Raw genomic sequence first — 257424 nt, forward strand, 5'->3', positions numbered from 1 at the left:
CCTAATCAGAAAAAATAGTATTGGGTTAGAATCAGAGTCAAACCCGAATCAGGGTCAAATGCAGAGGTAGAGATAGAAACAGAGTCAGAATCAGAGACATTGTCAGAGACAGGATTGGGATCCTAATCTGAGACAGTAGTTGCTGGGGTTAGAATCTGAGTCAATCCTGAGTCAGGGTACGAGGCACATGTAGGGAAAGAATCAAAGTTAGACTCAGAATCAGAGACATTGTCAGAGTCAGAATCGGGATCCTAATCAGAGTCAGAACAATATCCAGAACGACAGTTCAAAAGTTTGGGATCACTGATGTTAATCATTTGTTTCTGTACAGTTATGGAAAAATATTTGTTTTTTAAATATTATAAACTAGATGGCAGGTGTTGCATCCAACATTTCAAGGATTATGTTAATAATTATATACTATGTATACTTATATACTCCTACTATTATTATATACATTCATTATTTATGCGCAGATCTTTATGGCTACTTGTCTAGCTTGAAATTTGAACCCCACCTTATCCATACCAGTTTAAGACTGTCTGAGTGTTGAATGCGTCATAGCTTGATTCTGAAAATCACCTGCAGCCCTGTTCATAATTCTGGACGCATCTAATGCTTCTTATTCTGCAGCTTCCTGCAGATTATTTGAAAGTTATAAAGGTAGACAGGACTAGCAAGACTAGTATTCGTAAACCTCTAGAGCAGGCCCACCTGAAGCAATGCAGTAGTCATTCAAGTATCACACTAAATACTCCTCTCTCTCTCTCTCTCTCTCTTTCTCCCTCTCCCACCCTTCTCTCCATCTCTGTGCTCTCAGGTGGTCAGTAAGCGGGCAGGTACTCAGTGTGCTAACTGCCAGACCAGCACCACCACGCTGTGGAGACGCAATGCTAACGGGGAGCCTGTGTGTAACGCCTGTGGCCTCTACTTTAAGCTACACAATGTAAGAGCTCCTCCGCTTCACACACTTCCAGAACCTTGAAGAACCAAAATCAAGCCAGTATATTTACATTGACAGCATCTGTCTGACCCATCTTGTACAGAGGTAGGGGAACGTAGAGTTAGGAGTCCTGTCCGAGGACTCTTATTGGTGTAGTGTGGTAGGCTTGCCCAGCCAGGAAATCAAACCCTAGTGTGCTATTGGGGAAGGCGGTGTTGCTATTCACTACGCTACACCAATTGTAGTTAGAGAGCTATCTGGTGAAAGGACAGATAAGGGGAACTGCCCATTGGGCTAGAGGGGTATAAAGCCCCCCAGCATTGAGCTGTGGAGCAGTGGAAGTACTTTGTTCCCCTGAATGATGGATGGTACTCCATCCAATACTTTTGGGATGAGTTGGGGATGATTAAGTGGGATGGTGATCATCATCCAACGTCCTGACCTCACTAAATTAGCTCTTGTCGCTGAATGCAATCAAATCCTCACAGCAATGCTCCAAAGTCTGGTAGACAGCCTTATTCACTGGACAGTAGAGAAATTTACTCCATCAAAAGCTAACTCTTTAAAAGATAACTCTTTTAATAGCCTTTTTGCATTTCATAAGATGGAATGAATGAGCAGGTGTCCAAATACTTTTGTCCATGTAAGCGCTGCTGATTTTCCAATAATAGATAGATAATAGTGATTTGGGATCATTTCAGAGTGTCTAGCTGTGGAAAACCAGAAAAAGACTCAGACCTTATGCTCTCTCACCCCACCAGGTGAACCGACCGCTCACTATGAAGAAAGAAGGGATCCAGACACGGAACCGCAAGGTGTCCGGTAAGAGCAGAAAGGCCAGGAGAGGAGGCGTAGTGGAGCTCGACCCGTTCTCTGAGTCCATTATTAAAGGCCCTGGCTCTGAGCAGCCCACCCTAGACTCCTTCAGCCTGGGAGCTGGAGCCCTTGGGCCCTACAGCCACGTCACTCACACCATGGGCCCTTCCCAGGCACTTCATACCCCCACTCACCTGCCCTACTCGTACCACCCCGCCGCTGCCATCCTGTCCAGCATGGGCTAACGCTATGACCTCATGACCTAGGGTGGAAAAGTGAAAGAACTTGCTAGACACATGAGCTCAGTGGCAGGCCGCCACACTGCTTAAGACACTGTGGAGGAGGACTCAATCTTTTAACTGTGAAAAGACGTCTGTCTTAATGGTTTTCTAATGTTCTGTTAGTATCAGGGGGTCAGTGTGAAGGAATACTGAGGAGTTTTACACTGTAGAAAAATCTGTACTTGAGGTAAACACTGTTTTTATTCATATACTTGTATTGTTTGGGAATAACACAGAAAATGTGAATTATGTGTGTGTATTTAGTGTGTGTGTAGTGTATGGATACCATTAGACTTTTTTGTATAGATCCAACTACCTGCTTTGTTCTGTCTCCCTCTCTCTCTCTCTCTCTCTCTCTCTCCTGTCTACCTGTGACACCAGACAAGAAGGCATGTTCTAATTCAAATCAGTTTAGCCAAGCATGCACTTGGCACAGCACAGACATTTCAATAAAATTACATTTCAGAACATGACCACATAGCCAACGCTTTTCTGCCGTTGTGGTTTAGGGCTCTCTCTGTGGCTCTATTGTGAGCGCAAGAGCTCTAATTACTCAGACTGCAGATCAGTAGGAGTGTGTATGCAAATCCGGCACTTTCCATAGAGCGGAGGAGTGTGGCAGAGGCCTGGTCGGAGCGATACGCCTCACGGGATTCAAATCTGTGGCTTTATGGAAACAGTAAAAGTTTCAAACTAAGCACGTCAGATCTCATCCCACACCAGACTGTCAGGCCACTGCAGGAACAGAGCAGAGCGCTGAGGCGGCGCTGAGGTATGATTTATAGTTACAGTTATAGTAGCAGAGATGCCCAAATGTTTTCAGTCTGACCAAACAAAATACAAATAAAGGAATTATTAAACTGAGTACATTTTTATGATTATTTTATTACATCTATAAAGTGAGCATTTTTATTATTTCTCCCCCACAAACACATCTAACACACCCTCACATACCCTCCCTCCACCCTAATACCCTTTACTGCCTTTAGAGGTTACAATAGAAGATATAATACATTTATAAATTGATAAAAAATAAATATCAATCTAAAGCAAAAAACTATATGTAGTAATAAAGTTCAAAAAGTTAAATAAAGAAGAAGATTAAATAAAATAAAGTTATAAAAAGGGCTGAGGTTGTACATGTATGAGTACTGCATATCCATATGTAGTCCGTGTATATATATTTACATTTACATTTATGGCATTTAGCAGACGCTCTTATCCAGAGCGACTTACAAAAGTGCTTTGCTATTTACTCAAGAAAAACCTCAGCTAGTTTGAATAGACTAATAATTCAAAGATCCTCTAAGCTTTAGACATTACTAAATACAAGACAATAAGGTATGTCACAGTGACATTTAAAAGCTCAGTTCAGTTATAGATTAGGTTTATAGACTAGAGTGTAAGGCTGTAGCTGCTTTTGTATTTATATGAAAAAAGTATTAGGACACCTGCTCGTTTCTTAGGCATGGTGCCAATAAGTTCATGTTTTTCTGTCACAGACAGTCCTATTCTATTGGCAATATATATCCTTTTACTGTGAATGTAAAAATTAATGTAATACTCGGCCGGCCTCATACCTGACAGTTGTTTGGTTTGCATATATTTTTTTCTTCCTGGTGTGATAAAAAAAAATACAATACATTTCCATAGCAATTCCACTGAAACAGACCTTCTCCAAGCTGTCTGCACTCTGCTGTGCTCACTGTGCCTCAGCCTTGCTCTGCCACTGATTCCCAACCCACAGTTGGTAGTTTGCAGTGCAGAAATCTCCACCTCTTCTTCATGAACTTCTTCCAACCCAGTTCTAAAAACATGGGGATTGCCCCCATTCTTCACAAGTGCATTCTATTAAAGATAAGTGACTTTAAAGGGCCTGTATTATGGACAACCAACGTCCCTCGCTGTCACATGGAATGAGTTTGATATAGTAAACAACAAGTTGGCTTTAGTGCCATTGTACTTATACAGAAAGCTGGGGTCAGAGATGAAATACCACCCCTAGAGCAGAGAGGCTTAAAGGCCCAACAGAGGCAGCTTAGCAAACCCTGTTATCGAACCCACAACCCTGTAATCAATAAGCCCTAAGTGCTCGAACTACAGAGCCACCACTTCCAATCCAAACCTAAAAACACTTCAACCATAAAGAAAATGGCCTTTAGGAGCGTATTAATGAATATTCATGGCTGGGATTGCATCCATCATTTATAATAACACCATTCTTTTCAAGAGATGACTGTAAATGGCCATATCACTGAAGAAAATCCCTAATTTATATGAAAGCATTTGATACAGTATGTAAACAACAAGATGCCTTTATTCTAATTCTCATTTATTCTCATTCTACAGTTTAAAATGAGAGGTCAGCCATGCTACAGCCGCCCAGCAGCAGAAAAGGTTATGGGCCTTACTCAAGTATAAGCATAATGAACCCAGGTGTTAAACCCACAACCCTTAAATCAATAACCCAGCATTTCAAACATGGCAATTGTTTAAAAAAATAATTGATACATAGGCATAGGCATTCGCCTATTCAGCCTACAGCAGTTTAGCCCCGCCCAAGGAGAGCCTTTGAATGAGCCACAGCACAGCATGGACAATCAGAATATCACATACACCAGTATTAAAGGAAGCGTAACAGCTTGTTTACCCCTTAGACCCTGTGTGGAAACACACACTTCAGTTTTTAAATATAGCTAGCCTATATTGCTGTCATATTTAACACCAGTTTCATAGGCCCTACAATAGAACCCAGAGGGACACCACAAGATACGCTAAACCCAGGGGTTACCCGTTGTTAGGAAATGAATAATAAACTTAGAGTTCAAATGATTAACTCAAATTGATAAAGATAGTTTGGAAAATGATCAAATGCAATAAATTAAGATTTGGATTAATGTGCATAAAAATATATGTCATAGAAAAGGAAAATAAAGGATATGGCGCCCTTGTGCCAATCAAGTCCATAACATGTAGGTGTGTCTTGGTGTTGTGCTCTGAACATGACAGAGAAGGCCCACATCTGGAAATGTTGCCCCAAATTTTAAAAAATCATAATTCTTTTGTATATTCAGAAGAAAACAGGCTGAAAAGAGGCAGAAGATAGATCACATATGACATTACAGTCCATTTCAGGTTTGTTTCAACATGTCAGCTCCTCCTCAGTGGAGATTCACTCTGTCCGTTCCTCCGGGCAGCTCACCCAGGTGTGCATAATACCTGGGGTTCCATAGTCCAAATGGTGCAATGGCCGCCTGGATGGTGAGGTGACAGCCTCTGCAGCCTCCTGCCAAACACTATGACACCAACCCAAGCAGTCTCTTTTTCCTCATTTCTCCCTTTCTGCCCCCCCCTCCATCTGTTTCTGTCTTTCAGTGTTGACCACACAGCTCAGCTCCTCGGGCCTCTGCTGGAACCCCATTGTGCAACGCAGGCAGCTTTTTGGTTTTCCGGAGTCTCTGAAAAAAAAATGTAGAAGGGAAGGAGAGATGCTGCAGTGATGGCATGGGCCCCTGATGGCTCGTTTTTTCAAGGTGCCAAGTGAAGTCACATCTCTCTCTGGTTTCTGTTGCTTGCTTCCTCCGTTCAGGGTGAACCGGGTTTATCTGGGTGGCCAAACGAGCGGGAAATGGAGCAGAATGACACGTGGAGATTAGCAACCACAGGCCAGGACCAGCCAACACATGAGCACGACCGTTAGAGCTTGCTTGCCCCGTCACCTTCGCCTGTCATATAGACACACACACATACACACACTCACTCACTCAGTCATTCACTCACTTTATTCAAAAGGCTTTTAGATCACACACACACACACACACAAACATGCATATACCCAGCCACACAAGCTGGGAAAGAGCTGTAATCCTCTACGTAGCGGATTGGCACTTGCATTTGGTCCTTGACCTTCTGACCTCACAGCACATTTTGGCCTGTAGGACTCTCAATAATAAGGAAGAATTTGTTGGAACAGATTTAGACTGGACCAGCTAAAATCAATTTACACATCCAATCATTATCATAAGTGATTGGGGTCGCCAAGGTGACCGTGAGAAGTTGAACACTTTTTGATGTTTAATTAAGGCCTGTAGACCAACCTGTACATGCAACATGCTGTGTTGTCCTACACTAACACACTTGATTTAATTAGTAAAAGGACGGGATCCTTTACTATAATAATAATAATAATAATAATAATAATAATGACAAGATGGGATAATACAGCACTGTTAATATACCCAAGGTCACTTTACAACCAATAAAAAAGGTAGTGGTTAAGAGGGAATGGCAATATTCTGAGACAATATAAGTTTAAAGTTTTACTTTTAGGCAGAAAAAGAGCTACAAGAGGGAACAGATGAAGGTATGATTTCCATAGGACGGGGCAACAACATCTACGACCCATACCGGACATCCTGAACCTGCAGACAGTTAAAAGACCCGAATCGGAGGACCTTCATTTGCAAGATGGGGCATATGGATGTAGCAGTTCCAAGAGATAAGTAGGTGTCAGGCTACACACACAGGCCTTAACGAATGATAAGGCGCTGCTCCATTTCCCACAACATAAACCCTGAATTATTAAACTGGTGATGGAAATACGCTGCTAAAACCTAAAAGTATTTCTGCTTAGTGTGACAGAAAGGTCAGGTGGTCAAGGAGCAAAGGAAATGGCCAAACATTTTTACACAAGAGAGAGACATGTTTCTAAATCTATGAAAATGAGAAAATCAACACACTTTTTCATTTTTATTACATAATTATTATTGTATCAGATTTACCAAACATAATAGAGATTTATATATAAAAATCAGTGTTTTTCAGTTCTGGTGCTGAAGGGCCGATGTTTAGCACAGTTTGTTGATTTCCCTGCTAAAACACACTTACATGTGTGGGTGTGTATGTGCAGAGAAACTGCAGAAGTGTGCTGAACACAGGCACTCCAGGATTGTAATGGATGAAACCCTGTAATAAATAATACACAATCCTGGACTAAACTGCAGTGCAAATAGTGAATCACTTATTTTAGGCTTAATCTGGGTGTGAGAGACTGACTCGGTGAGAAGGTTCTTGTATTTGCTAGTATCATTATTATTCTTTTTAACTGGTTACATCTGTCAGTCAAAGCAAGTCAATCAACACTTAAAAGATATTCCAGCCTTGCAGTGAAGTGTGTCTAATTTGATATTTATTAGATTTAAATAATAATATATGTTGAATATTGAATTATTCAATAATATATAAATATAAGAATTACGTAAACAATAAAAAATGATTAGATACATGTTCTCTGTTCCCTGGATAATTATTTACATACAAGTTTTAAGTTTGAAATGACTTGAGTAAAGATTATAAAGAGTATAATGGATGTATCAATTTTATGTTCTATATGTTTTTAGATTGTTAAAAAAAGTAATGTAAAAGAGACATTTTATAATGTAATAAATTAATTGAATAAATCCGAATTTATTAAATATGATACAAATTAAAAGTCACATTTGCAACGTGATATTATTATTATTATTATTATTATTTGTATTGAACAGAAGGTCAAAAAAACACTCAGCTTTACATTATTAGAATTGTCTTGCAATTAATTCGTAATTAAGTCTTAAAGTGTTAAGAGAATAATATTAATAATTAGTTTTTATCATAATAATTAGTCCATAATGATCATGCAGTGGGCCCTACATTACAGTTCGTTGGGGTAACAGCGACCCCGTGTGGCTCCGTTAAACAGTCACAGGCAGACGTCATCCTCTCGCGCCGCTGGAGATGAGGGATATGTGGTTCGGCGCGGTTAGCTTCGTTGGGCAGCGGCGGCGCTTCAGCTCGTTTCTGGGCTTCATTTCATAAGCAGTTCTCCCAGCTCCGGTTCTGTGTGTCAGTTCTGTGCCCTTTCTCTCGATTGCCGCCATCATTTGCTTCTCTTCTGCTTCAGTTTAGTGTAGAAATGGGCGTGAACACGTAGCTAGCTCGGTTAGCATTAGCATTAGCTCCATTAACGGCCGGGCCGCCGTAGCGCCAAGCAGGTTTGAAAAGCAGCTGATGAAGCAGAGAGACAAGAGGGACGGTTTGAGACGAAAGACGGGGGTAAAACATAGTAAGTCATCCCTGTGATACTTATTGGTGTTTAGGGGGATGGGAAACCCACGTAGGTCACATTTATGATCTTTAGGAACTGCTGTGAGTTGAAGGAGGGAAGGAGGGAGGGAGCTAGTTAGGATCTCGCCTCCTGAACGAAGCTGGATGTGAAGCCTGTGTGTTGATACTGCTGGACCAGAGACCCCCCTGTCCTGTCTGCGGATTTACAGCCCCACAGTGGTCTGTAGTGGGGTGGTCTCCCCTGTCCCCACCTTAGCCATGTGTTCACCCACTGAAGGAAAATATGGGGGGCACAGCAGTCCCCACACCTGCAGGGTAGCTAGTAGCAATTGAACCCATCCCAAACACATCACAGAAAAATAATGATATTATGATGATTGTATTATTATTATTAATAATATTAATATTTAATAATAATAAAAATGATAGCTACACACTATAACAGCGTAAAGATGGCCCGTGTCATTTTAATACTTGAGAAATTGAGAATTATCAGAATGATCAACAGCTTTGTATTTATTTACTTATTAATTAAATATATTTGTATGATTTATATAATATATTTTTGGATTTCTTGGATTTCTGGATTCTGTGATTTTACCTTATTGACCACACCTTTCAGAAGTCGCCCAGAAATAGGCGCCCAGAAATAGTCGCCCAAAAATAGGCAATATGTGCAAATAAACACACACAGCTTGTCAGAGAAGTACTGGCTGTAGAATAGGACACTATAGGGCTAGAGGGGTATTAAGGCCCCCAGCAGTGGAAGAGCTGTGTTCTCTGAAATTATTGATGGTGCTTCATCTAATACTTACGGGATGAGGTGGGGTAGGGTGGTGATCATCCAACATTCTGACCTCATTAATGCTCAAAATCCTCACAGCTACGCTCCAGAGTCTAGTAGAAAGTCTTCTTCCCTAGACGGTAGAGGCAGTTACTTCAACAGAACCAGGATGTCCAAATACTTTTGTCTGTATAGTGTTGGTACGGTTCAGTTGAGTGATTTTGTATGAAAGATAAAAAAGGGAGATTTAATTCTGGCTAGTATTATTTCCTCTCCATGCAGAGATCATTTTTCGCCTGAAACTCTAATAAATCTGTAGTTCTAAAAAAAAAAATGTAGTTTGTCACATTTCTTTTTTTCTTTTTTCCCTTCAGAAGGGAACAATGGCTAATTGGACCCAGTTAAGGGTTAAATATGTGTGTTATTCTGTTCTAAAGCAGGATTTGCTGCAAGGTTTTGCTGTTGAGAATTGCCTTCGCCATGGAATCTGCATCAAATCCCACTCCACCAAGAGCCCAAAAAGGCTCTTCTCGTTCTCTGCAAAAACCCCAGCAGAACTCTGCCAAAGTAAGAAGTGTTCAGCTTTTTAAAAACAAGGAAAAGTCCTGTTGTAAGACAAATTGACAGTGTTGTGCTGTGGGTTCACCTGTTACTCCAGCATAGGTGACTATTGACTAAATTAAATCTCACATACTGTCCACTGGCTTAATCCCATTGTCTCTACTGTTAGAAATTTGTGTTTTGGCCTTAACTACTGCAGTGCTAGATTTTGAGAGTGGTCCAGCAGAATAAGGAGCCGCCAGAGGATCGCTAGTGCGAATCCCGGTCATGCTGTTAGCCATCCGGTGCAATGCTGGCCCATGCATCAGACGCATTCCCCTGAGAGCATTGGTTGTGTGGTGATGAAAAAGAGGCGCTGGCTGCCTGGGCACGTGTTGGAGGAGGCGTGTGTCCTTCTTCACCCTCCCAGTGTTGGGAGCATTGCATATTATAGGAGAAGAATATGTATGGGTTGGGTAATTGACGATCCACATTGGGCAGAAAATGGGTAAAATAACAATGAATAATAATAATAATAAAATATTTCAATAAGTGGAATTATGATGTAACCTAATTTTGGGAGATGGACCACACCCTAACTCCTCCTTCGCAGCCCTGTATACACCTTCCCCTCTCTTTTCACCCTCATGTCAAACATCACACTCACCACCACCCTTGTACTTCTTGCTTACCTCAGTACAGAGGGGCCTGGCTACATGCATCTATCACCAAGCCACCCAAACCCAAACGAGTTTGCCTCCTCCCCTTCCCATTGTTCCAGCTCCACAGGTGTGGTGCATACCTGCAATCCTCCGCATATTCAGTTCCTAAAAAAGTCATATTAACCAGTAATATCATGTTTTACCACCCCTACCACCAACCCCACGTATCATTGAGTGAAAGCTAGTTTATAAACCCTCCCTGATAGTTTGCTGAACTCATAAACTGTCACCATAAACATGATCATTGTTAATGATCAGCGTAGACCGTGCCCACATGGAGTTTTCCCACTTATATAATGCAGTCCTTTAACTCCGTGCTGCACAGACTGAGCTTTCCAACTTCAGTTCAAAGTAACAAAGTAGCACAGGAAAGTATATGAAGAAAAAACTTTTGGGCTAACAAAATGGGAACCGTAGTTAGATCATAAGAGTGTAGCTGAAGTGTTATGAGCAGTTTGTGATTAACCTGTGGCTCTGTCTCAGAGAGAAAACAGCAAACCCAGCCACAAGCAGAGTCTCCAGGAGGCCAGGAGGAAGGGCAGAATGGACAGAGGCAAAGCAGAAGAGGAAATGACTAACAAGCTTAAAAACCTGGTACGTGTGTCAGAGCTACATTGGTACAGTATTTAAATTGTATATCATTTTTATTTCTAGTTTTATTGTTTATTCATTTTAATTGATTTAGTTCTGTTAAAGTTGTTTAAGTCATATCTTTGTACTCTCTGCTCTGTGCACAAATCTTTAATAGAACACACACTGTACTGGTCATGATATGCAAGTTCAGTAGAGTAAATACTTTTTGAAAAGTGTGTAAATGGGTTCGAAATTATGTGCTTGTAGGATTTGCGCTGCACGCCCAAGGCAACTGGAACTGGCCTCGTTTACTCTGATGCTTTTTCTCGCCATCGCTGCCTCTGGGACACTGGGTGAGTGTAGTTATACATCTGGCCTATTCAGTGTAAATAACAATTAGCAAGTAATGCATTTTGTGACAAATAGAGCGCTGCAGAGGACATGGATGTTGAGAGAGAGTTTGTATAGGAGAGGATTTAGTTGTTTTAATGGTTTACTTGTTGGTGCTTACTGAAAGTGTGGCCTTATGCTCCAGAAGGGACGAAGAGGACTGAGAGAGAGCTTAGTGAAAGTTAGTCTATAACAGTAGAGATAGGTGAGGTGGTTAGATTAAAATCTCAATTAGAATCAGATTTGTTGTTGAGTATGTCGACACACAAAATAAATTTGGTTCTGGCCATTGGTTTCTTTTTAGCGCTGTAGAGATACAGAGGATGTACATAAAGTTTATAAACAATAGACAGTATACACAGCATGCAAGAAACAAGTAGACTATACTAGGACAGTGAAATACAGAGATTGTATACAGACAAAAATGCATGATATACAGAAACATACAGATTTTATAGGGGCAAGCAATATAGAGAAGTGTGTATTGGGGTAGTGCAAACAACAGTAGTGTATGAATGGGAATAAAATTTAAGTAAACAGTGTTGTGTAAGTCAAGCAGGGTGTGATAGCTGTCTGGAGAAAAACAGGAGTAGCTATGGACTAGCAGATGATATTGCTGGTCAGATATTTAAGAGAGTAATGGCAGGAGGAAAGAAACTCCTCCTGTAAGACTGGGCTTTTCGGTCTGCATTTTTGTAAAACGGTAGGGCCTAGGTTCATCTGTTTATCGCTTTTCGTTATTTTCCTTGAATACAAACTCAAGCATTGAAGAAGAGCGCTTTCTGGAGTCCCTGTAAGAACACCTGTAAACAGGAAGCCGTTCTCAAAGGGCAAGGTTTTTAGCCATGCAGGTGATAAGTTGAAGCGGAAGTGAAATCCGGCTGTGGAGGGGACCTTGGCTCTCCCCGGCCGCGCTGGCATTCCCAAGCCCTTTTTGGTGCAGTGGAGTGGAGACGACGATCCCAGGTATCCACTGCGCCAGTAGCACTGGGGTTCAGAGGGCTGTGTAGGAGGCGTCCTAGGCAGCCTCCAGCCTCGTCCTCTGTTGACGGAGCTCTGCCTGCATCTCCAACAGCAGCTGGATCTGCCAGTCAAGCTGGGCAAGCTCCTTGCTGAACGTCTAAAGAGCTCATTTCTCCACGGTCGCCATGATCCTCGAGGTAAACAAAAAGACAGAAATGCAAACGGCAGTTAGTTAGACGATGTAATGTGCGGTAACACGTCGTAGTTGGTACAAAGATTACAATAACTGGCTAAGATAAATAAGCCAAAGCAAATATTAAGGAATATTAAAGGAGGACTAGGAGTAACGAGCTATTGGAGAGCTAACAAACAGCAGGTACACCAGAGTCTGCTTGAAGCAAACCTTGGTGCAGCGATTTCAGGAGGACCAGAGTGTGGGTCTCTGGACCGCTGCTGGGCTCAAAAACAGCTTTAATACTTGATCAAACGTGCTGAACTCAGAACAGGCGCTTTCAGGGTCAGTTAAAAAAAACTACTAGTGTGAAAACGCCCATATTGAAATGGGTTCTGTAAAGAGTTTGCGTGTTATTATTATTTATTTCCCTTCCAGCCACCCAGAGTGTCCAGAGAGAGTCACTACTATAGTGAAGTTAATGGAGAAGGAGGGGCTCCTGTCTCGCTGTGTGCAGGTGGAGGTAAGAAACAGAACTCCTGATTATTGTCTGTGTGTTTCAGAGTAAAACACCCTGGACAAGTGTTGTTAATAAGACTGTGTCAGTTTTAGCTCTCATTCTCATCAGGCGTTCACACAGCTGTGTGTATGTTCATATTTCAGACTAGAGCTGCAACAGAGGAGGAGCTTTCTCTGGTTCACACGTAGGTTTCTTATACTTCTTGAGGAACATGAAGTGGATGATGTGAGGGGTGGTGAGAGTAGTTTGTGTGGTATTTGTCACAGTTGTTTTGCTGTTTTTGACAGGAAAGAGTACATTGATCGGATGAGGTCCACTCAGAAGATGACAGAAGAGGAGCTGAAGGCCGTCTCTGATGGCTATGACTCTGTCTACCTTCATCTTGTGAGAATTACAGGTTTATTATCTACGATCTATGAAAATTGTGTTTTATTAGTGGGTTTGTTATGTGTGGTTCATATTTGTATGTTTGTGAAGTGCATGTGGGCAATATGGCAAAACTATAACATACCATTTGAATTTTATGATATACACATATACATATATTTTATCAATATATGATTTTGTCTTTTTGAGGATTGCAAACAAGCTAGAGGGCACTTAAAAGGGCATCGCATTTTTATAAGGTGGAGTTTTATATCATTGTTTTTATATTTAAAAAATATCATCAAAAAAAGAAAGAAAAATTAAACTATTAGTGAAAAATATTTGAATGATGTATTTTAATAAAATATTTTACTGACATCCAATCAGATTCTACAGCTTTTCAGTTACTGTGCAGTTCGTCCAGTTACCTTACACATAGCTTAGTGTTTATAGGCTCTCTGTGAACGAATGTCAACAATAAGCATAAATTGGTGTAATTTCTCCACAGTCATGGAAAAAAAGTAATATTCTCCATCCTCAGTTTGAAGGCGGTGCTGGTGTGCTAAAGTTAGTTTATATGTTTTAATGTGTGTCTCGTTTTTCATATTTATCTTTTGTAACAATACTTCCTGTTTAGGACACTTTCAGCTGTGCCTGTCTAGCTGTTGGCTCTGTCCTCCAACTGGTTGACAAGGTGATGACTTCAGAGCTTCGGAACGGTTTCTCTGTGTCCAGGTAACTTTACCTGATAGGAGGTTCATTCGTTATATGTTAGTGTTTCTACATCTTAGTTCTGGGTTAGTCTTAAACTGAACACTTCCCCTACTGCACCACACCTGATTCAGCTTAAGAATTATTGGCACTTAGTTAATGTACTGAAGCAGCTGTGTAAAACACTAAACTACACTGAGATGTGGTCCTGCAGCACTGGCTTAGAGAACCCATGTACTATGTAGTATGATACAGTTCAGTGTTTGATTTATGGTTCAGGCCCCCAGGACACCACGCTCAGGCTGACCTGATGAATGGATACTGCATGTTCAATAACCTGGCAGTGGCAGCACGCTATGCTCAGAAACAGCATGGCGTCCAGAGGTGAGAGTGCTTAGCCTTTTTATTTGTCAGCCTGTCAAACGCTACATACTGGCAGGAGGCATTTCATATGGTGTGATAAACTTCTGTTGGATTTTTTATGTTCAGTTTATGACGCATGTTTTTTTGTGCTGCAGAGTTCTGATTGTGGACTGGGATGTGCATCATGGTCAGGGAATACAGTACATCTTCCAGGACGATCCCAAGTATGTACTTTCCGCTCTGTTAACAATGAGTTCTTGAATTGGTTCAGATGCAGTTCAATTTTGGGTGATACAATATTAAATTAGGCCTCTGTACAAAAATACAGTAGAATCATAGCCAATACTACTGTAACTATAAGAATTCTGTTACACTGTTAATTAGATCAATTAACATTAGATTAGTGAGGCAGTGGTGGCTCAGCGGTTTGAGCTCCGGGCTGTTGATGACCGGGTCTATCGACAAGCTGCCATTGTTGGGCCCTTGAGCAAGGCCCTTTACCCTCTCTGCTCCCTGGGCGCTGGAGCTGGCTGCCCACAGCTCTAGGTGTGTGTGTGGATTTGATTGCATCCACTGTTCCACAGCTTATTGCTGGGAGGCTTTATATCCCTCTAGCCCACACCTGGCAGTAGGCAGCATGGTGCCAATAGGTTCATAGGTTTATCTGCTCCAGACAGTCCTATTCTATTGGCAGTACTTCTCTACAGGGACTTAACAAGCTTGCATGTATGCCAGCAAAGGGTGCAACTTAAAGTAGCTGAATGCATTCATTAGGGGGGGTGTCCACAAACATTTGGACATTGTAGTGTATCAGAATACTGCTACATTTCTGATAACATTTGCATATCTCATTGCTCTGAATTAAGGCTCTGTCTCTCTCTTTTGCAGTGTTCTTTATTTCTCTGTGCATCGTTATGAGGACGGTTCATTCTGGCCACACTTGCAAGAATCAGACAGCAGTGCAGTGGGTTCTGGGCTGGGAGAAGGCTACAATATTAACCTGCCCTGGAACAAGGTTCACCTTCTCAGTGTTTAAACTGTACATTGAGCATTAGCTCAGACACTTTGTTAAGCATTGCACAGTGTGTTGCGACCAAAGTACAAAACAAATGTTAAATAAAAAGATGTGTAGTAGATGGTGGGTGAATTTATGACTCCTGTATAGTAACTGTAGTTCATGCATGCTGTGTGTGATGCTGTTTAGACAGGGATGCAGGATGGAGACTACGTTGCAGTGTTCCAAAGACTTCTCCTGCCCATAGCCTATGAGGTACCAACTACACTACTTAAACAATTTTTTGAGGTCTGACAGCCTTGCTGTTGTGTTGAGCTTTCTAATTGCTGTACTGTGGTGAATAATGAAAGAGTTCTTTTTGATTTTTACCTGAGTTTTTGTGTGTGTGTGTGTGTGTTTGTTTTTAGTTCCAGCCTCAGCTTGTGTTGGTAGCCGCAGGCTTTGATTCTGTGGTTGGTGACCCCAAGGTGTGTCATTCTTAACACTTATTTGTCCTTTTACTAAATTTCACTACATAAATCAATAATAGAATCCCAGTTATACAATTGGTTGTTAATTTACCACAGTGTTGAAGAGTAACAGAGTGTTGTCTGCCTTTATGTGCATTTAGGGTGAAATGTGTGCAAGTCCCCAGTGTTTCTCTGTACTGACCCACATGCTGATGGGGCTGGCCCAGGGCAAAATAGTGCTTGCATTGGAGGTAAGAGGGTTGTTGACATGCACTTGGCTATTGACTGGAATGTCTTAGCTTTGTTACATTTAGGTAACAAATATAGATAATACTGAATCTAAGAATAATAGTGTGTATTCCACATCATTTAACAATGGCAGCCAAATCTTAACGCTTAAAGTCTTATGCTTTGTCTTGTGTGCGGTTACATTCATACTACTGGTTGTGTATGTTTCCTGTCAGGGTGGCTATAACCTGCAGGCCACGGCAGAGGGCGCCTGTGCTAGTTTGAGTTCATTGCTAGGTGACCCCTGCCCTCACCTCACCTCTCCAGGAGCCCCAAGTGAAAGGTGAGATACCTGCAATGCCTCCCTATGTCTTCTAGCTGCAGTACATGATATCTTGACCACCCTGTTGGGTTTGTTTGCAATATATTTGTCTTTGTCTGCGACAGTGCTCTGAAGTCCATCTCTAAGACTGTTTCTGCACTGTATCCATTTTGGACAAGTTTGCAGACACTAGGTAAGAGCCCAGTAAATGAATGTGTACACTTCATCAGATGGTTATATATAAGGTGTCTGCAGTAGGTATGTGTAATGCAATTCTTCAATTTCTCTTTTGTATGTTCTCTGTTTTGTATATGAACCCTAACATTCAGTTTCAGTTCAGAATTGAGTTTCAGATTCTGTGATACAGATTGAAAAGGATAACATTTAAATTCAGTTTTTTTTAAGTCAAATGTCTAATGGCATGATTCTAACCCCACAACATACAGCGGTGAGATTCAAAAAAACTTTGTTAGCTGCTTGTAGAATTTATATAAATATGTAATAATAATGTGGAACATTTTAAACGCAATTTTTTTGAAAATAAATTTATTTTTATAAAATCAATTGGACCAGGGGTGCAAAATGCATAATACTAATATCTATTATATTTATTCCATTCATTTAACATATTTTTTCCCTTAATTTAAATATTATTGTGTTTTAAATAGATGAGGGATACTAATTCTATAGTTTTGTTTCACATTTCATAGCATTTATTAAATATTTGTGGCATTAATGTAGGTTTTGAGTCATACTGTAAATCTGACTGAGTTAAATTATTAAGTTTGACTAATTGTGCTTTTTGAACTCATTCACTACGTTCTGGATGTTCTTTCTTAGTTTATTTGCTTATATGGTTGCACCGGTATACTGTTGTTGGGTATACCATGGTATGAAAATTGTTTACATTTGCAACCTACCAGAGAATCCCAACAAATCCTTACTATTTTCAAAATCAATGTTATTAAAAGCCACTCAATCAATCAATCGATTAATGGAAAAAATTATCAGCAGATTAATCCATAATGAAAATAAACGCTAGCTGGAAACATAATTGTTCAAAAGAGCTTCACTTCAGATTTCATATTTATTTTCAAAAGGGATAATTTTTACAACTACCTTCATGAATAACATTGTTTTAACTACAGTAAAGCTGTTTTCATTCCTTTAAGGTTTTATGTAAAACAATATTAATAAGAGGAAGAATTGTGAAATATCAGACTGTGATGCTGTAAAACTGATATTTTCTGAGCTTATCATACAGTGAAACTCTCATACTGTTGCAGCCCTATTCACTGTGATTGGTCATGGGAAATACACTCCTGATTAATTGATAATTCTGTGTTCTCTAGTATAGTTCATTTCTTCGTCTCTCAGCAGAAGGATATGTGGAGCTATTGTTCCCATGAACTATTTTATGTGTTCTCTAGAGGGCGGCCCTCTTTCTGAGGCTGAGCCCCTGCCCTCTGCTGTTTGTGCCGAAATGAAACCAGAGTCTTCCTTACGCAGCACTGGTCTTGTGTATGACCAGTGTATGATGGAGCACCACAACATGTGGGACAGGTATGAACACACATACAGGCACACTCGTTCACATCACATCTTTAAACATTAATGTCTGTTACCAAAGATACCTTTCTTTTCCTGAGCATATTAATCTAGCTCTTATTGTGTATATATACACTCTTCCAGTCATCATCCGGAGCATCCACAAAGAATCTTTCGGATCTTTTCTCGTCATGACGAGTTGGGGCTTGTGGAGCGTTGTCAACGAATACCAGCCCGTTTAGCCACAGAGGAGGAGCTTGCGCTCTGTCATGGGTAACACACCTAGATATTGTGCTTAAATGAGAAATAAGACTTTTCGTTTTTTCCTGTGTTCTTAAATCGTCTTTCCCTCATTTGCTCTCTTGGTCTTGCTCTTTTTCTAGCTTGGAGCACATAGCCACAATAAAGAGCACAGAACAGATGAAGCCCAGAGACCTGAATAGGCTGGGAAATGACTATAATTCCATCTACATTAGTAACGAGAGCTACAAGTGTGCATTGCTTGCAGCTGGAGCCTGCTTTAACTCGGCCCAGGCCATCCTCACTGGCCAGGTTAGTCTTTTGCTTCTGCCTAGGTGGCCACTCAGGCAAGAACGGTGTGTATTTATGTGTGTGTGTGTGTGTGTGTGTGTGTGTGTGTGTGTGTGTGTGTGTGTGTATACATATATATACTGAGCAGTAGACAGAGTTACTCCAACAAAAGCCAAATAAACTCTTTTCTAATACCTTTGATATCCAAAGAAACAATGAATTTAGCAGGTGTCCCAATACTTTTGTGCAAATAGTGTATATTAAAAGTTTTGATAAAAGGTTGGGGAAATAATTAGACACATTACAGTTTTTGTAAATATGTAATTATTTAGTAACTTATTTATAAAAGAAACTGCAATACTGAATAAAACATCTAACATACATTTTGATATCTAGTTTATAGTATTTATTTTCTGTTACTGTTTTATAGCAAAATGTTTAAATATGAGAAGTGATTTCAGACTTTTGTCTGTAACAGTATCAAGTGTATGAATTGACTACTGAACACAGATAACAGCTTGGTTTTAAACACGACCCTCTGACTGACATGCTGTTTATTAGTCTAATGAACAAAGAGAGGGGTGTTGGTGGGGAGGCAGAACTTGTTTTTTTCCACAGAACTTTCTGCTTTGTTGTAGGTGAGAAACGGCGTGGCTATTGTGCGTCCCCCTGGTCACCACGCTGAGAAAGATACAGCGTGCGGCTTCTGCTTCTTCAACACGGCTGCCCTAACTGCCCGCTATGCCCAGAGCATTACCCACAGTGCCCTGAGGGTCCTAATCCTTGACTGGGATGTGCACCATGGAAATGGCATCCAGCACATCTTTGAAGAGGATGACAGGTGTGCCTGGAGTTCTTTTCTAGTTTCACTTGATAGATCTTGATCCTTTTGCTCAACTAGAAATATCTGAGAGAGCCTGATTGTAGTCTGGCGGGTAAGTATGGTGTGCCTTAATGCTGCTGTGCTATGCAAGGCTTTTGACCTCAGATTGCTTTGGGGAAAAATATATTGGATGCTTGTAGATGAGAGTATTTTCTTAATTATAATTTCAGAGAGAGATCTCAGAAAGTGACAGTACTATAAAATGTAATGTTTTCTGCTTATTAACACACTATAATGTATTTTTATAATCATCACTCGCCTGATTCTGCCTGATAAGTAATCATTTAGTAAAATCAGGAATATTGGAATAAGAATACTGTTGTGTCCTACAGTGTCCTGTACATCTCTCTTCATCGCTATGAGGACGGTACCTTCTTTCCTTCCTCAGAGGATGCTAATTATGACAATGTGGGACAAGGGAAGGGTGCAGGCTATAATGTCAACATCCCCTGGAATGGAGGCAAGATGGGGGATCCAGAATACCTGGCTGCCTTCCACAATGTGGTGATGCCTATAGCACGCGAGGTAAGCCTACAACTCACACTTCAACTCAACATTCAACATATAAATACTATATGTCCAAATGTTTGTGGACACCCCTTCTAATGAATGCAGTCAGGTACTTTAATTTGCTCCCATGTCTGACAGATGTGCGAATGCACACACACTGCTTGTCTAGTCCCTTTAGAGAATACTGCCAATAGAATAGGACTCTCTGGAGCAGTTAAACATAAACCTCTTGGCACCATGCTGCCTAATGTCAGGTGTTGGCTAAAAGGGTATAAAGCCCCCAGCATTGAGCTGTGGAGCATTTTGGAATGAGTTGGGGATGAATGAGGTTGTGTTGCCTCAGAGCTTGGCCCTAACTTGTTCTTATTGCTAAATGCAATCAAATCCTCACAGTAGAGAGTAGACAGTAAAGACAGTTACTCCGACAAAAGCAGGATCAACCTTCTTTTTTTATTATTTTTTTTATATATATAAATACCCTTGATTTCAGAAGAAAGTCATTGAGCAGGTGTCCCAATACTTTCGTCCATGTAGTGTTTGTGTGTGTGTGCCTCTTTACATATATGAATATGTAATTTCTGATTGCACTCATTTTTGATCTCACTTTTCTGTTATTCTATTTGGCCAGTTTGCCCCAGAGCTGGTGCTGGTGTCAGCTGGGTTTGATGCAGCACGGGGTGATCCATTAGGGGGGTACCAGGTCACCCCAGAGGGCTATGCCCACCTAACTCACCAGTTGCTGAGTCTAGCTGCAGGAAGAGTTTTGGTCATCCTGGAGGTATGTCCCACTGAAAAAGCTATTCAGATTTGTTTCCAGACCTTATAACCAAATTTAGAATATATAGACCTGCTGTTTTCTAATTAACTGGACAGTTTAGGTGAGGTATAATGACAGTCCTGTTAATTCAGTGTGTAGATTTCACATATAATTAGGCAGGGTTACTTTTTACACCTTTACTTGTCTTATTGATTATGTAAAACCTAGAAGTTGTTCTTTCTTACTTACGTCCTGCATAGGGAGGTTATAACCTCAACTCTATCTCTGAGTCCATGGCCATGTGCACCAGCATGCTCCTTGGAGATGCACCCCCAATGCTGCCCGCTTTGCCCCCTCCACACCGTAATGCTGCAGTCACCATTAACAATGTCCTGAGAGCACATGCACCCTACTGGAGATCTCTCAGAATACAGAGTAAGGCTGTTTTTAGCTCCTCTCACACAAATAGTGTTTGAACATATAGTTCATTTATAATAGTTATATTATTTTAGCATCCAAGGTGCTCTTACTGGCACAGGTAATTTATTATACTTTAGGAATATTACTAATAGCCTCTGAAAATGCACACTGCTACGTTAGTTGAGCATGATGAGCAGTGCACAACCTTCAGTTTACAGATCAAGATTTTCTTGACACAGCTGCTACAAATAGTGGGAAACTCATAATTGGTCTTTAATGCTCATTATTTTCTCTTTCTGTGGTTCACTGTCAGTTCCAGAGTTTCTGCGTTTGTCCCTGCCCTCTCCTCAAACCAAAAACAAGCGAACCTCAACAGGGAAAAGCAAAAAATCTCCACGTCAGGTCACACCTGCACGAAGTTCCAGCCAGCAGCAGCAAATTTCCCCAGTGAAAACTTCACCAGCATCACCTCCTATCACCCAGGAGGACTCGGGCCTAGACGAGCTCACTCAGGGCCTGCACTCACTGGACCTCAGCTCATCTACCTCAGCCAATTCCAGTCCGACGTCCATCCCTGTTGGAGGTGCCCGACCCAAGGTGAAGCCTAGCCCACAGAGAGATGTCACAGCAACACTGGAAGAGTCACCTGTGAAAGTCTTAGAGAGTGCCAGAGATGAACCCGGGGTAAAAACTGAGTCCACGCCTATTAAAGAGGAGAAGCAGGTAAACTAATTAACTACCAAGCCCTTCAAACATTAACCTGCATCAGAACTATGATTTTTCCTTCTTACAGCCAGTTTGAAATGGTCAGTATTCAGTACCATTTTTGGTACCCCAAATAAGAAGCTTAAAAAATTGACTTACTGACCCGAATGTTTAGTCTAGCTTGCACTTAAAGCACCACGAAGGCACAGCAGAGGTTAGTGTTAAAATATTATAATTCTCTATATAATATTTAGGTTTGGAAATGTGTCTGTAATGTGCACTGTTTTACTTACACTGTACTAACTTATATTAGGTTCAGTTTTAATGTATTGTTTATGAATTATGTTGTAAATATGGCAGTTCCATCAGTGCAGGACTAGCCTAGATAGTAAATAAAAAGGAGAAAAGAGGCATGTCTTCTTTTTCTGGAGTATATTATATGTGCCTCCTCTTATATGTTCTGCAGTGACTGAGTTGATGAAAGCATGACTTTTATTTTTATTTCTTTCAGTCATTTCCAGATGCAGCAGAAGCAGATGCTGTTGCCATGGGTGACCAGGACAGCGGTGTGCTCGAGGGAGCCTGTGGCTACACCAAGAAGTCTGTCTTTGAGCTTGTCTGTGGCGCAGTGGATATGGGCGGGGTATAGTATCTCAGTCTCAGTGTTTATCGTACAATGTTCTCTGCCATTATACAGTGTGGTGTTTGGATTTAAAGTGAAGAAGAAAAAGAAGCGGACATGTCAGCCTAAATGTATGTGTGTGTGTGTGTGTGTGTGTGTGTGTGTGTGTGTAAAAAATAAATAAATAAATAAATAATAATAATAATAATAAAAAAAATATATATATAAAAGAATGAGAACATGATTATTACTACAATTGATTATGATTATTATTTAATAAGCATCAGTGTGTGTGTGGGGGGTTTGTGGCTTTTAGCTCACTGTAAGTTTAAGACTGGTAACCTTTGGCATAGTATATCTGAAGGTTGAATGAATTTTGTTATAGTAAAATATATAAATAATAAATATAATAATATAAATATGTAATGTATGAGTTTATATCTGGTAACTCAGATAAACAGCCTGTCTTGATAAACAACCTGAATCCTGCTGACCGTGCATGCTAGGTAAATCCCAGAAAAACAATAGTTAGTGGGTGCAGTTGAGGGGGAGGAGTGTGTGTTTTTTCCCCTTCACACTCTGTATGTGTTGTGCTACAAAGGCCAGAACAATTGTTGAGGGACACAGGGGTTCCAGGGCTGTTTTTTTGGACTTCAGTCTATATGTTGTCAGAGAGCATTTGTTGAGGGACTTGTTAAGCTGGCTGTTCATAGGCAAATCAGCTTTGCCTACTGGTTTTCTGCTGACCTGATCGACCAATGAGGAACACTTGCCAGCTGACGTCCACATGTGCTCCAGAAAGCCTTCGGGAATGGTATATATGGATGGGGATATCTCACAGGTAGCAGAGGACTGTATGCCCATACCTATACCTTTTGGCCTAAAGGTTTACTGAATAATTTGGAAACTTTAGGATGGACGTAAGTCTCTTTGTTTCATCAGTTGGTGTCTTCTGGTTGGAGAGATCATGGTTCAGTTTTATTTTGGTTGCATATTGTCACAGAAGAGGGGTTCTAAGGGCATTTTCAAGCCTGCACTGTTTTAGTCAGACTCTAGTTTGTTTTTACCTTTGGTGTGATGTGTTTAGACAGGTGTGAATTGGGATTCTGACCAAAACAACGCCACCAAGATCCTTGCGAAGAGGTGGTCTCTGTCCCGTCCCAAGCAGACTCTAAAGCGGTTTGTTTGTGGTGAGACGTTGATCTGACCTCGATCCGACCCAACTATCAGGTGTACTGTGCCAGTCTGAGCTAAACGGCTCCCACAGCCAGGTGTAAACCTGGTATACTACTGTAATTACTACAATAATATCATCTCTTCTGTTGCTCCATGTTAAACTGCACAGAAATATGTTCTAGTCCAGAACACAGGACCTTCTTCCTGTATTTACATTTATTGCTCCCACCCAGATCTGGTAATAAATGTCTGACCAATCAGCAGAGAGTCCAGAGAGACCAGGTCTGACCAGTAAGCAGAGAAATTGCTCTCTGGTGGTTTGTTGTGGTTGATGCATTTTGGCTTGTTTTTTTTCCCTGTGTGAAAACAAACCAAACCAAGGGGAAAACAAGCCAACTCTAGGTGTGAAAACACCCTTAAACTTCTGAACAATGCTGTAGGTTAAATAATTCATGGTCTGGTTGAGTAATAATATTAGAAGTAACTTTACACTTCTCTGGGAATGCTTACAATGGCAGATAACTGCATAAAGTTTTAAAGAGCAGTGAAGTATTTATTATTATGAATATTCAGACACTGGGATTGCAATATAAATAATATTTAAAATCTAAATTAATAAAACATCAATAAAGTAAAACACTACAAAGTTTTCCCATCACACCGCCTTATTCACATTAATGGGCTTTCCTTGCTTAGTAAACACAATGGGTATTATCGAGATTAGCAAAAATGATTGAGGTTATGATCATAAACATAAGTTGATAATGTGATTATTGGAACAGACCTAGACTGCTAGACCTCTGCACTGTTAGTAAAATCTAGGATATCATCAAGTGGGTTCTCTTTGTTTTTTTAGGACACAATGTACGTAGTGGACCCACTGGCATGGTGCCCACACCTGGACTCAGTGCGACCAGTGCCAGCAGAGGGCGTTGATGTGTTCCGCCCATGTGAGGAGTGTGGAGCTGATGCAGAGAACTGGATCTGTCTCTGCTGCTACAAGGTATGAGAACAAATTCCAACCCTTCTGCTCATAAACCCCCAGTCGTTAGTAAGACATAATAGGCAGCTCAGAATAATATCATCCTTATTATGATAGTATGACCTTCTTGCAGTGTTTATCTTAACCGTGGACTTGGTGGAATTACCCTTATGAGTCTAGGTGGTTGTTTCTTAAAGCAGGATAGCCTGATAAGTGCACAGCCAAGGCTTTCCAATAGCAAGAGTTGGAAAGCACAGTCTGCACTAGGAAGTTAATCTACTTGGCTTTGTGAACGTGCCCCCAGACCACAGATTATCAGTTTTAATCCACAAGGAAAGATTATTGTTTTGGGTCTGTTCCAGCTGCAATAGATAACAGATTTGGTACAGGTATTAAGACAGAACAGCAGAAAAGTATCGAATGAGCACTTTTAACTGCAGTTTTTTTTTTATGTATTTCGTCCGACGTGTGCAGGTGCTGTGTGGGCGCTTTGTAAATGAGCACATGGTGACCCATGGCCAGGTGTCCGATCACCCCATGGTTCTCAGCTTTGCTGACCTGTCCGTCTGGTGCTACCCCTGTGAGTCCTACGTCCACAACAAGGTGAGTGCAGCTGCAGGTCATATGACTCATAAATACTGCTGTTGCTTGGGTTGTGCTGTGCTGCTGTGACTTGTTTTATTTGCTGTGTGTGTATGTATGTGTGTGTGTGTGTGTGTGTGTGTGTGTGTGTGTGTGTGTGTATGTGTGTGTGTATATATATATATACACACACACATACTATATAACCAATAAACAAGTTTGAAAGACAAACTCACTTACATTATGTTGAGGCTTTGTGCCAAAGAATCTGGTCCAGAGCTCTCAGAACTTCAGACTGAGCTGAAGTTCTCCTTCCAACAAGACAACTCTGTGCATGTCCTTGAGTGGCCAGAGTGGCCCAGCCAGAGCCCTGGCTTTAAACCCAATCAAACATCTCTGGAGAGGCTTAAATATGGCTTTCCACTGACGATCCCCATCCAAACTAACTGAGCTTGAGAGGATCTGCAGAGAAGAATGGCAGAAAATCCCCAAATCCAGGTGTGCCATACTTGTGGGATCATACCCAAGAAGACCAGAGGCTGTAATTGCTCCCAAAAGTTCGGAGTAAAGGGTCTGAATAGTTAGGTCAATGCAATCTCCCCAAATTTGCATCTTTACAGGAGATGATGAAACCTTCCCAACTTTCAATTTGATGGAAGTCGGTGTAAAAAGAATTTATTGGAGCGTCTATTGGTTTATTCATCATGACATTTCTGAAAAGAACAACTGCCAGATTTACATTAAATGGCGAAATTATGAAGCTGTAAGGATTTTGTATAAAAGTGACAATTTGTATTTTCAATCAGGAATATTCCTAACCACTTATCTTTGATAATCACTTATTATTTACTCTGTGTATGTGTGTAGGTGCTGTACGAAGTCAAGAATGCTGCTCATGTGGCCAAGTTCGGAGAGGAAATACCCCCCATTAACTAAACCAGCAAAAAGGCACTGAAACGACAAGGATCACAATGTGTGGTGGTGGAGTGTGTGTTTGTATTTGCGTACGTGCATATTCACATGCATACAAGGAAGTAACAGGTGGTATAATGTGATGCAGAACCATGTGTGTGAGAAACCGTTTTCACACTCGTCTTCCTCCCCGAACGAATCAAACGTAACCATCTTCTTCCTCTCAGCAGGTGAGCCAAGCTCTTTCTCACTGTTAATCTCACTCTGTGAGGGACTGAGCTCGACATCACACTCTTCTCCTGACTCACACACTGCTTGACATTCTTTGCCAAACTGAGGTAATTTGCCAAACAAGCTTTAGAGAATTTTTTCACCTCATCAATCCTGTCGTGTTTATTAGGTTTATTTATTCCATCCAAACTACGCAGAATTAGTTTTCTAACCTTTCTGATAATTGGTAAAAATGACCAATAAACTAGCATGGTGCTAAGAACATCAGAGCAAACACCAGCCAAACATGCAGTGCATGCAGTTTTCCACACAAAATGAAATGATGTATGATGTTTGAAACTGAAGTTAGTTGTTTACATGTTCACCAAAACCCATAGAGGTAGTAGGATCAACAAATCAACATTAACTGACCACACAAACTGTCCAAGTCACAAGCAATAAAGAGTGCAATATTTCCTAAACTGAACAGTTGTTCAGACGGTTTAAATTTGTGCATTTTTCTGTTCTTTTAATCTTTTATATATTCCTTTTTCGGTTCCTCTTCAAACAACCTCTGTATCTGTTATTAGCTAAAAAATTAAAAAAAAAAAAATCATTGTAACTTATGATTTTGTAAGCTTTGGTACACAATACCCCAATACACTTTGAACATGAAGACGGCTCCTGTCCTTTTCTTTTTTTGATCATTAATTTGTGTAAAATTAATGATCATATTTTCGAAAGAAACTTTGTTTTGCCATGTTGTGCTGATTTGCTTGTTTGTATGGTTCAAAAATAATACACATTATTATTGTAGGTGCAGTTGCAATCTAAATTATTCAACCCCCATTACAAATTTGTCTTTTTAAGAAAAAATATACAAGCTTTTAGCTGTTTGCAATAAACCAAACAAGACCAACATAACCCTTTAGCAAGTACAGTCCCACCAGTGGGATTTGCCCCTGGCTAGCTGGATTGCCTGGCCCCACAGTGCAATGAAGCAACAATCAGCTCTAGTCCCACTAGTTCATCTAACCTTTAGTTGTGTTGAGCTGTTTAAATTGGTCTTGTTTGATTGGTTTATTGTAAACAGCTGTTAATTTTGCTAATTAGCCTAATTTGAAATGATTAAATATTTCCAATTGTAGCTTACAGCAGTTTCAGACTGGTTATCAGAAAGCTGCAGACTGTTGCCTGGTACACACAATCAGGCATGTTTAAATACAGTGTACCCACAATGCCAATGCACACAGCATACACTCCAAGTGCATCTGCTGTGTTTTAGAGATAATACAACCCAAAATCATTTACTCAGTTCCACCTCGCATCCATGTCCTCACACATTTACCAGAAACCTCATAGTTATTGAATAATCTCTAATAGACTTGTTCACATGGTTTCTGACACTGTAAAGATGGACTACAGCATTGGACAACATTCAGGCTTTTAGATGGCTGCTGTTGATGTTAGACCACATGAGCAAATCTGTAGATTATGTAGTGATGATTTAGGCATTCAGTTTGCACAGTGCTAATAAGAGGGCTAGAATGTGTCTATTACCATTACTTCTTACATGTATCAGCCTTGTAAGTTAATAACCTTGTAAGTAAAGAATAATAACAATTGAGTCACAAAACACCAAAAATATACATGCACCAACTTAGTGGTGCTGAAAGTTGAAAAGTAGAGTTGTGTTATAACTACATTAGGGGATGAGGAACATGCTTGAAGCTCCTCCTCCCTAATCTAACACCCTATAAATCCCACCCTTTCCTTGTTCACGCCTACACAACCTTTCACCACCCCGTCACCTCCCTTTCAATCCTGTCACATATCATTCCTGGCTCCACATATCAGAGGGGAGACTGGCTTCCTATTACAAAGCAGTCTTCTACCCAATAACCATAAGATAAAGGCATGGTCTGCATTAGCAAATATCTTGTTAATTTCCTGCTAGTAATCATGCTTGACTCCTATTAGCTTCTCTGTGCTCCCATAAAAAAGGTTTGTTTGATAGCATTCATTGGACTGACTAGGTTTTCAAAATTCTGGGAGGTTTACCCTGGAAATCGTCATATTCCTAAAATAAAGGTGAGAAACTCACGTATAGTTGCAAAAAATAATTAGATATGATACCAAAACAGTTGAATAGCAAAGCTACTCCTCAATCCCAGGCCCATGGCATGTTACACTCTAAAGGGGTATTGAGACCACACCCCCTGCAGGCACTGTGCATTTCTCCATCACATCATGTCCAGCATCTGTCCAGATGATTTCTAGAAACCTAAATCTCACCACAAGCTTGTGAGAAAATACTTTGATTTAATTAGATGTTGACAATTAATAATGAAAAAAAAAATGGTATTAGTATTAATTCTTGAGGTTAGGGCAAAAAATATAGGTAACTAGCCTGGTTGCCTTGGTAAACTAGTCTAACATGAAATTACTCATTAAGCTTTTCTGATTTACCAGATAGCGACTGTGAGATTAGACCTAGATTTAAGAGTTGTTTAAATGTTTTAATGCTTTTACTGTCAAAAAATATGAAATATGCTTTCAGTAGTGAGGAGTGTCAGGTTTCTTTAAATCATCTGGACATCTGGTTTCTAAAATTCCCATGGAAAGTTTTATATTTTATGTTGTCCAGCCAAGGCTGTCAATCACTTCATTTCTAAGTATAGTCCCTTCTAATAAAAAAAACTGATTCTGGGGAAAATAAAAAAATGGGCCAATATTAACACAGGGACCACTAACTGCTATTAACTGGGATTTGGAGACAATGGAGATGGGAAGACAGTTTAGTGGAGGAAAATGAGATGGAAAATGGGCGGAGTCATTTTGTCATGAAAATATGAGGGTGGGCGGAGCTACATATCATGCTGCAACCAATCAACAGAGACGCTACACCTGTGGTTGCTTCACTTTTGAGAGGTGTTGCAGCACTCATGTTTTCTACACTCATTTATTTAGAGGAAGAAAGGTGAGGCATTGAGCCCCAAGATGTACCAGTGTACCAGCTTTTAAGCGTGGTGGTGGTAGCATCATACACTGGGCTGTTTTGCTACCAGTGAAGTCCAAAGTAGATGAAATAATAAGGGGAAGGACTTCCTCAGGACTCTTTAGGTTAACCTTAAACGTTATCCGTATACTTTAGCATATCCTTACATCATCAGCTCAGCTGTTTAGCCAGATATTAGGTGTGCTGTGTGTAAGGTTTTGTGTTGATTTCAGAAAACATAAATCATCAACAAGCGTTGCCATGACACTCATATCAATGATGAGTGCATGTAACATCCCACCACTACTGCACTAAATGGACAAAAGTATTGGGACATTTGCTTGTTCATTGTTTCTTCTGAAATCAAGGGTACTATAAAAGAGCCTGTCCTGCTTTTGTTGGAGTAATTGTCTCTACCTTCCAGGGAAGAAGACTTTCTACTAGATTTTGAAAGAAAATTGCTGTGAGAATTTGATTACATTTAAAAGTGTTCCCTCACCTCATCATCCCAAACTCCCCAAATCATCCCAAAAATACTTTCCAGAAAACACAGTTCTTCCACTGCTCCACAGCTCAATGTTGAGGGGCTTTATACCCCTCTAGCCCACTCCTTGCATTAGTCATGGTGCCAATGGGTTCATGTTTTCCTGCTCCTGAGAGTCCTATTCTATTGGCAGTACTTCTCTACAGGGCTTCTCTACTAGACGAACTGTGTGCATTTGCACATTTGTGTCAGCAAGTGTGCAACCTATGGTAGCTAAATGTATTCATTAGAAAGGCTGTCCACAAACATTTGGACATATAAGGTAACTACCTCTATTCTGTATCATGCTGTATTGTTGGAGACTCTTCATTACTGATGTGTGTGTGTGTGAGAGAGAGAGAGAGCGAGAGAGAGGAGTGATTGGATGAAGCCCCTCCCTCCCAGTAGAAAAGCATCATGCTCCTTGCCTCCCTCCTCTCCCTCCTCTCCCTCCCTCCTCTCCCTCCTCTCCCTCCTCTCCCTCCCTCCTCTCCCTCCTCTCCCTCCCTCCTCTCTCTCCCTCTGTCATTCCCTTCTTCCTTTTTCCTCCTCGTCATCCCTCCCTCCCTCCCTCCCTCCATATGTGTGTGTTTGTGTGTGTGTGTGAAGCTCTGCTGCCGATGCTGTGGGCCTGCTGTTAATGCCGTTCATCACAGCCAGCACTAACCCAGAGCGAGGAGGAGGAGGACAGGATCTCTCCCTTCATTTTATTTTCTCTCTCTTTTCTTTTTTTACCCCTCTCACTCCCTCGCTCGCCCGTAATGCGGCTCTGCACAATTGAATCTTGATGCGTTTTTTTATGTGAGGTTTTTCTCTTCGCTTCCTGAGAAAGAGAGAGAGAGAGAGAGAAAGTCACAGACGAGCGGCCAGCGGAAGAGAGAGAGAGAGAGAGGTGATTTTCCTCATCCTCATCCACATCATCATCATCATCATCCCCCCCCCCCCCATCTGCCCATTCACATGGCTGGCTTGTTTGTGTTGTCCTTCCTTGGTCAGCGAGCATCATCGTTCCTCTCTCATTCAGCTCTGTGTGTCTCTGTGTGACCCCCCCCCCCCCCCCATATTGTGAAGCAGTGTTGTGAGCGTCTTCATGTTCTACTCTGGCCTCTTAGTGGGATTCATGTGATTATTGGTGGTCTGCAATCGTTTAATACCTTTAATGCCTTTCTTCTGGACGGTTCAGCTGGAACACGCTCACAAATGATGCTCTGATCAACAACAACACACTTCTTTTGTTGTCACTATGTTAAAGGGCCCATGTGCTGCATGTCCTGCATGTCCTGCATGTCCTGCATGTGCTGCATGTTCTGCATGTCCTGCATGTGCTGCATGTCCTGCATGTGCTGCATGTCCTGCATGTGCTGCATGTCCTGCATGTGCTGCATGTCCTGTCTGTTACTTTCTATATTTTATAATTCTATATTTATCCATTTCCATATAAGTCCATTTACCAAGTGTCTGTGTGGGTTTATAGTCACATGAAAAAATGAGGACACTCCATTAAAACCTTTGTCTGTAACATATTTAAATATTTGGACATCTGATCTTCATTTGAACAGTATTGGGAGATGGGGTAATGTAACTAAACACATACACCTAAAGAAATGTTGTTAAGCATCATTTCTAAAATGTAAATAATTTTCTAAAATGTCATTAATGGAAACATTTTCTCCTGTAGGGAAAAAGTTAGGACACCCCCACATTTATCACTACTTAAACGGTCTAAAATAAAAATCAGCTGCAGGTGTTTAGAACATGGTTAGAGAGGACTCTGGAGGAGAGACTCTTATTAAAGCTCCAGACATTTGAAGCTATTCTCAATACATTACATTTACATTTAAGGCGTTTAGCAGATTCTCTTATCCAGAGCAACACAAAAGTGCTTTGCTATTTACCCAAGAAAAACCTCAGCTAGTTTGAATAGACTAATAATTCAAAGATCCTCTAATCTTAGACTCTACTAAACACAAGTCAGTAAGGAGACCACTCTACTATTCTCAATACAAAGTGGCCGAGTTTGGACTAGTGTACAGATTCCTCAGGACAGATTGGACGCTGTACAGTAATCTTGCAATTGGAACAGCAGTGTGGTGCATAATGCATTCTGGGATATTTGACTGTATGCATCCTTAATAACACAACCAGAACCAGAACACATACGGGCATCAGGACTCTACCTTTGAATAGTACAGTACTTGAGCTGCCACTGATGACACTTCACAAGTCCACAAGAACTGCTCTTGACTGTTGACGTGAGTGGTGAAGATCACCAGGGCCAGATCCAGAGCTCTCTGAGGCCTTCAGAAAGAAGGTTGTAGATGCAGATGAGATTGGGCAGGGGTTTGAAAAGATCTCAGAACAGTTAGAAATCAGAGGGATAAAAATCAAGAACCTGACCTCGAGGAAGTGCCACCAGCTACTGCCGCAACAGCTCCATACCACAGAGCTCCTGCCTCACAATGCGTAAGAATACAGGATAATACTGAAACTACAGCAATTTGTTTTAGTGTTAATATAACTTACTTTTATTGGGAATTTATTGTTATGATGCCCAAAAAATAAACATATATATATATGTAATTAGCATTTATTGTCAATAATTTTTTGCATATCCTAGCTTTAAAAGCTGGGATCAGCCATACTAAACACCCCTGAAGCAGAAAGGATTAAGAGCCTGGCTTAGGGCCCAACAGTAGCTACTTAGTGGACCTGAGTATTAAACCCACAACCCTGTGACCAATAATCCAGTGCTCTCTGACCACTGAGTCACCACTGCCACATTATAAATGGACCTCTGGAAAATAATACATCAAATGTAAGCAAGGTTCTGGTAGGACCCCTCTAACTGAACTGTCGTTTCCTCAGGCCCGTGCGGTGGTCATGCAGCCCCACGCGACAGAGGTGGCTCGCCTGTACCAGACGGAGTTTATCCGCAGTGCAAGGGCCGTGGGCGTCCTGTGGGCCGTGTGCACGCTCTGCTTCGCTGTCATTGAGGTGGTCATCCTCATCCAGCCGTCCTGGGTGGGCACGCGGGAGCTGCACTACCGAGGTGGAGGCGGGGGTACGCCCCCTCAGGCTGGGACCTTGGGTCTATTTGAGGTGTGTGTGGAGTCAGACTGGCCTGTGCCGGAGTGTAGGGGGTCTCTCCGCACCCTGACCCCTCTGCCGGCCTTCCAGTCTCCGGCCGTGCTGGTCTGCATGTCCCTGACCATGGTGTGGGCCAGCGTGGGCTGCCTGTGTCTGTTCCGCTTCTGCAATGCCGCCACTGTGTATAAAATCTGCGCCTGGCTGCAACTGACTGCAGGTGAGAGGGATTTTCCTGCCCTACCAAACTACATCTTAGAACCTAGAGCCAATAAACACAATGGATTTGGAGCTGTGTTCTCTGGAATGATGGGTGGTGCTCCATCCAGTACTTTTGGGATGAGGTGGGGTGGAGATCATCCAACATCCTGACCTCACTAATGCAATCAAATCCTCACAGCAATGCTCCAGAATTTAGTAGAAAGTCTTCCCTGGACACACTTTCAAATCACAAATGCCAAATGCCTGTGTTTGTGAGTCACATGACTGGCTGATTAAGTATTTTATTCAGACTTAGACTTAGACACATGGACGAACACTACAGGGCTTCTCAGTCTTACACAACAGGGGCATTAAACAGCACTCACATGCAGTTAATGAAAATTCCCCATTGGCTTCTGGCATCATCTATTTGCATATTGGGTGTGTCTCCGCACCCGTCGCTCACTGTCAGCATGTAGTCATTCCCCACAGGCTAACGCCTCTTAGGTATGCAGTTATACTGCCTCAGTGACCTCAGTGTTGAAGGCTGAAAGAGCAACTCACCATTTTCTGAATTGTTGCATGTGGCCGAGTATTGCCATGTTTTTTGGCAGATAATTAATCCTAGAAGCAGCTTTAAAACACACCAACAATCATTTGCCGAACAGGGATTTTTATATTATAGCAGGAGGATTAGATTATGATTATGAATATGTTGCACACCAGAGCAGTTTAACAGTATAGATGGTTTGGTAACTTTTATCAATCATTTATAAATAGTTCTGACCAGAGGAGGATCGGTTGGGTCCCACTTGTGAGTCTTGGTTCCTCCCAAGGTTTCTTCTTCCAGCTCTGAGGGAGTTTTTCTTGCTTACTGGGGGTCTTAGATTTTTCATGTCTTTTTATGTTATTGATTTTTACTAATTACTGATTGTGTAAAGCTGTTACTGATTTGTGACAACAACGGTTGTAAAAAGCTATACAAATAAACCTGACTTGACTAGATATGTTACCATGAAGCTCTCAACAGCCTGAACAAAAATTTTATCCTAATGATATTTCGTCCTAAGCAAAACATATGTATACACATGAATAGCATATAATAGCATATTTACACAGGTGCCTGTCTTGGTTGATGGATTGCATTTGGGGTATGGGAGAAAACCGCACATTTGATTTTTAGCTGAATCTTCATTTCAGGAAGGTTTCTGACCCAGTCCATAGTCATGTCCCAGCTCCCAACAAGCTGAGCTAGCAGTTTATACCTGGCTCAGGTTCTTTAGATTTAGAAATACAGCTATAATAAATTTAGCTTTGTGAAATACAGAATTTGTACCCAGCAGCAGTGACAATTTTCTTGAACTAAATATTCACCAATTATACTTCTTATGCACCAATAAGCCATAACATTATAACCCCTGTGCTGCCAAAACAGCTCATTAACTCATTAAGGCATGGACACCTCAAAACCTCTGAGGGTGTCCTGTGGTATCAGTAAGACGTTAGCAACATATCCTTTACGTCCTGTAAGTTGTGAGTCGGGACCTTCATGGATTGCATCAGTGAACAGTGTATGCTCATGACCCTGTCACCAGTTTACCGGTTGTCCTTTCATGGACCACTATTGGAACACCCCACAAGACCTTCCTGATGCTCTGGAGATGATCTGACCCAGTCTAGTTTAGATAGCCATCAGTTTGGCACTTGGCAAAGTGTCTCAGACTCACATGCTTGCCCATTTTCCTGCTTCCAACACATCACCTTCATATATATACCTAATATAATATATGGTTTTAATGTTATGGCTGATTGTTGTATGCCACATCTGTCTTCTGTCTCTGTCGGCAGGATTCTGTCTTGCGCTGGCATGTGTTTTGTTCCCGGACTCTTGGGAGTGTGCAGAGATGCGGGCGCTGTGTGGAGACGGTGTGACCAGTTTCTCTGCAGGAAACTGCTCAGTCCACTGGGCCTACGTGCTGGCCATGCTGGGGGTGCTGGATGCTGGGATCCTAGCCACGCTAGCCTTCGTCCTCGCCAACCGGCAAGATGCACTGCTCCCTGATGATGCCAAGGATGGTGAGGGTAAACACATTATTTATCATTTGTTTTATTCAATCAGTATATATGGGTTCTCCCAATTTGGTTTAGGATCGGATCACTCAAACCACGTTCAGAGGCGGTCGGGTACAGATCCCATTCACATATAATGCAAGTGTAAACGGAATGCATGTACCGTGTTTGGATTCCGTCATACAAGCGGAAATACGTCTGTCAAACAAACATTAATATGCGTAATAACTACTACTGTAGATTTAGCTTTTCTCTCCTTCTTGCTCTATTTATCTCCCTCGTTCTCTTCCGCTGTGTGCATGTGCTTGTGCTTACAGCAGTAGATGAGAGAAGTATTACAGAGGTTGTTTCCTTTACTCTGACCTCAGAATCCGGTCAAAGTAAAGTACTGGCCATAGGTGACAAACATATGCTGGATATAAAGGAATTCCATATATTCTAAAACATATAATAGAATTAAGAATATATATCCAAATATCAAAAAAATAATATATTTATATATATAAATTAATATAAATATATATTTGGATACAAATATTATAAATTTGGATGCTGTTGATCTGATAAGGGCGGTTGTGGTGGTCTACCAGGGTTTGCTCTAGTTCTCTGTATATTCCTTACTTATGCAAGTGCACGTATTACATCTTCTCCTCTTATAAACATCTTCTGAAAATGAAGAACTTAATGGGTGTTTCAGTTGGAAATGAAGGAAATGAAGTTGTCCTGTAGTGTTACTTCATTAATGTCAGTTTCTCCTCCTCCTCTTCAGTGACTGGGCTACTGCTGGAGGCGTAGGCCGCTGATGGAGCACATGCATCAGGTAAGGTAATGTTTTCCAGCCTATCTGCACTCTTGGTTTTAGTGTGGAACATCAAAGTAAATGCATGTGTCATCTAACCAACGATGAACATTTGCTCTAATATGAGCAGAAAGCATGTTTTCTTCTTGAGTTATTATTGACTTTGATGTCTCTCTCTCTCACACTCTCTCCTCCTACTCCTTCCTCTCATTATTTTCCATTTCCTATCTTTATTTCCTATCCCGTTATTCCTGTCACCCCCACTGCTTTAATCTTCCTCTATTATGCTGCTTTCATCCATGGCTGATTCTGTCTCTCTCTCTCTCTCTCGCTCTCGCTCTCGCACTCTCTCCCCTCTACCATTCTCATCCTTCTCATCATGTCCTCTCTTCCCCAAGAGAAAGAAAAAAAATGGTGAGAGAAGAGCTCGATTCCTCCTCCCCCTCAGCATGACATCATCCCCCTGACTGCTCTGCTTACATAATCTCTCTGCATAGAAACAGTCACCTGGCAACCGTCACCTGGCAACTGTATCCTCCAGCCTCCAAGTCCTCCATCTCTGGAGTCAGAGACATTATTCCCTCTCTGCAGTGGCCGTCGTCAGTGGAGGCTGAGGGACAGAAGGTCATTACAGTGTCCAGCTTCTCTGCTTTTTCCTTATATGTCCAGAGAGCCAGTTTGCCAGGAGTATTTATGTAGCACACTTCCGAGCCAAGACTAGGGCTGTCACAGTTACTCACTGTAATTTGAGGACTTGATTTGGATGAATCTGCAATAATTAGTTGATGAATGACACTTTATACAAATGAATTTTAGATTGCCCTACTGCTTTACTGTTTACAGTAGGAAACAGAGCCTCATTGACACGCCCATTTACATTCATTTTCGTCCAAATATTATTATTATTATTATTTATTTTTAAAAAGACTATCTTGTTTGTCTTCTCCCAATAAAACTCTTGTGAAATCATTAAAAGCACATTCAGGGATTGGTTGTCATTTTAGACAATTCGGACCATTTGACTGATTACTTCATTAATTCACATGAAATGACTGTGGTTACCTGTCAGTGAGCTACCACACCATGTGAAAGACTGGGCTTTGATTCCCTGTCTGGGTGACTATGCTGTGCCACACCAGTAAGAGTCCTTAGGCAAGACTCCTAACACTACATTGACCCACCTTTGTAATACAAGTAACTTGTATGATGTCCTCTCTGGACAGCTAAATGACTCAAACACTGATACCATCTACAGCGATCAGCCATATCATTAGTATCACCTGCCTCATATTGAGTAGGTCCCCTTTGTTCTGCTTCGACAGATCTGACCACCTCTGAAGGTGTCCTGTGGCACCAAGGCTAATGCTAGCAGCAGATCCTTTAAGCGCTGAGGTGAGGTGGGGCCTCCATGGATCATATCAATGAGCTTTAGGTGCCCATGACTCTGTCACCAGTTCTCCAGTTGAACTTTTTGTAGACCACTTTTAATAGGTGCTGATCACTGCATACCTGCCTGATGTTTTGGAGATGCTTTGACTCAGTCCAGTCGTCTAGCTATCACACTTTGGTTCTAGTCAAAGTGTCTCAAATTCTCATGAAGATATCAATGTTTTTTACTTCACCTGTCAGTGTTACTAATGTTATGGCTGGTTGAAATCGATAGTGGCAGCCCTAGTCAAAACCGTCAGAAATGTTTTGTCTTCACTTGTTCTCGAACTGCTGTTAACTGTGTGTATTTCAGATCTCTACAGTATTGTGCAGTCAGTCCAGTCAGTGTGGTGCATGCTGCAGGCTCATAAAATATATTAAACTTGAGGTATTTTACAGATTAATGTAGAACAGGTCAAGCAATATTAACAACAGTAGGCCTGCTTAGTAAACTGTGATCTGTAATCAGATTTTGACGAAAGTGGATCTGATCATTTCCTTTAAGCAGACACTGTCCACTACAGGTGCTGATTAGTGTTGAATAGCATTCAACCAGCTGTTCATCTTATTCAGTAGCCGGGTTTCCATCCAGGTTCAGCATAAAAGGCTGCCGTTTTTACCCAGTTGTCTCCACAGAGGGTGAGGAGAAGCACATTCCTCCTCCAATACATGTGATCGCCAATTCAGTATCACTAGGCATCCAACACACTCAGAGGAAAGCATGGGATCCCCAGCTCTGACACATCAGTCAACAGATGCTATTGCTGACCAGCATCGCAGTGGAGGGATGAGAGGAGAAAGAGCCATCAACCCACCCAGAGAGAGCACGGCCAATTGTGCTCTCCCAGGTTCTGGCTGCTGATGGCGAAGCTGTATGTCCCAGGATTCAAACTCGCGATACTCTGGATATACTGTACCTTTACAAAGTGTCTTTTAAGAAAGATTCTTTAAGAGTTTGTTTAGTAAAAGCAATGGTTCTATATAGAGGTGTGACCTCTCAAAGTACCATTTGGATGCTTAAATGGTTCTTTGCCTGGTTAACTGGTTCTTTGCATAGGAGCTCTTTGAGAAGATATTAAAGGTATCTGTTGTAGTATGTGTAGTATCTTCTGTCAGGATATGCTCAAGATGTATCTGAGCAAAATAACCAGAAACACCTGATTATCCATGAGCATGATTTACTCAGTAAGAAAATAATAATGATAAATTATGATGGAAACATGTTTGCTATCACATTAAGCAACTGTGCAAAATGTGTCAATTTCATTGTGTGAAAATGAATAGAAATACATGGATGGAAACCTAGCTAACATTACAGCCTGATCTCACAGTTAAATGCCCACATCGGTGGTTGTTTTGTCTGGTAAAACGAGTGTCAGAGTCGACTCACAGCGGAGAGTCAACTTTTCAAATCCAACATTACTGTAACCAAGCAAAAACTATTTTATTATTTTAATATCTTAATCTACACCTAAACCTAATCCGAACCTAACCTTAACCTACACCTTAATCTACACCTAAACCTAAACTTAACCTACACCTTAATCTACACCTAAACCTAATCCGAACCTAACCTTAACCTACACCTTAATTTACACCTAAACCTAAACTTAACCTACACCTTAATCTACACCTAAACCTAAACTTAATCTACACCTTAATCTACATCAAACCTAATCCGAACCTAACCTTAACCTACACCTTAATCTACACCTTAATCTACATCAAACCTAATCCGAACCTAACCTTAACCTACACCTTAATCTACACCTAAACCTAATCCGAACCTAACCTTAACCTACACCTTAATTTACACCTAAACCTAAACTTAACCTACACCTTAATCTACACCTAAACCTAAACTTAACCTACACCTTAATCTACACCTTAATCTACATCAAACCTAATCCGAACCTAACCTTAACCTACACCTTAATCTACACCTTAATCTACATCAAACCTAATCCGAACCTAACCTTAACCTACACCTTAATCTACACCTAAACCTAATCCGAACCTAACCTTAACCTACACCTTAATTTACACCTAAACCTAAACTTAACCTACACCTTAATCTACACCTAAACCTAAACTTAACCTACACCTTAATCTACACCTTAATCTACATCAAACCTAATCCGAACCTAACCTTAACCTACACCTTAATCTACACCTAAACCTAATCCGAACCTAACCTTAACCTACACCTTAATCTACACCTAAACCTAAACTTAACCTACACCTTAATCTACATCAAACCTAATCTGAACCTACACCTTAATCTACACCTAAACCTAAACTTAACCTACACCTTAATCTACACCTAAACCTAAATTTAACCTACACCTTAATCTACACCTAAACCTAAATTTAACCTAACCTCAATCTACACCTAAACCTAACCTAAATTTAACCTACACCTTAATCTACACCTAAACCTGAGCTTAACCCAACCTTAATCTACACCCAAACCTAAACTTAACCTAACCTTAATCTACACCTTAATCTACACCTAAATGTAAACTTAACCTAACCTAAATCTACATCTTACTCTACACCTAAAGCTAACCAGAACCCTTATTCTAAACCCTTATTCTAACCTTAACCACACTGAAATGAAGAATCAGCGCCGTTTCTCCAGTAATTTCAATCCATTAAAAGTGCATAAACAGCAGGATTCTCTTCACCACGATCTCCCAGTGTTTTATATGTTTTTATTCATGAACATGTGTGTGTGTGTGTGTGTGTGTGTGTGTGTGTGTGTGTGTTTAAGTGTGTTTTGTTAAACAGCACTACCAGTGGACAGACCAAATAGGTCACACTTTTAAAACTATGGACCTATTTGGTGGTTTCTAGTGAGATCATGTAACGTCACACAAAATGCAAAATAACCCTGTTGTAATTCTGTGACCTCTTTTCAGGGAGTGTTTATTATGTATGACACAGTAATCGGAGATGTATAATATATTGATTTTGCTTTACTACAAATGGATTATAAAGAATTCTGTATTTTTTCCACTGTAGCATCAGCAGAATAAGCCAGTGCTGAGCTTTAAGTGAGGAACATTATTCCACAGAACTACAAAAGCAGGAAGAACTGAAGCTGGAGCAAAAACCTGGTTGTTCACACATAGTTTATTTTTAACATAAACTGACTTTACAATGAAACCTGCCGGGCGACGATGTGCATTTTCTTAATACAAGATTTCATGACCGCGCAGCAATGGAAACACAAAGCTGTAACATGGTGTGAAAGGCAGTATTTTCTTGCACAAACTCTGCAGAGGAAATCAGAGGGGGAACTGAAAGGTGCCATGTAGAAACGCAGCAGGAGTTTCGGTGGCACATCGGGCACTAAAGCCAGCGGCAGAAGCAGGGGAGGGGAGGACAAACAGCGACTTTTCCACACAGAGTTTAGTCAAGAGTTTCATTTTTTAGTAACATTAACGCACACAGGAGCTCAGAGAAAGAGAGAGCAGAGAACCCACTTGGATGGTTGTTGTGTCTTTTTCCTTTTGTTTTTCTGGGCTAGGATAAGGTTGGTGTGTGGTTAGTGGTGGGTGCCAAAGCTAAATCTACAGTGAGGTGAGCCCACATTACATTAAAAGTACTTTATTTGTACTTAAAGTAATTACGCTAAGTGTATTACAGGTGTGTAATCTGTTTCAACCAATGACTGTAGAAAGCATTGACAGCGCTAATTTCTCTCGAAAGGGAAGCAACCACAGGTCTAGTGTCTGGTGTAGCTCCACCCATCCCATGGTCTAATACTGGCCTATTTCAGGCCCCAGAAAGCTCTTAACCCGTTACTCTGTTCTATTAGTAAGAAGGCGGGGCTACACTTTAATTAAGTGACTGACAGACAAGTTTGGATGGGAGAAGAGGGCGGGTATAACAAATAAGTAGGTGAGTCTGGCCCCGCCTCTGGTCTCTACTGCACAGCCTCTGCAGACAACATGGTGAACGATGCTGGCTTCATTTCTACAGAACGGAAGGATACGGGACCACGGCGTCCATGTTTTCTACAGTCATAGATTTCAAGCTTCTCCTAACAAGCTAAGGCCCTGTTTGCACCTGGTATTAACATCTGTCTTGGGTGATTTGATCACATGTGGACAGTAAGACAAAAAACGTCCACCACTGGAACAGTTCCAGGGGCCTCAAACATGCGTCTCCAGCGTCTACATGTGAAACATGTGGTCAGATTTTGCTTGAAAGAGGGTCTCTCACTAGGCTACATTTGCTGTCACTGCTAATGGACGGCTAATACAACCTTCTAACAAAGAAAGAGGAGAAGACACAGAGAAAGAAAGTCCTAAGCAGCGGCTCTCTTCTCTGCTGTGGTGACACAGATGATTAGGTGGTCATTTTTCTTGCTTTGGGGATGCTTTGAGATGTTAGCATTCACGCTACAACTGTGCTTATATGCATCCTGGACCACCTCCAAAGATGGTTTGAACTTTGAGGTGGTTTTGAGGTGGTTAATGCTGCCCACTTAAGATCAGATCACCCAAGTGCTACCGTATGTTAATGCCAAATTCTGTTAGTAGTGATGATATTTTATCTTGTGCATGGTCAGACAGGCCTTGACTTCTGAGGGCACTCAGATTGGCTTGGATCTTGGACCTTCAAAGGGACAGCCTAGCACTAGTCGTAATGCAGGAGGTGGCATTTGTCACTTCACCCTCTGCACTGCTAAAGGCCTAACCATTTAGATACACTCTTAAAAGAAGGTGGGTGCCACACTTTTGGTTCCAGAAACTATGTTTGTAATAGAGTGTAAAGAACCTTTTAAAGGTCTAAAGAAAGGTCATTTACTTGATATAAAGGTTCTTTACCAACATAAAGCTTCTTTAGGCTCTTACATACACAGTCCTTTATGAAACCAAAAGTGGTTCTTCTTTGGCATCGCTCAAAGAACCCTTCCTACCACCTTTATTTTTAAGAGTGTGTTTGGTTATATGATTCACTTATTCATATTTATTTCATTAAGCTGACAGTATTCTTTGTGATTCTTTGCTCGCCTCAGTGTGTGATACCGCAGATGTACGTTAGCATCCATACCAGCTGCAGCACCAATGAAACACAGTGTCTTTAAGCTAAAGCCGACCAGACTAGACATCTTATGAACCGTGGTGTTTTGTGTTTCTGTATGTATGTGCCAAATAAATTCACCAATAAAAAGAGATTTTCCTGAACTACTAAGCATGGGCTAAGTTCATCCAAAAAGGCTACTCACAGACCCTGTTTACACCTGGTCACTTCATGCATCTTGAGGATTAGGGTGATATCTGTATCAGGCCGAGCCTCATAAAAGTGCAAGTGTAAACCCACCCAAGACTCATTTAACCCAGATACAAATCCCATCATTCAAACCACTTCAGGAAGAGTAAACACAATCCATCCCTCCAAGATCGTCAATAGGACTGCCTAGTGCCAGTCCTAATGCAAGAGGCAGGATAAGTCTGAGTATGGCAGGACAAAACTTCACCTTCTGCACTGCTAAAGGCCTAAACCTTTAGAAACACTCTTAAAAAGGTGGGTGTTACATGTCATACAAATCCCATCACTCAAACCAGTTCAGGAGGAGGTCTGAGATGCATTTGAGTCACATGTTATAGCAGGGTAGATGCAACCATCTCTCCAAGATGCATTCAACAACCAAAACCCCCACCAGCACAACCTAAACACCAGTAATAATTGCAGTGCAATCAGCAGATTTGCATATTTCGGCCTGACTTACCGAAGACGAGTGAGTGTGAGTGTAAATGCATGAGGCTAAAATCTGATCAGGATACAATCCAGATACTAGTCACATGAAGTGAGCAGGTGTACACAGGGTCAATGCTTTAAAATGCATTGATGAATATAAAAGCTGAATTTGGATGTTTTTGAGCATAGTTGATACGTTAGCTAGATCATTTGAGCAAAAGGTTTGAACAGGCCCTTAGGTGTTCCTTATCAGTGCTTAGACTGGACAATCTTGACACATGGGTGAAGTTATCTAGCTAACCCATTAAGACCCATATTTACTGCAGTGAAAGACCAGGAGGACTCACAGGCCTCTGAGAGAACTGTGTCTCCACACCAGCAGGCAGCAGCAGTAACGCTTGGTGGATTAATGTGTGTTGCGGCCTGACGGCACCAGACCTTTGTGTGCTAGAGAGAGAAATCGATAGAAGACTGTAAGCTCTGCCTGTCTGGGAACAAACTCTGCATCTCAGAGCCTTGTGTGGTGGAAAGGGTTACACGGTGGACGCAGAAGCAATGCAAAACACACACAAAACACCCATGCACATTCGCAACGTGGAGGAGATGATCCCTATTCCTAAACCTACTTTGGTTTTTCACTTTGGCCGAATCTTTGGGTTGTAAGGATTGAAGATGGGACCTGGTTTGATGGTTATCTTCAATATAATTCACGTCTAGCTGTGGGATACGAAGTACTGCATCGTTTAGAACTGATGAAAGCCTTGATGTCCTATAGGTGATCTCATTGTAGCTGTAGCTGGATTTTCAAATGGCCTGGTGCTTTATTATTTTCATATTATTGAGACGTTTGTTCTAAAGCTCTATTCAGACTGGATTTGTTTGAAGAAGATTGAAGGGGGTCTGAAATTAAAAGTTTTACACGTCGCCTCAGTGGCTGAACTCATTACCTCTGAGAACTAAAGGTTTAAGATATTTACTGTGGCTTCTATTAGAATCAGCCCTCTCTTTTTCTAATGTACTGTAAGGTTCCTTCACCTCCTGCTAATGCTCTCCCAGTGTAGAGAGGATGGACGCCAAATTCTACCACCCAGACCAAGTAAATGGGGGAGAAGATTCTTTGTTTCTTGTTTTTAAAGCAACAATATGTGATACTTTACCTTAAAATAGCAGCTTTAAAATCATGTTGATGATACACTGACCTGTAATAACACGAACAGCATCTTTACAGTGGCTTCTCCAGTCTCAGCACGCCGGAAACTGCACTATGTAACTTTGGTCAGGTGGGCTTTAGCACTGGTAGGTTTTGGGGGAAGGAGCTAGGTTCTGGTAGCAAATTTCCCCTGGAATCTTCTAAAACTACTGCTTGGTATAGGATTGGTATAAAAGCACTGAGCTAATCAGTCAGAACCTCCCCACAAACAAATCCAGCTTGATTAGGGCTTTAATCAGGAATAAAAGAGATATTTGCACTTGAGGGAACTGAATAATCTTGTTAGCCATATCTGAGCTACCATTCATGACAGGTTCACAGGTACTGTGATGCATCAGTGCAGCTGCTGCAAACTTCTATACGAATCTCATTCTGCTCATATGCAGAGGCATGAAGCGTAGATAAGTAAATGTGTTTATGACTGATTATACTGTTGGAGCAGATACACTGGCTTGCTGGACAAAAGCGGTTGACAGGGAGTCGTCATGTCAGCACGAAATTCTGCAATCTGTTGTAATCAGATGATTTTCTCTGCCTCTCTCTCTCTCTCTCCCTCTCTCTCTCCCCCTCTCTCTATGCTGGTAGGTACTGCAGGATGTGCTGAGCGATGAGGTCGGGGTCATAGGTCACCGCCCGGCGCTTGCGGCTCTGTTTCGGAGGAGGGGGCAGGTCTGTGTCGATGCGCTTCATCCTCTGTAGGCCAGCGTGGGGCGCTCTGTTGCTCTGACCAGCAAAACCGTCATCATCATTTTCATCACCCAGCCTCTTCACCCGCAGCAGGGAGGCCTCAGAGTTGGGGGAGGGCATGGGGACGGAGTCCAGAGAGCGCCTGGATCGTCTCAGAGGGGTAGCTCCGCCCCGCACGCTGCTGGCCACGGCGCTCACGTCCCGTTTGGCTCGCCGGTTGGAGGGGCTCGCCTGGTTCCCCGGTGCAAGGCTGGAAAGGATTTTCTCAACCATGTACCTGAGTGAAGCAGCAGGAACACAGGTCAGGACATTCATCTACCTGATTACGTATTTGATAAGATCAGCTAAAACATGTTTGGTGTCTTTAGTCTGGCACTGGAGCTGTGAGGCTAATGTATACCATCGGTCAAAAGTTTTAGAACACCCCTAATGTTTTCAGTAGTGTTCAGGTAGTGCTGCATGGCCCAAAAAGCCTGATTTTCATATTTCCTATTGTCATCATAGCAAGGACTTTCTTACTGCCTTTTCACTTGTCCAAGGCTTCTCTTTACAGTTGAAATTGAGACTTAGTCCAGTGTTAAGCTGAGCTATGAGGTGTTGTTATAGGAGCTGCCTATCACACACTCTCAGAAACTCGTCTTCTGATGCTGTTTAAATGGGCCACAGCTCATCCTGTACCAGACATCCTCAGTTTTCAGTTTTTTGATGGTGTAGGAAACTGTCCTCGCCACACTCTGGATTTATCTGGAATTACTCTAAAGGAAAGAGCTCCACTGTTAAGAGTTAGAAAGCTTTACCTGCTCTACCCCACATCACCTCCATATAAATGGCCAGGCTGAACTGCAGTAGGCTGAACAGGTCATCATATTGTCATTGTCATGAAAAAGCTGTATCTACATTTTTGCTGTTTTTGGTTTTGACATGTAAATCTGGCAGTTGTTGTTTACAAAGCCGCCAAATTTCATGTTGAATGGATAGAATAGAATAGAGAAGATCCAAAATGACTTGGAAGTGTAGAGAGTTTCCGAGCTTTTTCATGGTGTAGGAAACTGTCCTCACCACACTCTGGATTTATCTGGAATTTCTCTAAAGGAAAGAGCTCCACTGCCAAGAATTGTTAGAATGCTCTGTCTGTGTTTCTTTAAGTTTAGAGTGTTATTGATGTAATGGCAATAACCCAGTCTCCAACAACTTGCTTTTTTACAATTTACCTTTATTTTTTTAGTTTTTAGTTCATTTAAAGTTAAACCGCTTACTTCTGACCCATTTGAGGTCACTGGACTTTGTCCAATTTTAGGTAATTCCCTGGACTTCAATAAAAGCTGGACAATTAGTGGTGTTCTAAAACATTTGACTGGTAGAAGCCTATATTCACCTGTTACCATCATAAAACATGTGTAAATCATCACAAACTGCCCTTAAACTGCATTAAATATAAGGCATGCTTTATTGTTCCACTTATAAGGACAATTGGTCATTTTGCTGCCTACCCATGCCCAGAATAGGAGCAGCACAGTCTAGGGAAGAGGAGGTTGGGTGCCTTGCCCAAGGACACAACCAAGATAACCTAATGAACCATGGGGTTTGATCCCACAACTTTCTGGTTGCTCTTTGTGCTCGTTCACCACTAGGCTACTAGCTTACCATATTAAATCTTGTCTATGTGGTTTCTGGCACTGTCTAGTCTACTGATATCCATAAACATGACAGTTAGGTTTCATAAAATCTCACCGGAGCATCTCCTGGTCTCTCTCCTGCTCTCTCTCGGGCAGGCGGTTGGAGGTGGGATTAAGCCCAGCTTGCAGCAATCTCTCCTGCCTGTAGCGGTTTAGCAGAGCCTCAGCCAACTGGGGATCCAGCAGGGCCCGAGGCTTTGCCATGCTGACCGTCTGCTCCGTCTCGTCGTAGTCTGGAGGGTACGGTCCCTGGAAGTCTCCTTCATCTTCCTCCTCCTCTTCCTCCTGCTTCCCTTGGCCGTTGTTCTCCGCCTCGCTCAGGAGACGCAGCAAACCTGACAGGTACGCCGCCTCCTGCTCCCGTCGCTGGTCATTCTCCATCAGCCGCTGGAGGGCCTGGCCCAGCCCCTGTGCTCTCACTGCATCTGGCTGGTAATACAGCTCGTTACCCCGTCCCTTGAAGTCAGCAGGGGGATAGGACATCATCTGGGCCTCGTAAGGCAGCGAGTCGCGCAGGTCGCGACGGAGGCGCACGGCTCCGCCTCCATGCATGGCAGAGAGAGGCTGGCAGAGACAGAGAAACAGAGAACTGTCATTTTAAAGAGCCCATCCTATATTTTCCTTCAGACGACTATGTTACTATGTTTTTAAGACTGATATGTTAATGAGCTCTGTTCTAATTGGCTAATCTGTGTTGTGCCTCATTTGAGAAGCTGTTTGAGCTGAAATGTACAGAATTAACTCTTTAATTCGGGCTGAATCGCTCAGAAATTATACAAATTAAATATTGTCCGTTCCTTTTGGATGCGTAGATCTATTGGAAGACAGCATTTAATAGTTTCCCCACATCTCCCACACAGACTGTGTGCAGTAATTACACCCGACTTCACCTCAATATGAATGGCCAGGCTGAACTGCAGTAGACTGAACAGGTTGTCATATTGTCGTTGTCATGAAAAAGCTGTATCTGCATTTTTGACATGTAAATCTGGCAGTTGTTATTTACAAAGCCACCAAATTTCATGATAAATGGAAAGAATAGAATAGAGATGCTCCAAAATGACTTGGAATTTTAAAAAATGACATTGTCTTTCATTGAAAGTTAAGACTACTGTAAAGCTGACGCTTTAAAGATGACAGTGATGATCTGTAACTCTCAATGAATTCAGAATGGGTTGCTTTCTACACTTGCCTTTCCATATATCAATTGTAATAACTAAAGAGTGGCCAGTTAGCTGTTTAGCATACTTCTCTCACTTCTTTCCACAGCAGAGATGACCATACACAGGTGCTGTGTGCCCAGTTATTGTCTATTTCTGCATATTTATTACATTTAAATGTTTTCATCAAAAAATCATTCAACTGATTTTAATATAAGATAAAGACAACACATGTAACACAAATAGCAGCATTTTAAAGATCATACATTCATACATTTCTGTTCAAAACCTAGATCACCTAAGATAACTGGTTGGGCCACTTTTGGCAGCAACAACTGCAATCAGACGTTTGCCATTTTCATTACTGTGAAGGAATTTTGCCAAATCTTCTTTTCAAAATTGTTTTCATTCGGCTGTGTTTGATGATGTTAAAGCTTGAATATGATTCTTAATGGGATTAAAGGCAGGACTTTGATTTGGCCAATCCAAAACCTTAATTTTGTTTCTTGTGGGCCATTCAGAGGAGGACTTGCTTTGTGTACTTTGGACCATTGTCCTGCTGTGTGACCCAACTGCGCTTGAATTTAAAAAAAAATAAATTATAACCTAACTATTGATTGAATTTGGTTAACTGGTTGGTTTATCAAGGGGCAATTTACTTTTCTACATAGGAGATACATAGAACGATTTAGAATAAATCTTTATCTTCAATAAATATAATATTTGTTTAAAAGCTTTATTTTGGATCCAGTGAGCGCTGGATCAAATCTCAGATTATGCCGTCTGCCATCAGCAGCCGGAGCCCGAGAGAGCACAATTGGCCTTGCTCTCTCAGTGTTCTGGGTAAATGGCTTATGCTCTCTCCCCAGATCACTTCATGTCATGCATCATTTGCTAGCCATTGCATCAGAGCTGTAAAAAGAGCTCTAAAAAAGAGGCAGTGGCTGGTTGCACATGTGTCACAGGAGGCATGTCCTCATAATCTCAGTGTTGGGAGCATCACACATGATAGGGGAGAGCACTAACGAGTGGGTTAGGTAATTGACTGTCTAAAATTAGGGAGAGAAATTGGGTAAAATATATATTTTTTTAATGAAAAAAGCTGCATTTTATGTTTACTAATATTCAAATGCAGTTGTTTTAGTGCTGTGAATAAGTATTTGCCCCTTCCCAGAGTCTTTTTGGAATATGTGACAAGGTAAAGGATGCACAGATTTAAGAAATTAAAAAGGGGCAATTACTTCTTCACAGCACTTTAGCTACTTTCTCCAGTATTTTAAAGAAAATTGTACTGGACAGCACAATCTCCCACCCTGTTCTTGCCTCCATCGAGAGCAGATTAGCCTGAAACACAGGCTGTGATTTGGCCTAATGCACTTGCAGGCCTGTTATACCAGTTGGGAATGAAGGCCTACAAAGTCAGACATTGTGCCTTATCTTTCCCTTCACCCACACACCGAGCGCCATCTGTCTTTGATGCATCCCTGACTCTTTGTCCACTCTGTAAAAAGGAAGATGAAATGCTTATTCTTTCCAGGTGCAGGATGCTGCGCGAGATGAAAGGAACGCAGAAGCCATTCACACTGGGTGAGCAGGTTTTTACACACCATAATGGCCCGATGAGAAGAAGCTGTTTATCTGTACACGACTGATGGGTTTCAAAGGGAAGGTTCGTTAAATCATTGTGGCGACCTGATTCTAAGCAGGTGAAGCATTAAACAGTCGTGTATTTCATGCCTCTAGTCATGTAATATAATTGGAATATGATTGTTGCAACAGCGTTTTTCTCAGTGTAGCTTCAGAGCCATACAGGAGCAGAACGAGACCAAAGCAGCATCTGATTTAAAGTCAGCCTGTGCATTTTTACATGCTGATGATCTACTTTTTTAGTGTGTCATTAGGGCAGAACAGGTGCTGAAAATATCCTTAGTGCAGAGCTTCACATGTAAGAAGACCCTGTAAGAAAACACATTCCTTTTGGTAACCTTAAATAAATCTAGGTAAGTGTAGGGAAACTACACTATATGGACAAAAGTATTGGGACACCTGCTCATTCATTGTTTCTTATGAAATCGATATCGATATTAAAATAAACCCCAGTTAATTCTGCTTTTGTTGGAGTAACTGTCTCTACTGTACAGGGAAGAAGGTTTTCTACTACATTTTGGAGGAGCATTGCTGCAAGGATTTGATGCAGAGCGCTAGTGAGGTCAGGATGTTGGATGATCACCACCCCACCTCATCATCTCCAACTCCCCAACTCATCCCAGAAGTACTGGATGGAGCACCACCATCATCATCATTCCAGAGAACCAAGTTCTTCCACTGCTCCACAGCTCAATGCTGGGGGGCTTTATACCCCTCTGACCCACTCCTGGCATGGGCTGAGAATACATGGCCTGCAGCTTCATAATGGAACAAAACATAACATCTAAGTGGGTTGAAGCATTAAACAAATTCAACCAATCAACCGCTTAGCCAACTAATAGCATATGGAGGCAAATTAGGGTCTTCAATGGTGACGAATAAAAAAAATGAGGTGTCATATATATATATATCTGTCAATATATATATATATTTATTATTATGAGGGAGGTGTTCATGTGCAAACTTCCAAGTTGGGAACTCTGAGTGGTACCATAATGAATCAAACCATCAACTTCAAGGTCAAGGTCTGTTGTAATGCAGCACCTGGTCTGAACCAGCAGCACGCTGGGTAATGGAATATTAGCTGGGCACCAAGCCACACAGCACACTCACTGTATTGTGTCTAAAAAGTTCTTTGTGTAAGAGATGTCTGGTGGATGAATACTGTATTGTAGTAGATCAGCCATAACAATAAAACCACTGACAGGTAGAGTGGTTACACCTTTCAAGGGGTGGGATCTACATATTAGGCAGCAAGTGAACAGTCAGTTCTTGAAGGTGATGTGTTGGAAGCAGGGTAAATGGGCAAGTGTAAGAATCTGAACGACTGGGTCAGAATATCAGGCAGGTCTTGTGGGGCGTTCTAGGTATGCAGTGGTCAGTACCTACCAAAAAGTGCTCCAAGAAAGGACAAGCGACATGGGCGACTACGGCTCACTGATACGATCCATAAAGGCCCCAATTCACAACTAACAGGACTTAAAGCATCTGCTGCTAGGTCTTCGTGGTAGATACCACATCAGGACACCTTCAGAGGTCTTGTGGAGTTCATTACTAGATGGCTCAGAGCTGTTTTGGCAGCACAAGGGGGACCTACACGATATTCGGCAGGTGGTTTTAATGTTATGGCTGATCTTGTGTTGTATTGTAGAGCATACAGAACATTGTCTGAAAAAGAGTGACACACAAGAGTGCACTGTGTATAGGAGAGCAGAAAGGGCAGACCTACAGAGACATTGAAGTGTAAATGAGACAAATAACGGGTGAATGAGAGTGTAAAAAAGAGGTAGAGTAAAATTAGACTGGCTCAGCTGTCTAAGGTACCATCACTATGGCCCGGGTGTCCTGAAGGTGTCCTGCTGTCGTTTTTGGCACGAAGACCTAGCAGCAGATGCTCTAAGTCCTGTTAGTTGGTAATTGAGGCCTTTATGGATCGTATCAGTGAGCCTCAGTCGCCCATGTTCCTGTCGCTTGTTCTTGGAGCACTTTTTGGTAGGTACTGACCACTGCATACCTAGAGTTAGAATCCCAAGCCATGCAGCTTTGCCATCAGTGGCCGGAGTCATAGGGGGCACAATTGGCCATGCTCTCTCCAGTTGTGTAAACAGTGCTCTCTATTCTCATCACTCTTAAGTGATGCTGGCCGGCACAGGCGTCTGTTAGCTTAACCTTTCTAGTGTCAGGAGCATTGCTAGTGCTAGGGGGAGCTAAGGACAGGTGGGTTAATTGGCAGCACCAAAATTAAAAGAAAAATGTGTCAAAATCAAGAAAAAGAGGGAGAGTATGAAAGAGAGAGAGAAAGACTGTGAGAGAAGAACTGAGACAGTGATAAACACATCAAGAAAGAGTGAACGAGAGTGTAAAATAGAGGAGGCAGTGAGAGAGAAGGAAAGAGAGAGAGAGAGAGAGAGAGTTAGAGCCTCTTTAAACTGAACTCATTCGATTCTGCAGTGTCAGCAGATTGTGACAGCCCCCCATACGCCCACCCTGCACCTCTGCATATATATCCATCCCACAGCAGGCTTCAGGGAACCCAATCCAATATTGCAGCTTAAGCCCAAAAATGATTACACTTCCAGGCCCTGTGTCGTACATTAGGCTTCAGAGCCAGCGTGGCTAAGCTGTCCCATTTGTTTCATTTTTCACTCAACAGACACGGCAGAGGAGGGGGGATTGTTCGAGTCTGGGGAGGTCATGTGACGAACATAACGCTGAGACAGCCATAAAGTTCCTCTTACCTCCAGCTAGCAGGCATCACGCCCTGTTTACTGCTGCGTTCAAAACAATCGCCATCTGTCAGCTAATGAGTCAGCCTGGGCTCAGTTCTCTGCTTTCACTGAAAAACTGCAGAGTCTAGAAGACACTGCAGAGGAGGCCCGAGCAGGACCTGACATATTTGTTGTTTTAAAAAATGATTTAAAACATATTACTGCATGATTTAAATATGTAAACACAGATGAACTGCACCAGCTGATTGTGAATTACAGCTAGAAGTACAACAGAATTTACCCCCCATATTTAACCCATCCCTGGCAGTAAACACACTCCTACAGATATGGGCAGTGAGCACAGATCCAAACCTTCGGGTAGGCACCTCATCCCCCTGAAAAACATTTAGGGGTTAAGTGCCTTGATCAAGGGCATCTTAGCTATGAATGCTGGCATTTGAACTTGAAAAGCAGGCAGTTAGACAGTCACTCCACTCTAGAGCTGTGAAGCCATGACTGAGAAAGAAGGGAAGAGGTAACTTTTTTTACTCAGAACTGTGTTTTTATGTAGTGTGAGTTCACAGCTCTAGGCTGGCCCTACGGTCTAACTGCTGCACGTCATGTGTAAGGAGTTCATAAGTTCAAATTCCCATCAAGGCCTCAGCACTCCATTGTCAAAAGCCTCGCAGTCTGGAGACATCTTGTGATAGGGGAAAGCTCTAAACTGCAGATGGGAATAAATAGTAAACAGATTTAGGGGTAAATATCGTACTAAATATCATAAATATCAAAACTAAATATAAAATATCGTACACAGTATTTAATCAAAGAAGGAACAAAAGCTATGGAGGACATTTTTCCACCTTCTAAAAACAGTGAAAGACACCAGACTGTGACTCACTCCTGTCCTATTATGGGACACACTTCACTCAGAGTGGCCAAGTTTGATAGTCAAAGGACAGATATGCAAGTATGAAAGCCCTCTGGTAGGCTAATTATGTGGTCCGGCTGTAAGGAAATTGGCTAATGCCCAGCACAGTCATTAATAATCATTGTTTTCGTAGTCACACAGTCACATGGTGTGCTTTTCTCTCACCTAAAGGCCTATAATTAGAGGCCTAGTGGAATACCTGTACTGTTTGTGTATATGTATAATTGACTTTATATAATGGACTGTAATGTGCAGCTCAGCTGCAGCTCATTTACTAATGTTTTTTGAGTCTCAGATCAATATGTATTCTTGACTAAACAGATATACAGAAGAAAATAATGTGAGTTAGGAGAACTTTGGACTAAACTCTGTAATCACATCCTCTGTAACTTCACCCACTGAATGGCAAAAAGACAGATTGAGTGTCAGCATTAGCATTCAGTGTGAATGCCACTAAAACACCAATATGAGAACGAGCCGTGGTTTCAATAACTGTACAAACAGATTCAGCAGGAACTCTGAGCTCTCCTTTTACAGACTGCTGAAAGCTAAAGTGAAGAGAAGCTAATGGATTCCTGCAATTAACAGATATGACTGAAATGCAGGCTCTGAAACGTGTTGGAGCTCACTGAGTGGTGAAGTCCAGCTCTGAAAACAGGTGGGGACAAACCAAGCCCACTATAGTTGCAAATTTAGCAACATGCTAAGTTCAAGTAAGAGAGAAAGCTAGTAAACCTGGATGAGCCAGTCTACTGAAAACAGTGGAAAACACTCCTTACACCATTCACTCAGCTCTGTGCTCTCAGATATGAGGCTTTATCCTCTAAACGGGTGTGAGTTGAGCCTCAGTTAGCTGGACGTAGTTTCCTGACTACACATCACTGCCCATGGGCTATACGGTTCTTTGGTAATGTGGATGGTTCGCTGTTTCATTCCCATTCATTCCTGTTTGGCCATTTTTCTGATAAACGCTGCACAATGGAATGTGCCATCAGTGCAAACCCTCTATTGCACGAACAAACCCTTATGGGCATCCAATTATAAGACAAACATGGGACCTATGGATAAAACTTTCTGGTTCCCAGGTGGGCTACCCATACAGGCCCCACATGGGCATTAAATCTGGGCAATCGGCAACAGAATACACTCAGTTATTATATTGATTCAACTAAAAGGAATATCCAGGTTTATGTACAGCAGATTTACTTTATTTGAGTTCAGACAACATGTGGGTTTACAGTGCTGGTTGTAGACGAGCTATTTGCTCTCTGCACTTAAGGGTAGTTCAGTTCTAAAGAGGATTTTCAAAACAAAATCTCTACTAAATGTAGTTTAATCCATTTCTAAGCCTAAACTGCCTCACTGATTCATTCATGGGTGCAGTATACAGTTTCTCTCTAACCTTAAATACAGTTCAGTTGTCCCTGATGACGGCCTTTTACCATTCTTTCTTTATACTTTCTGCAACTGACAGAGGCCTTTTACTTAGTACACATGCTTTAGAAACCCACATCATTTAACTGTGCTTTGTATTATCAACACTGGCAGAGTTCTAGCTGAAACTTTGATGGGTTTCCATGGGAATGGCACGTGTAATGAAAGCTTGCGTGGGGGTTGAGGGTTTGTAAGGGCTAATGGAGTGATGAGGCGATGAATAATAGATACATAATACTGCCTGTGACGTATAAAGGTGAAGAGAGGGGGGCAGAGAGGATGACTCAGAAAACTGGTGACTCACTCTGGCGCATTATGACGTCCGTGCCTCATGAGACGTACATATGTGTGTGTATGGGACGCTGCGTATATGTGTGTGTGTGCCTGTGTGTGTGGGTAGGTTGAGCTCAATCTGTCCATCTGTTCATGTTATGGATCCAACTACTGATTTCCTGCCGTTCTTTCCTCTCCAACTGTTCCACGCTTCCAAAATGTTCCAAGCACCGGCTGTTTATTCAAACTTCAGACCTGTTTCCTTCCATAAACATCTTATTTCTATAAGTTCTGTAAACATCTTCCCCATGTTTTTGTCCACCCATGAGCATCTATTCCATGTTTGTTTCTCTCTATAAACATCTGTCTCATGTTTGTTTCACTCTATAAACATCTGCATCATGTTTGTTTCTCTCTATAAACATCTGCATCATGTTTGTTTCTCTCTATAAACATCTGTCTCATGTTTGTTTCTCTCTATAAACATCTGCATCATGTTTGTTTCTCTCTATAAACATTTGTCTCATGTTTGTTTCTCTCTATAAACATCTGCATCATGTTTGTTTCTCTCTATAAACATCTATTCCATGTTTGTTTATCTCTATAAACATCTGCATCATGTTTGTTTCTCTCAATAAACATTTGTCTCATGTTTGTTTCTCTCTATAAACATCTGTCTCATGTTTGTTTCTCTCTATAATCTGCATCATGTTTGTTTCTCTCTATAAACATCTGTCTCATGTTTGTTTCTCTCTATAATCTGCATCATGTTTGTTTCTCTCTATAAACATCTGTCTCATGTTTGTTTCTCTCTATAAACATTTGTCTCATGTTTGTTTCTCTCTATAAACATCTATTCCATGTTTGTTTCTCTCTATAAACATCTGTCTCATGTTTGTTTCACTCTATAAACATCTGCATCATGTTTGTTTCACTCTATAAACATCTGTCTCATGTTTGTTTCTCTCTATAAACATTTGTCTCATGTTTGTTTCTCTCTATAATCTGCATCATGTTTGTTTCTCTCTATAAACATCTGTCTCATGTTTGTTTCTCTCTATAATCTGCATCATGTTTGTTTCTCTCTATAAACATCTGTCTCATGTTTGTTTCTCTCTATAAACATTTGTCTCATGTTTGTTTCTCTCTGTAAACATCTATTCCATGTTTGTTTATCTCTATAAACATATGTCTCATGTTTGTTTCACTCTATAAACATCTGCATCATGTTTGTTTCACTCTATAAACATCTGCATCATGTTTGTTTCTCTCTATAAACATTTGTCTCATGTTTGTTTCACTCTATAGACATCTGCATCATGTTTGTTTCTCTCTATAAACATCTGCATCATGTTTGTTTCTCTCTATAAACATCTGCATCATGTTTGTTTCTGTCTATAAACATCTGTATCATGTTTGTTTCTCTCTATAAACATCTGCATCATGTTTGTTTCTCTCTATAAACATTTGTCTCATGTTTGTTTCTCTCTATAAACATCTGCATCATGTTTGTTTCTCTCTATAAACATCTGTATCATGTTTGTTTCTCTTTATAAACATCTGTCTCATGTTTGTTTCTCTCTATAAACATTTGCATCATGTTTGTTTCTCTCTATAAACATCTATTCCATGTTTGTTTCTCTCTATAAACATCTGCCTCATGTTCGATTCACTCCATAAACATTTGTGCCATGTTTGTTTTCATATATAAACATCTACCCTATGTATGACTATCTCCATAAACATCCACTTCATGTATGTTTCTCTCTATAGACATCTGCCTCATGTTTGACTCTCTCAATGGGGAAGTTCCCCATGGTCCACTCTCTCCATAAACATCTGCCCCATGTCTTCTCATTACCATCTGCTTAGTGTTTGACTCTCTCCATAAACATCTGCCTAATGTTCATTCCCATGTTCATTTCCCCCCTTAAACATCTTCTCCATGTTTCTTTCCATTAGCATCTGCCCAGTGTTTCAATTAGCTCCATATATACCTCCCACATGTTTGATTCTACATTACTTACAATTCCATCTATAAACATCTGCCCCATGTTCAATTCTCTTCATAAATATCTGCCCATTGTTTGTTCCTCCTCATAAACATTCATCCCATGTTCATTTTCGCCCATAAACATTTGCTCCATATTTCTTTCCATTAGCATTGGCATATCTCCTACTAGTTCGATTCTCTCTATAAACATCTACCTTAGGTTTGACATTCTCTATAAACATTTATCCCATGTTAAATTCTCTTGTAAACATCTGCCCCATGTCCATTCTCTTGATAAACATCTACCCCATGTTTGATTCTCTCTATAAACATCTGCTTCATGTTCAATTTTCTCCATAAACGTCTACCACATGTATGATTCTCCCTTTAACCATCTATTCATGTTCATTTTTCATGTTCATATTCAACATCTGCTTAATGCTAAGTCTCCTCCATAAACATCTGCCCCATGTTTATTTTATTTTTTTCATTCATAAACATCTACTCCATGATTATTTCCATAAACATATTTCCTATGTTTCTGTCCATAAACATCTGCTTTGTTTAGCATTTTAACATCAGAATTATTCACTACAACAGATGCAAAGACATAGTGCGCCAGAAAAGAGAAGAGCAAGCCTTCAAAAAGGAAAAGGCTGCCAGCAGGAGGTCAGGGATACAGTCTTGATTCATGTTCTCTGTACTGCTTGACAGCATCATCCATAAATCTACTCATCTGTGATTAATATTGACATTAAGAGAGAGCGCCTGCTGTTAAAGATGTAACGGTTAAATTCCAGCTGAACAGCAACAAAAAAAGGAGAAGAAAATGACGATAATACGGATGGAGGATTAATAAGCTAATGAATGATTAATAGTTCACTGCTGAAGACAGCTGTGAAATGAAATCTCACTGCGCTTGTGTGTGTATGTGTGTGTGTGTACGCACTGTTTCCAAGAGGAAAATGAATGTGCTCGTGCACACTGAAAGCAGTTGCCATGACAGCAACCTCCTCCTCTCTCTGTGTGTTTTCAGCTAATTAGATTGTGCAGCCACTCCTATTGATTCTGTTCACTCCAGCGTTCAGGAACATAGTTTAGTGTTTTAGACACATTAAAAAAATAACTGTTCCATGATCATTGCTCTCCAAAATCATTGATCGGACCATGTTTGGTCTGTGTCCGTGTCTGGCTTCAGCTAGCTCCACTGTTTTTTCTCCTTTCAAAACGACCCAGGACTGTTTCAGCTGAAAAACATCTGCCCAATGTTCAGTTTTCTCCATATTTTTCTGCCATCATGTTTGGTGCCATCCATAAACATCAGCTTCACATTCCTCTCCGTTACCATCTACTTGATTTTTCTCTCTATAAACATTTGTCTGATTTTTTTCCAGCCCAAAACATCTGCTCCATGTTTGTTTCTTGCCTTAAACATTTGTCCCCATGTTCAGTGTTCCCTATTAACACTTATCTCATGTTCATTTTCTTTATATTAACATCTGCCATGTGTTAAGTTCTAACCGTAAACATCTGCCCCATGTTAAGCTCTATGCATAAACATCTGCCCCATGTTACGTTTTATTCATAGACGTCTGCCTCATAGACATCTGCTCATGATTGTTTCTTGCCTTAAACATCTGTCCCATGTTTCTCTTTCTCCATAAACATCTGTCCTACATTCAATTTTCTCCATAAACTTATTCCCTATGTTCCTTTCTCTAAATAATCATCTACCCCATGTTCGTTTCTCTTCCTATCTCAACATGTTCGATTCTCTCTACAAACATCAGCCCGATGTTCGCTTCTTTCCATAAACCTCTGCCCCATGTTCATTTCCATCTATAAACATCTGCCCTATGTTTATTTCTCTACAAAATATCTGCCCCTTGTTCATTCCCATTCATTAATCTCCCTCATGTTCAATTATATCCATAAACATCTACCGAATGTTCAGTTCTCTTCAAAAACAACTGACTCATGCTTCCTTTAAGTCGTGTCTATGGTCAATAGTGATCCCGAAGTCCAGTGCAGACTGTTCTCGTATCTCTCTCCCTCTGTGTGCTGTCCATGGTGCTGAATCCAGCCATTCAAACGTTCACTTGCTCAGATTCAGAGGTGGACAGCTGTGCGGCATAAATAAAAAATACACAGTATTGAGATGTCCCCCCCCCCTTTTCTGTTCAGTAGACTCTCAGTACTAGGAAAAGTAGTGAGTGCACATGCTAATTTGAGCAATAATGTAAACAAACATTCGGGTCAGCCACATAACTCAGAGTCCAGTTGATTATAATGGCCTATCTGACCTCTCAGGCCCATCATAATGATTGCTGAAAGGATAGCGTATTTAACCTCACTGAACCTCAACGCAACACAAACACATGACCAAACTGTTAAGAATGTGCTATTATTATTATTATTATTATTATTGCAAAAAGAATAACAAACCTGTACAGTCTTAGTTGTGGGTCTTACCAGCCTGTTTTTACCCCAGTATAGATACATTAATAATCCTACAGTCAAGTCTAAAGCTTTGTTTATCACAGATCATCACAGACGCAGCGAAAGATGCGGAACACGATGAGACTGCATTTATCACCCACTGTGCACTGAGACGGCTCCCTGCAATCTAACGTCTAAAAATAACAGTGAGAGCCAGAACAAACACTATAAATCATTAATCAAGTTCGATTCAGTGAAATAGACGACACTAGAGCCAACAGGACTGCATTTCAGTTTCGACTAATATTGACCCTCAGTATTACCAGATTGTCAAACAAGCCCCTTGGTTCTTTCTCTAAGAACAGTCTTGATCTTTGACCTTAGCTGTATTAGCTTCTAAATATAGGCCGTGCTCTTATTTGACAGGTTCCTTTGCCTGAGACGGTTTAGCAGCTTGCTTCTTAGAACTTTCCAGAATTTAATCATGGTTTTATGAGGGAACGGAGCTGCGCTGTCAAACGCTCTCTGCTGTTGCCTGGTAATGAATGCAGGTCAATTCGCTTGCACTTCCTGCAGTACCTCTAAATCACATATGAGCCCAGCGCAAATGAACACCATCTACCAGATGGTGACATGCTATTACTGCAAACTCTGGAGGTGCCCTTTCTGATGTGTAATTATCATCACTGTAGTATTAAAATCTCATGTTATTTGGATTGTTTTTTTTACACCAATTGAAAACACCAGCTGGCTTTTCAATTGTGTGAACAGTTCATGCAGAATGGACCAATAGAAATGCTCCAAAATGACTCTGAATAGCAGCTGATTATATAAGCTTACCGTACAGTAAAGAACATTGTGTTTCCTTGTGCAAACCATTCAATGACACTGACATTTTACAAACATCCTTGTATTTGATACCACCTATGCCTCAACACTCAGTCAACACCCAAAGCAGCATATTAACCCTTTAAATGCACAAGCGTGGAGCACCCTGATGGTTGTTCATCAGCTATTACATGAATAGCAACACAAACTCTCAAAAATGAGTAACTCACAAGCAGCAAGGAACAGAAGCCTGGACCTGCCTGCAGGAATACACTATGTGTCCAAATGTTTGTGGACACCCCTTCTATAGGATGCATTTAGCTACCTTAAGTTGCACCAATTGCTGACACAGATGTGCAAATGCTCACACACACAGATAGCTTGTCTAGTCCCTGTAGAAAACAAGTACTGCCAATAGAATAGGACTCTCTGGAGCAGATAAACATCATGAACCTATTGGCACCATGCTGCCTAATGCCAGGTGTGGGCTAGAGGGCCAATAATGTTCTCTGGAAGGATGATTATGATGTTGGTGCTCCATCCAATACTTCTGGGATTATTTAGGGAGTTGGGGATAGGGTGAGGTGGTGGTCATACAACATTTGGACCACACTTACACTCTTGTCGCTGAATGCAGTCAAATCCTTGCAACAATGCTTCAACCAAAATTTAGTAGAAAGCCTTTTTCCATGGGCAGTAGAGCCAGTTACTCCAACAAGAGCAGGATAAGATATTTTTTTAATATCTAAAGATTTTGGGAGAAACCGTGAATGAACAGGTGTCCCAATACTTTTGTCAAAATAGTGTATACGCGTGTTCACAATACCTGAAGCTAAGCATGTCGCTCAGATACTTATCTTTTACACAATTATACATGCCTTCAATTTGCGGAACTGTTAACAGCACCTGATGTAAACGCTCTTTAAGCAATGCCAGAGAAGAACCGCTTTTGGTTCCTTAAAGAACCATTCTTGTGAAGAAGCTGTGAGTGTGAATTGCCTGTTGATTGGTAAAGACACTTTACATTGACTTCTATTAACCTTTAAAATGTTTTTCCACATATATCTCTATTACAGAAATGGTTCTTTATGAAACCCCTTACGGTTCTTCTATGGCATCGCTCAAAGAACCCTTTGTAGAACCTAGTACCTTGTACCTGGATTTTCACTGAACACATGCAGTCAGTCCCCGTCTGCTGGTGTTAATAAACAAGCTACAGCAGTGTCAATGTGTGTGTGTGTTAACCACGGTAAATAAGAGTGTGTGTGTGTGTGTGTGTGTGTGTGTGTGTGTTTTACCTTGGGATTCAGCCAATGTCCCCAGCAATACAGTAAAGCACCTCTGTCTATCTCTGTCTTTAATGTTAGACTTAAAAAAGCCACTGCAGTGTTAATGTGTGTGTTTACCGTGGTCCCATGGTAAATAAGTTTGTGTGCATGTGTGTGTGTGTGTGTGTGTGTGTGTTACCTTGGCCTCCAGCAGTGCGCTCTGCAGGAAGGCGATGGTGAACAGCAGCAGTATGGAGCTGGTCCGAGGGCCCGACATCCTGCAGGAGAGAATGAAGCTGCCCCTGCTGCGGAGAGATACACTGCTTACTGAGCTACTGATCACACACACACACTGACACTTACAGAGAGAGAGGGAGGGGGAGAGAGGGGGAGGAGTCTGTCTCTGAATAGAGAGGGCTGTAAAAAATAAGGGCTGGGTGGGAGAGAGAGAGAGAGAGAGAGAGAGAGATAGAGAGAGCTTGGAAAGGAAGGAGGGGGAGAGGGAGGAGTCTGTCTCTGAATACAGAGGGGTGTGAAAATGAAAGGAGAGAGAGCGAGAACGAGAGAGGGAGATGGAGGCGGAAGAGGAAGACAGAGAGAGAGAGAGAGAGAGAGAGAGAGAGAGAGAAATCAGGGAAATAAGGAATAGGACAGAGCAAAGAATTTAAACAAGACAAAGATTGAGAGAGACAGAGGAAGGGAGAGTGAGGGAACGAGCGAGAGAAAGAGAGAGAGGCAGAAAGAGACAGAGAGGGAATGTGGGAAAAGATAGTGAGGGGGGCAATAGAGAAACAATGGAGAGAGGAGAGAGGGAGAGAGAGGGAGTCAATATGAGTGAAAGAAAGAACAAGAAAAAGAAAGGCAGATAGAGAGAGAGAGAGAAAGAAGGAGAGAGATCAAAGAGAGAGTGAGATGAAACGAGGGAGAGAGAGAGAGGCAGAAGGAGAGAGACTGGGGAGAGAAGAGAGCGAGAGAGAGGGAATGAAAGAGAGCGAGGGTGGCTCTGTCTTGGGGGCAGTGGTGGTTCAGCGGGTTGTGGGTTCGATAACTGGGCTTGAGCATGACCCTTTACCCTGCTCCCAGAACACCTCGCTCTGGGTATGTGAGCTCACTGTCCCTGTGTGTGTGTGTGTGTGTGTGTGTGTTCACTGCACGGATGGGTGAAAGGTGGAGGTCAGTTTTCATCTGTGTCCAACATTAATGGTGAATATGGTTTTCTTGTCTTAAGAGCAATAATGGAAAAAAGCAAAGAAAAGACGAGCAGAGGAAAGGATGGAAGGTAGAAGGAGGAGTGTGTAGGAGCCAAAACATTAAGACCATTTCTGCACTGTGTAGAAATAGAAATAGTCAATTGACTCTTTCCTAAGAAGTCGGCATGTTTGAGGCAGTGGAGTGAGCAGCACTGTGGTAGCAGCACAGTTTTCTTACCGTGTTTTAGCGTTACGGTTTGTGCTGCAAAGTTGTGTTTTTATTTATTTTCAATACTTGTACAGTCTGAAATACACTTTCACAGACTCACACAGAGTGCATGTAAGTATGTGTGTGTGGTTTAGTGCAGTCACAGCAGTAGAGTAAAGGTAAATGTAAAGTGAAAACTATAAAATTATCTTTACATACATTTACACTTCTTATAACCTGAATATTAATCTATTCTAAAAGAATGAAACTTCTCAGGCTGGTGAAGCTGATTAATATTGGTTTATTTCTTAACAATGTCAATTCAGAGATTTCTGTGATGGTCTGAGATTCATAACTTTCCAGGACAAAATCACATAACATCTAATCTGCTTGATCCAGTCCAGAATTGTAGATTGCCAATAGGGTAAGAACAAGGCCCAGACAACCCTGTTATTCTGCTGGGAGAACCACAGGCGCTCCTAAGCAAGCCAGGAAACATAATCCCTCCATCGGGACCTGGGTGATTCTTGGGGTCTCCCCCTAGTTGCTCGTGACTGGGGGCATTCTTATCAGATGCCGGAACCACTGTCTATCAAAACTCATTATTGCCTCTTGAATCCATGATCTTGTTCTTTCGGTCAGTACCCCAACTTCCTGACCATAGGTGAGGGTGGGGACGTAGATCGACCGGTAAATCAAGAGCTTTGCTTTATAGCTCAGTTCTCTGTTCACCACTGCAGACCGGGACAGTGACTGCAAGACTGCAGCTGCTGCACCTAACCTGTGATCGATCTCATGATCCCTCTTCTCATCACTCATGAACAAGACTCTGAACAAGACTGTACAGGATAGTACCATGGCTCCTCCTGCATCTGAGGTTTGACTATCGGACAGGTTCTCCGTTCCAGTACCCTGGCACAAGCCTGAGAAGGCTGAGAACTGTGATGCCTTAATAGTTTGCACACTCTCTGGTCCCCTATCCTGAAAATGGAGACCACCACCCTGGCTTGCCAGTCCAGAGGCACTGTTCCTGAGGTCCATGCAGCTTTGCAGAGGTGTGTCTACCCAAGACAGCCCCGCACTGTCCAGAGCATACAGCTACTCTAGACGAATCACATCCATTTCCGGTGCCTTGGCACGGTGGAGCTTTTCAACTACCTCAGTGACCTCAGGCAGGGAGATGGATTCTGACTCCCCAGTAACCTCTAGCCCTACCTCCTGAACAGGAGACATGTTCCTCAGGTTTAGATCCTCAAAGATGTCCTTCCAGCACCCAACAATGTCCTGAGAAGAGATAGGAACCCTGCCCTTACTGAGCACACTTATGACAGTGTTCCTCCTTCCCCCCTCAGAGTTGTTGGTGCATTTTCCAGAACCTCTTTGAGGCCACCCGACAACCATTGTCCATGGCTTCTCCAAACTCATCCCATGCTCTGGATTTCTACTTCAGCCGCTGCCAAAGCTGCTACCTTCTTTGCATGCTTCTTTGCACATGAGTGCTGAAGTCGCCCAGCAGAACAATTAAATATTGCATTAGGCCTCTCTAAAACCCCACCCACTTTTTACAACAGATCAGCTATACAAAAATCTGTGTCTCAACCTCTTTTGAGCAAGCCAGTGGCGACAGTGGCAAGGAAAAACTCCCTCATATTAAGAGGAAGAAACCTTGAGAGGAACCAAGACTCAAAAGTGGAACCCATCCTCTTCTGGTCGACACCGGAACAGAAAACAGGAAAGCAGAAAAATCAGTGATTACATATAGGAAATTATCGTCCTTCTGCGCGAGATGAAGGCTGGTAGCTGGATCGGTTCTTGAGTAGACCTGAAGTACCCTGGAATTGATGGACTCTGGTTTTGGGGATGATTGATGTTGCTGCGGAAGGTAAAAAGTTGTACATTAGAAATTGCCCCTATTCTAAAAGGTGTTTGTCATGTAAAACCTATGAAGCTTTTCAAGTCCTTTGAGGAGTAAGTGAAGCAGTTCTGTGGAGTTGAAGAGGTTAAAAAGCTCAGCACAACTTTTTAACTGACAGTAATAAATTTGAAGTTACCTGTGCTAAACATCTCCTCCAGTTCGCGAAAATGGATGTTCTCTTCTTTTTCTTTAGGGTTTGTTAGAGTGACGACATGACGATGCTTATCTAGAACATTTTAAGTCTGAAAATGAAACAACACTGGTTTGAATCATCTGACTGGGAGCTGAAGCCTTGGTCTCTAGGTTTCCTGCATCACTGTAGGCCATTGGAGAAGAGGTTCTTGCCTTCACCAACCGCCCATGGAGCGGGACTTTTGGAGAACGTAGCCCTGTCTGGTTCCGTCTGTTTCACAGATGTTGTGTTTATCTGTTTTCACTTCAGTCAATCCCACACTGTTGTCCTTAAGGTTGTGCTGAAGGGGGTGTCTGGATCACTGTGAGGATAGAGATTTAATAATAGGAGATTTTTTACATACCTTAAAGCTGAACCTCAGCTTGCTTACTCTGAAGGGGAGCCAAAGCCTCTGTCTCCTGGTGTCCTGCATCACTGTGGGCTGCGGGAGCACAAGTTCTGCTTCCACCACCAGCCCATGGAGCGGGACTTCTCCTTCAGAACTGAAATGAATGGGGCTTTCATTATCACTCAACACTTGACCTTAAAGTTGGGGAATCTTTTCTTCTTGGTTTTCTTTTGTGGGAGGACATCCGGCATTGCATCGTCATGTCTCTGACCCGAACCCAAACAAACGGGAGCTTCTGTGGAGGAAGCAGAATTACATACACCCTGCTGGGAAGTAGAGGAGTTATGCACCACAGTTACCATTGAAAAACCTCCTCATCCTCTCTCGAAGTGAGTGGGAGGCTCTTCGGATTGGTATCATTATGTGAGCCTTAGCTGCCCTTCTAACTGCAGCACAAAGTGGTCTACAGTTGAAGCAGCCGTACTCCTCCTCCTCCACCACCTCTACACCGTGGCAAGTTGGACTTGCCCCAGCTCTACTGCTGTTGTCTTCCGGCTCAGGTTGAAACCCTTCCTCTTCCAGTGACTGTTGAGCACTGAAAAACTCCAGGCCATCTTCAGAGGTAGAAGATGACTTCCAGCTTACCTCTCTGATTAAAGAGGCAGGAGACTCAATCTCTCCCGCTAGTGACTGTTGAGGGCTTCTGAACTCCTGCCTATCTACAGAGGAAGAAGATGGTGTCTTGTCTACCTCTCTGCTCAAACAGGAAAAAAACTGAGACTCGTCCCCTTTTGCCTGAAGTGATGTGACGTCTTGATGAGAACTCGCCCTGCTGCTTGTGACATCCTGTTCTCCAACGGCTACCACAACAAAGCGCCCTATAACTCTGGAGATGGCACAAAAGCAATATGGAAATATATCTCTTGTTAGTGAACTAATAAAATAAGTTACATAATTGTACAGAAGCTCTTCACTTTAAGTGACCTTGGTCGGTACATAAGACATACAACACACAAAGTGTGCCTCCTTAGTGCCAGATTGACTGTTTTAATAAAGGGATCCAATGTTCAACACATGGGACAAATAAAGCACTTGAATACTTGTAATCCTACAACGCAGGCCTGATATGGCGGAGGAATTTGATCGCTCTTTACAGTTAATATTAAATATTTCATTATGGACAATCACTCTGCTACTAATGCTGCGTTTCATTTGAACTGGGGTGTCAGGTTTTCGTAATAACAAGTAGGAAATTTCAGCTGGAATGCCCCCACAAGTTGAATTTCCTACTCAGAAAGCTGGGATAGCCTAACCAACCCAGTGTTTAAAATCCAAGATGGCCACACTGCACATTCACATTAGTTTAAGCAGTAGTGTTATACAGTTTATACTATAATTATACAGTTTATTTGTGTTTCATTAAATCAGTCATACACACAATACAATCCAACTTCTTGTCCAAAAATCCAAAAAGTGGGACATATTTTGTTTAGATTCACCACAAAACAAAGGGTTTTGCAAAGAATTGTGAAACCAGTTGTATTAAACTCCAAAGTCTTTAGCTAACTGTTCATTTAAATTATTTACAATTATCGGAATATTGAACTGGAAGAAGTCAACTCAGGTGTGATGTCATTCCCGGCATAACTTCATATACTACAAATTTGACTTTCTACTTTTAAACATGACTACAGAACTTCAGGGTGAATTGTAATCCTAAGTCTTACCGTTCTGCAGCTGGATGAGGTGCTGAAGTTTCTTCACTGCTGGAGGAGTGTTTCACACTGCTTGGACCAGGCTCTTCTTGACCCTGGTGTGTAGAGAAGAGGGTCATTATAGAATGTACACACAAAGTCAAGACATTTACTGATTAAACCTCAACAGTCTTGCTATAACTCAACCCGATGGAAATTTCTGCACATGATTTAATACAGTAATTACAGTAATTGTTCAAAATTGACATCCTGAACCCAATACCCTATTTTTTTGTTAGCATTGAGGCTATGTGGAGTCAGTGTTGCTAAGCAATGGAAGTTTAAATCCCACCAATTAGAAACCCCCCACCAGTATTTCACCAGTATGGTCTTCAGGGTTGCATATGGCAATTTGCACAATAGCACAACATATGAAGAAATACTTCTGTTTTCTTTGGGGACTATTTTGCTGCACAGCACCCTGCATGTATCCTTTCACCACTAGAAATGATGTCTTGGGCTAAAACCTTCTTAAATATTTGGTAAAGCAGTTTCAGTTTTCAGCATATTCATATTTATTTAGCTCTGAATGTTCTGAATCTAAATGTATGTGGAGCACCTTTAATTATGCACAGATCTAGAATAATTGATGGAATTTCCCTCTAACTACCAGGTTGTGAGGTGAGGTATGTTCTAAGACTTACAGTGTTCCTCTTTTGTGGGGTGTTGACTGAAGAAGAACACATCAAACTCCTCATAGGCAGAATCGAGGATCGCACCCGCAACCACAGACTCCTGGATCTAAAGTTTAAAATAAATAAATTAATAAATATGAGCAAAGTCTTCTATACATTTCATATATATAATATAAGTACACATATATATTGCATATAAATAACAATCAGCCATAACATTAGGATAACATGCATAACATATAGCAGGTCTCCCTTGTGTCGCCACAACAGGTCTGACCATTCCAGACATGGACTCCACATTAGCTCTGAAAGCGTCCTGTTGTATCTGGCACCAAGACGTTAGCAGCGGATCAAGCAATTGGCCCTTATGAAAGTGGCTCAGATTCTCATGCCAGATTCTCATTGACAGATCACCTGTCAATGGTTCTAATGTAATGGCTGATCGTATGTATATAAACCTGGAACTAGACACTCGAGTTCCAGCACAATGGTTCACTTACGGTTCTGGCCTCGTCTGCAGCCAAGCGTGCTGCGCCACCTTTTCCACAGAAGGCCTGGAGAAAGGGTTGAAGCGCAGCATGTATGATATGAAGGCCCGGCAGGGCTCGTCTGCTGCGATCACACTTGGATACTGCACGGATCTGAGCTGGCAACGCGGGAGATTGCGCTGGTTTCTGAAGGGTAGGCTTCCGGTCACCATGACGTAGAGAATCACGCCCAGGCTCCACACATCCGACTTCTTAGGATCGTGCGGCAGATCCAAGAGCACCTCAGGTGCAGCGTAGGGACGGGTGCAGCAGTATTCCCGAGTTAGGTCAGGGAAGCCTCTCGAAAACCGTCCGAAACCAAAGTCGGCCAGTTTGACTTGATTGTCAGCGGTCAGCAGAACGTTTTCACACTTGAGGTCCCGATGAGAAATGTTCTGTTGGTGCAGGTAGACCACGGCGCTGACCAGCTGAGAGAACCAGGTTTTGGCCTGGTCAATGGGGATGGCGCCATGACTAACAATCTTTCGATGGAGATCTGTTGCGACGGCCTCCATCACGATGTATACTTGTCCACCGGGCATCTCAAAAATTTCGTGCACCTTAACGATGTGCGGGTGCTTCACTCTTCTTAGAATGGCAAGTTCTCGGGGCAGAAATGTAGAAGAGAACAGACGCATTTTCCTACTGCGCTGCATCATTTTAATGGCCACCTGGTCGGGGTGTCGTTTTGATGTGGCCAGCTTAACTTTGCCAAATTTCCCTTCACCGAGGTGGCCCACCAACTTGTAGCCTAAACTTTGCAGGACTCTGTCAGGGTCCATTTTGTCCCTGTTGATGGAATGTGGAACAGAAAGTTAGAAAGCCAAGATGATTGTTAGTTTAATGTCGTCTGGATTAATATTAATAATTGATTAATCATTCTTCATAAAACAGTATATTCCGACCTCATATTCTGATTGTTTGAGAAGTGTTCTAACCGTGCTTTTTTGGCTAGTGCTAGCTATTACTGCACCTGCGCACAGCTCCCCCGCTTGCAGCCTAGCCAGCGGACCTTAGTGAGGTCAGGTCAGGCATTTCCAATATTTCTTTTGGCTCAATCAGTTCAGTGTTCAGTTCAGTAATCAATAAATGCTGCTTACCTTGTCCTGTGTAAACGGAACCAGTTCTAGAACCTGTGTGTCTGCTTCTAATGTCAGGGGTTCTAGATAAGAACCTCAGCCAATAGACTTCAAAGTCGATGTAAACATGGGTGTCAAAGGTCTTGCGAGCTGCTGAATTCTGGACCAGTGAGGTAGAACCCACCTTTATATGGACTCTGGTGTGATGTCACAATGGCATGATGTCACAATGGCGAGGTAGCCTCCACTGACTGTATATGCACTGTACACACAGCACTGTGAAAAAGTATGTGTCCCTTTAGTTACTTAAGCAACACCTGAACCACATTGCAGTGATAATGAGACTGAGCTAATTGAATACAGCCAGGCCTGTTAAATGCAAACCTCACTCATCCTGAAGTTCAAATTAAGCTCAAACCCAACTTTTACTGGTAGCTGGTTTCAGATGGTCTAAGCTGGTCTTTTATGGTCAAGGTGGTTAAAAAACTGGTCATCCAGGTGAAACATGGAAACAAATGCTGGTAAGCTAGCGGGTTAACCTGCTCTTGACCTGCACAGTGTATGTTGCATTTGATTCTGGTCAAGACTGAGCATGCAGACCACGCTTGACCAGCAAGGTCATGCTAGTCAACTAGCTTGGTCACATTAGGTTGACCAGCCTGGTAAGGTTGGCTATGATGGCCTAACACCTTGACCAGCATGATCAGGTTGATTATGTTTGTAGACCATCAAAACCATCAAACAAAAAACATACCCTATACTGGTCAATCAGCTTAACCAGCTTGACCGGCTTAAGCAGGCCATGCTGTTTTTCTCCTGCATGGCTGTATGATCTGAAAGCACTGCAAATAAAATTAAAGTCAGTGTAAAAAGATTTAATTCCAATTCATTTTTATTGATCCATTCATCATTACATTTTCACACAGTTTAAATGACAACTGTCACATTATGTCAAAAAGTAAAAAAGTGTGACAGTGACTTATAAAGAGAGAAAAAGAGAGGGAGAGACAAAAGGAGGGAAAGGGGGAGAAGAGAGAAGTTAAATGAGTGAGAGAGAACTAGGGAGAGAGAGAGACAGAAGGAGAGAGAGAGGTTAAATGAGTGAGAGAGAACTAGGGAGAGAGAGAGACAGAAGGAGAGAGAGAGGTTAAATGAGTGAGAGAGAACTAAAGAGAGAGAGACAGAAGGAGAGAGAGAGGTTAAATGAGTGAGAGAGAACTAGAGAGAGAGAGACAGAAGGAGAGAGAGAGGTTAAATGAGTGAGAGAGAACTAGAGAGAGAGAGAGAGAGAGAGAGAAGAAGAGAGAGGTTAAATGAGTGAGAGAGAACTAGAGAGAGAAGGAGAGAGAGAGGTTAAATGAGTGAGAGAGAACTAGAGAGAGAGAGAGGGAATGAAAGAGAGCGAGGGTGGCTCTGTCTTGGGGGCAGTGGTGGTTCAGCAGGTTGTGGGTTCGATAACTGGGCTTGAGCATGACCCTTTACCCTGTCTGCTCCCCCGAACGCCTCGCTCCGGGTATGTGAGCTCACTGTCCCTGTGTGTGTGTGTGTGTGTGTGTGTGTGTGTGTGTTCACTGCACGGATGGGTTAAAGGTAGAGGTCAGTTTTCATCTGTGTCCAACATTAATGGTGAACATGGTTCTCTCGTCTTAAGAGCAATAATGGAAAAAAGCAAAGAAAAGACGAGCAGAGGAAAGGATGGAAGGTAGAAGGAGGAGTGTGTAGGAGCCAAAACATTAAGACCATTTCTGCACTGTGTAGAAATAGAAATAGTCAATTAATTACAATTACAATTAATTACAATAGTGGGAGCACTCTTTATCACGTGGTGCGGCAATGCTGAACTCTGATTGGTTCAAACGGAGCAATTGCTCGTACTTTCATCCAATCAGGTTGCTCGTTACTGCCTTCTGTCACTGAGTCAGGAGCGGAGTTTATGGAGTTAGTTCAGAACACAAGTGAATGAAGTTCATTTTACCCTCAAATGAAATGTTTTACAGCCTTTATCACTAAAATGTGTGATTTTATAAAGCTATGTTTGACTTTAAGCCCTTAACTGTGCTGCAGGTGTGAAATGTAGGTTTGGGTAGTGCAGTGTGGTCAGTAATTAGCTCGTGCTAGTGGCTAATCCACTGCTAGCCCTCTCCCCCAGCTCAGACGAGGCTCTAACACTGCCTCCATATATTTGTCCTTTATTTATCTACTGTTAGACTGTCTGTGAACAAGTGGATGAGCTCAGACTTCAGCTGGAGAAAGTCCGGTTCATTAGCCAGGGCTGCTGTTGGTCCTGAACAAGGCAGGGCAGTGTTTGCTGCGGCGGACTTCAGTAAGGGAGAGCTCGTGCTGGAGGTCAGAGGAGACCCAGGGTTCCCTAAAGGGCCTGATGCTCCACTTCATCTGGCAGGGGAGGTTCTGGAGGTGAGACACGTTACCATTAAACCCCGGACCATCTCACTCGTCGTTTTGGCTAAATGTGTGATAGATTTTGTCTGCCGTGCGAGTTTAGTGTGTCTGCGCATCAGAAACGCAGCCCAGTCCCAGCCGGCGCTTCAGAAACGCAGCCCAGCTCCAGTGGTTTAGTAGTGAGGTCAGGCTGCAGTGTTTGGAAGCGTTTCTGCTCAGCTGTGCTGCATTAAGCTCCTATTACCTTTAAATTCAGTAGTTATTTAATAACCCAGCTCTGTTTGCCACCATGTCCTGATCTGTCTAATGTAGGACAGTCATACATGCTGTGTGTTGTAGGTTTCTAATTCACTACTGTTCATGTAACATAACATGCTGGTGAGCCGGCTGGTTAAGATGGTTGAGCAGTAGAGCTCTTGACCTGTTTTCATTGAAGTGGGATTGTTTTGACTGGTCTATCAGCATGATCAACCTGAGCTGATGGACCATTTTGGTCCTGCTCGTAAACTCATGTGGTCATGCTGGTCATGCTGGTTGAACACCATGAGCTCGCTGGTTGACAATCATGACCAGCCTGGGCATACTGGTGGACCAGCCTGCTCAAGTGGTTCATGGTGTTAGGGTGGCTAAACAACCAAATGAAAACATGCTTAACTGCTCATCCTGCTTTAGCTGACTAGGCAGGCTTTTTCCCAGGAAAGATGATTTTAAATGTTACAATTGAAATATTGTTAAAGGATGTATTTAGTCACTAAATAACTAATAATAAATAATTTGGTGTTTTTGGTGCATTCTTTGTATTAAAAAAATATCACTACGCTTAAAAGGAAGATGCCAACAAGACTAAATGTTTGCACTGTATCCTTGAACAATTTAGGGGTCTTTGTTTTTCATTTATTTCATTGTATTCAAAATTTGAGTTTTGTTTTGAGTTTGCTGGTTTAGCTGGTCTACCCGCATGATTAACCTCACCAGTCTAGACCACCAGTATGACCAGCTTAAGCTTTGCAACGTCAGTTCCACCAGTTTGACTAGCTTGGTCAAGTTAGTCATGCTGATGGTTCTGCTAGTCCATTAAACTCAAATGAAACATACTCTATGCTTGTCAAAAGCTGGTTAACCAGATGGTTTACTAGTATAAATTCCACTGGCTTCCTGTAGCTGCCCGCATCAGATTCAAAACCCTGACGCTGGCCTACAAAGCCAAGAACGGACCAGCTCCTCCATACGTGATGGCAATGGTCAAAAGCTGATCCGTGCCTAGAGCCCTTCGAGGTTCAAGTACGGCTCGAGTCGACCAGCCATCAAAATCTGCAGAAGACAAGCGTCCAGGCTTTTTTCTGTCCTGCACCAAAGTGGTGGAACGAGCTTCCCCTGGGTGTCCGAACGGCAGAGTCGCTCGCTGTCTTCAAACGCAGACTGAAGACCCACCTCTTCCGAGAATACTTGGACGAATAGAGTACTATGGTCACCTTAGTGTCTTCTGTGTAGTAATGTCTTAAGCTTAGAGGTATCTTTGAACTATTAGTCTATTCTAACTAGCTAAGGTTTTCTTGGGTAAATAGCAAAGCACTTTGTAAGTCGCTCTGGATAAGAGCGTCTGCTAAATGCCTTAAATGTAAATGCCTTAAATGCAGTAAGCTGGAATTTTCAGCTAGGCTAGTTGGGTCAGAACCTTATTATTTTATTTTATTTCTTTATTTTTTACTTTTTTAATTTATTTTTTCACGGTATATTTTATTGTATTTTGTTTTTCTTTTTTTGTTACATTTCTAACGGTCAAGTGTTTCATAATGCAGTATAAAGTATTCTGACTCCTTTAACATAGAAGGTTTTGAAAGGTTCAAACCCATTATTTGTGCAAAGTAATGCATAGCAAACCAGAGAAGGAAAGAAACAAAGAAAGAAATAAGCTGTTGTTCATGCAACTCATTCAATTATATTACTGAAAAAATGTGTTCTTCCTACAACACAATTGTTTGTTCAATTTGTTCTCAAGTGCCTGCATTGTACAAAATACTAGAAACTTTGTGTGTCTGTGTCTGTCTCCTAGTCCTAGTTTTTACTACCAGAAACTGTCCCGAGGAAGTAGGAAAATGTCACATTGCTTTAGCAATCCTTTGTTGTTATTTCTAAGTACCGGGAGTGTTTAGAGCGTCATTTAATACATGAATCCACTTTTCATTTTCTCCTAAACCCTTTAGAAAGGTGGGAAGTTGGGTCCCCACAATGTAGCTTCCAGTTTGTAGTCCCCAAAAGACTAAAGTGTGTGTGTGTGTGTGTGTGTGTGTGTGTGTGTTTTACTGCAGTCACAGCAGTAGAGTAAAGGTAAATGTAAAGTGAAAACTATAAAATTATCTTTACATACATTTACACTTATTATAACCTAAATATTAATCTATTCTAAAAGAATGAAACTTCTCAGGCTGGTGAAGCTGATTAATATTGGTTTATTTCTTAACAATGTCAGTTCAGAGATTTCTGTGATGGTCTGAGATTCATAACTTAACAGGACAAAATCACATAACATCTAATCTGCTTGATCCAGTCCAGAATTGTAGATTGCCAATAGGGTAAGAACAAGGCCCAGACATCCCTGTTATTCTGCTGGGAGATCCACAGGCGCTCGTAAGCAAGTCAGGAAACATAATCCCTCCGTCAGGACCTGGGTTATTCCCCCTAGTTGGTCGTGACATCCTTATCAGATGCCGGAACCACTGTCTATCACAATGACAACTCATTATTGCCTTTTGAATCCATGATCTTGTGTCAGTACCCCAACTTCCTGACCATAGGTGAGGGTGGGGACATAGATCGACCGGTAAATCAAGAGCTTTGCTTTATAGCTCAGTTCTCTGTTCACCACTGCAGACCGGGACAGTGACTGCAAGACTGTACAGGATAGTACCATGGCTCCTCCTGCATCTGAGGTTTAACTATCGGGCAGGTTCTCCATTCCAGTACCCTGGCACAAGCCTGAGGAGGCTGAGAACTGTGATGCCTTAATAGATTGCACACACTCTCTGGTCCCCTATCCTAAAAATGTAGACCACCACCCTGACTTGCCAGTCCAGAGGCACTGTTCCTGAGGTCCATGCAACATTGCAGAGGTGTGTCTACCCAAGACAGCCCCGCACTGTCCAGAGCATACAGCTACTCTAGATGAATCATGAATCCATTCTCGGTGCCTTGGCATGGTGGAGCTTTTCAACTACCTCAGTGACATCAGGCAGGGAGATGGATTCTGACTCCCCAGTAACCTCTAGCCCTACCTCCTGAACAGGAGACATGTTCCTCAGGTTTAGATCCTCAAAGATTTCCTTCCAGCACCCAACAATGTCCTGAGAAGAGATAGGAACCCTGCCCTTACTGAGCACACTTCTGACAGTGTTCCTCCTTCCCCCCTCAGAGGTGTTGGAGCATTTTCCAGAACCTCTTTGAGGCCACCTGACAACCATTGTCCATGGCTTCTCTAAACTCATCCCATGCTCTGGATTTCTGCTTCAGCCGCTGCCAAAGCTGCTACCTTCTTTGCATGCTGGTGCCCATCAGTAGATGGGAGTACCCCAAACCAACCAAGCTTGGAAAGCCTTCACCCCCAGTCTGATGGCATTCCTCACCTTTGGTTGCCACTGAACAGGCACCAACAAACTTTTGGCCACAGCTATGTACAGCCACTTTCACAGTGGTGGTCTTAAACAAGGTCTATTCCGATTCCATGTTGCCAACCTCCTTTAGAACATGTGAGGAGCTCTTTTGGAGAGGGGAACTCAATTTGGACAAAGTCCTCTGTCAGTCTTACCTAGCAGACCCTCTTTTGGGCCTACCAGGTCTGTCTGGCAGATTACCTGACAGCTCAGTACCTCTCTTTTTCCAGAGTGTCCGAAACATATGACCTCAGGGCAAATAACATGACCACAAAGTTGATCATTGACCTTTGACCCAAGGTGCTCTGGTACAAAGTACAATGATGAGCAACCATATGTTCGAACCCAGTGTTTGTCATGGACAAACTGTGACAAGCACAAAAGTCCAGTAACATCCCACCACTCGGGTTTAGATCAGGCAGGCTGTTCCTCCCAATCACTCCTCTCCAGGTTTCCCAGTCATTGCCCACATGAGTGCTGAAGTCGCCCAGCAGAACAATGAAATATTGCATTAGGCCTCTCTAAAACCCCGCCCACTTTTTACAACAAATCAGCTATGCAAAAATCCGTGTCTCAACCTCTTTTGAGCAAGCCAGTGGCGACAGTGGCAAGGAAAAACTCCCTCATATTAAGAGGAAGAAACCTTGAGAGGAACCAAGACTCAAAAGTGGAACCCATCCTCTTCTGGTCGACACCGGAAAGCAGAAAAATCAGTGATTACATATAGGGAATTATCGTCCTTCTGCACGAGATGAAGGCTGGTAGCTGGATCGGTTCTTGAGTAGACCTGAAGTACCCTGGAATTAAAGGACTCCGGTTTAGGGGATGATTGATGTTGCTGCGGAAGGTAAAAAGTTGTACATTAGAAATTGCCCCTATTCTAAAAGGTGTTTGTCATGTAAAAGCTATGAAGCTTTTCAAGTTCTTAAAACTTAACCTCTGAAAAGTCCTAAGATTATTCAGCAATTACATGGAATACAGTGAAAATGGGCACAATCATTCTAGGAGTTTGAGGAGTAAGTGAAGCAGTTCTGTGGAGTTGAAGAGGTTAAAAAGCTCAGCACAACTTTTTAACTGACAGTAATAAATTAGAAGTTACCTGTGCTAAACATCTCCTCCAGTTGGCGACAATGGATGTTCTCTTCTTTTTCTTTAGGGTTTGTTAGAGTGATGACATGACGATGCTTATCTAGAACATTTTAAGTCTGAAAATGAAACAACACTGGTTTGAATCATCTGACTGGGAGCTGAAGCCTTGGACTCTAGGTTTCCTGCATCACTGTAGGCCATTGGAGAAGAGGTTCCAACGGCCCATGGAGCGGGACTTTTGGAGAACGTAGCCCAGTCTGGTTCCGTCTGTTTCACAGATGTTGTGTTTATCTGTTTTCACTTCAGTCAATCCCACACTGTTGTCCTTAAGGTTGTGCTGAAGGGGGTGTCTGGATCACTGTGAGGATAGAGATGTAATAATAGGAGATTTTTTTACATACCTTGAAGCTGAACCTCAGCTTGCTTACTCTGAAGGGGAGCCAAAGCCTCTGTCTCCTGGTGTCCTGCATCACTGTGGGCTGCGGGAGCACAAGTCCTGCTTCCACCACCAGCCCATGGAGCGGGACTTCTCCTTCAGAACTAAAACGAATGGGGCTTTCATTATCACTCAACACTTGACCCATGTACCTTAAAGTTGGGGAATCTTTTCTTCTTGGTTTTCTTCTTTTGTGGGAGGACATCCGGCATTGCATCATGTCTCTGACCCGAACCCAAACAAGCAGGAGCTTCTGTGGAGGAAGCAGAATTACATACACCCTGCTGGGAAGTAGAGGAGTTATGCACCACAGTTACCATTGAAAAACCTCCTCATCCTCTCTCGAAGTGAGTGGGAGGCTCTTCGGATTGGTATCATTATGTGAGCCTTAGCTGCCCTTCTAACTGCAGCACAAAGTGGTCTACAGTTGAAGCAGCCGGTCTCCTCCTCTTCCACCACCTCTACTCCGTGGCAAGTTGGACTTGCCCCAGCTCTACTGCTGTTGTCTTCCGGCTCAGGTTGAAACCCTTCCTCTTCCAGTGACTGTTGAGCACTGAAAAACTCCAGGCCATCTTCAGAGGTAGAAGATGACTTCCAGCTTACCTCTCTGATTAAAGAGGCAGGAGACTCAATCTCTCCCTCTAGTGACTGTTGAGGGCTTACGAACTCCTGCCTATCTACAGAGGAAGAAGATGGTGTCTTGTCTACCTCTCTGCTCAAACAGGAAACAAACTGAGACTCGTCCCCTTTTGCCTGAAGTGATGTGACGTCTTGATGAGAACTCGCCCTGCTGCTTGCGACATCCTGTTCTCCAACGGCTACCACAACAAAGCGCCCTATAACTCTGGAGATGGCACAAAAGCAATATGGAAATATATCTCTTGTTAGTAAACTAACAAAATAAGTTACCTAATTGTACAGAAGCTCTTCACTTTAAGTGACCTTGGTCGGTACATAAGACATACAATACACAAAGTGTGCCTCCTTAGTGCCAGATTGACTGTTTTAATAAAGGGATCCAATGTTCAACACATGGGACAAATAAAGCACTTGAATACTTGTAATCCTACAACGCAGGCCTGATATGGCGGAGGAATTTGATCGCTCTTTACAGTTAATATTAAATATTTCATTATGGACAATCACTCTGCTACTAATGCTGCGTTCCATTTGAACTGGGGTGTCAGGTTTTTGTAATAACAAGTAGGAAATTTCAGCTGGGATAGCCTAACCAACCCAGTGTTTAAAATGCAAGATGGCCACACTGCACATTCACATTAGTTTAAGCAGTAGTGTTATACAGTTTATACTATAATTATACAGTTTATTTGTGTTTCATTAAATCAGTTGTAGACACAATACAATCCAACTTCTTGTCCAAAAATACATATTTTGTTTAGATTCACCACAAAACACAGGGTTTTGCAAAGAATTGTGAACCAGTTGTGGTAAACTCCAAAGTCTTTAGCTAACTGTTCATTTAAATTATTTACAATTATCGGAATATTGAACTGGAAGAAGTCAACTCAGGTGTGATGTCATTCCCGGCATAACTTCATATACTACAAATTTGACTTTCTACTTTTAAACATGACTACAGAACTTCAGGGTGAATTGTAATCCTAAGTCTTACCGTTCTGCAGGTGCTGGATGAGGTGCTGAAGTTTCTTCACTGCTGGAGGAGTGTTTCACACTGCTTGGACCAGCCTCTTCTTGACCCTGGTGTGTAGAGAAGAGGGTCATTATAGAATGTACACACAAAGTCAAGACATTTACTGATTAAACCTCAACAGTCTTGCTATAACTCAACCCGATGGAAATTACTGCACATGATTTAATACAGTAATTACAGTAATTGTTCAAAACTGACATCCTGAACCCAATACCCCAAATATTTTTGTTAGCATTGAGGCTATGTGGAGTCAGTGTTGCTAAGCAATGGAAGTTTAAATCCCACCAATTAGAAACCCCCCACCAGTATTTCACCAGTATGGTCTTCAGGGTTGCATATGACAATTTGCACAATAGCACAACATATGAAGAAATACTTCTGTTTTCTTTGGGCACTATTTTGCTGCACAGCACCCTGCATGTATCCTTCCACCACTAGAAATGATGTCTTGCTTCTTAAATATTTGGTAAAGCAGTTTCAGTTTTCAGCATATTCATATTTATTTAGCTCTGAATGTTCTGAATCTAAATCTTAAATGTATGCGGAGCACCTTTAATTATGCACAGATCTAGAATAATTGATGGAATTTGCCTCTAACTACCAGGTTGTGATGTGAGGTATGTTCTAAGACTTACAGTGTTCCTCTTTTGTGGGGTGTTGACTGAAGAAGAACACATCAAACTCCTCATAGGCAGAATCGAGGATCGCACCCGCAACCACAGACTCCTGGATCTAAAGTATAAAATAAATTAATTAATAAATATAAGCAAAGTCTTCTATACACTTCTTATATATAATATAAGTATACATATATATTGCATATAAATAACAATCAGCCATAACATTAGGATAACATGCATAACATATAGCAGGTCTCCCTTGTGTCGCCACAACAGGTCTGACCATTCCAGACATGGACTCCACATTAGCTCTGAAAGCGTCCTGTTGTATCTGGCACCAAGACGTTAGCAGCAGATCAAGCAATTGGCCGTTATGAAAGTGGGTCAGATTCTCATGCCAGATTGTCATTGACAGATCACCTGTCAGTGGTTCTAATGTAATGGCTGATCGTATGTATATAAACCTGGAACTAGACACTCGAGTTCCAGCACAATGGTTTACTTACGTTTCTGGCCTCGTCTGCAGCCAAGCGTGCTGCGCCACCTTTTCCACAGAAGGCCTGGAGAAAGGGTTGAAGCGCAGCATGTATGATATGAAGGCCCGGCAGGGCTCGTCTGCTGCGATCATACTTGGATACTGCACGGACCTGAGCTGGCAACGCGGGAGATTGCGCTGGTTTCTGAAGGGTAGGCTTCCGGTCACCATGACGTAGAGAATCACGCCCAGGCTCCACACATCCGACTTCTTAGGATCGTGTGGCAGATCCAAGAGCACCTCAGGTGCAGCGTAGGGACGGGTGCAGCAGTATTCCCGAGTTAGGTCAGGGAAGCCTCTCGAAAACCGTCCGAAACCAAAGTCGGCCAGTTTGACTTGATTGTCAGCGGTCAGCAGAACGTTTTCACACTTGAGGTCCCGATGAGAAATGTTCTGTTGGTGCAGGTAGACCACGGCGCTGACCAGCTGAGAGAACCAGGTTTTGGCCTGGTCAATGGGGATGGCGCCATGACTAACAATCTTTCGATGGAGATCTGTTGCGACGGCCTCCATCACGATGTATACTTGTCCACCGGGCATCTCAAAAATTTCGTGCACCTTAACGATGTGCGGGTGCCTCACTCTTCTTAGAATGGCAAGTTCTCGGGGCAGAAATGTAGAAGAGAACAGACGCATTTTCCTACTGCGCTGCATTATTTTAATGGCCACCTGGTCGGGGTGTCGTTTCGATGTGGCCAGCTTAACTTTGCCAAATTTCCCTTCACCGAGGTGGCCCACCAACTTGTAGCCTAAACTTTGCAGGACTCTGTCAGGGTCCATTTTGTCCCTGTTGATGGAATGTGGAACAGAAAGTTAGAAAGCCAAGATGGTTGTTAGTATAATGTCGTCTGGATTAATATTAATAATTGATTAATCATTCTTCACAAAACAGTATATTCCGACCTCATATTCTGATTGTTTGAGAAGTGTTCTAACCGTGCTTTTTTGACTAGTGCTAGCTATTACTGCACCTGCGCACAGCTTCCCAGCTTGCAGCCTAGCCAGCGGACCTTAGTGAGGTCAGGTCGGGCATTTCCAATATTTTTTTTGGCTCAATCAGTTCAGTGTTCAGTTCAGTAATCAATAAATGCTGCTTACCTTGTCCTGTGTAAACGGAACCAGTTCTAGAACCTGTGTGTCTGCTTCTAATGTCAGGGGTTCTAGATAAGAACCTCAGCCAATAGACTTCAAAGTCGATGTAAACATGGGTGTCAAAGGTCTTGCGAGCTGCTGAATTCTGGACCAGTGAGGTAGAACCCACCTTTATATGGACTCTGGTGTGATGTCACAATGGTATGATGTCACAATGGCAAGGTAGCCTTCACTGACTGTATATGCACTGTACACACAGCACACACAGCACTGTGAAAAAGTATGTGTCCCTTTAGTTACTTAAGCAACACCTGAACCACATTGCAGTGATAATGAGACTGAGCTGATTGAATACAGCCAGGCCTGTTAAATGCAAACCTCACTCATCCTGAAGTTCAAATTAAACTCAAGCCCAGCTTTTACTGGTAGCTGGTTTTAGATGGTCTAGGCTGGTCTTTTATGGTCAAGGTTGTTCACTGCTGGTCAAAACTTGTCATCCAAGTGAAACATGGAAACAAAAACTGGATCTGAAAGCACTGCAAATAAAATGCAAGTCAGTGTAAAAAGATTTTATTGGTCCATTCTTTATAAAAATTTGACACAGTATCAATGAGAAGTGTCAGATTCACATTATGTCAAAAAGTAAAAAGTGTGACAGTGACTGTTATTAAGCATAGTAAATGATTATATTTAATAATATTAATCACAGGTATGAGTCAGTTAGCTTCCCATGGCTGGGTTGTGGAGATAAAACTCAGAAGACTCCACACTGTAAATAATAATGAAAAAACTTTTGTAAAACATAGTTACTGTTTTTTTCATATAAATACATGATATAACTAATTTAGTACTTTTACAGTTTTATGCTTTTAAATTCATTTATAAATGGCGATTGTGGAAAATAAGTGTTTGTTAATTCTGTGCGTAAAAGAACCTACAGCTATAAGCAGATACAGCACACATTACAGCAACTTACACCTAGGCATGTTTTTAGGCAATATAACAATATATTAGGGTATCGTGATTAGTTTTGTTATTGTGATACACAATATGCTTGTCTTATCATATCACAAACATGTTTGTTTCATTACAAGCGGTGTAATTAGGCTGCTTTAACTGGATGAAGTGCAGCAGATATTGAATAACAGTCACTGTGCTCAGTATGGGAAAGTATGAATAGTACATTTTTAATCTGTCACTACTGATGTATTTTTTCTGTGATCATGTGTATCGTGATGAATATCTTGTATTGTAAAAATGTCTTTAAATATACTGATTCAATAATTTTACCATATCGCCCAGCCCTACTTACACCTTACAATAATTAGCATAACACTGGATTTGCTTAAGACCTTAAGACCTCTTAAACATGTCCAATCAAGAACATGGGAGACTATACAGTGGAGGAAATAAGTATTTGATCCCCCACTGATTTTGAAAGTTTGTACTCTGACAAATAATTAAACAGTCTATGATTTTTATGGTAGCTTCATTTGAACAGTGAGAGACGGAATATCAAAAAGAAAATCTAGAAAATGAAATAATATTTAAATAAAAAATAATTTGCATTTCATTGAGGGAACTAAGTATTTGATCCCCTAAAAACCATGAGTAATGTTGACTCCCACAGACCACTGACACACCCTAATTTCAGTGATGTCATTACCTGCATGAGAGACACCTGTCCCAAATTGTCATCTGTGTAAAAGGCCACCTGCCAAGAGACTCAGTGACACTCCAACATCTCCACCATGGGCAAGACTAAACAGCTGTCTAAAGATGTCAGGGACAAAATTGTTGACCTACACAAGGCTGGAATGGGCTACAAAGCCATAAGTAAGAAGCTGGATGAGAAGGTGACAACTGTTGGTGCACTTATTCGGAAGTGGAAGAAGTACAACATTACTGTCAATCGACCTAGGCCTGGAGCTCCATGCAAGATATCACCTCGTGGAGTCTCACTGATCATGAGAAAGGTTAAAAATCAGCCAAGAACTACATGGGAGGAGCTGGTTAATGATCTCAAGGCAGCTGGGACCACAGTCTCCAAAAAAACATTGGTAATACACTGAGACGTAATGATTTAAAATCCTGCAGTGCAAGCAAAGTTCCTCTGCTCAAGAAGGCTCATGTCCAGGCCTGCCTTAAGTTCGCCAATGAACATATTAATGACTCAGAGAGAGACTGGGAGAAGGTGCCGTGGTCAGATGAGACCAACATTTTTTTAACTCTTTGGCCTCAACTCAACTCGACGTGTTTGGAGGAAGAAAAATACAGAATATGACCCTAAGAACACCATCCCCACCATCAAGCATGTTGGTGGAAGTATTATGTTTTGGGGGTGTTTTTTTTTTTTAAGGGCACAGGCCAACTTCTCTGCATCAAGGGGAAGATGAACGGGGCCATGTATCGCAAAATCCTGGGTGACAACCTCCTTGCCTCTGCCAGGGCACTAAAAATGGGTTGTGGATGGGTCTTCCAGCATGACAACGGCCCAAAACATACAGCCAAGGAAACAAAGGAGTGGCTCCATAAGAAGCATATCAAGGTCATGGAATGGCCTAGCCAGTCTCCTGACCTCAATCCCATAGAAAATCTATGGAGAGAGCTGAAGCTTCGCGTTTCCAAATGCACGCCTAAAAACCTTAAGGATTTGGAGATGATCTGCAGAGAGGAGCGGGCCAACATTACTCCTGAAGTGTGTGCAAACCTTATAAAAAACTACAAGAAACGTCTGACTGCTGCGCTTGCCAACAAGGGTTTTGCCACCAAGTATTAAATGCTGTTTTACTAGGGGGTCAAATACTTATTTCCTTCAATGAAATTGGGGCAGTGGTGGCTCAGCGTTAGAGCGCAGGGATATCAATAACATATGTGGATTCGATTCCCGGGCTCGGCAAGCTGCCACTGTTGGGTCCTTGAGCAAGGCCCTTTACCTTCTCTGCTCCCCGGGCACTGGAGTTGGCTGCCCACCGCTCTGGGTGTGTGTGTACTCACTGCCCCTAACACACAGGTGTGTGTGTGTGTGTGTGTGTGTGTGTGTGTTCACTACCAGATGGGTTAAATGCGGAGGACAAATACATGCACCTTTACCTTAAATTCATTTCATGTAATTTTCTCAGTTTTTCTTTTGATATTCTATGTGTCATTGTTAAAATAAAACTGGCATAAAATTATGAGATGTTTCATTTATTTCTTTGTATTTCAGTAAGTCAGTGGGGGGTCAAAAACTTATTTCCTCCAGTGTGTGTGTGTGTGTGTGTGTGTGTTTTGAGTGTGATGTTTCATTGAGAGAGTCTAATACAGGCTGGCTTAGCAGCTTTAAATATGTCTGGAGCTGTGAATGAACATCAGTGTACAGCCTTTATTCAAAGCAGAGCGGCACTCACATCACACACAGTGCTGCGTGACAGAGCTGCTGCCACAGTGTAACACAATCAGACAAAAGTGAGTGTGTGAAGTGGTTAATGCTGTTAAAGTCAGACAGTTAAAACAGAATCAGTCCAAATCAGTTCAGTATTCTCTACTACTCTCTAATAACTGAAGGTTACAATAAGAAGCCATACATGATTAATCAGCAAAACCCATGATTGTTTTGGAAAGAATAAAAAGCATATATAAACTGTGTTAAACTTTGTGTTAATCATGCAGCAGAAAAGCCCAAAGTCTTCTCTTTTAGATTCATCTGCCTCTGCTTGTCTTTAATTCAATCTCTGCCTTTTCAGAGACAGTTAAAGGATTTTCGTGACTGCATACACATTCTCCTGGGCCTCCCTGCGTGACCCTGTGTGGAAAAAACAACAGGACATAAGCAGCAGTGCTACTTACGGACATCAGGAGGTATCAAAGGCCATTTCAGTAAAAACAAATAAGGAATATGAATAGCTGGCCCATTCTGGAACTGAGGGTACATTACATGTATCTCATAACAGTCACCTCTGTTATTGTAAAACTGTTAACCATTTAAACCATTTAACCCATTCAAACCATGAGCAGAGTTGACATTTTCCACCGTTATGTGCCTTAACTCCAAGTGCTAATCTCAAACTAGACTCCACACAGCTCTCATAAAAACAGAATTTTATATATTTTCAACACATGATCATTGTGTCATCAAAACTGACTGGGAGATCCACTCAGTAATTACAATACTGTTAAATAATGAGGTCCAGAGGATGTGACATCACTGGGTGCAGGTCACGTTTTTTATTAGTTTTTTTTTGCAGCTGTTTTACGTAGTTTTAAAACAGGTAACAGAGTTCACCAGAATATTAAATACAGATAAAACATATATTTTAATTACTGAAAAAAAAAAGAAAATTTATGTCAAATTCAAGTTGAATGTATATATCAGGAGGTGAAGACAGTCAATCGTGTTGGCTGGTAGTCACTTTGTGTATAAATTGTGCTTAAAATATACATCAATCATTATTAATAGTGAGTAAAATAGAGGTGATGTAGTTATTATTATTCCAAATTGATTCAATCAAGATTGTTTTATTGGAAATTGTTTTATCGCCATGTTTTTTTTAAAAAGCTGTAGCTTTGAATAGAGTCCCTAACCCTAACCCTTTTCCTCATGCGGTCAGAAATGTCTGACCTCATGAAGGAGTTGCATAGTGCTAATGAGGAAAAGGGTTTGTTATTTGAACTGAATGATTTTAAAGACCTAGAAAACTTAAATTATTATTAAAATAAATGTTAAAAATTAAGATAAAGTTAAAACGATGCGTCGGCTTCAAATGTATTTCCAGCGCTGGCGTCATCGACTACAGCGACTAATCGCGGCAGCCCTAAAGGAAGCATAGAAAGAAAAAGCTTAATTATCACAATAATCCACATACAAGTGCATTTTGAGGAAATCCTGTTTACCTTTATGTCTGGTCTTAAGTGTGGTCACCACCACCACGGTCACCAAGATGATGAGACCAAGTCCAATGAAAGAAGCAAAGCCAATGTAGGAAGGAGACGCTACCAGATCCAGCTGTTCAGAGCCTTCTGAAAGCAGAGGAAGTATAAATGTTAGTGTCCAAAAAATTCTATGAAGATACACTATATGTCCAAATGTTTGTGGACGTCCCTTCCAGTAAATGCATTCAGCTACTTTAAGTTGCACCCATTACTGACACAGATGTGCAAATGTACACACACAGAGCTTGTCTAGTCCCTGTAGAGAAGAACTGCCAATAGAACAGAGTGGAGCAGATAAACATCAACCTGTTGGCCTCATGCCTAATGCCAGACATGAGCTAGAGGGGGTATAAAGCCCCCCAGTATTGAGCTGTGGAGCAGTGGAAGAACTGTGTTCTCTGGAATGATGGCTGGTGTTCCATCCAGTACTTTTGGGATTGTTGTGAGTGGGAGATAAGGTGGGGTCGTGATCATCCAACATTCTCACCAACGCTCCGGTGTCTAAATGCAATCAAATTTCCACAGCAGATCTCCAAGGAAAGCCTTCACTGGACAGTAGAGACAGTCACTCCAACAAAAACAGGATAAACTCTCTGTCTTTTTGATTTTGGGAGAAACAATGAATGATTAGGTGTCCCAATACTTTTGTCCATATAGTGTATGACTGCAATTTTATTCATCTGATTAGGATGTAAATACCTTTAGATTAATGCCTCAAATTTGTACTTCATATTAATCTATTTTTCAACATTTCAACACTGTCCAAATATTTATGCGACGTGACCCTTTTTGAATCTTCATCATTCAACATTTATTTATTTATTTTAAAAATATACCCTTTATTTGCAAAGAAACAATGAATGAGCAGGTGTCCCAATACTTTTGTCCTTCTGCACATCCACTCTCCTACACTGTTTAGTACTGCAGAGATGGGGGACCCTGATCCTGAAGGGCCTCTTTCTTGCACAGTGTGGTGATTTTTCAGCTCAAACACACCTGATTCAGCTTATCGGGTAATTTTCAGGTTTAGGAGAAGTGGAGAGCGGAGAAGTCACCAGCCCTCAGTTCCCCACCCTTAAGGTGCCATTACCTCCCCAAATATTCACCATTATTCCACAATATTCCACCATTACCACCAAATCACTTTCAGAGTCAGAGTCAGTTGGGTACCAGTCTGGATGCAGGTCATCCCCCTGGGAGTACCTCAAACACTGTAACTGCACTAAATTGTGGTGTGTGTGTGTGTGTGTGTGTGTGTGTGTGTGTGTGTGTGTGTGTGTGAAATGGGCTGAACTGAATGTAGAATCTCACTGTGGGGCTGGTAGGTGTAGACTCCACTGAGCAGGGTCTGGAGATTTCTGTATATGTTGACTACATGCACACAGGTGAAGGAGGCAGGTGGGGTGACTGTGACGTTGAACACACACGTGGTCTCTGCAGTGCACGCTGGGTCGGGAAGCATGTAGCTAGAGTCACCGTTTCTGACGGACAGATGGAAAGAGCTCATGCTGGTCTTCGTTCCAAACTGACAGACGACAATAACGTTCTCCCTGTTCTCCACCTGCTGATACACCTCCACCCTGGGGTCAGGGATATCTGAAACACAGGCAGGAAGAATGAAAGCTGGTATTTAATGTGTGTGTGTGGGGGGGGGCTTTAAATATAGGGAGGTCCTGATCTGATCCAATCGGAGCCCCTAAAGCTGAGTATCAGCTTGTATTGATCTGATCCGATCCGATCTATAATCAGACTTCTGACTGATTGATTTAGTTTAAAATGACTGTTTTATGAATGAATGTTTAATATCTTATAATCCAGTCTGACTCTCCTCCCTGACCAATCAGCTCCCAGCTCCTTTACAACACTGCAGTCTAATCACTTCCTGTGTGTGTGTGTGTGTGTGTAGTGGTACACACTCTGGACTGGTATCTGTGGTTGCTGATCTACTGATGTGTAATAACTGGTTTATAGTGGGTGAATGTGCTGTGTGTGATTGGGATTTCTACAGTGTGTGTGTGTGTGTGTGTGTTAGCATTAGCATTAGTGTCCACTCGGTTCTGAATGGGTTCTTCAGAGCTGGTTTATCAACCGAGAAAGGCGAGCCAGTGGTTCTCCGGTTCTCCCGCTGGTAAAACAGAGCGTTTCAGTGACAGTTTTACAAAGGGTCAGATATTATGGTCTGTTTTCATGTTCCTCTGTAAAATATGTTCCTCTGCTGAACCTCAACGCTTTACTGACGCACTGAGAACTCTAGCCAATGCTATAATGTCCGGTAATGGTGCCTTATGGACACCAGATGGCGCTCTGAACACAGTGGATTGGGATTAAAATAGGTACGGGATTGAATCGGGACATCCCTACAATCAAATGGGCTTGTATTAGAAACTGGGGAAATTTAAATGGTACAAAATTCCACTAGTATTATTACTGGACTGGGTAATCTGTGCTCACTCAAGGGGAATCATTCATTTTCAGCTGCATAGGGGTGGGCAATATGATTATATTTTATCATAATGAGATAAATTACGTTATCATGATACACAGGATGCTTTTCTTTGCAAACAGTGTAATTAGTGTTGCTACTGTTCATATGTGCAGAGGTGCAATAATGTGAACATTTGAGCTTTATACAGTATGTTTAGACATATATTGTATGTGGGGGTGGGGAGGTGGTCATCAGATGCTCAAGCTAAAAGTGCCAGTCTTACAGCACTTGCATTTGCAACAATATTAAAGCATTAAATGAACATTAAATGGAGACCTTGACCTTCGGCTCCATAAAGAACCATGTTTGTAATCGAGATGTGTGTGAAGATCCTTAGATAGTCAGATAGCAATGACAGCTCTCTCTTAATCAATAGATGTTCATGTAGACCCCTACATTTGAGTATTTTACAACATTAAGCACCTTAGGAATAACATACTGAGTGAATGACTGAACTTGAAAGTGATGCTACAATCATGCCTCAACGCCTCTTTCTAGGAATTAAAAAAAAGAAAGAAAGAAAAGGAAGAATCAGACTCACAAGGTCTCGGGTAGAAGGGTTCTCTCCAATGTGGGGCTTAAAATATACAGAGACAGAAACAAGTTACTTAGAGTTGTAGATACTTGAACACTACCGAGCAACATGATGCAGTGTGTGCATCACAATAAAACACCACCAACAACAACAAACAGCTAAAGTAACAAAACAGGACACAATGTAAAACTTATTTTAGGTATTTCACTGCAATTGGACCTTAAATGGTCTTAAATTACTTGAAATATAAAATAAACTATAATAATGTGCAGCCATAGCAAATAGTATTATAGTTAGCAGTAGCAAAGTGGAGCAAAATATATATAAAATACAGTATACCATAAATTTAACATAGTGGATTCATAATTTCACAATATAGATTTATATACAAAGAATATAGACAATATATCACAAGTAGCTAGATATATTTTATTCAGCTAGATGTTCTATTCTATTCTATTCTATTATTAATTGCAATTAAATGTTATCAATAAAGAAATAGAAATACTATCACTAAACAATATAAGTCAGACATTGAATTTTACCTTTGGTGACCCTGTAGGTTGGTGGAGCTAATGGAAAGTGACAATAAAATAATTAAAATGATTTATCAGATAATGAAGTTGTACATTAAGCCACTACTTAACAGGTCACTCATTGCAGTCCGGTGTTTCATATGAGAATTAAAAAAAAATAACAGTGTAACACAATTGAACAGTTATTTTAAAGAATATGGAACAAACTTATTACATTTTTTTATATTGGGTTCATATTAGGCTGCTGGAATACAGAATTTGAGCAAAGCTTTACAAAAACTCATTTTTCAACAAAGTCATTCATAATCTGAACTGTTCACAGTGGTGGCGAATGAAAACAGACATCTCAATGGTTCTATACCTCTAACAGCTCCTTCACATGAAACACATGAAATGGGTCTGAATTCACTGATACAATAATCACTCCTGAAGCATAAACATATCTGTACACATTATGTTGACTTCCAACATAGTGGCTGCTATAGTCACATTTTCACCTTCGGTTTACATCTGATTGAATTATGCAGAAATTATTAGAAATATGTGAACTTCACCTTTAAAGTCGATTGATCTGTTTTCATTTCAGGAATAAGAAGAAGAACTGAAGCAGACTTTTTAATAATGTATTTTAAGAATCACTTATGTTTCCCACCGGTTTGGTCTTCTTGGATATGACTTTTTAGCTAGAATTCATAAAAAACAGCATTTGAAGCTTTGGTTAAGGATTAAAATTCAAATGACTTACTTGGTCTGAAGTAATAAGGCTTTCTCCAGAAAGGCGGTGGAGCTTGGAAAAAAATGGCAGGCACAAATGATTTATTATTGAGCGATCTGGATATGTGCCAAATAATCCAAAAGTATGCAATGAATCTTACAGGAAAGATTAATTATGAACTTCTGACAATCTGACAAAACAGCTGATTCAATAAAATAAAGATTTTTTTAAATATGTTTAAATATGAATCTTACTTGGAACATATCTGTAAAATGGTGAAGCTGAGGAGTATGGAAACAGGAAATCAGTCAAATCAATATCAAAAAACATTTGCACTAACAACAGCTTATACACATTGTAGCAGAACAGTCTCGGTCTACCTGTGTCCATTACTCAGTTATTCTGAAGTGCATTTCTGAGTGTAAATAAATGTTAAGAGAACGAAAGATTTAATAAAAAAAATATACATAAAGTGAGAAGAGTCCAATAAACATATTTCTTGATTGTGATGGTTTCAGTATGTAATTAAAATGGCTCACTTGGTCTGAAGTAATAAGGCTTCCTCCAGAAAGGGGGTGGAGCTTAAGAATATAATGACAAACACAAATGATTAATTATTGAGAGATGAATGGCAGGTACTCCATACATCAAAACACAACATCAAATCTCGTATGTAAGACTAATGTCTGTAAGACTAATGTATGTAAGAATATAATGACAAACACAAATTATTAATTATTGAGAGATGAATGGCAGGTACTCCATACATCAAAACACAACATCAGTCTCGTATGTAAGACTAATTATGAACTGAAAGTGTTTCATAGCATCTGATTAAATAAAATAAATGTAAAAAATAAATCCAAATATAAATCTTCCTTTGAGCGACTTTATAAGATGGTAAAGCTAAAAAGAAGAAACAGAAATAATCAAACAGACAAAAACAAGGTAACTACATTCTGATGATGTTTCCTTTTTCTGGTATGCTATTTCTTTCACAATTTTTATTTTATAAATTTGATCATCACAACCACGTACTAGTTCTCCAGCTGGTTTGTCTCCACAGGAACCGATTTGTACCTTAAATGGAAACAAAATATATTTGTTTATAGTCTTTCAATTATTCATTCATTTTAATATCGACTCTAAACAAGAATGAAAACAAGAGTTTCCAACAGTGGGGTTGTCAAAATCCCTTGTACACTTCCTGTCAGCATCATATTGAATATTGCAGACATTTAGAGCAATCTATGAACTTCACCTTTAAAATCTCTAGTTCATTTTCGTTTCAGGAACACTAATAAAAACGAAACCAGAAAATTTAATAAATGTTAAGAATCACTTACTAGATTGCCTCCACTGTTGTCTTGTTGGATATAGCTGTTCAGCTATAATTCATAAATAACAAACAAAAAAATCAATATTTGAACCATTTTACTCAGAAAACAAACATCAACAAAAATAAAAATAAATGTAAGAACAACGTCTGAACAGCAGAGAGTTGTTTCAGAAAAGCTTCAGTCTACTTGTGTCCATTTCTCAGCTATATTGAAAGGGGGTGGTTCCTCCTTAGTTTATTTCTGAGTGTAAATGAAGATTGAATAATTGAATAAAAATCATATTTATGCATAAAGAGAGAAGAGTCCAAATGTTGATGTTTTAGTGTGATAGACTGAATGAAAGCATTAATACATATTTTTATTGTGAATCTGGTTTCAGTACATAATAAAAAAATGATAATGATAATAAACTCATTTGTTCTCAAGAAAATCTTTGATTTTTTGCAACACTGGGGTCATCAAAGTCCTGTTTTCACTTCCAGTTTACATCTGATTCAATTTTGATATTTAGAGAAATTGGTGAACTTCACCTTTATAATCTCCTGTTCTGTTTTTATTTCAAGACATATTATAAGAACTTTGTTATCATACATTTTAAGAATCACATACTAGTTTCCCACCACTGTGGTCTACTCAGATATGGCTGTTAATCTTAAATTTGTGAATAAAATCATTACAAAACAAACAGCTTTTGAACCTTTGTTAAAGATTCAGTAAGTAAGACAAATTACTTGGTCTGATGTAATACGGCTTCCTCCAGAAAGGCAGTTGAGCTTAAAAATATGATGGCAAGCACAAATTATTTATTATTGAGGGATCTGGGTGTATGCCAAATAATCCAGATGTATCAAAGTGCTTGAATCTTATGTAACGTAAGACTGATTATGAACTTTGAAAATGAAACTTAAATCTGACTAAACATCTGATTAAATAAAATAGATGAAAATTGATGTTATTGACAAAGCTTTTACTTCATTTGCAGGTTTGTTAGTTCCTTTATTTTTTAATCTTTTAATAAAAGAAGACAAACATTCATAACTGTTCTTTACATTAAATGGAAACAAAATATTATTACTGTCGTTCAGCTATGCATTCATTTATTTCCAACATAGGTGCAGTCAAGATCCCATTTACACTTCCGCTCAGCATCTGATTAACGCAGATAAATTATAATACATTTTAAGAATTACTTACTAGTTTCCCACCAATCTTATATGAAAGATAATTTTACCTGAAATTTGAAAAGACTTCTGATTAAATAAGATAAACAATGAATCCAAATCTTACTTGGAGCGACTCCATAAGATGGTGAAGCTGAGAAAGTGGAAACAGGAAATCATTCAAATCAATCAAAAATTATACATTAAATAAGAGGAGTCCACATTTTGCCATTTTAGTATCATTATTTGAATACATTGACATATTTCTTGACTGTGAGAAAGTAGAAACAGGAACTATTAACCAAATATTGGTGTAAACAAAGCTTTCACTTTTCACACTACTTCACACTACTCATTTTTATGTTAAGAAGACAAAAATGTATCTAGAAATAAAATCTACAATTTAATCAAATGTAGTTAAAAATATAACTTTATTATATACTATAACTTTATTCAGTGCAAGTTTACATACTATACCTTTATTTTAACTATATCTTTAGCCTGTGCTTAGTTCACACACTATGTTCACATATTACAACCTTATACAGTACTAAGTTCACATACTATACTTTTAGTCAGCATTATGTTCACACACTACAACCTTATTCAGTAGTAAGATCACATACTATAACTTTATTCAGTAGTAAGTTTAAATACTATATCTTTAGTTAGTAGTAAGTTCTCACATTACAATTTTAGTCTGCTGTAATTCACAAACTGTAAATTTAGTCAAAAGCACATTCACATACTATGACTTTAGTCAGTAGTGAGTTCACACAATAACTTTAGTCAGCACTCAGATCACACACTACAACTTAAGTCTGTAGTTATTCACATACTATAACTTTGGTCAGAATTAATCCACATACTATACCTTTAGTCAGTAGTAATTCACTTACTATAACTTTAGTCAGTAGTAATTCACATACTATAACTTTAGTCAGTAGTCATTCACATACTATAACTTTAGTCAGTAGTATTTCACATACTATAACTTAAGTCAGTAGTCATTCACATACTATAACTTTAGTCAGTAGTAATTCACATACTATAACTTTAGTCAGTAGTAATTCACATACTATAACTTTAGTCAGTAGTATTTCACATACTATAACTTTAGTCAGTAGTAATTCACATACTATAACTTTAGTCAGTAGTATTTCACATACTATAACTTTAGTCAGTAGTAATTCACTTACTATAACTTTAGTCAGTAGTAATTCACATACTATAACTTTAGTCAGTAGTCATTCACATACTATAACTTTAGTCAGTAGTATTTCACATACTATAACTTAAGTCAGTAGTCATTCACATACTATAACTTTAGTCAGTAGTAATTCAGATACTATAACTTTAGTCAGTAGTATTTTACATACTATAACTTTAGTCAGTAGTAATTCAAATACTATAACTTTAGTCAATAGTATTTCACATACTATAACTTTAGTCAGTAGTAATTCAAATACTATAACTTTAGTCAGTGGTAATTCAGATACTATAACTTTAGTCAGCAGTAATTCACATACTAGACCATTAGTCAGTAGTAATTTACATACTATAACTTTAGTCAGTTTAAGGCCTATAAAGTTGGTCAGTAGCATATTCAGTTAAACTTCATTTAATTCAGGTTCTGTAAATTTAGAGGACGTGTGTTCATTGATGTGTAAAGAAAACATGTATTCCAGAATTTTGAAGACAGATACAGAGAAGGACAATGTCAAAGTTCATACTTGTTACATAAAGGTCCCATGCCTCAGATGCAGGATCTAGAGAAACAAAAGAAGAGAGAAAATCTCTATTGGGCTGCAGTCTGCCAGACTGAGAAATCCTGCTTTGTGAAAAAATTACCCAGTGTGGGAAAAACAAAGGTGGCCTCTACCAGAGTGTATGATATCTACTTTCAATAGATAAAGATAAATACTCACAACACATAAGCCAAAGAGCCACTGAGAGGGTAAACGTATGATATCTACTTTCAATAGATAAAGATAAATACTCACAACACATAAGCCAAAGAGCCACTGAGAGGGTAAACGTCAGATTCCTCATTGTGTCCAGATACTTCTACTGTGTGAAATTGCAGAAACATGTGGGTTCATAACACTAATGCCTGAATGATCTTTTTCACTTCCTTTTCCTTCAGCTCCACATGTCTATGATGTGTTCACACAGAGGACAGTATTTCTTTACACACACACACTCTCCCACTCATTGCTGTGGACAAATAGGGTCTAAATACCACAGGACACCTTCAGAGGTCTGGTGGAGTCCATTCCTTAATAGGCCAGAGCTGTTTTGGTGGCACCAGTGGGACCTTCTCAATATTAGGGACACTTAGTGAGTCTCTACCACAACACACAGATCACAAGAGCTCTGCTATTCTCAGTTCCTTTTTGGAATAATAATGAATGCATACACAGACATACACACTTTGGACCACATTAAGAAGACATGGAATCTCCACTGTGCCTTAAAGAGGAAGTAAAGCTTCTGTAACACATCTGCCCATTTAGAAACAAGGAAACGCTACTACAGTGTCTTCAGCTCGCTAACCACACCGACTGAACTGAAGATGAACCAGAGATCAGCAGCACTATCTAATAAGACATAGGAATAATCACAAAAGTTTTTGTTACAGTGGCTAGACTAGACTAGGCTAGACTAGACTAGACTAGGCTATGCCATGTGGCTGTGATCCGCCTCAGTCACGTACACTGGCGAATAAAAGCCCATGTTTTTTTTTTTTATTTCACAAGCCCTCCATAAAAGGAAAATCAGAATGATTTACCACAGGGTGATGAATATGCTTGCAAAATCTGAGCATCTGAGCATTTTTTTGTCCCATCCAAAGTCACGCATTATCTATTTCTACATCAAAATATTTACAAAATGCAGTCCATGTGTTATTTAACATTAAAGGCCCTATTTTAGCGATCCTAGGCGAGCTGTGAGCCGTGCACCGTGCAGCCTAATTTAGGGCGTGTCAGTGTGGCTTTGCTAACGTAACGGCGGGAAAAGTAGATCTTGCATGTTTTAAAACGTGCAAATCACATGTACTAAGTCTCCTAATTCATCATGGGTGTGTTTTAGGCATAACGTGCAATAAACCAATCAGCATGTCTCTCACCATTCCTTTTAGGAGCCAGGTGTGGTCTGACTATGGTGGACTGCTATTTCAATGGTGCAAAGCGGGGGCGTACGCACCTGTGTTGACAATTCACTCCTAAGATAGCAACGAATGTCTGTCTGCCAGGTTGATTTCAGTCAGTGCCACACCTGTGTTTTCCACTGCCAAGATAGCAACATGGCAGAAATTTACCTGAACACACCTCACCTCATTCACAAGCACCATTGCCATTTAAACAACGCAGACGGAACCCCTAAAAATAGACAGTTGGCACGGATTAGGATAGCAATGAGCATCACGACGCGCCCTAAGTCTTAAGGTTAATGAGCAAAGTGCATTTCCTTAAAGCAACACAGAATGATTGCACAGCTTAAATGGTTCAATCTACCTGTTAAGCTGTTGCTACGTGGTTGCTAAGTCGGTTGCTATTGTATCCCAGGTGGTTGCTATGGTATCCCAACTAGTTGCTATACTGTTGCTAAGTGCTTCCTAGATGGGTGCTACACTGTTGCAAGGTGAAAGCAATGATATTGTAGGCAGTTGCTATGGTGTTTAGAGGTTGCCATGGTATCCCAGATGGTTGACATGTTGGTCAAGTCGTTCTGTGGTACGCCATGTGGTTTCTTTGGTGTTATTTGTGTATTTGTATCAAGTGACATGAGAAGGGTGCCATTAATTTCTGTGGGTATAAAAGTCTGCGTCTGACCAAAAAGCTGTATACCAGCATGAATCACACAATCGGACTGAACAGTCTGGAGTGGGAATGGTGTCGATATCTCAGGATGAGTATTCTGAATAAAGACTAGAATAATATAAATTATATAAAAACATAGTTGTCCACCGCCTTGCTGTAATATCTTAATAATAAGCCTAGACTTGAAGTAGTAGCAGCTGGTGTAGCACAGCAGGTAACATCATCGCCTTCTCTATTGCAGACCAAGATTCAGTTGCCCAGCTGGGCCAGCGCACCACACCACACCACACCAATAAGAGTCCTTGGACAGGACTCCTAACTCCACATTCTGCTACCCGTGTAATATGATTCGCATGTAAATCACTCTGGATAAGAGCTGTCAGTGTTAAAATGCTGTCCATGTAAATGAAAGTCCTTAACATTACAGTGAAGCGGGTGTGTTCCCATGACAACAGTAGTGATGAACCCAAATCATGTAAAAAAAGGAGATGTGGTCAGTAAGTCCAGCAGATTTGCACCATTGTGAAAGAAAACCATGAAACCTGGTGAGCACACATCTACATGTGCCTCATGACATCAGCATTTCTGCTGTTCAACACATTCCCACGCTGACAAGCAGAACTGCATGACAGGGGTGATTATTTACAGACAGAAAACCCTTGGTTGAGCCACAATCAGAATGCAACCAGACTCTAACCATGAAAGATGTCTCTGCTTGGTTACAAAGCAAGATGGATACACATGTTTCTTTGAGGTAATTCATACAGTATATGTCCAAATATTTATGAACACACCGTCTAAATGAATGCATTCAGCTTCTTTAAGTTGCTGACATAGATGTGCAAATGCTCTCTCTCACACACACAGCTTGTTTAGTCCCAGTAATAAATATTCCTATTCTATTGCCAACAGAATAGGACTAAACGTATTGGCACCATGATTAAAGCCAGGTGTGGGCTAGAAGGGAATAAAGCCCCCCAGCATTGAGCTGTGGAGCAGTGGAAGAACTGTGTTCTCTGGAATGATAACAAGTGCTCCCTTCAGTACTTTTGGATGAGTTGGGAAGTTGAAGATGAGGTGGACTGGTGATCATCCAACATCCTGACCTCACTAACGTTCTTGACACTAAGTACAAACAAATCCTCACAGCAATGCTCCGCCAAAATATAGTAGAAAGCCTTCTTACCTGGGCAGTAGAAGCAGTTACTTCAAGAAAAGCGTTGCATATTTACTGTATTTTCAAGCATTTTACTCTCCAAGCTGCTCTGTATAAAGCACACATGTACAGTTGTATTCAAAGCTGGAGGCCCCAGGTCAAATGACATGTTTCTTTTATTTCCTAAATGATAATAAGTTCAATTGGAGACACATGTCTGCATATTTTAATGCCTAATTACTGTTTATTAAATATTTTATATTTTTAAATAAAGAAATTAAATTAAATAAATTAAATAAAGAAAATAAACATACATTGCATGTGTACAAAATTCTTACTTTTCTAGTAGAGTACCAAATTGTGGAAAAATGTTGACAAAGTAATTATTAAAGAAAACTACTCCTGGGAGCACAACACCTGAATTACAGACAGCTTACACTGAAGGAAAAAAATAATAAATAAAATAAAAAAATCCTCTGAAGCAATAAACCAAAAGTTAGTATACAAATCTTTATTTTATTTATTAAAATAAAATTGAGCAAAATAATTTTCTCAAATATTTTTTTTTTATCAGATACAGGATCATGTGAAACTACAAAAGAATAACAAAATATTAAGACAATTCCCTAAACAGCCCAGACAGCAATTATATATGATCATTCACAATACGGCAAGTTACAATCAGTAAGTGCAAATATTAATGTGACGGATATTCTGAATAAAGAACAAAGACCCTGGCTCCTTCATTATCATCTACATATTAGCCCTCATTTGCACATTTGGCTGAATATTATTGGCATCAGGGAGGCTAACATGTTCAGCTCTTCACAGGGAAAACAGGACTTCCCAGCAAGTGCATTACAGTATAGGTCTTTTCTTAAGCTGCTCTTTGGCTGTTTTGAGGAAATCATCAAGGTATTCCAACATACAAAAATCAATAGGACTAATACGTGTAAAGGCTTTTTCTGACATCAGACTTTTTCCCTTTTGGCAACTTTTCTGTTAAGTTCAGTTTTTGGCAACGTCATGTTAAGTGTATCCCTGCTAAACAGCACCAACTACAGGCCGAACAGAGATATTGCACACTTTCAAAAGCCAGAGTGTGTGTATGTGTGTGTCTAGAACAGTATTTGTTAATTTAGGCTCTACAGCACCCCTGACCTGCATAGTTTAGTAATGCCCTGCTCTATCATGCCCTGCCCACCTCAGGGAAGGTTTGTTAAGTAGTAACAGAGGGGTTAATAAGTTAAAGTGAAAACCTCATAAGATAAGGTTAAGAGTTAAAACATCAGTGTCTGTAAATATGTATTTTAACCCTGCACCTGATTCAAAGTCAGGAGACACTGCAGTGCAGGTCAGGCCAACTAAAAATGATACAGTAACTGATTGAAGGGCGTTTTAGTCTGTGGCTCCTCCTCCTTAATCTGTTTATCGCATGATACTCCCAGACTGGGAGGCTTTTCACAATGGAGCCCGGAGCCCGGAGCCCTGAGCCCTTGCTTCATGAGCAGCAGTTAGACCGTAGGGCCGGTCTACAGCTGTGAACTAGCACTAAATAAAAACACAGGGACTGCAGGACATGAGCTGAGAAACATGGAGCTAGATACACAAAATCAATGGTACTGTATTCCATTTCTCCAGCAGCAGGGCTTCACTGTGTTGAACTACATCACTGAGCAGCAGCAGCAGGTGGCCGGGTAGTCATCAGCATTCACGCTCATCTCATTTCCAAACACAAAGTAGATATAGGTCTTCTCTTTCCATGAGTAGGTTACCCGCATTACGGGGATCAGCTCAATGGTGTGGCGCTACAGTGAGAAAGATTTACAGTCAGTGCAGTGTCAATACCACACAGCTGGGGCTTCCTGGGCCTGTTAGACATGCACCAATGCAGAAATATGATATTTTTCCTGAGCAGTTATGTGAAACAATTAGAACGCCCTGTTTTTAAACATATTTAATCATGGAGATTTGATCTTCAATTAGCTCCTTAAACAGTCTATTGCTGTTTACCTGGCTATATGCTCAGGTATTTGCTGTAAGTAGTGTAGTTAGTTACGAGTCACTACTGATATATGGAATAGCAGTACCTGTTGGAGAATGCGGGACACCTGTCCATACTGGGACTGATGTTCTTTTAGCAAGCGTTCAGAAGCTTGGGCCACTGCAGGGTCCGGAAAACCCATCACTGGGTGAAGCTACAACACAAATCACAGAACACACAGCACTGTTATTTTCTCACTTTCTGCTTTCTTGTCATCCACTAAAGTTTTGTAATAAAATCTAAATTTTGTATGTGTGTGGAAATAAAAGATAGCGTGTGTATGTGTATAATTACTATATTTTGGAAGTCTTGGAACATTTCCCTGCCAGAGACTTTACTAAATTTCTTCATTTTCAGACCACTCGACTGCTCCTCGACAAAATCTTCCTTATTATTGGTCCTGAGAAGCACAGAAATCCACATACACATTTTAACCAAAAGAGGTTCACAGAAAATGAACCACATGTTAAATATCACATTATAATCAAACTATAATCACTGTTTATATTGTGATACGACTTACTGATATTCCAAGCTAACTGGACAGTAGTTCGGTATCATAAAAGAAAGTGGTATCATGTGAAAGATGCTTAAATGCCACAGATCTTACCATTGGACCTTGAGGTTGATAAATACAAGGAGCTGTCTCTTCCCATTGCAGGTGTTGCACTGTCTAGAGCCCCGCCCACCGCACCTAAGGCAGCTGAAAGAAACACAACAGCAGTTTAACAGTTTGCCAGCTTTTTAGATCTAATTATTTTCTCCCTTTCCACATGCTAAATAATCAAGTATTCCTACACTATATGTCCAAACATTTTGGACAGTTTGTGGACACCCCTTCTAACGAATGCTTTCAGCTACTTTAAAGATGCACCCCTTTCTGACACAGTTGTGCAAATGCACACACACAGCTTGTCTAGTCCCTGTAGAAAAGTATGTCAATTCTCAATGTCATTTGTATCTATAACGCACATTTTAAAAAAACAAATGCTGACCAAAGTGCTGTCCAGTAATACATAGGCAATATATATATAAATAACAAACAAACAAACAAACAAACAAAAAACAACAACGTTAACTCTCAACTATATTAAAAGCCAAAGAATATAAATGAGATTTCGGACGGGATTTAAAAACAAGCAGTGTAGAGGCTAGCCTAACATGTAGTAACTGATTCCATAGTTTAAGAGCTATGACAGCAAAGGCACAATGACCCCTGTTCTTCAGCCTAGATTTAGGAACCACCAGGAGGAGCTGATCAGCAGATCTGAGTGATCTTGATGGGACGTGGGGCTGCAAAAGCTCAGAGAGATAGGTTGGAGCTAAACCATTCAATGACTTACAAACAAAGAGACAGATTTTAAAATCAATCCTAAAACGGACAGGAAGCCAATGAAAGTAGGCCAATATGGGTGAGATGTGTTGTTGTTTACATGTTCTTGTGAAAAGATGAGCAGCAGCATTTTGCACCAGCTGTAGCCGTGAGATATCTGGATGAAATGAATCCATGTATAACCCTTTTAAAAACATTGAAGGATAAAAATAGTTTGAACTTGGTTAAAAGCCTCAGCTGACAGTAACTGGATTTAATGACTTGAATGAATGTATTTATTTAGCTGATTTTTAGCATAAGGTCTTACATAAGGTGTCCAAAGAACATATAGGGGGCCTAAGCGACACTACTGGGTCCCAAAAATGTAAAGCCAGGGCCAAAAGAATGCCATTTGCCAATAGAATATTACTCTCTGTAGCAGATAAACAAGAACCTATAGGCACCATGCCTAATGCCAGCCATGGGCAAGAGGGGTATAAAGCCCCCCAGTATTTATCGCTGGTGTTCTCTGAAATTATGGTGCTGTCTATCCAATACTTTTGGGGATGAATTGGGGATGAGGTAGGCCTGGTGATCGTCTATTGTGCTAACCTCACTAATGCTCTTATTATTAAATGCAATCAAATCCTCACAGCAAAGCTCCAAAATCTAGTATGAAGCCTTCTTCCCTGGATAGTAGAAACAATGACTCAACAAAAGCAGGATAAACTCTTTTTTAATACCCCTCATTTCAGAAGAAACAATGAATGAGCAGGTGTCCCAATACTTTTGTTGATATCCTGTATGTCATATTAAGCCAAAGCACTAATAACCAGGCATTCATGTTAAGAAAGCAATAGCAGGAAAATGTGAACAGTTGCTTACGTTACTCTCCCGCCACCGTTGCAGTGCATGCAGACTTCACTGTTCGGTTGAACACCAGAGCCGTTACACATCAAGCAAACTTTCTATAAGAAGATCAGATTAGAAAATATAACTTTAACTAACTAATATTATAATTAACTTGTACATACATCATGTTTTATGATCATATCAGATTATTATGAAGGAGAATAGAATGTCAGTGACAGTGAATGACAATTTAAAGTAGTTGAGTAATAAGAAATTCAGTCAAGTACATGGAACTGAAAATCTATCTGGAAAACAGGCCAATTCCAAATCCCCAAAACTGTTCAGTCTTGACTCCTTATTTACTTTTTTACACATACACAGCCCACTAGAGAAAGCCACAAGGTGTAGGAGTGTGTTTATGGGAATTTTTGACCATTCTTTCAGAAGCGCATTTGTGAATTCAGACAATGATGTTGGACGAGAAGGCCTGGCTTGCAGTCTCTGCTCTAATTCTTCCCAAAGGTGTTCTAGGTCAGGACTCTGTGCAGTTCAGTCAAGTTCTTCTACACCAAACTCACTCATCCATGTCTTTATGGACCTTCGTTTGTGCACTGGTGTGCAGCCATGTTGGAACAGGAAGGGGTCGTCCCCAAATTGTTCCCGCAAAGTTGGAAGCCTGAAATTGACCAAAATCTCTTGGTTTGCTGAAGCATCAAAAGTTCCTTTCACTGGAACTAAGGGGCCGAACCCAACTCCTGAAAAACCATAATCCCCCCTCCACCAAACTTTACACTTGGCACAATGCAATCAGACAAGTACCGTTCACCTGGCAACCGCCAAACCCAGACTCGTCCAGATGGAGAAGTGTGATTCGCCACTCCAGAGAACACGTCTCCACTGCTCTAGTGTCCAGTGGCGGCGTGCTTTACACCACTACATCTGATGCTTTGCATTGCGCTTGGGGATGTAAGGCTTGGATGCAGCTGCTCTCTATGCACTGTTCTTGAGCTAATCTGAAGGTTTGGCGGTCTGTAGCGATTGACTGCAGAAAATTGGAGACCCCTGCACACAATGTGCCTCTGCGTCCGTTGACGTGTCATTTTATTTGGTCTACCACTTTGTGGCTGAATTGCCATCGTTCCCAGTTGTTTCCATTTTGTTATAATAGCACTGACAGGTAAATGTGGACTATTTAGTTGCTAGGAACTTTCACGACTGGACTGCGACCCATTCTTTCACAAATGTTTGTAGAAACAGTCTGTATGCCTAGGTGCTTGGTTTTTATACACCTGTGGCCATGGAAGTGATTGGAACATCTAAATGCAATGATTTGGATAGGTGGGTGAGTGAATACTTTTGGCAATATAGTGTACTTGCTATTTACTTACTATTTATACAACAAAAATTCTGTGGCACCTTTAAGCAGTATTTGTGACCCATAAAATGCAACTCACCCTCCCACTGCCAACACATTCCTTGCACGGTAACCTCCCAATTCCCAGACACGTGTGGCAAATCTGTGGACAATGAGAAACAACACAGATTTAGTATCACTCTCCATGTTCAGGCCGTGCCTAAAAGAACCTACTGGCCTAAATTCAGTTGCATGAAAGCTACAGATGCACTGATGTGAAACATCTGGGCTAATAAACATAATTAGTAAACACAGATTGTTTGAACAGATTTACTGTAAATGTTGGGGGGGGGGGGTAAGCTAGCATGCTTACACACTTTAAATTACTGTATTGTTTATTTGTTATTATACCACAGCTTGCTTGGACCCCCAGTGTGATTGGCTGAGAGATGTTCTAAGAGTGCCAATACTGCTTTTCCTTGACTACTGTGACTGAAGGCCATAAGGGACTGGTGATGTTTTATCAACAGTAGCAGTGCTGTGACAGAGAGGATGGGACTATTTCCCCTCGCGGAATGTTGACAAACCGACCGTACACAAAATTAGGCAGGTGGTTTTAATGTTAGGGGTGGTAAAAATGACAGGAACTCCTTCACAGATCAACCCCCTACTATAATGTAGTATATAATACCACCTACCTATTTTTTAAAACAAGAAATTGCAGTAATGCACTCCAGGTTCATGCTATAATGTCAGATGTTGACACTGGTGTACTGATCTTGACTGCAGCACATCACTGCCAATATCTCATAGATTTTTTTTATTAGCTATTGTTTTTTGAACAAATAAAAAACAGATTTGCCAAAAATACCATTAAAAAAAATATCTAAGCCCTATTTATCTTACTGTAGCGAAATTGACATGACAATATTGCTATATATTTTTTTATGATCCATAAGATTAAAACCACCTACCTAATATTGTGTACATTTCTCTCATGGTGTTAAAAAGCTCTGCCCCATCAAAGCAGGACCTCTGAAGGCACAATACGTTAGCAGATCCTTAATGAGGTGGGGTCTCTATGGATCACATTACTGGTGGCCATGACCTTGCCGCCGGTTCACCGGTTTTCCTTCCTTGGAGCGTTTAAGTGGTAAGTACTGACCACTGCATACCAAGGACACCCCATAACACCTGTCTGATGTTTTGGAGATGTTCTGACCCAGTCGTCTAGACATCACAGTTTGTCTCTTGTCAAAGTGTCTGAGATTCTTACACTGATATTAACACATCGCCTTCAGGAACTGACCATTCACTTGCTGCCTAATATGTATATGTCATTTTTTGATAGGGGCCACTGGAACCAGATTAGCAATGTTCTTCACGTCACATCTCTGTGGGTTTACTGTTGCACATGTAGGAGCACAGTCTGTGACAGCTTGCATCCTGCCCACTGCAGGTGTTAACCAGAACTCTGTCAGAGTGCCTTTGCTAGTTCCTCCTCTGCTGAACGGCTTATCAGTCCTATTTTGCTGCTCTTTTGGTGGGCATTAGTAAACCTAAGGCTCAAGTCTATGATAATGTTCTGTACTATTAAGCTAATAATCTTCTTCAATGGAAATTTCAAACATGTATCTGCATATACAGTATGAAGTTGTGTAATAACCAAAGACCTAACATAGACCAAGCACACAGCAGGCACCTCTACACAACTACACAACTGCTCTCTGTGATAAACCTCCACCTACCTCCACTTTATTACTCAATAAACCTGGAAGTTGTGTTCTTTACCTTGACTGAGGAGGTGTAAGGCACTCTGATGTTCTGTGTGTTGTCCTCAAAGAAGGCTGGCACCTGGGCTGGTACCTCCCATGGCCCTGGTGCACGCTGGATTCCTGCATCTACAGGTTGATCTGAAACATGCAGGACATTGTCTCCATCATCTGAGACAGTGAACTGTGGGAATATTTTGTCTTTTTGTATAATTTATGTATAATTTTACTCTATTAGGAAGGTCAATTACCCCATCTCCACTCATATGAACTCCCCCATAACTAGCAATGTCTCCAGCTAGCACAATGCCTCTTCCTTCGACACATGTACAGCTAGCCACAGCCTATTTTCGAATTGTTACATAGCTCCCTCAGGTTTTTACACTAAGAGTGATGTGGGAAAGAACAAACCAATCAAGGGGTGCCACCAACCCAGAGCAAGGCTCTCTGAGACTCCTACTGCTGATGCTGATGCTGATGCTCCACCAGCGGATTTGAACCAGCGATCCTCGGATCATAGTGGCACTGCCTTAGTACCACTGGGAGCCCCCATATTTTGTCCCTCGATAGAGGACTCTTTATGGCAGGTGCTCTGACAGCCTTTTTACTGTTTATTGGGTTTTTTAATAAACAAACAAATAGTTGTCAGCCCCTCAGTATCGTTCCCTTCCATGAGGCGATTTCAAGCCGCTGCCCACAGGCCCAAATAAGGACCTCATTTTTGTTCATGTGTTTGGTTCAGTGTATCGATTCATATTCGTTTGGTTCATGTGTTTCACCTGGGACTGGGGGTACTTAAGGAGCCTCCAACTCCATTGTTCAACGCAGAGAATTGTATCGCTTGGAACCTTGAGGTCGCTTGAGAGGTTCCCCGTACGACTAGAGGTGTGTTCAGGTCAGCGTTCAGGAGCAGGTCACCCTGCTAACCACGTTATCAGCTACCCACGACCCACGCTTGCAGCAGCACGCTGCCGTTTCAGGTTTGGTCGGCCTTGCCGTTTTGTCTAGCTGGCTATTTATTGAGCACTGCTCTAGTGCAGTAAAAAGGCAGTAGTCAGAGACCTTAATAGTTATCCTACACCATATCTACATACTCAGTTTGCTTCATGCCAGGTTCAGTTGAAAGGTACTGAAATATTCTAAGTGGAATGGAATAAAGTTTTTTTTCCAATTGAAGGTGATTCATAATCTCCTTCATCAGAGCTGAGATAGTTGGTGTTTTTTGTTGTTTCCAGTTCAGTAATATCAGTCTGCATGCTAGCAATGTAACAAATGTAATTACACTGTTTTCAGGGGGGTTGTGCAAAATGTCTAACAGGGACTGAAATATTACAGATCAATAACTTGTAATGTAAGAACGTTTTCAAAACATATGTTCTAGAGAAGCAGGAATAACAAGTCTTTGATTGAGTGTATTTCTTTTTTGTACCAGGTCTGAAACATGGAATCAGTGAGAGGTGGTATAAATGAATGATTGGGTCAGAGGACCCAAAGTAGAGCTTGTTTGCCAGCTAAAGTGTTTTCTGAGCTGGGACTAGATTTTAATTGAGTGCAATACAACAGGATCTGATTAGTAAGGCCAAAAAAAACAGTGCTGGTAAAGAAGACAGGAAGCAGTAGTGATGTTCAACACCTGATCAGTAGGATCATTTCTCCTGGAACCAGAATGAAAGGGCATATGTGGTTGGTGTTGTTGGTGCGGGCAAGACTCTGAACACTACATTGACCCGCCTCTGTAATACGAGTAACCTTGTAAGTTGCTCTGGATAAGAGCGTCAGCTAAATGCCATGAATACAAATGGCATGTATGTTACATGACCAGTCATAAACTTGAAAATGAGGTAACCCCATGCCCCCCTGTGCATTAGGTCTTTGTAAGAAAGACGTTTTAATTCTGGGGGTTAATGATTTTTTTTTGTTTCATATAAACAGAGTTAAAATCGTGTCCAGTTTCTTAAAGAAGGCCTCATTAAAAAAAAAGGTTTACATTGAAAAAGAAATAAGAATTCATCTTCACAATGTTGACCTGGCCTGCCAGAGAGAAAGGACCACTTCTCGAAATCCTGCATCCTCGTATAGTTTTAAAAACCTTTGTTTAATAAGCAAATGTTTTTGGTATAGTAACACCTAAATATCTAAGTTGCTTTATTCTGAAACACTATACTCTTTCAAAGGTTTCATTTGTAGCCTGTAATTACTCTGAATCTCCCTAATGTTGACAAAATAACTGGAAGTGATTTTACAGGGTTGGAAATAAATACTAATAAATCATCGGCATATAAGGATACTTTACTCTCTCCCTCTCCTGCAAATCCCGCTACAAGACTTTTCTCCTTGCAGGGAGATTGCTAATGGTTCTAAGGCCAGTGCAAACAAAAGGGGAGAAAGTGGGCAACCCTGTCTAAATAAACGGCTGAGAGTGAAGTAGTCTGATCTAGTATCATTTGTTTGTACTGAAGCCTGTGGGCAGGCATAAAGTAATTTGATTAAATAAATAAACTTAGTACCACATCTGAACATTGACAGGGCTGAGAAGAGATAATCCCACTTAACCTTATCAAAGACTTTCTCTGCATCTAGTGAGATAAGAATCCCTGTGCACTAATATTAAGCTAATATTTTATAGTCTACATTAAGCAGACGCAGTGCTCTATATGAACCTGGGTCCAGTGGGTCTTAATTTTCAATGAATGTATCAATGAAATGCTTGCTTGATGAAAAGTTGGTGGTAGATATCCTTTTTCAGTTGATTTATTAAATAGCTCATGTAGCAGCGGTGATATTCGGCCTTTAAAGGTTTTATAAAATTCTATTCTAAGTATAAGCATCAGTACCTGGCGTTTTAGAGTAGGGTAAATTGTTTATGACCTGAGTTAATTCCTCTTTAGTTAAAGGTTATTTTTCTAGGAGATGTCCCTGTTCTGAAGTAATGGGAAGACTATCTAAGCCATCAAAAAATATCTAAAAGATTAGGGTCTCCAGTAGACTCTGAGGAGTATAACTTAATATAAAATGTATTTATTTTGTTATTTTTAAAGTATTGTAAGTTTTTTTTAAAGTATTTTTAAGTATTTAAAGCATTATTTATCTTATGTGGATCTTCTCATGTCTGACCAGAATCTGTCAGTATTTTGGTAATTAATCTAGATGCAGCTGTCTTCTTGATTTGGCATCCTAGAACTTTGCCCATATTCTCCCCATGTTCATAATATTTATGCCTGGCGTGTGTCAGCAATTTGGCTGTCTCTGAGTCATTTGAACTCAGTTTGCAGGATAAGTCTTCTTTTATATAAATCTAGGGAAGGTGAAACTGAGTACTGATGGTCTATCTCTGGTATCTGGTATCTGATCTGTGAGTTTGTCTTTTAGCTCGCTTAGCTTTTTAATTAAAGCACTATATGAGATATCTATCCCCGAATATATGCTTGGAGTGCTTCTTATAAAGTGGAGTCATGTTAGTGTAAAATCCTGTAGTATTACTCTACCGCCTCAGCCCACATGCTTCTCTACCTTCAGATGCTGCTTCTAGATCTCTCAGCTTGTCAACAAATGCACGAGTATACCTGTCTATAAGGGGGCGCCCACAGCTTCTTTGTATTTACGACAGTGGGGTAAACGTTAATTACACTCCATAACTGTAGGGTGAGCCCAAGAGCACAAAAAAGCCATTACGTAATCACGTAATGAAGCTTGAACAGCCGTCTGACTGCTTCTTACTGGTATAAGGCTCGTGAAGCCATTTAGTAGATCTGGACTCAGTGAAGGTTTCCAAGCGATACTATGAGAAACAAAAGGAGCAAAAGGAGGAAATTAAGTACAACTACAGGTCATAAGCAAAGCATAAGCAAATCATAAACAAAGCAACTTATTATTACTCCCTGTCAAAACCTCTTGCACACATTTGCTACTTACTGAAACACTGTATATCCAAAGGTTTTTAAATGAGGTAATTTGCTTGTGTAACTGTTTTAACCAAGTAGGTCTAAAACTTTGTGAGCTCTTACAACACTATAAAAAAATATTTCACAGGGAAAAGGAATACTTCTCTACTTTATCATTCTAACATTGATTATAGTGACTAAAAGTGAGTTTAGGTCCTATCTATAATCCAAATGCTGAGCTAACTTACTATTTTCTGTCACTTTTAGCGACATTAGCATTTTTGGGCAAAAAAAATTTGGGCTAAATGTAAGAAATGGTTATAGTAAGCTGCTGAGGCTGTTTATTGTGCTGAGAGTGAGAATGATGAGGATGATGCTGATGTTCTCCTACCCTGTAGGTATTAAAAGGCTCCATGCTGGTGATGACTCCGTCTTTGGCTGGGCCAGTGCTGTAACAGCATTTGCTGGAGGCATAGCTCACAAAGGCCTCATGTGCAGCTTCCTCTGTAATGGAGGGAATGCTGAAAATAAACAATAAACAATAATAAATAAATAAATACATACATACATAAATGCAACGACAGTTTTACAAGTTTAAGCTCAAAGAAGGTTTTCTGTGTGTGTTCGAGCATGTCTGGTACCTTGCGTGCCATAAGCATGGCTTCACTGTGGCTACAGACAAAGACTTTGCAGCCTGAGTGAGAAAACATGGTGCTATAGGATTTCTAGTGTGTTTGGACTGTGTATCTAAAGGGTGTGTATGTAAGATATATGCATGAATAGCTTAGCAAGGGTTAGGGTGTGTGTGTGTATAAGGGGGTTGTTTGATTTACAAACTAAACACACCTGCAATTACATTACCAATAGCTATTCCTCAGGCACCCACCCTTAGCCCACCCAGCTATTTATTTAGATATTTTTTTTAAATGTTAGTAGATTGTCCTATATATATGTTGTTTTATTTAATAATAATAATAATATATTTTTTAATAATATTATTATTTTATTATTAAAATTATTAATTTGATAATTTACCTTACATTGATTTATATTTAAGAAATATATTAAAAGTGGTGTATAAATAAAGTTATTACTGCTGTTATTATTATTAATAATAATAATAATAATATAACAATAATAATTATTATTATTATTGTTGCTGTTGTTATTATTGTTATTATTATCATTTGTACATAGTTGTAGCATTGTAGCATGTACGTTTCTGGTGTGTATGTCTGGGCAGGGTCTGGTTCAGGCATCGACACAGTCGGCATAGGAGGAGGAAGATTCCCGTCTACATCAGGGTATAAAAGATGGAGAGAGTACAAGGGGTACATAAAAGACTCATCCATACATTTAACGGAATTATTAACACAGTTAAACAGTCAAGAGTGAATAAAATGAATATAACGGTATAACGGAATAAAATGGTAAAACACCATTAAGCACCAGTTTGAACTACAGGTTTTGTAGTGACTTGTACAGTACCTCCTCCACCCTCAACTGTCCCCTCATAGCCTGGTACACTGTCAAACATACTGGCAGGGGGTGCCGACGGGACATCTGCGGCTGCTGCGGGGGCCGCCGACATAGCTGGCTCCTTTCTGGCCCTTTACACTGCATTATTAATATTCAATACATTTAAGCAAACATGAAACCATAGACTTTACTTATTGTCCAACAATTATATTCCTTGTGAATACTTTTCTCGACGTTTCTTAATAACTCGTCTTAACGTCTAAAATAAAGAAAATGTTTAGATCAAATAGAAATACGTACAGAAACTCTCATTCTATAAGCCGACACACAGGGTTTGGCCTTCATAATCTGATAGCTTACCTTCAGGCTCCTGGAAATGTTACTCAGTTGCTGCTCTGAATATGAAGTGGCTCACTATATGAACTCTGGCTGTAATCTGAGGTATCTCATATCTGGTTGACCATCTTAACCAGCTTGACCAGCTTGCAAATAAAATGCAAAGTCAATGTAAAAAAATATTCAAAGTAATTTCTTTTGGTCCATTCATCATGATATTTCAAAGAGTGACAGTGACTGTTATTAAGCATAGTAATTTATTATACTTACACACGTGGACAAAATTGTTGGTACCCCTTGATTAATGAGGGTCACAGAAATAACTTGAATCTGACAAAATTAATAATAAATAAAAATGCTATGAAAATTAACCAATGGAAATCAGACATTGCTTTTCAACCATAAACCCATGAAACAGGCCTGGATAGAAATTATGGTACCCTTAACTTAATATTTTTTTTGCACAACCTTTTGAGACAATCACTGCAATCAAACAATTCCTGTAACTGTCAGTGAGACTTCTGCACCTCTCAGCAGGCATTTTGGCCAACTCCTCATGAGCAAACTGCTCCAGGTGTCTCAGGTTTGAAGGGTGCCTTTTCCAGATGGCATGTTTTAGCTCCTTCCAAAGATGCTCAATAAGATTTAGGTCAGGGTTCATAGAAGGCCACTTCAGAATAGTCCAACATTTTCCTCTTAGCTATTCTTGGGTGTTTTTAGCTGTGTTTTGGGTCATTATTCTGTTGCAAGACCCGTGACCTGTTACTGAGACCAAGCTTTCTGACACTGGGCAGCACATTTCTCTCTAGAATCCCTTAATAGTCTTGAGATTTCATTGTACCCTGCACAGATGCAGCAAAGCAGCCCCAGAACATAACAGAGCCTCCTCTATGTTTCACAGTAGGGACAGTGTTCTTTTCTTGATGAGCTTCATTTTTCCATCTGTGAACATAGAGCTGATGTGCCTTGGCAAAAAATTCAATTTTTGTCTCATCTGTCCATAGGGCATTCTCCCAGAAGCTTTGATGCTTGTCAACATGCAGTTTGGCAAATTCAAGTCTGGCTTTTTTATAATTTGTTTTCAACAATGGTGTCCTCCTTGGTCGTCTCCCATGAAGTCCACTTTGTCTCAAACAACGACGGATGGTGCTATCTGACACTGATGTTCCTTGAGCTTGAAGTTCATTTTAATCTCTTTAGATGTTTTTCTGGGCTCTTTTGTTACCATTCGTATTATCCATCTCTTTGATTTGTCATCAATTTTCCTCCTGCGGCCACATCAAAGGAGGTTGGCTACAGTCCCATGGATCTTAAATATCTGAATAATATGTGCAACTGTAGTCACAGGAACATCAAGCTGCTTGTTGGTCTTATAACCTTTACCTTTAACATGCTTGTTTATAACTTTCTTTCTAATCTCCGGAGACAACTCTTTCCTTCAATTCCTCTGGTCCATGTTGAGTGTGGTACACACCATGTCACCAAACAGCACAGTGACTACCTGTAGCCCTATATATAGGCCCACTGACTGATTACAAGATTGTAGACACCTGTGAAGGTCATTAGTGGACACACCTGTGATTTAACAGGTCCATTTGGTCACATTCTTTTCAGGGGTACCATAATTTCTGTCCATGCCTGTTTCATGAGTTTACTTTTTAAAATAATTCTGTTGAAGCATGGTTCAAAATCAGTGTCGGATTTTCATTGTTTCATGTTCATAGAATTTTTATTTATTATTACTTTAGTCAGATCCATTGTGGGTTTTTCTTTCATTAACCGAGGGGTACCAACAATTTTGTCCACGTGTGTAATAATAATATCCTACTTCTCTAAAACATGTAATACTTTTACAGTATTTTGCTTTTAAATTCAATTTTAAAAAAGTAAAGTCCACCCTCTTTGTGGCCTGAGGTCATCTCTTTTTAATGATGAGGATGGATGTAGTGCAACCAGCTACTGCCACACCAGATCCACACCACAGTGCTCCTGCCTTACAATGCAGTTTCACAGTAAAGAGCTGTTATTCAGAATAACACTATTAAGAACACTAGAATAATACTGTTAAAATTGGTTGTTCATTTGCAGCCAAATTTCATTTTACAGTATTGAGCTGTTTTTTTTACAGTATTTTTTTTGGGGGGGGGTGGTAAGGGCATGCTAATAAATGACTAATCATATGCCTTGCCTTCCTGCGTGACCCTGTGTGGAAAAAAACAACAGGACATATGTTCCTAAGCGATAGTGCTACTTATGGACATCAGGAGGTATCAAAGGCCATTTCAATAAAAACAAATAAGGAATATTAATAGCTGGCCCATTCTGGAACTGAGGGTACATTACATGTATCTCATAACAGTCACTTCAAGAGTTCAATTCAAGAGTTTATTGTCATGTACAAAGCAGATATAAGCAGTTACACTGTACAATGACATTCTTACTCTGCAGTTCCTCCATTTACCGACATACTTTTATAAATATCAATACATACAGAGAATAAGTATAATTATATACATATATATACATATAATATATATATACACTAAAGTACACTAAAGCAAAGCTAAGCAAAAGAAAGTCACTAAGTAAAAACTGTTAAAGAGTAGAGTAGAGTTGCATGTGCATGTGTAATGTGCATTGTGCAGTACAAAAGTAAACAGGCTCATATTAATGGGTTCATCTCAGAGTGCAGCCAGTTCAGAGTGGAAGGGGGGAGGAGGTGTTCAGAAGCCTGATGGCTTGTGGATAGAAACTGTCAGTCTGGCTGTCCTGGTCTTTCACGTCCCTGTAGCATAGGAAAAATATTTATGGGGTGGTGAGAGGGGACCAAGAATGTTTGAGGGCTGGCAACCTATGACAGATGTGTATATATATATATATATATATATATATATATATATATATATACTGAATTTAATCATTGTTTGATAAACAATAGAATGTATACGCTACTAAGGAGCTTGGGCTGCCATTTACAAACTCATTTAAGATTTCATGTAAAACAGGTCAGTTCATATTAGGAATAAGTGACCACACAATGTGATCTCACTTAATATGAGGTAACACTACTGTAGGTGGGCACTGTCAAAGGAAAGGCATTAAGGTAAGACACAGGTGATGTGTGGCAGATGTGTGAGAGGGAAAGTAAATGTTTTTTGACTCTGTCAGAGTGTCAGTGTTTCAGGCAGCATTTGTACAAGAAGAAAGTATCCACAGAAGAATTTACCCATGAAGATCTGTGGACTGATCTGAACATCAATACACTGCGGTAATAAATGGATCCTGGCACCTAAACAAGGTCCTGGACATCACCTTTACTGTTTACTCTGAACACACATTCTCCCCATTTGTCCCTCAGTAGCTTGAACAGATGTATTCTGTATATACAAAAGAAGAGACATTAAAAAGAACAATAACAACAATTAACCAATTCTTCTCTTCTCCTGCCACCTATTTTCCTTCTCCTGCCACCTTTTCTCCTTCTCCTGCCACCTTATCTTTCTCATCTCTCTCTCCTGCCACCTCTTCTCCTTCTTCTGCCACCTTATCCTTCTCGTCTCTCTCTCCTGCCACCTCTTCTCCTTCTCCTGCCACCTCTTCTCTCTCCTTCCACCTTATCCTTTTCGTCTCTCTCTCCTGCCACCTCTTCTCTTTCTCCTGCCACCGTTTCTCGCTCTCCTGCCACCTCTTCTCTCTTTCCACCTTATCCTTCTATTCTCCTTCTACTGCCATATGTGAAGAGAGTGTACAGCAGGGGGCTCAGCGCCCTGGAGGGTCTCAGAGCTAACAGTTCTTGTGCTGGATGTGTGACTGCCAATTCTGACTGACTGGGGTCTGTCTGTCAGGAAGTTTAGCACCCGGTTGCAGAGAGTGGATGTCAGTCCGAGGCTGAGGGGCTCTTCTGCCAGTTTGGTTGGAATGACTGTGTTGAAAGCTGAGCTGTAGTCGATAAACAGCATTCTCACATGCATGCCACATTCAGCCAGAAATGCCTGACCTCATGGAGCAGCTGCATAGTGCTAATGAGAAAATGGTTTGTTATTTGAACTGAAGGATTTTAACGACCAAACAAAACATAACAAATTATTGTCAAATGTATTTCCAGCGCTGGCGTCATCGACTACAGCGACTAATCGTGGCAGCCCTAAAGGAAGCATAGAAAGAAAAAGCTTAATTATCACAATAATCCACATACAAGTGCATTTTGAGGAAATCCTGCTTACCTTTATGTCTGGTCTTAAGTGTGGTCACCACCACCACATTACATGAGAGAGTACATAGTATGGGAGAGTACTCAGTATGGGAGAGTACTCAGTATGAGAGAGTGCTTAGTATAAGAGAGTACTCAGTATGGGAGAGTACTCAGTATGGGAGAGTACATAGTATGGGAGAGTACTCAGTATGAGAGAGTGCTTAGTATAAGAGAGTACTCAGTATGGGAGAGTACTCAGTATGGGAGAGTACATAGTATGGGAGAGTACTCAGTATGGGAGAGTACTTAGTATGGGAGAGTACATAGTATGGGAGAGTACTCAGTATGGGAGAGTACTCAGTATGGGAGAGTACTCAGTATGTGAGAGTACATAGTATGGGAGAGTACTCAGTATGGGAGAGTACTTAGTATGTGAGAGTACATAGTATGGGAGAGTACTCAGTATGGGAGAGTACATAGTATGGGAGAGTACTCAGTATGTGAGAGTACTCAGTATGGGAGAGTACTCAGTATGGGAGAGTACATAGTATGGGAGAGTACTCAGTATGGGAGAGTACATAGTATGGGAGAGTACTCAGTATGGGAGAGTACATAGTATGGGAGAGTACTCAGTATGTGAGAGTACTCAGTATGGGAGAGTACTCAGTATGGGAGAGTACATAGTATGTGAGAGTACTCAGTATGAGAGAGTACTCAGTATGGGAGAGTTCTTAGTAGTTTTAAGAATGTGTCACTACTGATGTATTTTTTTCTGGGATCACATGTATCACAATAAATATTGTGTATCATAAAAATGTCTTTAAACATCATGATTATAATATTTGTACCATACAGCCCAGCCCTACAACTGCATTACAAGTGAATTCAAGTCACAGCCATAATCAGGGCTTTTTCTCTGAAGCTCTAAATCATTAATCAAATTAAACAGTAATTATAGCCCCGACTTTAGCCTGAATAAGACAATCATGGTAATTACATCTTTAAATTCTAATTAAACAGATCAGATCATTAGTCACATGATGCGTAAAGTAATCGCTGTAAAGCCTGTGAAAGTATTTGCTTTTCTTGATAAATCCATAATTTCCAGATACAAGCCAGATCAGAGCATGCCAATGCTGAGGTCTGCAAACAGTGGGGTTTCAGAAATGCAGGGTGGGCTGTAGCTCTTTGCTCTATCAGAGCAATGACTTGACTGGTCAGTAGAAATACACTATATGGACAAAAGTATTGGGACACTTGCTTTTATCCAAAAGCTGTTTATCCTGCTTTAGTTGGAGTTATGTTCTCTACTGTCAGGGAAGAAGGCTTTATTCTAGATTTATTAGATGGAGCATTGCTGTGATGTGATGTGTTTGCTGGGATTTGATTGCATTCTGCAACAAGAGTGTTGGTGAGGTCAGGATGTTGGATGATCACCAACTCACCTCATCCCCAACTACCCAGCTCATCTCAAAAATACTGGATGGTGCACCATCCATCATTCCAGAGAACTGCTCCACAGCTCAATGCTGGGTTTTTTTATATCCCTCTAGTCCACGCTTGGCATTAGGCAGCATGGTGCCAATAGATTCATGTTCATCTGGTTCAGAGTCCTATTCTATCGGCAGTACTTCTCTACAGGGACTAGACAAGCTGTTTGCATTTTAGCAGTGGGTGTAACTTAAAGTTGATGAATGCATTCATTAAAAGGGGGGCTACAAACATTTAGATATATAGTGTATGTGGGGGTGGGGAGGTGGTCATCAGATGCTCAAGCTAAAAGTGCCAGTCTTACAGCACTTGCATTTACAACAATATTAAAGCATTAAATGAACATTAAATGGAGTCCTTGACCCTTGGCTCCATAAAGAATCATGTTTGTAATAGAGATGTTTGTGAAGATCCTTAGATGCTACCATCATGCCTCAATGCCTCTTTCTAAGAATTAAAAAAAAGAAAGAAAGAAAAGGAAGAATCAGACTCACAAGGTCTCGGGTAGAAGGGTTCTCTCCAATGTGGGGCTTAAAATATACAGAGACAGAAACAAGTTACTTAGAGTTTTAGATACTTGAACACTACTGAGCAACATGATACAGTGTGTACATCACAATAAAACACCACCAACAACAACAATCAGCTACAGTAACAAAACAGGACGCAATGTAAAACTTATTTTAGGTATTTCACTGAAATTGGACTTTAAATTGGACCTTTCAAGTTACTTGAAATATAAAATAAACTATAATAATGTGCAGCTATAGCAAATAGTATTATAGTTAGCAGTAGCAAAGTGGAGCAAAATATATATAAAATACAGTATACAGTAAATTTAACATAGTGGATTCATAATTTTACAATATAGATTTATATGCATAGAATATAGATAATATATCACATGTAGCTAGATATATTCTATTCAGCTAAATATTTTATTCTATTCTATTATTAATTGGAAATAAATGCTATCAATAAAGAACTAGAAATACAGTCACTAAACAATATAAAAAAAAGTCAGACATTGAATTTTACCTTTGGTGACCATGTAGGTTGGTGGAGCTAATGGAAAGTGACAATAATTAATTAAAATAATTTATCAGATAATGAAGTTGTAAATTAAGCCACTACTTCACAGGTCAGTCATTGCGGCGCAGTGTTTCATATGAGAATATAAGAAAAAAAATAAACAATGTAACATAATTGAACAGTTCTTTTAAAGAATATGGAACAGATTTATTAAACTTATTTATATGGGGTTCATTTTAGGCTGGGGCAGATATATATGAATATTAGGCAAAATATGAGCAATAGCAATTTTCAAAGCTTTACAAAAACAACAAAGTCTTTCAGAATCTGAACTGTGGTGGGAAAACAGACATCTCAATAGTTACTATACCTCTAACAGCTTAAAAATATAATGGCAAGCACAAAAGATTAATTATGAGAGATGAATGGCAGGTACTCCATACATCAAAACACAACATCAGTCTCGTATGTAAGACTAATTATGAACTGAAAGTGTTTTATAGCATCTGATTAAATAAAATAAATGTAAAAAATAAATCCAAATATAAATCTTCCTTTGAGCGACTTTATAAGATGGTGAAGCAAAAAGTAGAAACAGTAAACAGACAAAAACAAAGTTACTACATTCTGATGATGTTTCCTTTTTCTGGTATGCTATTTCTTTTACTTTTATGTTAAAGAAATAATCATCACAATTGATATTACTCAATATTTACTCAATATTTTAACCCTTTTACTCAGAAAACAAACATCAACAACAAAAAATAAATAGATGTAAGAACAACGTCTGTATAGCAGAGAGTTGTTTCAGAAAAGCGACACGGACGCGAGACGGAAGCTGTAAAAATAGACAATTGGCGCGGTGTAGGAAAGCAATGAGCATCACAACGTGCCCTAAGTCTTAAGGTTAATGAGCAAAGTGCATTTCCTTAAAGCAACACAGAATAGTTGCACAGCTTAAATGGTCCAATCTACCTGTTAAGCTGTTGCTACGTGGTTGCTATTGTATTCCAGGTGGTGGCTGGGTGGTTAATATGGTATCCCAGCTAGTTGCTATACTGTTAAGTGCTTCCTAGATGGGTACTACACTGTTGCAAGGTGATTGCAATGAAATTTTAGGCAGCTGCTATGGTGTTTAGAGGTTGACATGGTATCCCAGATGGTTGACATAGTGTCTCAGGTGGTGGTCAAGTTGTTCTGTGGTACTTAATGTGGTTTCTTTGGTGTAATTTGTGTATTTGTATCAAGTGACATGAGAAGGGTACCATTAATTTCTGTGGGGATAAAAGTCTGCAAACATCGGTTGCTACACAGGAACCATGCATTCGACCAAAAAGCTGTATACCAGCATGAATCACACAATCGGACTGAACAGTCTGGAGTGGGAATGGTGTCGATATCTCAGGATGAGTATTCTGAATAAAGACTAGAATAATATAAATTATATAAAAACATAGTTGTCCACCGCCTTGCTGTAATATTTTAATAATAAGCCTAGACTTGAAGTAGTAGCAGCTGGTGTAGCACAGCAGGTAACATCATCGCCTTCTCTATTGCAGACCAAGATTCAGTTGCCCAGTTGACGTGGTAGTATTGGCACCATGATTAATGCCAGGTGTGGGCTAGAGGGGAATAAAGCCCCCCAGCATTGAGCTGTAGAGCAGTGGAAGAGCTGTGTTCTCTGGAATGATAGCCGGCCCCTGCAGTACTTTTGGGTGAGTTGGGAAGTTAAAGTTTTTGTTTTTGTACAGAGAAAAAAAAACATTGTGCTCAAAAGTTCTTACCTTTCTAGTGTTGGGAGCATTGATAGTGTTGCTTTGATAGTAAGAGTACCAGATTGTGAAAAAATGGAAAATGTTGACAAATTAATTATTAAAGAAAACTACTCCTGGAAGCACAGCATTGGAATTACAGACAGCTTGTGAATTTCCCCACTGCGGGACTAATAAAGGATTATCTTATCTTATCTTAGCTTACACTGAAGGAAAAAAATAATAAATAAAATCCCTTTAAAGAAGTCTACTGTTATCCATGAAAAACCACTAAGTTAGTATACAAATGTGTATTTTATTTATTAAAATAAAATTAGGCAAAATACTTAGATACTCAGAAAGATTCTTCTTTTTATCAGATACAGGATCATGTGAAACTACAAAAGAATAACAAAATAAAACAGCCCAGACAGCAATTATATATGATCATTCACAATACGGCAAGTTACAATCAGTAAGTGCAAATATTAATGTGACGGATATTCTGAGTAAAGAACAAAGACCCTGGCTCCTTCATTATCATCTACATATTAGCCCTCATTTGCACATTTGGCTGAATATTATTGGCATCAGGGAGGCTAACATGTTCAGCTCTTCACAGGGAAAACAGGACTTCCCAGCAAGTGCATTACAGTATAGGTCTTTTCTTAAGCTGCTCTTTGGCTGTTTTGAGGAAATCATCAAGGTATTCCAACATACAAAAATCAATAGGACTAATACGTGTAAAGGCTTTTTCTGACATCAGACTTTTTCCCTTTTGGCAACTTCTTTGTTAAGTTCAGTTTTTGGCAACGTCATGTTATGTGTATCCCTGCTAAACAGCACCAACTACAGGCCGAACAGAGATATTGCACACTTTCAAAAGCCAGAGTGTGTGTATGTGTGTGTAGAACAGTATTTATTAATTTAGGCTCTACAGCACCCCTGACCTGCATAGTTTAGTAATGCCCTGCTCTATCATGCCCTGCCCACCTCAGGGAAGGTTTGTTAATTAGTAACAGAGGGGTTAATAAGTTAAAGTGAAAACCTCATAAGATAAGGTTAAGGGTTAAAACATCAGTGTCTGTAAATATGTATTTTAAACTTGCACCTGATTCAGGTCAGAGGACACTGCAGTGCAGGTCAGGCCAACTAAAAATGATACAGTAACTGATTGAAGAGTGTTTTTTTAGTAAGTAAGTTTAAAGTTAGTTTTGTCAAAAGTTCCTAACTCAGTTCTTTTTATTTCTGTATGCTGAAATTGATTAAATTATATAAGATTTTGAAAGTGTAGTCTGTGGCTCCTTCCTCTCAATCTGTTTATTCCCATCTGCAGGTTACAACTCCTTGTAATGGCATGATGCCCCCAGACTGGGAGGCTTTTGTCAATGGAGCCCTAAACCCTTGCTTGATGAGCAGCAGTTAGACCGTAGGGCCGGTCTACAGCTGTAAACTAGCACTAAATAATGCCTTTCCCTTCTTTCTTGGACACAGAAATGTACATGATTTCATAAGTTCAAATCCTATCACCAACACAACCCTCTAGTTCTAACCTGCAGAACAGTGAATAAACAGATTGAGGGGGCGGAGCCACAGACTAAACATCTTACACAGTATTAATCAGTTTCAGCTGCTGCTCATTTACTGATGTTTTTGAGCCTTAACTCAATATGTACTGCTGATCAAACTGAGATGCAGAAGTAAAAAAAAAAAAGAGTTAAAAGTACTTCTGACTAAACTAACACCCTATAACCAATTACTGCATCATTTTAAGTTTGCCTTTATTTTTTCCCCCAGTGTGCTTAGAACTGGGGTGAATATCTCTACATTGGTGTTTCCCTGCTCCAGTTCTATACAGCACAGATTCAGTGTTTTCCCAGCTCTGACAATAACTGAGTCGAATAATCAGGTATTGAGCTGAACTGGGTGTGTAAGGGTGGGACAGCATAACATAACATTTCAGAGCAGAGGGGATTGCAGGACCTGAGCTGAGAAACATAGAGCTAGATACACAAAATCAATGGTACTGTATTCCATTTCTCCAGCAGCAGGGCTTCACTGTGTTGAACTACATCACTGAGCAGCAGCAAGTGGCCGGGTAGTCATCAGCATTCACGCTCATCTCATTCCCATACACGTAGTAGATGTGAGTCTTCCCTTTCCATGAGTAGGTTACCCGCGTTACAGGGATCAGCTCAATGGTGTGGCGCTACAGTGAGAAAGATTTACAGTCAGTGCAGTGTCAATACCACACAGCTGGGGCTTCCTGGGACTGTTAGATATGCACCAATGCAGAAATGTGATATTTTTCATGAACAGTTATGTGAAACAATTAGAACACCCTGTTTTTAAACATATTTAATCATGGAGATTTACACACGTGGACAAAATTGTTGGTACCCCTCGGTTAATGAAAGAAAAACCCACAATGGTCACAGAAATAACTTGAATCTGACAAAAGTGATAATAAATAAAAATGCTATGGAAATTAACCAATGAAAACCAGACATTGCTTTTCAACCATGCTTCAACAGAATTATTTAAAAAAATAAACTCATGAAACAGGCCTGGACAGAAATGATGGTACCCTTAACTTAATATTTTTTTGCACAACCTTTTGAGACAATCTCTGCATTCCTGTAACTCTGAATGAGACTTCTGCGCCTTTCAGCAGGTATTTTGGCCAACTCCTCATGAGCAAACTGCTCCAGTTGTCTCAGGTTTAAGGGGTGCCTTTTCCAGACGGCATGTTTCAGCTCCTTCCAAAGATGCACAATAGGATCTCGGTTAGGGCTCATAGAAGGCCACTTTAGAATAGTCCAATGTTTTCCTCTTAGCCATTCTTGGGTGTTTTTAGCTGTGTTTTGAGAAATTCCAGTCTGGATTTGTATGAGAAATTCCAGTCTGGATTTAGACCCAATCACAGTATGAGAAATTCCAGTCTGGATTTAGACCCAATCACAGCACAGAGACAGCCCTAGTGAAGATTACGAATGATCTCCTTCTTGCCTCTGATCAAGGCTACGTATCTTTATTAGTCATACTAGACCTTAGTGCAGCCTTTGATACAATAGATCATACTATATTACTAGAAAGATTAGAGAAAATGGTTGGAATCACAGCCCTATCATTGGTTCCAATCATATCTAACGGGACGCTTTCAATTTGTAAAGATAAAAGATTTATCTTCAAACTACGCAGAAGTAAGATATGGAGTTCCGCAAGGCTCAATTTTAGGACCGCTATTATTTACATTATACATGTTACCACTGGGCTCAGTTATAAGCAGACATGGCGTTAATTTCCATTTCTATGCAGATGACACACAGCTCTATATATCAGCCAAACCTGACGATAAATTTAGACTACACAAAATGGAGGACTTTGTAAAGGATATAAAACTCTGGATGTCACATAACTTCCTTCTCCTCAACAGTGACAAAACTGAAGTTCTCCTTTTAGGTCCAAAAGACTCTAGAAATAAACTATCAGACTTAATGTTAGACTTGGCTGATGCTTCCATCATTCCTGGTTTAGCAGCTAAAAATCTTGGCGTCACATTCGACTCAGATTTATCATTTGAGCAACATATAGCTAATATTAGTAGAACAGCCTTTATGCAGCTTAGGAACATCTCCAAACTAAGAAACTCCTTATCACTACAAGACGCAGAAAAGCTAGTACACGCTTTTATTACCTCAAGGCTAGATTACTGTAATGCACTTTTGTCAGGTTGTTCCAGCAGGAACCTCAATAAACGTCAGCTGGTGCAAAATGCTGCAGCCAGGGTCCTTACTAAAACTAGAAAATTTGACCATATCAGTCCAGTTCTATCAGCACTTCATTGGCTCCCAGTTAAATTCCGTATTGAATACAAAATTCTTCTATTAACATATAAAGCCCTACATGGCCTCGCTCCTGAGTACCTGCAGGATCTTATAGTATATTACGAACCATCAAGACTACTTAGATCTCAGGGTGCTGGCCTCTTACGCGTTCCCAAAATTCAGAAAACCTCAGCAGGGGGAAGAGCCTTTTCTTATAAAGCCCCCCAACTCTGGAATAACCTTCCAGATAATGTTCGGGACTCAGACACAGTCTCAATCTTTAAATCTAAGCTGAAAACTTATATGTTTAGTTTAGCTTTTGGTAATTAATGTTTCTTAGATAAGGGCTGCAGGTCCAGGGGTTCGCGAACCCAGGGAATTGTAGTACACTGAGATGCTGGAGCTGTCGTCTCGCTGCTTACACGCGATCACTCAGGTTTGTTGACGGTGGAGCAGATAGATGCTGGTGTTCTCAGGGTGCACCCGTGTCCGTGTTACCTTCTGGCTCTCTCCTTTTAATTATGCTGTGATAATCAGACCTGCCGGAGTCGTCAGACATACCCTGATGCTGATGCTCAACATTCTCTGCCCTCCATAAAATTCCTCTTAGAACTAACTTTTCTCTTTTTCTCTTTTTACCTTCTTCGAGTAAATGGCCACCAAGCCCGACCTGCTGGAAGATTGCCCTCTGAGGTCCCCTCTACCTGCGTCTAACCAGCTGCCACCTACCAGTCCGGCCAGCGGGTCCCCCCCAACCCGCCACCACCTATGGCTCACCCACCTGCCGCTGCTGCCTGTTTGGTGGCCGTGCTGAAACCTAGATGGACTCGTGTCTGTCTGACACTATTAATATCACCACTATTAACTGTCTGTTGTATCTGGTTTGGTAATTTTTATCATTAATGATTAAATAGTCTGGCCAGAGGAGGATGGGTCCCTCTTGTGAGTCTTGGTTCCTCCCAAGGTTTCTTCCTCCAGCTCTGAGGGAGTTTTTCCTTGCCACTGTCGCTGTTGGCTTGCTCACGGGGGTCTTTGATCCTTCATGTTATTTCTTCTTTCTTCTCTGTCTCTGTCCTTTATTAAGTACTAATTATGTAATTATGTATTATCTTTGTGACGACAACAGTTGTAAAAAGCGCTATACAAATAAATTTGACTTGACTTGACTTGACTTTTGGGTCATTATCCTGTTGCAAGACCCATGACCTGTTACTGAGACCAAGCTTTCTGACACTGGGCAGCACATTTCTCTCTAGAATCCCTTGATAGTCTTAAGATTTCATTGTACCCTGCACAGATTCAAGACACCCTGTGCCAGATGCAGCAAAGCAGCCCCAGAACATAACAGAACCTCCTCCATGTTTTACAGTAAGGGTCTGTGAACATAGAGCTGATGTGCCTTGAAAAAAAAAGTTCCATTTTTGTCTCATCTGTCCATAGGACATTCTCCCAGAAGCCTTGGGGCTTATCAACATGTCGTTTGGCAAATTCCAGTCTGGCTTTTTTAATGATTTGTTTTCAAAAATGGTGTCCTCCTTGGTCATCTCCCATGAAGTTCACCTTTTATCTCTTTAGAAGTTTTTCTGGATTCTTTTATTACCATTCGTATTATCCGTCTCTTCGATTTGTCATCAATTTTCCTCTTGCGGCTACGTCCAGGAAGATTGGCTACAGTCCCATGGATCTTAAATTTCTTAATAATATGTGCAACTGTAGTCACAGGAACATCAAGCTGCTTGGAGATGGTCTTGCTTGTCTATAATTTTCTTTCTAATCTCCTGAGACAACTCTTTCCTTCACTTCCTCTGGTCCATGTTGAGTGTGTTACACACCATGTCACCAGCACAATGACTACCTGTAGCCCTATATATAGGCCCACTGCCTGATTACAAGATTGTAGACACCTCTGATGCTAATTAATTAATTAATTAATCCATTTGGACACATTATTTTTAGGGGTACCATCATTTCTGTCCAGGCCTGTTTCATGAGTTTACTTTTTAAAATAATCCTTTTGAAGCATGGTTCAAAATCAGTGTTGGATTTTCATTTGTTCATTTTCATAGATGTTTTAATTTATTATTACTTTTGTCAGATTCAAGTTATTTCTGTGACCATTGTGGGTTTTTCTTTCATTAACCGAGGGGTACCAACAATTTTGTCCACGTGTGTAAATCTCCATGATTAAATATGTTTAAAAACAGGGTGTTCTAATTGTTTCACATAACTGTTCATGAAAAATATCTTTTTCTTTCATTAACCTAGGGGTACCAACAATTTTGTCCACGTGTGTTATCTTCAATTAACTCCTTAAACAGTCTATTGCTGTTTACCTGGCTATACGCGTTTAGGTATTTGCTGTAAGTAGTGTAGTTAGTTACGAGTCACTACTGATATATGGAATAGCAGTACCTGTTGGAGAATGCGGGACACCTGTCCATACTTGGACTGATGTTCTCTTAGTAAGCGTTCAGAAGCTTGGGCCACTGCAGGGTCCGGAAAACCCATCACTGGGTAAAGCTACAACACAAATCACAGAACACACAGCACTGTTATTTTCTCACTTTCTGCTTTCTTGTCATCCACTAGTTAAACAACAATAGTTGTTTAAATGTGTGTGAAAAAGAGAGAGTATGTGTATGTGTATAATTACCATATATTGGGAGTCTTTGAACATTTCCCTGCCAGAGACTTTACTTAAATTCTCCAATCTCAGACCGCTCGACTGCTCCCCCACAAAATCTTCCTTATTATCGATCCTGAGAAGCACAGAAATCGGCATACTTCACATTTTAGACAAAACAGGTTCACAGAAAATGAACCACGTTACAAGTGAAATAAGTATTGAACACGTTACCAGTTTTCTGAGTAAATACATTCATAAAGGTGATATATATATATATATATATATATATATATATATATATATATATCAGGTCAGGTGATTGACTGGGTCGTTCTAGCAGCATTATTTTTCTTTCTCTGAAACCAAATGAGAGTTTCCTTAGCTGTGTGTATGGGATCAGTGTGCACCTTCGTTTCATCTTTATCATCCTGGTAGATGGCAGCAGATTGTCTCAGTACATTTGTCCATTCATCCTTCCTTCAATAATATGAAGCATACCAGTACTGTATGCTGAAAACAGCCCCACACCCAAATGTCACTGTAAGTATGGTGTTCTGGGTGATATGCAGGGCCCTTTGACTTCCAAACATGGTGTGTATTATGGCATCCAAAGAGTTTGGTCTAATATCTTGTCTAAATGGAGTCTTGCTGGGTGAGCGGGCAGACAGGCCATGCCGGCTGAGTGCATTACTTACAGTGGGGAGAACAAGTATTTGATACACTGCTGATTTTTCAGGTTTTCCCACTTGCAAAGCATGTAGAAGACTGTAATTTTTATCATAGGTACTCTTCAACTGTGAGTGATGGAATCTAAAACAAAAATCCAGAAAAATACATTGTATGATTTTTAAATAATTAATTTCCATTTTATTGTGGGAAATAAGTATTTGATACACCAGAAAAAGAAACTTAATATTTGGTACAGAAACCTTTGTTTGCAATTACAGAGATGAGACGTTTCCTGTAGTTCTTGACAAGGTTTGCACACACTGCAGCAGGGATTTTGGCCCACTCCTCCATACAGATCTCCTCCAGAGCCTTCAGGTTTCGTGGCTGTCGCTGGGCCACACGGACTTTAAGCTCCCTCCAAAGATTTTCTATTGGATTCAGGTCTGGAGACTGGCTAGGCCACTCCAGGACCTTAAGATGTTTCCTACGGAGTCACTCTTTAGTTGCCCTGGCTGTGTGTTTTGGGTCGTTATCATGCTGGAAGACCCAGCCACGACCCATCTTCAGCGCTCTTACTGAGGGAAGGAGGTTGTTGGCCAAAATCTCACGATACATGGCCCCATCCATCCTTCCCACAATACAGTGCAGTCGTCCTGTCCCCTTTGCAGAAAACATGACTTTCTCCCATTCCTCCTCTGGATCATTCAGATGGTCATTTGCAATCTTCAGACGGGCTTTGACATGCGTTGGCTTGAGGAAGGGCACCTTGCGTGCACTGCAGGATTTTAATCCTTGACGGCGTAGAGTGTTACTGATTGTTTTCTTTGAGACTGTGGTCCCAGCTCTATTCAGGTCATTGACCAGGTCCTGCCGTGTAATTCTGGGCTCATTCCTCACCTTCCTCAAGATCATTGATGCTCCACGAGGTGAGATCTTGCATGGCGCCCCAGACCGAGGGAGATTATCCGTTATTTTGCATTTCTTCCATTTTCTAATAATTGCACCAACAGTTGTTGCCTTCTCACCAAGCTGCTTGCCTATTGTCCTGTAGCCCATCCCAGCCTTGTGCAGGTCTACAATTTTATCCCTGATGTCCTTACAAAGCTCTCTGGTCTTGGGCATTGTGGAGATGCTGGAGTCTGACTGATTGAGTGTGTGGACAGGTGTCTTTTATACAGGTAACGAGTTCAAACAGGTGCAGTTAATACAGATAATGAGTGGAGAACAGGAGGGCTTCTTAAAGAAGAAGTAACATGTCTGTGAGAGCCAAAATTCTTACTGGTTGATAGATGATCAAATACTTATTTCCCACAATAAAATGGAAATTAATTATTTAAAAATCATACAATGTATTTTTCTGGATTTTTGTTTTAGATTCCATCACTCACAGTTGAAGAGTACCTATGATAAAAATTACAGTCTTCTACATGCTTTGCAAGTGGGAAAACCTGAAAAATCAGCAGTGTATCAAATACTTGTTCTCCCCACTGTATTGGTTTCTTTGAAACAATTGAACCTGCTGGTTCCAGGTCTTTCTGTAGCTCTCCACAGGTGGTCCTTGGCTCTTGGACAGCTCCTCTGATAATTCTTCTTACACCTCTGTCTGAAATCTTGTGGGGAGCACCTGGTGGTGGCCGGTTTATGGTAAAATGATGTTCTTTCTACTTCCAGATCATAGCCCCAACAGTGCTCACTGGAATCTTCAGTAGTTTAGGAATTCTTTGGTAACCAGTGTCATCAGTATGTCTTGCAACAATAAGGTTTTGAAGGTCTTTTGAGAGCTCACTGGTTTTACCCATCATGAGATGTTTCTTGTGTGGCACCTTGGTACTGAGACCATCAGTTAAACCAGCTGATTAATTACTGATAGATTTCAGCTTGTGTCATGACTTTCCATGGCTTTTTGCACCTGTATTTCACATGTTCAGAACTTTTTCCCTGTGTAATTTCTCATTATTACACGACTTAATTTATAGACATCTATGGTTGGATTTTGTATGTGTGTATTGAATGTGTTGTTATTGAAATCTGGTGAGAATTTCATGTCAACAGCAACTTTAGAAATATATTTACTAAAACAAATTGGTGCCGTCTTCAATACTTATCTAATAATCTTCGCCACTGTTTATATTGTGGTACAAGTCACTGATATTCCATACTAACTGGACAGTAGTTTGGTATTATAAAAGAAAGTGGTATCATGTGAAAGATGCTTCAGTGCCACAGATCTTACCATTGGACCTTGAGGTTGATAAATACAAGGAGCTGTCTCTTCCCATTGCAGGTGTCGCACTGTTTAGAGCCCTGTCCACTGCACCTAAGGCAGCTAAAAGAAACACAACAGCAGTTTAACATTTTAACAGCTGCTTAGATTAAACGATTTTCTCCCTTTCCATGTGGTGAACATTATTCTACACTATATGTCCAAAAGTTTATGGACACCCCTTCTAATGAATGTATTCAGCTACTTTAAAGTTGCACCCATTTCTGACACAGATGCACACATAGCTTACTGTACTGCCAATAGAAGGACCAGACAGGCATGAACCTATTGGCACCATGTTGCCTAATGCCAGGTGTGGGCAAGAGGGGTATAAAGCCCCCCAGCATTGAGCTGTGGAGCAGTGGACGAACTGGCTTCTCTGGAATGATAGTTGGTGCTCCATACAGTACTTTTGGGATGAGTTGGGGATGAGGTAGGACTAGTGATCATCCATTATCCTGACCTCGTTAACACTCTTGTTATTGAATGCAATGAAATCCTCACAGCAAAGCTCCAAAATCTAGTAGAAAGCCTTTTTCCCTGGACAGTAGGGACAGTTACTCCAACAAAAGCAGGATAAACTCGTTTTAATATCCTTGATTTCAGAATAAACAATGAATGAGCAGGTGTCCCAATACTTTAGTCCATATCCTGTATGTCCTCTTAAGCCAAAGCACTAAGAACCAGGCATCCATGTTAAGAAAGCAATAGTAAGAAAATGTGAAGAGTTGCTTACTTTTCCCTCCCGCGGCCACTGCAGTGCATGCAGCGATCGTTAGTCGGGCGGAAACCAGTGCCGTTACACACCCAGCAAACTTTCTGTAAGAGGATCAGATTAGAAAATATAACTGTTAAGAATTTTTAATGATAACAATAGATTAATAAGAAGGAGAATAGAATGCCAAACTGCTGACTCCCCATTTCCTCACGATTTACACTCCCAACAGTTACACATACTCAGCCCACTAGAGAAAGCTCTAGTTAAAGCTGGCAAAATGGTGAAGCATATGTTGGTGTTGACACTGGTGAGCAGCTCATCACCTCCAGACTCTGCTACTTATGGGAATGCAGGTTCCTACATGATTCAGGACCCGGAGAGAGCAAGGCCAATTGTGCTCTCTCTGGCTTCATCTGCTGATAGCAGGCAGCATGACCTGGGATTCCAACCAGCGATTCTTGGGTCACAGTGGCAGTGGTAGTGACCATTCGGAGCCAACCTGCTTAAATGTTTAAATGTTTTTTACCAGTAAGATTCGAGACCAAAGCCAAACCCAAGGGGGCACAGCTAAATGCTCCTCCATAAAAGGAAAATCAGTGTGCTTCATTTTGAGTCAAAATAACAGCAATAACAGTTCCAAACAAATCGACTTACTTATTATTTATACATCACACCACAATTTACAGTAGTCTGTAAATGCCTTTTTTGGCACCTTTAAGCAGTATTTGTGACCCATAAAATGAAACTCACGTTCCCACTGCCAGCACACTCCTTGCACGGCATCCTCCCCATGCCCAGACACGCATGGCAATTCTGTGGACAATAAAAAAAAGTTGCATAAAAGTTACATATGCACTGATATGAGATATCTGGGCTAATAAAGATCAGCAGTAATTCACAGCTTATTTTGACAGACACCAAATTTAAGATAACTCTAAATGTTGGGTTTCCTCGGGGGGGGGGGTTGTAATTGAACTAGCATGCTTATACACTTTAAATCATAATGTATTGTTTATTTATTATTATACCACAGTCAGCCCAGACCCGCTATTGGCTGAGAGACGTTCTAGGAGTGATACTAGCACTTTTAAGTATTATTCTGCCACATACAACCCAGTTACGATGCCAGTGCTTACAAGACAAAAACACCAGCCATAACAAAGCAGCAGTGTTATAATTATAAGTAAACGACGGCCAGCATTAATCACATTTGACGTGCCCTACTGTAATAATACTGTTATTCACACAGCGTCCCAAACCACACGTACAAGTACACTAACCACAGACATGTGCACCATTTAAGGTTGAATGGATGATTGTAATACAGAGCAGGCGAACCCAAATAAAGTTCAGCTTCACATAAATGTACATTCTTATTATTTAACAGATTTGTCAGTGTGTGTAGCCATGGGATTAAAATAACTGTAACATTGCCTAATGTTTTGGCTGTTGCTTGTAACCATGATAATTGGATTATGAACTGTTCATAATCCAAGAACTGTTTATGAATTGTTGACATGATATTATGATATTATTGACTACTGTGACTACTACTACTGGGCATAAGATACTGATGATGTTTTAGAAGTGCTGTGACAGAGAGGATGGGACTATTTTACCTTGCAGAATGTTGATAAACCGACTGTACACAAACTTGGGCAGGTGGTTTTAATGTTATGGGTGGTGAAAATGACAGGAATTCCTTCACAGATCAACCCCCTACTATAATATCTGTTCAAAAATCAATACCTGATAAAAATGGGCATATTGGCACTATTCTTTTCTATTCTATTCTAATCTATTCTATTCTATTATCAGATATGATCAGATATTGGCACTGTTGTACTAATCTTGACCACAGCATTGACATCAGTTACATCATTATTAGTAGTAAATTGTATTAGCTTATTAGCGAAATCTAACCTAACAATATTGCTATATATATTATTAACCCCCATAACATTATAACCACCCACCTAATGTTGTGTACATTCCCCTCATGCCACCAAAAAAGCTCTAACCCGTCAAGGCATGGTATCTGACACAAGACGTTAGCACCAGATCCTTTATGAGGTGGGGTCTCTATGGATCACATCACTGGTGGCCATGACCTTGTCGACGGTTCACCGGTTTTCCTTCCTTGGAGCGTTTAAGTAGTAAGTACTGACCACTGCATACCAAGGACACCCCATAACACCTGTCTGATGTTTTGGAGATGTTCTGACCCAGTCGTCTAGACGTCACAGTTTGTCTCTTGTCAAAGTGTCTGAGATTCTTACACTGATATTAACACATCACCTTCAGGAACTGACTGTTTACTTGCTGCCTAATATGTTTATGTCATTTTTTGATAGGGGCCACTGGAAACAATGGCAATGTTCTTCACGTCACATCTCTGTGGGTTTACTGTTGCTCATATAGGAGCACAGTCTGTGACAGCTTGCATCCTGCCCACTGCAGGTGTTAACCAGAACTCTGTCAGAGTGCCTTTGCTAGTTCTTCCTCTGCTAAACAGCTTTTCAGTCCTATTTTGCTGCTCTTTTGGTGGGCATTAGTAAACCTAAGGCTCAAGTCTATGATAATGTTCTGTACTATTAAGCTAATAATCTTCTACCTAAGGTCTTCAATTGAAGTTATCAAATAAGCCCAAAAATCATAATATATCGGAATATATAAGCAAATTCTGAAAAAAAGCTCATAAGCCCCCCCCCACTTCACACTGACAGGATGCACCCTAGCCTAGTTTACAACTGATGACGCCTACACTATACAATGTAACAACTGTAACACATCAAAGAATATGGAGTTGTGTAATAACCAAAGACCAAGCACACAGCAGGCACCTCCACAATACCTGACACACCTCCACCTACCTCCACTCCATTACTCAAAAAACCTGGAAGTTGTGTTCTTTACCTTGACTGAGGAGGTGTAAGGCACTCTGATGTTCTGTGTGTTGTCCTGGAAGAAGGCTGGCACCTGGGCTGGTATCTCCCATGGGCCTGGTGCACGCTGGATCCCTGCATCTACAGGCTGATCTGAAAAACAGGCAGAACATTGTCTCCATCATCTGACACAGTGAACTGTGGGAATACTTTGTCCATATTGTTTTTAGAATTTATTTATAACTGTATTTAATTTCTTTATATTAATTTAGTAACCCCATCCCCACTCATCTGAACTAGGACATGTATCCTTGCGACACAAGTAAAGCCAGCCACTGCCTCTTTTTGAACTCTTCGAACTGCAGCACGGTTCCCTAGCTCCAATATCACTACCTCTTTTTACGCAGCTTTGCTACACTAGAAGTGATGTGGGAGGAACAAACCAACCAAGGGGTGCCACCAACTCTGAGAAAGCAAGGCTATTCGTCATCCCTTAAGATCCATGGAAGACAAGCATTCAGAATGGCAAGCATTTCTGTCCTGGCACCAAAGTGGTGGAATGAACTTCTCCTGGGTGTCTGAGCAGAGTTGCTCGCTGTCAGGAGTACTTGTAGTGAAGTGTAGTGTAGAGTATTATGGTCTCCATTTGGACTTTTGCGTTTAGTAGTATCTAAGCTTAGAGGTATCTTTGGATCCTAGTCAATACAAACTGTATTGCTAAATGCCTTTAATGTCAATGTAAACAAATGCGAGTGTTCAGCTGTCCATGTGGGGTCACTCATAGCTTCTATGCGTTTCTAACAGTCAGGTAACATTTAATTACACTCCATAAATGTAGTTCAAGAGCACAAAATAGCCATTCTGAAATATTACAGCTTGAAAAGCCGTCTGACTGCTTCTTACTGGTATAAGGCTCGTGAAGCCATTCAGTAGATCTGGACTCAGTGAAGGTTTCCAAGCGATACTATGAGAAACAAAAGGAGCAAAAGGAGGAAATTAAGTACACATACAGGAAGGTTAGGTCACAGGCAAACATATTATTACTCCCTGTCTTGCACACATTTGCTACTTACTGAAACACTGTATCTCCAAAGGTTTTTAAATGAGGTAATTTGCTTGCTACTCCTTTAACCAAGTAGGTCTAAAACTTTGTGAGCTCTTACAACACTATAAAAAAAATATTTCACAGGGAAAAGGAATACTTCTCTACTTTATCATTCTAACATTGATTATAGTGACTGAAAGTGAGTTTAGGTCATATCAGTATAATCCAAATGCTGAGCTAACTTAGTATTTTCTGTCACTTTTAGCAACATTAGCATTTTTGGGCAAAATAATTTTGTAAATGTAAGAAAATCTTAATGTAAGAAATGGTTATAGTAAGCTGCTGAGGCTGTTTATTGTGCTGAGAGTGAGAATGATGAGGATGATGCTGATGTTCTCCTACCCTGTAGGTATTAAAAGGCTCCATGCTGGTGATGACTCCGTCTTTGGCTGGGCCAGTGCTGTAACAGCATTTGCTGGAGGCATAGCTCACAAAGGCCTCACGTGCAGCTTCCTCTGTAATGGAGGGAATGCTGAAAATAAACAATAAACCGAAAATAAATAAATAAATGCAACAACAGTTAAAGACAGTTAAGCTCAAAGAAGGTTTTCAGTGTGTGTTCCAGCATGTCTGGTACCTTGCGTGCCATAAGCATGGCTTCACTGTGGCTACAGACAAAGACTTTGCAGCCTGAGTGAGAAAACACGGTGCTATAGGATTTCTAGTGTGTTTGGACTGTGTATCTAAAGGGTGTGTATGTAAGGTATATGCATGAATAGCTTAGCAAGGGTTAGGGTGTGTGTGTGTATAAGGGGGTTGTTTACTTTAAAAACTAAACACACCTGCAATTACATTACCAATAGCTATTCCTCAGGCACCCACCCTTAGCCCACCCAGCTATTTATTTAGATATTTGTATTGAAATGTTAGTAGATTGTTTAGGATATATGTTGTTTTATTCAGAATATGTCTTAGTCATGGCTATATATATTTGTTTTATCCATTTATGTTTTTCTACATCATATTTTATTAATATTATTTTTATAATTAAAAGGATTCATTTGATCATTTTCCTCTTTTACATTGATTTTTACTTGTGAAGTACCTTAAGTTGCATTCTGTATATTTAAAGTGGTATAGAAATTAATGTATTACTACTGATTTTATTATTATTAATAATAATTATTATTATTATTATCATTAATATTAGCATTTGTACATGTACCATGTACATTTCTGACAGAGAGAGGAGAGGTGCTTACTGCCAATTCGTCTGGGCAGGGTTAACCTCTGGCACAGGCATCGGCACAGTCGGCATAGGAGGAGGAAGATACCCACCTACATCAGGGTATAAAAGGTGGAGAGAGTACAAGGGGTACATAAAAGACTCATCCATACATTTAATAGAATAATTAACACAGTTAAACAGTCAACAGCGAGATGTTGAATAAAGTGGTAAAACAATGGTCAAACACCATTAAGCACCAGTTTGTACTACAGGTTTTGTAGTGATTTGTACAGTACCTCCTCCACCTGAGACTGTCCCCTCATAGCCCGGTACACTGTCAAACATACTGGCGGGGGGTGCCGACGGGACATTAGCAGCTGCTGCGGGGGCCACCGACATAGCTGGAAAAAAAACCAGTCAAACCTGTCAGGGCGAGGCTCCAGATCGGACTCCTTTCTGGCCTTTACACTGCATTATTAATATTCAATACATTTAATCAAACATGAAACGATAATGACAGACTTTACTTATTGTCCAACAATCGTATTACTTGTGAATACGTTTCTCGACGTTTCTCAACTCAGCAACGTATTTAAGTTAAAATAAAGAAAATGTTTAGATCAAATAGAAATACGTACAGAAACTCTCATTCTATAAGCCGACACACAGGGTTTGGCAAAAGTGATCATTTAATAGCTTCATAATCTGATAGCTTACCTTCAGGCCTTAAGTCAGCTCCTGGAAATGTTACTCAGCTGCTGCTCTGAATATGAAGTGGCTCACTGTACGAGCTCCGGTTGTAAACTGAAGTATCTGATGCTTCAGATCAGTTAATCTGTACGGAACTCTGGGTGTGTCTCAGTCGGCTCTTTGCTTACTATGTAGTGAGCTAACTATGCTGTCCAGTGTGTCCTAATGTAGAAATGATCCTAGTGCGAATTTGAATCCCAAATTGCTGTTAAAACTGTACGGTAATCCAAACAGGTTATAGTGTCTATGCTACAATGCACTGCACATCAATAATATCATAAAATAATATCATATAATAATATGAATGTAATGACACCATTGTGATTAGCAGGTAATTAGTAATACTATTGTAATTGCTAGCACTAATAACTGAACTTAGCATTCTATATAATCATCATCATCATCAAAATATCCAATACACTGACCACAATCTACTGCAGCCTTGGCAGTAAGAAGGGCTGTCACACTATGATTCACTATGTGGGCAACTAGGCCTCAAATTGAGACTTGGCCTCAGTGAAATCATCAGTCACACCCATAAATTTCCTTAGTTTCCACAGCGGGTTTCAACCTTGCTTCACACAGAGAGTTTCTCAAATTACTCAGAAAGATTGCTTAACGCTGAGCCTGAATCTCAAGAACAACGTAGTTCAATTCAGGCGGAATCAAAAATAAGCGCTGAGGAATGATTGGACTTGGTACAGAGCAGGGCATTCCTCTGAAACTGTGATCTGCAGTGCACACAGCATATTTGGAATTAATATCAGTGTACTAAGTATTAAGGTGCATTTAAATATTACAGTAAATATTGTTTCATGAAAATGTAATTAAAATATTAAAATATTCTATTATTACATATTATTACATTATTATCGCCCAGCCCTAATTTCAACAAATCTTTTTTATGTGTTTTCTATTACTCATTCTGAATATTGATCATATATATTATATACTGATCAATATACTACAAAATAACTAAAAATACTTATATATTAATATATAGATACATTTACACAAAGCTCCTTTTGTACTTTTACCAGAGACATTATAAATGAGATAAATAAATATAATATAATAAAATATAAATATGAATAGCAGCTCTCGTAACACTTAACATGGCATCTGTTCACAGATAAAGTAGTCAGAACACGCTGTTTTAGTTAGATTTTATTAATTATTAAACTTGGTTTCTGTCTCGTGTGACTGGAAATAACTGTTTTTACTTAGTGAGTCCCGATTCAAGGGCTGCATCTTTCGGCGGATGTATTTGAAGGCTGACTACGGCACAGTAGCGCGACAAGGCTGTCCCATTTTGAAGGCTCCTTGTAAGCGGCCGAGAGATGTTTAACAATGGATCTGACATGTGAATCCTTCCCCAGCAGATATATCCCAGGCAAAGATGTCAGTTGAAGTGGTTGGTGTGGAGCAACAGATAACAACACTACTGGCCAGTGAGCTACCGCAGCATGCGAGAGACTGGGGTTCGATTCCCGGTCTGGATGGCGATGCTGCGCTCCACCAATTAAGCAAAAGTCCTTGAGCAAAACTCCTAACACCACATTGGCCCACCTCTGTAATACGAATAACCTTGGAAGTCGCTCTGGATAAGAGCATCTGCTAAATGTCAATAAACACACTTTTGCTGAAGTTATTGTTATTTATTATTATTATTATTATTATTATTTATTTATTTATTTTTAAAAATATGCATATAACATTACAATCAAGGACATCCAAACTAAAGATTAACTACAAAATTAGGAGTTTAGTTTTGTATTGTGAAGCGACAGTAAAAGCAGGAACAGCAGTGCTGTCTCATTTCGGTTGGTCTACACAGTCTACGCAGCCTTTGAAGGATGTAGCCCCTGATTTGGGACACACCCAGTGACTCTTATTTCAATGTGGGGCGAAACAAAAGTTCTAGGAACAAATTAATTTCATTTACATTTTTACGATTCGCAATTCAGAACACAAAATCTGCAACTGGCAAGGTCCCAGTTACACCCAAAGAGCAACTATTGAATACATAAAATAACAGAATATAAAAGAAGGTAGACATAAATAGGAAAAGTGGGAAAATTAGAGAAATTAAAAAGCAAGCAGCAATATGATCACAATAAATGAAAGAAGTGTAGCAGCATGAATTAACAAGTATCGGTAACAGAATCAAGTATTTTAGTTATTATAGATATTTTTATTAGATAATAAATCAAATCTAATTTTATTGCAACTGTCATCACAAAGCAGCTTTACAGAATCCGTCAAAAGGCCCCAAGTGATCAACACTAAAGGCCACAGTAGGAAGGAAACACTCCTTCAGAGCTGAAGGAAGGAACTTTGGGAGGAAGCAAAACTCAAAAGGGGGGGACCCGTCCTCCTCTGGTCAGACTCCTCTGGTCAGAACTATTTATGAATGATCGCTAAAAGTCCCAGAACCACCGCATAAGACTATTCTACTGCTGAGGTGCTTAGAAATAACTATAATATCATAACAGAATAATCATAATACAGTACAGTATAACTTACTATAATGATAGTAGTGATGGTAAGAATAATGAGAGTTAGGGTAGTGATATATGTCAAGTCAGGAAAACTGTTTGGCATGAGAATATTTAATGAATTGTGCAGCAATTAATTTCTATTTATATCAATTATTATTATTTAATCATTTAATTCTAAGTTGACGTGTGGGCGGGATATAGCCAATCATTGGCCACTGAAGAAGTGACAGCAATAGGACAGTGCCACGCCCACTAATGTTGCCAACACTGCTGCGTTGACAAAGCTCCGCCTCCACGTGCTGATCACTGATGAGTGGAGGAGAGGGTGATTGACAGCAGAGTGAGGTATGACTCCACGCCTATACGGAAGACAGACCTCGTATCTCGGCCACTTAGTGGAAGTACAAATGCTTAATACGTCTATTCTGTATGTGTGCACGTGCTTAGCCCGAGTTCAGGTGCACAACAAAGGCGAAGGAGGAACTTTACCTGGTCCGCGCGCTGCGGAAGGGGCATAGCCAGGGTTCACCGCGCCATAACCGGATTCGGAATTACTATAAGTGACAGAAAAGCGGTGAATTAACCATCTGGGACAAATAATACATACATACAGAGAACCTGACAAGAGCATGAGGCAGGTATGGACCTCACCTGAGTATCGGTGTTTTCTCCATATCAGTGATCTGGACGCCAAAACTGCGAGCAGCTCCCTGAAGAGTTCATAAAGTCAACGACGTATGGTTTGTCCCCACTCCTATTCCGCTAAGTCCCGCCTCCCTCCGATACGATTGGCTGCAGCACCTGCCAGCCAATCGCAGTACAGAACACACGCCTCAACCAGCCAATCCCAGCGCAGACGGCTGTTTGTGTCCCTCAATACGGGTGGGAAAAGAAAAAAGAGAAAGTGACTAACTTCCCGCGAGCTCATCCGCTTATCATGTGACTTACTAACCTGCTAGCCTGAAAACAGCCATTACAGCACTTTCCCAGCAAAATAGACCAGATATAGAAGTTTGTGCTCTCCGTGTACCTCGAAAAGGCCATGGTAGCTTCCTGGGTGACGTGCCAACGTGCTAGTTTCATAATAAGCCAGCATTTCTGAATCACTTTCGTTTTTGGACCCATGCATGGTGTCCCGGACGTGCTGCAGGCATGCAGGGGGCTGTTCCAGTAGAAGCATTAGAGGAGGGCAAATTGTTAGGAAGATACTTTAAGGGTAAAGGTGCACGTATTTGTCACTGTGCACTGTACAGCAAAATGTGTCCTCTGCATTTAACCCATCTGTGGTAGTAAACACACACACACTAGTGAACTAGGGGCAGTGAGTACACACACACCCAGAGCGGTGGGCAGCCAACTCCAGCACCCAGGGAGCAGAGAGGGTAAAGGGCCTTGCTCAAGGGCCCAGCAGTGGCAGCTGTTCCCGAGCTCGGGAATCGAACCCACAACCCTGTTATCAATAGCCCGGCGCTCTAATCACCGCCCCATGGCGCTTTACTGCTCATCTGGAACCACTGAAACTACTTTTACCATAAAAAAAAAAAAAGCCAAGACATTTGAATATGGTTTTATAACTGATGTCGTTACATCATATTTTTTTCTTTTGCACCTGCACTATCTGAGGCCTATGCAGTCTTATCTAGGGTGATCATAATTTCGGTTTCAAAAAGAGGACACAGAGGAGAAACAGGCATCCAGGAGGTTGTGGCTGGGGGCTTCAAGCTTCAGGCCCAAGTTGTAGGACTGTGGCAGTTAATACAATAATTAAAACATAATACATTTATACCGAACAAATACTAATTTATCCAGAGAATTAACCACATTAATAGACTAAATGAGCCAGTTAAAAAAAAACCACTTACCACTTCCTACACACCATTTCCTCAAGTTATTCTAAACATACATATATGAAATAATCATAAAAATATGCATACATATCTTTTACTTTACTGTCACTGTTCAGTCCTTATGGTGTGTCAGAAAAAAATTATTATTATTATTATTATTATTATTATTATTATCAGAGAAACACAGGATTTATTTTTTGGAACTGTTTTGTGTATTTACCTACTTTTGTTTATGCATTTTTTAAGGCTGTGGTCAGTCACCATGTGCTGCTCCTGATCTCTCTCTCTCTCTCTATCTCTCTCTCTCTCTCTCTCTCTCTCTCTCTCTCTTTCTATCTGTGAAGCAGTTTGACCAATGGTTGACGGTACGTAGATGCAGGTATGTGTAACCCTTTAAGTCCTGAGAAAGTGCGGCTTATAGAGACATGTTTAAAACTGTAAACATCTGAATACAGAATGTGTGTTTTGACTGTAGAACATAGTTAGTTTCAGGATCACAGGATAATACCCCTTAAATAAACAGGAAATAACCCCTTAAAAACAGCCGCTGCTGACGTGGCCACAAGTGGCCACAAACTTCTGTTATCAAAAAACAGCCCCACTAGTCTGTCCAGAAGTCCCTGTAGCTACTGAATAATATGCCTTAGTGAGGATAATACGCCTTGGAGGGTAAAGGAGTTAATAGAGCTGTTTAATTTCTTAATTTTAAGAATTTAGATTTAAGTATAATGTACATTTTCCAAAGGCCTCACAAAGGCCTCTAAACTTATAGTCAAGTCGAGTCAGATTTATTTGTATAGCTTTTAACAACTGTATTCGTCACAAAGCAGCTTTACATAATTAGTAATTAGTAAAAGACAGAGACAAAGAAGAAAGAAGGAATAACGTAAGACATGAAGGATCAAAGACCCCCAGTGAGCAGCCAACGGCGACAGTGGCAAGGAAAAACTCCCTCAGAGCTGGAGGAAGAAACCTTGGGAGGAACCAAGACTCACAAGGGGGACCCGACCTGACCCGTCCTTCTCTGGTCAGAACTATTTAAACATTAATGATAAAAATGACCAAACCAGATACAACAGATAGTTAATAGTGGTGATATTAATAGATGCAGATAGTTACATAGAGTCCATTTAGGTTTTAACATGGTCATTAAACAGGTAGCAGCGGTAGGAGGGTGTGCTGCTGGTCTGCTATGGGTGGTGGTGGGTGGGGGGCCTGCTGGTTGGACCGGTAGGTGGCGGCTGGTTTGACGCAGGTGACGCATAGTGTCCTGTATGTTAAGTACTTGCAGTTACCGTAAAAGCCAATCTAAAGGAGAAGTGTAATTTGCATTGTGGGAGAAGTTAGACGAGACTTCCACTAAATGATGATGAGGAGATAATGGAAATTGGTTCTAGATTTACAATGAACAGCCGAAATTATAATGCAGTACTGGCACTGGGAGACCTGCCACTTCCTCTGTTAATACACTTCACTACATTGTGTACTGTGTGTAAATTTTAGCCAACAGTTAATAGTCATATCAGGCACATAAAAAGAATCATAGTAAGAAAATACTCCTCTGCCTGTCTTCCAGCAAGCTTGCATGCCCAAAAAAAGTTTGTGGACACCCCTTATAGTGAATGCATTTAACTACTTTAAGTTGCACCATTGCTGACACAGATGTACACACAGAGCTTGTCTAATCCCTGTAGTACTGTCAGTAGAATATAACTCTCTGGAACAGATAAACATGAACATATTGCCTAGTCAGGTGTCAGGTGTGGGCTAGAGGGGCATACAACTCCCAGCATTGAACAGAGCTTCCACTGTGGAGCTGTGGAGAACTGTGTTTTCTGGAATGATGTTGGTGCTCCATCTGATTTTTTTGGGATGAGCTGGAGAGTTGGGGATGAGGCGAAGTGCTGATCATCCATCATCCTGACCACACTAATGCTCTGGTCACTGAATGCAATCAAATCCTCACAACAATTGCTCCTAAATCTAGTAGAAATCTTCCTCCCTGGACAGTAGAGACAGTTTCTCCAACAAAAGCAGGATAAACTCTTTGTTAATGCCTTTGATTTCTGAAGAAACGAACCGAGAAATGAATGAGCAGGTGTCCCAATACTTTTGTCCATTTAGTGTATGTATTTTTCTAAATATTGAATATGTGTCTATTTTAAATGAAGTGTTTATATTGTTGATAGATAGGACTAGATCGTGTGTTGTGGTCTCTGAGAGGGACAGCTCCTGTGGTTCTGCCAGACTGGATCTCTGCAGTGAGAAGCTCCTCTCCATCTGCCTGCTACTCCACAGGCCAGAATCAGACACACAAACATACACACACACACACACACAAAACACTGCCCTTCACCACTTTGCTCTGAACAGCATCATTTTTTTTGTTGTTGAGGTGTCACACTGCATCGGGCATTTCCATGACGTGGCTGTATGAAGACCGATGAGATGAAATCCTCTGAGTGTGATCTGAGTGGGAGTCTCTCTCTCTGTCACACACACACACAAAGAAGCCCAGGGGGGATAAAAGCATTATCCTGCCAAGAAGGAGAGAGAGGTAGATGAGGTGAGGAGGAAGAGTGAGAGAAAAAGGCAGTGTGTGTGTGTGTGTGTGTGTGTGAGAAGAGTGAGCAGAAAGAAGAGAGGGAGTGATTGAGAGGGAGTGGGGGAGCAGGAGAGAGAGAAGTGGAGATGTGGCGTGTGAGCTGCAGCATCAACCCCAAGCGCCTCCCAGATGGAGTTCCCTCCTCAGTCAGCTCCGTGAAGAAGGGATCGGCCGCAGGAGTAAAAGGGAAGAGGAGGGTGTTCTTCTCTCTGCGCTGCCGCATGGGAGTCATCAGAGGAAGGATGAAAGGTAACTGTGTGTGTGTTTGTGTGAGTGTGAGTGTAAGTATGTTCTCGGGGGCCCTCAGTCCCCATACACCAGCTCTGACCCGTCAAAGCATTGACTCCACAAGACCTCTGAAGGCATCCTGTGGTATCTGGCACCAAGACGTTAGCAGCAGATCCTTTAAGTGATGTTAGTTGTGAGGTGGGACCTCCACGAGCATCAGCGATCCTTGGATGACCCTGTTTCTCACTGGTTCACTTGTTGTCCTTACTTGAACCACTTTTGGCAGGTACACTGTTAAAGGTATAAGATCCTTGAGGAACATTTGGAGGTTCTTCAGTTTAAAACTGTGGCAGAACCTTTTAGGATGCTTTGAGGAACCTTCAAGAAAAGGGTTTAGAAGAAAAAGCTTTCTTGAAGGTTCCTCAAAGGACCTTAGTTTTAAACTGAAGAACCTCCAAACGCTCCTTAAGGATCTTATACTTTAACAGTGTACTGTCCACTGCATACCGTAAAAACACCTCACAGGACCTGCATGATGTTTTGGTAGAGATTCTCTGAGCCAGTTGTCTAGACATCACAGTTTGGTTCTTGTCAAAGTGCCTCCGATTCTCATGCTTGCCCATTTTACCTGCTTTCATCACCTTCACGAACAGACTGTGCCTGATATATCCCACATTTGACAGGAGCCACTGGAACCAGATAATCAGTTGTATTCACTTTACATGTCATTGGTTTACAACATGGTTTTAATGTTATGGCTGATCAGTGTATTATTACATATTGTTACATATACATAACATAACATAAAATATGGCATATCAATATAGAGAAGACATCATTAGTACACATATGTGCAATATAGTATAACTAGCCTGGGTTACAGGTGTGAGGCAGAGTGTACACATATTTGTGGCTGCGCTGCATTTCAAGCTCCACACCACTAGATGGCAGTGTATATCAAGCTCACACAGAAATCCACAGCAGTATTTTCAGAAGCACACGTGGGACATTCCCTCTTATAATCTTCTATTGTAGAAGTACACTATATGTCCAAATGTTTGTGGACTCCACTTCTAATGAATGCATTCAGCTACTACTTTAAGTTGCACCCATTGATGGCACAGATGTGCAAATGCACACTCGCATAGCTTGTCTTGCCCCTGGAAAGAAGTACAACCAATAGAATTGAACTCTCTGGAGGAGATAAACATAAACCTATGAGCACCATGCTGCCTAATGCCAGGTGTGAGATATAGAGGGGTATAAAGCCCCCCAGCATTGAGCTGTGGAGTAGTGGAAGAACTGTGTTCTCTGGAAAGATGGTGATTCTTAGTCCAGTACTTTGGGGATGAGTTGGGGATGAGGTGGGGTGGTGATCATCCAACGTCCTGACCTCACTAATCGCTAAATGCAATCACATCCTCATATTAAGGCTCCTCCAAAAACAAACCTTCTTTCATTGACAGTTACTTTAACAAAAGCAGGATAAACTCTTTATAATAACCAATGAAGGAGCCTGTATCCCAATACTTTTGTCCATATAGTGTATCTTGGTCAACATTGCCAGTTTACAGATCACGGCTCTGTATGTAACAGTGTAGGTGGAGGAAGTTAACCCAGACCAGGTCCATTGTTTTGTGTAGCAGTTTTTAAATAATTAATATAATACAGCAATTCAGATGCATAGAAATTGTCACAAGTTGGTCATTTGCATATTTCATTTTCATATCAGTTTATGGCTTTGAATGTGAGGTGAGTTAGACTTTTAAAAAGCTGCTTTAACAACTTAACAGCTAATATTAGTCATAAATTTAGCCTAACCAGATCTGCATGTGTGGTATATTCATTAATACATTTAATAAATCAATCAGTCAATTTTTATTTATATTGCACTTTTCAGACAAAACATATTAAAAATCAAAGTGCTTTACGATTAATTGACAAAGCATTAATATAAAAAAGTTTTTTTAAACTAGAAAGACAAAGATGGAGAGTAAAATGATAAAAGACAATATAAATGAAGGCTATTAGTTTCATTAAGAACTATTATACTTTTAAAAGGTTAAATGTTACTCAAATAACATAAATGTCAAAAGTAAACAAAAATAACATACAACTAAGATCATAAAAAATGTTTATAAAACACTACAGAGAAGCTAGATGGAATAAGTAGGTTCTTAATTTGCATTTCAATATGTCAGTATTTTTAGGGCCTTTATCGTCAGTATACATTTTTCTCTCTGCATATCCCAGTTTAGAAAGCTGAGGTCAGAGCACAGGGTCAGCCATGCTCCACCCCTGGAGTAGAGAGGGTGAAGGCCTTGCTGAAGGGCCTAACAGTGGAAGCTTAGCAGACATGTGTTTTGAACCCCCATCCATTACATACTGTTATGAATTATAATAGACAAAAGCAGCATCATAGTGGACACTAAATAATTCACAGCAGGTACTGAATAATTATTTGTGGATATTGAATAATTTTACAGCAGATACTGAATAATTAATTGTGGATACTAAATAATTCACAGCAGGTACTGAATAATGAATTGCTGATACTGAATAATGAATTGCTGATACTGAATTATTTACTGTAGGTACTGAATAATGCACAGTATACAGTGAATCATCATAATGGATACTCAATAAATTATAGTGGATAGAGCATAGTTTACAGTAGACACTGAATATGTAATAGCCAATACTAAAAAATAGGTCTTAAAAGGGGTCAGCAACTCAATGTGGTTTAAGGTATGTGTGTGCTACAGGACAGCAGTTAGCTTGTAGCTACCTTAGCCTCTTTACTCCAGTGCTGAACTATAGAAGGGGCCTGTAGTGTACCACTAAATGCCTCTTGGCTGATCGTTTGCAGTCAGGGGGAGTGGGAATGGGTGTATATTGCTCTGTTTGCTGCACTATTTCTTTCAATTTGATTATTTTGATTTTTTTTTACTTTCTGAACAGAAACATTCCAGGCCTGCTGCTTTACCGTAGTGAGTGGTCGAGGCAGGTCGGAGTAGAGTGGACGCTGCAGGCCTGTCCATATCAGCAGTGCTGTCAGATAAAAGCAGAAGAGAGAGAACGAGGGCCTGTCTCTTTGATCTCTTTGGCCCTGTTCTCAATGTCAGGGACAGGACAGCCAGGACGATGTGAACGTATTGGAGGTGACTGTGTGTGTGTGTGTGTGTGTGTGTGCGAGAGAGAGAGAGAGAGAGAGAGAGAGAGAGAGAGAAAGAGAGAGAGAGTAAAATATATATATAAAGGAAGTGGGTGTGGGTGTTGGGGTGTGTGCAACTGACAAATGGAAAGACAGGTGTGAGCACTGGACAGCCTATACACACACACACACACACACACATGTGCAGTTGCTGTTGAGTAAGAAGCCAGTTGGCCTCAGTGGGTGAAAGATCTTTCTAGACAATGAAACATGAGAGTGGTCACTGACAGGCCATCCCAGAGCAGGACAGTGCTGCTGTGCTTCTTTAGCAGATCTTCAGCTGTTAAAGTTCATTTCCCTTCATTCATGTCCCCTCTATTGTACTCAAATGTATCAGACAGTTGATTTTTATAGTTATAACATATCAAATCTATTATAATATAAATGTTACACTTTTTTGTACTTATAAAACACTACACACCTGTATATATATAATAAAATATATAAAAAACACAGGTTACCCCTGATTTCACAAACTAAGGATTGACATAACATTAAAACCACCTGCCTAATATTGTGTACATTCTCCTCATGCCGTCAAACCAGCTATGACCCATCACGGAATCTGGGACCAAGGCTAACATTAGCAGCATATCCTTTAAATCCTGTAAGTTGTGAGGTGAGGTGGGGCCTCTATGGTTCGGATCAATGAGCATTGGGCGCCCGTGACCCTGACCCTGGTTCATTGGTTGTCCTTCCTTGGAATTGTGGTATGGAACTGACCACTACATACACTTTTGGTCTGACTGACTAATATGTAGATCCCATATTAGTGGGGTGGGGGAGCGCCGGGCTATCGATAACAAGGTTGTGGGTTCGATTCCCGGGCTCGGCAAGCTGCCACTGTTGGGCCCTTGAGCAAGGCCCTTTACCCTCTCTGCTCCCTGGGCACTGGAGTTGGCTGCCCACCACTCTGGGTGTGTGTGTGTGTACTCACTGCCCCTAGTTCACTAGTGTGTGTGTGTGTGTGTGTTCACTACCACAGATGGGTTAAATGCAGAGGACACATTTCGGTGTACACTGTACAGTGACAAATACGTGCACCTTTACCTTTATACCTTTTTTTACCTCTCACAGGTGTCACTGTAACCACATAATCAGTCATATTCACTTCGGGGCTGTAAACTGGCACAATCTCCACCAAGTGGTTTTCAGGCAGCTAATCAGTGCTCAGCACACACAATGTATTGTTGCTGCCAGAACAAAGCATTGTATCTCCAGATTGGTCATTTCCATTGTAAATGAATGTAAAATGTATAACACATAGTTCCAAGTCATGTTGACCTACTGATATGGGTCCATCCATGATGAACTGTGGGCAGGGGGCAAAAAGCATCACAGGAGGAGCCACATGAAGCTGACTGAGAGTAAACGGAAGCTGTGTCGAGCTTTAAAAGACACAATGTATCATTTCTGTTCAAATCTTTCCAATGTTTGCATATTTTTGAAGGATATATTACCGCCATTACCACCATTACCGTCATTACCGTCATTACCACAACAGCCTGTGATTTCCGTGATACATTTTTTAAAGGTAACAGTATGTGTCATAAACATGGAAGCAAAGACAGACAGGGAAGTCTTTTCCTATATTCTGTCTTATCCTGTGAGTTTTAGCGCTATTTTTTAAAGTATGGTGGCGCTTGAAGAGCCATGTGGTTTCTGTGTGCCCTGCAGTTTCGTTGTGTATGTGCACAGATATCTCGGGTCATTGAAGTCTGTATGAAGTTTTGAATGTATAGCTGCTAATTTTCAATTAATAATTACAGAATGACTATAAGTGGGTTATAAGACTATCAGTAACTTTTTGGACACTACAGATTGGACATTAGCATATGGATCATCAGTAACTTTTTGGACACTACAGATTGGACATTAGCATATGGATCATCAGTAACTTTTTGGACACTAGAGACTGGACATTAGCATATGGATCATCAGTAACTTTTTGGACACTAGAGATTGGACATTAGCATATAGATCATCAGTAACGATTTGGACACTAAAGATTGGACATTAGCATATGGATCATCAGTAACTTTTTGGACACTAGAGACTGTACATTAGCATATAGATCATCAGTAACTTTTTGGACACTAGAGATTGGACATTAGCATATGGATCATCAGTAACTTTTTGGACACTAGAGATTGGACATTAGCATATAGATCATCAGTAACGATTTGGACACTAAAGATTGGACAGTAGCATATGGATCATCAGTAACTTTTTGGACACTACAGATTGTACATTAGCATATGGACAATCAGTAACTATTTGGACACTAGAGATTGGACATTAGCATATGGATCATCAGTAACGTTTTGGACACTACAGATTGGACAGTAGCATATGGATCATCAGTAACTTTTTGGACACTACAGATTGTACATTAGCATATGGACAATCAGTAACTATTTGGACACTAGAGATTGGACATTAGCATATGGATCATCAGTAACGTTTTGGACACTACAGATTGGACATTAGCATATGGATCATCAGTAACGTTTTGGACACTACAGATTGGACATTAGCATATGAACAATCAGTAACTATTTGGACACTAGAGATTGGACATTAGCATATGGATCATCAGTAACGTTTTGGACACTACAGATTGGACATTAGCATATGGATCATCAGTAACGTTTTGGACACTACAGATTGGACATTAGCATATGAACAATCAGTAACTATTTGGACACTAGAGATTGGACATTAGCATATAGATCATCAGTAACTTTATGGACACTTTTTAGACTGGTAAATGTGATAGCTAGACAATATATCTCTGAATAGAGCTTTTGAGCCATGTTGGGAAATCCACTTTTACTTGTCACTGCTTGTCTAGAACTCTAGAAAATACAGAGAAAGGGGAAAGTTTGTGAACCTTTTAAAATGACATGGATTTCTGCACAATAATAATATTAAAAAACATCATCTGGTGGCATAATTCTAGCACAATTATTGCTTGTTAAATCTTTTAATGTTAACCCCTTAAACAGCCTATGAACAACCAATGGGCTGATAGTGTTGTTACAAACGTCTGTTACCAAAGAATAGTCCCACCAGTTTATAATACACCTTAATGTGTAATAAGCCTTTCTGCATTAAGGGCATAAGGTGCTGAGAAGATCCCCCAATTAAGAATCCACCAAATACGGAACTGTTAGACGTCCAGTGATAAAGCGGCACAGCATTATCAGTCCTTATCACTCTACTACTCCCCAAAATGAAAATAACTGCATGGCAATTGCCTCTGTGAGCTCAACCCAAAAGCATGTCTCTATTAGCCTATATTGCAGATCCCTGTGCCTCCACTCATTACACTCCCCAGTTAAAAGACATTAGCTGCGAGCCGCATGGAGTGGTTTGGAGGGGTGGGGGGGGTGGAGTGGTTGGGGCTCTTTGCATGGGCAGCAGAGGAGCTAACAGACTGTTAAATGGAGGGAGATGGGGCACGTGAGTGCCCTGGAGAGGGAGAGTGTGTGTTGAAGTATGTGTGTGTGTGTGTGTGTGTGTGTGTGTGTTGGACTGAGGAAGAAGTGTTTGTGTGACTGTTTTTATGCCAGTGGGGGTTGAGTTGAAAGGGGGTGGGGCTGTGGTCTGTGTGTGTGTGTGTGTGTGTGTGTGTGTGTGGTATAACACAGTAAAGTATGTGACTACAACAAGCCGCTGGCAAGGAGCGACTCGCAGCACAGTCAGTGTGTGTGTGTGTGTGTGTGTGTGTGTGTGTGTGAGAGAGAGAGAGAGAGAGAGAGAGAGAGAGAGAGAGGATTAATAGAACAGAGTATGGAAGGAAAGAAACAAGCGTGAAGAGAGGGAGGAGCAAAGGGAGAGAAGGTGTGCAGTGTGTGTAGCAGCGTTTATTCCAGCCCCATGCTGCAGTACACACACACCCACAGACACACACTCACACACACACACACACAGGCAGCTGGACCCTCTCTCACTCCTGCCCCGCTTTACTGCACACATGGAGCGACCACAGTGGATTAATGACTGGAGCTACTTCACTGCTGTGCATACTGGAGTTTGACAGACTGCAGCGTGGACGGTCAACGTCTGACTGGACATCAGGAGTTTGAGGATTGAGCAGTGGACGGTTCAAGCTCGTTTGGACTCTACCGTTTGGAAATAACAGCATGGGTAGACCTGGGAATCAGTAGCCAGTGGACACTAGAGTTTGGATTTTGTGGTATGTGGACTAGCCAGTATCTCGCCAGATGCTAGATTTTGGACATTGTCAATAGATAGTGGACATTAGAGCTGGGACATTGTCATGTGGATCATCAGTAACTATTTGGACACTAGAGTATTTTTATATATATATAGGTAGGCGGTATATCTTTAGACACATATGGATCATCAGTAACAATTCGGATATATTTGTAGCCAGATACTAGAGATTGGACACTGCCATGTGGATCAGCAGTAACCATTTAAACAGTGTCTTTGGACACTAGAGATTAGACCTTGCCATACCATCATCAGTAACTATTTGGACCATAGAGTGTGGTTAGTGCGATATATGTAATCAATATATCTTTAGGCACTATTAGAGATTAGACCTTGCCATATGAATCATCAGTAACTATTCAGACCAGACTATGGTTATTGTTATATAGGTAGCCAATATATATGTGGGCACTAGAGATTGGACATCGCCATATGGATCGTCATTAACTATTTGGATGCTAGATTGGGATTATTGTAAGTATCCAGTATATCTTTGGACACTAAAGATTGGACTTTACTACATGGATCATTAATAACTATTGGGACTAGATTATGTTTTTTATGATATAGGTGGCCAATATATATTTGCACTCTAGAGATTGGACATTGACATATAGATCATCAGTAACAAATTGGAAAGTACAGGGTCATCAGGACACTAGACTATGGTTATTGTGATACAGATAGCCAATGTTGCTTGGGAAATTAGAGATTGGACATTGGCATATGGATCATCAGTAATCAGTAGTATTTGGACATGACTATGGTTATTGTGAGAGCTACAATATATTTTTAAACACTAGAGATTGGACATCACCTTCTATATTATTAGCTGCTACTGAGACAGGTAGCCAGTATATCTTTGGACACTAGAAATTGGACCTTGCCATATGGATCATCAGTAACTATTTGGATACTAGAGATTAGACATTGCCCGAAGGATCATCGATAACTATTTGGACAGTATACTATGGTTATTATGATATAGGTGGCAAATATATTGTTGGATATTTATCCATAGTGTTGCTTTGGGCACCAGAGATTGAATATAGCATTTTGGACAATCTGCAACTCTTTGATTTCTAGTGGACACTGGAACTGGACATTACAGTTGCAGGCTATCCATTATCTGTTTTGGATGCTAGATTTTTAACACTAGAGATTGGATAGCCAGTATATCGGTCATGTGTCTTTAGATTTTAAACATTGTGGCACAAGGAATCGGTGGACGTATCTTTTTGGACACAGCTTTGGATAATGGACATCTGTTATCTGTGTGAATGCTAGACTCTGGGTTTTGCCCTTTCGGAAAAGAGGGCAGGCTTGAGTGAAATCGGCACCTTGGGAAAACACACACACACTCACACACAAACACTTGTGTGCACGATCACACACTGTCAGACACATTCACTCACTCGCTCATCCACTAATTCACTTGCTCATCCTGCTCACACACATGCACTCTCTCATTCATGCACTGACTACAGATTCTGAGCACTGTAAGAGGATACACACATGCAGAGCTGAATGGCACTAGAGGATGGATGTTATGGCTTCTGTGGTTTTGTATAAAGACACGTGAGCTGTTTTGGGAGAGGGACTACCATAGCAGGACCTTGAGAAGAGCAGTGACTGTTAAATTACAGTAGCCATATGAAGGTAATGGTGAGCTGTTGAATGGTCCTGTAAAGTTGGACGGATGCAGGTGTAGAATATAGGCAGTTCTCGTACTACAGCGTGTGAAGGTATGGATTTGTGACGTTGCAGCCATGCTGTGTGGATTACGGCGAGAAGGACGCAACAACAGCGGTGAGTCACTCCATCACCTACATCTCTTTATCTATTACTGTCTATTCATCCATCCATCCATCCATATACACTCCGAAAAGGTCTTGAATGTGCCAGAGAAGGTTCTTCGGAAAGATGGCAACTTTTGATCTTCTAAAGAATGGATTTTAATGGATGATTCTTTATAGAACCATTTTGTAAATTAGATGTGGGTGTCCTAAAACAGTGGTTCTCAACCCTGGTCCTGGAGGACTCCCTATCCAGCACATTTTAGTGGTTTTCTGTCCAAACACACCACCCTTAAGGCCATGTTAATTAGTTGATTAGCTGGATCAGGCGTGTTGGGAGCAGGGTTAGCACTAAATTATGCAGGGCAGGAAGTCCTTCAGGACCAAGGTTTGAAACCACTGGCCTAGAACACTGCATTTAATCCAAGGACCATATAGAAATATTGTTATAGTGAGCCTAGGCCTAACCCTAGTCTACTCAACTACTCAACTCAAGCCATTTTAAAAGAGTCTTATTGTTATGTGCAAGAATTCACAGATGATCAGCAAGAACAATAAATCATTAACAGAAAAGTCAGACTGGGCACCACATAAAAAAGCATGGAAAATAGGGGTCAGAAAAATATTGATTTATCGCAGAATCTAACAGTTTACAAGGATTCTTGGCAAACAGTAGTTCACGAGAAATCCCAAAATATAGCCTTGCTTACAGTATCACAATATATTGCAACCGTAATCCCTGTATCATGATACATATACATACACATACATGTCATATCGCCAGGTTCTTGCCAATAGTCCTATTGGAAAACACCATGAGGCAAGAACCAGCATAGAAACAAGACCAGACAAAGGGGTAGCGGATGAACACACTTGGTAAGGTGTGATAAGAAAATTTTCAGACAATGCTGAGAGGCTTTATAGCCCTCTAGCCAACTCTTGGATTGGACACAGTGACCTCAGGCTCAGGTTCTGGTGGTTGCTACAGAATGTCCCATTCTAATGGCAGTGCTTTTCTATGGATATTATACAAGGGATCAATGTTTTTAAGGTAGGTGATATATATAAAAAGGCAAGTCAAACTACCTCAATGGTTGCTGAGAGGGTTAAATAGCTGAACTCACTAATTAGAAGGGGCGTCTGGATACTTTTGGACACGGATAGCGAATTTATACAGCTATTATCCAACCAAATAAGGAATCTCTTCCTTCACACTTGCTCACACGTCTGTCCATTTCCGGTTGCTTGTAAAGTAGTTGGTCTTTTCAAAGCTTTATGGGCTATTTGTCTGACCTTTGACGTTTTCATTAAAATCCCAAGTTGGCAGCTGTCCATGAAGCTGCTCTTCGTTTTCTGACACTGCGTGGGTTCATATTCAGGGCACAAACATTGCCTCTGACTGGTGTTTGACCAATTTGACAATACATTACAACCACTGACGTTGATTATCTGGCACCTGTGAACAGTCAGTTCTTGAAGGTGATGGCAAGAGTAAGGATCTGAACCAGACTGTAATGGCTAGTCGACTGGGTGAGAACATCTCCAACACATCTGGCAGGTCTTGTTGGGTGTTCCTAGTATGCAGAGGTCAGTACCTACTGAAAGTGCTCGAACCCAGGACAACCTGTGAACCAGCAACAGGGTGCCCATGGGTGCCCAGTTCTCACTGGAGGCCTCATCTCACAACTTCCAGAACTTAAAGGATCTCCTGCTAACGTCTTGGTGCCTGATACCCCAGGACACCTTCAGAGGACTTGTGGAGTCCATGCCTTGAGTGGTTAGGGCTGTTTTTGAGGCACACCGGGGACCTACTAAATATTAGATAGGTGGTTTTAATGTAATGGCTAATGGGTGTATATGTGGAAAAGTGTGCTCAGTATGGAAATTAGAAAGTGAAGTGACAGCCAGGGCTCTATAAATAAGAGTGCTGGGCTGAAAATAGGCCCTGAGCATCCACCAGCATTGTTAGAACATCCGGCGTTTAACCTACATCAGGAATGGTGTCATCACAAGCCGGGCTGCTGGAGTGCCATGCTCTAAATTACTTTCAGACTTTTAATTGACTTAGGAAATTAGCCGGGTCAGCCCACAATCATTTCAGAAGTTTACTTTTTTTTTTTTTTTTTTTTTTTTTACAAAGCATCAGTTCATATGTAGACTGTGTGTGTGTGTGTGTGTGTGTGTGTGTGTGTGTGTGTGTGTACCAGACAGTATTGGGGTTCCTTCGCTGTCATCTTGATGTCATCTTCGGTCAGCCCCTCTAAATTATTCGGTTGACCTATTGTTAGCTTTTAGCATTTCAGTCTTTTTAGCCATTCCCCCAGCTTCACCGCACCATAGTATGGCCCCAGGCGTTTCTGGCTTCTGGATACCCAAAGCTCCCCTACATAAATATACACAGCAGAGCTTCCACCTCTCAGCCTTTCCCCATCTCTGATCAGTCTAGCATTAGCTTTTAGCCTTTTAGCTTTGCTTCTAATTACCCGAAGTAGCTGTTACATTTAGCCTCAAAAACCAGTTAACATGTCCATGTGGGGCCTGTATTTGGTAGCGCAAGTAGATACCAGAAAGTTGTATCCTCAGGTTTCACGTTGGCCCTCTGGATGCCTACCATGGGCCCCCTTAAGGTTGTACACTGCATATGGGCCCTAGATGGGGCCAATGTCAGGTGAAGGTGGGCTGTAATGATGGGCCCCCACTTTGGAAAGCCTAACTGGGTTCCTGTAAAAATAGGTACAAACCCATTTATGCTCATGGTCCATGCCCACCTGGAACCTACCTGGCCCACCCATGTAAGACCCACATTAAGCATGTTGGCTGGGAAGGCTTTCTCTAGTAGAGTGTATTCCATTTTAGGGGTGTTATGTAACAGTGTAGGGGTTGGTCCCCTGAAATTGGTCTGTTTGAGTTTGTTCATTAACTCTCATTATTCAACTAAACATTATTTAACTCCTATTCTGGGGCACATTTTAAGATGTGTATTATTAATATTATTATTAGACAGCAAACAGTGTGTGTGCTGCACAGCTCCAGGGGGCTGGGTTTGTGGGTCTGATCCTCTCTCTGGTCTCTTTCTGTGAAAGGTTCAGTTTCCTCTCATGTCCCAAAACCACATGGTAGGTAAATTAGCTATGCTAAAGCCCTACATGGGAGTGTGTAGTACCCTGTGATGGACTGGATAAGATTATTAATGTATTTATTTATTTATTTATTTATTATTTATTTATGTATGTATTTATTTATTTCAGACTAGATGTTTGGTACAACTTTTGGAAAATCTGAAATATTTCTTTACCACATGTTTACAAATGTCCCTCTCATGATTTATCTGATTATTCTGATTATTCCCACATTGAATTAGACCTAAACAGAAGGAACTGTCATTTTTGTTCTCTGCGCAACAAAGGAGATGAATGAGGAGCTCCTCTTCGTTCTATCTGGTTGATAGACATCTAGTCACAAACTCCTCATGTGTGTCTCTGTGTGTGTGTGTGTGTGTGTGTGTGTGTGTGTGTGTGTGTGTGTGTGTACGTGTTTGGGGAGAGATGCCATTGTTGTCTGCTGAATGTCATGGATCTGTGATCAAGGTTGCCAGATGTTGTTGAAGAGAGCTTTGGCTTTATTGTTCCAGATGACGGGCCCTATTCTAAAGGGAGTAAAGAGTCTGCAGTGAGTGACAGCAGTGTGGGCTCAAAGAGACGCAGCATTGCAGGTATGACACACAGCCACCGTCAGCCCGTTTTTTAAGGACAATATTTTATACTTCTGTGAAAGACTCACGACTCACGTAGACGTAAACGTAACGATAAAGGAACTGATTGATCTGATTAATTAATGTGATAGAACTGCAGAGATACAGCCAGCATCAGTTAGTATAGAAACTGAAGCTCGTTCAAGCAGCAGAGATAAATGAAATTAGAAAAGCTAGTTTAGGTAAATTAGTTATTCCATATGAGCTGCATGGTGCTGCTCTATGGCAATAAGGGCCTTTTTTTGCCTAATTACTTATTAATACTCATTAATTTATTTATTTTGATAAATTTTACTTTACTTTTTTTTTTATAAATTTTACTTTTTACTTTTACTTTCCATCGCTGCAGTGCCCAGGGAGCAGGTGAGGGTGAAGGGCCTTGTTTAATTGTCAGCAACAACGGCAGCTTGCCAAACCTGTGTATCAAACCCTCATCCACTAAATATCCCTCCAAATATATATATATATATATATATATATATATATATATATATATATATATATATATATATGGCTATTTGAATTATTTATGCAATTTTAATGTAAAAATCTGTACTGATTATCTTACCAAGAGTGACTCCAGTGATATAAGCAGTATGACTAGGTTTGATCAACTCTAGGTCAGGCCAAGTCTAGATGCCACAGATGGATCTATTTGGGCTTCTTTTGGCCCAATACAGAAATGCTGTACAAACACAAGGCTCAATACACGAGGCCCAAAATCAAGGTTTCATACCAAAATACCATGCCAAACCATAAATATGGCTGCTACTGACTGCTACTGACCCGTTCCTTTGCTATATCCTAGCTTTATTTGGTTTGCTAGCTAGTAACTTTATTAGCACGTGTCATAAGGTTTAGTGCTGTGGGCGGAGCATGGAGAGAGCTATTTTTTCTCTAGACACATTTTGGAAGTAGGTCTTGATAGTCTGTTAAAGCAGCATTATGCTACACTTGGTATTTTTGCTCCTGGGCTCCCCCTGCAGTTGTGAAATGTAATTGACTTTTACAGCACTGCAGTTAATACAAATCATGTTTTGAGCGCCCCCACCATGGACAGCTATACACGTGCATTTGCTGACAAGATGAGGGATCCAGAAGCAGCATCTGAAGGTAGAGAAGCATATGGACTGAGGGGGAGAGTAATACTAGAGGATTTTACACTAATATGACTCTAGTTACGCAGTTCTGGGTAGGGGTCTGGAGTTCCACACCATCTCAGATAGCAGTCAGAAGGACGTAGTTTAAGTCATGATAATTAAATGGTTCTTTTTTTAAGCCCATTTCTACCCGATTTAGGTGAGCCAAAAAACACCCCCTCGGTAGGACTCCCCCCTCACACCACCTCCCTTTTTCAAACTGCTGTTAATACAGCATGTTAATACAGCATCCATCTACCTACCCGGAGAGAACATAGCCAATTGTGCTCTCTCAGCCTCCAGCCACTCATGACAAAGCAGCATGGCTTGGGATTCGAACTTGCGACCGCCGTAGGGGTAGTGCATTAGACCGCAGAGCCACACCCTCCTAAAAATAAAGATGCTACAAAGGGTTTGAAGGTTTTTGGGTTTCATAAAGAACCCTGGTTGTAAAAGACTCAATAGCTCAACAACATCACAACAAAAACCAATAAAAAGTATTTTTAATTTACTTTCATTTTGGACCCAAACCCCTTCATATATTCTCCAGTGAGATGATCACTCTTTAATAATAACTCATGGCAGCACGCAGGCATGCATTTCAATGATGTTTGCTAAGAGCTGTGTTGATGTAACACACTGTATTCATGTGTATCATGTGAGTCGTGTAAATTTGAACACCAGTTCCTCAGTGCAGATTCCCCCCTGGCTCCTAAAACTGCATTTTTACTCTCACGTAATCGGCCCTTGGCCCCTGTTTTTGAATTCGTAAGTATTAACAGTTTACAGACAGTTGATCTTACAGCGTCTTACAGTTCATCACTTGGATTTGAGCGTATTTGTGGGTGGATTGGTTCCTACCTCGACGCTACTTTTTTTCCAGCTGTGGCACCTGCCCTCAGAGTTCAAGCAAATGAAATGTGTTTAAGCAACTAGAAAATTCTGTAAGTCTGTGAAAGTGTTCCAGTGTAAGACCACCTGCTTCAGCTCAGCACAGAACATCTGTTTAGAGAGTCTCTTTAGTTAAGAGCCTTAAAGGATCAGGCTCCAGGTTGACTTCTGAGTACTGCGTATGAGTACTGCATATGCTTATTCATGCTGCCTGTGAATATCAGTATGCACACTAATATGTGTGTATGTATGTTTATACATAACCCTAAGAGTATGATTTATATATTTACATATATATATATATATATATATATATATATATATATAAATGTATTTATTTATTTATTGGTGTGCATACTGATATTCACAGGCAGCATGAATATATATATATATATATATATATATATATATATATATATATATATGTACAATAGTAATATATTATGTATAATGTTGTTTAACGTTTGTGTGGATGTGCGTGTAGATGAGCACCGCGGACTGACGACTGTGGAGCTGATAAAGAGAGAGGGATGCAGTCTCGGCCTCACCATCTCCGGTGGCTCCGACAAAGAAGGCAAGCCCAGAGTGTCAAACTTAAGACCGGGAGGACTTGCAGCCAGGTAAGATAAAAAAAAAAAAAACACACACACACACACACTTAAATAAGGACAAATAAATATGTCTCATATGTATTACAGTGGAATTCCAAAGTTTGGGCGCCCTTGGTCATTGGACAAATGTTACATTTGTTATTGTAAAATGGTGTCATTTAGCATCCTTACCTTTCTTTACAAATTTACACACACACACAGACACACACACTTAAAATATATTATAATCTTATACTCTTAGAAACAGAGAGAGTATAATATTTCCAGTATATGTGTGTAGTAGCATATGTATGCGGCTTTGGGCTATATATTATGTGTGTGTGTGTGTTTGTGTATATCCTCAGGATCAGTGCTGTTGCATCACATCAACCCTGAGAGTGTGATTTGGCTTGACTACACAAGCTAAAGTACACACACACACACATACAAACACACACACACACGCACACACACACATGCACACACACAAACACACACACATACATACACAGGATTCATTTGGACATTGAGAAGAATTAAAACCGAGTAGTGAAGCTTTGGGCAGCAGGAAGACATAAAAGGAGTAGTGGGGGAGTGTGAGAGTGTGTGTATGTGTGTGTGTGTGTGTGTGTGTGTTTCCATTCTCTTCTCAGGTTATAGAACAGAAAGCGATAAGACCATGTGATCCTCCTTTTGCTGAGCTTTTCAACAAACAGTACAAACACTGAAAAACCCATTGGTTTTAGGTGTGTCTTAAGAATGAGTGTGTGAGTGTGTGTGTGTGTGTGTGCCTTTCAAGTCCAGTCCTGGGGACCCACTGCCCCGCATAGTGCCCTCATCTGATCCAGCTTATCATCTAAATAATCAAACCCTTCCTTACCTGGATTAGGTATGCTGGGTGTGCAGAGGACACCTGATGCTGTGCGGGACAGGGGTCCTCAGGACTGGCCTTGAAACCCCCTGCTTTAAAAGAAGAGCTGCATGTATGTGTTATGGAGATAAGCTAAGCGTAACTGATGCACTTATGAGGGAAATAGGTCATTTTGCTGCCCATCTATGCCCAGTCTGGCAGCAGCAGAGCAGCACTGTCTGGGGCAGTCCGGGGTTGAGTGCCTTGCCCAAAAGGGGCAACCAGTTATAACCTGATAGTGCTGGGATTTGAACCCACGACCCTCTGATTGATGGCTTACCTCTCTTACACACACTGTATGTCCAAATGTTTGTGGACACCACTTCTAATGAATGTTTTCAGCTACTTTAAGTTGCATCCATTGCTGACACAGCTGTGCAAATTCACACACACACACACACACACACCGATTGTCTAGTCCCTGTAGAGATGTATTGCCAGTAGAACAGGGTTCTCTGGAGCAGATAAACATGAATATAAAAGGCTCTTTAACTCAAAGTAAGCAATGAGATGCACTATTTGGACAAAAGTATTGGGACACCTGCTCATTCATTGTTTCTTCCTACATCCCACAAGTGTACTAAAACAGAGTTTATTCAGCTTTTATAGAGTAACTGGGGAAAGATTTCTACTCTATTTTGAACATTGCTGTTAGGATTTGATTGCATTTAACAACAAGTGCGTTAGTGAGGTCAGGATGTTGGATGATCACCATCCCACCGCATCTCAAATGTATTGGATAGAGCTCCATCCTTCATTCCAGAGAACACAGTTCTTCCACTGCTCCACAGCTCAACGGTGAGAGGCTTTACACCTGATCCAGAGAGTCCTATTCTATTGGCAATACTTCTTCACAGGGACTAGATGAGCTGTGTGTGTGCATTTGCACATTTGTGGCAGCAATGGGTGCAACTTAAAGTAGCTGAATGCATTCATTAGAAGGTGTGTCCACAAACATTTGGACATATAGTGTAAATACATACATATATTGTCTTGCTTACGCAGAAACCTTGTATCTCCAAAAATGCCACTTTACAGGAGAAGGAAAAAAACATATATACATTTGAGGTAAAAATGGCCTGTTGTGTCATCCTGTGTACACAGTCCTAATGCCTCATCCAACAGGTGTGTGTGTGGGTGTGTGTGTATCCAGCTGTCAGTAATCAATCTTGCTTACTCTAACACATGGTGCTGATATTCCTGGGCAGAAGGTTCTTCAGCACACTTCACATTTAATGTGGTTCAGGTTTAAAAAGCTGTCAGTGCGGCTCGGCCTCCAGAGGTTGACACACGACACACTCTGCCTACAGAAGCTGACACATGACACACTCTGTAGAGACTGAAATTCATTGCTGGCTTATTTCCACATTCTTCATGTTGAAAGGAAGGAATACAGTTCTTTATGTTTGTGTTGAACAGCAGTTCATCTTGTTACCACATGTATATATATGTTTTTGGTATCACTTTACTTAGATGGTCCATTGTAGATGCATCTTAGCTGCTCACCTGACATTCAACTACTTAAATACAACTGAAGTCTAAGTTTAATGTATATCATTGTCTATTGAATGTAACCATACACCTAACCTTAACCTTAGGGTGAGGATCTAGGCTTGATTCAAGGGTATGGGTAAGGCTGGGGTTTATTTTTGGGGTTGATTCAAGGGTAAGAGTAGGGTTAAGGTTAGGATGTAATGATAAGGGTAAGGTTAGGGTAAGGATTTAGGGTTGATTCAAGGGTAAGGTTAGGGTTAAGAATAGGATTTAATGTTAAGGGTAAGGTTAGGGTTAGGGTAAGAATTTAGGGTTGATTCAAGGGTAAGGTTAGGATCAGGGTGAGGATTTAGGGTTGATTCAAGGGTAAGGTTAGGGTTAAGAATAGGATTTAATGTTAAGGGTAAGGTTAGGGTTAGGGTAAGGATTTAGGGTTGATTCAAGGGTAAGGTTAGAGTAAGGGTGAGGATTTAGGGTTGATTTAAGGGTAAGGTTAGGGTTAGGGTGAGGAGTTGGGGTTGATTCAATGGTATGGGTAAGGTTAGGGTGCGGATTTAGGGTTGATTCAAGGGTATGAGTAAGGTTAGGGTTATGATTTAGGGTTGATTCAAGGGTATGGGTAAGGTTAGGGTTAGAGCGAGGATTTGGGGTTGATTCAAGGGTAAGGTTAGGGTTAGGGTGAGGAATTAGGTTGGTTCAATGGTGTAGTTAGGGTAAGGGTGAGAATTTAGGATTTATTCAAGGGTATGAGTAAGGTTACGGTTATAATTTAGGGTTGATTCAAGGGTATGGGTAAGGTTAGGGTGAGGAATTAGGGTTGATTCAAGGGTAAGGGTAAGGTTAGGATTAGGGTTAAGGTTAGGATTCAATGTTAAGAGTAAGGCTAGAGTTAAGGTTAGGATTTAGGGTTGGTTTTAGGGTTTAGAAAAGCTGGTCATCCAGTTGAAAACATACCTAATGCTGGTAAGCTAGCTGGTTAACTAGATCTTGGACAGCATATTGTATTTTCCTTTGATTCTGGTCATGCTGGTCATACTGGTCGTCCAGCTTGGTGATGCTCGTGATGTTGCTCAACCAGCTTGGTCTTGCTGGTCATGCTGATCAACCAGCTGGGTCATGCTTGGTCAGCCTGGTGGTCTAGCTTGGCACCTGTTTAGGCTGTTTTGTTAGCTGGGTGGTCTTCTCTTGACCTCCACAGTACCCCTAAACTGCCTTTAAAGCAATAGAACACAAGAGGATGTGTGTTATCGTGAAAAAACAGCACAGCTGTGATGAAGCAGACATGAGCCGAAGGCAGGAACATAGGTTTCTTTGTGGAGCTTGTGTCTTATGTGCAGTAAAAGCTGCTTGTATTTGTGTGTGTGTGTGTGTGTGTGTGTGCTGAATGATGGACTTGCGGCAAAAGCATTTAGACTGTTGTTGTTTTTGCTAAATTACGTCTTTATGCAGAGTAATGTGTGTTTGAGTGCGGTATGGTGGTGCTAACAGGCAAACGCTCAGTGCTGGGCGACAGCCGCTAGAGAGAAGGGCCTAAATTAGCTTCCACGCAAGCTTATCATGAGTCATCTTTGGTCACATCACACACACACACACACGCACACACACATGCAAAACCACATTGCTGTGCAGATGCACCTTAAAGGGCTTTCCGAATGTGTGGTTTACTGACGCGACTGTTGATTTGCCATTCCATTACAAGTCACATGACCACCACCATGTCTCATGTCTTCTGCTGTTTCTGGAGCAGCTTTCAGTTCCTGTCGAACTTCTTTCCCATTTTTCTTTGTAGAAGGCGTCTGCTTCTGAGATGTTCCTGGAAATACCACAGACGTTTTATATAAAACATAATAATTGCATTAGTATGGACAAAGCCAAGAACGGACCAGCCCCTCCGTACTTAATGGCAATGGTCAAAAGCCGATCCGCACCAAGAGCCCTTCCAGCTTCAAGTACGGCTCGGCTCGACCCACCATCCTTTAAGATCCACGGAAGACAAGCGTCCAGATTTTTTACTGTCCTGCACCAAAGTGGTGGAACGAACTTCCCCTGGGTGTCCGAACAGCAGAGTCCAACGCTCGCTGTCCTCAAACCCAGACTGAAGACCCTCCTCTTCTGAGAGTACTTGGGCGAATAGTAGAGTGGTCTCCTTACTTGACTTGTGTTTATTAGAGTCTAAGCTTAGAGATATTCTTAGAAGTCTATTCAAACTAGCTGAGGTTTTTCTTGGGTAAATAGCAAAGCACTTTTGTAAGTCGCTCTGGATAAGAGCGTCTGCTAAATGCCTTAAATGTAAATGTATGGTCTGAATCTGTGCGGTTTGAATCCAGGAGTGACCAGCTGAACATGGGGGACTACATCAAGTCAGTGAACGGCATCAATCTCTCCAAACTGCGGCATGACGAGATCATCAGTATGCTGAAGAACATCGGAGAGAGAGTGGTGCTAGAGGTGGAGTACGAACTGCCTCCTTTCGGTATGAACACTACACACACCTGCACTAGGAAACACAGTGACTGTTGGCTTAAAGAGCTTATATCATGGGGCCATATATGGAAATGAGCTGTGTTCCCTAATGTCACAAGAACCAATTTATTTACATATTCAGCCTACCACAGTTAAGCTCCGCCCATTTTGCATTCTACATCTACAGTTCTCGGGACTGTTTCAGCCTTGAGTGCTTCAGCCTTTTCAGCCTAAAGGGCATCCAATCAGAACAGAGCATGTTTCACTTTCAGGTGCAAAGAGTGTGTCTTCTGTGATTGGATTTTCTCAGACAATAAGAAAAAAAAAAACTTACAAATAATAATTACTGTGGATTTTGGATTTATTCAGAATCAACTAAATATAAATAATCAGAAAATATAAATATCAAAATCAGATCTCATCTGGTGATGCTGGGGACACATTTTAATGACAAGTGCAACCAGAATCTGGTCAGTATATCCAGATACTTGTATCCGGATACAAAACACATGTTAATGCCAGGTGTAAACAGGCCCAAAGACATTCCCATGGTACCTTTCTACAGATAAACACTGTTCAAACGCTAGAATCTAACACTATACTGGGGCCCCTTCTGCTCCCCTATCAAAGGATATGTAAGACAATTTAGCTGTAAGACCATTTAACACACATTTAACTTGTATCACAACAAAACCACCCCAATAAATCCTCACTTCAGCACAACTGCTATATTGTCTAATGCATTTAGAAATCCTACCAATCTTACAATCTACAAATACACAGCATACACAGTCTCTTGTCACTTCGAGACTTGACTACTGCAACTCTCTTCTGGCTGGTCTTCCTCTGCGCACCATCAGGCCCCTGCAACTTATCCAGAATGCAGCGGCACGGGTCGTCTTCAACGTTCCTAACTTCAGCCATGTCACTCCACTGCTGCGTTCTCTCTTCACTGGCTTCCTGTAGCTGCTGCCCAGGTCATCAGATTTAAAACCCTAACGCTGGCCTACAAAGCCTAGAACGGACCAGCCAGCCTTTCCGTACTTGATGGCGATGGTCAAAAGCCGATCTGCACCAAGAGCCCTTCGAGCTTCAAGTATGGCTCGGCTCGACCTGCCATCCCTTAAGATCCACGGAAGACAAGCGTCCAGGCTTTCTTCTGTCCTGCACCAAAGTGGTGGAACCAATTCCCCTGAGTGTCCGAACGGCAGAGTCCAACACTCGCTGTCCTCAAACCCAGACTGAAGACCCTCCTCTTCAGAGAGTACTTGTGTGAATAGTAGAGTGGTCTCCTTACTGACTTGTGTTTAGTAGAGTCTAAGATTAGAGGATCTTTGAATTATGAATCTATTCTAACTAGCTGAGGTTTTTCTTAAGTAAATAGCAAAGTACTTTTGTAAGTCTGCTAAATGCCGTAGATGTAAATGTAAATACACATTGCTGGTGGTGAGTGAGATCAAGTATGAAAACTTTTGAGCAGAAACTCATGTCAGTTCCTGTTTATCTTCATAGAAATAAGCAAAAGGGCGAGCCTTGCCATAAGCCGTCCTTATAGATCGTCAGAGCCGGATTGTGCAGCTCTGGATTGAGCGGAAGAGCAGTTTCAGCATCTTGCTCAATATTGGCGTCACTGACTGTCTCCTACTGCATGTCACATGGCTTCTGGAGGTGCACACGGGCCATCAAATTCAGACAGCTCAGTGAAATGCCATTACATCACAGCTATTGCTCCAGCTGATTTTAGGTTCAACCTTGTATTTTTGCCCACAGCCCGTCACCATGTATCACTACACTGGTTGCTCTAGTGTTGCATTGCAGAAAGAATCAATGTTGATAGCATTCAGCCTGTTTCCTTTTCCCTTTGGACTCCCAAGGATACTCAGATATGAAAATGATTGAGGGTGTATACAGTCAACAGGGAGCTGTGCTGTAAGCGAACTGAGTTGTGTACAGTCTCTCTCTCTCTCTTTCTCTCTCTCTCTCTCTCTCTCTCTCTTTCTCTCGGTCAGCTCCCAGCAATCCGAGCAGCATGATCTCCAAGACCATTGAGGTGTGTCTGGAGAAAGAGGGCAACAGTTTTGGCTTTGTACTCCGAGGTAAGGCCCCATCTGTAGTACAAAGACCTTGTAGCTCAGTTTTGCTGTTTTCAAAGCTACTTCTGCTGTAAAGTTGCCTTTTTGGAGACGCAAGGATCATTCATTTTATATATACATACAGCTCCTGAAAAAATAAGAGACTATTAGAGAATTTATTTGCAGAAATGACAACTGCTCAAAACAATACTGCTCTATTAATGCAAAGAAATGATTATAATAATTATAATGCAAAGAAGTTATTATTGAAATTTAAACACAGTACTAATATCTGAACTTTAGAGATATTTTACTTGAACAGCTTTAATGTCTCGGCCGGCTCTCCACTAGTCTTTCACATTGCTGTTGGGAAATTTAAAAAGTTGTGGTCTCTTAAGATATGCTCTCTTAATATATATATGTATGCAGTATATGGGCAGTAGTGGTTCATCTCTGTAGTGTGGAGTTCAGCAGAGTGATAGTTAAAAAAATAAGTAAATATTATATGGTCACCTTAGTTAAATAGTGACTCAATCAGAAATATATATCATTGCTCTGATGAAAGCATGTATCTCCAAAATGGGGACTTTACAGGAGAAGGCAGAAATTACCTTGACTTTGAGTTTGTTCCAAAACTTTAGAGCATTTCTATTGGTCCATTCATCCAGAATCATTTACACAGTGTACAGAAGCAGCTATAGGGTTCAAACCATGGAGAAAACATAAAACAGAAGATTGAAAATTGAGATACAGGTGTACATGTTTATACAGTAATATACAGCTTGAGTAAAAAATGTCAGCTCCAACCATTGTTATGATAATGTCATTTGTAATTTGACATCTGTATTACATTAGAAAGGATTGTATTTTTCAAGTATTTTCATTTATTGTCTCTAAGTTTTGCATTCCAGTGTCTGTTTGTGTGTGTGTGTGTGTGTGTGTGTGTGTGTGTGTGTGTGTGTGTGTGTTTTTCAGGGGGGTTTCATGAGGACTGGCATAAGGCTCGTCCTCTGGTAGTGACCTACGTCAGGCCCGGCGGCCCTGCAGACAGGTGAGACCATAATGAGTCAGTGAGTGTGTTTGTGTGTGTGTGTGTGAGTGTGTGCACATTACAAGTCTGCACTGTCCAGAGTGAGATGTTTTTCCCCATTATTCACTGGGGCAGTGTGCCTGGAAAATTTGGAGCTATTCTGACCATGAGCGTGCACTATCGAGTGTGTGATGCTCGTGGAGTGTGTTTGTGTGGTGATGGAAACGCACTTGGTCCATAGTTTGCTCGCATACACCATGTTAAAATGCTGTGGGTGTGATATTGTAAGTGTTTAATGTGTATGATTGGGTAGTCTGGTTGTGTGTGTGTGTATGTATGTGTGTGTGTGTGTGTATGTAGTGCGTTTAGGCCTGAGAGCTGGTTGCTGAGGCATTTGTGCTAACTGAAGCGTAATCTGATGGCATTATAATGAGTGAGAAGAGCAGAAAACAGCCTGCAGCATGAATGCACACACACACACACACTGTAGCACTAAAGGAATAGATCACACACACCCACAAACACTCACACACTCCGAACCAAACAAAGATCTCTCCTTCAAACAGACGTACACACACTCTTAAGTGCTGGTGAGGCTACCTGTCCCCATCGGCTAATGGAATATCCTCTATTACCATAATCACAAGCACTTCCAGAACCGTCCCACTGCGTGCAAAGCACACGAGTGCATGCAAGGCAGCGCCTTACTTTGCAACAGAGGTGAATAGAGTAGCCCTAACCCCTACTTGAAGCACCAATTTCATAGGAAAATCCACATTAGTATGAGCTCATACTCAAATTTCATGATGGTCAAACCCCAGACTATACAGCCAGGTCCATATATATTTGGACGTTGACAAAAGTATTGTTATTTTAGCTGCGTACTTAAATACTGATGTTGAATACAAAAGAAGGTATGTACATTCAAATCGGACGAACAGGTTTGCAATCATACAAACAAAGTATTGGGACACTTGCTCAAGAGCTTAACCTTCTAGTGAGGTCAGGATTTTGGATGTTCACCACCCCCACCTCATGCCCAACTCCCAGACTCATCCCAAAAGTATTGATTAGAGCACCAACCACCATTCCAGAGAGTTTTTCCACTGCTCCACAGCTCAGTGCCCTCATAGCCCTATAGCCCACGGCTGGCATTAGACACAGAACCAAAAGGTTCATCAGGTTTATCTGCTCAAGAAAGTCCTATTTTAGTGGCAGTACGTTTCTACAGGGACTAGACAAGCTGTGTGTGTGTATGTATGTGTGTGTGCATATCTGTGTCAGCAGTGGGTGCAACTTAAAGCAACTGAATGCATTTATCAGAAGGGGTGTCCACAAACATTTGGACATGTTGTGTATGTACTTCTGGAAACTGATTATCCAACATCCTGACTTCACTGGCATTCTTTTTTGTATCCTTGATTTCGGAAGAAACAATGGATGAGCAGGTGTCCAAATACTTTTGTCCATACAGTGTAGAGCTGCTAAAATATCACTTGTTATTATGAATTTTAAGTTTCTGTAATGCTCTGTCTGCTTTCTTCCACCTACACTGCTTCTCCGCTCCAGGAATCAAACCCCCTTTCAATCTCTCTTTCTCTCTCTCTCTCTCTCTCTCTCTCTCTCTCGCTCTTGCTCTCGCTCCTAAGTGCATATATGGTTATATACTGTATATGTAAATGTAATGTAAATATATACATAACCATACATTACCAGGTCATAACACTACCTCCACCAGGTTTGACAGATGAGTTGGTATGCTTTGAATCATGATTATCTTTTTTTCTTTCTCACTCTCTCTCTCTACCTCCCAACTCTATGTCTCTCTCCCAGAGAGGGCACTCTGCGTGCAGGTGATCGAGTGCTGAGTGTGAATGGAGTGGCTCTGAACCGACAGAAACATGCGGACGCTCTGACGCTGCTCATGCAGAGCACCCAGGAAACGTTCTTCCTTATCGAGTATGACATCACAGTCATGGGTGAGCGCACACACACACACACACAAGGCACATTTTTTTATTAGGGGGATCATTAGGGGTATCACCAAATGATTCTGATTCGTTTTGCTGGTTGCTGGTTCAGTCCCCAGGACCAGCACTCAAGGCTGGAGCAGATAAACATGAACCTTTTGGCACTGTGCCTAATGCCAGACATGGGCTAGAGGGGTATAAAGACCCCAAGCATTGAGCTGTTGAGCAGTGGAAGAACTGTGTTCTCTGGAATGATGGTGGTGCTCCATCCAATACTTTTGAGTGATTATCCAACATCCTGACAACACTTATGCTTTGGTCACTGAATGCAATCAACTCTTCACAGCAATTTACTCCTGCCAAAGCAGAATAAACCCTTTTTAATAACCTTGATCTCAGAAAAACAGTAAATGACCAGGTGTCCCAATACTTTTGTCCATATATTGTAACTCAGACCTAATTGCTCCCTGATGTGCTTGCCCACTGCTCCGTGTTTTCTCACTAGTGTGAGTGCTCCCATCTCCCCAAACACACATGGTCCCTGCAACAGCTCTGCTAAATGCAGACTAGGTGTGAGGAAATGCGTGTGTGTGGTACTCCAGGGGGTGGCAGCAGTGGAACCCTTTTGGTGATTTTTACAGATCTATCAAAGATTTTCCACCAGAACTTTTAACCAGGCAGAGAATGTGTTTAAGCATCTAAGGGGTTCTTTGACTTTCCGTGGGTCTGTAAAGAAGGTGAACAGTGTACAGCAAGCTTTTGCATTTTTGTATGTGCATCAATTTGATTGTGCGTATATGTGTGTGTGTGTGTGTGTGTGTGTGTGTGTGTATGTGTGTGTGTGTGTGGCAGACTCAGTGCAACAGTCCACAGGTCCTCTGCAGGTAGAGATTGTGCGGTCAGGCGGCTCTGTACTGGGACTGAGCCTCACCACCTCCCTCTACAGGAACAAACATGTCATTACAATCCAGAAAATTAAACCTGCCAGCGTTGCAGACAGGTGAGAACAGCATGCAAGCGCAGATACACACACACACACATGCACACACACACTTACACATACAAAGAAGTATACAGACAAATGAATGCAGACAGATATACAGATATACAGACAGACAGACAGACAGATAAATAGATAGATAGATAGATAGATAGATAGATAGATACACAGACAGACAGACAGACAGACAGACAGATAGATAGATAGATAGATAGATAGATAGATAGATATTTAGATCATTTTACACTGATATAGTGATTTACACAATCCAAATATCTGTTATATAGCTCTGCTGGAAGTATTTTCTGATATGATGCTTTTAAGCTGAGCTACGTTTCTTCTGATCAAAAAGATCAGTAATGTTTACATTTCTCATCCAAATTTATCATTTTTATATTCAAGGGATTTTGATCTGTGTGGAGATCCAAAAATGTTTTGACTCCAGTTATTTCAGATCACTCAATAATGTCATGCGGCCCTTAATAAACATGTGGTCTTCATATGTTTACATGATATGAAAAAAAATAGTAATAATATAGTACAGAATTAATAGTGTGGAATTTAAGTGTAATACAGTATAAAGTGAGATGTGTTAGTAGCACAACAATATACAGTATAGTACAGCATATTATTATTAGCCTATACATACAGTAAGATGTAGTCTAATCAATAATATAATAAAAGAATAATAAGATTAACAATAGTAAATAGTATATGCAGTCTAAATATTAGCATAATATAGTAAATATATAGTGGGTACTGATAGTATAATAATAATATTATTGTTATGTCAAAATGGCCAAATACAACCAAAAACAGCTGTTCAGTTGTTCAGGTAATTTCCTGAGATCTGGTTTGGACTGTGTGAGATTTGCACGGCCTCGAGCTGCACACGAATCAGAGACCTTTTTTTCACTACAATCTTGAGAAATATGAGAAATATGATATGATATAAGTTGCTTGGACCAGTATGGCGGCAATGTTGACGCATGATCCAGCGGTCAGTGCAGCATCTAGGTATATCTAGATCAGTGCAGCATCTAGGCATAACATCACTAACCCTGTGGCGCTCTTAAATACACATGGGTGAAGGAGCTTATTTGGTCGAATACTAGATAGAACTGAACAAGAGGTGCTAGAGACACACGGCCATTTTTAAATACCGTCCTCATTTTGAGATCCCGTCACCATGTTTAAATACCGCACTATATGGTATCACCGCTAAATTTTGGTGGTATCACCACCAAATTCTTTAAATTTTTTACTACAAATTCTGAAAATATTAGCATATCTTTTTTTTGTATGATAAAACATCACTATCTTTGGATGAACAGAGCTTTACTGACTGATTAGACTGCCTGTTATCAGCTGTGAGATAAACTGAAGCTGAAATCAGGGCCTTGAGCTATTGCTGAAATTCTGAGAAACGGACGACCCTCTGCTGTAACAGCCAGCTGATGATCCAGAGCTAATGTCTAACACACCTCGTTAGTCTGTCATAGCGTCTGTCCGCCTCGTGTTAAACGAGCTAACTCAGCCAGACAGCCGGAAACAGATGACCACAGTTAATTAATAGCAGCAGACAGAGGTGGAATGTCATACAGTGATCCCTTCCTTCGCTCTCTCTCTCTCTCTCTCTCTCTCTATGTCTCTCTCTATGTCTCTCTCTCTCAGGTGTGGTGCTCTGCATGTGGGGGATATTCTTTTGGCTATAGATGGGATGAGCACTGAACACTGTTCTTTAATGGAAGCTCAGCAGCTGCTGGCCAACTCCACCGACATCACCAAACTGGAGATACTGCCTTCACAACACAACCTACATGACACAGGTACACACACACACACACACACACAAACACACACACACACACAGTCTCTTTCTCCCTGTCTTTATCTCAAACCCGTGTCTGATTCACACTCTCTCTCTTCAACTGTGTTTCCCTCCCTGTTTAGCCCCCTTGTCTGTGTGTCTGTCTCTCACTCTTTCTCTCTTTCTCGCCATCCCTCACTCTCTCTCTTTCTCTCTCCTTTCTCTCCCTCTCTCCCTCCCCCCTTTCTCTTTGTCTCTCTGTCTCACTCTCCCTTTCTCTCTTTCTCTCTCTTTCTCTGCCCCCTCTCCCTATTCTCTCCATCTCTCTCTCTCTCTCTCGTTCTCATTTTCTCTCTTCCTCTCTCTTTTTCATCCCCTCTCTCTCCCTCTCTCCATCCCTCCATCTCTCTCTCTCCCTCTCTCCATCCCTCCATCTCTCTCTCTCTCTCTCTCTCTCCCTTTTTCTATTTCTCTCTCCTCCCTCACTCTCTCCCTTTCTCTCTGTCTCTCTCTCTCTGTCTCTCTCTCTCTCTCTGTCTCTCTCCCTCTCTCTCTGTCTCTCTCTCTCTCTCTGTCTCTCTCCCTCTCTCTCTGTCTCTCTCTCTCTCTGTCTCTCTCCCTCTCTCTCTGTCTCTCTCTCTCTCTCTGTCTCTCTCCCTCTGACCTTTCTGTTTGCTGAGTGGTTATAGGGGGAATGCTTTAGGGGTCTCTCTTGCACGTGCAGTGAATCATTCTTAATCTGCAGAACGCTGATGGCAAGACATCCCCTACCCTGCGGACACATACATGCCCGCACACACACAGACACACACACACACACATCTATACACATACAGACACACAGACAGACACACACACACAGGCACGTGCACAGGACTGCATGTAATGGCCCATTCTAAGCGAGTCTGCGGGTGCTGCTTTAGCACATTAGCAACTAAACGTCAGACGAGCCGCATTAAACCTGCTTTCCAGCAAACACACACCAACAGCACACACACAACGCAGACGCAGCTTCACACACTCTTCAGCGCTCTGTATGCGCTCTGCACTGTTGCTGTGTGTGTGGCTCCACATGAATGGTGGGGGGTAAATCTCTGTAATGCTCAGACGTCTGGCTAACACGTCTCAGCTAACACCTAAATCAGACATGAGGCTCCTCTGACACTGTTTACCACAAACACTGACAGATCTGACACACAGAGCACTGGGGTAACACTGTGACAGAGGGGAGTGTGTGCTAAGAGAGAAGAAGGAAATGAATGTAGGCAGAAAGATATAAGAGAGTGGTCCACGTGCAGACCACCATGTGATTGTTTGTACAGCGTTTGTATTTTGGCCCAAAACTGCTCCGACTGTAGCCAGCTGTGGCCAGTCATTGCGGTGATTCTGTGGGCCAGAACTAGTCTCGGTTGAGACTACAGTATGCTACAGTGTACTATAGTACACTATTTGGGTTCAGCGAAGAGAACAGAGGCGTTTCTCAGCATAGAGAACGTGAGCAACAGAGATGTTTAGAGATTTCCTGCTCGGCCACCGTGCAAGACCAAAAAATGTAATATTTCGCTGATGGAAGCTCAAAACAAGCAAAAGTGTCAAATCCAAAGTACTAATCCACCCTGCAGCAGAGCCATCGAGGCAGTTGGGATAAAATCCTAGGGTGGATTTCTACTTTGCAGAACTGAATTTGCCACATTTGCTTAAAAGTGAAGCTTTGTCCTTATGAAACACCAAGAGCTACTCAAGTGCTAATAGCGCCCCCTGTTGGAGAATCTTCTGCCTGCTAAACAACGCTTTCACTTTATTATCACTAAGCTATTAGCTAAAAACAAGGACTTAAAAAGGTGGCAAATCCAGGTCCAGAAAGTAATAATTCACCTTAGGATTTTGTTCCAACTGCCTGGGGGTGGATTTTTACTTTTGGTACCTGGGCTGCAGCAGAGCCACTCAGGCAGTTGGGATAAAATCCTAGGGTGGATTTCTACTTTGCAGACCTGAATTTGCCACATTTGCTCAAAAGTTAATCTTTGTCCTTATGAAACACCAAGAGCTACTTAAGTGCTAATAGCGCCCCCTGTTGGAGAATCTTCCACCTGCTAAACAACGCTTTCACTTTATTATCACTGAGCTATTAGCTGAAAACAAGGACTTAAAAGGAAAAGGTGGCAAATCCAGGTCCAGAAAGTAATAATCCACCCTAGGATTTTGTTCCAACTGCCTGGGTGGATTTTTACTTTTGGTACCTGGGCTGCAGCACAGCCACTCAGGCAGTTGGAATAAAATCCTGGATGGATTTTTACTTTGCGGACCTGAATTTGCTTACAAGTGAATCACCAAGAGCTACTCAAGTGCTAATAGCGCCCCCTGTTGGAGAATCTTCCGTCTGCTAAAGAATGCTTTCTTTTTGCTGATTATCACTGAACTATTGGCTGAAAACAAGGACTTAAAAAGCAAAGGTGGCAAATCCAGGTCCATATAATAATAATCTTATCCAATAATAATCCACCCTAAGATTTTGTTCCAACTGCCTGGGGTGGATTTTTACTTTCGGGACCTGGGCTCCAGCAGAGCCACTCAGGCAGTTGGAATAAAATCCTGGATGGATTTTTTACTTTGCGGACCTGAATTTTCCAGATTTGTGAATCTCTGTCTTTATGAAACACCAAGAGCTACTCAGGTGATAATAGCGCCCCCTGTTGGAGAATCATCTGCCTGCTAAACAGTGCTTTTTGAGCTACATACTTTTCACACTAACTAGACTAATCGTTTGCTCCTCACAAACACACTTACAACTACAATAAGTAGGCCACTTTTGGGAAAAGCAGAGAAGGCAGAGTTTCCCCACCTCAATCAGAAGCCAAATCTTTATTAGAACAGCTCATATGTTTGGAGCTCAGTTTGGTCTGCTTTTGGAGATGCCAGCACACGTGACAAAGTAGAAGACAAACTGGTGCCGTCGTGTGGAAATATCACATTTACGAGACGAGCACATGTCAACAACACTGTCAGGTTTCTCTGGTGGAAGATTCAGATTTGAGGGCGTCAGTACAGCTAAAACTAGCTCTGCGAATTCTATTGTAAACCGAATTACTCAGCAGCAGCACAGTGGCACTGCAGGCTGTTGGGCGTTTTTTTTTGTAATGGCACCCATACCACACTAAAAGCAACATAAAAAAAAACCTAAGCAAATATGACTATAACATCACTGTCTCACAAAAAACATGTATCTCCAAAACAGCAACTTTACATGAAAAGGAAAAAGCTCCTGAACTTTAATTGAAAGTTGTATTCCAAGTCATTTCGGAGCATTTCTATTGGTTCATTTACCATGAAATTTTGACCCAATGGAAAGAGCAGCTGACAGATCACATTATGTCTAGAAAAAAAAGTGAAAAGTGGGGATACATAGTGTTTGCATGACACCGTAGATGTGCTAGTGATGCCAAAATATTTGAAACAGAAGCAAAAAAGGACATATGAAAATGACTGTCATACTAAAGACCTCTAAATTCATAAGCAGAATCCTCAGATGTATTAATTAAAAATTGTCATTGTTTTTTTTCCAACTTAGAATAGAACAGTAAAATAAAATAAAGTGCAACAATACAAATTAACACCGAATTAAAGCAGAGGGGGGTATAAGGATATACATTTGGCAAGAAGCACACAGCAGATAGGCCTAAGTCAGGCCTATATGGTCACCATGCTAACAACAAACACAGTGATTTCACAGTGAGTTCAGGACACAAACTAACAACCTAAAAACCCATTGTACTCTGAGTATTTGATTCAGATGAATGATTGGGGGTTTAATTGAGCTCTGTGCTTTGCTGCAGTATCAGAAAAAGATTTAGGCTGAAAAGAAAGCAACAGCAACCAAGTAGGCCTCAGGCTCCATGGGGGCAGAAAACGAGCTGAAGTACTGAAACCAGGGAGTGTATTTCACAAAGCAGGATTGGTCATTTAGCTGAGGAACTGCCAAAAAGTTCAGTACTGCTTAATAGGATCATCCCTCAGCTCTTCTCCTGTTGGATAGGCTCAACTTTTGGCCTAAATCTTGCTTTGTGACCCCAGATAGCTTAATAATATGAGCAAAATGTCCTTAATAGCCAATCCCCACTGGCGGACGTGGTCTGCTTAATATATGGACCGTCTCTTGGTTAATTAAGGCTCATTAGTGTCTCCCTCTCCAAACCCCGCCCCCTCTCCTAACCCCTCCCCCCAATCTCTCTGTTTTCTCTGTAGTGTTTTTATCCTCTTTTAAGCAATCAGAGACGGTTTTAAAAATGCATTTCTCTCCACTGCTCTCAGCTTTATCCAAGCTAGCGAGCAAATGTAAGCAAAAGAGAGAGAGAGAGAGAGAGAGAGACTGACTGACTGACTGACTGACTGACTGACTGGGATGTGTGTGTAGAACATGTGTCTGTTAGCTGGTAGCCTGTAGCCAAACAGCCATGGTAATGTCACTGATCACTGAGCCAATGTGGAAAATCTCCCCAAACCTTTTCCCGGGGGTCTTTAGCATGAGCCGAGTGCGCTGTGTGCTCTTCCTCTGGGTGGTCTTGGTTTCTGTGTGTTCTGCTGTGTGTTTCCTGGCTTGTGCAGTCATGTTTTTGTCTCTGTGTGTGTGTGTTTGGCTGCAGTGCGTGTCCAGAGGAGTAGTCAGCGTCAGTGGGACTCCAGTGTGAACTACCTCAGCTCCCCCCCTCCACCCCACCACAGCAAAACCCCCCCAGCCTGGAACAACACCACCCCTACACACTCCCACTGCAGATGTGAGTCTTGTGAGTGTATGTTGTGTGCAGCTGGGCATATGTGTCTGTGTGCAAATACAGGTGTGTACAGCGCTTATGCAAGTGTGTATGGATACATGGATCTGTGCATGCATATGCAGATAGGTGTGAGCAGTGTGTGTATATGTGCATGCATGCATATGCAAACATGAGAGGTGTGTGTGTGTGTATGCAAATGTGAGAAGGCTGTGTGTATCTGTATGCATGCTACTATATAACTGTGTGCATGCAGATGTAAGGGGTCCTGTATCTACATGCATGCATATGCAGATATGCAGTGTGGTTGTGTGTGTATATATGCAAATGTGAGTAGGCCGTGTGTGTGTGTGTGCGTGTGTGTGTGTGTGTGTGTGTGTGTGTGTGTGTGTGTGTGTGCGCAGATGGAGATGCAATTAGGCCTGTATGTTTTTATACCTGTGTGAAGAACATTTAAAGGTATAAAGATCCTTCAACTTAAGGTTCTTCACACTCACTCACATCTCTATAACAATTATAGTTCTTTATGGAACCAATAGTGCTTACTTTGAAGCATCATCGTCTTTAAGAGCTGGAGATACAGGGTTTTTGTCTGACAGTAATGAAGTATTGACAGTGTTTGCTGATCTTTATTAAATAAGTGTGTGTGTGTGTATGTGTGTGTATGTGTGTATGTGTGTGTGTGTGTGTGTGTGTGTGTGTGTGTGTGTGTGTGTGTTTCTTCTATTCTACAGCGGTGGCATCAGGCAGCTCATCTCAAACATCAGGTTTTCACAGTTATAGCTGTGGCTCTGCGTATCCAGCCACGTATCCATGCAACACACTGCCCCCGTACCCCTCCAGCCCCCGCAGCACCACCACCAAGAGGAGGCACCAGAGAAAGGACCACAAGAGCTCCTGTAAGAGAGGATGCTTTATTTCTCAACTCAGCTCATCCATATGACACTCAACCTGTTAGAGCATGCTTAAACCACACACACACACAACACACATTCAATCCTGTCATCACTGTTGGATCAACATATTTTATCTAAAATAATGTCTTTTTATTTTATTTATACAGACACTATTTGGACAAAAGTATTGGGACATCTGCTTACTGTTTTTTTTTTTCTAAATCAAGGGTATTAAAAATAATATTTTGCTTTTGTTTGAGTAACTGTCTCTACTGTCCAGGGAAGAAGGCTTTCTACTAGATACAGGAGCATTGCTGCAAGGATTTGATTGCATTTAGCAACAACTAAGCATTAGTATGGTCAGAATGTTGGATGATCACCACCCCACCTCATCATCCCAACTTAAACCAAAAGTATTGGATGGAGCACCATCCATCATTTCAGAGAACACAGTTCTTCCACTGCCCACAGCTCAATGCTGGGGGGCTTTGTACCCTCGCTAGCCCAAGTCTGGCATTAGGAAGCAATAGATTCATGTTTATCTGCTCCAGAGGGTACTTCTTTGCAGGGACTAGACAAGCTGTGTCTGTGTGTGTTTGCACATCTGTGTCAGCAATGCAAAAAAAGCATTGAAAATTAGTTTTAAAAAAAAGAAATACAAGGTTTGGTTCAGCCAGTGACAATATAATAATAATAATAATAATAATAATACACATATTTTATCTGTGTGCACCTGGAATGGCCAATATGGCAAAGATGTAATTTCATGAGACAGCATTTATTGTAATATTTTGCTCTGTAAGCTTTAAGACTAGCCAGATAAAAAAACAGTATTAAAATGTAACACTATATATATATATATATATATATATATATATATATATATATATATATATATATGAAAATTTATTATTTTGTTAATTAATTAATCTGTGAACACTATAGGCAGGGGCAATATGGCAAAAAATGTAATATTATGATACTACCATATACAATATGTATCACATTTTGGCTGGACATGTAAAACATTTATAAAAACTAATAAAATCATATAGGAGTAATAAAAACACTGCTTAAACAGGCTCTTACATACATACAGTGCAGTGTTCCTTCAGTACTGACATTATCTATGATATGGTTTAAAAAGGTATTGGTGATATTCCTTATATTCATTAGACGAAGTATTAAAATAATGTACATTCAATTCTTTAAATATACATATATTTTATAACATTATTTTAATATAATCATTCATTTAATCATTTTAATAATTTCAATAACAAAGTATATTTAGTAGTTTAATAATAAATAAAAAGAACAATACATAATATATCGCATAATGAGGTGGATTATGTAATCTGTATAAAGTCTGGAAAACATTCATGTATTCATATATTCTCTGCTCTCTCTCCAACCCTGTCTCTCTGCAGTGTCTCTGTCCTCCAGTACGGTGGGTGTTGGTGGTCAGGTGGTTCACATAGAGGTCAGCGAGGTGGTGTTGAGGGGTGATCCGCTCACTGGGTTTGGCCTGCAGCTGCAAGGTGGAGTGTTTGCTACTGAGCCGCTGTCCGCACCAGCCTGCATACGCTTCATAGAGCCAGACACGCCCGCCGAAAGGTGAATCCTTATATACACGTTTGTGTTGATGCTGACAAATGTATGGAATTACAATTAGTGGTTCCTGACCAAGCAATCCATCACAGCCATACATGTGTGTGAACAGTGAAGTTATAGACCCTGTTTACACCTGGTCACTTCATGCGTCTTAGATATCAGGGTTATATCTGGATAAGGTCAAACTTCATAAAAATGCAAATGTGTTCACACCCTCAAGACTCCAGATTTAAACCAGATACAAATCCAATCATCCAAACCACTTCAGGAGGAGGTCTGAGACGCATGTGACCCACATGTTATAGCAGTCTAAACCTCCACCCTCAGTATCCGCAGGTCTCCTGCCCTCTGAGCACATTTAAACAATGCAGGATAGAGGGTTGAAGAGGAGGGGCTTAGTGAGAAGTGGGCAAGGTAGAAAGCAGCCAATCAGGTGCTTTTCTGCTATCTACGTTGTCATGGCAACTAGTAGGCACCTGGCACACAGCACCTCTCAGACCTATTTTTTCATCATTAATTGAAGCGGCGTTACAGACACAGCAAAGGGGAATTGTCAACCTCTAGGGGGCGCAATAGCCAGGTGTGAAATTGTAAAAAATGCAATTTATCAGCATAAAATGTTTTTTGGGGGTTTATTTTGGACAAATCACTTGTTGAAGCAAACATGCTACAATGGGTCTGTGTGTGATGTTTGTAAATAAATAAATAAAATTGGTTTGGCAGCTGAGATAGAGCAAATATTCTGGTGATCCGAAGACTGGGAAAGACTGTTACAGCTGGGAACTAAACTAAAGTGATTTGTTTATTATTGATTAATGATTCAGGATATCTGAACACATACTGTGTTTTATGGAGCTTTTCTGTTCATGCTCCAGAATGGACACCATAGCAAGATATGCTGCTAGGCCTGGTCTAAATAACCCCTTTCTGTTGAATCTCTATTCTGATCAACAGCCATCTGAAGTGCATTACACACCAATTAGAGTAGTAATGAATACACAACACACACAGCCAGCAAGAACTGGAGCTGCACATTTCATTTAACAAGCAAAATGAGTGTGTGTGTGTGTGTGTGTGTGTGTGTGTGTGTGTGTGTGTGTGTGTGTGTGTGTGTGTGTGTGTGTGTGTGTGAGATGTGCAATGGCCTCTGCTCCTGTCAACTGCCATTAGAAAATGCTCATGATTGGACAGATGAACACATATGTGGCATTATGTACACATGGGCACAAATGCTCTCTCATCTGCATTTTGTGTGTCAGAGGGCATTGAGGTTGATTGGACCCCAGTAGTGAGGTTTGCTGTGGCTAGAAGGTGAAAGCAGTATGTCTTTGCTATCATAACGACGGGAAAACTACGTCTTACGCTGCTCGAAACGTGCAAAGGGCATGAACTCATTTTCTTAATTATTCATGGGTGTGTTTTGGGCATAACTGGCAATACGCCAATTGGCGGATTGCTATTTCAATGGCGTATTGCGCGCAGTCTGGGAAGGCGTGCTGAAGCGGTGGAGCTCCTCTCTTTTAGATTAATGTCATTTTATTTTGTATTTATTGTTTATTGTTGATAAATATTGTTGTCCAAGATTTGCATAGCTTCCAACTGGCCGCACTATGGGTTCGTGCACTGCTGCGGGTCCATGTGTTCGCAACAAGCGGGGGTGTACGAGCGTTGGCCACACAATTCACTGCCAAGATAGCAATGAACGTCTGACCTGAACACACCTCATTTCGAGACCACCACACCCATCAATGTAGATATATTTGTAAGCACTGTTGCTATTTAAACGTTTCAGGCGGAAGCGTGAAAATAGACTGTAGACGGGATGTAAGATAGCAATGAGCATCGTGACGCGACTAATGCAGAGTGTAAATTGGGGGCTAAATCTGAGAAAATGCTGCAGACATTGAATGCTACGAAATGGGAACTGAATGGCAGATTTCTTAAAGTAGTTCTGTGACTGGTAGAGCTAGGCTGCTGGGTGGGTTGTAAATGTTTAAACCCGGGCAGAAAAAAACACCTCTATGATAAAGCTAACCAAGCTTGACCATTATACATTAAACACAGATATTAAAGCTTATATCAAGCTCATTTGTTCATATTAATGTAAGGTTAAACAGCCTGGCCAGCTCAAGTCTTAACCTGACTCAAGCTGGTCAAGCTAAACCATTAAACTCAAACAAAACATACCCTATGCCAGTTAAGACCTAAGCTGGTCCACTAGTTTAATTTATAATGGTTTAACTGGCCTACAAGCATGACTTCCCTTGACCAACTTGGTCAACTCAGCTAGTTGACCTGCATGATAATCATCACCAACCTGGACGCCCAGCCTGAAAGACTGTCATTCAGGTCATGTTTCGTAGCATCCAATGTCAACAACGTTTTCTCAGATTTAGCATTTTTCTGTTTTGTAGCCAGCCAGATTTGAATCATTCATGGCTAAGTTGGGTGACCAACACAACCAACCTGGTAAACTAAGCTGGACGCCCAGCTTGACCGTACACTTTGCTGGTCAAGAGCTGGTTAACCAGCTAAATTACCAGCATAGGGTTTGTTTTCGTCTGGATGCCCAGCTTTTCCACCCCCTTGACCATCAAAGACCAGCTTAGACTATTTGAAACCAGCAAAAGCTGCAATTTTTCTACCAAGAGCTACCATTTTTTTTATTTCTGTTAGTTACCAGTTACAGTACTGCTCATATTCACAGTCAGTGATTTATCTAGAACACCTGTAAGACTTTGGGTGAATCTACAGTGAGAATCTATGGCTTTACAATCTAGAGCTTTAGCCTCCTTTTGAAGGCTATTCTTTCTCAAGGCTATTCTGTAGTCAACTCAGACTACTTTATTTACATTCACTTCCTTTTGTAGGCAAAATGATATGATTGTGGTGTTGTATTGGACTGGCTTTGTCTTCATTAGTAGCTAATGTTAACATGTATATCCCTCATTTGATCTGGATTATCTGTTCTATGTAAACTGGCATCCCATCAGGGCAGGAGCAATAGGTTAACCTGGCCTTGTTAATACTGTAAAAGGTCCTGCAGTGCATTTTCTGCTTTACTTTAGGACTATGTCAGACTTTTGTTTTTTTAATGATGACATGCTCTTGTTTATTTAATTAGTCAGGTTGAACTGGTTTACTGTCTTTACTGGTTTAGTGGATCTACTGGTATGTGGAGCTCCACCTTATGGCCTATGGTTGATAATTTAGGGGACGAGTTTCTAATAAAGTGGATGAGTGTGAGTGAGTGTATCTGTTGTCCTGATTGCTTTTGTAGGTGTGGGGTGCTGCAGGTTGGGGACAGAATTCTGTCCATAAATGGCATTCCCACTGAGGACGGAACACTAGAAGAGGCCAATCAGCTTCTCCGAGATGCAGCTCTGGCCAATAAGGTCACTCTAGAAGTAGAGTTTGATGTTGCAGGTATGTGAAGACCAGTGCTGAATATAGTAGTGTTTTCTCTAATTATTTTAATTACTTAATTTACTTTAATTAATTAGTTTATTTATTTTATTGTATTTATTTTACCTAAAATGTGTTCAATCACCTGCTTAACACAAAATTGGATGTCCAAATGGACAAAAACTAAAATATATATATATATACACACACACATACATACATACATATATGTACATATATTAGGACCAGTCTGGTCACAGTTTGGACACACCTGGTTGAATGTGTGCTGATCATGCTGTGTGTGTGTGTGTGTGTGTGTGTGTGTGTGTGTGTGTGTGTGTGTGTGTGTGTGTGTGTGTGTGTGTGTGTGTGTGTGTGTGTGTGTGTGTGTGTGTGTGTGTGTGTGTGTGTGTGTGTGTGTGTGGAAATACCTCATGCAACTATAGTACCAAACCATGAAACTATAGTGCAGTCATTTAGCATGACATATATGTGTGTATGTGTGTGTGTGTATTGTGTGTATCTTTCTAAATACATTATAACTGTTCTATGTAAGGTATGTACAGTCATTGTTCTGCCTTATTTGTATTCTCTCTCTGTCAGAATCAGTCATCCCCAGTAGCGGTACGTTTCAAGTGAAGTTGCCAAAGAGGCGTGGGGTGGAGTTGGGCATTACTATAAGCGGTGAGTAATGACCAAGTGGTGGCGCTGTTGCTTAAAGGCACACGGCATACAGCATTGGTCAGTTCTGTAAACATGAAGTTGACTGGGCAGATTCAGAAGTAAACGGAGTTCCAGCCTTTTCAGGTATCCAGTGATGTCTTGTAACATTGTCTTGCTCTTTTGGAACACAACAGCAAGCAAGAAGCCAAGCAGGCCTCTGATCATCTCTGAGATTAGGAGAGGCAGCATTGCTCACAGGTAAAGCTATGTTGTATTTATATAACTATTTCAAATGTATTCATGTACAGTTACGTAGAATCTGAATTTAAAATATATGTATTGTGTGTGTGTGTGTGTGTGTATGTATGTATGTATGTGCGTGCTCAGAACAGGTACTTTGGAGCCTGGTGACCGGTTGCTGGCCATAGATAATGTGAAGCTGGAGCACTGTGGAATGGAGGAGGCGATGGCCATTCTCCAGCAGGCCGAGGACATGGTCAGGCTGCGCATTCAGAAGGACGAGGACAACCTAGGTGTGTGGTGCTCTCACATTCTTCTTGTTCTGGTAAAGTGTGTGTGTGTGTGTGTGTGTTATTGTTTTCTTAATTTAGCTGCTCACATGGCGAGTCTGAGATTTTCTTGATGTGTCCTTAGAATGCACGGGCAGTTCAGTGGCCTCCTCAAATCCTCACTGGATCCCTCATTTAAATGCTTCCACAATTTTATACCCATGACTCACAGAAAGATCCCGTTTCTCCTCAACAGCACACATCACCACTCTGTGTCCATCAACACCACACACACAACCCTGTTGCCTGATTATTGATAATGCAGCTCATCCGTCCGTCCACCCTGGATAACCTGAAACATGATGGATTCATTATACAGTGAGTCCAAGAAGTATTTGATCCCTTGCTGATTTTCTTCGTTGGCCCACTAATAAAGACATGATCATTCTATACTTTTAATGGTAGATGTATTCTTACATGGAGAGACAGATTATTAAAAAGAAAATCCAGAAAATAAATCTAAGGAATATATATTAATTGATTTGTATTTCATGGAGTGAAATAAGTATTTGATCCCTTAGTATTCATTAGCAGTTCTGGCTTTTACAGACCAGTTAGACACTCCCAATCAACTTGTTACCTGACCTGAAGCCACCTGTTCTCACTAATCACTTGTGTGAAAAACACCTGTCCACAGAATCAGACAGATCACACAGATTTCAAGTCTCCAACATGGGTAAAACCAAAGAGCTGTCACAGGACCTCAGAGTCAGAATTGTTGACCTTCACAAAGCTGGAATGGGCTACAAAAAGATTAGTAAGGTGTTGGATGTGAAAGTAACAACTATTGGTGCAATTATCAGAAAGTTTAAAGAGTATAACATGACAATCAACAGACCTCGGCCCGGTGCTCCAAAGAAGATTTCGCCTCGTGGGGTGGCAATGATGCTGAGAACAGTCAGAAATCGTCCTGCAACCACTCGGCAGGAGTTAGCAAATGACCTGAAGGCAGCTGGGACCACAGTTTGCAAGGAAACAATTGGCAACACTTTGCGCAACAATGGATTCACATCCTGCAGTGCCCGAAAGGTACCCCTGCTGAAGAGAGCACATGTGGAGGCGCGCCTCAAGTATGCCAATGATCATTTGAAAGATGAACCAAGTTATTGGGAGAAGGTTTTGTGGTCAGACGAGACCAAAATTGAACTTTTTGGCCTCAACTCCACCCGCCATGTGTGGAGGAAGAAAAATGCTGCCTATGACCCCAAGAACACTGTGCCCACCGTCAAGCATGGAGGTGGAAGCATAATGTTTTGGGGGTGTTTCTCTGCCAAGGGTACAGGGCTACTTCACCGCATCACTGGGAAGATGGATGGAGCCATGTACCGCACAATCCTGAGGGACAACCTCCTCCCCTCTGCCAGGGATCTGAAAATGGGCCGTGGTTGGGTCTTCCAACATGATAACGACCCTAAACATACAGCAAAGGCAACAAAGGATTGGCTCAAGAAAAATCACATTAAGGTCATGGAGTGGCCCAGCCAGTCGCCAGACCTCAATCCGATCGAAAATCTATGGAGGGAGCTGAAGGTCAGAGTTGCCAAGCGACAGCCCACCAACCTTCATGATTTAGAGAGGATCTGCAAAGAAGAGTGGGCCAAAATTCCCCCTGGTGTGTGTGCTAAACTTGTGGTTAACTACAACAAACGTCTCACCGCTGTGCTTGCAAACAAAGGCTTTGCCACTAAGTATTGAGTGTGTTTGGCAAGAGGGATCAAATACTTATTTTCCTCATTGAAATACAAATTAATTAAAATATATTCTTTAAAATTATATTCTGGATTTTTGTCTTGATATTCTGTCTCTCCATGTTAGAATATATCTACCATTAAAAGTGCAGAAGGATAGTGTCTTTATTAGTGGGCAAACAAAGAAAATCAGCAAGGGATCAAATACTTCTTGGACTCACTGTATATAACTCTAAAATCCTAAATAATAGGTTATGGATTATTGCACATTTACCTTCCAGTCTTATCCAGTCTTAACAATAAATGTACAATACCAATCAAAAGTTTTAAAACACCATCCATCATAAAAGAAGAAAAGCAGGCTTACCTGGGCCATGCAGCACTGTGAGTGGACTACTAAACAAATGGGACATTCTAAACTTTTGACTAGTAGTTTATGTATGTATGTGTGTGTGTGTGTGTGTGTGTGTGTGTGTGTGTGTGTGTGTGTGTGTGTGTGTGTTTGTGTTTATTAGATGAGCTGGAGTCGTCTGGCTCTGTGATTTTCACAGTAGAACTGAAGAGACACGGAGGTCCTCTGGGAATCACCATCTCCGGCACTGAGGAACCTTTCAACCCCATCCTCATCTCCAGTCTGACCCGAAACGGTCTTGCACACAGGTAAAAAAGAAAAACACACATGCAAACATGCACACACAGGATGTGCCTGAGGGCCTTCTGCTATTGCTGCTACTATTTATATTTCTCCCATATGTCTCTGAATGAAAGCTCACAGTTTCCCCACTGGTGGAGCTGTTTGCCATCTGACACCGAACCAAACTCTCTGCTGGCTCACATATGACATCTAGTGGACAGTCTGAGAAATGTCCCTCAGTAGAGTTTTAGTATACAGCATCATCCTGAAGATGCAGGAAGACAAAAACTCCATTATTATTATTATTATTATTATTATTATTATTGGATTACTTTTCAGGAATTATTCAGTTATATAACTGCATCATTAGAGACATTAGATCCACCATAGAATCTCAGATTTCCCCACAACAAAGTTATTGTAGTGCAACTCAGATTAGTTTTTAAAAACAGGTTGACTACATGTAAGATAAGATAAGATAAGATCCTAAGTCCTTTATTAGTCCCGCAGTGGGGAAATTCCCAGTGTAACAGCAGAAAGGGTAGTATGTGATGGTAGTATTTTGGTAGTATTTTAAAAACACTGATTTAGGGCTGGTGGAAGGGGTGCAAACAAGCTTAGAAACAGACCTTCACAGGCTTCCAGTACATTTTAAGAAAAACACAAAATTTTTGATGCCTTTTTATTATTTGTAGGTAATATTTTCTTTCGTATGTATTCATACACAGGACTGCATCTACGTTTTAGGCACGAATTTAGAATGAAAAGATCTGAGCAGTATGTGTTTTATTTGCTCAGTAAAACACTACTATTAGAATCAGTACAACTAATATTCATGTACAAAGTCATGGTTCTCCATCACTGTGTTCATCATTAGAACGTCTCCAAAGTTCTTCTCTCTCATGGAGTCTAGTATTATTTAGAGTTCTCCTCAGACCAACACCTGGTTTGGTGGTAAATCACACATCCTGAACACATCCTCCACGCTGTGCTGGCTGGACTGGGGGGCGTCCAGGAGAAACCTGGAGGAACCGAGCTCTGTTCTTCAGACTAGCTCTCAGACAAGATCTCACTACTTTCTTCAGAATAAGAAGCTCTTGTTTCTCCTTTTTACTGGATTTATGTTTACCTGCATCTGAGATCTGGAGCTTCTACAGTAAAGCTTTCTCACTGCTGAGAAAAATGCTTTTAAATAATGTGTTTAAATGCCTAAAACATCTTTTTATTGTGCATTAATAAATACCAGGGCTGTCATTAGGTGGTACAAAGTCAATTTTATCCTGAATTGCTGAGCAGAACTGCAGGATACGGCACATTAATTCACTACAGACACTACATTTCTGATAATGCCCCAGCATTTTTCCAAAGGCTTTCATTTAGAGTCAGATTATTTTGTTTTTACAAAGTAATGAACATCCATAAATATTTAAAGAACGTCAGACCGTAAAAGACAAGGTGATGATAGCTCTTAACTTTATATTGTGGTTAGAGCCACTTAAACCCGGACACCGAATAACCCACCAAAAATACAGATTAGACCACTGAAGCAAAGGCATTAATTAAACAAGCAAAAGCACCAGCCACTTTAGCATAGGCTTTGTTTAAGATAGTTGCTAAAAAGGGCACTGATAACAAAAGCTTTCAAAATGAGCATGGTGATCTAGCCAATATAACTAACTATTGTTTACATGTGGGTTTATGCTACGAAAGAAATATATTTCATATGTTTGTGGCAGTAATTTTACTATATAACACAATATTAATAATAATAACAATAACGTTTAACTAGTAATTTTATTAGGCAAGCAGGGGGTACAACTGTGCCCCTCTAAGTAATGTAGAAATGCCCCTGATAAGTATTGTACTTTTACCACATCATTTGGATTATGAGGTTAAAGTACAATACAAATAAAACCTGTATAGCAAAGCAAAAGAAATGCATGTGCCTGAAGTAGGGCTGGGCGATATGCTAATATACTATATCATGATACTTAAAGACATTTTCACGATATAAAATACATGTAATCACAGACTAAATCCATCAGTAGCGGCGGTTTCCTAAGAACTACTATTCAGATACTGTCCCGTACCGAATACAGTGATTTCAGTTTTGTATACATCTGCTGCTCTTCATCCAATCAAACCAGTCTAATTACACTGTAGGTACTGAGACTTGCAGCTGATCAGTGCTCCTTACGCATTAAAATATCTTTAATATGCTTAGAAAAACATATATTGTGCTTCATGATAACAAAATGTATATCGTCATATTGCTTGGCTCTAGTCTGAATGTGTATGTGCTCTTGATTCAGTGAGTGTGTGTATGTGCATCTGCATGTAATTTTTAGGTTGTGTGCAGGTTATCTATACTTTTATTGTGTGTGTGTGTGTGTGTGTGTGTGTGTGTGTGTGTGTAGAACCGGGGCTCTTCATATAGGTGACCGCGTGCTGGCCATTAATAGCGTGAGTCTGAAGGGAAAGCCACTCAGTGAGGCCATCCACCTGCTTCAGACTGCTGGAGACACGGTCACTCTAAAGATCAAAAAAAGAGCTGAACGTAAGTCTAAAACACACACACACACACACTAGCATAAGTAGGAATAACTGACTATAGAAAGTAATACATACACTATATGTCTAAATGTTTGTGGATACTTTGTTGTGTTGTGGATACCAATACTTTTAGGATGAGTTGGGGATGAGGTGGAGGTGGTGATCATCCAACATCCTGACCTCACTAATGCCACATCCTCACAGCAATGCTCCAGAATCTAGCAGAAAGTCTTCTTCCCTGGACAGTAAAAAAAAAAACAGAGTATACCCTTTTTAATACCCTTGATTACGAAAGAAACATTGAATGAGCCGGTGTCCCAATACTTTTGTCCGTATTGTTTTTGCTTTTTGACATAATGTAAATCTGGCAGTTTTTCTTTGCATTGTGTCAGACTTGCATGAGGAATGGACCAATAGAAATGCTCTAAAATTACTTGGAATGAAGTCTTTTTACATTTACTTCCATTGAAAGCCAAGAAGGTTTTTTCCTTTTCCTGTAAACTTTTTGGAAATATAAGGTTGACAGTGGCAGTATAAGCATGACAGTGAACAGTGTGTATATAAGGAGAGAGTCTGTATATAAGAAGAGAAGAGTTCTCCTGAAATGGAGATAAACATCATGAATAATGAATGAGCTCAGGTGCACAAGCCCTACCTTCTCGCTCTTCTCTCTCTCAGCTGTTCTAGACTCGGATGCAGGCAGTCCTCTGAGAGCCGGCTCTTGTCTGAGCGACACTGAAGATGAGCGCTCGGATTCTCTTCAGCACTGTAAGTATTCGGGGCTCCGTCGCTTGGTCACGCCCCCAAGTCTGGATTCGGCCATGGACTCCTGGGATAGCACCGCCCTCGTTGCCTGCTATGGCAACCAAGGTAAGGAGGGATGATTAATTATTCATAGGCTAATTAAGGTTAAAGAAGGAGGTTTAAAGCTAAATCTGGGGCCAGCTCGGGTTAATAGAACAAAAAACTGGGAGTTAATTTTAGAGCTAGTCTTTTAAATCAGGCTGCAGGTATGAGAACGTCTTATTGATGCATATTTTACTTCTTTTGTTACTTAATTGTTGCTTAAAGGCACCGCTTAGTGGCTTATCATGGATTTACAAATACAGATAAAATATAATAGATACGGATATGGAACATCTGCATCTGATCAAACATCAGCCAGAAATGCTGGATGAGATCTGGGTGGGGGAATTTTAAAAAATGTATCCGATCTCATCCTGTAACAAATCTATCCTGAATAAGCACACACTCTCACGCCGTGTTTCACGATGGTGTTGGCTGTGTTTCTCCTCCTGTGGGTTGGGAAAGTCTTTGAGCAGTCGAGAAGTTTGATAGCCTACTTTTAGATGCTTCTCTCTAAGATAGATAGATCATTGATTGATCCCAAAGAAAATTTAAGCAACATTATGTGGTATTTTAACATAAAATGGCAGCTTCAGAATCAAGTTAATGCTCCGCTGAGTGTAATAGGGAGGATGGTGCCTCTGTCATTGCCACTCCTGCACTATGAAACTTTGGTGGAGCTTTCCGAGATCTCTTGCCCTCTCGACTGAGTCATATTAGTGTAAAATCCTGTAATATTGCACATGTACATCTGTCCATGAGGGGGCGCTCAAAGAACGACCATTTTCTCCACAATTTGGACTGCCAATTACCCAACCCATAAATAATCCATCGCCTCAAACCCCCCATCGCACATGATACCCCCGTCGCCTGGAAAGTAGCACCCGCCAATGCTTATACAGTTAAGCCAAAAATGTTTGGAACTGCCACCGAAGCAACATTGTCAGCCAACCAACAAGCCTGGAGGGAAGCAGCGCATATAACCGGCTTCAACGTAGCAGTCTGTATACTCCAGTGACGGCCAGCATTACAGCGAAGTGATGTGGGGAGAGAGAGCGCCATCTACCCACACTGTAGAGAGCAAGGCCAATGGTGCCTTAGTCCGCTGGGTCACTCAGGCCCCAAAGTGCATTACACTCCCCAACTGTAGATGGAGCCCATAATTAAATAAATACGAATTCTCTCAAAATGCTGCTTTAGGTATTCTCTAACAGCAGACTGTAGTGTTTAACACCGTATCCTCTCTTTGCTTTTGTGTTTCCAGGGCCGTACATGCACAGAGCGTCCAACCTGGCTGTCCACCCTGACGAGTGGAGACGAACCAATCATAGGAGCCCACTGGTTTCAAGGAGAAACGCCCACCATACTGCAGTGTATGATGGGAGGTTAGGAGAGGAAGACTGGAAATATTGTGGGTAAGGTCGTTCACCTTTTTTATTGGTTATTAATGGATGCTGGGAAAATTCAGCAGTGACTTCAGGACCGTATTTCTTTCTCAAGAGTCTTCCACCGCTTCTGTGTGTAGGCTGGCTAGAACATGCTGTGTGCTTTCTTAATTACTAACACCAATGACTGTAGAAAACATGGACAGAGCAACGTCTCTCAAAAGCGATGTAACACCTGGTCTAGCGCCTCTGGTGGCTGGTTGCAGTATGATGCAGTAAGTAGCTCCGCCCATCCCCATATGTTTCAATGACAAAAAAGCCCATTTCCATCTTATTTTCTTATATTTGAGACCCTGAGGCTTGGTCTGAGAGAAGGGGGCAGATCTACCAAATCTGGCACCACCTGTGGTCTCTACAGCGCAGAATATGGTTGCTTTCTACAGTCATTGACTAACACTCATTGACGGTTCATGGCTGCGTCTGCTTTCTCTCGGGTGTGCACCCTACGGTCATCCTGGAACCCATTATTAAGGCTCAGAGCGTAGTTATAGGTAGACTATGGACCTATAGTGGTATCTACTATTTACTTTTGGTTCCCCACAGAACCTTTCAGGTAAAAGGTTTCCATTGAGACACTGTAAAGAACAATCCACCCAAGGCTGTTTAGAGTAGCAAAAGTGGCTCTCCCAAGAGCTCCAATATTAAGAGTACACAGAATTCACTTCTCAACGGGTTGAGCCCAAGAGAACGCCACACGCTGGAGGCTGTAGCTTGTGGGGAAACGGCCTTTTCTCTGGTTTACATTTGGATGTATTCACATTGCCTGAACTACACTTAAAGAAGTAGTGTGCTGTGAAGAAATATCACACAAATGTTGTCTGGAGAAATCTGTATTCCCTGCCTATGTAGGCCTGTTTTGATGATTACTTTCTGTGCCAGACTGCATATCAAACAGCAATATGTGTGGCACAGAAGAAAAACAGTGTCCTTCTCTGTTCTATCAGTGCTTCTGTTTCTCTCCTCCTCAGGTTTTCTGTCTCTCATCTGCCTTACTAATCACCCATGGGCCCCCGGTGTCATCTTTTTTCTATTGCTTCTGTTTCCCACCGCTTTCGCCGCGTCTCAAAACAGGCCATGGCGTCTTTAGCCACGTCTTTAGTGTGAATGTGTGTGTGAATGTGTGTGTGTGTGTGTGTGTGTGTGTGTGTGTGTGTCCTCTTTCTGGTTTTATATAACCTTCCTCATGCCTGTGGTGGAGATCTTACAGAGGGTGCTTCAGTGTGTGGTTATGTAAAGCTATAGAGAATAAAGGCAAAAACAGTGTGTGTGTGTGTGTGTGTGTGTGTGTGTGTGTGTGTGTGTGTGTGTGTGTGTGTGTGTGTGTGTGTGTGTGTGAGAGAGAGAGAGAGAAAGAACTCCATCTCCCAGAGTGCACCTGGACTTTCATTACCCAGGATACTTTGCATTGACACAGATCTGTTAGTCCCACACGTTGCCACGGTGACAGTCAGGAGAGCTATTGGTCCCAAGCCCTGCAAGACCTGGAGACGTGCGGCCAATCAGAAATTCTGCGAGAGCTGGAGGTAAAGAAAACACCACAACATTACATTTTAATTTGTAATATTTACAAAATCCTGATGGTTTCTTTGCTGTAGTTCTTATCAAGTGAAGTGAAAGGTACATAATATGTTGTTGTTTAATGTTATATACACTATATAGCCAAAAGTATTGGGACACTGCTCATTTCATGGTTTCTTCTGAAATCAAAAAAAAAAAAAAAAAAAAAAAAAGCTGAAGTAACTGTCTCTACTGTCCAGGAAAGGCTTTTTATTAGAGCATTGGTGTGAAGATTTGATTGCATTCAGCGACAAGACCACTAGTGAGGTCAGGATGTTGGATGATAACAACCCACATCATCCCTAACGTGTTCATGTTTATCTGCTCTATTCCTAGTCCTATTCTATTGGCAGTACTTCTCTCCAGGGACTAGACAAGCTGTGTGTGTGTGTGTGTGTGTGTGTGTGTGTGTGTGTGTGTGTGTGTGTGTGTGTGTGTGTGTGCACTAGCACATCTGTCTGTCAGCAATGGGTGCAATTTAAAGTAGCTGAATGCGTTCATTAGAAGGGGTGTCTACAAACATTTGGACATGTAGTGTATATATGGCAGCTTTACAGGAGAAAGACCAAACTTTCAATGGAAGTCAATATAGAAAGGTTTTATTACAAGTCATTTTGGAGCATTTCTATTGGTCTGTTTTTTGCATGACAGTGACTGTATGTATTATCATTGTATATCCCCTGCAGGCCACCATCATGTCCGGGAGCACTCTGAGTTTGGGGGATGAGAGTGAAGAGTGTAATGACAATGGGCTTAATCCTAAAGCAGTGGAGTCTAAACAGGATTGTGAGAATAGTATGGAGCTGAAGGAGTTGGGCCCGGCCATGCCCTTAGAGCTACACAAGGTACTTATTTCCCTGCACTTCAGTCCACACAATGCTACCAGTGCTGGGAGGGTGAGGGCTAGCTTGTGCCTCCTCTGAGACATGAGAACCTGACACTAACACAACGTCATTGGACAGCTGAGAACGCTTGGAGGAAAACACTGCTAGTTCAGTTATGTCAGCTAACAGATGCCAGAGTGATGGGAAGGGAAACACCAGAGAGCAAGTCCAGTTAATTACACCAAGAGGGTCTTACACACATGGACAAAATTGGTACCCCTCGGTTAATGAAAGAAAAACCCACAATGGTCACAGAAATAACTTGAATCTGACAAAAGTAATAAATACAAATTCTATGAAAATGAACAAATGTAAATTCAACATTGATTTTGAACCATTGCTTCAATCAATTATTAAAAAAAATAAACTAATGAAACAGGCCTGGACAAAAATGATGGTACCCCTGAAAATAATGTGACCAAAGGGAAATGTTAAATCAAGGTGTGTCCACTAATTAGCATCACAGGTGTCTACAATCAAAAGACAAAGACATGGTGTGTAACACACTCAACATGGACCAGAGGAAGTGGACCATGGACCAGAGGAAGGACCAGAGGAAGTGAAGGAAAGAGTTGTCTTTAGACAAGCAAGACCATCTCCAAGCAGCTTGATGTTCCTGTGACTACAGTTGCACATATTATTCAGACATTTAAGATCGATGGGACTGTAGCCAACCTCCCTGGATGTGGCAGCAGAAGGAAAATTGATGACAAATCAAAGAGACGAATAATACGAATGGTAATAAAAGAGCCCAGGAAAACTTCTAAAGAGATAAAAGGTGAACTTCGAGCTCAAGGAATATCTGTCAGATAGCACCATCTGTCGTTGTTTGAGCCAAAGTGGACTTCATTGCAGATAACCCAGGAGGACACCATTGTTGAAAACAAATCATAAAAAAGCCAGACTGGAATTTGCCAAACTACATGTTGACAAGCCCCAAAGCTGAGAGACAAAAATTTAACTTTTTGCCAAGGCACAGCAGCTCTATGTTCACAGACAGAAAAATGAAGCATATCAAGAAAAGTACACTGTCCCTACTGTGAAACATGGAGGAGGCTCTGTTATGTTCTAGGACTGCTTTGCTGCATCTGGCACAGGGTGTCTTGAATCTGTGCAGGGTACAATGAAATCTCAAGACTATCAAGGGATTCTAGAGAGAAATGTGCTGCCCAGTGTCAGAAAGCTTGGTCTCAGTTGCAGGTCACGGGTCTTGCAACAGGATAATAACCCAAAACACACAGCTAAAACACCCAAGAATGGCTAAGAGGAAAACATTGGACTATTCTGAATTGGCCTTCTTTGAGCCCTGACCTAAATCCTATTGAGCATCTTGGGAAGGAGCTGAAACATGCCGTCTGGAAAAGGCACCCCTCAAACCTGAGACAGCTGGAGCAGTTTGCTCATGAGGAGTTGGCCAAAATACCTGCTGAGAGGTGCAGAAGTCTCATTGACAGTTACAGGAATCGTTTGATTGCCTCGAAAGGTTGTACAACAAAATATTAAGTTAAGGGTACCATAATTTCTATCCAGACCAGTTTTCTGAGTTTTTTTTTTTTTTAATAATTCTGTTAAAGCATGGTTTAAAATTAATGTCGGATTTTCATTTGTTAATTTCCATAGCATTTTTATTTTATCTTGTGGGTTTTTTTGTTCTGATATGCAGTGGTCAGTACCTACCAAAAGTGGTCCAAGGAAAGACAACCGGTAAATGAGCACCAGGGTCGTGGGCACCTACGGCTCATTGATGTGATCCTTAACTTACAGGACTCTAATGCTGCTAATGTCTTACAAAAGAACTCTTGTGGAGCCCATACCTCGACAGGTCAGATCTGTTGTGGCGGCACAAGGGGGGGCCAGCTCAATATTAGGCAGTTGGTGCTGTAGTTTTAGCTGATCAGTGCAGGCAGAAATGGACCTGCCATGTGCAGACTGGTTTACTGGTCCTTCTCTGTCTCTTGTTCCCACAGATCTGCCTGAAGAAGGATGAGGACAGCAGGGATTTTGGGTTCAGTGTCTCTGATGGTCTGTTGGAGAAAGGTGTTTATGTGAACATGATCCGTCCGGGCGGTCCTGCAGACCAGGCGGGTTTACATCCGTATGACCGCATTCTGCAGGTAACTGACTGGAGTGTGTTGGATCTGAGCTTGGTTACGTTACATACAAACTACACCTGATCTGGTTTCTTATGAGGTTCTCCAAGTTGGCAGCCTTTGCTACTAAAGGGTGCTTTTTGGGGAGGAGCATGCACCAATGCAGGTCAAAAGCAATATCCCACACCCGTCTCTCTCTCTCGCGCTCTCTCTCGCGCTCTCTCACTCTCTCTCGCTGTCTCTCCCAGGTGAACCACGTGCGGACACGGGATTTTGACTGCTGCTTGGCCGTGCCGCTGATGGCCGAGGCCGGAGATCAGCTCCAGCTGGTCATCAGCAGGAACCCCCTTGCGCAGGCTCTTCTGAGACCAGCTAAAGATGCCCCGCAGCCTTCAGACACGCTGACCATTCTCCCTGAACACAGCCCCAAGACAGACCTCTGACCTCCAAGACAGCAGAGAATACAGACAGTGACTGTTTACTGCTAGGGGCAGGACTCTCTCCTCGTCTCTCTCTTTCACAAATGCACACACACACAAGGGATGTTAACAGGAACGATACACTGACATTTACACACACCACCTCCTTTCCACCCATTAAAAATGTTAATTTTCCTTAACGGGACCATTTTATTAGTAACGATCACAACACCTAGCTTCACAGTGTACACACCTGCCATTGTTTTATTTATTTATTTCTTAAAACTATAACCCCCTCCCCCAGCCATAAGGCACACCCACAAACACAATGTCACACTACATAATGCTACATTAAACCCAACACTGTTAATGAAGGAACTCATGGGTTCACTTTAAGCACTTTATGTTCCTCACAGTTTCAGTTCTACTCACACAAACATGCACACACACCTTGTACTCTTCTAGAAAACACTTGAACTTGGTTTTATATGCATATGAGGTTTAAAAGCACAAACCGAGAGAAAGAGAGAGAGACACACACACACAAACACTGTGCGCTGTGCAGTGATGATGAAACTCTTGCTCTTGCTCACTAGGGACCAACCGAACACAACGGCCAATTCAGGAGACGCGGTTTTCTCTTCCCTCACCTCAAAACTAAAGCTTTATTTTTACGAGTTGAAGCAGCTGAAGGTCATTTGAAGTGGCGCTCTTCTGCATAATTTGGGGGTTGGCTTTCTATGCACAGATTAAGTCTAGTCCTGAAGTGACATGGATTTTAGTGCATAGCGCCCCTTTTGACACGATAACCTACTTCAAAACCCATTTAGACTGGGCTTAATGTGTGTATAGAAAGCCACTCATGCAAATTTGTGTGCTGTAAGGAACATCATCATCCATGACGTCGTCTATGTAAACCCCATGTGAAATAAGAGGATGTGATCAGTTCTGCTAGTTTTTTTTTACTGATGAGCAACGTTTGTGAAGTGAGTCCCTTCATAAAAGGGTCAGTACTTTCACCTGTGACTGTTTAAAAAGTGGGACTTTTAGAGCGTTTGAACCCAATGAATGAATGTTTTTACCCACAGTCCTCTGATGTGCACGTCTCCCGTGACTACGGTAATGTCAGTTTTAAACAGTGATGATGTCGAGTGTTATGACAGATAAGATGTACGTGTAAATGATTGATTTTAGTCATGGAAAATTATCATTTGTTTCCCTTTTTTTTAGGAAAATAAAGAAAGAAAAGCCTGTGTGTTTACTTTGCGATGCCATATCAGTAAATAAGACAGTCGATGGCAGGTTATGCCTACCATCCACTAAAGACTCTCTCACATTTAAAGACCATTTTGGAGGTATGGACCACGCTAATGGAGCTGGAGACCTTGGTTTGACTAGAGTTCTGGGCTGCTTGCTGGTGGGTGCGTCAGCCCACCCGCCAGTGGCTGAGGTGAGCAGAAAAGCAGAGTTGAGGAGACTGGGTGAGAGTGGGGGGGGGGCGTGGTCCATCTCCCAAAATTAAGTTTCATCATAACTCCACTCACTCTACTCATAAACCTTCATCCTTACATAGTGCAGAACTTTGAGGGTTCCTCTTTCTGTAGTGGTGTCTGAGAATCTAGTGCCGAATTTCAGCCCACTGTGACAATCCCATAATGCACTGTAGTATATAGTGTACAAAAGATGTGCACTAAATGGACATGGAATACCCATAACCCATAGCATTTATTGGTTTAAAACCAACAATGTTGCCAGATTGGGTGGACACAGATTTTGCAACACTGACGTCAGGGCCCTTCACCAGGACTTGAAAGATCACTGTGCAATCAGCAAATACAGTATCAGGATGTGCCCAAAGTTGCTGGAGACATTAGTCTCCTCCATGTGCTGGTTAACCTGGCAGAGAGTATCCAGTTCTGCTGCTGGAAAAGGGAATGAGCTTTTGGGTTGTGCCAGATAAATCCATACATAATAAAATTAATATTATTAAATCAAATACATGCAAATAAACATTGTTAATCCTTAATTGATTGATCTTACTATTTGTAAGATATCCACAGTTCATTATTGGGCCATGTCGGTTTGGTTTTGCTGTTACTGACGTGCTGAACATCCACCGTTTATCATGTTTACTTTTTGGATGTTTTTTCATGCACGCTAGTGTCTGGAAACCACTGTACCAATCTGGCAACCCTTTCTGCGATGCCTTGAGCTCACACACACAACGACGTGTCCGAAATTGTCCACTACCCTGTGGAATTCTGTTCCGTTTAATAGTGCTCTGTACAGTGATGGGGGTTCTCACATGTAGGGGACATGTAGTGAATAGGGCACTAATAAGGGTCACTATTTGCAAGAGTGCAATTAGACTCATTTAAAAATTATTTCCCATAATGCACCAGGTGGACATTTATTAGAAGAGAAACTGTTGAATAAATGGAGCCGAAACAGAAGCAGCTTTTGGCCACAGCTGCCCTTGTTTGGGGGTAAAAGAAAAACACCCCCCAAAAGAGACGATGCAGAATTTGTACACAGTGAGGGGCTTCCTGTTTGGTGCTGGAGAGAGCTCACTTATTGGTTATTCACAACGTTCACAATTTGCATTACCCGAGACTAAAAACACAGTTCATTATATCGAAAAAGGCCACCATCCTGACTTAAGACCATTATCCTGACACCCTAGACACCGCATAATCACACACTGCAACTCTAGCAAGACTCACAAGATCCTATTCAGACACTAGAAACTTCCAGAGAAACAGAGAAATCGCTTGGAAAGACATTTGGTGGAAGGCCGGGATCAGTGAGAGCTGTGGTTGAGTCCGTGATCAGAGGGTTTCGCTTGTTTACAACACCTCTCTGCTTCAGCTGGTCACCTTGGGCTGTTGAAGATGACTCACTTCAGATGACTCAGTTCATAAAAACATCCATTGTCTGCTTTGGTGGCGGCTGTTCCAGCTTTCTGAAGACCCTCTGACTTATACCAGGGTGACCTCTCTCCACTGCCTTGCTCATTTCGAAAATTAGATCCTAATTGGGTAAAAATAAATTCTCAGATTATGGTAAAATCTGATATTTTTCTGCTGACCTCTCTCATCAACAAGGCGTTTCTGACTGTGTTTTTAGAAAGACTTTTTCAGTAAAAGCCACTGTGAGGTTTATGAAACCATAATAACTCCAGTAATCACTTGGATGTGTACATTTATTTGCATGGTTATGTCTATTTTTATAGCATTTAGTTTGGTTGGAGGCTTCTTAAGATTGGTGCAAGACTTTTTATATTCATAACCTTTTTATAAAAATGGTTCTATATGACTCTATAAGGTTCGATAAGGTTCTATTATTGTTGCAAGTCAAATAACTCTATTCCACTACTACAGAAAACCTTTTTTGGTGACCAACAATTACCCAATTACATCCTAATTGGGTAAAAAAAAAAATTTTTTTCCCCCGCTCATCAACAAGGCATTTCTGACTGCGTTTTTATGTTTTTTTTTATTATCAGTAAAAAAACTCACATTAATCATTTGAAAAACTTTTACTTTTTCAGTAAAAGCCACTGTAGGGTTTTTAAAACCATGATAACTCCAATAATCTTTAGCATGGTCTATGTTTATAGCATTTAGTTTGGTTGGAGGCTTTTTAAGATTGGTGGAAGACTTTTTATAGTTATAATCTTTTCTAAAAATGGTTCTATATAACTCTATAAGACTCTATAAGGTCCTATTATTGTTGTAAGTCAAATAACTTTATTCTACTACTACAGAAAATTAGAAAACCTTATTTTGGTGACAGCATATCACAGTGCATATCACAATTTTTAGTTTTAACCATTGTTTGAACCCTGTAGCTGCTCCCTGTAGACTGTCTAAATAATTCTGGATGAACAGACCAATAGAAATTCTCCAAATTATGTGAATACACGTTTTCATTTTTTGTTGGACGAATATGTAGCACATTCTCTCTTTTTAACAATAAACAACACACATGGACACGTGTACCAAGAGGGAAAAAAACTTTATTTTGGATCTAGATGATGCAATATGCATCTCAAAAGGACTGAGTTTATAACAAAGCTACTTTGGTTACACAAGATCTTTCAAATTGTTGAATCAAATTAAGTTACCGTACATTTAACTGTGTGAATGGTCATTTTGTTATCTTGAATTTTACCATTTCATGTCATCAGATGTTTAAGCTGAAATCAGAATAAAGCCACTTTTGTTTTTTATTATTTTTTCTTAAACAAATATTGCACACTGCAAGTTGCATCTAGGCTGATGATAATCAACATTTGGATATACATTTCTGAAGGAGTTCAGAAAGATATAGGCAAATCACTGAAAGTCATGTAATCATGTACAGTATAAAATGGTTAATACAAAAGGCAAATGTCATTTGAGACTAATTAAAATGCAAGTGAGCAAACCCTTGTTTTTTCAAAGTGGACGCAGTGATCTCAGAGAGAACCGGCCCGGCAGAGTGGAGGGTGACTGGAGCGTGGTTTGGTAAAGCTATTCTGCAGGCTACTGAGGTGTAATGGTGGATGTGTTTGAAGGCGGATACGGGGATGTGGTGTGGTGTAGTGTAGGGATGGAAAGATGGATTGATGCATTGATGTGTTGTGATGATCAAAATGTGGTGTATTGATTTTGAAATGGAAGAATTCATTAGAGTCAAATATTGCTATTGGAATAAAAGACTTGCTGTATTAAAAGTCTTTGACTAGATTCCAGTAGTGTGTAAATAAGTCCGGCTCACGTTTGTATATTCAGTGTAATGTAAAAGTATTGAATATAACCAATAAATCAGATATATTACTGAAATTTTTGATTTTTATGATGCACAGATATGATAGTTCTAACTAAATATATCCTATTTTTGTCATATTAAAATGATCAAATTTAAATAAACTGTAGTTAAATTTGAGATTTCATGTTTTTTGCAGCCCACCAAGCAAGATTTTTAATTGTACTAAAATAATCAAATCCAACCAAATTCTGAAATTTGACATTTTGCAACTTTGCATCAAAACTGCTTTAAAATAACTGATTCCAAACCAACTGTGGCCAAATCTGAGATGTTGCAATAAACTGCATTTTGCAATATAATTTATAGAATTTAATAAAACTGTGGCAAAATAACCAAATCCAAACAAATTATAGAGAAATTCAGTATTTAATACTAGTTAATTTTATATAGTGCCAAAATAATGGTGTCATTAATTATTAACCAATCCAAATGAATTATGATAAAATGTGAGATTCCAAATTTTTAAGATCTCCGATGCTATAATGTTGCCAAAATGTGAGAATTCAGAATGCACTGAATCCTTTCCTAACGAATCACAAATAATGTAATCGAGAGGTCAGAGATGTCCACCTTTCGTGTGGTGGGAAAATAAAGGCCTATGGTTTAGGAATCCAGGCTACATGATCTAGAATAAGGGTATTCCTGGAGGGCTTCAGTCTGGTACGTCTGCCTACTCAAACACACTCCAAGGTCTGACTGAGCAGGAAAAGCACTGCATTGTGCTGGACTGGGGCTGAACAGCCCTGATCTAGAAGTGAGGGATTTTGTATAATCAGAACTTTTCTCTGCATTAGGTTAAAGATCTGGATATGAAATGGATGAAGGATAATAAATCACAGCATATGAAGGATGGTACAGTGACCGTATTAAAAATGAAAACTGCTCAGCTCCAGTGAAAAGGGATTACATGGGTTTCCTGATTTCTGAAAGCCAATAATGGGCATGGATGGGTACACTGGACTATGAGCAACGGGTAGAACTTCGGCCCATTTAGTAAAGTAGTCAGGCAACACTGTTTTAATTTTAAAAGAAGAAAATCAGATTTAAGCTCCTCTCCTTAAATGAGAAGAGCTGCGAATGATACTTAGCATATAAAAGCACAGCTGCCTACAGTGTTCGAGTAGTCTGATGGCTGTATATATGCTGGATATATGTGTGTATGTGTGTTAGTGTGTGTGTGTGTGTGTGTATCAGTGTGCGTACAGCTCGTCTGGCAGTGATCACTAAGTTGCGAGGAGAGTTTAAAAAGGGCACAGTACTGAGAACATGGGCACACACGGATTTACCTCTCTCCAAGCAAGCAAACGCATCTGTGTGTGATGTGTTTGTGCATATCTGTGTGCATGTTGGTGTGTGTGTATATATATATATATGTGTGTGTGTGTGTGTGTGTAAGCAGTGCACAGCTTCCACGCAAAGCGGAGGTACATTCAGATTAATCAAGACAGAGAACAATGTCTTTACAACAAGGGTACTGCCACAGTCACTTACACACCGACTTATTATAGCTACCTAAAAATGTCACATATTTAGTTCACTGCTGTTTTTTTTGTTATTTTCTTAAAAACAAGGCTCAGCTTTAAACACTCCTAAATAACGTCCACAATTTCCGTCTCTCTCTCTCTTTCTCTCTCTCCCCACCTGTGCAAAGATTGACGGCAAAGCTCACTTCGGCCTCCACAAACACATTAGTGTTAACGTTAATATCAATGATTACAGTGATAATAAAATATCCTAATAACAGCAATAATAAAACCACAATAGTAATGAGAATAATAAAAGTCCTAAACAGCAAGAATAAAAGGATGTTATTATCAGAGTTAACCTCTTTTTGTAAAAATACAACTAGAATATACTAGTGCAGAGAAACAGGGGACAGTCTAGCTGGAGGGAGAGGGGCAGAAAGGAATACAGGGGTGGGAGGGGAGCAGAAACGGGTCTGATTAGAAGGAGGGGCGGGAAAGGTAATAGGGACCTCTCATAGAGAGTCTCACATTGTAGTTTCTACGATGGTGTGGGTGTGTTTGCTGAGGGCGTAAGTGCCATTGGGGTCGAGTGGGTGGAGCAGCTCACTGTTTTTCAGGCTGTACTCTTTGGGACGAGAGCTGGCCCCTCCTTTCACCGGGGCGGCAACAGCCTTGATCCGCTACACGAGATAAAAAAAGAAAGGATAATTAATCAGTCAACACTTTCACTCAAAGCCAAACACGTGCAAACAGTCAGTATGTGGACGCTGAATCATTTATTACTGTAAGATGGATTATTGTATGCGTGAATTATTGGCAGAGTAAAAAAACATCTTAACCTCTTCAACCCCTTAACACTTCAAGGCTAATTACACACTATAGGTGAATTACTCAGTAACTACAGAAACGTCAGTACAAACTGGTGGGGCTATTCTTTGGTCAGTTTGTAATAACATGTGTCTGTTGGTTCCTGAAATTTTCCACCATTGTTATAATTAAGGATCAACTCAGCACGTTTGCACTGCTTTGCAATGAGTTACTGATTAGTAAACCTTAGGGTGTAGTCACACAGGAGAAGGGGTTCAATTTCAATGGAGGTCAAGGTTTTTCTTCCAAAACATTGTGAAGCATTTCTATTGGTTCTTTCAGCATGAAATTGTGATACAATATAAAACTACAGAAACAGTTAAAATGGTACATTTTACACACACACACACACACACACACTATATATATATATATATATATATATATATATATATATATATAACCCTTGTCCTAATCCTAACCTTAACCCAAAACCTAATCCTAACCCTCATCCTGACCCTAATTCTAACCCTCACCCTAGCCCTAATCCTAACCTTAACCGAAAACCTAATCCTAACCCTCATCCTGACCCTAATTCTAACCCTCACCCTAGCCCTAATCCTAACCTTAACCGAAAACCTAATCCTAACCCTCATCCTGACCCTAATCGTACTTTAATCTCAACCCAAAACCTAATCCTAACCCAAAACCTAATCCTAACCCTCATCCTAGCCCTAATCCTAACCTTAACCTCAACCCAAAACCTAATCCTAACACTCATCCTAGCCCTAATCCTAATCTTAACCTCAACCCAATACCTAATCCTAACCCCCATCCTAGCCCTAATCCTAATCTTAACCTCAACCCAATATCTAATCCTAACCCCCATCCTAGCCCTAATCCTAACCTTACCCTCAACCCTGGCCCCAATCCTAACCTTAACCTCAACCCAAAACCTAATCCTAACTCTCAACCTAGCCCTAATTCTAATCTTAACCTCAACCCAAAACCTAATCCTAACCCTCATCCTAGCCCTAATCCTAACATCCTAAACCCAAAACCTAAACCTAACCCTCATCCTAGCCCTAATCCTAACCTTAACCTAAACCCAAAACCTAATCCTAACCCTCATCCTAGCCCTAATCCTAACTTTAACCTAAACCCAAAACCTAATCCTAACCCTCATCCTAGCCCTAATCCTAATCTTAACCTCAACCCTGGCCCCAATCCTAACCTTAACCTCAACCCAAAACCTAATCCTAACCCTCAACCTAGCCCTAATTCTAATCTTAACCTCAACCCTAAACCTAGCAGCTGGCTGAGGATGGTGAGCTGTTAGATGATCGGTGATCTCTCAGGTGATAATCTACAGATCTGAACTTAGACTCTCCAGGTGAAGAGCAGCTGAATTCAGCAGAAATCTCCAGTAAAGCCTCTTGATGATCTACTGAAAGTTCAGATGCTGTTACCTCGTGGCTCTGTTGTTGATCTGTTACTGAGAGACTGAGGAATGCCAATTTCATCTAAACAGGACCACTCCAAATGAAGTGCCACCAATTAAGGAGGTCAGGCTATGGAATGCTGGACTGACCAGAGGCTAATCAAAACAAGTCCAAGTGCAACATGACATGCTGTCAGTACTGGTGTCAACACTGGTGCTGCAAAGCATGTGGAGAATGATGGAGTTTGGAGGTCAGACATTACAGTAATAGGCCTGCTGGCTACTCAGAATAAAAATAACATTATTAAGTATTTTTTATATTTTATATGAAGATTTCAAGATTTTTGGTTCTACAAACTGGTTTGGAGCTCTGATGCTCCTCATTATAACAACCCATATCTCTGTAGCTTTGACATTAAGAATGGCTCTTATCTGTAGGGCTATAAGGGGACTGCATTTTTTAAAGCTGTTTTAAAATTGTGCTGGATCAGTCAGTCGTTATAACTGTCGCAGGAGCTTACAGAATGCTACAAGCATGCAAGGATAAAAGATGGTTATTGTACCTAATTATGGCCCAAGCTTCACTGTAATTATCTTGTTTTCACTGTAGAAGGCCGTGTGTTTCCAAGACATTGCAAAGTAAATACTGGGTGGTTGATCCAGTACAAGAAATCAAAGCCAAACGTGTTAGGCTAAAATTAGCTTAGCATATCCATGCCAACACTTATCATTAAAAGTAAATAAAAACCACGTGGACAGTGTAGTTCAGGTGCTCGCCCTTGATCATTATAACACAGATCTAAGCACCTGTTCATTTTTGAAGGAAATAGTTCATGTTTATTTGCTCAGTTTTATTAAACTAATATTAGAATAAATACAAATACATTTCCTACAGAAAGTGGAGGTGGTGGTTCTCCATCACTGTGCTCATTAGAACATCTCTAGTCTAGTATCATTTAGAGTTCTCCTATAACTCTAGGTTTGGTAAATCATTCAGGAGGAACCTCAACACTTTCATTCAAAGCCAAACACATGCAAACAGTCAGTATGTGGACGCTGAATCATTTATTAGTGTAAGATGTATTATGGTATACGTGAACTAATGGCAGAGCTCAGAAACACACTTTTAAAAAAGTGCAGAGCAGAACACCACCCCTTGTCATGAAAAGCCTTGGTATCTCCAAAATAGCAAACTGGTGGGGCTATTCTTTGGTCGGTTTGTAATAACGTGTGTCTGTTTATGTGGTTCCTGGCATTTCCCACCATTGTTATAATTGTGTAATCAAGTCAGCACGTTGTGCAACTACTTTGCAAGTAGTTACTGATTAGTAAACCTTAGGGTGTAGTCACAGAGGAGAAGGGGTTCAATTTCAATGGAGGTCAAGGTTTTTCTTTCTATTTCTATTGGTCCATTTAGCACGAAATTGTGATACAATATAAAACTACAGAAAAAGTTAAAATGGTACATTTTACATTATATATATATAACCCTTGTCCTAATCCTAACCTTAACCCAAAACCTAATCCTAACCCTCATCCTGACCCTAATCCTAACCTTAACCTTAACTTTAACCCCAAATCATTTAGAGTTCTCCTATAGGAACCTGGAACCAAGCTCTGTTCTCCAAGCTCACAAGATCTCCACTACCTTCTTCAGAATGAGAAGCCCTTGCTCCTTTTTACTGTATATATGTGTACCTGCATCTGTATCTGTTGGGATCTGGACTTTTCTACAGTAAACACTCTCTTACTGCTGAGGGACATGCTTTTTAATAATGCACTTTAATAATGGACTAAAACCTGCACAGTCCTGTATAGCCATTTTCACATAGGAACTCCAGAGAATCAGGTCCTTCAAGAAAGGTTTTACCTTCAATGCTGCTCCTTAAGAGATTCCTCCAGTTTCAAATTGAAGAACCCCTAAAAGTTTCCTTAAGAAACTTAAACTTTTAACAATGTATAAAGACAGGCCTGCTTTTTCTTATAGGATTTCTGCCAGTGCGGACCACACCCTGAGCTGTTAAGTTAAATTAGTCAGTTTTTTATGGTCAATTTTACTGGCAAAAAATTATAATAAATGAATCAATTTAAAATACTGTGATACATTTATGAGAGGAACGTTCTCACTACAGGAATTGTTCCACATGATCTAGGCAATGGGCAGCAGTACGCTGTAAAATTAGCATAGGATCCTGGTTTCACGCTAGTTGCATGAGAAACAAAACAACACGCCCACTGTAAATTCTCTGGAAGGTTATCTGCTCTATTGACACACAGGCTCACTGAGACATTACCCGGACTTTGTACTAGGGGGCTGGCAGGGTAAAGTCAGGGTAAGACTTTATATATATAAATTTTATACTATATATACAGCTCTTCCGGGAAATGTCCGGAAAGGGGACATGAGTTACTGCGTGTGTCTGAAAGGGGCTCATGTCTTATTTCAATGAGGAATTAACTGATGAATTAAGTGTGTGCGGTGAACATGGCAGGGTATTCACCTCGATCAGTGAGCCGTCCGATTGGATAATTTTGATGACGACCACCATAGGGATGCAGATCATGGAGGCCAAGGCCAGAGACCAACCCACTCCAATCGACCAATCAGGATACTCGTACACCTTGTTGTAGGTGAGGGGCTTATATTTCACCAATGAAAAGACAAAACAACCCTGAAAGAGGAAGCAGAGGGGCATTATTGTTAAATTCCAAAACAACCTGGAACACACTCTTCTCTACATCCACTTTCATACACACACACACACATACACACTTACCACACACAGGACAGGGGTGATCAGCGACCAGCTCCATTTCATCCAACCGTTTGGTCTGTAGCCGATCATGTCCTCAATAGCATCGTAGAAATTATCAGCGCCTGATGACACACACACACACACACACACTCATTCATAAAGGGCCCACATTTCGGATATTCCTTGAGTTTCTGAGGGTCACCTGTGAGGTTTGTTTGTCCATAGAACCAAGTTTCCAAACTCTCTCATTTCTTAAAATGAAACAGGCTGTATCAGACAAGATGGATATGCACTATATAGACAAAAGTATTTGGACACACCTCTTAATCATTAGATTCAGGTGTTCCATTCAGCCCCATAGCCACAGGTGTATAAAAAATGAAGCTTCTAGCCATGCAGTCTGCCTTTCCACACCTCAATGGTTCTAAAGAGCTCACTGAATTCCAGTGGTACTGTAATAGGAGTAGGTGTAATGTGTGTAATACGTTGGTCCATATACTGTATGTACATGAGCTCTGTTCTCATTGGCTGCCATGTATTATGCTTCATTGCCTTCATGTGAATCAGCAGGTCCAAACTCTTCCAGGCTAAATGGAGGTAGGTTTTTGTAACATCACAGATCAATGCCACCTTTAAAAAAATCATGAGTGTGACCTTGTAAAAGCCCTGTGTTTGGACACCTTACAGAGTTAGGACTTAGTAACACCACCACAGAGCGCCACAGGGGGTCATTCCTACCTGTGGCCATCAAACTTTAACTCCTCCCTCAGTGTGTGACACTAGGATTCAGCTGTGAAATACTCAAATTATACTGTTCATATTTGTATATAATATAGTATATAGTATATAATTATACTGTTTATTCTGTAATTAAATTTTAACGTGTGCAATAACTTTGGTGCAATAATTTTCCATATTTATTGTCACAGTTATTACCAATATGCCACTTTGCTATATTCATAATTTTTATATATATATGTACATTTTTCAAGTTTTTTCTTTGTTTGTTCTAAATGTATTTTCTTTTATTGAATGTTTATTTATGGAGTGTACATTCTATATATTCTATATATGTGCTAAATACATGCTTGGCTGGTTTTCTTGTGTTCTTCAGCCTTGTGGGCGTGCATTACTTTCTTTTTCAGATCTTTAGACAGCTGCTTAGAGGAGCTCATGTTTGCTGAGCAACTGTACAATGTTTAAAGAGACAGGGAACTGGTGAGATACACTGACATATCTTGGGTCGGATTTGCTAAACAATTATGGTGTCCAAACTTTTGTACAGGCCAAAGTGATTCATTACTGACTTCTCTGTTATGAAAAGCAGACTAACGATGCTTAAGTACGTGCTGAAAATATTGCATTTCATATTTGATTAGCTTTTGCATAAGACTGCGTGAACCATACAGACCAGAGTGACTGGTACAATTTTTACATAATACACTTACAAGGAGTGCAAAACATGGTTATTCATGTAAATAGTTTGTGTAGTGAACTGAAAACAACAGCAACAATAAAACCCATCAGCCTAAGAAGCGTTTGTGCTCAAATATTTCAAAATATGACTAAAATATCAACACTGAGCAGATCCAGCAGGAGACGACAAACCATGATTATGTAAGAGTGCTTTATAGGTCATTATTAACATACCCAATTACTGTCCTACTCAGCATGAGTACACTGACAAGACAGCAGGAGAGAGAGAGAGAGAGAGAGAGAGAGAGAGAGAGAGGGTGAGGGACTGAAAGAGAGAGAGAGAGAGAGGGTGAGGGACTGAGAGAGAGAGAGAGAGAGAGAGAGAGAGAGAGAGAGAGAGAGAGAGGTAAAGAGAGAAAGAGAGAAGCAGAGGGATAAAAAATGGTCCTAAGAGATAGAGAGAGAGAAAGAGCAAGAAGTAGGGAGAGGGACAGATAGAGGGATAGAAAGAGAGGGGTGCGAGAGAGGGAGAACGAGGGAGATGAGAGAAAGGGAGAAAAAGAGAGAGGGGGTAAAGAAAAAGAGAGGCAGGGGAGGGACAGAAAGAGAGAGCGAGAGGGAGAGAGAACTAGGGAAAGAGGGACAGAAAGAGGGGACAGAGAGCGAGAGACAGGGGATGGGGAGAAACAAAGGATAGGGAGACAGCGATGGAGAGAGAAAGCGAAAGAGAGAAGGAGAGGGATAGAGGGAGAGTAAGAACAATGATGAGGGATAGAGAGAAAGAATGAGTGAGAAAGAGAATGAGGAAAACGGAGAGAGATGGAGAGAGAGAGAGAGCGAGAGAGAAAGAGAGAGAGGGAGTTAGGAAGGGAATTGAAAGACAGAAAAAGCGAGTGATAAAGAGAGATAGAGAGAGAGCGAGAGAGAGAGAGAGAGAGAGAGAGAGAGAGAGAGAGGAAGGTAACTGAAAGACAGAAAAAGCGAGTGATAGAGAGAGATAGGTAGATAGAGAGAGAGAGAGGGGGGGGGGGGAGAGGGAGAGAGAGAGAGAGGGGGAGAGAGAGAGCGCAGCCTGAAGTATGAAAGCAGAGAACGCCCACATGAGTGGAGTGTTTATGCACCAAACACAGTTTTTAAACCACAACACTGACAATTCCAGGAATACAATGCAGTGTGTGTGTGTGTGTGTGTGTGTGTGTGTGTGTATGTGTGTGTGTGTGTGTGTGGAGATAGAAGACTCTTCACTTTCGTGGTTCTTCAATGAGAAGGTCACATTCAAATTTACTGCCAACCTCAGTGATTGATGTGTGTGTGTGTGTGTGTGTGTGTGTGTGTGTGTGTGTGTGTGTGTGTGTAAGAGCGTGTAAGTCTGAGAGTCTGTGTGTGTGAGCCTGTGTGTGTGAGTGTGTGTGCTGCTCGGAGTACATTATCAAGATGACTAACTGTTGGTTCAGTTACCTCTCCCACACAGATATAAAGGCAGGACACACTGTGCTCTGACTCTTGTGCTATCACACACACAGCCTGCAGAGTGATGGACATGTGTGTGTGTGTGTGTGTGTGTGTGTGTGTGTATGTGGACTCACCATAAACCCAGGCTACTGCCACACATTCAAAGAATGCAACCCAGAGAAGGCACACACCGCTGGCTGCATAGTAATCAAACAACTGGAACACATACATGCCACCCTGAAACACAGAGAGAGAGAGAGAGAGAGAGAGAGAGAGAGAGAGAGAGAGAGACATGTCATTCCTACACATATGACATAGCATATCCTTGTAATATACACTATCTGTCCAAATATTTGTGGACATCCCTTCTAATGAATACATTCAGCCTTTTTAAGTTGCACTCATTGCTGACACAAATGTGCAAATGCACACACACAGCTTGTCTAGTTTCTGTAGAGAAGTGCTGCCAATAGAATCTGGAGCAGATCAACATAAACCTATAGAGGGGTATATAGAGGGGTATAAAGCCCTCCAGCATTGAGCCGTGGAGCAGTGGAAGAACTGTGTTCTCTGGAATGATGGATGGTGCTCCACCCAATACTTCTGGGATGAGTTGGGAATGATGAGGTGAAGTGGTGATCATCAGTGAATGAGCAGGTGTCTCAATACTTTTGTCCATTTAATGTACTTCGAAGTTGTTAAGGAACTGAGCTTGTGCAGTCAGTTGCTCTTATCTGATCACCTTTACTGTCGGCAGTTAATTTTACTGGGTGAGTGTACACGCAATGTTACACCCCTAACACCCACATGTAAATGCATACACCCCCCCCCCCCCCACACACACACACAGAAAATGTTCTTACTTTAGTGACCATAGTGAGTCCCACCAGGTAACTGATGACACAGATGACAGCGATGAAGATCTCTCTCCGGTATCCCTTCCTTAGGAGGGATGGGTACAGGTCCACCAGTGAGGTGATCTGACCCTCCACTTCTACAAACTGTGGACACACACAACAAACACACACACACACACACACACACACAGTTTACAGTTCAGTTACTCAGATTCACTTCACGCTGATGATTCTGTGTTGGTGTGTGTTGGGTGGGTCAGCCTTACATAAACTAACAGTGTGTTTGTGTTTGTGTGGGTTTGTGTGTGTGTGTGTGTGTGTGTGTGTGTGTCTTCACAGTTTGTAGGAACGGAAGGTGTGAGAAAGCTTAAAATTACAATGAAATCTGATCCACTGCACTTTTAGCTGAGCACAGGATCAAATATCCACCCAGGTAAGGTCATACTGTCGAGTTCCCACTTGTGAGGTTCAGTTGCTTTTCTATGAACAAGACTAGACCACAACAAGGTCAAAATCTTAGATTAATTATCACTATTAATAATTAATTCCGAATATTAAAATATTAGAAGTAGATTTCATGTCATTTTACAGCAGTATAACTTGAATCAGTTCTTATTAGGTCTTCAGAAGCATAGCAATACAATGCCCAGCTGTGTGCGTGTGTGTGTGGGGGTGTTAGTGTGTTCTACTGTACAAACTGTAAAATCACAGTGTAATCAGACCTGCCACACATTCGGCTTTTCAGCACATCTCAGGCAATGCAACTAACTGAAGCCAGTCCTAAATATAACAGGCCACTGTCTATGCACAGGATTATCCCCACACTAGATATTTCATATCCACACTGACTCCGTGCCACATTAACAGAGTTATGCCTGCCTGTCATAACCTACATGCACTTTCCATCAACACACATTAGAGCTCATATACATGGTTACTGCTTTTCTCTATGACACTGGTATGGCAGAGGAATGCGTATATGTGTGTAGCATTAGGGCATACAAGCATAAGTGTGTATATATATATATATATATATATATATATATATATATATATATATGTGTGTATGTGTGTGTGTGTGTGTGTGTGTGTGTGGTAGGGACTAACCTGACTGTCTAGGCCCAGCAGCAGAAGCATGATGAAAAAGAGTATAGCCCAAAAAGTGGGCAGTGGCATCATAGTAACTGCCTTTGGATATGCGATAAAGGCAAGTCCAGGACCTGAGGGAGACACCCTGAATTACATACCAATAAACACTGCAACATACCCACATCACATCTGCCTTCATATTTGAGTGTTTATGAACAGCTTATGGCATTTTTCATATTCCCTTTGATACTAGGCCTCCGACTTCTTACTCCCATTAGATGAAAATGTTCATGCAGAACAGAATCTAACACCTGTGGAACACATATCTGATTCTTTACTTTAAAGACATCCCCATATTACAGAAGTAGTGCCAAAAGAATAAGACCTACTGGCACTGTGCCTAATGCCAGGTATTGAGCCGTGGAGCAGTGGAAGAACTGTGTTCTCTGGAATGATGGATGGTGGAGCTCTATCCGATAGTTTTGGGATGGGTTGGGGAGCTGGGGATGAGGTAGGGTGGTGATCATCCAACATCCTGACCTCACTACCATGACCGCTTGTTGCTGAATGTAAACAAATCCTTACAGCAATGCTCCAGAATGTAGTAGAAAGCCTCTCTTTTTTCATACCCCTGATGTCCCAATACTTTTGTCCATACAGTGTATCTTGGCATAGCTGAATAAGGAGAGTTCGGTACATGGAAATAGCTCCTAGTTTTAGCTCTTTAACACTTCAAGGCTTATTATGTACTGGGACTTCTGGGACTACAAACTGGTGGGGCTATTCTTTGCTAATAGAAGTTTGTAATAACAGTTTCGGCTCACCGGCGGGCCATAGGCTGTTTAAGAGGTTAAAAAAAATTTTGTAGCGATGTAATTTTGCTTTTATTATATGGAAAAAGTCTTTACACTCCTTACACTAGAGCAAGTTAGTGTTGGCTTCCAAACGCTTGCATTGTCTAAATATTTTATTGAATGGTCAAAGCTACAGTCTGGTAGATCCACAGCTCCTGCTCCTGGGACCCTTTTATTTGTTATTGCACTTCACCCATTTCAGCTGTTTAACTTCCTCAACAGTTGTTTTGCTGCATGCCCTTGAGGCCACCGTGATCTGCCCTAATTTCCCAAGATAAGATTTGCTGCCCTTTGATCCTTGAGCATACCTGACTCGGCCACATCAGCGATGGCCACGCCCTGCTCCTGGGCCATAAACCCCAGCACAGAGAAGATGGCAAAGCCAGACACGAAGCTGGTCCCGCTGTTCAGGCATCCAAGCAGCAAGCAGTCCCTACGCACAAACCCACACACGTTAGTGCTGTGTTACTGCAACACTGAGGTCTTCAGTGAACCTGAGCACATCCTTAGCAACTGAAATGCACATGTAAAGAACACTCTACAGGGCCAAGAGCGTCCGCTGCAGTGTTAGGAATCAGTGGGAGCAGCATTAACAGCGCAGTACAGTGCTGTGGTCCTGAAACTGACCGGCCGGCGCTCACACAGGCCTACCTGTAGCAGTTATATTTGTACTTATTGTAGCTCCCCAGCGAAGTCATTGCACCAAGACAAATAGCATAAGAGAAGAAGATCTGAGTCCCTGCATCAATCCACACCTGCAGAGCGAGAGAGAGGGAGAGCGAGATATATAGATAGATAAATAGATAGACAGAGAGAGAGAGAGAGAGAGAGAGGAATAGAGAGAGAGAGAGAGAGAGAGAGGGGAATAGAGAGAGAGAGAGAGAGAGAGAGAGAGAGAGAGAGATTATGATACTTCACTGAAAAATGCTATTTTAAACACCAAAGCTAACAATGCTTTCGCAACTTGAGACGAGTGTGTACCTCGGGATCCTGCAGGCGGCTCAGGTCGGGGTACAGGTAGAACTTGATGCCCTCGGCAGCACCAGGCAGAGTCACCCCACGCACCAACAACACGATGAGCATGAGGAATGGAAATGTAGCAGTGAAATACACCACCTACACAGAGAGAGAGAGAGAGAGAGAGAGAGAGAGAGAGAGAGAGAGAAACGTCAGAAAGAAAGAAAGAAAGAAATAGATGGGGAAAAAGAAAGGGAAGAAAGAGAGTAGAGATGGAGACAAAAAGATAGAGTCCAAAAGAAGAAAGAGAGCAAGAGAGAGAGAGAGAGAGAGAGAGAGAGAGAGATAGAGAGAGAGAGAGAGAGAGAGGGAAAGAGAGAGAGAGAGAGAAAGAGAGAGAGGGAAAGAGATAGGAAGGAAGGACAAGAGAGAGAGAAAAAGAGAAAGAAAGAAAGAAAGAAAGAAAGAAAGAAAGAAAGAAAGAAAGGAAGGATGAGATAGAGAGAAAGAGAGAGAGAAAAGAAAGACGAGAGAGAAAGAGAGAGAGAGAGAGAAAGAGAGAGAAAGAAAGAGAGAGAAAAAGAAAGACGAGAGAGAGAGAGAAAGAGCGATGAGAGAGAGAAAGGAAGCAAGGAAGGACGAGAGAAAAAAGGAAGGATGAGAGAGAGAAAGGAAGGAAGGACGAGAGACAGAGAAAAAGAAAGGATGAGAGAGAGAGAGAGAGAGAGAGAGAGAGAGAGAAAGAAAGAAAAGAATGGAGAAAGAAAGGAAGGAAGGAAGGAAGGAAGGAAGGACGAGGGAGCGACGGAGGGAGAGAGAGAGAGAGCGTGAGAGAGATATTAAATATTATAATAAATAAACTGCAGCATTATGAATCAAATCAATCTTACAGTAACTGAATTGAGTTCAGCTATAAAAGCAGCATGAAATCACAGAAATCACATTTCTGAACACAGGCTGTTCTACATTCTGCTGATTTACCGGCTGCAGTATCACTTCTGATTAAAAGGCACACACACTCACACACACACACACACACACACACACACACACACACACACACACACACACACACATAGACTCATCCCTCTCTAATTTATCCCTCTATCCCTTTATCTGTAGCCCATTCTCATCCCACCATACCTTCCTCCCTCCCTCCCTCTCTCCCACTGTCTCACTTTGCCAGTGGATTTCACTCCTTTCCAGATGCAGAAAAAGCAGATGACCCAGACGGCCAGCAGACAGAGGGCGAGATCCCACTTCAGCTCGCCCACCTCATCAATGCCAGACGAAAGACTGAGGACGTTACGCCTGAGGGGCAGAGCACAGCACGAGGTCAATAGAGAAAAAGAGAGGGAGAGACACTGGGAGAGAGCTATTATATTTGAAGGACAGGAAACATCTCCGTACGCAGTTTTCCTCTTACGTCTTCTCCTAACAGAAAGCAGGTGCTAAAACGGAGCATCACTAGGGCCGTGTACTGGCAATATAGAGGGGTTTCGATTCGATAAATTGATATATTGATACTGTAACGAAATACTTTTATAGTCTAAAAAAAAACAACGTATGCATAAAAAAATTTGAGTAAAAGGTAAAGTCTATGTAATCAAAACAGTGGGATCTGAAGACAGTACAGAGTACAACACTGCCATCTAGTGGTCAGGGTTTAAATACAACACAAAATGAACTACTGTCTGCCACCAATCTTCACATCTAAACCAGGGGCAGCATTAGAGAAAGTCAATTTTATCATGGTTTTTGAACAGAACTACACCGCACACCATGCACAGTTGCTACAGGCACTACATTTCCCATCATGCCACAGTATTTTTACACACTTTTAGTCAGAGCTAGTGTATTTTAGTGGGTTTTGAGCGTGGTTATGGATCTTAAATATTTAAAAGAAAGAAGTAGAACCTGTAAACTAGTACAAAATCAAGTGTAGGTTCCTTAAAGGTTCTTAATACTCTCTCTCATCTCTTATACAAATGATTTTTCAAGGGTCCTTCTATGGCACTGCTCAAAGAACCCTTTGTAGCACCTTTATGTTTAATAGTGTCGCTTACTTTCAGGACAAGGTGTCAGTCAAGACATTTTGGGTGTCTGACGTTTGCTGAGGAAAGTGTGTAACTCTATAGACGGAGGTATACGTATAGTATAAGCTTCCCTTTGCCTTGTAGTTTTAGCGCAAAACCAAAAGGCTAGTTTTAGGCACTAACCTCGTCTGAACTACATTTGAGTGGCGAGGAAAACTGTATACATCTGAATTTGTCAAACTATTCATTTAAAGCCTCTGGAAACCTACATCTGAGTTTTTCTAATGAAGGTAATCAGGCTCCTCAAGGCCCCTAGTTTAAATGTACAGAGTATGTCTTATGAAGTCTAATGAACGTCTGCTGCTGTATTTCACAAGTACTGCTGTCCCCTCAATGTGCAATGGGCATTCCTAAAAGTGACCAATCACAAGGCTAACATGGCTACGCCCTCTCTTCGAGTCTGAGCAACCTAAACCTAAAGCTAAACCTGGTGAGCTAAAGCTCGAGCCACGACTGGGCGATACAGCACCGTAACCAGAGAAATCATGCATTGCCATTGTAACATAGGCAAAATGTTGCTCGCCAGTGATTGAGGGCTGTCAGTCACACATATTCATTAGAATTTGTGAGAACAACCACGCCCAAAGTGTTTTATCATATTTCTGCTCTGAGTTTTCTGTTTAAGCTGTGCTGACCGCGTCACTCAACATTCCCAGAGGCTTTAAGGATATAGAGCACAGTTTGAATATTCAAAGCATTGGACACCCATAACTTTTTAATGCCCACATTAAAACCCTTCTGAACAATATGGTACACACTCCCAGAACTCGGTGACAGGTGAGGTGAAGTTGGTGGCATTGACGGAGAGCCAGAGGGTTTTGTTCTTGCGGATGGTGTCCTCCACGCAGTTGTGTGTGTTCCAGCTATGCCTGCAGCGGGCCCACGGCAGCTCCCTCTGAAAGCACTGCAGCAGGTAGTACAGCCCCCACGCCAGGATCACGATGTAGTAGATATTCAGCAGGGACACGATCACGATTGAGGCATAGCCGATTCCTACAACACACACAGGACAAAGGAAGGTGTTTTTTTTTTTTCATGAGCACTCCCATTTTTAACCCTATAGTGCTCAGTATGACCCTCAGAGACTTTTTGCATGCCCCCTTTAACTCATTCAAATTGGCCTTCAGAGTAGTTGGTGTGCTGTACGTCCACATTGCTCAGTAAGATGGATCAGCATGTAGAATTGGAGCCTTCTGTGAGCTGCTGTGTTTTCTATGACTGACTGAAGCTCCATGCTGCTTTTGTTGTTGGATGCACTGTGATAGTTTCTGAGCGAGGGTCCACACACAGGACAGAATTCAGAGAGTTATCGGCTATTTTATTCACTGATTAGCTTAAACAGACCAACAACAGAAGACAACTGGAGTGTGAAGTATACTCATATTAACAGGTTGGCTTGGTAAAATGGTAGTTTGGCATAAAAATCAACAAATTATCAGCTTGGTTTGATCATATTCTTCTTTACTGAAATATAATCATGACAGCGGCTTTGAGAAATCACGCTACTAAATGAAATGGGCGGATTAAAATGCAGGAACTGCCACTTTTGCCTCTTCATTAACAGGTTAATAAAGAGTATCTTACATGTTCTAACACTCTTCAGTTGTCATCGACTCCCAAGTAAGATAGAAACATAGAAATGTTTGAATAAATAACTAATTGTCACAGTTTTGTGATATTATCACACATGAAGTGATTTTACAGAAGGTCAACTGTTATAAATGACCACTGCGGCCAATTCAGATTCCAGTGTCTCGCGCCACAAGCTAAACATCCTGAGAATGAACCCACCCACTATAAAACATGTCTTGGGTACATTCATTTCTATACCAGCAGCAGACACTGTGTGCCCAAGTGACTAGTCTTCAACTAGTCCCCAACACAGCTGAGCACCACTCTACTGTCTTTAACTTCTCAACACAAGAATGAGGTAAATCAGACTATTTAGATAGTAAACCTCTGGCCTAAGCACTTCACCCTTTGATTATTGTCATATTGTCACGGTCATGCAAAAAATGTCAACTACTCATTTTATTTTATTTCCTTTTTCTTTTCTTTTATTATGTGAAATATTATATTAGGTTCTATTCTTGTTACAATATGTAGAACCACACAACCAACACCTACAGCTAGCACTATAGAAAACACAACTTTCCCCAACTTATATGGATCAGCCATAACATTAAAACCATCAAATATTGTGTAGGTCCCCCTCATTCTGCCAAAATAGCTCTGACCCATCGAGATATGGACTCCACAATATGGACCTTTAAAGATATGGACCTTTTAAGGTGTCCTGTGGTATCTGTCACAAAGACTAACATTAGCAGTAGATCCATTAGGTCCTGTAAGTTGGGGCATCCATAAGAATCAGTGAGTCTTGGGTCACTTGTTCACTGGTTCTCCACTTGTTCATTTGGTTCTTGTGAAGGTGGCTCTTTAGGGACTAGTCACTTCAACTAGTCCCCAACACAGCTGAGCGCCACTCTACTGTCTTTAACTTCTCAACACAAGAATGAGGTAAATCAGACTATTTAGATAGTAAACCTCTGGCCTAAGCACTTCACCCTTTGATTATTGTCATGTCACAGTCATGCAAAAACCTTGTATCTCAAAAAATGTCAACTTCTCATTTATTTTATTTCCCTTTTATTTTATTTTATGACGTGAAATATTATATTAGGTTCTATTCTCGTTAAAATTTAACCAACAGCTACAGCTAGCACTACAGAAAACACAACTTTCCCCACATCTAAGAAGTAAGCATGGAGGAAAAGTAAAAAACAGCAGAAGCACATTCTTGAAGCTTGAAGCTTGCATATTTGCCCTTTTGTCCATTTTTTGTACAGCAAAAATATAAAAAACAAGGTGCTTTACTTTGTGCTATATTTGGTTCTCTACCGCCGGGACCGTAGGGAAGAGGCAGCGGCTAGAATACAGCAAATATGGAGATGCAAGGTTGCAAGGTGCTTCACCTGGTCCTCTAGCTTCTCGAAGCTTGAATGTTTACCTTTTCATAGTGTTTCATAGGGCCTACAATAGAACCCAGTGGGACTCCACAATATATGCTAAACCAATCGGTTACAAATAGTTCACAATAGCTTCTGCGTTTGGATTAATAACTGAATATTAAACCTAGAGGTTAAGGGGGTTTGAGTTAACAACTTGATGTGGATTAAAGTAAGCATATGATTGGTGTCCTTTACTCGTTAGCTATATTAGCTTTGTAGCTCCAGAGCAGAAACTAGGGAGCCAGCTCAAACACCAAACATATCTTGGCCACCATTGGAGATGAGGGGAAATTGTCTCAAACAACAGGACTTTACAGGATAATAGCTCTCCACCGACAAACTGGAAATGTGGAGCGCTCTGTTAAAACTGTGACCAAGTCGAGCAAAGACCATTCCACCAGCAGGCGAAAGAGCCGTTAATAACCGGGCCACAGCTGTGCCTTTTATTTTCAGCCCCAAGGCCCGCCACGTGTTGGGCACTGGCCTTTCTGCCCTAACCTCTAAACATTGTTATAGTGGTATTTTAAGGTCAAGAACGACCAAAAGGCAACAGGCCAGGTGTAATTACAGCATCACACTCGGCCTGGACAGCGCCATTCACAGCAAGTGCTATGACAGCTGCCCTTGTAATCCAAAATGAGAGAGTAAGTGTGTGTGTGTGTGAGTGACGCATGAGCATTAGAGTGTGTGTGTGTGTGTGTGTGAGTGAGGACATTCAGCTGCTCTAGTTTTTTTCTCTGGGTAGGAGGGAAGGCAACAGAATGTTCGGTTTGGACGAAGTGATCTCTAAATGCACGAACCCAGAGTGAAACGAAAGACAGACGGATTCTGTACGAGTATAAATAGGGAGGCTCAGGAGGGTCTGATGCCGGAGTGGGGCAAAGCCACACAGCCCTGCACATATGCACGTACACCTTTTTCCACAGTGTGTGTGTGTGTGTTTGTGGGAAATGCACAGAGCATGCATGTGTAAAGATGTCTGATTCGGGGTCCTGTGCAGACTCTGGAGTGGTAGTTCACTGGTAGTCTTCAACAGCAGGATACTGATCCTAAACACTGCAGAATACACAATGGACCACCTTAATGTTTTTGTTTTGTAAAATAGGTTCTTACATGGATCAGCCATAACATTAAAACCATCTACTATTGTGTAGCCCCCCCTCATTCTGCCAAAACAGCGCTGACCCATCAAGATATGGACTCCACAAGACCTTTAAAGGTGTCCTGTGGTATCTGTCACCAAGACTAACATTAGCAGCAGATCCTTTAGGTCCTGTAAGTTGTGAGGTGGGGCATCCATAAGAATCAGTGAGTCTTGGGTCACTTGTTCACTGGTTCTCCTTCCTTGGAGCACTTTTGGTAGGTACTAATCACTGCATACCAAGAAACACCCCACAAGAGCTGCCAGATGTTTTGGAGATTCTGACCCAGTCGTCTAGACAGAACCAGATCATCAATGTTATTCACTTCACAGTGGTTTTAATGTTATGGCTTATTGGAATATATGTATTTAATACATATGGGACATTATTGTTCCCTATTTGGTGAGATGGGGCTGTCTGTGTTGTGTGTGTGTGTGTGTATACAGCATGTCATGCTTTTATCAACTCATCAGCCCAGCCACACCCTTTTTTCCCTATAATACAGCATCCTCTCTCTATCTCTCTCGCTCTGCCTCTCGCTATTTTGTCTGTGTCTCTTTGTGTCTCCATCCATGTCTCTGTCTCTCTCTATCACTTTCTGTCCCCCACTCTGCAAACAGATGAGGTCCCATTGTCAAATGTATCTTAGTCATCGCTGGCAGCTGTTGCCATGGCGATCGAGATTCCATCATGTCCGAATCTGAAGCTGACTGGTGGAGTTTGGGTATTAGTCAGCCTCTCTGTGTGTATGCGTGTGTGTGTGTGTGAGTGTGGGTGTGGCAGAGAATAGGGGCTAGGACCATGGGTGTCCTTGTGTTAGAGGATAGGTGACAGGACCAGGTTTGTATATACTGCATGTACTCACGCATAGGTGTGTGTGTGTGTGTGTGTGTGTGTGTGTTATGAGGGAGTGACACAGAACATTGCACAGAAAGTGAGCCCCAGGACTCACAATGCTCTCTCTAAAGACAGAACAGCGTCGTCTATTGTTGCCTAGCAACCTCTGGGCCAATAACACAGCTCAGACTGTTCGGGCACCGAAAGCAGGTCATATTCAAGATCTGTAAGCCACACAGGGCTAAAGAGCAATCTGACCACCCAAACTGGCCAATTACAGACCTCCCCTCCTCTTCCCTTCACTCACACACACTCCAGCATCAGCACTTGTTTTGAATGCACATATCTGATCAGCCATAACATTAGTACCACCTCGCTTATATGGAGTAGGCCCCCATTTGAGGCATGGACTCTACAAGACCTCTGTCCTGTAGTATCTGGCACTAAGACGTTAGCAACAGAGCCTTTAAGTCCTGTAAGTTGTGAGGTGGGACCTCACATATCGTAAATATCATCTGTGCTTTAAGAACACTGATCAACTGTACATTTCATTACAGAGAGTGTAATTAGTGCCAATTAATAGGATGGAGTGCAACACACTGAATAAAATCACTGTACTCAGTATGTAAATAGCAGTTTTTAAGAATCTGCCACTACTGATGCATGTGTCTGCATGTCAAAATATTGTGATAAATGAAAATGTCTTTTAATATTATGATGTAATATGTTTACCATATCGCCCAGCCCTAACCTGAACACAGCAATAAATCAGAAAATCTACTGATCAGTTATCTCATATACAATCTGCACATAATAAGCTAATGTGAAACCTTCCACATTTCAATTTTAATAACAAAACATATATTCTAGAGCTATTTCATTATCATTTGTTTCATAAATGTGAATATCTGAACAGCAAAAATGATTCAAATGCCCAACCCTACAGCACAAATAACTGCTTTGTGCTGTGGTCCCAGCCCTGAAATGATCTAATAATCAGTATGCAGGTTGATTGGGCTGTTCTGGTGGCTGTAAGCATGAAATTTAATTCATCTAATAGTTGGAACAGTGGCTATGAGCTCATCTTTGATCTGCTCGGGCTGAGCAGGCGGCAGCAGGGCCATTGTTAATACAGGAAATGATTTCTGATCTCCAGTATTTCACAGTTGACCTATTTTATAAATGCTGCATCAAAGTGAGCCTGAAATCTCATGGATCTCATGGGTGACTTGTGTCTCCCACTCTTTGTGTGTCTCTCTCTCCTTCCACTTTGTGCATCTATCTCTTTGGATCTCTTCTTCTCACCAGTGAAGATGGGGCAGAGTTTCTCCCAGCAGGTGATTCCTCCCTCTGAGGTGAACTGGCCCAGCGCCACCTCCAAGAAGAACACGGGAAGCCCTCCGCCAAACAGGAAGATGAAGTAGGGAATGAGAAATGCACCTGAAAGAGAGATGGAGTGGGGGAGAGAGAATGTTGGGACATCAGCAATATACAGCAGCAACTGTCACTGTCACAGCCAGCAATCTCTTCAACACCTTCCACCTCTACCTCTTACTAAAAGCAGTGGTCTCCATCCTTCTTCCTGGAGAGCTACATCCCTGCATGCTCCAATTCCTCAGTCAGCCAATCAGGCTACTAATTGGGTCAGGTGGGGTGGATTAAGGAGTCCAAAAGGAATCCAAAGTCTGCAGGAAGGTACACTATATGTCCAAATATTTGTGGACACCCCTTCTAATGAATGCATTCAGCAACCTTAAGTTACTTTAAGTATTGCCAGTAGAATAAAACACTCTGGAGCAGACAAATATGGACTTATTGGCACCCTGCCTAATGCCAGGCATGGGCTAGAGGTGTATAAAGCCCCCCAGCATTGAGCTGTGGAGCAGTGGAAGAACTGTTCTCTGGAATGATGGAATGAATACTTTTGGGATGAGTTGGGGATGAGGTGAAGTGGTGATCATCCAACATCCCGACCTCATTAACACTTTTGTTGATATCAATGCAATCAAATCCTCACAGCAATGCTCCGTCATAATCTAGCAGAAAGCCTTCCCTGGACTGTGGAGACATGTACTTCAACAAAAGCAGGATATTCTTCAATTCACAAGAATCAATGCACAAGCAGGTGTCCCAATACTTTTGTCAATATAGTGTAGCTCTCCAGGAGCAGGGTTTAAAAGCAGTGGTCTCCAAACCTCCTCCTAGAGAGATACCTTTCCTGCAGATTCCAACTCCAACCCAAATCTAACACCATTCAGCCAATCCAGGGATCTTCTAAAGGTACTAAAGGGTTTGACCAGGTGGGGATGGATTAGGGTCGGATCCAAAGGAAGCTCTCCAGGATCAGGGTTGGAGACTGCAGCTTTAAAGGGTCACATTAAAGCCAGCATCCAAACTAGTGCTGGAAACTAGAAAGGTAACAGGTCAGGTTGTGGTTACAGAGAAATCTACAGGTGGTGGAGCAGTAAGAGATTTACAGCATGCTGGCCAGAATAGCCTGTCCTTGACACGGAGGTGGAAAGAATGAACATTTGTAGATCATATTTATCCCACACCAGTCAGAACAGACTCGGCTACATAAGCTTTATTGACGAAAACAGAGCAGGTACTGTGTCACTGCTGAAGAAAGTCACCTTTCCTATTCTCATACCATAAGGGGCCATGCTAAGCAAACATACACACACACACAGGGGAATTCTGCCTGTGTGAACCAGATGGAATATCAGGGTAACATAAGCACTTATTTTGTTTGTAATTTTGTTCCTTGTTATATATAAAAAATAAAGAAATATATTGTTGCTCTTGTAAAACAACCTTGTATCTCCAAACAGGGTAACTTTATAGGACCATGATTCTCAAAGTGGGGTCCAGGGATCCCCATGGCTTCTTGATGCGATAGCCAGGGGCTCTGCAATGTGATATATTTTTCTCTGAGCCAATAAAAACTTTGAAATGAGCCAAAAGAAGTGTGATATGAGATATGACACAACATCGCTATGCTCATAAGTACAATGTGGACTACAGAAAATCTGGTTTTAGTGAGAACCGTGACAGTAGACCAACATGTAATCTGCCTCAAGGTTTGATCAAATAAGGCCATAAAGCTAAAATAAATAATAATTATATTTCATATTTTTTTTTAAATCTGACTTTTCACACACAAAAATGAAGATCTTATGTAAAACCTTTTGAACTTTTGAACAGTTGGACTGTATCCCTAAAATCAAAAATCTATGGCAGCGTGATTTTCTTCCACACAAGAAAGGGGTTCCTAGTTGCTAAGTAGGGGCAACTATGGCCTAATGGCCAGAGAAGTGTACTTGGCATTGGAAGGTTGCTGGTTCAGTTTCCTGAACAAACAGGAAGTGGGAGTAGGTGGCTGCCCAGCATTTTTTGTTTTTATTTGTTTGTCGAATTTTTCCTTTTTTACTCCAAATTGTGGTTCTGCCAATTAACCTACCCGTTTGTAACTCCCTCTAGAACTAGCAATGCTCCCAAACTAGGAGGGTAAGGACATAGACACGTGTGTCCTCCGATACGTGCAAAGCCAGGCACCGCCTCTTTTCAAACTGCTGCCGAGTCTCCAGCTAACAGATGCCTGTGCTGGCCAACATGGCTTTAAGAGCAATGAGGGGAGAGAGCGCCATCTACCTACCTGGAGAGAGCGCGGCCAATTGACTCCGGCTGCTGATGGCAAAGTGGCATGGCTCGGTATGCCAACTTGTGACCTCCAGGGCCATAATAGCAGGTGTTTTGAATTCTTAAACATTTTATTCTTTAGGTTTGTTCACATAACATAAAGGGCAGCTAATGCTTTCAAATGAATGAATAAATAAATAAATATAGTTTTTTTGATCATTTGGTGTTGTGCTCATATTACCATAACAACATCTAATATAGACATATTAAAGCAATGCTTATAAAAATGATAGACAAACAATAGACAATACTACACCCACCTCCGCCATTCTTGTAGCAGAGGTAAGGGAAACGCCAGACGTTGCCTAAACCTACGAATCCCCCGGCCACAGAGAGCAGGAAGTCCAGCTTGCTGGCCCACTTCTCCCTCTGTGGAGGCTTCCCCTCGGCCTCGTCCTCCGGTCGTGTGCCTGGACTTTTACCCGGAGACGGCTTCAAAGTGTCCTTATGGAAATCTTTCAGACACTGCAGCTTCTCTTTCTGTGCCATACTGGAGAGAGAGAGAGAGAGAGAGAGAGAGAACACACAGTGAGTGAGTGTGAGTGTGTGAGTGTGTGTGTGTGTTTGTGCTTTTTACACTACCATACACACTGACACTACTCTCCATAGACATTATATAAATCCTGTCAGTGTTTCAACATTGATATCTTGATTTCTGATACTTACTCTTAAACACACACACACATACAGTGACTGATATACAATTTTTAATTGTACTTAATAATTGATATTTTAATAGTAATTTTTTAATTGTAGTTAATAAAACAATACTTAACTAATCTCCAAAATGAATTCCAAGAAAATATTAGGCTGCTTCTATTGGTTCATTCAATATTAAATTATAAGGATGAACCAATATGGGAATTGTGGGCTGGTGTTGTTTATTTCTGTATTTATGTAAATATGGTAAAATATATTAAAAAGTAGAGTTTAATACCTGAATAAACTGAATTTTGGGAGGCGGAACATGCCTGAAGCCCCTCCTCCTCCTCTTCCTCCCAATCTAAATTCCATTTGTATCCTGTTTTACAATGTTTTCACAACCCACTACCCCCCCGTCACAGTCCTGTATCTCTGTCATATCTGTCTCATTTATAGCTCTACTTATCAGAGAGGGATCTGACCTTCTAGCATAAGCCAAAGCCTCCTGAACTCCAGCCTAAAGTTCTCCAAGTTCTCCTCCTCTCCTACAGTCCTATTATCATTTCTAGCTCTAATTATTATAGGGAGGCCTGGCCTTCGATCACAAAGCCTAAGCCACCTGAACTCGAGCCTAAAGTTCTCCTCTAAAGTTCTTCTACAGTCTCCTCCTATATTATCATATGCTGGTCCAAACTTGCAAAATGACAACAGTTACTATTGGACTTGGACAGCTGGACAGTTACCACAGTTACTTAAACAGTGCCAACAGTTGCTATTCTCTTCATTTGCATGCATACAAACCTGCAGTTCATACATTCAAACACACACAGCAAATTCCTGAAGGAAGGCATTCAAAGAAGTGTGTAAGAGTGAAAAAAAAAAAATCAACCAATAAGTTTATGGAGATTTGCTAATTACCCCCAAACAATATAGACTAGCAGAGGCAGGAGTGGACCCACATTAAACATGATGGACAGAAGGAAAAAGACCACACCAGAGAAGAAGGTTCAAGTTGGGAGATTGGGACAAGTTTGAGTTGGGATACGGCTTGGTCACCAAAGTGGTGGAGGTTGCATTAAAGGCAGAAAGGTCGACTGGCGCATGGAGGGATGGGCTGGGGCTGGGGGTATGTGACCGCAATGACCATGTTAAATGAGCTCAGAGGTCAAAGATGTGTGTGGGCAGGATATGTCAGCTGATGGATTGCTTGTTGAAGAAGTGTAGTAGGTCGTAGCACGATCGTGTAGGAGATGGAGATAAAGTCCTGCATGAGTGAGTCCTCTAAAGCACAGAGTGTGTGTGTGTGTGTGTGTGTGTGTGTGTGTGTGTGTGAGACAGAGATAGAGAGAGAGAGGAATGACCTGGTTTTTGTACATTGTGGAGGAGAAGGAAGAACGTGTTCGGTGACAGAGCATGGTGTCCAAGGTGACACTTAATGGACACACTTATATGCATGAGGTCTGGAAAAATATCGTAGCAAATGACCACGTCTTTGATATTTCCATGTAAGGCCTATTTAATATATACTGCCTCGATATGGCACAAGCAAAGCATGACACACAGTGGTCATTCACACTTGGAGAGTTTGCACTGTGGAACTGTAGAGCAGTTCCTACAGTCATCATTTTTCCAAATGGGAAAACAGTCAAACCAGTTTTTCACTGCTTGACAAAAAGAGCCATGAGTGCCAGGCCTCTCAGGTGGCACAACTGTCTAAGGCTACATTTACACAGCAGGCAAAGAGGCCAGAATCCAATTTTCTCACTAAATACATTCGTCTGAACAGTTCACGCTCCTACAATGATGGGCATGCTCAAAACAGCAATGTTCAGTATGAGGTTGCGGTGTCATCTTTCCCAGCATCATGGGAAATATTGAGGAGGCTGACAGCTGGACTTTATACTAAAGAAGGTTCAAGCTTCAAGCTTGCTGTAAAAAGTGTCCTTGGTTTCTTTAACCCCTAACACTCCAAGGCTTATTACACACTAAGGCATATTACTCAGTAACTACAGGGACCTCTGTCCAAACTGGTGGGGCTATTCTTTGGTAATATCGAAAATTTCTTTAAATATAGAGAGGTTGTGATATGTGTCTTCTAATTTGGCTTGGACAGAGACATCGGCCAAATATTGATGAGGTCTGTGACTGCGCTATCCCGCCACTGAAAACCTCCCTCACTGCTGCAGTCCTTTTCCCCTTCATCTCAGTGTAAATTTATGAGGGGATGTCACATTAAAGTTACATTGACGTAAAAGTAACACGATTTCCGATCTGGCTGTTCAGACTGAGTCGCATTGCAGCGTATCAGATATGATACCATCAGATACCACATATGAAAGTGGCCCAAATTGGAACTGGAAATGTCAGATTCAGTGTGTTTTTGCCGTTTACACTGATACCATGTGTGTCAAATACGATGAAAAAGATCAGATTTGGGCTGATTTTACCTGCTGTGTAAAAATAACATAGTCCAAGTCCAAGTCTGCCCTATTACTGGCAGATTGGAAGTTGAAGTGAAGAGCAGGCTTTATTTCAGACATCCTCACTGACCTTATGTGAGGTCTACAGACATCGTTTTCCAAATGAAACAACATTCAGATCAGTTTTACTTTGCTTGCTGAAAAGACCATTTGTGCCAAGGCTCCCAGGTGGCACAACTGTCTAAGTGTTGGCCCTATTTTTGAGAGACTGCAGGTTCAATCCTTTGCGATTTGTGGACCTGAGATCATAATTGGCCTTTCTCTCTCTTTCTCTGGACGAAACTCTCTCTCTCTCAGCACTCTCCAGCAATGCTAGCCCACATGGGAATATGCCAGCTAACAGCAGAACTGGCCGTTAGCACTGTCCTCCGAACATGTTCAGCTGTCCAATGACGTTGTGTTACTGGCAGTTTCAAAACATGCTGTTGTCTTCACCCTCCAAGCTCTTCACTTTATTTATTTACCATAGCTCTTTCAAAGTGCTGTGAAAACAGGATAACCAAACAGTCAGTCTGTGATCGTCATAACAAGTGCCACCTAGGGGGATTCGCCCCCAACACTCGGGAATCCAATTCAGATGAAAGTTACTTTGGATCCAGGACACTAAACAAGAGCATTTGTTTAGGGTGTTAACAGCCAGGCTTTGTCTTTTGAGGACGGGAGTGACTAAGACGCAGCAGTTGTGTAAACAGAGCGAAAGGGTCAGACGTTATTGATCAGGGTGTCGAGGTAGGGGCTCAGCAACACGTCACACAGAAACACTGATGTGACTAACAGATTAAACTGGGTGGAGACTAGTCAGCATTTAGGGCATTAGCATTTGGAATCTGAAGCCTAGTGGGGTGGTTAGTGAAGAGCTACAGCCCAAACAAATTATTAGAGCTCCTCACAGAGAGGATCCGGAAAGCAAGCTGTAGATTAGTGCTGCTAAAACCTTTTGTCTCAGGGGGACAAAGTGAACTGGACAAAGTGCAATGTTTGGGGTGGGCTGAGGGTCAAAAGGACAAAATAGTAAAAAGATGAAAATAGTAAGGAGGTAGGCAGGTGAATTGGTAGCTAAATTTCAAATATTAAAAAGGTTTGTATACCATTACACTATATTTTGGTATTAAAATATTTTAGAAATACAATTTTATGAAAAAAACAAGAATGTAATAAGTAATATATTAATGTGTAATAACGTCCTCATGGGCCACACTTTGATAAATGGGCAGCCAGGCTACACATTTAAGCATATTCTTGGTGTCTTATTGATTTTTTTTGGTTATTTTCTTCTGTTATTTCAGTTAAATTTGGATGAATTCTGGATTTTATTTACATTTTTGAAGACGACATGATAAACATATGGTCCGTTCCCTGCTTTGTTGATGTCTGTGAAATGTTTGGGGTAAACTATGGCAATGTTAGATAAGTGTCTTTTTGTAGGAACAGTTTAGGGACATGGGGGAGGGGAAGATCATGTGAACAGAGCTTCTTTGAGTGACGCCAAGAAGAACAAGGTAATAACATGAAAGAAATGTTCCTTCAGTCTTTAAAAGGTTCTTCACCCACTCTATTGAGCATCTCTATTCCAAACATGGTTCTTTATGAAACTTACAGAGATGGAAAATTCTTATTAGATTTTTAATAGTGCAGTCTGTTCCTGGCCCTAACACAGTGCCCACCAATCTGGCCTCTGGAGATCTACCTTATTATTAACGATTATATAAGTGGAATTAGTTCCAACCTCGGATTACTTGGAGTAGCCACAGGTGCTCCAGCTTATCAGGGTTTACACGCTGGATAAGGTGTTTCTTGGGTTTCTGAGTTTTGGTTTTTGAGCTAAACTTGGCAGAAAGGTAAATCTCCAGGAGGAGGGGTACTGGACACTGCTCTAAAACATCTAATTTCTAAGCAAATTATAAGACCTTTATAACACACACACACACATCTCTATTACAAACACGGCTCTTTACTGAACTAACAGACATTAGGAACACATTCCTAGGGTTGATTTCTTACTTTCTGGACCTGAATTTTCCATTTTTAGGAACTAAATGTGATTCTCCTATGGCACTGCTCAAAGAACCTGTTGTAGCACCTTCATCTTTAAGAGTCTAGTGCATTTCCTGCTCTAACACAGTGCCCACCAATCTGGCTCCCGTAGAACTACCCTATTATTAAAAAAATTATATAAGAGGAATTAATTCCAGCTCCAAAGCAGCCACAGGTGATCCAACTAATCAGTGCTTAGAAGCTGAATGAGGGGTTTCTTGGCTTTCTGAGTTTTGCTTTGGAGCTGGACTTGGCAGAAAGATAGAGATCTCCAGGAGGCAGGTTATTGATCACTGCTCTACAGTATCTAATTTACAAGCTATTCAATAAGAGCTTCATGAACTGAAGAAGGTGTATCCAAGCCGGGGGTAAAAACAACACACTGTTCATGGTCACTGCCTTCCTAAGAAATTCCATTTAATGTAGACTAAAATACAGTATACTGAAACAAATGTAGAGAGAGAGAGAGAGAGAGAGAGAGAGAGAGAGAGATCAATGTACAGGGTGATATCTTGTTCGCATTATGGCCTCCTCTGGTAAACAGGAGGGTAAAGGAGTTAGTGGAGTGAAAGTGTTCAGAGAAAGTGACTGGGCTTAAGAAGCCTACAGCTCAGGAGAGTTCAGAGAGTGGATGATATCACTGGAATGAGAGGGCTTTATTGATTTGATATTGCGGGAAAAGAACTGGCCTGTAGCTAAATCCCTCTACCTTGGGAAGGTGGGAGTGGAGAGAGAGAGCGAAAGAGAGAGCTGGATAAGCTCTGATCAGACAGTAAGGAGAGGGCAATTTACTCAATTGAGAAATGCACACTTCATACATGACTCAGTGTGAACGTTTACGCCATCAAGACAGAGAGGGGGAAAGAAGGTCATGAGTGGTCATTTGAATTCAGACAGAGCTGGGCGAAGCCGAATTTAGCTGGGCGAAGAGAGAAAAAGGGTCAATTCTGAGTTGATCATCTAAATAATTGGCAAAATTTAACCAAGTCAAGCTTGAGACTGAGCTGCACGTCAGCCAAGATGTGTGGAAGGCAGGAGCAATGAGTGTATTCCAAATAGACGTTATGGAGGTTGTTTAGAGGGGGGATGCTCACCGCTGATTGGGATTAAACAAGAAGACTTAGAAGGGTTATAAGGGTTAGATGGGTTATAAGGGTTAGATGGGTTAGTTCAGACCAGCCATAGAAGTCTAGAGAGAGAACCAGAGGAGAGAATCCAGGGGAACTGAATTGTAGCACCACAGCAAAACCTGCTGATTATCCACAGAAAATCCCAAAAAGTCCTGGAGTTGCAGAATCACTGAAGGCCCATAGAAAATGACACCAGCCACCAGCATGCTGTCCCATGACCAGCAAGATGAACGAGGGATGAAGGTAGACTTACTCAGAAGTGGCGAGCTGGTGATGGCTGATGTTCGGCATATTGGCCTGGTTTAAACCGTGTGAAAACAACACGTTGAGGGCTAATCCAGGGCAGAGAAACACAAGGGTTCTGTGAGCACTTCAGAAGTCTCAGATCCAACAATTCAGCAGAACATTTCTGAACTTTTTTCCATAATCTGTTTTTGAATTCTCCCAATTTGGTACTCATTCACAACTCCTCCTAGCACAAGCAATACTCACAACACTAGAAGGGGAACAGACGTTCGGTATCCTCTGATACATGCAAAGCCAGCCACCGCCTCATTTCAGGCAGCCGACACGATCGGCGGAAAGCCCTATGAGGGGGTACAGCTTCATCTACCCCCTTGGAGAAAGCACGGCCAATTGTGCTCTCTCAAACTGATGCTGATGGCAAAGCGGCATTGCTCAGGATTTGACCTCGCGACCCCCTGGGCCACAGTGGAAGTGCATTAGGTCGTTTAGCCACTCTGAGCCCGACTTCTGGACTTTTTTAAAAGGGCAGAATCACATTATCTAGTTGGTTCCGAATATGACAGAGTTCGATGAAACAAAAACAAGCTGTAATGTCGCTTTAATGCAGGTTTTAGTGTCTTAACCTTCCTGAGCCACGTTTTCGCTGAGCTGTCTCTTTAATTTTCTCAAAACAACATGTCTCCAATAAACTCCAGGCAGGCCATGGCCCGAAAAACAAGGAATGAAAAGTCATAAAAGAGAGGTGCCAGTAGGTCCCTCATCCAGAAATAGACACACTCAGCTGTCATACATCTATTCTCTAATTTCCCATGATGGACTATCTCACAGTCTTCAGTTTGTGTGCAGGTACGTGTGTGTGAGTGTGAAGAGAGTGAGGAGTCCTAAAAACCATTAAGCAATGATCCGCCCATTCCCAGGTTTGTTATTTTCCTCTTAAACTCACTTGCCCTTGTAGGCTCACAGGCTTACCTCCAAGAGAAACATGGCAAAACTACTTGGGAAAACTTTTATGCAAAACATTCTCCACAGTATTACGTGAAAAGAAAATTCCAAGTGGGATTACTGGAACTCTGCGTGGCTTCCAAACCACAGTGAACCCTTGCAGGGGTAACCAGGTTCAGCTTGTTTTAATTTGAGGTGCATGACTCAAACCTATTTATACGGAGCTTCACCTGATTGTAGGCCTACATCGATGCACATGTTCTTACCATATATGGACGTTTCATTACTGAATAAATGCATAATCATTCTGGAAAACAGGCTGACGTCCACGTGGGTTTGACCTTTAATCAGACTATGCCGTTAAGTAGTTGCTTTAGAGAAGGGTTATTGGTATTAGGCACAGTGTGGCAACATCAGTTTATGGTGGGCTAACTTGGCAAAGTGTTTAGCCTTTATAGCGGCAATAGCTCGAGTTTTAAGACGGTTATTATGTTTAATTATAAATTAATTCGCCTGCTAAGGCGTTAAATTCTGCCTATCCGAAGTGTCAAGAGTCATCTTGAAAATGAAATGAAAATGTCTCACATTTTACTTCTTCTGATTGGCTGGCCTGTATTGGGCCTTACTCAAAGAAAAGTCCAGTCTAAAACACTAGAGCATGAATGGTGGGGGCTAAACTGCTGAAACTGCCTAAATATGCAAATTTACACTACATGTCCAAAAGTTTGTGGACACTGCTAGAATAGGACCATTTTGGAGCAAATAAACATGAACTTATTATTGGGCTACAGGGGGTATAAAGTCCCCCAGCATTGAGCTATGGAGCCGTGGAGGAACTGTGTTCTCTGGAATGATGTTTGGTGCTCCATCCAGTACTTTCGGGCTGAGTTGGGGAGTTGTGGATGAGGTGGGGTGATCATTCAACCTTTTGACCTCACTAATCACTGAATGCAATTAAATCCTTCCCTGGACAGTAGATACATTAATTCCAACATAAGCAGGATACATTCACCCTTGTTTTCAGAAGAAACAATGATTAAGCAGGTGTCCCGATACTTTTGTCCATGGGATACTTTTGTTAATGGGATATTTAACAGTGTTTTCGTAGGATACACCAAACTAGTGATTAAATAAAAGTAAGAACAATTCAGTTTTCCCTCATATGGCTCCTTTAAGCAATGACTAGGTGGTAATTTCAGAACTGTGGGAACGGAAAGGGGAGCGGAGACAGCGCTTGAACACCTGGATATTAAATCACCATTAGAATGCAGGAGAAAGCTCACAAAGGCCAACTTTCAAAGACAGTCTGGCAGTTGACAGACACACAGACTTTACCACTTAAAACAATGGGGACTGGGAGACGCGTCAGAGCTTCTCATTTCCCTGTCTAAGCGAGAACACAAAAAAAAATGGAGCCTGTGTGACGGAGTAGTTTAAAATAGGGCATGAGTTTTGTGTCAGGCATTTGTCCTAATGCGTTTTTCCCTCAGATGAATGTGAGGACAGCGTGAGTGAAGGATCTTTCTATCAGGTTATGAGTGGTCTGTATAATCTCCCTGCAAGGTCAGCTTCTGTCAACTATAGAACAACTTATTCAAACAATGTTGATCCACTGAATCATCCCAGACTGATAGGTTTCCGCTTGCTGCCACAATTCAGCACCTATCTCTTCACATGGGGATAAAGGGAACGGGTGACCAAGCTTTAACCTTGCTTAGCCGTAGCCTACAGGTCCCCACTTAACCCCTGCAGCAATCCTTTAAGCCCATCTGGACACTAAGAAACCCTGATTTATTGGCAATTTGTGTGTGTAGTCTTTCTGCATAGCTATGCTACTCAATCGAACCCTTACACAATTTCAATATTTAAGGCTAAATGGGCTAGTCATGCCCCAACTGACAGCCTAGCGCCCATTCCCGACGCAAACAACACAGTTTTACACAGCAAAATGCTGAAAATGTAGAATTGGCAAGCTTTCACTATGCCACTAACACTAGCTATCATTCACTGACCACAGCACAGATCCAAAAAGGCAATGGCTAGACGCCCAAGCTACCTGCTGTCCTCAGCCCCTAGCTTAGAGAAACGACTAAAACCCTACAAGTACGCTAATAAAGCATCTAACAGTGTGTTATTACGATAGTAGTATTTCCCCCCTCCGAGATATGTCTTTAAGGCTGATAATTAAATGAACTCTCTTTTGATTGGCTGCCTTGTATTGTGCATCGCTCAACAAAATAAGTCCAGTCTGAAACACTAGAGCATGAATGGTCAGGGCTACTAACTGCTGAAGCCTAAATATGCAAATAAACACTACATGTCCAAATGTTTGTGGACAACCCTCCTAATGAATGCATTCAGCATCGGTCTAGCTGATGTCTACATCTACAGCAATCATTTAAAGGGGAAATCCACTCATTTTCAGCATAGTTCAGTCTATGAGACGTAAACAAAGTCATTCAGGATGGTTTGAGCAATGAGACGGGCTCTTTTTTAGAGAGGTGGTTTCTGAAAAAACAAGTTTTAGTGGGAGCAAAAATCCCATCCTCCCACAACTGGGTGACACGGAGGCGTCCGCAAGGGTTCAGTGGACGGTGGGCGATGGTGGAGTTGGACTTCAGAACTGTTAGGGCTACAGCCATGTACAGCTGTCTAGATCCTGTCACTCTCACTGTGAGCAACAACGTTTCACAAACCCACTATAAACAACTTATATTCATTATTTTAATGAAGGAAAATTAATGCAAATGATTTGATTTTGAAATCCTCTTTAGGTCCATCTGTACGCAACAGACCACAGAATATTGATTCTATAATGAAGATTTTACACTATTCATAGCTTAGCTAATAAGCACAATCCCCCGGATCCCCTAAAGTATCATGATAAAAATAAATAACCGCCACCTTAATTTAATAAATTGGCCAACTGGTTTATCCAATTTTATAAATCATTTCCTCAGTTTAGAGGAGACTCTTTCGTTAAACTGAGGAAACAATTTATTAAATCAGGTGAGCGGTTTATCTCAGATCGTGAGCAATTATCCATCCACTGGTTTGATGAAGTCGGCACTGCACTGACTGTTTGCTACAGCTGGCCATGAATAAAAGGTCTAACTAGTTTTTATTCTCCGCAAACAGATTTAAAATGCACAGACTTTTATTTTAGAAAATAAACTATAAATATTACAAATACTGAGAGAAAAATAATACTGACAGAGTCTGGTGTAAAAAAATTATTTAGTTAAAGAGTTTTTTACTAACCTGATTTTTAAAGAACAACAAAAGGTAAGAAATGATGGGAAAATAAGTGGTTTGAACTGCTGCTGGAAAACGAGTGATAAAAATCAGCCTTTTGTCTAATGCTCTGCTTTCCACCAGCGAGCCACCCAGAAAACACTGAGTGAAATACGCTAGTGGACCACCAGCTTTGCCATTAGTGGGACAAAATGGTTCACTAATATCTTACTATCAGGTTTTAAAACTGTGGGAATATAGTGTTAAACTGAGGGAACGATTTATTAAATCAAGGGAACAGTTTATTAAACTGTGGGAATATAGTGTTAAACTGAGGGAACGATTTATTAAATCAAGGGAACAGTTTATTAAACTAAATGATTTTTTTTTAATCAAAGGAACCACTAATTAAATTAAGGAAGCATTTTTTTTTTATGAAATTGAGGAAACAATTTATTCAATTGAGGAAACTATTAAATTGAGGAAATTATTTATTAAATCAAAGGAACGATTAATTCAATCAAAGGAACCATTTATTAAATCAAGGGCACAGTTTATTTAGTAAAGGGAACAATTGAATAAATTGAGGGAACAATCTATTAAGCTGAAGGGACGATATATAACACTGATGGATCAGACTGTTAAACTGAGGGAACAAGTTATTAAATGGAAACAAATACTTAAATCAAAGGAGTTTCCTCAAAATGAAAGTTATATATTATTATTATAAATATATTATTGATCTTTCTCGACACTTTGAGTGCTCCCTACAATCCCAACCAATCATAGTTAAATATTCCCCAAAATACACCTTCCCTCCGAGATAAGCGCGACCAGAGGGCCACGGGAGGGGCTGGAGGTGGTGTGTGTGTGTGTGTGTGTGTGTGTGTGTGTGTGGTGGGGGGGGGGGGGGGGGGTGGAGGGGTAGTATGCAAATTCATATCGCGGCCATTAACCTACTTTATTCAGCAATTCCAACCAGCAGCAGCTTTCAGAGCGTCCTACCGGCGAGCAGAGGGTACTACACCCACCCAGCTCACCCCGCTCACATCCTTAAGCTCTCTCAGTTCCTCTCGTGCTCAGTGAGGAGGCACCTGGAATTAGCCTGCCATTCTTTCATTAACACAAGTTTGCAAACGAAGACCACCCAAGACCCTGAAGATGGGAGTGTAAGAAGAGTGTGTGTGTGCGCGCGCGTGTGTGTGTGTGTGTGTGAGAGAGAGAGAGAGCTAGAGCATCAGTGTAGTTCAATCAGAAAAACACAAAGGGCTGATTTAAGGGTAGAAACGCCACGCGCTGGGAAAGGGGACACACATATTGGGAAGGTTTGGGAGTCGACTGTAATTCCAATGGGTTGCAGTGGGTTCCTGCAAGTGAGCCTGGGCTGACATTAGACTGCGAGACACGCATCCATCAAAGCAACAAAACAACAAAGCAGTTCTGATCATTAGCCCCAACAATAATGCACAATTCAAATATTCACGCGCATCTAATTATCCTAATGAGCCGGGCTGTCACTCACCTGTCAGCTGGATTTTACTGCTCGAGTCTTGCCTTGTTGTCGTTATGTCTCGTGCGTTGCAAATAAAGGCGAGGAAATATCAAAGCCACTCTTCACGCGCTCTGTCTGTCTTCTTTCTTTCTTTCTCCCTCTCTGTCTCTTTCTCTCCCTCTCTCTCCCCAACCTCCGTGTCTTATATGGGGAGCGCGTGTAATATCTGAGAGAGTGGAAAAACACCAGACTCTCCATGCAACAGGAGTGTGTGCTCTTAAAGAGACATGCACACGCGCACACGCAGACAGATGCCCACATACAACACAGGCGTGCGTGCGTGCGCGCGCGCGCGCGCGCGCTCCGAGCGGACCGAGAGACCGGGAGGCGTGATTGCGTCACTGCCCTGGAAACGGAAGAAGCGCGTGCTGCGTGTTATCAGATGAGACATGGATCTCTCTCTCTCTCTCTCTGTCTTATGTGTCTCTACCCTCCCTCTCTTTCTCTTACCCATATATATATATATATATATATACACACACATATAAACACAGTCATATCAGAATAGCCTATGTACTCTATGACCACCTCGGCCCAATAGTGGGTAGAACCATCAACCTTGGCTCGGATGACGCTAGCGAGACATCGTGGCATGGACTGTATCAGGTGACGGAGGGTGTTCATCAAAGAGAGGTTAACTGGTCCACAGTGTCCCGTCGATTGCTCTGTACCACTCACTGGAGTCGTCGTTGTGGTCTGTGGGGCACCACGACACCATGTCATTGGGAGGCACTCGGTCCATACCCTATTGTCATGCCCTTTTGGACATCAGTCAAAACGCACCCTTAGCCCATTGCGGTCGTTGCGGTACAACTGACTGGTGTGCTCGCTTATTTATACGTGCAGCAAACGTATCTGTCATGTGGCATCTGTGATGTCCCAGGACACGTTCATTCCTAACCAGGGGTGGTCATAATATTCTGATATGACAGTGACAGTCGGTAAAGTGTGGTGGCATCTTGGAAACCTTTTCTTTTCTGTAAATATATTTTTCAGCTCTTTATTACCTTTAGTACCTTTAGTACTTTCTACTTTTTTTAATTTATCCCCTACCCTATTTATTGTTTAGTGTCATTTCCTTTAGTTTAAGACTGTGTTCTGTGTTTCTTTGTTACTTGTCATGCGTGTTGCTCTCACCAAGACAAATTCCTTGTATGGGTAACATACTTGGTGAAATAAAGAGATTCTGATTCTGATTCTGATTCTAACTATGTGGCAAGCTCTAGAGCTGCCGTAGTGAAGGTAAGGTGTACTGAGAATGGACTCCTCACACCCTAAGTGCCTCCCAGTGGTGTAACAGTGGTGCCCCATGGGCCATTGATGCCAGAGGGGAACAACAGCTCTGGCCAGTGGTACAGAGCAATCCACAGGACACTGTGAAGCAGTTACCCTCTATAATAAACACCTTCCATCACCTACACACTACAACACTTCCTACCAAGGGCTGGGATTTACATATTAGCCAGCAAGTGACTCAGTTCTTGCTGAGTCAGGTCTAGGTGATGTGTTGTTAAAAGCCGGAACAATGGGCATGCATAAGAATCTGAGACACTTTGACAAGGGCCCCGTTTGTGATGGCTTGGCAACTGGGTCAGAACATCTCCAAAACATCAGGCAGGTCTTGTAGGGTGTTTCCAGCTTGCTTTGGACAGCATCTGCCAAAAGTGCTCCAAGGAAGGACAACTGGTGAAACGGCGACAGGGTCAGGGGCACCTAAGGCTCATTAATGTGAACCGTGGAGACCCCAGCTCACATCTTACAGGACATAAAGGATCTCCTGCTAATGTCTCGGTGCCAGATACCACAGGACACCTTCAGAGGTCTTGTTGAGGCCATGCCTCAAAGGGTCAGAGCTGGTTTGGTGACGCAGAGAGGATCTATGCAATATTAGACAGGTGGACAGACAATGTTACTTATACAAACTGTTTTTTACTGTTGGCTCTAGATCAGACCCACTGATCTTTATAGAGGGTGGTGCAAAGGCAAAAATGGTGTGTGTGCATGCTCAATTTGAGAGGGGGTGCAAGAGGATGACGTCCCCCCAGTCAAAAGATCAATAGAAAAAGCATCCCCCTTTATTAAACTGCCATCACACATTACATCCTACATTTTACATACATCCAATATTGTACCCCCCCCCCCCCCCCCACCATTTCCACTTTTAACATTTGTGTGATTTATGAACCCAGAACATTCAGAATTCACGTTTACATGCTGCTTTTCCTTCCTCTCTTTTTCAATATGAATAAACCAGACTGTTTCTGTTACTGTGCCTTTAAGACTGACCTCTGTCCTGATTGGATGTCCTGTATTGTACCTCATTTAAAAAGCAGTCAAGGCTGAAATCCTTCCTAGCTGCGTTCCAAAGCTAGGCTGCTGCCAAGGTAGGACGGGTCCTCAGTAGAACTGTCCTATGAAGACTCCTGCTTAGTAGCCTATTGGAAAAGTCTGACGGTCCTGAGCGGTTGTGGCTTAGCACCGGGTTATGGATGACAGGGTTGTGGGTTTGATACCCAAGTCGCCAAACTTCCTCTGTTGGACCCTTGAACAAGGCCCTTAATCCATGCCAACTGCTCTGGGCCCATGTGTTCATTGTATTACTGCATGAGTGTATGTGTGTGATCACTGCATGGATGGATTAACTGGAGATGGAGGCCAAATTCCATCAAATGGTGATTGTCTTTGCCTTAACAAGGCTGTGTAGTGACTTTCCAGGATGGCCCCGCCTCTTACAATTGCTTTTTAATTCTTTTCTGAAATGAATTATGATCATATAACATTTGCATATTATAATTATTGATTTAATTAAATAATCTAGAAGAACAGGACTTCAGAGGAACTGTAGAAGACAAGCGATCCCAAGCCCCCTGGCCCCAGTCTTCTGAAGCCACTATTTTTGCAATTCGATGAGTATATATGTAAATGTGCAAGCCTGTACTTGTTTGTGACTGTGTGTGTGTTTGTGAGAGAGAGAGAGAGAGAGAGAGAGAGAGAGAGAGACAGATACGTCCTGTGTTCCAAAGTCCCACTGTAACCACTACCCTCCATAACAATGCTTGGCCGTCCACCAGACTCACAGATGCCAGTCACAGTAAAGCTGAAGGTTTTAATAGCTGCTGTGGGGTTTTTCCATTCAGGCTTTTCCACTGCATAGGCACTGTTCACACCTACGTCTTACATCACCGGTGATCTGCAGACAAGGAACGGCCAAAATGTAAAACAGCTGTTTACACCTGCCATTTGAGTGCATCTTCCAGTGACCCCCTCACACCCAGATCACATTTCTTACATGCCACACAGCCACCCATGGCCAGGAGTCCCAGGGAGCACAATTAGCCTCATGCTCTGTCAGTGGGTGGGATGGGGTGGGATGGTCCTCCCTTCCCTTCATCACTCAGTGTGATGCTAGCCACTGTGGTTGTGTGTAGACTGATGTAACAGCACTGACAGTCAGCTGTTGAATGACGTTGTGTCGCGTTGACACAGGCAGATTTAATCAAAGCAGTGGAATCTGTACGTTTGGGAAAAGGACCACGCTCAAACTCCTCCTCTACATTACTACACACTATACAACCGATCCTCTCCCCTCTCTCCTTATTGTGACGAAAGATTGGGTCCCACCACCACCCCTACTCTTCTTGATGGTCCAATTTATGCTCAACCTCTGCCTGGTAAGGGGGGGGGTATGGCTTCAGGTCCTATCAGCTTAAAGCCCCCCAAAACTCCAGCCCAAATATCTCGAGTTCCCTTTCCTTGCCAAGAGAGCCAAGAGAGCGTGGTCCGCACTTCGCAAACTCCCTACACTGTTACACTGGTGGCATTGAGTGAAAGGGGGAGTCCTAGCTACTCAGTGGGAACTAGAAATGACTATAACTGGAGGAAAACTGGGTGAAAATGTTCAAAAAGGTGGATGTGTTCAAGGTCGGTATTGGAAAATAAGGTTTGTGATGTCAGAGTCATTTAATTTCACATCCAAAAGACTAGTGAACCCACTAGCGCAGTATTTTGCCTTACAGCGTTTTGCCTTTACTGCAAAACTACTGTAACACAGTGTCCCAGCCAGCAGTGCGGTGAGGTTTTTCCATGCAAGCCTTTTAGCCTTTCACATGGCTGAGCCACAATCTTAATAGCCAGAGCACTGCAATATTCGTTTATCTTTTTCATATCTCTGATCTTCCCAAATGTGCCATAAATGAGTTAATGACGCATGACACTGACACTGTGCCAACCGTTTCCAAGACTGCCAAGGCCCTGTTCATATCAGGGCCTCAAGGTTGTCTTGGAGGTTAGATTTGTGTTTTTAATGATGTTTGGATTTCAAAGCCTTCTGTTTTCTTTGAAACCAGGTTTAGTTCTTAGCTTCGAAGCTTCTAAGAGAATTGTTCTTTTTCTGAGACTGCAGCACACAAACCCAACAACACCAGTGAACTGGAGGCCATTGCCCATGAGGCTAAGATTTCTCAGGAATGCTGCCAGAAGCTGGTTTCTGGCTATGCATCACGTTCCCAGCAGGTCAGAACAGCAGAAGGGGGCTCTGCTAAGTACTAAAGACACTTGTCATGAAGTGTTTAAATAATCCTGAGACTGCAGACTGCATTAAAGTGGTATTTTGTGTTGTATGTGAGCTGTTGAGCTGTTTAAATAGCTGTTGTCTGATTGGTTTACTGCAAGCAGCTGACAGTTTGTACAAATTTACTAATAAACCTAATTTGCAGTGGCGGTTCAGTAATTTCGATTGCACCTGTGTTGCAGACAGTTGTAGCATTGTAACATGACTAGCACGTTGGCTTGTGGCTAGTGTGTTAGCTTAGCTTAACACATTAGCATGTGGTTTTTATATATATACTTTTATAAAGTTAAATGCTGTACTAAAGTGACATTTGACGAAATTGACACATGGCCAAATAAATAAATAAATATGTGTGTATGTGGTGAATCTGCAATACCATTATCTGATGCTGAAGCAGTTCAGCTAATTCGATTAAAAAAAAACATCAAATCTAACGTCAAATTTATGGAAATCAATGTTTTCGGGTCAATTTGAGAAACCTGACCATATCAAGGTCGCAGGTGAGCTTGTGTTTCTTCCCAAAATCCTCCACATCATGGAAAACACACCACAAATCTATGTGCACAGGCATGTGTGTATATAAGTGTCTGCCTGTGAGCAAGACAGTGATTGGAGGCCTGTACTGTATGTAGACAGATGGCTGGTCCATGTGTGTGTGTGTCCATGCTGCTTACCAGGATTCTGGTCAGAGAGTGAGCACAGCATCAGTACAGACAAGCAACGATCCAGCCATAACATTAATATCACCTCCTTGTCCTTGTCCTTGTCAGTTCCACTTTGTAGTTCAGACTCTCCATCTGTTTCTCTGCATACTTTGTTTGTTAGCCTCCATTCACCCTGTTCCTCAATGGTCAGGACCCCACAGGACGGAGCACTACAGAGCAAGTAGTATTGTATTTTGGTGGTGGGTCATTCTCAGCATCACTGTTGGACTGAGAACAGTCCACCAACCAGAAGTATCCAGTCAACAGCATCCTGTGAGCACCTTTGCTAAGACAAAGCAAGATGCCACACAGTCCATCATTTTGTAACCTTACTGTTGAAGACAAGCTGATACTGCTTTGTTGTTTTACAATGAGGTACCTGGTCAGATTTTCCACATATTTGGCAACATAGCCTGCGAGATCTCCATGGGTTTTAAGCATGTCAGAATATCACTTATAGTCAGACCTGCCGGAGTCATCAGAGACACTCTGATACTGCTCAACATTCTCTGCTCTCCAAAAAATCCTCTCAGAACTAACTCTGTCTCTTTACCTTCTCCAAGTAAATGGCCACCCAGCCTGACCTGCTGGAAGACGTTGAGGTCTGAGGTCCCCTCTACCTGCGTCAGACCAGCTGCCACCTACCAGTCCGACCAGCAGGCCACCACCACCCATACCAGACCAGCGGCTCACCAACCTACCACTGCTACCTGTTTAATGACCATGTTAAAACCTAAATGGACTCGTAACTATGCAGATGCAGATGCAAATAAACAGCTGGCAGAAGTGACTCTGCAGCCATTTGCTTGATTCTCTAAGGTTCCTTTAAAATCTGGGACCTAAAGGACTGTAGCCTCACATTAAACCCCACAGTGGGGTAAGAAAGGACACAGAGCACAGTAGCTATATGGGGTGATATAACTAATATCGGTTGCAGCTCAGGTAGGCAGGCCTCCGACTGAACTTGCTTTGAGCCTATGTTTTACCTAAACACTTATTATAGACGTTTATGTTTGTTGCCAGGTTCCTCCTCTGGTCTCTGGAGCTCGTGGTCACTGAGGAGGAGAAACAGCACGTACGTAATGCATGGCTACCCAAGGAGGAGCAGCAGGAGATCCTTCCTCTCTGCCTTCGTCTGCTCGGCTTTTGTATAGAGCTCATTTAATACACTGTTAATGTGATACGATGCTGTGGTGTGAAAGTGATGCTCTGAATGTTCTTGGTTCAAAGTTTCAGCATTTCTGCATGAATAAATTACATCAACAAAGTTTACTTACCACTTCTGCCTGGATTGTAATAATTAATTATTTTATTTATTCATTTTTGTATTATTATTATTATTATTATTATTGTTAATAATGATGATGATGATGGCAATGATGATGATGATGATAATAATAATAATAATAAATATATTAATTATTATTATTATTAATAATAATGATGATGATGATGGTAATGATTATGATGATGATGCTGATAATAATAATAATAATAATAATAATAATAATAATGAATAGTTAGTTATGTTGTGTATATGTCTTTATGGTTTTTTTTTGTTTGGTTGGTTGTTTTTTTTTACCTTTTTATTTATTTCATTTTGGTTTATTAATGTTGTTTTTTACTGATAACATCTTTTCTCTAATTATTTTTTTTTTTTACTTTTTAATGTTTAATTATCTAGATTATTTTCCTTTGATTTTTTTCCATTTGTTAATTTGTTTAGAATTACATTTAAGTTGATTAAATATTATTTATTATTATTTTATCTCTCTTCCAATCCCTGTTTATCATAAATGCTCGGCTACACTGAAATTAAATATGTACACCCTCAATGTACTTGCCACTATTTCTAAGATATTGTGATATATTATGCTTTAAAGTGTCGGATCATAAACGGCCACAGCAACATAGGGAGGGAGGCACCTACCTGATAGCGCTTGAGGTGTAGTGGGTGTGTAGAGTATGGGGGAAGGGGGTGGGCTGGGCCCTGTGTGTGACCCCAGTTGTTAGGTGCAGGACTTTGTAATCTTGCTGTATTCTGTTACTGATTCAGGTGGAAATGTTGCAGATGTCTGAATGAAGGGTGCGTTCCGGTCCTTTAAGGCAGTCTGTAGTAGCAGCTGTTCTGTTTGTTGTTCTGTCTCTGTCTCTCAGCTGAGTCATTGTATGGGCTTGGCTTGTTTGTTGAGAGTTTGGTGGAATGATAAAGTATTGCATTAGTTCTTGCTGATAACAGTGCTGGGTGACCTGCCGTTCTTAGAGGCGTCATGTGCTGCCACAGTAATCCTCTTTCACCCTCACATGGACTCTGCTGGTTTGTGTGTGTGTGTGTGTGTGTGTGTGTGTGTAAAAGCGGGGGTGGGGGTGGACTCACCAAAACTGAGAAGTTTCACATACACACACACACACCAATCAGCCATAACATTATTAGCACCTGCCTAATATTGAGTAGGTCAATATGCCATTGTGCTTGCACAACAGATCTGACCGCATCCTGTGGTATCTGGCACCAAGATAATAGCAGGGCCTCCATGGATCAAATCATTTAGCCTTAGGCACTCATGACGCTGTCACCGGCTCACTGGTTGTCCTTTCTTGGCCTGATGTTTTAGAGACCCAGTTGTCTAGAACATCACAGTTTGGTTCTTGTGAAAGTATCTCAGGTTCTTATTCTTGCCTATTTAAAGGTTAGGACATTCTTAAAAATAAATAATTTTTAAGTTCTGGGGCCCAGTGTAATATATTTTTTTAATTGGGGCTCCACAATCCCAAGCAGAGCCCCTTCTTTTAACACATCACCCTTAAGAATCCTCTGTTCTCTTGCAGCCTAAGATAAAGATCCCACCCCTTGAATTTTCTTTTGCTTAATATAGTTTTTTAAGGTAATTCTACCTCTACCTTCTCACTTGTAGTAGTGTCCAGGTACTGAGATTTCACAACTGAGATTTCCTTGTCTTGCCTGATGAGCTCAAAGACCCCTAACACCCATGTGAGACTGTGAAACCACCAACACTGCCCTCTTCAGATAAACAGCATCTGAATTCCTTATCCTTAAAGCAGCTTTATGTGAGAATTGGCATTTCTTGCTCCTGGGCTCCCCTGCAGTAGGAAAGTGGAATTTGTGCGTCAAGCCACTACGGAAAGGACAGTCTGTTAGCAGCATACCAAGGCCAGAGTAGCATCAATAGTGGCACTATTCTTCCTTTGGCAGGTCAGTGGAGCATCAACCTAATTTTGAAGCTGCTATTTTAAGGTAAACTGCTACATAATGCTGCTTTAAGGGCGAGGAAAAAACAAGCTCTACTTTTGATTCTGAGCTGAAACATCCTCAGGTGTTTCTGTCCATCCTTGTGAGAAGATTTCTTAATGCTGTGGGTCTCAAAAGAAGCTTGAAGCTCCTACTGTTTAAACTGCTGAAGCTTCTGGTGTTCTCAGATCAATGGCCTGACCACCCAAGAGTCCAGACCTCAGCATCATTGAATGCGAGGAGCAGGAAATGCTTCTCAGGCTAACTTTTGGAGGTGTGGAAACATCTCCTTGCAGATTTCTGGAGAAACATTCAAAGAGAACAACTGTGAGTGAGACCTGATTACACCATGTTTTTCTCAGGGTTAAAGTTAACCAGCTGAGACAAGTTGTGTTAACTCTACACCACTGTTATTGTAACTCAAGTCAACATGACACCCATCAGATAGTCACACCTCACACTCTGCTAGTCTCAGCTCCGTTACACACGTTCCTTTTTTGGCTGCAGGATCTTCGTGAAACAGCGTGACCCACAAACAGGAAACAGACTGAACTAGATCCGTCTCTGATGACTTTAGCCTGATGGGCCTCTTCTAGTTGTGTTAGAGATCTTTCCTTGAAGCACTTTAATCACACTGAAACAAACAGACAAACAAAGACACACAAAGTCATTGAGGAGATGAAGTGGAGTAATGGGGCATTAAGGAAATGGAGTGTAGTAAGTGAGCGTTGAGGAGATGGAGTGGAGTAATGGGAAGTTGAAGAGATGAGGTGGAGTAATGGGGTGTTAAAAAGATGGGGTAGAGTAATTGGGTGTTGAGGAGATGGAGTGGAGTAATGAAAAGTTGAGGAGATGAGGTGGAGTAATGGGGCATTGAGGAGATGAGGTGGAGTAATGGGGCAATGAGGAGATGAGGTGGAGTAATGGGGCATTGAGGAGATGAGGTGGATTAATGGGAAGTTGAAGAGATGAGGTGGAGTAATGGGGCATTGAGGAGATGAGGTGGATTAATGGGGCAATGAGGAGATGGAGTGGATTAATGGGAAGTTGAAGAGATGAGGTGGAGTAATAGGGCATTGAGGAGATGAGGTGGAGTAATGGGGTATTGAGGAGAGGGGTGGAGTAAGGGGCATTGAGGAGATGAGGTGGAGTAATGGGGCATTGAGGAGATGAGGTGGATTAATGGGGCATTGAGGAGATGAGGTGGAGTAATGGGGCATTGAGGAGATGAGGTGGAGTAATGGGGTATTGAGGAGAGGGGTGGAGTAATGGGGCATTGAGGAGATGAGGTGGAGTAATGGGGCATTGAGGAGATGAGGTGGAGTAATGGGGCATTGAGGAGATGAGGTGGAGTAAAGGGGTATTGAGGAGATGGAGTAAAGTAAATGGGCATTGAGGAGAGGGAATGGAGTAATGGGGCATTGACAAGTGGGTGAATTAATGGGGCATTAAGGAAATGGGGTGGAGTAATTTGGCATTGAGGAGATGAGGTGGAGTAATGGGGTATTGAAGAGAGGGGGTGGAATAATGAGGTATTGGGTATACAGTGGGGGAAAAACGTATTTAGTCAGTCACCAATTGTGCAAGTTCTCCCACTTAAAAAGATGAGAGAGGCTGTAATTAACATCATAGGTAGACTCAACTATGAGAGACAAAATGAGAAAAAAAATTCTGAAAATCACATTGTCTGATTTGTAAAGAATTTATTTGCAAATAATGGTGGAAAATAAGTATTTGGTCACCTACAAACAAGCAAGATTTCTGGCTGTCACAGACCTGTAACTTCTTCTTTAAGAGGCTTCTCTGTCCTCCACTCATTACCTGTATTAATGGCACCTGTTTGAACTGGTTAACAGTATAAAAGACACCTGCCCACAACTTCAAACAGTCACACTCCAAACTCCACTATGGTGAAGACCAAAGAGCTGTCGAAGGACACCAGAAACAAAATTGTAGCTTAGTGTGAAGAAATCTACTGTGGGAGCAATAATCAGAAAATGGGAGACCTACAAGACCACTCTGCTAATCTCCCTCAATCAGGGGCTCCACGCAAGATCTCAGCCCTTGGGGTCAAAATGATCACAAGAACGGTGAGCAAAAATCCCAGAACCACACAGGGTGACCTAGTGAATGACCTGCAGAAAGCTGGAACCAACGTTACAAAGGCACCCGTCAGTAACACACTACGCCGCCAGGGACTCAGATCTTGCAGTGCCAGACGTGTTCCCCTGCTTAAGCCAGTACATATCCGGCACGTCTGAAGTTTGCTAGAGAGCATTTGGATGTTCCGGAAGAGTATTGGGAGAATGTCTTATGGTCAGATGAATCCAAAGTAGAACTGTTTGGTACAAACACAACTCGTTGTGTTTGGAGGAGAGTGAATGCTGAGTTGCATCCAAAGAACACCATACCAACTGTGAAGCATGGGGGTGGCAACATCATGCTTTGGGGCTGTTTCTCTGCGTCTAGGACGACTGGTCCGTGTACATGAAAGAATGAATGGGGCCATGTATTGTGAGTGCAAACCTCCTTCCATCAGCAGGGCATTGAAGATGAAACGTGGCTGGATCTTTCAGCATGACAATGATCCCAAGCACACTGCCAGGGCAACAAAGGAGTGGCTTCGTAAGAAGCATTTCAAGGTCCTGGAGTGGCCTAGCCAGTCTCCAGATCTCAACCCCATAGAAAACCTTTGGAGGGAGTTGAAAGTCCGTGTTGCCCGCCGACAGCCCCAAAACATCACTGCTCTAGAGGAGATCTGCATGGAGGAATGGACCAACATACCAGCAACGGTGTGTGCCAACCTTGTGAAGACTTACAGAAAACGTTTGACCTCTGTCATTGCCAACAAAGGATATATGACAAAGTATTGAGATGAACTTTTGTTATTGACCAAATACTTATTTTACACCATTATTTGCAAATAAATTCTTAAAAATCAGACAATGTGATTTTCTGAATTTTTTTTTCTCATTTTGTCTCTCATAGTTGAGGTCTACCTATGATGTCAATTACAGGCATCGCTCATCTTTTTAAGTGGGAGAACTTGCACAATTGGTGACTGACTAAATACTTTTTTCCCCCGCTGTATGAGGTGGAGCAATGGGATGTTGAAGATGGGGTGCAGTAATCAGGCATTGAGGAGACAGGGTGGAGTAATGGGTCATTAAAATATCAACTGTAATCAACTAATGATCCTTTAAAGAAATATATATTTTTGCTGTCAGGTCATAAAAACCGCTGCCCACCTCATTCTTGACCAGGGGTTCCTATTTTAGGAGCTGACCTGTAAGATGTAAGTTTACAGAAAAACATGAAGAATAAAACTACCAGATAATGACTTCCAGACTTCCAGTTTCTCCCAGTGACAGAGGCTTCAAATAAAGATGCTCCCAATAGACCGTCTAATAAAGAACACTGGTAACAACCAGTGTCACACTCAGGCCAGCATCAACTTTCCACAGCAAACAAACAGAGCTGCTGACACACAGCTGCTGGATAAAAACACAGCTGCTCATTAGACGACCTCAGGAGAGAAGCAGAAGGAGAATTTTGTCCTCGAAAGAGCGCGAGAGCAAGGTTAGGCAGAGAACTCTGATTTCAGTGCAACATAAATGATAAATGGAATTGTCTAAATGTACCACAGTGACACATGTTCAAGTCCTATAATGGGGTGGTTGAATCGTAAATAAATAAATAAATAAAGGGGGAACATCAGGGGTGATGGTTATTAACTGGTATTATTATTATAACAATTATTATTATCTTTTCAGATATGACTCATCTATAGACTGCAGTCGGCTAAATGCAGTATGCCTGAGACTGCATTTATGGCTAAATGCTACGTTTACTATACTATGTTTAATGCCGTGGTATTAGAACCCATTTTAATCATCAGCTGCTACCAACAAGAAATATAAGCTGACTGATCATCTGTATCACAGTTATAATGTAAAATCTTTAATTTCCATCATTTACTTTTTTATTTTAAAGGTAAAAGTGCACATATTTGTCACTGTACAGCGAAATGTGTCCTCCGCATTTAACCCACCTGGTAGTGAACACACACACGTGTTAGGGGCAGTGAGTACACACACACCCAGAGTGGTGGGCAGCCAACTCCAGCGCTCGGGGAGCAGAGAGGGTAAAGGGCCTTGCTCAAGGGCCCAACAGTGGCAGCTTGCCGAGCCCAGGAATCGAACCCACAACCTTGTTATCGATATCCCGGCGCTCTAACCACTGAGCCATCACTTATTTAGTTCATTTTAATCATTTATTAAAATTAAGTGTTTATAATACTTAAATTGGAGATACTCAAAGTCATTAAAACTAGACTGGTCCGGTTTAGCCCCACAGTCTGCAGTACTCAGCTAGGTTGTGATGTTCTGCTGGGTATTTCAGGCTTGACATTCACTTGTATAGTGTGTCTTTCTTTCATCCATTATTTGGTTTGGTTATATATAGAGAGAATGGGAACGGACCAAGCACTGACCCTTGTGGAACACCACAGTTCACTTTGATATGATCAGAGCATTTGTTTAATGAAACCAGGACAGGACATACCCTGAAAATACTGCAAGATTCTCAGCCTGTCAAGCTAGATCCTGTGAGCTATGTTATCAAAGGCTGCACAGTGATCAAGCGGCACAAGAACAGCGACGTACGCACCCCCTGTCAAGTGACAAAAGTAGATCATTGGCCATTCTAGGTCTGGATCCAGGCTGAAAAATGTAATAAACACCATTGTTTTTGCAGGTAGGTGCACATATAATGTAGAGTGTCGAGGAGTGTAATTCCTGAGTGGGTGAAGCAGCCTCAGCTGCAGATGCTACAGGAATCTACGTTTTCATGAGTGTCCTTGGCAAGTGCTTCAACCCACTAAACCAAATCTTATTTGTCAATACTGTAAGTTTACAAGGCCCAAAAAGTTCAAGGACTCCAGTTTACCTTCCCTAAAGGTTGCCATGATACAGTAATATCAGACAATAGCCCATTGTTTATCTTTGTAACTCGGGGTGAGCAAGGCCCAAACTAACTGCTAAACCGTTCAACAGATTCAAGTACAACAGGCTTTTAGTCATGGTCTTGTGTTCCCATAGCAACGTGATCTGTAAATTATATCTGCATTCACACACACACACATTTCTCTACATTTCCTGAAAACTGTTTTTATACAATTTAAGTATCTTTTTTCATTAAAAACTTAAATTATGAATTATTATTAATTAAACATTTCCTAATCAGTCAGCCCACCAGTTAAAGTGTTGCTGATACTGGGACACAGCTCATCACTTCTACACTCTTCTAGGCATTGGGCATATAGTTTGGTACATGAACCAGCCCTTATGACCGTGGGTTTTCCAGAGCCCCTCTTTTCTCTCCAAATTGGAAGTCAGCAATTACCCAACCCGTATATACTCTCCCCCCCATCGAACTACTTATCGACATGTGCAGTCAAGCGACTCATTTTACGAACTGCTGCCAATGCAACATCACCGGACAATCAACGCGGTTGGAGGGAAGGGTCGCATACCCAGCTCTGACACACTAGCCTGCAGACGTGGGAGAGAGCACCATCTACCCACCCTGGAGAGAGCAAGGCCAATTGCTGCTGATGGCTAGCAGCAAGACCAGGATTCGAACCAGCGATCCTCTGATCATAGTGACAGCACCTTGTCCCGCTGGACCACTCGGTTGGCACCCCGCCCATGCTAGTTTTTACCATCAAACAAACTGGAAGACCTCAGCTGAACCAAACTGGAGCTAAACACACATCAGAAAACCACCAGCTTATTTTTATTAGCATTAAGACTCAAGAAAGCCAAACCCAGGGATGTTGGTGGTGGGCAAGGCTAAAAGCTAACTGGCTACAATTTCCTCAGCTTGCTAAAAGAACATCATGCTGAGAGGACTCAACAAGAAGACAGCAACACTATTGTTTAACACAGTGTTGTGAGCCCGTAGTAATGGCGTAAACAAGCCAATAAAAGCAGGTTATAAGAGTTTATAGGTCATTTTACACGAATCCCCCATAGAACGAAAATCAGTGTGTTCCATTATGAAGTAAAATAACAAGGTGGTAAATAGGCTTGTTAAACTACATCTTAGCATTTGTTAACCCCATAATGTGGTTAGTTCTAAGACCATGTTACAACTAAGACAACCCCCCCACACTCCAATTTATTAATGAGGGAAGCGTGTCTGTTTTAAACAAACATCAATCATCAATCAATTATGAATCTAGCTCAAATATGTATTTATCTAAAAACTAAATGTGTTAGCTTGTGCTCCGCTCTGCCCTGTTTTTTAAGCAGCATGAGCTTTGTGCCCAAAAATGTGTCCTGAATCACTGCCCGCAGCACCTGTGAGCACCACAGGTAAACCATACCGTTGCCATGGAGATGCAAAGAGGATTTCATAGATTTTATTGCTTCATATTCTCAGCATTGAAAAGGACACGTAACATACTTTTCATGTGATTTTGATAGCCATGTCTGTGGACTCTGATCTGACATTTCTGGACACCACACCCATATAAACATCATTTTATATAACACAGCTATTGCCTTACATTGCAAGCTCCACCTGAGAGCGGCTCCGTTCATCTGGCACCTTTTTTAAAGGCACAGAAATATCTCGTTCCAGGGGTCCTCCTTAGCACACATCAGAAAAGCACCAGCTTATTTTTTTAGCGTTAAGACTCAAGAAAGCCAAACCAGCAATGATGGACAAACTACCAATTTATACCCTTCATTTCCACAGAGGAACAATTGGATGAGCAGGTCTCAAGGATTAAATTTTAATACCTCCAGGAAGCCTTTGAAGTTCTTTGAAGGTTAGTGACCCTACTGTTGGCCTACTGCCAGAAAACCTCCAACGTTTTCATTATGTTGATGATCTTTATGTAACTTAACTTAAAAGTCTTCTCTCTGCTTCTAGGCCAGAACTGCTGAACCCGAGTCCTATCCCAGCCAACATGCTCATGTGTGGCTCAATGGTTGCAGCCCACCTTAATCTCACAGGGGTCCCATTTAGGCCCCGTATGCAATGTACAACCCAGATGGGGCCTGTGTTTAAGCCCTCATGGTCCCATAACTGACCCTGATGAGAGCCTGGTGCGCTTTCAAATGTGGGGCCAATGTGGAGCACCTTCATTTTTGAGATGAAGGGCATGTTAGCTGGGACATGACTGACAAAATGCAAAATGCTCACGCCTCATTCAGTTATTCAGTCATTAACGGACTCTGTAGGCTGTACTGAACTGGGACAGTGCTGAAGTGTGCATTTAGTTGACACCTCAATCATTGACTAACAAATGAATGTTGAAAATGAGACACTGTTTAAACTGTAGGGGTTTTTTTAGATCACTTCTCCAGACAGCAACACTTTTCTGGGATATATAAAGAATCTAGTGCACTGAGGTGAAAACCAGGATCACTGAGAGGAGAAGAAAAGAGACTGTGCTGTGATGGAGGTACCAGTGCACACTGCAATATTCCACCTTTAGGGGAAAATAGGTCCATTTATAGAGAACATTTATGGAAATAAACTCCAGGAAACATTTGGGATGAAAAATGTACATCTTTTATCCCTTGATCACATAATCATTAATTACACATTCACAAAAGTAACTGCCTCACAAACCTATTTGGAATTTTAAACAGTATGTCTTTAATTGTCTTTAAATAACTCTAACAACATCTACCCACATTTAAATGTTCTATCATTTTTTGCATTGCCATGCAACCAAAAAATAGAATTTATGCAAATTAATTAAAAGTTTATTTGTCACATATATATTAGTAATACATAGTAAAAATGTTCAGTAGTGAAATGCTTAGACAGCACGTCACATGAGAACAAGATAAAAGTCTAAATAGATACACATATAGATACATATTAGAAATGTAAATAAAAATATGCAGACATAAGAAATATATACAGAGATAAAAATACAGACCAAAAAATGTAAATTTACAGACACCGTGGCACGGACTGTGATAGGTGAGGGAGTCTCTATGGAGACTAACTGGTCCACTGTGTCCTGTTAATTGCTCTGCACCACTCGTCAGAGCTGACGTTCCCCTCTGGCATCAACAGCCCTTGGGGAACCACTATTATGCCGCTGGGAGGCACTCAATGTGCGAGACGTCCACTCTCGGTACACCCTCACAACGGTAGCTCTAGGATATCCCACAGTTAGAAGTTTCTGAGATGCTACCACCCTTCGCCTGGTACCCTATTATCAGCCCCTTTTTGACATCAGTCAAATTGCGTTATTTACGCTCGTTGTGCTACAACTGACTGGTGTGCTCGCTTATTTATCCTGAAGCAGTCCCTGGCATCTGTGACGTCCCGGGACAAGTTTATTCCAACCCAGGGGTGATCATAACATTCTGATATGTCTCTGAAAGAAGGCAAAGGGGGGTTAGCATCTTGGAAACCACTAACTTTGTGGGATATTCTAGAGCCGCCGTAATACAGGTGTACAGAGAATGGACTTCTCGCACATTGAGTACTTCCCAAGGGCATAACAGTGGTGCCCCATGGGCCATTGATGCCAGAGGGGAACGTTGACTTGGGCGCCACAGTGGACCAGTTAACCTCTATAATGAACACCTTCCATCAGCCAATAAAGGCCAGGCCACAACATCTTGTTACTGTCATCCCAGCAAAGGGTGGTTATTCCAACTATTAGGTACACAGATCTGGAAAAAATAAGAGACCACCCATTATTATCAGTTTCTCTGTTTTTACTATTTATAGGCGATGTGTTTAAGGGAAATTAACATTTGCGTTGTATTTCATAAACCATGGACAACATTTCCCCTAAATTCCAAATATAAATATCTGCTATTTAGAGCATTTATTTGGAAAAATGACAACTGCTCAAAAACAACTGCTCAGATAATGCAAAGAAATGATTATAATAATTATAATGCAAATAAGTTATTATTCAAATGTGAACAACACAGTACTAATATCTGAACTTTGGGAGTCTGCAAATTCAGCTAACATAGCTTTTTTTCCAGAGCTGTATATAAATATCAACAGCTGTAAAAATACTATGTGTATATATATATATATATATATATATATATATATATATATATATATATATATATATATATATATAGAAAAAGGAATAGCAATGGGATAAGGTGTGAGGATTTGGAAGTTGGATGAGGTAGTGAAGGGGGAGCTCAGCTCTGGGAGCTCTATGGACCAATAAAAAGCTAACATTTCACAGATGTATATTAGTTGGTTAAACCATAAATCTCTTCCCATTACCTCATTATAGAAGACTGCATCTTCTGTACCCTGTCAGATAGCTACTAAGGGGCCCCTTAGGAAGCCCCTGTAGAGAGACGAATGTGTAGTTAGACACAATAGAGATGACAGACTAATCATTAAGGATGAATGCCACAGTGTTTCTGTGGCTCATTAGCCTGGTTAACCTGCTCTGCCTGATGCTGGTCTTAAGGCCGGATCAATTGAAGCAATTTAGCGCACAGTGAAGTGGTTAGCACTTGCAGTTTCAATTGTGCGATCAATGACTGAACCACAGTGCCTCTTTTGCCCAGTCACTGGATGAGAGAGAGCATTTTTGCAGAAGCTGAGGCATTTATTACCTGCCGAAGGCTTTTCCTAAATAAGGCCTTTAACCATTCAGACACAATAAATCCCACATGACCGCAATATCACAGAAACGGGACTTTGATTTACAGTACAGCAATTGCTTATAATAAGGCTATATTGTTTATGAATCATTATCTTGATATTGCCCTGTGCAATACTGGTATCACAAAAGGCCACCATATGCAGACAAGCGTTCTAACCAATCATAGCGTTTCACAGTGTATCCTGGCCAATCCTGACCACAGCTTCGCATTTGTGAAAGTATAATATTAAAATAGTTTAATATTATAATTAGTGTGTTGTCCTTGTGTCTGTAAGTACTATATTAAATATTAATTTAAAGGATGGAGAAAGTTTTGGTACTACATGGAAAGTATTTTAATAACAAGTATGGGGAAACCCTACTATGGCCCAACTAACTAAATGTCCAAATGTTTATAGACATCCCTTGAATGCTAATGAATGCATTCAGCTACTTTAAGTGGCACCCATTGCTGACACAGATGTGCAAATGCACACACACACAGCTTGTATAGTCCCTGTAGAGAGGTACTGCCAATAGAATAGGACTCTCTGGAGCAAATTAACATGAACCTATTGGCACCATGCTGCCTAGAGCCAGGCGTGGACTAGAGGGGTATAAAGCCCCCCAGCATTGAGCTGTGGAGCAATGGAAAAACTGTGTTCTCTGAAATAATGGTCCTCATGGCAATGTTCCTCCAAAATGTAGTAGAAAGCCTTCCTCCCTGGACAGTAGAGACACTTAAAATACCCCGATTTTGAAAGAAGCAGGTGTCCCAATACTTTTATCCATATAATTTACACCTAAATGTATAAATATCTCTCTCTTTTTTAAATCCCTTATCAGGTTTATCATTTTTCCTCATTGGGTAGATTGCAACCCTTTAACCCCCCCCCCCCTCTCTCTCTAATTGAGCCTATTCCTGAATGCAAAGACCCATTTGCACATTCATTGGCCATGGTTCTATTTAGAAGCATTGCTTTTTGCTAAAGAACCCTTTAAAAAGCCTTTTGTTAGAGGATAGCTTTGTTCACACTGGGGTTGTGTTCTGGGACGGAGTGAGGATGAGCGTGAGGGGTGTAGTCTGCAGTCTGCACAGTTTGTTTACATCCCTAAATTAAAGATATTTGCAGACTTGCCGGCTGTGTCTGCTTGATTTGGACATGCATGTGTGCGTGCTGCACGCTGGTTCGTGACTCAGTCCTGAGGTGCTGGGAATGTGTGTCAGGGAAAGAAAATTCTGCTCCGTCAACCTCTCGCTCCGTCTCTCCTCCAGCCAGTTGCCATGGAGATCCTCTTGCTGCTGTCGCCTAGAGAAACACACACACCAAAAACAACAAAAAAATAAAAAAACCCTACGAGGACCTTACCTCCTCAGTCTAGAACAGATACAGAGCTATAGGGAACCGTTTGAACTGAACGAAATACACATCAGCATGTTAAGTGGATGCAGGGGGATAGGACGAGGTTGAAAAGTGTAAATATATGAAAACATAGGCCATTCTCTAACAGTGAGGCTACCAGCCCACACTCACACACCCACACACACTCACACACACAGGTACTGCGTACAAAAAAACACTAAATTTCAACTTACACTGAAAGAAGTAATCTTTGCTTCCAAAAAGTGAAGCCATTGTCATATTCTAAAACATTGATTAGCTTCATCTACAGTGCCATCTGTCAGGGGGTGGGATTTACATATTAGGCAGCAAGTGAACAGTCAGTTCTTGAAGGTGATGATGGTGTTAAAAGCAAGGAAAGTGGGCAAGCAGAAGAATCTTCACACTACTTCGACAAGAACCAAGAACTGTGGTGGCTAGACGCCTGGATCTGAACCTCTTCAAAACATCAGGCAGGTCTTCCCAGTTGGGTGTTCCTAGCATGCAGTGGTCAGCACCTACCAAAAGTGGCCCAAAGAAGGACAACCGCCGAACCAGAGACCGGGTTTTGGGCACCCAAGGTTAAAGGATCTGCTGCTAACGTCTCGCCTCCTTCTGTGAGTTCAAGCCTTGACAGGCCGGAGCTGTTTTGGCAGCACGAGGGTGATCTACAAAATATTAGGCAGGTGGTTTCATTGGTACGGACGTATTTTGGTATTTGGTTGTATAAGTTATTTGGTACATTTGTGATTTTTACTGTTGCGCTTATTTGAAGGTTTTGAAGCCACAAGAGGGCGCTCCAGAGCGAGTCCAAAATGAAGGGGTTTGAGCAAAATCCTAGTTTAGAAGTGTTTGGTCATGTTCCCATATCCTCACGCAGAACAGCATCTAATGTTCCAGCACCGCAAACAGATTGAAAAACGCTACAGCTACATCTCCAGCGTCAACCCACCAACCCCTCAGTAATGCTAACTAGCGTCTCTGTTGCCCAAAACCCAAAAATTTACGGTAGAAAAATGGAAATATACAGCTTTTTCAGTGAAATACATCTTATTCTAGTCCCGATTAATTAAGGATGTGGGCTACTTTTGGCATTCTTCCTCCATTCTAGACTTAGAGGGGTGGAATCATTTGTACTTCATGTGCATTGTGGACAAAAGTCAATGTTCAAATAGTTTATCTAGAAATATATATCATATTTCTACAGTTTTCAGTTGCATTTTACTATCCTGCTTTCTGTATTCTACAGATTCCCATGTTTCACACAAACAGATCAACAATCAGAATGTGGGGAAAATCGGTCCTCAACCTAAATGGGTCCGACTGGAAAATGTGTTTGCAAAGGTGAGGTGACTCATAGCATATTTAAGGGGGGGAGCAGCTTGAACTGCCCCTGGATATGACAGAATATTTACATCCATGTTGATTTCCGCATAATTAACATAATTCATTCATTTTAAATTTTGTTTTACAGAAGCTAAAAGGTGCCGGAATCTTTACAGACAGGGGAGCAGGCAATTTGTAAAACAAATGCCCAACATGGCACATTTAGACAGGACTAAAATCACTGAGAAACTCAATAATTACATTACCCCACAGTCACATGTAAACCTAATCCCATCTGAATAGAGCAGAAAGATACTGCTATTGCAGTACGGTTCAGGCTACTCTGCTCACATTGGGGCAGTTCTGACTGCCCCGTATTGTGTCTCAATCAAAAGGCAGTGCATATTAAAACACTCCTATAAGTTCAGTGCGAATGGGCGGGGCTAAACGAATGTAGGCTGAATATGTGATGGCCAAGGCCATACGTGACACATGTGGCTCATTGGTATACTGGCATTCCACAACTGTTTGTCCCACTAAATAAATAAATAAATAAAGTAAAAGAGTAAAATCACATACACACACACACACTCGTGACCTTAAGGCACATGCATTCAATTTGGAAATGCATGGTATCAGTGTACACTAGCGCACACACTCTCACACTGAAAGTGCAGACTAGGATTTTGCTATGACCTCTTTAAGGCCTGATTACCACGGAGAGCAAGAGAAACCCATTTTGCGGAAGAGCTAGCTTTCATTCTGAGCTAAACGTTTAATTTCGGATAAAATGCCAAGTCCGACTGTACACGTTCTGAATGCACGTGAAGAAAACAAGGCGAAATGAAGTGCTCCTCTCTGAAAATGTCAGGTCACGACCACAGCAAGTACATGCACTTACACTTCCCCCTGGAGGAAAACGGGGGCAGTGCACGTCTTGTCTTTCAGTGTGTTTTGACATGTGATTTGACATCAACACAAATTTCCCATTAGCATAATCTGCCCCCCCCCCCAATAACAGAGTGATAGAGACAGAACTGGTCTTTCTAATGTTATTATTTATTTGCTTCTATGCATCCTGTTAACTGAAACACCCATTGCTTTATATCTAGCACACAATTGTAATGCTTGTAAGTGCAAAAATAACAAATGGCATTAGGAAAACTGGGTTATCTGTAACAGTCCTCAGGCCCACCCTCATCACCGCCACACACACACTCACTCACTCATTTTCACATATGCACAGCAAAGCCAGTCGGACACCAGGGGCATTAAAGACCTACATAGGAGGGGATGCAGTCTGGTCTTTACAGCCACCACAGAATGACAATGAAGCCC

General features: G+C 41.2%; 11 protein-coding genes across 21 annotated transcripts in view; 4 read left to right on the plus strand and 7 right to left on the minus strand.

Annotated features, from left to right (window-relative positions):
- gata1b (GATA binding protein 1b) overlaps nucleotides 1-2004 on the plus strand; it is a 4836-nt gene extending 2832 nt beyond the window's left edge. Inside the window, exons 4-5 of the mRNA XM_072680803.1 lie at nucleotides 821-946; nucleotides 1705-2004. Coding sequence (XP_072536904.1) covers nucleotides 821-946; nucleotides 1705-2004 — 426 coding nt within the window. The remainder of the gene's footprint in view (nucleotides 1-820; nucleotides 947-1704) is intronic.
- A 5820-nt stretch (nucleotides 2005-7824) lies between these two features.
- hdac6 (histone deacetylase 6) lies at nucleotides 7825-26753 on the plus strand. Of its 3 annotated transcripts, none has more exons than XM_072681412.1 (28): nucleotides 7825-8143; nucleotides 9367-9496; nucleotides 10675-10785; nucleotides 11032-11117; nucleotides 12728-12812; nucleotides 12953-12993; nucleotides 13097-13193; nucleotides 13813-13910; nucleotides 14166-14270; nucleotides 14405-14473; nucleotides 15138-15264; nucleotides 15454-15519; nucleotides 15672-15731; nucleotides 15875-15964; nucleotides 16178-16284; nucleotides 16389-16456; nucleotides 17694-17826; nucleotides 17956-18084; nucleotides 18195-18363; nucleotides 18981-19183; nucleotides 19558-19750; nucleotides 20364-20513; nucleotides 20753-20927; nucleotides 21226-21635; nucleotides 22129-22260; nucleotides 24272-24418; nucleotides 24872-25000; nucleotides 25847-26753. In XM_072681412.1, the coding sequence occupies exons 2-28, from the start codon at nucleotides 9410-9412 to the stop codon at nucleotides 25913-25915; spliced, it is 3336 nt and encodes a 1111-aa protein (XP_072537513.1). In that variant the 5' UTR covers nucleotides 7825-8143; nucleotides 9367-9409; the 3' UTR covers nucleotides 25916-26753. The 3 variants fall into 3 exon arrangements, with proteins under 3 accessions (XP_072537513.1, XP_072537514.1, XP_072537516.1); XM_072681413.1 differs by having other exon boundaries at nucleotides 9370-9496; XM_072681415.1 differs by lacking the exons at nucleotides 7825-8143; nucleotides 9367-9496; nucleotides 10675-10785; nucleotides 11032-11117 and adding an exon at nucleotides 12255-12314.
- Nucleotides 26754-29508: 2755 nt separating this feature from the next.
- Nucleotides 29509-42402, plus strand: lhfpl4b (LHFPL tetraspan subfamily member 4b). 4 transcript variants are annotated; one of them, XM_072681418.1, is made up of 5 exons: nucleotides 29509-30514; nucleotides 32488-32926; nucleotides 34756-34989; nucleotides 35747-35802; nucleotides 36175-42402. In XM_072681418.1, the coding sequence occupies exons 2-4, from the start codon at nucleotides 32503-32505 to the stop codon at nucleotides 35770-35772; spliced, it is 684 nt and encodes a 227-aa protein (XP_072537519.1). In that variant the 5' UTR covers nucleotides 29509-30514; nucleotides 32488-32502; the 3' UTR covers nucleotides 35773-35802; nucleotides 36175-42402. The 4 variants fall into 4 exon arrangements, with proteins under 4 accessions (XP_072537519.1, XP_072537521.1, XP_072537518.1 ...); XM_072681420.1 differs by having other exon boundaries at nucleotides 29510-30514; nucleotides 34756-34983; XM_072681417.1 differs by having other exon boundaries at nucleotides 29511-30514; nucleotides 35747-35797.
- Nucleotides 40320-61514, minus strand: pcsk1nl (proprotein convertase subtilisin/kexin type 1 inhibitor, like). The gene is made up of 3 exons (XM_072681416.1): nucleotides 61370-61514; nucleotides 46545-47053; nucleotides 40320-45090 (listed from the first exon to the last, which is right to left on the minus strand). The coding sequence occupies exons 1-3, from the start codon at nucleotides 61445-61447 to the stop codon at nucleotides 44700-44702; spliced, it is 978 nt and encodes a 325-aa protein (XP_072537517.1). The 5' UTR covers nucleotides 61448-61514; the 3' UTR covers nucleotides 40320-44699.
- Nucleotides 61515-67360: 5846 nt separating this feature from the next.
- Nucleotides 67361-68702, minus strand: LOC140557070 (testis-specific serine/threonine-protein kinase 6-like). Its single transcript, XM_072681204.1, has 2 exons — nucleotides 67894-68702; nucleotides 67361-67499 (listed from the first exon to the last, which is right to left on the minus strand). Exons 1-2 carry the CDS (start codon nucleotides 68700-68702, stop codon nucleotides 67361-67363), a joined length of 948 nt encoding a protein of 315 aa, XP_072537305.1.
- Nucleotides 68703-76604: 7902 nt separating this feature from the next.
- On the minus strand, nucleotides 76605-80178 carry LOC140557071 (testis-specific serine/threonine-protein kinase 6-like). Its single transcript, XM_072681205.1, has 3 exons — nucleotides 79370-80178; nucleotides 76997-77415; nucleotides 76605-76675 (listed from the first exon to the last, which is right to left on the minus strand). Exons 1-3 carry the CDS (start codon nucleotides 80176-80178, stop codon nucleotides 76605-76607), a joined length of 1299 nt encoding a protein of 432 aa, XP_072537306.1.
- Nucleotides 80179-83834: 3656 nt separating this feature from the next.
- On the minus strand, nucleotides 83835-94217 carry LOC140556743 (uncharacterized). Of its 3 annotated transcripts, none has more exons than XM_072680807.1 (13): nucleotides 94176-94217; nucleotides 93906-93941; nucleotides 92300-92326; nucleotides 91019-91060; nucleotides 90711-90752; nucleotides 90212-90253; nucleotides 89927-89953; nucleotides 89703-89744; nucleotides 88967-88993; nucleotides 88428-88463; nucleotides 86713-86997; nucleotides 85363-85488; nucleotides 83835-84274 (listed from the first exon to the last, which is right to left on the minus strand). In XM_072680807.1, the coding sequence occupies exons 1-13, from the start codon at nucleotides 94180-94182 to the stop codon at nucleotides 84222-84224; spliced, it is 792 nt and encodes a 263-aa protein (XP_072536908.1). In that variant the 5' UTR covers nucleotides 94183-94217; the 3' UTR covers nucleotides 83835-84221. The 3 variants fall into 3 exon arrangements, with proteins under 3 accessions (XP_072536908.1, XP_072536905.1, XP_072536906.1); XM_072680804.1 differs by lacking the exon at nucleotides 83835-84274 and adding an exon at nucleotides 84680-85283; XM_072680805.1 differs by lacking the exons at nucleotides 83835-84274; nucleotides 94176-94217 and adding exons at nucleotides 84680-85283; nucleotides 94101-94129.
- Nucleotides 94218-98816: 4599 nt separating this feature from the next.
- Nucleotides 98817-109958, minus strand: LOC140556744 (protein SSUH2 homolog). The gene is made up of 12 exons (XM_072680808.1): nucleotides 109856-109958; nucleotides 109605-109661; nucleotides 109108-109126; nucleotides 108759-108888; nucleotides 108204-108264; nucleotides 104506-104627; nucleotides 102815-102877; nucleotides 101394-101476; nucleotides 99807-99899; nucleotides 99491-99596; nucleotides 99243-99350; nucleotides 98817-98960 (listed from the first exon to the last, which is right to left on the minus strand). Exons 1-12 carry the CDS (start codon nucleotides 109956-109958, stop codon nucleotides 98817-98819), a joined length of 1089 nt encoding a protein of 362 aa, XP_072536909.1.
- An 8990-nt stretch (nucleotides 109959-118948) lies between these two features.
- Nucleotides 118949-138222, minus strand: LOC140557195 (protein SSUH2 homolog). 2 transcript variants are annotated; one of them, XM_072681422.1, is made up of 14 exons: nucleotides 138191-138222; nucleotides 137812-138020; nucleotides 137650-137714; nucleotides 134206-134310; nucleotides 133944-134019; nucleotides 133084-133213; nucleotides 132540-132600; nucleotides 131668-131789; nucleotides 129502-129564; nucleotides 128770-128852; nucleotides 128004-128096; nucleotides 125129-125234; nucleotides 124888-124995; nucleotides 118949-120857 (listed from the first exon to the last, which is right to left on the minus strand). In XM_072681422.1, exons 2-14 carry the CDS (start codon nucleotides 137832-137834, stop codon nucleotides 120717-120719), a joined length of 1176 nt encoding a protein of 391 aa, XP_072537523.1. In that variant the 5' UTR covers nucleotides 137835-138020; nucleotides 138191-138222; the 3' UTR covers nucleotides 118949-120716. The 2 variants fall into 2 exon arrangements, with proteins under 2 accessions (XP_072537523.1, XP_072537522.1); XM_072681421.1 differs by lacking the exon at nucleotides 138191-138222 and having other exon boundaries at nucleotides 137812-138152.
- A 3347-nt stretch (nucleotides 138223-141569) lies between these two features.
- grip2a (glutamate receptor interacting protein 2a) lies at nucleotides 141570-195483 on the plus strand. Of its 3 annotated transcripts, none has more exons than XM_072681424.1 (24): nucleotides 141570-141861; nucleotides 154724-154804; nucleotides 157358-157493; nucleotides 162195-162340; nucleotides 164340-164426; nucleotides 165378-165453; nucleotides 167266-167411; nucleotides 168255-168402; nucleotides 170077-170231; nucleotides 174853-174984; nucleotides 175713-175877; nucleotides 177305-177491; nucleotides 180769-180914; nucleotides 181497-181577; nucleotides 181751-181814; nucleotides 181944-182089; nucleotides 184329-184473; nucleotides 186865-187004; nucleotides 187679-187870; nucleotides 189111-189261; nucleotides 190706-190814; nucleotides 191535-191693; nucleotides 193700-193846; nucleotides 194071-195483. In XM_072681424.1, exons 1-24 carry the CDS (start codon nucleotides 141699-141701, stop codon nucleotides 194263-194265), a joined length of 3297 nt encoding a protein of 1098 aa, XP_072537525.1. In that variant the 5' UTR covers nucleotides 141570-141698; the 3' UTR covers nucleotides 194266-195483. The 3 variants fall into 3 exon arrangements, with proteins under 3 accessions (XP_072537525.1, XP_072537527.1, XP_072537526.1); XM_072681425.1 differs by lacking the exon at nucleotides 141570-141861 and adding an exon at nucleotides 150850-151105; XM_072681426.1 differs by lacking the exon at nucleotides 174853-174984.
- A 2756-nt stretch (nucleotides 195484-198239) lies between these two features.
- Nucleotides 198240-235474, minus strand: slc6a6a (solute carrier family 6 member 6a). Its single transcript, XM_072681427.1, has 14 exons — nucleotides 235164-235474; nucleotides 223194-223423; nucleotides 220540-220674; nucleotides 215003-215237; nucleotides 213327-213459; nucleotides 212173-212307; nucleotides 211843-211946; nucleotides 211500-211624; nucleotides 210356-210468; nucleotides 209255-209392; nucleotides 208526-208628; nucleotides 205545-205645; nucleotides 205269-205439; nucleotides 198240-201199 (listed from the first exon to the last, which is right to left on the minus strand). The coding sequence occupies exons 2-14, from the start codon at nucleotides 223420-223422 to the stop codon at nucleotides 201044-201046; spliced, it is 1878 nt and encodes a 625-aa protein (XP_072537528.1). The 5' UTR covers nucleotide 223423; nucleotides 235164-235474; the 3' UTR covers nucleotides 198240-201043.
- Nucleotides 235475-257424: the final 21950 nt, after the last annotated feature.

Source organism: Salminus brasiliensis, chromosome 6 (assembly GCF_030463535.1).
Source record: "Salminus brasiliensis chromosome 6, fSalBra1.hap2, whole genome shotgun sequence".
Taxonomy (NCBI): domain Eukaryota; kingdom Metazoa; phylum Chordata; class Actinopteri; order Characiformes; family Bryconidae; genus Salminus; species Salminus brasiliensis.

Coding starts and splice junctions, on each gene's coding strand:
- LOC140557071 (XM_072681205.1), bottom strand. CDS start 80,178: ATGGACCCTGACAGAGTCCTGCAAAGTTTAGGCTACAAGTTGGTGGGC. Junction 77,416..79,369: donor CTGCAGACGAGGCCAGAAAC/GTAAGTAAACCA, acceptor TGCCATCTCCAG/AGTTATAGGGCGCTTTGTTG. Junction 76,676..76,996: donor GGAGACCGGCTGCTTCAACT/GTAGACCACTTT, acceptor CATTCGTTTTAG/TTCTGAAGGAGAAGTCCCGC.
- LOC140556744 (XM_072680808.1), bottom strand. CDS start 109,958: ATGTCGGCGGCCCCCGCAGCAGCCGCAGATGTCCCGTCGGCACCCCCT. Junction 99,900..101,393: donor AACGGTGGCGGGAGAGTAAC/GTAAGCAACTGT, acceptor TGTTTCTTTCAG/CTGCCTTAGGTGCGGTGGGC. Junction 99,351..99,490: donor TCCAAGACTTCCAAAATATA/GTAATTATACAC, acceptor TTTGTGTTGTAG/CTTCACCCAGTGATGGGTTT.
- pcsk1nl (XM_072681416.1), bottom strand. CDS start 61,447: ATGTCGGGCCCTCGGACCAGCTCCATACTGCTGCTGTTCACCATCGCC. Junction 47,054..61,369: donor GCGCACTGCTGGAGGCCAAG/GTAACACACACA, acceptor TGTCTCTGCCAG/CCTCTCTCTGCCATGCATGG. Junction 45,091..46,544: donor AGAGACCAGGAGATGCTCCG/GTGAGATTTTAT, acceptor TGCTTCACTCAG/GTACATGGTTGAGAAAATCC.
- grip2a (XM_072681424.1), top strand. CDS start 141,699: ATGTGGCGTGTGAGCTGCAGCATCAACCCCAAGCGCCTCCCAGATGGA. Junction 181,578..181,750: donor GTTGGGCATTACTATAAGCG/GTGAGTAATGAC, acceptor GGAACACAACAG/CAAGCAAGAAGCCAAGCAGG. Junction 181,815..181,943: donor AGAGGCAGCATTGCTCACAG/GTAAAGCTATGT, acceptor GTGCGTGCTCAG/AACAGGTACTTTGGAGCCTG.
- LOC140557195 (XM_072681422.1), bottom strand. CDS start 137,834: ATGGAGAAAACACCGATACTCAG. Junction 132,601..133,083: donor AGCCTTTTAATACCTACAGG/GTAGGAGAACAT, acceptor TGTTTCTCATAG/TATCGCTTGGAAACCTTCAC. Junction 131,790..132,539: donor GCTTCACGAGCCTTATACCA/GTAAGAAGCAGT, acceptor CCTGTTTTTCAG/ATCAGCCTGTAGATGCAGGG.
- LOC140557070 (XM_072681204.1), bottom strand. CDS start 68,702: ATGGACCCTGACAGAGTCCTGCAAAGTTTAGGCTACAAGTTGGTGGGC. Junction 67,500..67,893: donor CTGCAGACGAGGCCAGAACC/GTAAGTGAACCA, acceptor TTTAAACTTTAG/ATCCAGGAGTCTGTGGTTGC.
- hdac6 (XM_072681412.1), top strand. CDS start 9,410: ATGGAATCTGCATCAAATCCCACTCCACCAAGAGCCCAAAAAGGCTCT. Junction 15,965..16,177: donor AAATAGTGCTTGCATTGGAG/GTAAGAGGGTTG, acceptor GTTTCCTGTCAG/GGTGGCTATAACCTGCAGGC. Junction 18,085..18,194: donor GAGCTTGCGCTCTGTCATGG/GTAACACACCTA, acceptor CTCTTTTTCTAG/CTTGGAGCACATAGCCACAA.
- lhfpl4b (XM_072681418.1), top strand. CDS start 32,503: ATGCAGCCCCACGCGACAGAGGTGGCTCGCCTGTACCAGACGGAGTTT. Junction 32,927..34,755: donor CTGGCTGCAACTGACTGCAG/GTGAGAGGGATT, acceptor CTCTGTCGGCAG/GATTCTGTCTTGCGCTGGCA. Junction 34,990..35,746: donor TGATGCCAAGGATGGTGAGG/GTAAACACATTA, acceptor CCTCCTCTTCAG/TGACTGGGCTACTGCTGGAG.
- LOC140556743 (XM_072680804.1), bottom strand. Junction 90,753..91,018: donor ACAACAGTGGAGGCAATCTA/GTAAGTGATTCT, acceptor TTTCCATTTAAG/GTACAAATCGGTTCCTGTGG. Junction 88,994..89,702: donor GCCTTATTACTTCAGACCAA/GTAAGTCATTTG, acceptor ACTTTCCATTAG/CTCCACCAACCTACAGGGTC.
- slc6a6a (XM_072681427.1), bottom strand. CDS start 223,422: ATGGCACAGAAAGAGAAGCTGCAGTGTCTGAAAGATTTCCATAAGGAC. Junction 215,238..220,539: donor ACTCTGCCCCATCTTCACTG/GTGAGAAGAAGA, acceptor TGTGTGTTGTAG/GAATCGGCTATGCCTCAATC. Junction 212,308..213,326: donor GAGTGAAATCCACTGGCAAA/GTGAGACAGTGG, acceptor CTCTCTGTGTAG/GTGGTGTATTTCACTGCTAC.